This window comes from Vipera ursinii (genome assembly GCF_947247035.1).
Source record: "Vipera ursinii genome assembly, chromosome: 8".
Classification (NCBI taxonomy): domain Eukaryota; kingdom Metazoa; phylum Chordata; class Lepidosauria; order Squamata; family Viperidae; genus Vipera; species Vipera ursinii.
This window is the reverse complement of record NC_139519.1, coordinates 24683299-24965643: the sequence shown is the minus strand read 5'-3', so window position 1 is coordinate 24965643 and position 282345 is coordinate 24683299. Positions and strand designations below refer to the sequence as shown.

Here is a 282345-nt window from a genome sequence, read left to right as displayed (position 1 = left end):
ATTGGAGAAGAACAAAGTTTTTTGATGAGGCAATAAAATCAGTTGGGCTACAGTCACTCCAATTCTCCTGCTGACCAAGGGCAATTAAAATGCAGAATTAAAATGCAGAATTAAGCCCTTCCCTAGCTGTATAGAATCATAATTTCAGAATTCAATATAGACTTTATCACATGTTTGCACAAATGGATGCACCCACCAGATGCTGGTGCCTTGTTTCCATTTCATGGCCATTATGTTTGAATTGGTGTTGGCACAACTGTGACAATTCTGGAATGAGAGTTTTCGGTTATTAGGTTTGTATGGAAATTTATATATTGTCCTTAAGGTGAAATTACAGCCTTTTCTGCTTTAAAAAATTATACATGGTGTTGAATGCGTACATCAAGGATGTGAATTAGGCAACTCTTTGGAAGTTGGCCAGTGGAAGCTCCCAGCATTCCCCCCCCCATTAGCCAGGCTGGTTCAGAAGTGTCATGGATTCCCACTTTTGGCAGAGATAACATCATACAGCGACTCATTCAGAAACTCGTGGAAGGCTGGCAGAGGTTACCATATCTTCTTATGGATTTATGGCGCATCTTCTAATTTAATAAAACATCTTTGGTGTCTACTCAAAGTGGATGGCAGGAGAGCCTAAACATCTGGCCCTGCAGTTATAAGGTACTGACTGATTTCTCCAACGATTCCTTAGCATGCTGCATGGATAGCTTTCAAAGACGTTGGATGAACCAGAAAGAAGATGGTGTATTTTGGGGATAGTGAGGTTGTGGAACTTCGGAGGTGTTTAGAAAACTGGAAGAGACGATGGACTTATTTTCAGTAGCTATTCCTTCATGGCATCTTTCCTGCAAGGGGGTCCACCTTCTGTCCCTGCTGCTTGTAGGTCCCAATGGAAGAGAATATTTGTAATTCAGAGCTGAACTTTGGGACTCTTGGAATTCTCTGAGCTTGGTTGTTTGTTCTCACTAGGTGGGACCAGCATGTCAATCTGATTTGACTTCCTTTACAGTGATATGAGTAACATTTAACAAGGACTGATCTCTAGCCGTGTAGTTCATAATTCTCCCTTCCTTGCACTTCAAAAATGATAATCTGGAAGGAAACCTTTGTGTTCTACTCAAGCAATGTGGTGGGAACACAAAACAGGTTTGGCTTTTCTGACTCTGGCAACTTCATAGTATGGAAAGCTAGACTTAATGGATATCTTAGATTTTATATAGATTCTACATGAAACTTAACATTAAGAAAACCAAGATCATGGCATCCGGCCCTCTCAATTCCTGGCAAATCGATGGGGAAGAAATGGAGGGAGTGACAGATTTTATTTTCCTGGGCTCCAAGATCACTGCAGATGGGGACTGTAGCCAAGAAATGAAAAGACGCTTGCTCCTGGGGAGGAAAGCCATGGCAAATCTAGACAGCACACTAAAAAGCAGAGACATCACCCTGTCAACAAAAGTGCGTATAGTCAAGGCTATGGTCTTCCCAGTTGCAATGTATGGCAGTGATAGTTGGACCATAAGAAAGGCTGAGCGCCAAAGAATTGAGGCCTTTGAACTCTGGTGCTGGAGAAGACTCCTGCGAGTCCCTTGGACTGCAAGGCGATCAAACCGGTCAGTCCTGGAGATCAACCTTAACTGCTCTTTAGAAGGCCAGATCCTGAAGCTAAAACTCAAATACTTTGGCCACCTAATGAGAAGGAAGGACTCACTGGAGAAGAGCCTAATGCTGGGAAAGATGGAGGGCAATAGAAGAAGGGGACGACAGAGAATGAGGTGGCTGCATGGAGTCACTGAAGCAGGAGGTGTGAGCCTAAAGGGACTCCAGAAGATGGTAGAGGACAGGAAGGCCTGGAGGAACGTTGTCCATGCGGTTGCAATGGGTCGGACACGACTTTGCAGCTAACAACAACATGTTTCCAACTTACAGAAAATGCTAGAAGGGGGGGGGTCAAGCTATTCCCCAAAGCACCTGAAGGCAGGACAAGAAGCAAGGATGGAAACTCATTGAAGAGAGAAACAACCTGGAACTCAGGAGAAATTTCCCGACAGTGAGAACAATTAATCAGTGGAATGACTTGCCTTCAGAAGTTGTGGGTGCGTTATTTGTCTGAAATGGTACAAGGCCTCCTGCATTGGCAGGGTTGGAACAGAAGACCTCCAAGGCTCCTTCCAACTCTGTTATCCTGTTATCCTTTCTGTTATGTGTTAGAAGCGTAGGGATCTATTCTTCAAAGAGCCCGGCCCATCTTTCCTTGAAGGAAGATCCACTGTTGAAAAATTCCTTGGGAAACCTAGCAGGGCACTGTAGCTAAATTGCTTTTGTCATCCTTCAGTGGGGTGAATTACTATATGATTGGTGGCTGGGGAGATGGTTGTTAGGATACAGCCAGCCCATGAATCTTAATTGCACTTCCTTGTCCTAAAGAGGTAAACAGAGAGAAGGCTGAGCCAAGTTTATTCCCTTCAGCTCTCACCAAGACGTGACTTTCCTAGAGATTTGAGTAGATGTGAACCAGAGAAGTTCACTCTTTCAGTATGAGCAGGAATGCGAAGAGGGTTCTCAAGGTATGAGAATAATTTTGAAGATAGATGAATTTGGAATTACAGATGGGAAGTGGGGATATCGTAATCACATGGTTTGGGGTGGTGTTGGTGACAGTTCTAAGTATGAGGAACGATCATTAGTCACTGTTTTAGCACTGTTGTAACTTTGTATCATCACTAAATGAATGGTTGTAAATTGAGAACTTTTTGTATAACAATTTGTAGAAGACCATAATTATTTGTACCTCAAGTAATGTATTAATGGTCCTCAGTTGCAAGGGAGAAGGGAAAACCCTGCTGACATATCCTTTCCTCAACACAGAATCTCCTGAAATCAGGACTACAACTCCCAGAATTCCCAGTCAGGATGGATATTCAGAGTCATGGAATGGCAGAGTTACAGTTTTAAATTGAAAAGAGAGAATCTCTTTAAGTCTTTGGACTTTTTTTAGGAGTTGGAGAAAGATTTTAAACAGGATCAATTCTGAAATCCTTATGATTCCTATAGCTTTAAACACCTGGTAGCTTCTCTTCATAGACTTTTACAGCTGTTCTGTAGATAAAAAAAAACAAAAAACCCATCCCTCTACATTTGACTCTAATGGCAGTCCCAAAAGCCATGTTTCGTGAGGGAAATGCTGCATCCGATGAAAGACCCCATGCTGGCTGGGGAATTCTGGCAGTTGAAGTCCCCAGCTGCCAAGGTGGAGAAACTTGGCTCTGGTGTGATGCCCTTCTGATTGGTTTCTGATCAATGGATGAGGACTTGTGCTTGGCAGAGATAGAGGCTGCCCTCTTGTCCGTTAATTTATATAAATTCTTGGATGAGGTTTGAAAAAGGAAAAAGTTGGTATTAAAACGCATACGGCTTCCTGTCGTCTAATGTGGATGGCTTAGCTTGCTGGTGGGACATTCCTTCCGTGGAGGGATCCCTGGATGTTCACGTCTTGCCCATTCTGGCCACTGAATCCAAAGTAGCCAAACGCTGAATCTCCTGATGGTCATCCCTCCTTTCTGACAGATGAAGATTTGTTCCGTAGGCACCCAGGGTTTGACAGGAGTTCAAGCTCTCCACTCAGTCTGAAAATTGCCCACTGAGGATGTTTCTCTTCTAGTTGTCTTGTACTTTTTGGAACATGGTGGGTTGGACTCTGGAGAACTCTTTCTCATGACACCTGGAAGCTCTCAAGGTTTATCATCCCCGAACAGTGCAGACAAAGCCAGCAGGGCCCCGTGAGTAGACCAAAGTTTACATATACAACTCTTCCCCAGTCATTTCCCGTAAACTTTCAATGCTTCACTTCAAGGAAACCAACTTGTATTATGGAAAAATCTTTCTTGCGCAAATGGTTGCAATTATCCAGTAATGAACTGCTGGAGCTGGCTAAATATTGTGGCATTCGTTAAACTGAGTTACGAAAAACATCGTGTCTTCCTCAGAGGCTGGCTATAATAATGTTTCTTACATTTTACTGGGGGTGGCTGTGATATTCAGCTGTTTGAGGGGGGCACTGTGTATTGCACCTTAGACCAATGAGAAAAAAAGAGCAGGGTTTTAAGGAAAAGGAGCTGCATAACTTTGCAGAGCTAGCTGGTCCAAAGAAGGCACCCCAGAATGGTTGGGAAACATCAAGGTTTTTTCTCCTATTTCAAGTGACAGTAACATTTCCTTGTTTGATGGATTGACTGATTGTAAAGCTGATTGTAAAGCTGCCTATGAGAAGACAATTTTTTAAAAAACCAAATAGCAAACAACCATCTGGGGATTATAAAAATTAAAAACGGCCATAACGTTCTCTTTTGCCTGATTAGAGAGAGGCACCTTTAAGATTTCTTTAATGTGAGAAATTAATCTTCTTGGATCAGCAGACCCAACATTGTTAAATGGTTTTGCTTTAAGGGCAATTGGATTGGATTTCTGAGCTGATGAAGCTTTCTGAATTAAACTGGAATGTTATTCAAACAATTTGTCTGAAGGACTCCCAAATAATTCCAGGGGCTTTTGTGCATGGATAGAAAAAAATGCCTTTTTTTCTTGTCAGTTCAGGAATTCAAAAGGAAGGACTTGACTCAAACATCCAAATCACAATTCCTGGCATCAAACATGCCTGGCTCCTTTGCTCCAAAACTCATTCTCTTGGGAAGCTCACTGGACCAACAGAAGCACACCCCCCCCCATGAGTTGGGTCCAACCTATCCCTTTCTTTGAGCATGGAAGGGCATCTAAATCTCTTTGTTCAACTGAGCCTTCCTTTCTAGAGAACCAAACCTTTATATTTTGTTCGCCATGTCCCTCAGGGACTTGGGTAGAGTCCTTCTCCATCATAGGCCTATGTAAACAGGGTACGTGGCAGGGACACTCGGCCCCCAGCCCCAAATTTAAATGTAGCACCCTCTAAAAGTTGCCACTGAATTGACAGATTTCTGATTTCTCTTTCTCAGCCAACCATCTTTTTCTGTGGTGGGAAGGAGAAACAGTCATTGTTTGCAGAGAAATCCTATTAATCATTTTAATGCAACCCCCACCCCCACTTAGCCACTGATATACCTTCCCCCCCCCGAAAGACAATGCCCATCTTCACTGTTCATGCAAAGAGGGGGTCACAGTGGGGCAGCTGCCCCTTCAGCCCCTCCTCCCAGTCCTGGTTCTCCTCCTTGGGGGCAGATCTGGTACTTCAGAGGAGAGGCAGGAGTGCCTGCAGGGGCTGTCCAAAAAAATCAGAATGTTTCTAGGTCTGTTGCCCTGCAGAGGGGTTCAGCCACATGCTTGTGGCCCTAATCCTGACTTTTTCACACAGACAGACAGACGGAGGGCCCCATGGAAATCTCTGGGAAGGGAGAATTTGACTCCAGCCTTGAATTCCCAGCACCCACTTTTCCAACAAGGTCTACACAAATATTCCCTTCTCCCAAGAGCCCCCCCCACCTCACCCCCGCCATCTGTCTCCTGGAGGCATGAAATAGCCCAACAGCTTTTGCAAGCTCACACAGACTCGCCATGTGAGAAAGGCGAGAACCAAGCTGGTATTTAATGGCGATCTTTCATTATTTAAGCATCAACAGTGTATAAATGTCAGCGCTGGCCCTGGTCCGCCTTCGTCCGATCAAATAAAAGGGGCTTTGAGTCCAATGGCTTAACTTAAGAAGCTGCATCTCTTAACCTTTCGTCTGCCGCTAATTCCTCTCTGGCTCGGTGGGGGGCAAAGAAGGGGAGGCAGCAGAAGAAGCCAGGATGCGGCCCCCGAATTCTACCCACTCCCCAATTTCTGCATCGGTCTGGCCTTCTTTAAAGGAATTTTTGAGGTTGAGGATACCATATCAGGATCTGCATCCTGTTTCAAGTATGTGGAACGTGCTTGTGGGCTTTTTTTTATGTACCTAAAAGCATAGGGCCATTTCATAATGATGGAAGATAAGGTGACGTCACCATGTAACTAATGATGAAGGATGAAAGAAATTACATCATTTCTTTCATTTGCACTGTGATATCATGACACAGAGGGTGACATTAGAGCCTTCGAGGTTATCACTTTGGTCTGGCCAGACAACACACGACAGGTTGCTTTGTGATTAGATAATATGTCGTAGGGGAAAGAAAGAGAATTTGGGAAGTTGTATTTGAAAGTTCTGCCCTAAGCCCAAGAGTGGATCTGCTGAAGAAGCGTCCGGTCTGGGCCGATTCTTCCAGGCACAAGCCAGGAGGGATCTCTTGAGGTCTGCGAGAAGCAGAAAACTGTCTTCCAGCTCTGCAGAATGGTCTTTCTCGAAGACCGGCTCCCCACCCTCACCTTGGCCTCAAGAGGCCCCGTTGGTAATTGATTGGGATGCGTCTTGGTGCCAAAAAGCTCTTCGGCTAATCAGGCGTATCAGTCTCAGCAGGAGCTCCTCCTCCCAGCCTCCTCTCGGATGCATTGAGAGGAACCGGTTTAGAGGGGAGACGTCTCTGAAAAGCATCGGTTAGATCCGGCATTCTCTTCTAGTTTGGGGCGGCCCCCCTCTCAGAAGGATTCAGACAAACAGGATTAGGCTCCAAGAAAAGTGACAAGAAAGGGGATCAGCAGGCTGAGGAAGGACTCCCTGGAGGAAGGTTGAGCCTTGGGGAAAGGTGACGATTGCACTTTTCGGTGATCTGAAAGCAGAAACCATGTTCTGTTTTCTTTGTCTCTCAAGTGCCCCAAATAACGGTTATAGGAAACAGGTTCCTTTGCTGACTGAGGAATTCTGGGAGTTGAAGTCCACAAGTCTTAAAGTTGCCACGCTTGGAGACTCCTGTACTAGACGGTGCACCTGGACAACTCTAATTTTTGGATGCAATGACATCTCTAATGTGTGTCCTAATGTCCTTGAACCCCTCCCCCTTCCCCAGAGCCAGATAACCCCATCCCTGCCCCCTCCGAGGTGTTCAGAGCAGACCACCGCTTGCTCCCTGGTGGTCCTCCTCCTCATTCATTCCTCCTCAATGCTGGGTAGGAGCTGAGAAGGAGCTGATGGGTTGTGTGGAGAAGACACCGCCCCCCCCACCCAAAGTGCTGGATTCATTGCGGCTGGTTTGCCCAGAAATCCCCCCCCATGGGCCAAGATGGGAAGGGAGCAGGGATTTGCTGAGGGAGGGCCATCTCTGTGCCAGAGCTGCCACAGGGATTAGTGTTATCCACCGTTACAATTCTATGGCACATTGTCACTTTCTTTGTCTTAGGACTAATTTGGAATCATTCAGAAGGGAAGACAGTGTTGTGCTTTCAAGAGGGAATGGGGGATCCTGCCATTGGGGGAAGGGGTGAAAGCCATCATTGGAGGAGCCCTGTGCTAAGATCCTCCTCCTCCTCCTCCTCCTCCTCCTCCTCCTCCTCCTCCTCCTCCTCCTCCTCCTCCTCCTCCTCCTCCTCCAAGGAATACTCAAAGCTTTGAAATTCAGAGCAGAACTGAACTCCTTACCCCACTTCTCATCCAGGGAACCTGAACCATCATCCACTGCTGGCAGGATACATCATTCCCTCCACTCTCCTTCGGTTCCAGACTCTCCCCTCTTCCAAGGTTGCTGATTCAGCTACTGCTAGAAACCCTAACCCTAACCATACCCAAGCACTCCGAGTTTGTTGGCGATGTCCCTTTTCCTGTATGGGTTCATGGTGACCTAACCCTAACCCTAAGTGGAATTTTCCTCCAGTGGGCCACGCCCACTCGGCACCCGGCGATACATAAGTGGGTTTTAGGTCGCAATTTGGGCACTCGGTCTCTGAAAGCTTTGCCATGATTGCTCTAGGTCATGTACAAGTTGCTGTTCCTCCTAACCCTTTCTGCTTGTGGACTCTTGGTCTGGCACAACTCAACAGATGCCTATAAGGACACCTTCCCAGCTGGAAATCGAGTCTGTCCCAAAAAACGCCCTTGGGTTGCCTCCTACTTTGCTTCCAGTGAGGCTAATTGAGTCCCCCAAGAAGGGTGAAAGGGCCTCCTCACATTTCCCCCTCCCCGGCCACAGCAACCCTGCTTTTGGGCACTGCACAGAGAACATCAGCAGCCAAAGCTGGCCAGGACTGGAGGTGGAGAACAGGATCCCAGCTGGGCTGTGGACGCTTGGCCAGTTTGCCACAGCTGCATGTGTTCTGAGCCGGAAAGGAAAGCATGCACACACACACAAACACACAAACGGTGCACTTCTTGATTTTCCTGTGTAGGGATCAAGCTTTCATACCCAAAGAAACAGGTATGAAGCCACCTTTGGGGGTTGTGATAAGAGGGGTGAAGAATGTCAACTGTGAAGCTCTGTGAGTTTCTGGGCCTGCCCAGGACGTGGGAGACGGGGTCAGTTGAGGGCAGAATAACAGGGAAGAGGAAGAAGATGGTAGAGGGATTGGTTTAGGAGTTTGGATTGCTCATGCTTGCTTGACCCAGACTATTGTTGATGCACAGTTACTATTACTCTTCTTCACTCAAGTGGAAATAAGTCCCAGGTCAAAGACAGAGAGTTTTGGTCTCCGTTTTCTGCACAAGTGCCTCTAATATTTGGCCCTTTGCAGCTTGGGCGAGCTTGTGCTCCAACTGTAAATTGATCCCAAAGCAACAGTTGGAAACTAGAACCAATCTTGAAAGCGTCAACCGGAGGGCAAAGTTCAAACTCAGCCTTTCGGTACAGGTCAGCTTCACCTGCTTCCCACTGGCCTGCTCTTTCTCCATTGGTCAATTTCTACTTATCTTTCTCCCAATTTTCCAGTCTCCTTGGCAACCATTGCTTGGCTGGAAATGAACAGTCTTTGAACCTTCCTTTTTCATGTCGCTCATCCTGGTGACTTTCCTGCAGCTGCCTCCAGATTTGGGAACTTGCTCAAGAGACCCTGAAAACCACCAGGTCTCAGAGTCCCGGAGTATCCCAGCAGAGATATACAATTTGGCTTCCCATTCTTGTTTTTTTCTTTCAGTTTATTACTTGCTGTTGCATGCTAATGTTCATCAGTTCTGCTTTAATTCTTGGAGTTCCTAAAAGTAATGTCAGATTGAGTTCATAAGCAGTTTACTGCAACTTTAATTTGCATTTTGTACCTGCGTTGGGTGTTGGAAACACATGTTGATAAAGCATCAGGGCGGTGAAGAAAATCCTGGTTTGATTTCATCATGGATAAGATCACCTCACGTGTGTGTGTGTGTGTGTGTGTGTGTGTGTGTGTGTGTGTGCTCTGACTGATCACTATTGGATTAGTTGTGCAAGTGGCTAAAAGAATTGATTGAATCATACAGAAAATTATAGGAACATTGCGTTTCCCGCAGTGTTTGCCATTTGTGCGTTTATCAGGAGAAAAGACGTCAGAAGGCTGATGGAACTAAACGGGACGCTAACCGCGATGCGCTCAAGCCACCTGGCCCAAATTCTGAAATGAAAAAGAAAAGTCAGCAGGATTCAAATGTTCAGTTCCCATTTTGGGAAGGAAGCTGACTAATTTAGACTTGCACAGAGAGCATTTTGGAAGCCATCTGAATGCAGAATAGCATCTCTCCTCTAACAATTGATTTTGACCTCTGGAACGAAAACCACTTTATTTTTCCGTGCTGCACAGAAGTATCCTCAATATTTTGGAAAACAATTCCCCTTTGGGATCTGCTGGGTGCAGGGGGGGGAGAGGTTGTCCCCCCACCCTCAAGCTAGCAGTGTCTTAAGCCGCAAGCTGCAAGCAATGTCTTAAGCCGCAAGCCACCTTCAGCACCTGCCGCATAAACAGGAGGAAATGTTTCCTCTCCGTGTTGCACTGAAGCTCTTTCATGCTCGTTCGGGCATTTGTCAATGGAGCTTTGCTGAATCCACCCTGGTGGACAGCATCCTTCCAGCTGTCCTTCCTTACAATCAGAGATGCTTTCAACTGGGGTTTAAATTTGTGCAGGTGGGTTGACACTGTGGCTTTCTCTGCTCTGGGAATCAGGAGAAGATTCCTTCGGTGGGCTTATGCATGATTCCTGGAGACACCAGGCCCCCAACCCTTAACACCAGAAGGCACCCATCCAGAAAATATGCACCAATATTCACGTGTCTGGCAAGAACCAGTTAGTCTTGCTGTTTCTGGGATTAACTTGCACCCCACTGCACAGCCCTGGCTCCGTGGATGCATTGTTGATTGGCATTTGACAAATTGGCCCTTGACTCCTACTAAAATAGACCTAACCAAGTTGGCCATCTGTTTAAAGCAACATTTCTCAACCTTGGCCACTTGAAGATGTGTGGACTTCAACTCCCAGAATTCCCCAGCCAGCCTGGCTTGGGAATTCTGGGAGTTGAAGTCCACACATCTTCAAGTGGCCAAGGTTGAGAAATGCTAGTCTAAAGACAACTAAACGATGCTGGATCTGTCTCCTGGTGCCCAGTTTCTCCTCTTTCCATAGCTCTGCTTCCTTCTGCAGCAGCTCCAGAAAGGCCAGCTTCGGAGCGGAGGCCCATGGGGCTGTGTGCTTTCGCAACCTCCAGATGTGGCATTGGGGAGGGGATGCGGTGTGGGTGCAGCACTTCTGGACTTCTCTGCTCCAAGGGCAAAGCGAAGACGGCATCTTCTCTCCATGTTCGCTTCCCCTGTCCCGCCCTCGGTGCACTGAATCATCTGTGCTAACATTTAATTAATTTGTGACACTTTGACAGATGTCACTGTCACTGAAATTACAACCGAGCAGTGCTTTTTGGAAGTTCACACTTACATACTACGTCATTTCTAAAAGGTGCTGTAACTGTAGAATTTGATATTGGCAAATGCTTTGCTCTGTTTAGGATCTGCCTTCCCCATTAAAAATGGGCCCATGCGCACACACATACACATGTGCTATGTATGTGTGCTTCGTTTTTGTTTTATTCTTTTGCCAAAAAGAAAGATGAAACTTAGATGATGTACTCCAGTTCCTAAGTGCAGATAAATGTCTTGGCATTTGGTGATTCTCAACCATCTGCATTGACTTCGCTGCAACATCTGAGATCATTGACTCCTAGGGCTGGAAGGGGCTGTTGAACCAGTGGAACACCCTGCCTCCAGAAGCCGTGGATGCTCCAACACTGGAGGTTTTCAAGAAGAGACTGGACAGCCATTTGTCTGAAATGTTATAGGGTTTCCTGCCTGAGCAGGGGTTGGACTAGATTACCTCCAAGGTACCTTCCAACTTTATTATTATGATTCCTTCTCAGTTCCAGGTTGCATCTCTGTCTCATTAACTTTCACCCATTGCTTCTTGTCCTGCCCTCGGATGCTATGGAGTAAATTGAGCTCCTCTCCCCTCTGACAGCCTTTCAAGTATTGGAAGATGCTATCCATAAGCTAGAAATACTGTAACTAGTTCGCTTGGACATTGATCATACGGTTTAGCCTCTAGACCCACAATCATCTTTGTGGCTCTTCTCTACACTCTTTCTAGGCCCTCAGCATTTTTTTTTCCTCATGGTGACCAGAACTGGATGAAGTCTTCCGAGTGCGACCTCATTATGGCGGTATATGCTGACTCTGTAAGCTGCTTACAGAGGAGCTGTGAAGCACTGTGAAGCGATAGATAAGTCTAAGGGCTATTGCTACTCTACAGGTGTTACTAGATGTCTCTGCTTGGCCAAACCAAAGCCATTGCTGTCAAAACTTCTGTTTCCAAACAATAACTTTGCAAGCCCCCAGCCAGGGCACGCAAACTCAAGACCACCTTTTGGATCCTCTCCAATATCTTGGCAAGTCTTTTCAACCCCCGATGGTCTTAGTTTCCAAGACTGCCAACCTCTCATTATAAGGCAGAAAGTCCCAATTACAGATATATGTTCTTTCAAAAGCCTGCCTATAAGTAAATCTTTTCATCCTCTTTGTTTCTTAAACTGAGCGGGAAAGGATGAGCCACAGATTTATCTGTGGTTTTGCAGGATAAAGACATTCTGCTTATTCTACTTATTCCCACTTTGGTTAAGTTGGAAGAAAATGCTAACCACTACGCTGAGTTCTAAATTATTCAGAATTCTTTCCTCAAGATTTTTGGTAACTCTTTCCTCCTAATGTTTGCAACAAGTCTTTGCTTGTTCTGTCATGTTATTTATTTACTATTTTATTTATTCACAAACATTTCTATCCTGTTCTGCTCCCAACGGTTCAGAATAGCATATGCCAAAGAAGAAAAAAGAAGAGAAGATTAAAAATAACAATGCTAGCAGGATGCATTAGAATGACATTGACCACAAGAACATCTGCTTTGGGTTTTTTTTTAAATGAGATAACATAATATCTACAACCTTGTAATCAAAGCCACACCCCTTTTTACATGTGCTACCTGTGTAAAAAGTGTGTGGCTTCAGTAGTGTGATCATAGTCATGGATTTGAACTTTTTAATCCTTTGCTGATGTTGGATTATTGACAATACATACAGAGCACCTGATGGTTTGGGAGATGCAACAGATGTTCCACAGTCTCCTACCATTTGACTCATTTGCATTTCTACTACCAACAGAATAGCAATTGCTCTGTCCTTGTCCTGTTGTTATCTTTAAGGTTCAGTGGGGACATGTGAGAATTGCTCATAAAGTCTTGCTTTGCTTTGAAACAAAAGACCACCTTGGCAGTTTTCTGATGCTGAGATGAAATTTTAGAAGTACTAGAAATTGGCACAGAATAGAATAGAATAGAATAGAATAGAATAGAATAGAATAGAATAGAATAGAATAGAATAGAATAGAATAGAATAGAATAGAATAGAATAGAATAGAATAGAATAGCAAAGTTGGAAGGGACCTTGGAGGTCTTCTAGTCCAACCCCCTGCTCAGACAGGAAACCCTATACCACTTCAGACAAATGGTTTTCCAATCTCTTCTTAAAAACTTCCAGTGACGGAGCACCCACAACTTCTGGAGAGAAGCTGTTCCACTGATCAATTGTTCTAACTGTCAGGAAATTTCTTCTTAGTTCTAGATTGTTTTTCTCTTTGATTATTTTCCATCCATTGCTCCAGTTGCTAGTCAACACTGAAACAGTTGTTTTTCTCCATGTAGAATGAAGGAGACATCTTTTTGTTGGCTTGTTGGCAGGCACCAACAGAGATCCTGAACAGCTGTTGACTGTCAAATGTTTATGATCTGTGCATCTAAACTTTGATGGATGAATTAGTCTATTCATTGTGATTAGAGATGTTAGTGTGCTAGTTAGTATCTCCCACAAATGAAGCTCAGCTCATGGTGGTTTCATGGACCATCCATATAGCTTTCATAACAGCTGTTGAGAGCAGCTGGTAAAACTTGAAGGAACTTCAGAGAAGCTTATCTTTCCATAAAAGAGAATGTTTGTAGCACAAGGTTGAACTGTGGAATCCTTGGTGCTCTCTGAGCTTGTTTGTTTGTTTGTAGACATTTCATTACCCAATTAGGTAGCATCATCGGTGCTAGGTGGTTAGGTATCTGCCTCCAGTTACAGTGGCTTTCCATAGGCAGCTCAGTTCTTTAGGAGACGGACTACAGATCATAAACTTGTCAAAGATTGGCCCCCCACCTGCCAAATTCACTACTCCCAATGTTAAGATGTTCTAGGCCTCTTTTTATGTCTACCTTCTTATGACAGCCTTCTGCAGTCCTGACATCTTGTCAACATAGATCTTTTTAAAGAACCCCTTTGTTTTTTTATTCTCTTTGCTCTGCAAAATACTACTTTGTTGTTTTAAATTGCTTAGGTGTTGTTGGTGATGAGAAGTGCTATACAAATGCTTCCATCAGATAAATAAGGAAATAATAATAATAATAATCGAATCTCCTGCTGGTTAGACATTTGATCCGCCATTTCTTACTGACTGAACCATTTCTTTAAAGAGCGAAGCTCCTCGTACATTTGCAGTAGGTCTAGGGTTAAGTGCTTAGTGTAAGTTCAGAAACATAAAATTACATCCAATTGTTATCTGGCTATCCAATCTTTTGTTTCACGGCCTGCCCATCTCTTCATATGCCAGCTCTCTTGACAGTTAAACTTGGAGCAGAGATGCAATTAGATTGCTAGGGAAATGTGAAAAGCAGCACAATTTATTATTTCAAGACAAAATTAAGAGTTGTCTAGGTAAGAAGAAGATCATGCATCTGTCTATTATTTATGCCATATTTTGAAAGGCCAGTTGAAGAAGTGAATATGGTCCTAGACTCTGGAAGACTTCTTTGGCCAGGAGGAGGAAAGGGACACCAAGACATTCCTTGTAAAGCAGCTTCATCTGGTGGGGAACCCCCCCCCCAGAGTCCTGACACTGGCTCAGTCAGGGAAACCAGAGAGAGATTTGGGTCCAAAAGTGATCCAAGTTGCATAGCTTCCCTTCTTGAAAGATCTAATCTCATTTGGAGCGAAATGAACAGAGATGGACTTTCCAATCTGATCAATCTGCCTGGAATTTCTCTTTGGCATGGCAGGTATTTCCTACTTATCTACCCAAAGTCACTCCAGAATCTTCCATGACTTGCAGGGGTGGGTGGGTGGGTGGGGTAGAATCAGGGTCTTCTCATCCAACAGATTGACCACTGCACCACACGCTTGTCAAAAACTCTTCTGCATTTTAACTCAACAGCCTTTTTCATACTATGTAAACTGCTACTCTGTTATAGCAGGATGGGTATTTTAATTCTTTTAATCACTTTTTTTGTTTACTAGCCCAATCCTGAAGTATGCTTTGTTTTAAAAATCACTGTATCAAACTGAGTTGATTGTTAGAGCTTCTCAAATTAACCTCTGTCTAAAGGCTAACAGATTTGTCAGCCTTTAGGAGCCTCCTGATTAACTGGACTGGGCTTCAGAGAAGTAAACAGCTTGTGAGGATGTTATCCTACCCCTTTCTCAAAAGCAGCTCCCAAACCATCAACTGGAGCTGTAGAGTTGCAAATAACAAAACATACTCCCCCCCCCCAGTTACGTCTTATAATTATACGAAGGCGTTGAGTGTCATAGCCTCCACCTTTGGAAAACAATTTTATTTAATGACTCGCGCTTAATTAATGCTTGAACTCATCAAAAGCTAACTAGATCAAGACAGCATCAAACTTGGGTGGCAACATTTGTTGGCCGTTATGTCAGCCTCTTAAACTCCTGGGAAGGGGAGACTTTTCTGAAGAGAAAGAAAACTTTTTTTAAAAAGTTTCAATACTTCTTCCTTTCTGACAAGACCAACTGGATTGGAGCATTGATTCCCTGAACACAAAAGTTTGCCATAAATACTGGTTGCGTGCATACAACAATGTAAACTTGCAAAGAAGCCTCACAGATTTAACAGATTTTCTTGCTCACACCAACAGTAGGAGTAGGAGTACTAATAGCAGTAATAATAGTAGGGGTGTGTGTGTGAGAGAGGGAGAGAGGGAGGGAGGGAGGGATTCTGTGTCTCCTTCACTGGTCTAAACATTTAAAGAAAAGTCCTTTGGAACTGAAATTAATGGGACTTACTCTCAGCTGCTCACTAGTGATAAATTAGTGCAATGCATTAAAACCACAGTTCACACACTTAACAAGATTGGATAAAGGCTTAGTAACTGCTTTCACACAGCACACTAAGCTAGGTTAGTTGCTTTTATTAGGTCATGTCAACTTAGCCTGTCCAGTTGTGTTGATGGTTTAGTGGCTTGTACAAATCCAGAAAATGGATTCAGTGCTACATGAATGCAACAAATGTATAATAAAAGTAATAATGTATTATATTATAGGTGGTCACGCAGACAGCCAGATGTTCAGAATGGATTTGGTATTTTTATCCACCTACTGAGTCCTTCCCAAGGACCTGGGATGATAGCAGATGTTGTTATTTGAAGGCGTCAGAGATATCATCACAGGATATCAGCTGTTCCAAGTCAAGCTACCTTTTGCAATTGACCGACGGGGATATTGTCAATGCCGCTGATATTCAAGTGGTGCTCCAGATGTTTTGGGATTATTATTTTGGTTCATTGCACAGTCAGACAGATGTTCAGACTGGATTTGGCATTTTTATCCATCTATTTTATCCACCTACTGAGTCCTTCCCAAGGACTTGGGATAGGCAGTTGTGGATGTTGGAAAGTATTGCAGATATTGTTGCAGGATGTAAGCTGTTCCAAGTAGTAATAATCACACTTTGGAATCTTTATGCCCTGAGACAGGTGGAGGCTGTCTTTGGTCTCGAATAGAAACCTGTCCAGTTCCCAAACACACCTTGATTTATTCCTTCATCTCAATCAGGTGTCCAAACCGAGGGTGCTTCTTCTCCATGGATTTCCCAAATATCTTCTGGTACAATGATAGCTATGAAAACAGGACCTTCAATAGCTCCAGCCTGGAGCAGAAGCCCACCCACTATAACTACTATGCCATGCTGTTGACGCTCCTCATCTTTGTGATCATCTTTGGCAACGTGCTGGTCTGCATGGCTGTGTCCAAGGAGAAAGCCTTGCAGACCACCACCAACTACCTGATCGTCAGCCTTGCTGTGGCTGACCTGCTCGTGGCTATGCTGGTGATGCCGTGGGTGGTCTACCTGGAGGTAAGAAGGCCACGATTGCAACCTCAGGTCCTCTGGAGGCCTGACGGATGTCCATTGTAGACATTCCATGAAGGTTCCTTTGGAAGCAGGAAATTACGTAGACAAAATGTGGACAATCAAGAGAAATATAAGGGTGATGTAAAATGTCTCTTGAAAGCTGTTAGTTAAATGTCAGTTCTGCATCCACGGAAGTTCTCCTTGGGAGAGAAAGACAAGTACCCAGCAGTCAGGCTTCCTTCAACCTGAGCAGAGACTCTGGTGAACTCAGGAAAAGAAACGGACCTTTCTAGACAGAAATACATGATTTGATTTTTTTGCACTTTCCAATCTAGCAAGCAGCCTGGGATTTCCCTGGGACAGTAATCAGCCTCCGGAATGCTAGCCCTATTTAGCTTTAAGGTTTCTTGGTCCCTCCACCTGCTGAGACTAATATAGCATCCGTACCCCAAGCCCACTCACAACTATTCCTCAGAATCAAAATCCCGGCATGCATTTTCAACAGTCGTTGATCCTTGTCGGGAAAATGCATGCCGGGATTTCCTGGGTTGCATTCATGAAGCATAGTGAACATGGATGGGGTTGCACGATTAGGAAAGCGTCTGTTGGACACACACAGGGAGAGAAAACCATGTTCATACCATAAGCAATTAACATTCTCCCTTTCTGCATTTCAAAAGGTTTACAAGCCACATTTGCAAATTGGTTTTTATGAAATCCTTAAGCTCCAAACAGGAGTGGGACAGCTTCCTTTTGGATGCCTTCTCTCCATGGCTCTGCTGGCGAGGGAGGGTGAGCTCTCAGGGATGGCCATGCTGATAACGTCAGAGGCATCCCATGAACCAAAACGGCCCAGACTTTTCTCTGGAGATGTGGGCAGAAGGCAGGTCAGTGGGAGTGTGCTTTGGGGCGCTGAGGAGATCCTGGTCCCTCAGCACATTCATTTTCAGTGGCCATTAGTGCTGCAGATCAGAAGCTCCTTCATCCACCCAGTGCTAATAAAATATTTGCCTGAGGCTGCTGGCAGACTGCAGCCAAAGTCAGAATAAAAGATTCAACAAAAGAGAATTAATCCCACATTTTGCCATGGGCATGGGCATGCACACAGAGGCACATAGGAACACACATGCACACACACACACGGGTGGTCCATGCTCATCCCCTCTGAACTTCAGCCTGATGATGTTCTTTGTTCGTTTCTCCCCTCTTCCCAGGTGGTTGGTGAGTGGCGCTTCAGCCGCATCCACTGTGACATCTTTGTCACCCTGGATGTGATGATGTGCACAGCCAGCATTCTTAACCTCTGTGCAATCAGCATTGACAGGTAAGACATGCTCTCTGGGTCTGCCTGGACAGGCTTCCCGCTTTCCCCACCCTTTTTCTCCCCACATTCTTACCAACTCTAGACTCATATCTTGGAGAAAATGTCTTCTCTCTTCCTTGCTTTCAAGAGCTGGGATGTGCTCTCCATGGTTCCCCCCCCCATTGTTGTGTCCTTTCCCACAGGTACACAGCTGTGGCCATGCCCATGCTGTACAACACCCGCTACAGCTCCAAGCGCAGAGTCACTGGGATGATTGCTGTGGTGTGGATCCTCTCCTTTGCCATCTCCTGTCCACTGATGTTTGGGCTGAACAACACAGGTATACAACCGGGCAAGATACCCTCTCGGGGTTGAATTAAAGTTCCCTTTAGGGGTTCTGGTGTCCATCCTGAATAATGCACACGCAGTTCTTTCCCTCAAATGGAAAATCTCATCCTTAGCAGGTCTGTTCCTTAGAACAAAGGGTGAAGATGGGATCCCATCACAAAAGGAACCCCCGTTGCCCTTCTTGCACCCACAGCTCTCTGGACACCCAGGCTGACTGTAGGTCCTAATGGCCGGGGCAACATTCCTGCCCTCTCTTGTGTCTTCCAGAGAAGAATGAGTGTATCATTGCCAATCCTGCCTTTGTTGTGTATTCTTCTATCGTCTCCTTCTACGTTCCTTTCATTGTCACCCTGCTGGTGTACGTGCAGATCTATATAGTGTTGCGGAAACGCAGAAAACGGGTCAACACCAAGCGCATCGCCGGCCACATGGGTCTGGATGCCGACACGCAGGCCCCATTGAAGGTAACCCCATCTGTCTCTTCCTGCTCTCCATATTCTCTGCTTCACTTCCCTGGTTATGGTTTCCACCCTGAGATTTACTCCTCCCCAATCAACGCTGTTTCGTGCGAAGGTGGCCACAAGGAGATGTTTCTCCAGGGCACAACAACAGGCAGCAGCCATGCATGGAAATATTGGCTTCAGAATTAAATGAGGCACTTGGCCAGACTGATTAGTCTTCTTATCTCTAGCCTTGTTTCTCCCTTGTGGGGGAGATGAAACTCTGCCCTGTTCCAGATTTTTGTCCTTGGCTCCACTCTGGATAGTTGCTGTCTTATGCCAACCATCCCTCTCTTCTTTCTTCTTCTCTCTTTCTCTTCAACTCTTCTTCTTCAGGAGAAATGCGCTCATCCAGGAGATGTCAGGCTCTGCACACTCCTTGTGAAGAGCAACGGGAGCTTCCCTGTTCACAAGGGCAAAGTGGTGAGTGTCCACACCAAGCATCCCAGGTCTACACAGGTGCTGCATTTGAGGCACCCTTGGCTTTGAACCTTGTATGAGAGTCTTGAAGCATCAACCACAAAATAGGAGTTGGTGGCATATCCATTTGTATACAAAACTGTAACAAGCGCTTCATGGCCTTCAGCTTATATGAGGACCTTGTGCCCTACGCTGGATATCGCCATCAACCCTGTGACAAACCTCAGTTCCTTCCCACAAACAATCCTTGGTGATTTTCCTCATGTTCCCCAAAATCCATCTACCTTTTAGGAGCCCAATACAGAAAAGAAGATGGTTAATATTTCCCCCTGCTGTGTCCTTTGATGGCTTTCTTTCATTCAGAGAGAGACCCTATGGAAAGACCCCACAGAGCTTACCCCAAAGCTCATACTATTGTGTTGCCTTCAATCTCCTTTCCTGCCTGACTGCAGAAGACACTGGCTTCTCTCAATTATTTTTTTATTTGGGTCCCCCAAAACACAGGGAGGAAAAACCAGTTTGCTCAAAGGTTTTCCAATTCTGCTACTAATATTTTTAATTCCAGAAGTCACAGTTCCTCACTGCTGTCATTGAGGATGGAACTTCAAACAGGCCTGACCCTGCTTTATTTATTTGAACAGGAGTCACCCTTGTGACTAGCATCCTCTCAAGGGCCCCCCTGAGATGGCACTGTTTTGCTCCTACATCTCCACTCTTCTTCCTTTCTATTCGTCGTGTTCCACTTTGCATCTCGGGAAAAGAGATTGGCAGTCCATTGGCTTACTTGAAGGAAACTTTCTCTTTCCCCACTGCACATGTTTTTCTTTTCCTTGTCTCAGTATTTCTTTGATTATACAGCCTGATGCATCTGATCATTATGCAGGAGGCCGTGGATCACATGGAAGAGATGGAGATGGCCACTACTACCAGCCCACCAAAGAACAATGTCCAGCCACCCCTGCCAAGTGACATGGAGCCAGCTGAGCCAGCTGCTTCCACCCCCTGTGCCAATTTAACTCCGCCGTCTCCTGAAAACAGCCACCTCGACATGCAGAAGAACGGGCATACCATAGACAATTCCAAAGCAGCCAAGGTCTTTGAGACTCAGACAATGCCCAATGGCAAGACCAGGACTTCCCTCAAAACTATGAGCAGAAGGAAATTTTCACAGCAGAAGGAAAAGAAAGCCACTCAAATGCTTGCCATTGTGCTTGGTAAGAGTTTGGCCCACCCTCCATTGCGGAAGCTACAGCTTCAGCACTTCACTGGATTTATAGACTGGCAAAATAGATGTCTGGGAGAGGGAGGAGGAACTCATAATAACACAAACAAAGAACTTCATGGCTAGTTGTTACGTGGGATATTTGTTCAACAAATGTGCCAATTTCCAATCCCAAAGCATTGGCTATGGTTGCCTCTTGTGGCTGTGACGTCTCCAAGTAGGAGACAGGCAGAGAGGTGCATTCAATGGTTGTGTCAGGCTTGTCCCAGCTTGGACACTTAGGAAAGAAAGACCCTCAACTCCATTTGTAGTGAAAGGTATACTTTTACTCAGGGCTTCTTTTTCTCACAGAACGCTCAGAACGGAGTTCCGGCACCTTTTTTGGATGGAACCTTGTAGGGTAGGCAAGGCAGGTTGTACGACATGTGTGAGTTCCAGCACCTTTTTCTTTTACAAAAAAAGCACTGCTTTTACTAAAGCCAAGTGGTTACAGCGTAAGAAAAGCTGGGTCTGACTATTCCCATATAAATCCTGTTTTTCCCCCTTCTCCCGGATTGTTCCCCCTTGGCCAGTTCGTAAGTGTCCAATTGTATTCAAAGTAGGTGTTTTGATAATAGTCTTAAGGTTTGTGCCTCTTTGGTCAACTTTTGCGTTCCATTCTCACATTCATGTCCTTGGATCTGCTGGCCTGTTCCAGACTGGCACCTTTGGTTCCTGTCACCCTACCAACTCCCCCCTCCCCACGTTTACGGCAGGTTGCCAGCCAAGCCAAGCCGGCTCAAGCAATTATTATTTTTAATTTTTTTAAATTTATTTTAATCCCATTTATATCCCGCCCTTCTCCGAAGACTCAGGGCGGCTTACAAGCTTAGCAGTAGCCTTCATTCTATGTATATGCCTGCTGCCCACTGCTCCACCAAGGCTCTTATGATGGCACACCTGACAGGTTGCTAACACGGCTCCTTTTCTTGGTCCTCTTGCAGGAGTTTTCATCATCTGTTGGCTCCCTTTCTTCATCACCCACATTATGAACATGCACTGCAACTGTAAAATCCCACAGGTCATGTACAGTGCCTTCACATGGCTCGGATATGTCAACAGCGCAGTCAATCCCATCATTTACACCACGTTCAACATTGAGTTCCGGAAAGCTTTTATGAAGATCCTTCATTGCTAGCATCTGCCTGAGGATCAGTCATCTGAGTCACGTGACCGGATTAAGGCTGTGTGTTGGAGCACCCAGTTTGAGAGTGCCATGCCAATATATCTTTACAACTGGGATACCACAGCTGTCATGGTCCAAGGTTGCCTTCTGCTCATGGAAGCATTGAAACTCTGGGAGACACGGATGGGAGATTTTGTGTCAAATGCAACCTTTGCATTCTGCTAAAACGAGAAAGCAAGCCAGCCACGTCTCCCCACAAACAGCTGTGTGGGATCAAGAAGATCTCCAAGCGATTCATCAACAATTTTAGCTGAGCCCAAGAAGGAGAGACCATGACTTCCTCACGCCTTGCTCTTATTTCTCACCAAAGATGCACCCATTCTTGCCCGCTTTGCAACTGGAGGAAGACTCCTTCTTCGAGGAAGAAATAGCTTTCCCAGGAATCGTGTCCATTGGCGTTGCCTTCAGACTTCAGGGACACTGTGGTGTCCATCAAACTGTCAAGGCCAAGTCATGCAGCTGCTGTTCAGGCTTGGAGTAGCCGCCAGACCATTGCCACCAGACAAAAGGAAGGGGGAGGAGGGGGGTTGTGAGAGAATGAAAACTCAGGGTGGGCGGGAGAGGCAGAATTGTTTATTATGTGATGCCAATGTATACACAAATAAACATAGGGAACCGAACAGAAGCCCAAGCCAAAAAAAGTGAAAACCAATCAATCTTGTCTTGCATGGAATGCATAGTAATTAAAAAGCCATCTCTGCTCACCTACACCAGCAACTTCTCCGCTTCCAGAACCAAATCTCCTGGAGAACAAATCAGCATACACGCAGAAGGTTCATGTTAACCCCAGGTTAAGCCCCGGTGGATTTAAAAGTTAGTATAATAATAATAATTTATTTGTTTGTGGTCACAGACTAAAGTACAAATACAACAAAAGAAAAACATGGAGAAAGTAAAATCATAAACAATTGGACACCAGAAGCCTTGGCTGAGGGGAATTACAACATTCTCCTCGGATTTAAACGTTAAAAATGAAGAAGAAAATTCTATGCCTGAAATTCCGAGTAAATTATGCCTAGTCAGAGAAGGAGATCTTGAGTCTTTAAATGTAAGCTAGATCAATTAGACAACAAGCCACCTTTTGAATCATCTGTGATTAGAAGGAATGCAAAGGGTGGGCTTTGCTTTCTCTCCTAGATTAGACTTACCTTATCTGGGCTGCAAAAATCCACTAGATGACAATAAAGAAAGTTTTCTGGGTTTTTAAAGAAACAGATACGGTTGTCTTGATTCTAGACCTGCTTTTGTCCTGTAGGAAGGAAGAATAGAAGGGGTGACGCAGATGGAGAGACCCGGTGCCCAATGGTATAATGTAGCCTACATTTCTTGGATGATCAGAAACTATCTAGCTTGCAACATCTGCCCTGCTTGATGGGAATACCTGTTGAAGCAGGTGATACATTGATGTGTTTCAGGATTCCTTCTGCTTTGCTCCCAACATGGTGTAACTTTGCAAGTCAACCCACACAGGAGGAAAAGGTCATTGGAAAGATTATTTTGACAAAGCTGCATCAAACATGATTTTTGTCTGGCATGCTGACTTCACTTCTGTGAGGATTGTATTTCTCTTAAAGCAGAACATCTGAGCCTCTGTGCTTTCAAGAAGCTTTTCAGGGAAAAAAATTGAAACTCAATCTAAATAACACAGTTCTAGGTTGAAGGAGTTTTATTTTGTTTTGTTTTTTCCTCCCCCAGATCCCCCCCAAATTTTAAAATGTATTGACATCCTTCTTTGACTTTCCTGAAAGATACACCCAGCAATTTCTTAGGTTAGCCAAATAAAGTCCACATAGATCTTCCTCATATTTCTGTCTGGAATGCTCATGTGATAGCCAGGTCTCCTTGGATGTCTTACCAAATGATGACTGACAGTCAGGAATGAGCAATTCCATGTGGTCTCTGGTCAATTCGCCTTGGTTGGGGTGGTGGGAAAACCATTTACGGCTGAAACCCTTTCAACCTCTCCCTCTAGGAAAAGGACCATCATCAAGTCGTCAGTGAGAATGGTCAAGACATGGGTTGCCAATGCTGTTATTGTTACCCTCTACCAAATTCACAGTATTTTTGTAAGATGCTGCAGAAACTGTACAAGCCAACTAATAAAATGACACGGAAATGGGGTTTTCCAGGATTTTATTTGTGAACCTGAGGGGTGAGTAAGAGAGGAGTCTAGCCGTGGCCATCTCAGGGCTCTGGGGAAGAACAGACTTGAAGGGTCTGGTGCAACCTCCATTTTCCAGGTTTCTCCTCACTTATAACCTGGAATCAAAGCGGTGGCTGACCTTCCTCAGATGGGACTCTCTCCTAGGTTGTCTACGGCCTCCAGAGCCTCGTTGCCCTGACGGTTCCTCCATTATACTTAATGATCTCAGTGAGTAAGAGCCATTCTGATTAGTGTGGCCACAAGATATGGTTTGTTGGATCCAGGCAGTCTTTTGGCTTCCTTCCCGTTGCCTCTGAAGGCTGGATCATCTCCTCGGCCCCTTGGCTGACCTCTCTTTCTTTTGAGCCGAGTGGGTGGGGAGGTGGGGAGGAAAGGGTAACATTTCCTTTGCTTTTATTGCAAGAAGACAACAAAGCACCTTGACATTCACGGTGTTTGAGTCTTTTAATTAAGAGGGTGGCAAATTGATTTGTAGGGGGGAGTGTATTTATTTAGATTCAAACAAAACCTGAACCAGACAGCTGGTTAGAACAAGATGTTTTGTCTGTCTCTTCGGCTCTCCACAAATTTGGCATTTCCAGTTTCCTGACAGGAAAGGATTTGCCATTTTCCGGTCTTTGTGGAAGAAATTAATCTTTTGGCTCACATGCAATCCTGTTAGTGGCCTTCCACAAAAGGCTATCTAATTGCTGTGGTACAAAGGTTGGCCTGCTGTTGCTCTTTCACACTTGATGTCTCAATCCATTTCCAAGAAACAGGTGGCAGAAGGTTCAGAGAAAGAAATCCTCAAATTTGCTTGATAGGCTAAGTCTGCCATGGGCCACTTCAGGACTGCTTTGCCTGACTTGATGGAATAAAGCAGTGTGCTTCTAGCTCCTAGAGATCGCATGACTTTATTTACTTCATTTATGTGAACAAGATGTCCATGAACACAATGCTTCACCAAGGACATCTGTCTAAGTAGACATTTGCACTAAAACATGTCCAGATGTGGACAGTGGTGATCAAAGAAAAATGAGAAAAACAGATGAAGTGAGGGAAGGTAGTGCTGAACCGTGATGGAATTTAGTCTGCAATGTTTAGCCAACTCAGCAGGTAGGTTAATGAAGACATTTGGGTGGAAAGCATCCCCCATTCAACGAGCTTTTCATTAATTTTGGAAATATGATAGAAGAGTTTCCTAACTGCCAAGCTCTTTGAGGATGTTTCTCCAGTGTAAACTCATCAACCATCTGACAATAAAGTGTTTCCGAACAGTTACAGTACATAATCACAAGGTTTATTCAGGTTGAAATCTCAGGGGAAATGGTCTGTCTTTTCCCACCTTCATCTAGATCGTTGTTTCTTAATGTTGCCAACTTTAAGACTGGAGGATGTGTCTTAACTCCATTTGTCTTAAAGTTCCCAACTTTGAGAAACACTGATCTGGATGAAGGTGGGTTAAAAACAACGTGATCTGACAGATGCTCCGATCTTAAATTGGGAACCGGCTTATAGAGAGGCACTCAAGGTCCCTTGGAACTCAAGGTCAAGATGACCCCAACCTTCCCTCTGGGGCAGCCCTCCACTTCCAGCCTACACCCAGAGTGACTCTAGGATCATTTCAGACACTTGAAAATGGCTCATCTTGATCTGAGCCTCTCCAACATTGCTAAGACAATTTGCTGCTATCAGAGATTTTATGATTTGGTTATATTGTGTTGCATTGCAATGACTGTATTAAAAACAGCCTGTATCTTAAAAGGTTAAATCATGGCAACTGGAGCAAAGTTTACCAAAACTGAGAGGTTTCGTTACACATCCAAGTAACTTCTTCAGTGCAAAGGAAAATCGGTTGCCATGTTTTAACCTTTTAAGATAATTTTGGCCTGGATGATTGAACCTTCATTTACACATTAAAAACAGCCTGTTCGTTTTTTTCATTCTTCTCACAATGGTCCAGTGGATAGATTAGGACTGATAGCAGTGGTCAGTTTAGCCGTAGGCAAGGATTGTGGGAGATGTGGTCCAAACCGATGGCCTCTATCTCTGCCTGAAGTTTAATAGATCTCTTTCCTGGGTCTCTATGAGCAGAAATAACCCATCGGGAAGCTTCTGTTGTAATGTACGTCTCGTTTCTAAAGTATTACAAGGCCTTTCTGCGTTTTTCACACGAGACGGGGAAAAAACCCCATTGGAAACAAATGCTTGCTATAGTAAAACACTGGAAATAATCAATATTAATAATAATTTTCATTAAAATGTAGCATGTGAGTTAATAATTAATGCTGCATAATTTATTTGCTTAAATTGCAATCAAATTCCATTTTCATGCCCTCTCTGGCTTGTTTTTATAGCTTTTAATTAATGTTATGGATAGGCCCACATTTTTAGTGTGTCTTTGTTGGGGGCAGACAAGAAAGTGGGAATGAAAACATATTTCCAGCAATAAACATGTCGAGAAGCAGCCCAGAACAATTCATGAACGGCAATGAAAAAAAGAAAAAGAGATGATGAAAGTGCTTCAGCAGCAAAATTCTGAAACAATGAAAAAACGGTTATTTTACAAGTCGGTGAACTTCTGCGACAAAGAATGCAGAAAAAGACCTGTTGGGCTGAAAAATGCACCTTCCAAAAAAAATAAATAAATCCATTTGCACATCCTCCCCGTCTCCCCCCCCCTCTCTCTCTTCTTACCCACCTGAATATCACCCTCTGGACACAAAAAAGGACTCGAGGAAGAGCTGCAAAGCACCATGAAGCACCTTGGAGCCCAAAATTTATGTTGCTAAGCGAGACGGTTCTTAAGTGAGTTTTGCCCCATTTTGCAACTTTTCTCGCCACACTTGTGAAGTGAATCACTTAACAATCACAGTTTTTAAGTGAGTCCCCACCAACTTCGCTTGTCAGAAAGTCGTCAAAGGGGATCCCGTGACCGTCGTACATATGAACCAGTTGCCAAGCGGCCAAATTTTGATCATGTGACCCCGGGGAGGCTGCAGCGGTCGTAAGTGTGAAAAACGGTCCTAGGTCACCTTTTTTCAATGCTGTTGTAGCTTTGAACGGTCACTAAACGAACGGTTATAAGTGGAGGACTGCCTGCATCCGTCCCGGTGCCCCAGTGGTTGCTCTTTGGGAAGCGAAGCGAGGGTGCAATTTTCCTGCAGGGATTCTGGGGGAAGCCTCCTCCTCTCCTTCTCCCAGCCCGTCCAGAGGAGCAGCCCTCCCAGGGAGTCTCACTGTCCCTGGTCCTGGGCAAAACCTGAGAAATCATAAAAATCCAATCAGGAGAAGTCGAGCAGAGGCTTCTTGAAGAAACAGTACTTTATTTCCGATGGAAATAAGTCCTGGGTGGGAACACCATCTGAACACTGGCAGCGGTTGCATTCAGCAGCGCCACCCCTTAGAAAGTTAGTAGCATTGCTTTATAAACTTTGTTAGCCAATGAAAATCAGACAACAGAATTATTACACTATAAGGAAGACACTCCCTCATTGCCTCCTTCAGTACATCCCATCTGTGCACGTGTTTCCCGGGCTTGCATGAAATTTATCCCTGACGCAAACACGGATTATTGAAGTGAGATAGCAATAGTTAGGCAAGGTTACACAATTTGTTCCTTTTTACAGAACTCCACTGAAGGATCCCAGTTTTGCTGCTCTGCAACTGCAGGAAGGTCCCCAGAGACCCATCCGGCCCCCGTCCTTCTCCAGCCCTGCCGGCTTCGTATTTCACTGAAACCTCCATTTACCAAGCCAGCTATTGATCCGGGAGGCCAAGATTCACTCCGGAGTCTCTTCTCCAAGTTCTTTTTTTTCTCTTTTGGGAAGCTTCTCTTCTTACAGTAAATTACTCAGACACCAAATTGTTCAGCCTCTGGGTGACCAAGCGGTGATTTGCAGGTTTCCCCTCCAGCTCAGGAGGTCCACGGACGGATCTCCCTGAATTGGGGGATTCCACCTGCAACAGGGAAAGGGGGGGAAGTCAAACTTTGCACGGGAATACTCAGATCCAGCTTTGCCTATGCTGTAACTCCCTGACTTTAGTAAAAGAACCTTTCACTTCAAAGAATGGAGTCCAAATGAAATAAATAAACAGATTAATTAATTAATTAATCTGTGGAGCAACTTGCCTCCAGAAGTTGTGGGTGCTCCAACACTGGAAATTTTTAAGAAGAGATTGGACAACCATGTGTCTGGGATGGGATAGGGTTTTTTGCCTGAAGTAGAACAGGGGTTCCCAACCCCCGGTCCATGGACTGGTACTAGGCCACGGCATGCCAGCAACCGGTCCATACAAAAAAGCAAAGCCCCATGGTGGGATGCAGGCAGCACACAAAACCACGCACTCTCCGGTCCGTGGAAAAACCTTTCTCCATGAAACCGGTCCCGGGTGCCCAAAAGGGTGACCTCTGGACTAGAAGACCTTCAAGGTCCCTTCCACCTCTATTCTATTCTATTCTATTCTATTCTATTCTATTCTATTCTATTCTATTCTATTCTATTCTATTCTATTCTTCTATTCTATTCTATTCTATTCTATTCTATTCTATTCTATTCTATTCTATTCTATTCTATTCTTCATTCCTATATTTATTCTATTCTATTCTATTCTATTCTATTCTATTCTTCTATTCTATTCTATTCTATTCTATTCTATTCTATTCTATTCTATTCTATTCTATTCTATTCTATTCTATTCTATTCTTCATTCCTATATTTATTCTATTCTATTCTATTCTATTCTATTCTATTCTATTCTATTCTATTCTATTCTATTCTATTCTATTCTATTCTATTCTATTCTATTCTATTCTATTCTATTCTATTCTATTCTATTCTATTCTATTCTATTCTTCATTCCTATATTTATTCTATTCTATTCTATTCTATTCTATTCTATTCTATTCTATTCTATTCTATTCTATTCTATTCTATTCTATTCTATTCTATTCTATTCTTCATTCCTATATCTAATCTATTCTATTCTATTCTATTCTATTCTATTCTATTCTATTCTATTCTATTCTATTCTATTCTATTCTATTCTATTCTTCATTCCTATATTTATTCTATTCTATTCTATTCTATTCTATTCTATTCTATTCTATTCTATTCTATTCTATTCTATTCTATTCTATTCTATTCTATTCTTCATTCCTATATCTATTCTATTCTATTCTATTCTATTCTATTCTATTCTATTCTATTCTATTCTATTCTATTCTATTCTTCATTCCTATATTTATTCTATTCTATTCTATTCTATTCTATTCTATTCTATTCTATTCTATTCTATTCTATTCTATTCTATTCTATTCTATTCTATTCTTCATTCCTATATTTATTCTATTCTATTCTATTCTATTCTATTCTATTCTATTCTATTCTATTCTTCATTCCTATATTTATTCTATTCTATTCTATTCTATTCTATTCTATTCTATTCTATTCTATTCTATTCTATTCTATTCTTCATTCCTATATTTATTCTATTCTATTCTATTCTATTCTATTCTATTCTATTCTATTCTATTCTATTCTATTCTATTCTATTCTATTCTATTCTATTCTATTCTATTCTATTCTATTCTATTCTATTCTTCATTCCTATATCTAATCTATTCTATTCTATTCTATTCTATTCTATTCTATTCTATTCTATTCTATTCTATTCTATTCTATTCTATTCTATTCTATTCTTCATTCCTATATTTATTCTATTCTATTCTATTCTATTCTATTCTATTCTATTCTATTCTATTCTATTCTATTCTATTCTATTCTATTCTATTCTATTCTATTCTATTCTATTCTTCATTCCTATATCTATTCTATTCTATTCTATTCTATTCTATTCTATTCTATTCTATTCTATTCTATTCTATTCTATTCTATTCTATTCTTCATTCCTATATTTATTCTATTCTATTCTATTCTATTCTATTCTATTCTATTCTATTCTATTCTATTCTATTCTATTCTATTCTATTCTATTCTATTCTATTCTATTCTATTCTATTCTTCATTCCTATATCTATTCTATTCTATTCTATTCTATTCTATTCTATTCTATTCTATTCTATTCTATTCTATTCTATTCTATTCTATTCTATTCTATTCTATTCTATTCTATTCTATTCTATTCTATTCTGCTTCAGAGCAGCTTTGCATCTTGGTTTCTTTGAAAGGCTCACAGCCCCCTCCTCCCCCCCCAATTCTTTAGCTCACCAGGAGCTCTTCTGTGTTCCTCCTTTTAAACCTGACACCCAGTTGTTTGATGCAGCCTCAATGTGCCACACAGTTAACAGGGGGAATTTATGAATCATATAATTAACAAGCAGCTTTAATGAACTGCCACTCATTTAATGAATATGCGCTTTAAAAAAAAATTCTTTACCCATAGGAAAAGGTTTTGAAGAGGGAAAAAAATCCAAAGCAAGAGATTAAAACGTACTCCCAAACAGCACAGGTTTTGCTTCTTAATCAGGGAAAATGTGGTGATAATGTAGCACTTAATTTTTCAATTACAGGAAATTTTGCCGGTCACAGAAAGAGGATGCTTGAAAGGAAAAGTGCCTCTCGTGTTGTTGCAACCTCAAAGAAGGGGCTGAGCTGAAAAGTCAGACTGAAGCTGTTAATAACTCTAGGGAAAGGCAGCATCCGTGACTTGCCCATGAACTGAGTCAGCTGTTTGGCCCACTAAGTCTAGGATGCTGGTAGAAAAAGTCAACTTACAAACGAAGTCACTCTCAAACTGAGTTTGCTTCTTGGTGGCTTCAAGGACAGAATGGTGCCATTGTCTTGGTAGCCTCATGGAAGTCGTTTGTCTGTCTTTTGGACTTGCCAATATTTGAGATTTCTGGCCATCTTCTACCCAGCAGATCTGACCATCACAGCAGTATCCCATGATCAGCCAAAGTGACGTCGTCCAAGTGCTGCCATCTACCTAATTTACTTGGATTTCTAATGGATTCTTCTTCCTCCTGGTCACTGGTTTTACTCCCTCTCCCCCAGTGGCAACCAGTTATTTCCAAGGAGGCACTGGGACCTGAAGGTTGTGTAAATGCTCTTCCATTTGGCTAGTAGGGAAATGCTGGCACATTCAAGCTTTGATTCTGCATAACTGTTTCAGCATATTTAGGCTTGCTGGGCCCTTCCTCATCCCCATTGCCCAGGTCTCTTACTGCAATATCATGGAAACAAGTTGGAAGCTGGTTGACCCCTACAAAGAAGGGGGGGTCAACCTCTTCTCCAAAGCCTCTGAGGGCAGGATGAGAAGAAATGGTTGGAAACTAATCAAGGAGAGAAACAACCTGGAACTAAGGAGAAACTTCCTGACAGTTAGAACAATTAACCAGTGGAACAACCTGCCTGCAGAAGCTGTGAATGCTCCAACACTGGAAGTTTTTAAGAAGAGGCTGGACAGCCGTTTGCCTGCAATGGTCTAGGGTTTCCTGCCTGAGCAGGGGGTTGGACTAGATGACCTCCAAGGTCCCTTCCAACTTTATTATTCTGGTATGTCTACAAATCTCACTGAATTCTTAACCTATCAAGCTGACCTGAGGGGTCATTGCAATCACTGGAAATAAATAAGTACCACCGGATCAGGGAAGCTATCCTTGCTTGAAGATGATCTTTTAAGGAACACCAGTGTAAATGATCTCTAGTTGAGTGAAGACAACAGGATTAACGCATCTTTGGCACTCTGCCTGTCTCACAGTTGACTGTCACTTGCAATCTCAAGTTGGAACTTTATGGTTTGTTTGCTTTTTCAAAAGAAAGCTGCACGGTAGTTATTTCTGCTGGCTTTTCTCCTTGTCCGCTCTTGTCTCTTTCACCATTACACCAGGGAGTGTGTGTTCATAAGATACAACCTGTGCTTCCCCTCGGTTGTTACATCTTTCAGATGTTGTAACAGCCAGGAAATGGGCTTGCAAAAAAGGGCAATAATCAAATACAGAGGCTTCTAGGAAAGCAAACAAAATTGGATGTCAGGAAGGACAATTGCCACAATAAAATCCAATGCTTCACCCACTCAGCAGACTTTCCTTCCTATTTTATTGGTGGAATCTTTAAAAAAAAATCTTGGTGTATGAAATAGGTTGTCTTTAATTGCTTCTAAAATTGTAGGTTTGGATGGTATTGTTGGCTGCCTTATCTCAAAGGGCAGAAATTGTATGAAAAATCGTTGCACATCGCCATAAAACGGCCTTCCTGTCATCCACAGCCTGGAAGTGAGATGGGGTCAAGGCTCCCACATTTCCACTGGGGGTGGGGCTCAGTTAACACAGGCGGTTCTTGATTTACAACAGCTTTTTTAGTGACTGATGATCAAAGTTACAACAGCACTGGAAAAAGTGACTTATGACCGTTTCTCACACTTACCACCTTTGCAGCACCCCCCAGGGCCATGAGATCAACATTCTGAGGCTTGGCAACTGGTTCATATTTATGACGGTTGGTCATGTCCCTGGGTCACGTGATTCCCTTTTGCGACCTTCCGACACGCAAAGTCAATGGGGAAGCCAGATTCACCTATCCACAGTGTTACTAATTCAACAACTGGAGTGGTTTGCTTAACAGCCAGGGCAAGAAAGGTTGTAAAGTGAGGCAAACTTCACTTATACAATTGCCTTGCTTAGCAACATAAATTTGGGGTGCAATTGCAGTCGTGAGTTGAGAACTATCTGTATTACGTCTTTCTTCTGAGACAGTGAAAGCTCAGACTTCCCCCCCCCCCCCAAAAAAAGTCAGGGGAGCATTTAGATCAGGGGTCGGCAACCTCGGCTCTTTTATGACTCGTGGACTTCAACTCCCAGAATTCCTGAGCCAGCATAGCTGGCTCAGGAATTCTGGGAGTTGAAGTCCACGAGTCATAAAAGAGCCGAGGTTGCCTACCCCTGATTTAGATGAACTAAAACTCTAAGATGCTGCCTGCTGGCATCAGAAAAATATAAATCTTAGAAATCAAACCGTTGCTTTTTATTTATTTACTCTGAACCTTTACCTTTAGCCAGAGTGCAGGCCAAGTTCCCGAAGGAAGAAGCATCTTTCTATGCACAGTGACGTGAAGCAGAGATTTCTGAGGCTGGCCTGCCCTGGACAAGGGAAAGATCACTCTGGGCTTTCAGCGCTGGCCCGAAGGAACATACCGAACCTGGGCAGCCTTTGGCAACTTGCCCTTCATTTGTCTACAGGCTGTTTTTGTGTTTTCTGCACAACTCCGGAAAGGAAATGGAAGGATTATTCAGTGAAGAGGCTGGGATTTATTTGCTAGTATTACTTATTCATAGAAAACACAGCACTAAAACATCCATGCACAGTAAAAAAAAATAAAAACTAAGCTGTTGCAAACTTGGGAAGTAACCCTCTCTCTTTTCTTTGTATGGATAGTGTGAGCAACATAATGATAGGTACAGCATCATTTCTGAGCGGCTGTTTCCGTTTTTGGAAGGAAAAAGACATTTTTCACATGCTCATCTGTATGGAACAGGCCCCCATCAGCAAAGTTTGGCTAAGAGCTGCTTGTAAAATGGCCGCCAAAGTGAAGTCTCAACCTCTACGCCATAAAAATTCCCTCACTGCCCCTTTCAGGTCAGTCAAGGCTGAAGAGCCAGAGGACAGAGTGGCTGAGGGGAAAACAAGCCACACAGCCTGGCCCACAGCCTGGCCAAGTGACTCTGTTAGAGTAGAGATGCCAGTCTTGAACCAGGAAAGCAATCAACATAAATTAAGCTGGCTGACAGCCAAAGCTAGGCTGACAGCAATGCTCTTTTTTTTCATGTAGGACAAGTTGAAGAAAGTGCTTGATGGAGTTCCTTGGTCTGGTTTCTCTCCAAGCATCACTTACTAGTAGAAAAACCACCCACAGATTGTCTGCTTGTTGTGTGGTGGTGTGGGAATAGGCTAGTGTGGATGGATGTTTTGAGTGGTTGACCTCCCTTGCCCAACTAACCGTTCTTTGGCCATGGTTGGCCAAACATCTTGGAGAAGGTATTCTTGGCTGGAGGGACACATTTTTGTTGCTGTAGAAAAAGGCAACTGGTGTGTACAAAGAGGGTTCACCTGAGGCTATGGATTCAATGTGCCCTTTTCTATTATTGAGTGACAAAAAACTTGACACCAGTTTGGGTACATATTGAGCTCTTGAAAGAGTCCTTCCAAGCAACCTGGTGCTTATGAAGTCATATGATGTGGGATCTGAATGTGTGAGATGTTGATCCACCTCTAATGGCTGTTTCATGTTCCCAGCCGAAGTAGCACTCAAGGCCTCTTCGAACTTCTCACCAGGCAGGATAATGGGGGGTCAATGAGCAGGAGGGTGATCTTCAGTGTGAATCATGAGCAGCACACTCAGCTGAGGTGAGTCCTTGAGAATTGAAGAAGCTTCTCAGCACTGGAGAAGCAAAGGGCTCTATCCAGAACTGCAAAGAATCTTGGGGGAAAATGCTCAGGGAATAATGTCTCCCTGGGAAAGTCGTAGAAGACAAGCAAAGTAGAATTCTCCAAGTTCTTCTGAAGGAATAATAAATGTCTGAAATACTTCCTTAAGGTTCTTATTCTGTAAAGACTTGGTCTGGTGGTCAACTCCTTTAACGGATGGCGGAACAGCTTAAGTGTTGACTTGTGAAGTCCAAAAAGATTGACACCTACAAGATCTGGGAAAGCACTGAAGAGCGATTAAAGTACTGCAATCCTTATCCATTTGTAGAAGATTACCTTCTTGTTCTTGAGTAAAAGAGAGTCTGGAATCTTTAGTCGGCCAGATGATAGAAAGACAAATATGCACTTAACCAGAATTATACCAATGGGTGGTACTGATCCAGAAAAGCCCAGATCGAGGATGAAAGTCAAACTAAAAAATAACCTCATCTGCATGTTCTCCCTTCGAAGCCAAGATGTCCTTGGTAGTTGGTCAAACTTCTTTGGGAAAGCTTTTATCTGCTAACCAACTGGACAAAACTAATCTTCCATTAACTCAAGGGCTACAATACTTTAGTAGCATGAACAGGAAATCAGTCCTATTTTTCCCACCATTTGGCACTGAGTGAGGCCAGTCTTCCCATTAAAGGTTATTTGTCAGCTGGGCCAATTATTCTTCAATCGCTCTTCAGTCCTTTCCCAACCTTGCAGGAGACGGGCTGTTTAGACCCGTTTCTCCACCTCAGCAGCTTTAAGATCTGCAGATGTGGAGTCCCAGAATTCCCTTGCCAGCTTTAAGGTTGCTGAGGAATGTTGCTTTAGATGGTGGGTTTTCCATTCTTTCCTGGGCATCCTGTCCAAATTTCAGCGATCAAAAGAGGACAGGTCTGCGCATGGTTTTTCGAGTTGATTTGGAGTAGAAGGACACCCGACTAGCTAGTGCATCTTTACAGAATGCAGTTATCTTCAAAAGAGGCTTATTTGCAAGGCTGGGCCAGGACTCGCTGAAGACACTGCCTTCGATGAAATGTGCTGTGACTAATGGACTTGAGAAGATGAGATTGTGGGTAATGTGCTGGCTGTAGAGCAGCAAAGGGTAAATAATAGCCATCGATTGCTTTTCTGCATCATTTTTTCAAAGCAGCACCGTTGCCCCTTTCCTCCTAGGCCAGGTGTTGGCTCAGAGGTGGCCCAGAATGCAAAATGACTGTGGGAATTGCTCCCTTTCTTAGCTACCGAGGGTGTAATAGGCTGGATTATGTGGGCCGTGGGCTGATCCAGGGAGCCCTCAAACTCTCAGGAGCTGCTGGGATGAACCACAGGAATGGGATCTGCCCGTTAAGATGGGTGGCAATCAGTCTGGGGTGCTGGAAGCTCAACATAGATGCTAGATTAGAACACTGGACTACAGGTAGTCCTCGACTCACAAGAATTTGTTTAGTGACTGAAGTTACAATGGCACTGAAAAAAGGGACTTATAACCATTTCTCACACTTACAACCGTTGCATCATCCCCGTGGTCGTGGGATGCTTGGCAACCGACTCATATTTATGACGGTCGCAGTCCCGGTCACGTGATCCCAATCTTCTGACGAGCAAAGTCAAGGGGAAAGCCAAATTCACTCAACAACTGTCCCATTAATTTAACAACTAAAGTGATTCAGTTATTCACTGTGGCAAGAAGGATCGTTAGATGGGGCAAAACTCACTTAACAAATGTCTCACTTGGAACAGAAATTTTGGGCTCAACTGTGGTCGCAAATTGAGGACTAACTTTAGTTGTCTTCCATATGAAATTCATGGCTATGACTGTAGGCCATTCACTTCTCTACCTATCCTACCTTACGATGCCTGAGCAGATATCACAATCCCGTCTGTCTGCATTTGTGAAATGTTGAAGGATCCACAGACTTCTGCCCAGAATCTCACCAAACTCTGAAGTGAACAGAAAGGCTGACCGCAATTATTAGAACTGAGTTGCCAAAATTGAGATGACCACTAGATAGCAGCCAAGAGCCAGAAAGGGGGGGGGGTCTCTCCATACATCTCTGCTACCATCTGGTGGTTGCCCCCCACTTTTGCAGCCCAGGTTGGGTAATTTTTTTCTACGAAGAACTGCTCCATCCATACTGCAGGATGTATTTCCAGACAGGAGGCCTGAAGAGCTAAATCTGGCTTCCAAATGGTGTGTGGATTAAAAAAAATAATAAGAGAAAACGAGGACAGAGGATGCCTCCCCCAGATTCTCTGTTTAAAAATATTACTAAGCTCTTTCGCCACCAGATTTCTTCTCCTCTTTGAATTATCTGCAGCCAACACTTTTACCGTGTCCTCATGAGAGTTCAAACAATCTCACGGAGAAAGGATGGAGAAGCAGGAAAAAAGAGAAAGAAAACATGCTCGCTTCTCTTGGGTATTTTCTTCTACCGTGTTGTGTTCAAGCCACTTAAATAGAGACCATCAAAATATTTAGCAAAAGAATATTTGCAAGGGGAACGACCTCTCTGTGCAAATACCCACCTGCAAGGTATTTCGAAGGGTTTTCCCAGGAGAAGAAGGGCCTTCAGGCTAAGAGTGCCTGTAGCTTCTTCTCCTCTTCCCTGATTCCAGCTAACTACCTTTCCTCCCAACTGTTGGAGCTGAAAATAGATCCCTGCAGGTTCAGTGGAAGAAGGCAGGTATTCGACCCAAGGAAAAGGGGCTCCCTCAATCCTGCTCAGAAGAGACAAGGGCTTCCCACCCCCGCAGAATTTCCTTTTGGTGCCTGTCCTAATGCACAGACCTGGCTTCTGATAAGAGACACCCCCCTCTCCCTCCCTCTCCTCTCTGGCACTCCGCAGCAGGCGGCACGCAAGGACCTGCCGGCTTCTTGAGCAGTTTGAGAATCAATTAGAAGCATTAGAAGCATGAGGGTGAATCCCATCATTTGGAGCGGTTCCCAAAATTAATCCAGGTTGCTGCTGTGTGAAGTGGGCCCTGTCAAACGAATTAATCGTACCCTCCTTGGTAAGGGTGCTTGGGGCAGATGGGGTGGGGAGGGACCCACAAGTATGAACAAAAATGCTCACATAGAAGAGTGTATCTTCCCTTCCCCGCCGGCAATTTTGTTTTAAGCCAAAACCGCTTTGAATTTTTTACTTGGAATTTCCCTCTCTCTGATACGTATAAGAGATTTGGATTTTATTTTATTTTTTTACAAAGCGAGGTGCTAACCTATACTCCCAATCTGGGGTCTCTTTCTAGTGAAAAAGAGTTTGGGTTTTTTTTGTAGAAGTGGTCTCTTAAGATTCTTTCCTTCACTGCATTCTTCAGCTCTCCGTGAAGTGGCAAACCTGGAATTTGCTGCCTTATGCTGTTGACGCTGAGCAAACACTTTTGGCTCGCAAAAGCTCTGATGGCCGCTAGATGGCAGCAAAGAGAAATGGGGAAATTATTTTTTGCTGCTCCTAGTGGCTATCCTGGAACACGGCAATCGCGTGTGGGAAAAACCTCCTTCAACAGGAAGGAAGATGTGGCCTGGCCTGACTCATGAGCTGGGAACAGAATGAAGGCCACAACTTGGCAATTCTGCCAAGGCATGTGGGTGCCGTAATTGGGGGTGACTCAGCCTCAATCGAGCAACTCGAAAAACAGAGCAGCCCCCCAATTCTCTAATTCCATCATATTGTAGGTGTGACACTGGGGGGGGGGGTTTCTTAAATGTTTTTAGCCTGCTTTTGCTTCCTTTAGTGCCTCACTCAGAATGGCGTTTTCAGAGTTTCTCCAATCTGAAGTGAGTTGCTAAGAAGTCACGAAGCCTCTTCTGCATCCCTGCCACTCCTTTGCATTTTGGCTTGGATTCCTGCCGGCATGCCTCCATTCCTGCAAAGCAACCCCAACAGGCACCCGGAGAAGCCTCCCTCCGAGCCGCAGGGAGCGCACAGCTCATCCCAAGGCCCCCTTCGGACACGCTGCCGCTGAACACCACCCTGCAGGCACCGGGGCTCTCGCCACAGGCTCTCGCCACTGTCTGGCTGGTGCTTCGGTTGATCCGAATAGATGCCGTGGCTGAAGTCAGCCACAGGCGGATGATTTGCCATCTAGTGGCGGCAGAGCAGCCCCTCCGCACAGCGGTCGCCCTTGCAAGGCTTTGGATAAGGGACACGCTGCAGCGCCGGTGTTCCAGGTGGGTCAGACTGCATCCCCAGCAGCTCCCAGCCAACAGCCCCCTGGAACCTGGGGTCAGATATGGCTGGTGGGGGAGCAAATGAAGAGGCTCATTTAGGGATGATGATAGAAATACAGGCAATCCTCCACTTACAACAGTTCGCTTAGTAACTGTTCAAATTTACGATGGCACAGAAAAAAGTGGCTTATGACCGTTTTTCACACGTACAACCCTTGCAGCATCCCCAGGGTCACGTGATTTACATTCAGATGCTTGGCAGTGTCCCAGGGTCACGTGATCTGCTTCTGAAAAGCCAAGTCAAGGGGGAAGCCAGATTGTTACTAACTTAACAAGTGCAGCAATTGACTTAACAGCTGTGGCAGAAAAGTCATAAGATGGGGCAAAACTCACTTAACAAATTTCTCACTTAGCAACATACATTTTAGGCTCAGTCGTGCTCATAAGTTGAGGACTACTTGTATAACCTTGCAAGGCACCCCTTGGCTCTCTTCCCAATAACCAGCCAAGGAAAAGACTCGGGAAAGCGACGTAGAGCGGGAATGAAGAAAGATCCCGGGAGGAAAGCGGACAAAGCAGCACCCAGCAGGATCCACTCCAGCCTGGGAAGAAGAAATGCCACTGTGGCTTCAGCCTTCGACTCCCAAGTCCTAAAGGAGGGCAGACAATTTGGCTCCTGTAATTCCTCCCCTGAATACTAGGGACAATCCTCATTAGCTGTTCTTCAATCCATCAGTTAGTCAGAACGGAGCTGGCAGGGGACCTTGGAGGTCTTCTAGTCCAACCCCCTGCTCAAGCAGGAGTCCCTATACAGTTTGAGACAAGTGGCTGTCCAGTCTCTTCTTAAAAAGCACCGGTGATGGAGCACCACAACTTCTGGAGGCAAGCCGTTCCACCGATTAATTGTCCTCACTGTTAGGAAGTTTCTTCTTAATCCCAGGTTGCTTCTCTCCTGGATTAGTTTCCATCCATTGTTTCTTGTCTTCCCTTCTGGTACTTTGGAAAATAAGTTGACCCTCCCCCATCTTTGTGGCAGCCCCTCAAATACTGGAATACTGCTTTCGTGTCCCCCCTGGTCCTTCTTTTGTCTAGACTGGCCATTCCCAAATCCTGCAGCCGTTCTTCGTATGTTTTAGTCTCCAGGCCTTCAATCATCTTAGTTGCTCCTCTCTGCACTTTTCCCAAAGTCTCAACCATCCTCATTGGCTATTCTTGTCAAGTAACCCACAGAATTGCTGTAGACCCTCGGGGAGGTCAAATCGGCAGCCCCACCCAGGAGCACTCTATTCCAATCATGCATGCCCTTCACTTTAAGGCGGGTGCAGTGGCAAAGCACAGGAACCTGGGATGCAGCAGATGGAGCAAGCAGGCAAAACTGAGGGGCAGTGAGGGCAATTCTGCTCCTTGCAAGCTCCGTGCACTCCAAGTTGCATTTCCTGTGAAGTGGAGTAGATTAGCACACTCATCCGCTGCTCCCAAGAAGAGATAATGACATACAATTTCACATCTGCTCATCTTGGCATAATGGCCATCTCAAGGAGGGAGAAGGGAGGAATCTGTTTGAAATGAAGTGAGTTTCTCCTTCTCTTTCTCGCTCTTTTTCTCCTACCCAGATTGCACCGCAACCTGATTAGGAAGGCAACAAAGCTCAACTCACATAACAGAATAACAGAGTTGGATGGGACCTTGGGGGGGGGGGGTCTTCTAGTCCAACCCCCTGCTCAGGCAGGAAACCCTAAGCCATTTCAGACAAATTGTTGTCCAATTACTTCTTAAAAACCTCCAGTGTTGGCACATTCACAGCTTCTGGAGGTAAGTCGTTCCACTGATTCAGCAAGTTGTTCTACTGGTTAATTGTTCTGTCAGGAAATTCCTCCTTAGTTCTAGGTTGCTTCTCTCCTTGATGAGTTTCCATCCATTGCTTCTTGTCCTGCCTTTGGGCGCTTTGGAGAATAGGTTGGCCCCCCTCTTCTTTGTGGCAGCCCCTGAGATATGGAACATGGCTATCCTGTCCCCACCTCATCCTTCTCTTCCTTAAACTAGACATACCCAATTTCAGCAACTGTTCCTTATATGCTTTAGCCTCCAGTCCCCTAATGATCTCTGTTGCTTTTTTCTGCACACTTTCTAGAATCTCAACATCTCTTTTACATTATGGCAACCAAAACTGGATGCAATATTCCAAGTGTGGCCTTACCCAGGCATTACAGAGTGGTACTAACACTCCACGTGATCTTGTTCCTGTCCTTCTGTTGATGTAGCCTAGGATTGCACTGGCATTTTGGGCAGCTGCAGCACAAGGCTGGCTCCTATTTAAAAGATTGTCCACTAGGATGTGGACATATTTGAAGGCAAACCTTGGCCCGAAGCCTGCAATCTATCCATAGGCAGCATTCGCAGCATGAAACATTCAGAAACAGGGGAGCTGTGCTCAAGGAAAGGATGAAAACAAGATCCCCAAATCCCAAGGGATCCAGCCGGGCTGGGTCTGTGTGATGGCCCTATCTCAAGTAACCTCTTCTCCCTAATTTTTAAATAGGCTCCTTTGGAAAGTGACAATTCCTACCTGGATAAGGAACAGTTTCCTAGAATTGCTGCTGCAGTTTTAGGAGCAGAGGAAAACACTTTAATCCAGGCACTGTTCCAAGCGGTTTATTATATTTGATATTTTTATGACCCTCTCTCTCTCCCCCGGCCCACCCCATTTTTAATCCTCTTTATTGTGAAAAAAAAGCCCAATTCCAGCCGGAGACAGGGCTGGCCACAGAAACCCTCTCTGGACCATCTGCTGGCACCCTAACAGCCTTGCATCTTCCTGGCGGAAGCGCTCAGGGCCGCCATTCCGTTCAGCTCCCGCAGCCGGATGGTGTGCCTGCAAAGACCACAGAGAGAGCAAAGCCAGATGTAAAAGATGCTGGCGAGACAGAGCTGAAGGCAGCAGCTTCAAAAGAAAGTTCTGTGTGGCGGTCAACAAGACCTGTCGGCAAGCAGAAGAGGGCAATGACATTTCTTCACATTCTATCCCAGAAGGACGGGACATATTTCAGTCTGAGGGGAGGGCTTCATTTTCCCCAAAATTTGGTGGCTTCATGTTCTCAGAACTATTGCTCTGGAACCTGGCCTCATTTAGGCAGAACTTCTGGGTGTCTTTATGTAGCCTTTCTCTTTCCAAATACATTGAAATACCTCGGTCCTTCTGCATGCAGGGAAATCTACTCCAATTCAAGCAGGGTGCGTTTAAATGCCAAAGGCGAGCACAGATACCTTGATCAGGTATCCCCTGGCTTGGGGGACGGAAGAACCATCAGGATGAGGTCCTTCCATTTAATGGGTGAAATTCTTCTAGGTTTGGCCGATTCCTGTGGTCCAAACAGGATGCACGCCTTCTTTACACTGACTGCAGATGGAAAACCCAACTAATTCTATCAGCAGGATTCTACCAACCCCTTTTGGATCACAGCCAAGCAATCTTCCAGCTCTGATCTTACATAACTTCACCCCAAAGCAAATTCTTGAGACCTCCTAGGGTTGAGGGAAGTTGGCACTACAGCTTTGGCTACTCTCTCCAAGTCTGGTTTAGTGAGACCATCCAAGTGACGAGGAAGTCGCCTAACAGGAGAACCTCTCCAGAGAATGAAGAACTTCTCACAGATGAAGACCTGCACCCCCACCACTCTCCCAGCTTCTGTCTCACACCACACACCAGGGGGAGTTCCAGAAGATACCAAATAATTTTTTTTGGAAGCTTCAAGTCGGGGGGGGGGGAGGATTTGACTCCATCCATAAAGGTTCTCAGAAACATAAAGGGATAGGACAATTCCTGGCCAGGCCACTCAGAAGAAGACTTGCCTGGCGTCAGCTGCGCAGAGCTTCCCTAAGGCGATGGCTGCATTCTCTTGCACGGAAGCCCTTGTGCTCCCTGTGGTGACTCTCAAGAGGGTTCTGACTACATCCGTGTCCAGCAGGTTGGTGGCTGTGCCAGGCACCTCCAGACATTTCTCCAGGCAGAAAGCAGCGTTGCCTGCCACCCCCTCGTTCGGCCAGGACAGAAGCTTCAGCAACAGGCTGCATTCTGGAGGAGAGACCGTGGAAGATTAATTCCCTCAGTGCCAAAGGGATTCGTGGAAAGGCAAGATGGAAGGAGGAATGGCTGAATTCTCCGGTTGCAGAGGGGGAGGCCTTGCCAATCAAACTCTCCCTCTCGGAAAAGACGACCTTTGAACCAACCAACAAGGAGGTCAACAGCCTCCAGCTGCACCCAGAGGAAGGAAGGATTAGAGGGCCAGGAAGCCAACTGGCACCAGGACTGAAAAGAAATAAAGGTTTTGGCTGGAGAACAGAGCCACTGGAGCTTTCCAGAAAGAGTCCTCGTGTTTGTTTATTCGTGTCAGAAGCATCACAATTATTTTATTTATTTTTTATTTTAATTCCATTTATATCCCGCCCTTCTCCGAAGACTCAGGGCGGCTTACAAGCTTAGCAGTAGCCTTCATTCTATGTATATGCCTGCTTATTAGGGCTTTCACCCCCCACAAGCGGCATTATTACAAAGTCAGCTTAATTGCCCCCAACAATCTGGGTCCTCGTTTTACCTACCTCGGAAGGATGGAAGGCTGAGTCAACCTTGAGCCTGGTGGGATGCGAACCTGCACTAATTGCAGGCAGCTGGTGTTACTTAAGGAGGCATTAGCCCACTGCTCCACCAAGGCTCTTATAATTAAAATAAGGCATTCTCTACAACATAGAATTTAAAATATAACACGCAAGACTAAAATACCTACTAGTGAAACAAATCTTGCCCAGAAACATTCATTGCATTCTGACAGGCTGCCGTGAGGTCCGCAAGTGTACAATGGGGAGGGACACAAAGGGCAGGCCTACATATATGTGTTGTTGTCTGCATGTCACCACAATCGCAAAGGACAGAAGCCTTGAAATAGTTTTTGGCTCTTGAGGAACAAAACGTATAAAAACTTAATGATACAATTCCAACCTACCCGTGTTCTACAACAGCAGGCAGGCTGGTAGCTGAATTCCCAGGGCTGTGAGCACTAGAACTGCATGGTGTACACAGTTACAAAAAAAATGTATATTTTATTTTTGCAATCATGCCTTCTTGTGGAACCTCAGCTGAGAAAAACTGCTCTAAAGGAAGGCGATCCTTTTTGGCCAGCAGTCCTATTTCTCTGAGCAAGCTGGAACTGGGAGGATGTCTCAAAGGTTCTGCCCCACAAAGCTATTTTTTAAGAAAGGGAGGAACGTACTCCAGAGGTCATCCTATCACTTCTCTGGGATTTCTGGGCTGGTTGCTCAACTTTAGCAACTTTAAGAAGGGTAGACTTCAACTCCCAGAGCTCCCTAGGCAACCACGCTGGCTGGGGAATTCTGGGAGTTGAAGTCCATATCCCTGGATTGAGTAGAAGGCAGCGGCACTTACTCTTATCCAGCTTCACAATCTGCGTCAGAGCCAGCCGGCTATTCTTGGCACAAGTGGCAAGGACCTTCATGGCATAACCAGTCGTGGTTTGCCCACCAGCCTAGATTGGAGACAGGAAAAGACACCACACACACACACACACACACACACACACACAAACACACACACCCCAAAAGCAGAGACTTGTCTCCAGAAACCCTATACTGAAGAAAGAACTTCACTTTTTAGGTCTTTGGAGACTTTTAATGTTGCAAGTTCTAAGCATCTGCAGGGAGAAGAAGCTAGGAGACTAGAGCTGCCCCCTGAGAAAAACCAGCTTCCTGAGCTGAGACCCACCCAGGGTCTGATGCTGTGAAGGTATTTCTGTGTTCTGGAGGTGAAACAAGTTATTGCTAGGTAGGGATCAATCCAGTGTTTTGCAAACTTGGCTGCTTGAAGATGTGTGGGCTTCAACTCCCAGATTTCAACTGAAGTTGAAGTCCACACATCTTCAAGCAGCCAGGTTTGCAAAACACTGGATTAAGTGCTTCATGGGACAGTAGCTACCTGTACCTACCAGCATTCAGACCCAAATCTCCTCCCTCCTAACACTGCAAAACCAGCCTGCATCCCGTTTCTCCTCTCCCCGAAGACCCCCAAAGCATCCATTCCACATTGGCTGTTCCTTTCCACCCCATTTTTTCTCTTCCGGTGCTCTGCCTCGGGCAGCGTGTGAATGTGGAACCTGGATGTTCTTCTTACTGCTGCTCTGATGTGCCAGGAGCCCCTTCGCATCTACCGCCTGGGTATTTCCTCAGCCACCCCCTCCCCGCTCTGACCGCCCATTGGTCTCTGATTCTTTGGCGAAGCAGCTGAGGAAGGAAAGCTGCCCAGGAACCAAGGGCGCATGAAAGGTGCCGGGAGGGAACAGGCTGCTCCATTCTGCACCGCTGGCTTGCGGAGTTCGTCACCGTGAGCTGATCAAGAGGGCCCAGGGGAGGGCTTTCTCTGAAGGGAAGGTCACCTCTGCCCCAAGGCAGAGAGGGAAGTAGGGCTCACGACATTGGCAGAACAGACCCCCCCCCAACACCTCCAGCTAAAAGACCTTGGAAGGAGGAGGTGGTAAGAAAACGTTTGGGAAGCTGCTGCTGATCTGAAGATACGTTAAGGGACGCAGTCATGTGCTTCTGTTTTGACCAGAACAATGAGAAAAACTGTAACAGCCACTGTGTAGGACAAACAAGTAGAAGAATGGTGGAGTGCATCTATGAACACCAAGTAGCAGTCGGAAGGTTGCTCAACACCTGGACAGACTAAGCAATAGTTTCAACCAGAAAACTGTGATCATCCTAGACCAGGGGTAGGCAGCCTGGGCTCTTTTATGACTTGTGGACTTCAACTCCCAGAATTCCTGAGCCAGCCACGCTGAGGGAGAGGTTTCCAAGCTGAGCCATGCTGGCTCAGGAATTCTGGGAGTTGAAGTCCACGAGTCATAAAGAGCCAAAGTTGCCTACCCTGGTCCTAGACTAAGCCAAGTCCAAAAACATTCTGGAGAATTTCTGGAAGCTGGGCACTCAGACAAAGCAGCCATCAACAGGCACATAGAGATAAACCATATCTACATGCTGTTCAAAAGAGACAATCTACAAGCCAAAAGAAGAAGAAATAAAGACCAAAACACCTCCTCACCAGCATTCAACACCAGGATGACCAGAGGTTAACACCAGGATCAATACCAGAACAACAATCAAGCATTAAACCACAGGCTAATCAAGAAACTACCACGAAGAAAACAACGCTCCTTGCCACAGTGACAGGGCAAACCACTGAATATAAAAGAGTATAATCACACTCTCTTTTAGCACTGATGGTGTTCCCTAGTTGGGTCATGAAACGTCTGCAAGGAAATAACCCAGCTCAGAGAGCACCAGGGACCCCACTGTCGTTGTCTCCTCCTCCTTTCTACAAACCCCACATCCTCCAAGCACTGATGATGTTCCCTTGTTGGGCCATGAAACATCTTCAAGAAAACATCCAAGCTCAGAGAGCACCAAGGACCCACAGTCGTCATCGTCCTCCTCCTCCTCCACTCTGCAAAGCCCCCTCCCTTCTAGCATTGATGAAGTTACCTAGTTGGGTCACGAAATGTTTCAAGGAAACAATCCAACTCAGAAGCACCAAGGACCCCATAGAAAAACTCAGCCAGAGGCTCCTACTGATTGATTCTGCTGAATTTAGCTGAAAGGATGAACACTGCAGAGGATCAGAACAGCTAAAATCTGCAAATATGCGGCTTGGCTCCCCGTATAACACCAGGGAAGATGGAAAACAAGCCAATTGGGCCTTCACGCTGCATGCCTCTGGCATGGGACATGATGGAGTTGTCTGCTTGCACGCTGGGCAGAAGCATTTCAAGGCCACTGGGATGGAAACAAAGGCTCTGAAATAGGAAGAGCCACCGGAGACGGCAAATTACCTTCAGACATCGGATCGCTTTCCTCACCACGTCTTGTCTCACAGCTTCTTCCAGAGCCACCAGACTCGCCGGCAGGATGTGACTCAAAAGCCCCACGGCTCTCTTAGAGAAAATAGGAGAGAGATGGAGCTCCACAGGGAAGGGGGGGTTGGACTAGAAGACCTCCAAGGTCCCTTCCAGCTCTCCTGTTGGATGTTCTGTGTTCTAACACTCACTGTGATGATCCTCCCGTCTGGACTGGTGAAGAGAGACATACACGTGTCACAGATTTCCTCTGCAAGTTCCTGAAACAACCATCGGGATTAGAACGCCAGCATGCAAAGGGCAGAACCGCAGCTTAATTAAGACTCTGGAGGGCAGACACAAAACCGGTGGTCTTCCTTGGACAGAAGGACAGAAGCAGGAGGACCAAGCAGGGCTGAGACCTGCTCAAACCCAAAGCTTGGGGGTGGGGGGGGCAGAAGGTTGACTCAACCACTCGCTCTTTCACAGCCCACCTTACCCCGTGGAGATGTGATGTGGATAAAGGGGCAATGTGTAACTCCCTGAACCACCCCCACCCCCGGGCCTGCCCAGGTCAAAGAGGACGTCTTGCCAGCTCAGAATTCCTCAAAGGAGCCTGCCACCCACCCCCACCCCAAGGATTGAGTGGCATGGAAAGAATTTGCCACGGAGAGGAGGGAGATCAGATGAGGATCCCAGAGGTTCTGAGGCCACAAAGCCACGCAGATTTATAAATCACCTCGATGACTGAGTTGGGTTCCAGGGACAGGTTCATCATGAGGCCTAGGACTGCATGCAAACACTCGGGATATCTGGTGACGCTGTTTTCGGTCCAGCATCGATTCTACAGAAGCAGAAGACACGACCTCGTCACAAGACCAGCCAATCCCTTGGACGCTCCAAAATGGATCAATTCCCTTCTGCTCTACCGTCCCTTAATCCCTCGGTAGTATCTCCTGATCAAAGACACCTCACTAGGAAGAGTCTCTCCCAGGGAATCCCAGGGCCATTATGGTAAAGAAGCAATAGACCCGGGTTTGGCTCTCTTTCTTGGTGTCAGGCCTGCCCCAGCCCGATCCCTTGGGAAAGAGAGACCCTCAACTCCATTTGGTTGAAGTGACAGGCTCTTTTACTAAAAGATGCTGGTTGCAGTAGAGTCAGCCTAGGACTAAATTTTCCCCCGCTCAAAAGATACAGAAAGTTCTCCCACATCCCAGACCTCCCCCCCCCATGACCAGTCCATCTTCAGCCAATAAGAGTCCGCCTAGGTGTTTTGAGAATGCTGGGATGTTTAGGGTAATTCACGTTCTTCCTCAGGGTGCCTGGCCTTGGGTGCCGGCACAAACGGGTTCCGAGCTCTCCTTCTCTTTCTCAAGCTGTCATTCCATCACTGTACACATGAAGGTTGATTGCCCCATTGTTTCTCCCCCTCCCTCCCATGTCTCCCCTCCTCCCTCCTAGCCTTTGATGGCAGGATGCCAGCAAGGCGCCAAGCCGAAGGTGGCAGAGCTGATGCTTAGTCAGAAATTCTGGAGACCGACAGCCAGTCGATTGTTGAGGGATGGACTAACTTGTTGGTCAAAACACTCTGACTGAAATCAAGGCCCCTTTAAGGCAACCCTTCAGTTCATAAGAGCAAAGCAAATCCAGAGCAGCAAGGACTGACGTGGTTAGAGAAGGGCCAGGTGGCAACAAACAGTCACTTCTGCCTTATGGCAAAAAAGAAGAAGTAGTAGTAGTTATGACTCAGGGGGTTTTATTTGTCGGCTGAGCTTCCCACCTCCCGCAGGCTAATGGAGAAAAAAGGAGACAGGAAGGCATGAAAGGAGGAAGCAACCGAATGGACAATAAACTGGCCGCAGCAAATGACGAGACCTACCACGAAGCTCAAGCAAGCTTGCCAGCATTCCTGATTTTCGGTCATCTGCATCCGGATGACTATGTCTGAGCAGAGGTCTCCCATGAGGGCAATGCACCGGCTAAGGACCGTCTCATTCAAGGGCTTGGAAGAGCTCTTAAGATAAAAGAAGAACAGCTTCATTGGGGCACCCCAGCGAGAGACCCATTCAAGTCTGAAACCATAGGCAACTGCAATATTCGACAAATTCCATGTAATTGATCTAGTGTCACGGTTCCAATGAATGAGACAATTCAAACAAGTTGCAGGCATATTATTTATCTAAAAGTCTTTGTAATGAAACGAAACATCAGCACTCATGGAGGGATGCCAGAATCTGAAATCTCCTCCCCCCCAAACCCATCGTAACACACACACAATCCCCGCCCTTATCTACACGTCATAAATCACATTATCCAATTAGTTTTACATAGGAGGTCTCTCCTCCCATTCTGTACCTGGGCTTTTCTTATCTTCTCAAAACAGTCCTTAGAAAATTCCCTCCCTTCAAGATTCAAAGTGAAGCAGTTTAAACAAAAGGCTCTCTCTTACGTTCTCAGTGCAAAAACATGTCAATGTTTGCAGCATTGACATCTAGTTTTCTAGAATGTTCAGCTTTAGAGAGCAGTTGGGTTTCTGTTGGCCGGTGTTGAGATATCAATAGGAAAAACAAAACCAGCAAAAAAAAATGAAAAAAAAAATAGGGGAAAAGGAAGAATGATGGGAAAATCTTTCAGGAGCTCAAAGTAGACCTTGAAATGGATTCTGAGCTGCTTTTTGGGGAAAGAAACCCAAAAGCACATAAGTCTTCTGTCAATCATCTGTAGCCGGGCACCCAGGGTCCTATCTGCAACCTCAACTCCTGCAGAAGGAGATCGGCTGAGACGATTCAAGCTCCAGATGATTCATGAGGGGGGAGGGGGAGTCATCAACCCATCACAGCAATTCTGGGATTGAAGGGGGGGGTCCAGGAAACACCTAAACCTCCCGTTATCCTTCTTCATAAAACCTCCGTCTATTTCTAGTGCTGGTTCCTGCCAAGCTGGTTCCTGGGGCTATCCGTGAGTCAACGTCGAGAAACAGAACTTGGGGGTACAAACATCAGGAAGAAAAAAGGTTTGCTTACCAGCAATTGAGTAAAGATTGGCAGGGCTTCTGTGGACAGTTTAATACGGCACTGGATTTTGAAGCTGTAAGCAAAGTAAGACGGAGAGTTAAGACCTTGACTTCTGGTCTTCAAGAGACCACGTGGACATCCAAGAGTTAAATCTTGCCTTGTAGACACCATTTACCATTTTATACCCAAATCAGAATTCTATTAAGCCTCAAACCTGGACACAGAGGAGCTGGAGAATGCCACTCACTTTTCTTCCAGGATTAAATGGGTCAGCAAATTCATAGCGCTGGCAGCTCTGCTGTCATCAACTTTAACTAAGGATATCAATGTCTGTAGCCACCTGGAAATGAAAAGCCATGCTCTCTGGGGTCTACAGGAGATCTACAATTCCAATAAATTGGTCACAGTAAAATTTAAGAATAGTTATCAGTTTGTACCCAGAAAACCTTACGCCAGGGAGCAAAAGCTATAGCGTTCCGTGAATTATGCGGAATACAATTTGGGTGGCCTGACTAGCACTTAGTGAGCACTAACTCTGAGCAGAAATTGTAGAAAACAACTCTAGCATTTTTGGCCCCCCAGGGGAAGAAGCAAATAGCTCTGATGCCTTCTGAGCGATGCCAACTGGCCTTTAAGTTCACCGCTGGGGGAATTGGAGAGGGGTGTGTTAAAGAGTAGAAATTCACTGGGTTCCACCGATAAATGATATCAGCTGCAGGCTTTTCCACAGAAGTGGGCAAAGGGAGACTGACTCATGAAAACACTTGCTGGCAGAATTAGAAACAACCCCTGTAGGTTTTTTTTAAAAAAGACATTGATGATATAATCATTGCATAACGTTCCTCTTCATCAGAAAATGTATGTTCAAAAGTTTTTCAAAGGACGGTATTTCAGTGGATAGAAAAGGAGGCGGCTAACCTGGGGTCCTCAGAATTATCCTAATTTCCCATGATGTGGATAGATTCTTGCTAACTCAGAAGGATATTTAAAACATGATCGAAGCTCTAAATCAGGATTGTCCAACGTTGGCCACTTCAAGACCTGTGGATTTCAACTCCCAGAATTCCCCAGCCAGCCACGCTGGGGACTCTTCTGAGTCTCTGTCAGCTCCACTACTCCCTACAGAGGGGATGTCCAACCTCAGCAAGTTTAAGACCTGTGGACTCCAACTCCCAGAATGCCCCAGCCAAGTATATCCCAGCTTTCCATTTAGAGCAGCGGGGTCCAACCTTGCCAAAGTTAAGACCTGCTGGGGCTCTGCTCATTATCCTGGCCAGCCAGCAAGAGGTGGCCAGGAGCTTCTCTCTGCTTCGGCAGGAAGATGCAGTTGGGCGCAGGGGAGTGTGTGTGGGGGGCAGCCACATCGTAACTCTGTGCAATTTACCTGGTGGTGTTCAGATGTCTGACTAGGAGGATCCTCCCGTGCTCCGTCTGCGCGTAGAGAGACAGCAGAGCCATGCACTGCTGCTGGACTTCAGGCGCCTCCGAGCACAGCAAAGTGGGAAGCTGCGCATTCACATCGGGATGAGTTAGAAGCAGCCGCTGGTTCTCCTCTGGGGTGAGAAGGAAGAAAAGCCGGAAGGAAGTTTCAGCCAGAGGGCTGCACCAAACGCTCTACAAGTCCTCCTCACCTCTGCCTCCCCGAAATAGTGCGACCGCCGACCGCCGGAGCCTCCTTTTGTGCCGCAGTGAAGAGATCCGTCTCTCTCCAGGAGCGATGGGGGGGAAAAAGGAACGTTCTGTCTGCAGAATCTAAACCTCTGACTTGCTCACCCCTATCTGAAGGGCAAATTATGTCTCAGGCCCAGGTGGGAAAAGCAATGCGTGTCTCGCTTAGTAATCTGGATTGAGGCAAATTTGGACATCAGCAAGCCCAAGAAACTAAGTTAGTTTCCTTTATCCAACCCACTTCCTTTCCCCAGATTGCTGGTTCCTCCAGAGGGTCTAAGCAGGGGACCCTTCCCCCAGACAGGCTTGACGCTCAACAGAAGCCACAATGGCTCCCCCACACAGCTACACTCTTTACAGGCATAAAGGATCTTGGTAAGGGCAAACAAAATTCTTGTGAAGGAAGAGGGATCTTGCCAGAATGCCGGCATTATTCAGCGAAAAGGTTGACTGAGAAGAACCCAAGGTCAGAGAGACGGACAAAAAGCCAAGTCGTGAACCCTCTGCGAACTACCCAGGTAAATGGGAAGGTGATTTGCCACCCACGCAGGAAGGTGGCATGGAGCAATTCACAGGTTTGTGCTAACGCTGCCCTGGCAGCGGACGGAGACCTTTGATCCGTCACGCTTTGCTGCTTGCCAAGGTCTCAGCGGGATCTGTGCCCGAAAGAGCAGAGCTGCCCTCCCCGAAAGATGGACAGGGTCAAAATTAGCACCCCGGGAGGGAGGACTGGTGCAGATTACCGTTCCCTTTGCAGAGGGCTTGCCAGAGGAGGAGCAGAGAGCAAACCAGCTCCAGTTCGGCAGGCGAGCTGATCTTGGCGCCGAGGGCCCTGGAGAAGGAAGGGGCTGATTAAAGGAAGGGCCAACTCCTTGCTGCAGAATTACCCGGGCTAACAAAATGCAAGCTCTGGATTTGGCCGCTAATCTGGACGCTTTGAAAGAGCCTTTCAGCCTTGCAAGAGACCAAGCTGGGCAGAGAAAAACAAAAAGCTGCCACGCCTGGCCGTGAGTTCGCCCTTTGTGGCAAAACCTTCCCTGACAATGTGGCCTCAAGGCTGAAATAATGGAATAAATGAATAATGGTACCAAATTATACCCTTACCGACAAATTGAGCATCTGTCAGCAGAGGTGGGAAAGAAAGATTGCTCTGGCCAGTTTCAAATAAATAACATTCCCCTCCTTGGTGAGAAAAAGCATGTGGGAAATATGGGAAGAGATTTTTCTTCTGGAAGGAGGCTTGGAGTAGGAAAAGATCTCTCCAGCATAACGGATCTCCCCCAACCTTTGAGAGAGTTGTGTGGGCTGCCCCACAGAGAAAGAAAACACACAGGATCATTCCTCAGCTTGGCCTTAAGTTGCCCCAGGTAGTTCATTAGGTTTCAAAGAAACTTCACTGGTTGGGATTCAGGGGGCCCTCAGGTAATAGAATGGAACGGAATGGAACAGAGCAGAGCTGGAAGGGACCTTGGAGGTCTTCTAGTCCAACCCCTTGCTCAGGCAAGAAACCCTAAGCCATTTCAGACAAATGGCTGTCCAGTCTCTTTTTTAAAAATCTCCAGTGTTGGAGCATTCACAACTTCTGGAGGCAAGCTGTTCCACTGATTAATTGTTTTAACTATCAGGAAATTCCTCCTTGGCTCTAGGTTGCTTCTCTCTTTGATTAGCTTCCATCCTTTGCTTCTCGTCCTGCCCTCTGGTGCTTTGGGAAATAGGTTGACCCCCTCCTCTTCTTTGGGGCAGCCCCTGATATATTGGAAGACAGCTATCATGTCCCCCCTCGTCCTTCTCTTCATTAAACTAGGCATACCCAATTCCAGCCACTGTTCTTTATACCAGCCTCCAGCCCCCTGATCATCGTTGTTGCTCTTCTCTACACTCTTTCTAAAGTCTCAACATCTTTTTTATGGTGGACTGAGAGGGCACTTTTCAAACCTCTGAACTGATCGCCACAAACAATCTAGTGTTTGTGATGTCCACACTGCTTTCCTTGCTGGCCTGGCCAGCTCAGAGGGCTGGACAGTGCCTGGAGCTCAGTAGAACTCTGCTGCTGTGCCCGAGGCTGGTCAGCCCTGCTGCAGGCCACAGAACCGATTCTGCTTCCTGCCCATTGTCTTGGGGCTGCTGTGCCACGAGACCCCCTTCTCCCCTCTTCTCTGGATGAGAGCACCTACCGTCCTATGACCTTGTTGCCGGTGATGATGCTGAAACCGCCATTCGTCCTAAATAAAGTTTGCTCGGTGCCTGCAACCAATTCAGACAAGGGAAGAGACATTCAGATGTAAGCAATATCTCGCTAGCAGCTGAAGCCCAGGATTAAGAGCTGAGGGTGCAGCATTTCCTGGTGTCTGGTTTAAGACCCTTTGTGGGACACTGGGAAACTGGGGGTTCGGTCTGGGGCTGCTCCTTCTACAGGGCACTCACAGGCCGCAACCAGGTCGGTCAGGAGCCGAATGCCACCTGCGTAATAAAGAGGGTCCTGATCCGGCTTGCCGAGTTTCTGAAGCATCTCATTCACGGCGATGGCAGTGAGTTTCCCGGACCTCAAATCCTCCGCTGCTTTCTCCTCCTCGCAGAGTTTTTTTTCCTCCAGGTCTATTTCACCTATGCAGTCTGGGGGGGGGGGGAGGGCAGAATTGACAGGCGGGAAGAGGAGAAAACGGGGGATGAAATGAACCGAGGTGAAGGATGCGATCCTGGCTTGAGGCAACCCGGGGGACAATTGCCCATCCCGCCCTTCAGGTCTTTCCGTGATGAGTGGGATGGGGGGGCAGCGGGGTGATGCGGGAAGAGCCGGGCGCCTTACCTTTGCACAGCTTCTCCTTCTGGGGGTCAATTTCTAAAATCTTCAGGTAGCACTCTCTGGCCTGGAAGCAGAAGGAAGACACATCAGAAACACCAGAAAGAGACGGAGAGAGGAGCAACCAAGAAAAAGCCTTGGCCTCGTGGCTGGCACGAAACACCGATGCCTCTCCCCTCTTGCTGAAATCTGGGCCTCACAATTTACTTCCGAGGACAACCCTGCAAACACAGGCTCTTCTGGGTGCCCCAGCCAGCTGAGACTCAGCCATGCTCTCTCTGCTTTTAGTCCCCCAAGGACTGGAGTCACTGGAGGTTTAAAATTAAAGTGGTCTTCAAACATGGCCTTTTTATGACTTGTGGACTTCAACTCCCAGAATTCTGAGCATGATTTCTTCAGGATTATCTCCTGGGGGCCCCTTTTTAATCTTCTCGTTTTCCTTTCTCAACAACAATGCAGACCCACGGGCATCTGAACAAGCTAATAAAACTCACATGCAGACAGTAGAGGCAGTCCCCAACTTACAACTATTTGTTTAGCAAGTGTTCCAAGGTTACAACGGCACTGAAAAAAACTGACTTATAACCGGTCCTCGTGCTTATGACCCTCACAGCACCCCAATGGCCAGGTGACCAAGGTTCAGGCGCCTGGCCTTGCGGGGGAGGGGGAGGGTGTTTCCCGTGGTTGCCATCTGCGACCTTCCCAGCAAAAAAACCAAACCAAACCAATGTGGCTTGACTCACTTAATAAGCGCCTCGCTTAGCCAGGGAGATTCTGGCCCCATTTGGGGGGATGAATCAGGGACTACAGACCCCGAGCCTGTTGAAGTCTCACCTGCTGGAACTGCTCCCTGGCCAGGTGGGCCTTTCCCATGTGGAAGAGAGCCTTGGTACATTTTTCATCGCACTGCGGGAAAGAGAATCGTTTAGCAAAATTCACAGATTGCCATGTCCCTGAATAAGGGCTGCGAAAATGGCACCGGGGGGTAGGATTTGCCTGGCGGGGGCAGGTGTTAAAAATATCAAGATGGGGGGAGGCTACAGTTGCATGGCTGAAGCCGAGCACTGCACGTGTGTGTGTGTGAAAAGGGGGTCCTGGCTGTGCAGTTCCGACTGCCCTTTCTGACCCACCCCGACACCTCCTGCAGAAACCCTTCGAAGGGGGCAGCGTGTCACTGGAAACCGAAGGTGTTTCAGCCCTTTCAAAAAATGACCACTTACTTTTTAATTGTCTAGCAGAGGACCGCACGGGCCAAAGCCAATCCAGGCCATTGCCAAATGCCCATCGCCGTTTTGAGACTGGATGCCACCTTGCCCCTCAGAGCCCAGATCCTCCCCTGGGCCTATTCTGCCCCTCTGACGGAGGGCAGGGGACGAAGGCAGGGAACGAGTCTCACCCTCAACGCCCAACTGCAGTCGCTAATGGCTTTCTCGTACTCCCGCAATTTGATGTAGGCCTAATGCAAAAATAAGCCCGGAGAAGCACGTTAAGTCGACTTGGTGCTGCTCCTTCAAAACGCCAGGCAGAAGAACGGAGCCATTCACCAGCCAGATCGCTGATGTCACAAAACCTGGGCGGGCTGGTTTCAGTTAATAGCCACGGGTTGTATTGGTGGCTCAGAATGCTGGATTTCCTACAATATTCTCAGAAAAATGTAGTTAGGAGAAAATAAGATGGAAGGTTGTGGCTAGACTACTGCAAGTGCAGGTCTCCTGGGATACTCATCCTGCTTCTCTGAGCTTCCGCAGAGGAGGCCAAGGGATGGAATTAGCCTTTTTTTTTCTTCACGGGGTAGGGGGGCAATCTGGACCCCTGGATCCCTTTAGATTCACTTTTCTGAGCTCCAAATTTGTGGGATTTGATTCTGTAAAGGGGAAAATCTCTTGATTCAGGCAGAATTTTGAGGCTGAGAGAATTTTGAGGGACACAACCAAGGTAGCCCGATTTTCTGTAATTTTTCAGCTCAAGAATTACATCGGCCTAAAGGATCACTCCAGAGAAGGCTTGCAAGTAAAAGAGAGCTGAGAGAATCAGAGGACGGATCCTAAGGGGAGCTTTTCAGGAAAGGAAGCTTACAAGCATCTGATGCAGAGCTTCAGAGAGGCGCCTCTGCCTACGGATGTTGAAGGGCTTTCCCTGTGATGTAGGGTCACCTTCACGCAGAGCTGGGGAACAGCCTGCAATGCCTCCTCTATCCCTGAGAGAAAGGAAGAGCCGAGAACAGGACCAATAGAGCTGCCTTTTGCTAGTCTCTGATCTCTTCTGCCACTTGGAGAAAGGGATGGGCAGGCCCGAGTTGGCCTTTGCGTGACGCTGCAAAACAGCAGCCACAGCCCAAGGGCAGGAGCTGGCAACTGGGGTGCCGGGGTCCTGGAGGAAGGGGCTGCCCCCTTAAACCCATGCATGCTGGCACACTGACCTGAGCCCGGTTGGTATACAAGGCTGGCACGTCCTTTTGCTTCTTCAGGCCTTCTGTGTAGTTTTGCACAGCTGAAGCGTAGTCCCCTTTGCTGAAAGCGTCGTTCCCTTTGTCTTTCAGGGCTGCGGGAAAGAGGAATAACTGAAGGCTTTTTTTTTGGGGGGGGAAAGTCAGGTTGTCGCAGTGGGCGTGGAGAAAGGCCTCCAAAGGCGGAGGGAAGGTCTGCTCCTGAGGCAGTGATCAGAGAAACGAGGCTGGAGAAAGCAGCTTGTGAAACCTCCACCCCACTTAACCCACAGGGAAGATTAAAAAGGGGGGTGTCTGGAAACTCATTCAGCCTTGCCCAGTTCTGTTCCTGTGTCTGTTTAATAAAAGTAGCTTTGGGTCTGTGCAGGCCCCGTTCCTTAGCCTGCCCTGCCCGACGGGGCTGTGGCCGTTACGCTCAGCTTGCCGGCTGGAAAATTGGAGGCTCTTGTGGCGGCACGGGGCAACTTGCCACGGCCAGCTCACCATGGGACAACCTGCTGGGGGACAACTCAATAATTCAATTTAATTATTTAAAATAATTAAAACATTATTTTAAGTTTTGTCATTCTCATTTCATTTTGTCCCTCCTTTGGCATCCTTTCCATAATGATTCTATTCCACTATTTTTTGATATTAGCACTTTTGTCCGGTGGCGAGTTAGCCATAGCGAGTTGTTGTAGACCCTCTTGTGATCCAAGAACCGTCAATTTCCACTGGTGTTGATGAACTGTAAGAGCCTCTCGCTGCTGTCGGTTGAGCTGCGATGATGCCTTGAGATCAAGCAAGCAACTCTTGACAGTCCACAAAACTGCTGGAGGCTTGATTTTTTTTAAAATCCCATTTATATCCCGCCCTTCTCCGAAGACTCAGGGCGGCTTACAATTTTAAGCACAAACCAATGTGCTTAGCAATTGCCGCACAAAACCTTTGCCAGGAGCCGAGATCCTTGGGGGTCAAGTCCCAGGACTTTCTTTCTGGCCAACCCAACCCAACCCAACCCTCACCATTGGCCAAGGCTTCATTTTCTTTCCTCCTTCTGGCTCGCTCGTGGGCATCCTTCTCTAAAGCCGCCAGGAAGCTCTCTAAAAGTCAGCAAAGCAAAGACAGAGATTCAGTCCAAAGGGTGTTTGGAAAGGAAAGTCAAATTACAAAGTCATTTCAGAGGTATGAAGTGGAAATCTACAAAGGCTGATTCGTTAAAGTGGCAGCCAATTAGAACTGGGGTCCGAAGCTTCCATTTACAGACAGCCAGAATGCTTTGAAGGAAGGGGGGGGGGAAAGCAACGTTTCTAAGAGAGAGAGCAGCTCTCTAATTTCTGGCTAAGGGAGTGATTAATATACCCTGAATTGCACCTTCCAGCCAATGAAGGATAATTAATGTATTTAGTAAATAACTGGACCCAGTTCTGATTTTAGAACTGATGGGTCTTACCTGGATTCATTGTCTCCTCTTGACTTGGCAATCCCTAGAATAGTGGAAGGAAAGCCGAAAGTCAGCTGGAGTCTGTGGGAAGGAAGGAAGGAAGGAAGGAAGGAAGGAAGGAAGGAAGGAAGGAAGGAAGGAAGGAAGGAAGGAAGGAAGGAAGGAAGGAATCTGGGAATGGGGAAAACATCTTGTGGAGGAAGACAGAGACAGATCAGTTCTGCATTGCTGACAAGAAACCCAGTTGGATGATATCACCAGAGGTCCTATTATATAAGTCTTTACTTCGTCGCAGCAGCAGCTTGCTTAGGCTGGTCAACTAAGAAGGGTCAGGTTTAATTATTCCACTAATTATGCCTATTAATTACTATTTTTATGGGAGACCACCCAAGAATGGCCGCAGGTCCGGTGGCTAGACCAGACACCCCCAGCCGGAGGAAGACAGCCCCCGCCCGGAGCCCAGAACAAGAACGGAGACGTCTCCTTGAAGTCACCCCAAGTTGGAGCTCAGCTTGAAGGAGACGTTGCCTTTTCTGCATGACAGAAACAGAAGTGAGAAAAATGAATCAGACTCATTTTTCAGAGCCACTTAAACTCAACTTGCACTATAACATACACCTCAAAAAGTGTTTCCAAAGCTGTCAAAGTTAATTTCAGTCAATAACCTTAAAAATCCACCCGGTGGAATGAAAACAAACAAAAGGCCCCGATTATTCTGGGCACAGGATAGAAAAAACAATTTGGCCCAGGGTTTTGCAGGCATCTCAGTTGGGCAAATGCAGCTGCAGGCGGGTGCTTTAAGTGGCTTTAATAGCTCACCGCTGTTGTTTGTAGCAGAACTTTCCCCCTCCAAAAAAATTCTCTTTCTGGGGCCAAAAATTGTAGAGGGTCAATTCTGAACAGATCCCTATGCGCAGAACAAGTACAAGAAGTTGCATAAATAGAACTGGACTAGAGTTACCATCCGATTAATTCATTTAAAGAACTGAATATTTTGTCTTTTGTCTTTTGCAGGATTATATACCCTATTAGCATTATAACCTAAGTGGGCATAGGAGAATAACAAAGTGAGGATAAAACTCTTCTAAAATACCGGTAACTAAAATTAAACACGTCTGGATGAATCGGACTAAGAGATTTAGAAGATACAACCCAGCCAGACAACCGAGCCTCTTTGAGGGGCCAGGGTTGGGTCTGCATCCATCCCAGAATTTCTCAGAAGTAAGGGATTCCATGAAAGGTTAGAAAGCGACATCCAAATGTCCTCCCTTCCCAGCCGTGATTCTCCCGACACTCCAGAGTGGATGGAAAAAAGATTTCCATTGGATCCAGCAGAAAGCTATTTTTCAAATCCAGCTTTGGGGTCCGGGAGGGGAGATGCATTTATTTAAGCTAGGGCTTTTTCTGAGGTCGTCCTCATTTTACGACCACAACTGAGCCCAAAATTTCTCTTGTTAAGCAAGACATTTGTTAAGTGAGTTTTGCCCCATTTTACGACCTTTCTTGCCACGATGATTAAGTGAATCCCTGCAGTTGTGACGTTAGTAGTCCGGTTGTTAAGTGGATCGGGCTTCCCCATTGACTTTGCTGGGCAGAAGATCGGAAAAGGGGATCGCCTGACCCCGGGACACTGCGGCGGTCATAAGTATGAGTCAGTTGCCAAAAGTCTGAATCTGGATCTCGTGACCATGGGGGATGCCACAACAGTCATAAGTGTGAAAAACGGTCATACGTCACTTTTTTCAGTGCCATTGTAACTTTGAGCGGTCACTAAATGAACTGCTGTATGTTGAGGACTAGATGTATGTATCCCTTCAACAGCACGCTTACTACCAGAGGCTTCTGAACCCCAAACAGTGTGTTTGTGTAACCATTTTAGCAGCCAAAGGGAAAGTCGCCCTTTCCCTTCGGCTGCTAAAATGGCTAAGAAGCCCGGATCACTTGTTGAAAACTGACTTGTTCGGTCCCATTTATTGGAACCGGGACGCCTGGTTTGTTCCCGAAGGACCTCCAGGGTTACCGGCGGAGGCTGCGTGTTGATGACCGTCCTGTCCACTTTGGGCTTCGGCTTCTTTCCCTCCTTGCCTGAAATGGACCCGAGTCTCTTCTCGGTATCTGCGATGGCTTTTTCCTGGATGGCCGGATCGCTGGACTTCAGGCCGTCAATCAAGGCCGCTGCGTTTTTAAAGACAAAGAGGTCATTGGGAAACAGGAAAAGTAGCGTAGGGCCAGTCAGGAGTTCTAAGGCTTGGGAACATTTGCCAGAGGGGAGAGGGGGTCAAAAAAGTCGAGATGGCAGCTGCAATGGAAACCCAGAAGGACCCTCAGACGAGGTCACCACTATGCAATGGGGCGGGGGGGGGGGAAGAGGAAGGGAAAATGGACCACTGGGTGATCTCCCTGAAAGAGGTAAAAAAGAGAGAGAATTTCTTTTCCAGAAACCAAAGAGATCTCAAGCTCCTGAGGGGTCAAAAGGGGGCCGGGGTGGGCAGCAATCCAACCGGGGACCCTCGATCCCTCTCATCCCGTCACCCATCAATGGGGGGCTTCTCCTCTACCCTTGCACAGAAGGACCCCGGCAGACACCCACCCACTCACCCGCCAGCCTCCTGCAAGGCCTCCAAGGACGGGCTGGGCAGGGAAGGGGCTGCCTGGGGGGGGGGGGTTTCCCCTGCCTTTAGTCAGATGGGGAGACCACCGGCTGGGGGGGGCGGCTGGAGAAGTGCCACAAAACCAGGCAGATTTGGGGAGGGGGTCTCGCCCCCCTTCTTTCCGCCGAGAGAGAGCGAGAGCCGGGGGGGGGGGGCTGGCGGGACCCCCGCATCCCTCCCCCCCCCACGCCCGAGGACCCAGCCGGGCTCACCGACTTCGTCCACGTCCCGCAGGAAGCCCTGCAGCTCCCGCTCCTCTCGCCGCCCCGCCATGCTCGGCCGGGGAAGGGCCGGCGGGCTGCCGGGCGGAGCTGCACCGGTTGGACAGCCGAAGCGCTCCGGGAACCGGCTCGAAAACTCCGCCCGGAGCTCCGGCGGGCGCGTCGGCCGTCGCCACGGCAACCGTGGGCGGGGCTACGCAAAGCGGAGTGGCGTTGGGACGGCCCTCTTGCGGGGAGGAGGGAGCCGCGGCCGCGGAATCCCCTCCTTTCGGGCGGGGCGGCGAGGCGGAGCTATGCAAAACCCCGCCGCGGTGGGCGAGCGCGAGGCATTGTGGGTCCGCGCTCTGGCCGTTGCTTGAAGGGCGCGCCTGCAATTCCCACCAGCTCTTGCTTTGCGCAGGGGCTGCTGGGAGCTGAAGTCTCGAACACGCAGGGGAAGCCCGGTTGCCTACGGCTCCCGCAGTTCCTAGCCGCAGGAGGTGTGCGGGACTTTCTGGCTTGGAATTCTGGGGGTTGAAGTCCACGCGTCTTAAAGTGGCCGCGTTTGAATTCAGGCCGGATCTCAATACTGTAATACTCACTAATTAAATGGAAACTAAGCATCTCTTAAAACACCTGAATTTCTCTGAATATCTCAAGTAGATTTCTTACTTGTTCCAGCCTTGGACTTCATCCGAGGCTCTCTGAGCAGCAAATAATATTTTAACAATTTTTCTATTCTTTGTTGAGGATTTCTCAGTGTCCCTTCTGGGAGCACCCCAAAAAAATTCCCCATGGAGGCTTAAAGAAATGCAGGCACCTCCGAAGCGAAGCAGATTTTAGACCAAGGATCTTAAAACTCCTATTTTAGGGCAGTTACTGCTAAAAAAAAAAGCCAGGAGTTTCAATCTTCCATTGAAACAACGCACAATTTATCTGCCCTCGTTTTCCATTGTGGCCAACAGACGTGCAAGTAGCTGGCTGCATTGTTCTTAAGACCTATAAGCTAATAAAGCAGAACAATAAAAAGTAAACAAACTGAGTCCGTATGTTGCATCTTTGCCTTTGCACCAGCGAATGGACAGATTTTGGCCAGAATAAGTGACCTTTTTGCCCAGGCTAGGACAAGAGGACACAGTCTGCTGCTTTTAGCTGAGAAGAACCCACCTTTCTGACCCGGATATTAATATAAAAGATAAAGGTTTCCCTGTCCAGTCACATCCGCCTTTAAGGGGTGGTGGTCATCTTTGTTTCTTGGCCGAGGGAGCCAGAATTGTCCGAAGACATTTCTGTGGCACAAAGGCACACGGAACGCTGTTACCAAAGTGGTACCTATTGATCTACTCGCATTTGCATGTTTTCGAACTGCTAGGTGGGCAGGAGTGGGGGCAGGAATGGGAACTCACAGAGCACCGAGCTCAGGTCTTGAACTCGGGTGCCAACTTTTCAGCTGAGAGGCTCAGCTTCTTTACCACTGAGCCATCTTGCCCTCCCCCTAGATATTAATATGCAGAATATTAATATTAATATACAGAACAGCAGCTCTTATGAATCAATGTACTTGAAAATGTAAGCGATGACATTTTACTTCCCCCAACCTTACAAAAGTGACTACATCTTTCCATCACAGACGTACCGCAGTATTATGTTGTCCTTCCATGTAATTTTATTACTGTTCTCCATGGGCTCTATCCGGCGCGCCAAATAAAAAAATAACAATGGAGATGGATGCGGGATCCCCTCACCTGCCACTAGATGGCGGTAGTGGCTCATTTAACCATGGCCATCTCCCTCCATCCCAAGTTCTTCATTCTAGCCGCTGTTTTCTGGAGAGCCGCTGAGGACGACTTTCTCCTTCCCTGCCCTCCCCCCAACTTTGGACTCATAAGCCATCAGCAAAGGTTAGTTAACCTAGCAAGGAATGGGCAGCCAAATGCTCCAAATCTGATAGAAAAATTAAGGTCAAGAACAGCCACGGGCAGAAACGTAACTGTGGAGCAGAAAACAAAGAGGTACCAGATTATAAAATTGTCCACTAGATGGTGTGTGTGGCTAATACAGTGGGGTTTTTTTTTTTTAATTTTATGACTGTGGACAGCACCTCCCCGAATTCTAGGAGTTGGAGTCCATATGTCATAAAGTAGCCAAGACTGAAAAAAACAATGGGCTAACACAGGGCTCCCCAAGCTTGGAAACTTTAAGACTTGTGGACTTCAACTCCCAGAATTCCCCAATTTCACAGGTCTTAAAGTTGCCGAGGTTGGGGAGCCCTGGGCTGACATGTGCAAAGATGAATGGAGAGAGACATCATGCTCCTTTCCATTGGCAAATCGCTTTCACACCCATCCCTATTTCTCTTCTCCAACTTGGCGTGATCTCTTTTACGTTTGGGAGAGCGGCCTCAACTGATCGGGATCAGCTCCAGCCAGCTAACACTTGAGCACGGAGAAGGCCAGGGGACCAGTAGCCAAGAGGTCAGGAGGCGTCTGGCAGCCCAGAAGCTTCTGCTTTGATCGTGTTGGTTAATCAGTTTTCAGTTTTCAGTTTTATTAAATTTTTATACCGCCCTTCTCCCTAGGGACTCAGGGCGGTGAACAGGGCAAATGATAAAAGTACAAAACTACAAAAGTTAAAATAGAATTAAATTAATGCCCAAGATAAAACAGTAAAATATACAAATATTTAAAAACCCAAATTAACTCCCCATCAGGCCAGGCCAGCTTGTTCAAACAGGTGGGTCTTTAACCCGCGCCGGAAGGAGCGGAGATCCGGTGCCATCCGGAGCTCCACCGGCAGTTGATTCCATAAGGCCGGGGCGCCCACAGAGAAGGCCCTCCCCCTGGGGGCCACCAGCCGGCATTCTCTGACTGGAGGCACCCTGAGGAGGCCCTCTCTGTGGGAACGCACAGGGCGGAGGGGGGTTGACGCCGGCAAATCTTTGCTCCAGCCGGGATTCCTCTTGGGGTTCCCCAGCTGCAGCGACGTCCCCGGAGGTTGGGGAAGGGGCTTCATCACAAAGTTGCTGTCGCAGCACAGGAAAACTGGCTTTGAGTCGGGCACTTGTGGGACAAGGGAGCACCAGGAAGAGCAGGAGGGGAATAAAGCAAAATACAGGTAGTCCTTGACTTATAACAGTTTGCTTAGTACCGTTCAAAGTTACAACAGCATTGGAAAAAATGAGTTATGACCGACTTTCACACTTACGACCGTCGCAGCATTCCCCCATGGTCACTTGATCAAAATTCGGACACTTGGCAACTGACTCAGAGTTACGATGGTCGCAGTGTCCCGGGGTTACATGAACCCCTTTTTGTGACCTTCTGACAAGCAACGTCACCTGGGGAAGCCCAAGTCACTTAACAATCGTGTGATTAACAACTGCGGTGATTCACTTAACAACTGTGGCAAGAAAGGTCACACAATGGGGCAAAACTCACTTGACAAAAGCCTCACTTAGCAACGGAAATTTTCGGCTGAGTTGTGGCCAAAACCTCTAAGCAGATTCTGCACTCGAAACGCTGAGGCTCCAGAATAGCTGAGCTAAAAACATGACGCAAAGCACTTTGCTGCACAAGGCGGCATCTTTGGGAACCCCCAAGATGGCACCAGAGCCTTACCTTTGGTGTAAGGCAAAGGGGTGTCTGCAGTCAGCAGGCCTCGGCTCCAGAAGCCCCGCACGGTCCGACAGCCAATGCCACAACAGCCCCACAGGGCCCACACTCAAAGCACACCCCAACTGTGCCAGGAGATCCTGCACACCAGCCCGTTTGGATGTTCCTCCTCTTCCACTGAAGGACTCAGACCTTGGACAACGCAGCAACTGTCCTCCTCGGGGGCCCACCAGCTTCCTCCTTCACTTCTCTCCATCTTGCTCCTTGCCCTGGAGACACACAGCTTCCAGACAACCGTCCAGGTTGATCCCGACCCATCTGCGAGGAGGCAGTGGCTATTGGCCCGAGTCGTAGTAAAGAAGAATGGCAGGTCTCAAAACCCTGGAGCTTCCCACATGGAGTGACAGCTCCCTTTGCCATCCTCCAGGCTTAACTGCCATTTGGCAGGCCAGCCGATTCCTTTACCAACTTTGTGCTTTTAATTAGAGCTGTCAATCATCCTGAAAAACTCATTAAAATTGCATTCAGCTTGGAGGATACGGGGCACCCAGCAAAGCGATCTCATCTCCTTTTCTATGCATGACCAGGAAGGCTGGAAGGTATGAAATGAGGTGCATAGAATTCACAGGGAAATCACTCTCTGGATGGGTTGGGTTCAGACAACCACGGATGGTATGAACATCTGAGCATCTGACGACTTGGGTCCCCTCAGCAACCTCTTTTCAATCTCACCCAGGTCAGTTCTTCTTCTCCATTTCTGGAAGGTCAGAAATAGCTCCTAAGCTGTTGTGGGGGGATGGGGGAGCAGGCTTGCTCGACCTCCTGGCCCCCTGGAGGCTGGTGCAGTTGGAGCTGTCCAGCTCCATGTTGACCCTGAAGTCCTTTCTAAGAGTCCAAATGCCTTTGGCTTTCTGGCGGGTCTTTGTCACCCCCAAGGAGCTCTTGTGTCCCTGCAGGACGATGCTTCTGAAAAGGGCACCATTACTGAAGTTGTCAGAAACAGCTTAACCAAACCAATTTGGACATCAGGCACATCAATGGACTGTAATACCACAAGACACAAACTGAACGCAAATACTTCTTGGAACGCAAGCCGGCGGAGGGAGGGCTGATCCGTTTGACGGCTGGGATTGGCAGGAGCACCCTGGGTTTTCACGGAGAATGGCCAGAATAGGGAAGCCAGAGGCCAGAACTCAGGCAAATAAGCTCAGAGGAAATCAAGCCTAATCAAGGAAGCACCCAGACGACTCCCACCAGCATTGACAGGGCAGGTCACTAATAGATCAACAGGGAGCAAGCCCCACTCTCTTCCAGCACTGATGAGGTTACCTAGTTGGGCTATGAAATGTCTGCAAGAAAACAACCAAACTCGGCTTTGTCAAGTAGAGTTGATCTTTTGGAAGCTGGCAGTCCTGGGCACATCTAGAGGTGCCAGCTGAGCATCTCTTGCTTTCCTGCAGACGTTTCATAACCCAACTAGATATAACCTCATCAGCGCTAGAAGAGAGTGGGCCTTTGTTTCTCTGTTAGTGACCTGCCCTGTCAGTGCCGGTGGGAGTCGTCTTAGGCTACCCATAACATGCCTAGCAAAAGACAAAGCCACCTTTACAATATCCCTTTCCCAGAACTGCCCCGCAAGACCAATTCAACAGAGGCTTACACAAAACCCTTTTTTTTGGTAATTTTTATTTGAACACAAGTATTGTGACAGAATGCAAAGTCAAAATTCTCCGTTAGCATCAGTATTTACATTGGTGAGAATGGCAATAAAGGTGGTGCCCATTGTTTCACTCGGTAAAAAGTTTTTTGTCTTTTGTTTTGTTTTTTATAACAAGAGAGAAGGCCCCTGAAAGAGGAATGCTGGAGGGGGGTGGGGGTGGGCAGAGGGTGAGAGCCACTGCCCCCCCTGCCTAAGTGAACCAGGGCTCTGAAGACTGTCCCAGAGTCGGAGGAGACGAGGGGGGGGGTTGCAGGAGAAAACGCACAGTAAGAAACAAACTCGAACCCTTTGGGGCAGAAACCAAGCAGATAATGTGTTACTGTTTTTCCCCCCCTAATATATTGCATGATAAAACACGTTTACTGTACTACAAGAAGTATGAATGCCAGATAGATAGACAGATAGATAGATACCGATGGTGCATACATATCTAGATGTACACATTGTAAACAGTGGGGCTGTTGGTCCCTCTTCAAAGTTTGTATCCCCTTAGAAAATAAAATATAAAACATAACATGAGCGCAAAGACTCCGTTCTTTCAAAACAAAAGGAGGAAAAGGAGAATGCCATTTCTGAATGAAGCCCACAGTGACCCCGGCCCCTTCCCTGTGGGGAAGGAAGAGGAGGGACATGGAGTCCTCCCCTTATAAGGGATTGCCAGCCGGCCTTCTCCAGAAGCCTCCCGAGTCCCGGAAGGAGACCATGCTCCTGCTCGGGAAGCTACGTGGGTTCCCACAACTTTTCTCCACAGGGTCAGGCGGGTCCTCCATCCATGTGAGAGGTGTCCCCGTTTGGCCACCTCCGAAATGGACGGGGAGGGTGAAAAGGAGCAAATTTCCACCATCCCCCCCCTCGGCCTTCCTGGGAGCAGCTGGGGGCTTAAGGACACAGGGAGGGGGGAGAAGGACTGGCCAGACAGGCTTACCTTTCAGGACCCCCCCAGCCCCCCTCCCTGGCAAGGCCCCCCTGTATGTTCCTGCCCTGGTGAACCTGCTAAGGATCACCTTCCAGGGCTCCAGGTCTCCCTGCTTGGCCATCCAGGGCCTCCTCCGAAGGGGGGTGGGTGTCAGATGGGTGGGCCAACTAAAAAGCAGCCTCTGTTCCCCCCACCACCACACACACACCTGGCAGGAGCTGAAGGCAACCACAATAGAACAACCCTCCCCCCCACTGGTCAGCGCGAGATGCAGCATCAGACCCAGGTGTGCCCGGAGATGCTGGCCGCAGCGCCCCCCCCCCAATCCCTGCAGCCCAAGGAATGTTACGTGTCACATTCAGTTTCACAGGTTGCACATTTATTGAAAGACAAACTCCTCTCTGGTCAAGAACAGCCGTCGGCTCTTTTTTTTTTTTACATCTCCTGAAGCCAAGAGTTCCTCTTTCGGGGTTTGTTTTTTTTGATCACCCAAACTATCCCTGCTACACTTTCCACATCCGAACTATGTTGAAGGTTTTTTTTATTTCCTTGATTAAAAAAAGATTGTTACTATGACAAAGAACACATTTCACATTAAGATATTCACGCACTCACAGTGCACAAGCTTGCAGATCTAATGATTTAAAAAAAATGAAAACGATTTTTTTTTTTTACAAAAGGGCTGTCTTTTTCACTTCTCTATCCCTTTTTCCACATTCCCATTTGCAGAATAATAATTTTTTGAAAAGCTAAATTACAGTTTTAGGCACAAGACCCTGGCAGAAATTTGTGAATGCCGGGTTTGCACCTAGCGGACTCTTACAATAACCCAGGAGTAGCCGCCCTTGTGGTTCAAACAGCGCTACTCTGGCAAACAACGATCGAGACCGTTGAACGCTTTATTCGGTCCGCTTAACATTCTGACGAGACAAAGCATTCTAGCCCCAGCTATAGTGTACTTTGAACCACTGGCGATTTCCTAAGGGTGCTCTAGATCAGTAGATCCAATCTAGGACCCCCACTTCTTTTGCAAACCCCTTTTTGGCCAGGTTTTTCCATTAGGCAAGGGAACCGCAGCCCAGCAGAAAGCTGACCCCATTCGCTTCTGGAGCGATGAAAACAGGGGAGCCTTTCCACAGAGCCAGATGCATCCCTTGGAGGCAGCATCTTCTTATGCCAAAACAACTGCCCTGTTCTTACACGGGATTGCTTGTAATATTCAGAAATTGCCCAGGGCCAGCGCCCTTGGCCCCACTGACTGCACGGCTCCCTCCCAACAGAGCAAGTTCCTTAAACGGGAGTCTCGCTACGTATCTCAGACTCTGTAGGCTGAAACTGGATTTTACCTACAAAGAGAGGATGGATCTCTGTATGAGCCAAAACACCCAAACCAGCAGAGACCAGGGACTTCAACCTAAGCCGGCTGCTTCTTTCCCCAAGGGGTCAAATGGCCCAAAGCCCCCTCGCCCTGCCAGAGGTTGCGTCTGATGCACTAATGGCTATTTAAGGAAGATCTCAGCTCTAACTGCCTGGATTTGGGAAAGTCCAAACCGGCTCTCCTGAACGGGTCTTGAAGGGGAATGGGCAATGGTGGGGCTGCCAAGCTGAGCCTTTGGACCCCTTGCTGGATGGCTTCTCACCCTCCCCCGGCCAGGAATCAGGAGGATGCCCACCGGATCAGCCACCCTTGGGGGCTGGAGCTCGGGGCGGGCTGCATCTGTGCCAGCCCGGTCCAGCCCAAGACGCGCCCTCGGTCTATACATTCTTTAAGACAGATTTACAGTTCTTACATCCCAGCCTTAGGCATATTTATATACATACATTTGGACTGCACTCCAAGAACCTCCAGGGATGTTGCTTTCCAGGGCCATAAAATTAGCCTCAAGGCTCAACTTGGCCAACAGCCTTCGTGGCATTTGCATTTACAGTACGGTTATTCTTCCAAAGCCAAGTCACGATTAACTGGCTCCTGAAATTCAATACAATATATCATTCATCAAATATATTAAGTCAGGAAGGAACCGTTTATCCACAGCAGGAGGTGCCACCCCCGCTGCCCCCTACCTGGACGTGGGTGACCTACCAATGTTCCAAATCCCCCTATTTTTCAGTGGAGAGCAGGTGGGGGAGGGGGGTCTCGGGGACGTCCCCACGGCTCTTCTGGAGGCAACCCACCCCAGGTGCTCCCTGGAAGGTCACAGGAAAAGCTGTTGCGAGTGGACGGGGCTGAGAAGGAGCATCACCCAGGCCAAGTTCACCTTTGTGGGTTCTAGGGGGCAGGTTTAGCACCACACGGGGATATTCTCCCTTAAGCACTTTGCGGGGGGGGGACACGAAGTACACTCCTGCCTTCCCAAACTCTGCTTCCTTCAAGGGGGTGCTTAGAGTTTCCTGCATGTTTCTCAAGGAACTAGCTTGGACCAAGAGAGCAGCTGGCCCTTAATTCGCCCACCTCTATCAAAAGAAGGATCGAGGGGAAGGGGAAGGTTACTTGACTTTCTTACTTTAGTAAGAATTAAAAATAAAAATAATTAAAGAAAGACAAAAGGGAAAACATCTACTGTAAACATCCATATTTTAAAATGTCTCCCTCTGCAAAGCAAGCATGCTGGCCCACCTATTATCTATATAGCCTGCATTTTAGTTTCTCTGTCACTCTCTCTCTCTCTCTCTCTCTCTCTCTCACTCTCTCTCTCTCTCTCTCTAAAAAGGCAGCTATTTTACATACTTTTAAACACAACTTTTCTTTTTTTTTAAAAAAAAACATTTTGTTGACTGTAAACACTGGAAGAAAAAAAATGTTGGCAAAACAAATGAACAAGAAGGACACCCCTCCCCTCACACAAAAGCAGAAGAGAACAAACAAACAAATGGAGAGAATACTGCGGTTTGAAACCGGATCTTCCCAAAGCTGCCTGACGCATTCTTCTTCAACAACGCAGAGATAGGAACTAGAACTAAGGAGCCGAAGGGCGCAATCAGCCGCCGGCCTCTTCCAGGAGACCCAGGGAAACGAACCGAGGCGCTCATTGCCCAGGGTCCCCCCCCCAGAGATGAACAGCGGCTGTGCCCCCAGGCTTCAAGAGGTGAGAAGAGGAGTCAGTTAGGGAGGACAAACGAGCACACCTTTGGGAACAGAAGAAATTCAAAATCAACCAGGCAAAAGAGGGAGGAAATGCTCATCGACTGACAAGACTTTACAGATTTCTCTCAACTTAGCTAGAATGTATAAAAATAAAAGATTTGTGGCCGGCGGTACCATTCTGCTCAACCACGCCTTGCTAATTCTGTTTCCGACTCTCCCTAAATTTGCCGTAGTTAGTTTGGTTTCACTGACACCTCTGCACAGATGTTTTACACGGACTCTCTGCTGTGCTACCGAGACCGCGGTCCTCTGTCCTCGAAATAGTAGTAGTAGAAGTGGGGGGAAAGGGGGGGGGTTCCTTTCCTCTTAAAAGCAAGTGCACGTGAAAGTAAGATTCTTTCTACAAACCTACCCAAACAAAAAACAAACAAAAAAACAAGCCCTAATAAAAACAACCCCCCCCCCCAAATAACGAAACACATTTTCCCCATTGTATGCATTTTTTTTGTCTGTTTTCATTTAAAAAAGGCAAAGACACTAGAGGAATGAGATGTGTATTTTTTGTGTTTTAAATGCTCAGGTGAAGCTGTTCTGTCATTTTTTTCTTTTAAATTTCCATCTGCTCTGCTTCTGGCCCGGGTGCCCCATCATGCTTTGCTCTGAGTTTCATTTGTTTGTGGGGCTTCGGTGGGGACCGTCTTCCCTTCTGCAGGGGCTGCTGCCTTGTTGGCGTCTGTGGTGGGGGCTGACGGCTTTTCTTCTATGGCGTTTTTCCTGTGTGGAAAACCAGAGAAACGCGGCCGGTTAGAGGGAGGTGGGTGATGCTTTTTTCCAGAAAACGGGCAGGAGGGCCGGGGGGCCGGGACCCCTCTTGGGAGGCCGGGGAAGGGACTGGACGACACTTCGGTCACCAATAGCCACCCTTTCTGAAAGAATGATCTGGAGGTCACTAGAAAAACTGTTTAAGAATTGTCTTGGCGAGAGATTTCTTTCTTTCTTTCTCTCTCTCTCTGGTGAAGGGGCTTTTTTGTCTGTTTTAGGTACATCACACAAGACAAGCACTTAATGGACTTGGGGAGGAGGGTCCCAACAGGAAAACTGGTGGGAAACCATGTTGGCCAAATTGGGAAGTTGTTTGTGAGAAGCTCTGGAATCCAGGCCATCAGCCCATGATGCCAACGGAGGGCCTGCGGTCACTTGCTTCTCAGGAACCTCCTGACCCCAGGACCCTCATCTTTCCTGCTTCTCCTAACTTGGGGTCGGGGTGGGAGAAGGACCAATTTTAGAAAGCCCCAAAGATGCCACCTGGCCTTCCTGATCTTTGTAAAACATAAGTTCCCTTTTTGTTTCCTATTTGTGGGGAGGATGACCATGGGTTTAGGAAGTGGATTTGTGTTCCAACAGCATAAACGTGTGATGGGGATAATTATCTCATCACTGCACAATGTTTCTCAACAAAGCCTCCATCACCAGAACCATATTTGGAGAGAACAGCCAGTCCTTTGGGATCTGTTCAGAATCCTGTTTTTCCAAACTCCAGATTTTCTTCAAGATTCTTATGGCTCTTCCATTTTTCAGCCCTTCTTAGCATGCCCGCTTTCCTCTGTTCTTTTCCAGCTAGCAATCCCAAAGCCCTCACAGGGCAGGAAATGCTGTGGCCCCCTCCCCAATCTTCCTTCTAAAGGTGTGAGGCTCTGGCCAGAAGACTGCCAACCCCCCCTCCCCCTTTGGCACCCCTGGTGTTTCTCTGAACCCAGGAGGCAGAGGTGGGCACGGGGATGTCTACTCACCACCTGGTAGGACTTTGTGCCCAGACGAAACTCTTAACCATTCAAGGATTTGGCCAACCAGCCCAACCTGATCCTCCCGGCAGTCTCAGGGGACCCAACCCTCCCTAGAAGGGCCGTAGCCCCTCGGGTGGCGTTTTGGCTTCCCTTTCGGGCGGAAAGCCTCCGAGCGAGATGGGGGAAAGTCGGTTTCACCAGCGCGCCTAGAGGGCTGGAGGGACGCCACACGTCAGCTGTGATGGCTTGGTGAAGGAGCCACAGCACAGGTTAGCTTGCTTAGAGGAAAAGCCAGGTTAACACAGAGAAAGGGGGCAAAGCAGTGGGCCACAGAACCCCCTCCCCAGCACAGCACAAGAAAGAGAAGGGGTGCATTGCAAAGGGGCGCAAGTGGGAGGCCTACTCTGTCTTGGCAGGCGCTGGTGATGCCGAGGTCTCCAGGGTGGGCACGGGGGCCACAGCTGGGGTTTCGGCAGCAGGGGCCGCTGTGCCCAGGGCAGCAAAAACATCCTTGGCAAGGTCAAGATCGGGCGTCTTGAAGGTCCCCTCGTCCATTTTAAAGTCCTCATTCTGAGGAGGGTTTCTGGTGCCCCCCGGGGCCGCCTCGCCTTTCTGGCTCCCCGCGGTCTTCGGTGCCTCTGTCGGACTCTTTGCTGCGCCGGACTGCGCGGATTCCTTCTCTGGGCTTCTGGCACTGGAAGCCGCCTCCTGCTTGGGCTCGGATGAGGCTGGAAGGCTGGCTGGATTTGAGGGTGGGGAGGCAACGACAGGACCCTTGGGAGCCTCGGGTCCCTTGGCGGTGGAGCTGGGACTCAACACCGCCCCCTGGTGGTTGAGGACATTGGAGGATAGATTGCCAGTGGCCGGAGGTGACGTGGGGGTGTCACTGAGGTCCACCAGGGGAGCCACTTTGGGGGCCGAGGCCGGGGGAGGCGAAGAAGCCGTGACAGCTTTGGAAGGCGTGCTCTGGCTGGGGGACCCAGCAGTGGCATTGGGCATGGGGGTGTCTGGCAGTGTGATGCTGGAGGTTAGCGTGGTTGTCTCACTGGTGGGGCTATTTTGGGCAGTGGCAAAGGTCTCAGTGATGGTGTCAGAGTTTGTGGTGACTGTGGTCACGGATGGCATCATGTCCTCTGTGGCTGCCACGGTGTCGGCAGGGTGCCTGTGAGGAGGGTGGGAAGCAAGAGAGAGAGAGAGAGAGAGAGAGAGAGGCAGTGACAGCCGTCAACGTCACAAGCGGCTGGAGGAGACAATGCAACAGCCAGACTCGCATGCGGTTATTTCGGCACAAACAAGGGGTAGGAAGGAGAGAAATAGAGGCAAGAGGGTCGAGCCCAAGGATAGACATCCAGCCAGGACGGGGCCAATGGTGTCGGGTGCAGGCCACGGCGACTTCACGTGTATCATGGCGCCACTGCACCGATGCAATCGTTTATCTCACTTGTACTATGACACTACAATGACCACGGCACCCCATGGGTACTTAGAGGAGGGGTCTCTACAGATGGGGGAGGGGTGAGAGAATCCTGAGCTTGTAATTAAACACAAAAATATTCCCTGTTGGTGATGCTCAGTTTGGGCTGGACGTTCCTCCTCTCTCACCCTGCTCGGGGTTCCCAAGGGTCAATTGAGGCAATAGATAAAATGGACTCCAGGCCACAAAAACCCACACAGAAAAGGAAATGCACGACACTTTCAAGGCCCATAAGCCACCTCCATTTCTCCCTTAGGATAGCCAGATTTCCAGATGCTGGACCTGCTTCCAGTGGCCTCTGTGCCCTTCTCACCCTCACTCACTCCTGGCGCCCAACGTGGGCACCTGGCACGAGGCCCACAGAGGCCGGGAGGATGATGAGCATCCTGGTGTTCTCCTCCAGGGAAAGTTCCCCCCCAACCTACTCTGGCTCAGTGAGCGGGGTGGTCTCATTTGGTTCTGTGTGTTTGCCTCCATCGTGATTGGGTGTCCGTTCCTCTTCCGTCCGCACCTCAACGATGGGCTCTTTTGATTCGTCCTTCCTGCAAGGGAGGGAGGGATTCAGAATTGAAGTCTTTCAGTTTGTCCCCGAAAATGTTTCCTACTTGCAACAGATGGAAACTAATCAAAGAGAGAAGCAACCTAGAACTAAGGAGGAATTTCCGCACAGTTAGAACAATTTATCAGTACAACGGCTTCTCTCCAGAAGGTGTGGATGCTCTGCAGGTTTCTAAGAAGAGATTGGACAGACACTTGTCTGGAACGGTATGGGGTCTCCTGCTTGAGCAAGGGGTTGGACTAGAAGACCTCCAAGGTCCCTTCCAGCTCTGTTATTCTGCCCCTTTCCTACTCATTACGCTGCTGGTGGATTACGAAGGCAGCACTCTGACCCACCTCTCTTGGCTAGCTTGCAAAATGTTAAACAGAGCATGGTGGAAAGTAGAAAGAGGCAGGGCGATGCTCAAACCTGCCCTATTTAGATTTAGCACAACACAGTTGTGACTCAGCAAACAAGGAGGTGCCACCTTCTGCAATGCATCAAGTGCAGGGAAGAAGAGATGGCTTCCTCCCTCTAAGCAGGGGAGTGGGCTTCCAGTTACTCACGAGAAGGCAGCCTTGCCCTCTTCCATGTCCTTCCCCTTTGCGCCGGGACCCGATTTGCCACACAGGTTGACGGCGATGCACATGAAAAGGCCGCACTTGTTCAGGAAGTAGCAGGTGACGTCCACAGCCACCAGCAGGAGGACGAAGATGACGATGAGGATGCCCACAATGGCTGCTGTGCCCAGTCCTGACGTCGGGGTGCTGCTGGCTTTGGACCCCAAAAGGAAGCGGAGAAGACATGATGAGCAAGGAGGCAAGGCCACCTTCTGCTTGGCTCAGGCCCTTTCAATCTCCTCTCTGCCCACCAGGAAGACCATTTCTCCTCTCGTCTGTGGAGAGCCTCAAGCCTCCAGCTCACGGTTGTCCCACAGGTGCTTTCCGAAAGGCAACTGGACTTTTCTTTGAAAACATGTCGTTTCTCATCCAAGAAGCATCTTTAGAACTGAAGAAGTTCTGAAGAAGCTCCTTGGATGAGAAACAAAAGGTTTCTGGAGGGAAAACCCAAGAAAGTCCAGCTGCTTTTTGGAAAGCAGCTTTGGGACATTACTCCTCTCTCCCAAGCAAAGCAGCTGCTGCTTAGGCCTGGAGGGGAGGAGCTCCCTGCAAGTTTCTCAGGAGGGCGCCCAGTGAAAAGAGCAGCGTTCCACGTCTCCCTATTTTGGGACATTTTCAGGAACGCTTGCCTAACTTCTGCACAAACTCTTGCTGAGCTGGACCAAAGATCTTAGAGTAGGTGGAAGCACCATGAAAATAGATAGCTTTGAGATTGTTATTCTATTTCTTTTAATGGACTGCAACTCTACTGCAATCGTACTTTTTTGTTTTTCTGTTGCAGCATCAAAAGGTTTGACATACACTGTTCAGGCTGCATCAGCCATCCTGTGTGTGCAACCTTCAATTGGTTTTACAAAACTTCCCATAGGTTGGGAAAGACACCCTGCCCCCCCCCAACTCTCCCAGAAAAGCCATTTTGCTCCAGACGTGTGAGGTAGCTGCTGTCTCTGGAGTTCTGTTGTGGGATCAATTTTAGCAGAGCACCAATGGATTCAGGGGACGCCTTGCCTCCTTTCCCAGAGAAGGCAGAATACCAGGCATACTTCTCTCTGCCTGGTGAAGCCTGGCCTTTGCATCACAAGTCCATTCAGGTCTCTGGAACAGGGCTGTACCTACCTGATCCACTCGATGCCAAGATCTACAATTAAGCAACTTCATCTGCTCTGGTGAGGAGAGGCATTTTCCTTCTATCTTGCAGTCTAAATTCATGGATGGCTTGCTCAGCTACGAGCAACGTCCTTCTCTTGGTTTATTCCCTCCGAGGAAAGAGTTTCGTAAGCTGTCAAGTTTTTACTTCTTCTCATCTCATGAATTTCCCATGATGGACGTTCAACATGAGCTACTGTCCGTTGCAAATGCCTACGGAGGCTCTCAAGTCATCTGGGTCGCTGTTGTCCCAAAGATGCTTTTTCAAAAGGCAACTGGACAGTTTTGAAGAACTGAAAAAGCTTCTTGGATGAGAAGCAAAATGTCTTCAAGAGAAAACTAAGTCCAGCTGTCTTTTGAAAAAGCACCTTTGAGATGTCCACCGCAAATGTTTCTGGGTGCATTTTTCACCTCAAATCTGAAGATGCAGTTAGGGCCCTTCTGGGGGTAGCTTTGTGCCTGCCAACCTGACATTCTTTGGGGGAAATGAATCTTTCCTATCCTGTGCCCAAACTTTCACTCCATCTCTTAGGAACTGATAAAATATCGCAAGGAAAGACTCTGTATTTGCAATGAGACAATGAAATTATTTGTTTTCATGGCTGCAGAAAGAGAGAAAGTTCTTTGATTTACGCCCCCCCCCCAACCACTCCAGAGCAAGAAAAAAGCAACAGCTATTTCTGGCCCACTGGGGAAGCGGCTTTGATACAGCTATGCATTTTTTAAAAAACCAGGTGTCTTATATAACCTCACCTCCCCCTTTTAATGCAAATGTGCGAATATCATGAAAGGCTTAAGCAGAACTGCTGTGACGAAGCAGAACTGTCCTAGTAATAGCCTTTATGGGGAGCGTCCAGAGTGGCCCAGGAGATGCCAGGTTGAAGCACCTGGATGAATGCAGTTTGGAAGAGTCCTGCTTGGGAACCACAGGCCAGGATGACATGCAGGGGGTCCTCGATGTGTTGCTAAGCGAGACAATTGTTCGTTGAGTTTTGCCTCATTTTACAACCTTTCTTGCCACAGTTGTTAAGTAAATCCCTGCGGTTGTTCATTGTTAAGTAAATCTGGCTTCTCCATTGAGTTTGCTTGTCAGAAGGTCGCAAACGGAGATCACATGACTCTAGGATGTGTGTGTCTGTGTGTGGGTGTGTGATGGCTAGACATGGTTTGGGTCCTAACAGGTCAATGGGCACGAAAGAAGAAAGGGCGAAAGAGGCTCTCGCCCAGCCTGCCTCCCCAACCTAACACCCTTTGAATTGGTTGGGTGTGGTAGTCCTCTGAAAAACTGATGTAGGAAGAACACACACACACACACACATCATTCATGGGCAGAAGCTAAACTGCTCGACGTTTATGTTTAAGGCCCATTCAAACAGATTGAGGAAACGGCCCAAGAGAAAGATTTATCTGTCTTGAGAAACAAGAGAGCCCTCCTCCTCTTCACGTTGACCTTCCCTTCCCCTAAAGCAGGGGTCTCCAAACTTGGCAACCTTAAGACTTGTGGACTTCAACTCCCAGAATTCCCCAGCCAGCTAGGTTGTGGAGTTGAAGTCCACAAGTCTTAAAGTTGCTAAGTTTGGAGATCCCTGCCCTGAAGGATGCAGTGCTAAATGCACATGGAAGTCAAAGGATTTTCCTGGGTGCCCGCAGGTTGAATAGTGGCCTTCGGCATGCAGCAGAAGGGGACAGAACCAGCTGGTAGTGGCAGCAAAGTGGATGCAGATCTGGGTCTCCATTGTGGGAAGACCTCTTCACAAGCAACTTCATTGGGGACGAGGAGAATCAAGTCAGTGTCTTGTTACCCCACGAAATCCTTCTTACGCAAGGCGACTTTAGTCCAGACTCACAAGTCTGATAGCCCCATTTGGTGTTGAGGATAGATAGACCTCCGGGAGCTCCAATGGTTGACAGTTCCCATCAACTTCATCCAGCACGGGGACGATGGCAGTGAAAGCTCAACAAACATGGTGGGCACCAGGTGGGGGAAGGGTGTGGGAACACGATGGACTTTGCTGCTTGGCGCCGCTGGCCAGGAGATGGCTGAAGCTCTGTGGGAGAAGGTGCCCTTCCCCCAAAGGCCGGGGCACGCGAGGGGGAGGCCTCTACCAGGGACAGACATGCAGGGAGTCCTAGACTTACCACCACAACTGAGTCCAACTGGCTTAGCAAAATTGGTGTTTGACCGATTTCATGACCTTCCTTGCCACAATTGTTAAGTGCAGCTGTTAAGTGAGTAGCATGGATATGAAGTGAATCTGGCTTCCCCGTTGAATTTGCTTGTCAGAAGGTCGCAAAAGGGGATCAATTGACCCTGGGACACAGCAACCGTCACAAATCTGAGTCAGTTGCCCGGTGTCCGAATTTTGATTACGTGACCCTGGGGATGCCGCAACGGTCGTGTGAAAAACGGTCGTAAGTCCCCCTTTTCCACTTCCCTTTGTAACTTCAAACGGTCACTCAGTGAACTGCCGTTAAGTCGAGGACTGCCTATACGCCTAATTCGCAAAGCTTATCTTCTGCGCTTCCTTTGGCACGGTGGCTGCATTTTCGTTCTTTTTTCTACGGTGGGCAAAGGAGAGCGACGGGGGGAAACGGGGACAAACCTGCTTTCAGAAAAATCAACTTTTTCCCATTACGGTTTGAAAAGTGTAAGCGATCGTTTTTATTTTTCACAGCCAGGGGCTCAGAAGGGGTTAAGAGGAGAAGCCGTTGTACTTCAGGAGAGACATGCAGAGAATCTTAAAACATGCCCGGTTTAAAATATTGCCTCCTCCTTCCTCATTACAAAATAGCAAATCTCTCTGCCAAAAAGAAAAATGTTTCCTTGTGCTGCACCCGCCCCCACCCTTTCCCACGTCCCCCTCCCCGGACAGATGCCGTCCTTGGAAAACAAGGGGTCCTCTCTCGGTGTGTCCGGCCTCAGAGACACAACGGGGGTCTTCGGAAAGCAGCCGCTGCGTGTCTCTAACAGAGCAAAAGCAGAGCTGCTGGGATCAGGAGCAGAGAGACCCAAGGAGACGCAGCGGCTGGACTCCCCAAGGTGGCTGCCGCAATCAAGGATTCCCGGGATTAGGGAATGGGGTGTGGAAAGGGTCGTTTTGGAAAAGGAAAATATCGGTGGTGCGGGCGGAAAAGGGGATGTTTCCATTGGGATCCAAAGTGGCATGTAGGACAACAGAAACACGAAAGGAACAACGGGGGTAGAAGGGAAGGGATCAGAAGAGAGAGAGAGAGAGAGAGAGAGAGAGAGAGAGAGAGAGAGAGAGAGAGAGAGAGAGAGAATAGATAAAAGAAAAAATAGGTCATAAATACAGAAAAAAAACGATAAGAATTTAAAAAGTTTTTGCTTAACTCAGTATAAATTAAAGAAAAATGTTCAAAAAGTTAGAAGAACGGAGCAGCGGTTGCAGCAGCGGCAGCAGCGATGATGGTAATAGAGAAGCATGATGGGGAAGCCAGCAGTAAGAGGGGGAGAGAGGAGGGGGATGGGGGGAGGATTGGGGGCAGCTGATACCGAAGGGGGCGAAGGGGGCGAGGGGCAAAGGATCCTCTCTGTGGAAGGAGCTGGGGGGATTCAGCAAAGGAGAGGGGTCAGGTCATGACTGAAGTGCCTCAGGCCTCCTTGGTCCTCCCCCCCCTTTGCACAGAGCAAAAGGGGGCAACCAGAAGCTGTGAGAATTTCCAGAATAACAGAGTTGGAAGGGACCTTGGAGGTCTTCTAGTCCAACCCCCTGCTCAGGCCGGAAAACCCTATACCACTTCAGACAAATGGTTGCCCAATCTTTTCTTAAAAACTTCCAGTGTTGGAGCATTCACAACTTTCAGAGCCAGTTTGAAGTGATACAGCCAGACTTATCTTAATCACCTACTGAGAGTAGACTACAGTTCCCAAACTATATGAACATAGCCTGTTTGACTTGGTGGGTTTGCTTTCAACTAAATTCAGTATCCAGCATTAGGTAGGACATCCAGTTGAGTCCTAGGCAGGTTGTCCAAATTAAGTTCCTCTTTGCATCTCTCGACCGAACACGCCTATGTTCAGTCAAGTCGGAATCTCTGTTGTCGTTGTTGTTCAGTGACTAAGTTGTGTCTGAGAGGTCTTTCCTGCTTTCTAAGCTTGGAGGACCAAATACGGCTGCAAGTATGGATGGATACTACCTATTTTATTCAAGGCCTCGATCAGTGTTCAAGAACGATGATCTTTCCTGGGTGGGTCTCATCCATCTGCTGTCAGTCCTGGACTAGGTTCCTGGTCATCTAGACAGGAAAACGCAGTTACTTTTCCTCTCCAGCATAAAGAGCTACATAATAGCTCCCTGCAAAACGAGACTCGGTCTCCTCACACTGAGGCTGACTCTCCACTGGTTTCCATGCCTAAAGTGGGACTAGAACGCACAGTTACCTAGCTTCTAGCCTGGATCCTTCACCACTAGATCAAACAGGCTCATGGTTTACCAAATAAACTACCACGGGCTGGTTTCACATTTCCTTCGACAGATTAAACTGAAAGCAGATAAAACTTATGGTGGCTTGCCACACAGTGTCCTGAAGTCACCGAGTTCCTGTCTTCTGTTTGCTTTCCACCAGCCAAGAATGCCATTCAACCTTCTGCCAATTCTAAAATAGCAACTAGAGGTTGCTGAATTATAGTTCCTGCCCTCACCACCACCACATTTTGGGCCATGTTTACTGAGAAGGTCAAGATTTGAGTAGGACCTTTCAACCTGATTGTCAAAGTTCAGAGCTAGCCTTCTTCAGAATTTGCCACAGAAATTTGACTCTGAGCATTTAGAAAATGTAACGCGAGGCATTAATGCCGAATTTCAACCCACCAGGACAGACCTCACACAAACTGGGAATTTTTCAGGGGGCTGGAAAAACAGGATGAAGGCCAGAGGACGGGCCAGTTAAGAAGTTGTAGATTCAATTTTTTGCCAACCAAATCGTGTTTTAAATATACCTGAAGTCATTCTCCCATTCCATTCCCCAATTAGATTTATTTCGAATGGAGCTGCACAATTTGTCTTTCAGAGAAACCAAGGTGATGGGCATTATTAGAATTGCTGATGGGGCTGAATGAAGCGTCAGTTGTTTTAGTATGTTACTGGACACGACTGTGATGAAACTGACCCTCAAGTGACATATCTTTGGCAGACAAATTGTATCAAAGATCCATTACAGCCTATGTCATGCAGAAAGAAAGAGAGAAAGAGGGAAAGAAGAAGAAGAGAGAGAGAGACTGACTATCTTCCCCTTCTCAATCTGTCTCTCTGGAGGCTGTGGGAAGGAAAGAAGGAAGGGAAGGAAGGAAAGAAAAAAGAAAGAAAGAGAAAGAAAGAAAGCTATAGAGACCACCATCTTTTTTTTAAAAAAATGCCTTTTCTATGTGATCGCCCTCCATCACTTTCAATTATTTCAAAATTAGGGCTGGCAGGAACTCCAAAGGGCGGGGGGGGGGGACAGAGAGGGGTAAAATCTGCAGCATTTTCAGTGGTTGCCCACCCAAAGCAAAACCAACGATACAAAGGAGCTAAATATAAATACACGCTTAATTTGCATCCAGCTTTTTGTAGCCAAGCATTTGAAGGAACCGTATTGGAAGAGAATGCACAGCTGACCATGTTCTGTCATACCGTTACCCTCTTGGCCCTTGGAAGGGGACGATCAGCAACAAGTGGAGGAAAACCAGTGACCCAAACTGGAGGCTTCCCCCACTTGCCCCTTGGAAGAACCCGACTCAAAAGCCATGCGGAGCAAACTCAACCGCCTCGAGATTTGCCGAGCGAACTGATCAAAGATGGGAGCCCACATCCGGCAGACGGCCCTTTCGGGATGTTCGCGGCTGAAGAGCTACACTCTAAGATGGATTACCAGTTATGAGGATGACTGAAAGCAAGCGAGTTGCTGAGGAGTTTCTGTTGCTTTTCTCTCGGTGGTTTTAAACTGAAGCGCATTAAAGGATGTGATGCCAGTGCGTTAAGTTCAAGCGGAAAAGAAGGGTAGGAAATGAGGGGCTACCTGGGATGATCGTGGGCTGGGCCGAGGTCCTGAAAGCGTAATGAGCTGGCTTAGATTTCCCTTGCTGGTTCTCTGCAATGACGGTGACTTCGTACTCCGCATTCCAGTCGAGGGACTTCAGCATGACGTGGTCGCTGCCCGAAGGGAGACGGATCTCCGGCTTCCAGTCGGGAGATTGTTTCTGCAGAAGAGTGGGAGGCGTGGGGTAAGGGAGGGAGAGAATGGGAGCATGAGCACCATGGGGCTGGGAACAGTTTCAGAAGCTTGACACGAAAGACCAACCCATCCCTTGCACCCTTTAGCTGTTGGCTTTTGCACCAAAGCTCTTCTCTGGTCAGGTTAGCAGGACATCAACCAAGGAAGAAAGTTCTCTGGGGTCCTAGGCTGAACCTTGTCCTGCCCACCTGGGGAGGGGCTCCTGCTCCGACCCTGAGCCACAGGTGTCCTCTGACATCGTGGCATGTTGAAGCTGGAGACAGATCCCCACGCTAACCACCTGGCCATTAACAGAACAGCTTCCCAACAGCAACTGGGAAGGTCCTCTGTAGGAATTCTAGGTGATCAATTAAATCCCAAAGGGAAGGAGGGAGGATGCTCAACTTGCTGTGTCCCATCCTTCTTTAGTAAAGAATTTCCTGGAGAACCTTGCCTTCTGTGGAGATGGGCCACCTGGTAAAGGAGAAGTCTAGGAGTATCTATAAGGCAAGTCAGGCTGCCGATGCCTCTGTCTTAGTACTGGCTGAAGCTTTTCTTGCTCCACGTGGAGCGTGCCAGAGCTAACAAAGTTATAAACGATGGTGAAACGGGAGCATCCCTTATGGCAGAGGACTCCAATGTTGGCAACTTTAAGACCTGTGGACTTCAACTCCCAGGATTCCTTAGCCAGCCATGGGAATTCTGGGCTTTGAAATCCATCGGTTATAAAGTTGGCAAGGTTGGAGACCCCTGCCTTTGGGGATGTCCTGGCACCTGCCTAGAGCCTCTAGGCATTTTCATCCCAACAGATGTATGCCTAGAAGCTCTAGGGGAGAAGATCGTGCTCCATAGACCTTCACTGGCAGCTGGGGATGCCTTCAAAGACAAGGTGACACAGAAATCGTGGATTACTTTCATGCTCTTCCACATTCCCCTTTTTCTCAAGCCCACCCCTCCTTGGCCTGCTGAACCCAAACATCTGTACACTGAGGCTTCCCCAATGGATGCTGGAAAGAGTCCTGGATGCCGGTGGGATGTCTTCGTTTGCCCCTGGCCAGGGCAGTTTGTAAAGGAGCCCTGGTGAACTCAAGCACATTCCTACAAAACCTGGGGCTCGAGTTATTTCTGCTACTGCTTCTCCCATCTTCCTTTTCAAAGGAGTAGTACAAGAATAGGGGCTGAATGAAGATTTCCAAAAATAAAACATTTTCAAAGGAAGCTAATGGTGAAGCATGTGGCAAGTATTTGAAAATGCTCAATACTCTCCCAGAGAAAGAATGCAGAGAAGAGGGGAACACGGGAAGCAGAAAGACATTATAGCCGCATTGTCTTTTAAAATGATCTTCTTTTATCTTTCTTAAATTTGATTTTGAGTTTAAAAGAGAAACAGGGCTTTGTTACGAGGCACCTTTTTCTAGGGAGACCCAAAGCTACTGTAATCTTTTCTCACTAAGCACAATAAATCTTTCTCCTTTTTCCAACATACAAATGCATACAAATTTATCTGACAAAATGACTGACTCAGCTAAGGGTTGTTCCTTTTAAATATCAGCGGAGAGTTAAAAACCAGCCTCAGAAGCTAAGCGAGGTTCGTCAGCCAGACTTACAACTCTGTATTTAATGAGATAGTGGCGGATGGGGGAGCCCCCGTCGTCCTGCTTGATGAGGTTCACTTTGATGGAGTTTCCGTCTTCTCCCACGTGGCCTTCCAGCTTTGGCGCGCTGGGCTCCCCTGCCAAAATGGGTGCAATTGCACATTGAACGGGACAAGCAACAGACTCAACAAATACACAGTGACACCCCACGTTCGACCCAGTTAAAACATGCGCCTGTGACCCAATTCAGAAGGTTGGCCATCTTCATACGACCAATTCCATGCCACCTCCATCTTTTCACTGCAGCCTAAGTTTTGTCATGAAGAAAAAGGATTCGAAGGAGATTTGGTAGATGACCAGGCCGAACCCGAGGGAGGATTCAAGTGGGTTATCAGTTTCGCATCCTTTTGCACCCACAAGTGGTCGAAGTCCAGCCTTCCTTGAATTCCACTGACTCTTATCTACCGCCAATTTGCCTTCACCGTTAGTAGTTCCATTTCCCATTTAGAGGTAGCATGGAATAAATTTGTACTCAGTGGAATAATCCTGGTTCCAGATTTCTTGTGCCTGAAAGATTCATGATCCGTCTGGAAACCATGAATCCTGGGTGAATCTCCCGAGGCTGTGGCCAAAGGGAATAGACAGGAAAACTGGAGGGACATTTTATATATTTCTTACATTTATATCCCATTTTCCTTCATGATTTCAAGATATACGTATAGTGTTCCCTTCCATTTTTCCTAGAAGGCTAACATGTAGACATTTTCCCCGCCCCAGCTGTGTGTGGGAAAACACAACAGTTTTGTGCTGACAATCACATAGCCCTTCTTTGGTTTCTTGTCAGATTTCAACAGGAAAATTTTAGGAGACTCTGGAATCTGCAAGGAACTTGTGCATTGGTTGCCCACCTCTGCACCAGAGGAACCTCTGGGCTGCCTATGTTCGGTTCATGTACACACGTGCACACAGACACACCCGCTTGCTTTTGTTGTGGGAGTCTAAACTATAATAACCACTTAAATATATCCTACAGAAGCCAACATAAAGGAGAAGATGAAACCAACATGAAATTTTCAGGAAAATACCCTGAGAATTCTACTTTATTTTCCTCCCTTGCTCTTTCCTGAAATTGTTTCTTCTGACAAGACCCCTAAATCAGGGGGTCTCCAACCTTGGCAACTTTAAGACTTATGGACTTCAAATCCCAGAATTCCTCAGCCAGCAATTCTGGGAGTTGAAGTCCACAAGTCTTAAAGTTGCCACGGTGGGAGAGCCCTGCCCTAAATGGCGCTAGAGTGAGGACAGGATGAGCGAGCAAGTGTGCGTTGGCTGCCAACTCACTTGCTGCTGTACCTGTGGATGGGCCAAAAAGAAAACAAAGAAAGCCAAAAGCCAAAGGGAAGGGAAAGAAAAGACCACCTTAACATGGTCAAAAGAAGCTCCAGTGCTACCACCTGCTAACAGGAACCTCTAAATTTAAGCAACTAATCATCCAGAATTTATTTCCAGTGGATAATACTCAGTGGAATGTTTCCCCGCCCTCCCAGACTCACCAGTCATGATCAAGAGTTTTGTTTAGAAGCAGAGAAGATACCGACAGCTCCTAAGTTGGAACAAGTGTAGTAATTATGACTCAGGAGAAGTCTTAGCTGTAGTCTTAGCCAAGAGTAGTTACTTCGAGGTGATTAAGAAAGGAGACATAGTAGTAGCTGCCGGCAAGTCTCTAGCAGGAGATCCTCTGAAGAAAGATATTGAGTTTTCTTCCTAAGATGTCTACCAGAAGAGGTCCAGCAGCTGTCGGTTCCAGCTCCTTTCTGACCAGGTTTTCCTGCCTGAGCAAGGGGCTGGACTAGGTGACCTCCGAGGTCCCTTCCAACTTTACTATTATGATTATGATTAACCTGTATGTCCCTTCGTATTTGGGGTGACTGGTCTGGGCCTGCCACCTCTAAGGAAAAGAAACAAGGCCAGAGTCTCTTTGCCTTCTTTCTGCTGAAAGCAAAACTTTCCCCTCCGGGCACCCAAAAACAGCCATGCCAAAGAATGGGCCTGTTTCGCCCTGGAGGGGCAGTGAGCAGAGAATGCCAACCCACTGCGGGTGAAACAGGAAAGATCCCTCTGGTTGAGTTCGTTGCCTTCTTGCAACCGAAAAAGGGTCATGCTCCGAAGATCCATTCCATCGCTTGCCAGTTAATAGGCAACTGAAGGAAAATTGCCCATTCCCTCTTCCCCACCCCAACGCTTCCAGTCCCTCACCTTTGATGGGGGATGCTCTGGCTGGAAATGGAGGAGGGGGAGGAATCCATCACTGTCAAAGGGCGTGGATTTATGCCTCCTTTCCCCCCAAACTTTCTGAGAGGCATTCTGGGGCCCTGGCAGGGGCTGGAGAGCCATGACAAGTGGAAGTCCAGAAGAAGCATCAGGCCCAAGATGAGATCAGACAGTTCATGGCTTGTTTTTTTTTTTTTTCTCTCCAGATAAAACTGAGAGATTGGGGGATGGGAGGAGAGATTTGCACCAGGACAAGTGAAACTGAGGGGAACCCAGGCTTTCCAACAGACAGAAGCCACCCAGCACATTCCCAAGGACTTCTGGAAAACTACAGCCCGTAAATTAAAATCAGGATAGCACCATAAACTCACTAAGAAGAGAGAGAGAAAAAACCAGTACGTGCACCCATTGCTCACATTAGAACTTTTGGGAAGTGCAAAGGGGGAGGGGGCTGGGGAAAGTCAAGCAAAGCAGCTCTTAAGTGCATAAATTTACTAAACAGACGAATAAATAAACACATTGGGTATTGTTACCTGATGGTGATTATGAACATCTAGAAAGTTTATTCTACAAAGGAGATGGAGGTGGGGTTTTGTTTTGTTTCATTTTAGCAGACAACTACATCAATTAAAATAATTATGGGGAGGGGGAGATATTAGAAAAGAGTGAAAAGGCACAAAAAACAAATCACAGAAATTTCAGAGACAAATGGACCATTTCTATGACATGAGTGATTTGTTGTCTCTGCCCAAAATCTATTTTGACAATTCTTAATTTTTAGCTGTCAAAATAAACGTAACAACTGAGATTATCCCAGGTCCTTTTTATTTTTCACAGTCCTCTTGATTAATATCTGACAATGTATATTGATAGTTCCCACCCATTTTTGTTTAGGGACTTTTTTTGTAGTGTTTAATCTAGTCCTTTCCTTTTAAAAAAATTGTGCAATGTTTTGATTTCTGCCTGTAAAATTCATCCAGATAGATAATTAAAAGAAAACAGAAGGAGCTCGCGTGAATTTTAGGTTTTTCTAATTCTGATCTGGCCAGCAGTGCCTGATAGCTCCTCCTCAGATCTCACAGGCTTAGGGAGGAATCGCATCAACAGAGAGAAGCTGGTTTTTCCAGAGTCAGGACAGACCCGAGGATGGATCTTTCCGCCCCTCCCCCACTCTTCCATCACTTTTGTATGGAAAGGGGCTTTGAAAGTCTGGACCAGACCCAGAATGAACCTTCCTGATGTTAACTCTCAAATGACCAGCGCTGAAGGAAAAAAGAACTTAGGGTTATTATAAAGTCAACAACCCCCACAATCCGAGAAAGAGAGGAGGAGACGACCACACTTAGAGCTTGCCCATGCAACCTAGAGGAAAAGGAACACAACCTCCTTTTACACAGCAACTCCTTTGCCTTGAATTGATAGGAGGGACAGGTGACCGTTGACACACACCGTCCATAAGCCCCGACCGACCGTGCTAAGCAGGCTGGCAGTCCAAAAGACAGGTGGGCCCTTCCCTGCCCCTTGCTTCAGCGTTCATGCCCTCTTTTGTGCACCAAGAGAAGAAGCTGCCGAGGGAAAGGAGCACACCTGTCTCTCAGGTATCTCAGGAGTCAAGAGGGACATTAAAATGCCATGAAGGAAATGATGGCTCTTCTTTGCAACAGCATCGTTTCTCCTTCAGTGCAGCAGGAAGGAGAAGAGCCACCCTCTAGAGTAGACCCAACTGGGAAAGGTTGAGCAGGGGGCTATAAAATATGTTTGGTCCCACGCCTCTCCTTGGAGCACAATTAAAGACCCTTCCTCACTTCCTGTTCCTATGCCATTAAGCACCTTTCAAGGCTCTTCCCCTCCCCCCTTTGGTCACTGTGTAAAAAGGGTTGGAAACTGTGACAAAAGCGCCTGCCAAATCACAAATGGCACTAGTCACAAGTTTAGTCAATAGTTGAGGTAGAAAGAGACACAGAAGAGAAAGAGGGTTAAAGTAACACACAAAGAAATGAGATGGATGTGGGGGAAAGACAACAGGCTGCACACAATCAAGAAGGCCGAGGGTTAGTTCCAGGGGGATGTCGCCCAAACATCTGTGGAAGGAGAGAGAAAACAGGACCGTGGCTTCTTCACTCCACACATGGCAACAGCTGTTGAGTTACTCAGGTTAGTTTCCCTGCCAAACCCCTGCTTGAACGCAAAGGGGAGCAGCATTCCGAGATGGGGGGTCAAGTGGGGTGAAATGATGATGGCCTTGGGTGCTTTTCCAAACAAACTATTGATCTTCTGGGAAGCAAAAGGGCAAGGGGTGAAGTTGGTCTTCTTGAGTGTCAGGCGGGGGCAAATCAAACGACATTCTAGACCAGGGGTGCCCAAACTTGGCAACTTTAAGGCCTGTGGACTTCAACTCCTAGAATTCCCCAGCCCTACCAGAATATTTCCTCTGTGCCAGTTTTATTCCCACTGGGTGAACCAAATCTGCAAAACCCTTTGGGGTCATGCAAACATGCGTAAACTCTCTCTTGATTGACTTAATAGCTGACATTTATACAAGTGACTCACTTCCTAGCTGTCTTCTGCCTTCTCAGTTTCCCTGTTCAAGGAAGATGAGTCTAAGGAAATAGCAGTTGGATATTTTTAAAAAAGAGGACAAAAGTAGTCCAGGAGAAGGGATACTTAGCACTTCCCCAAGTGATGCTCCTTATTACCTCCAGCCTCCCTACAACATAAAAACATGTAACTGAGTGCAGAAAAAGACCTAGTGGTCCATTGAGACTGCTCTTTTGAGTTTCTTTCTTTTCTTTCTCTCTTTCTTTTATTTTTTTTATTTACTTAAATTTTATTTTATTTTAATTTTTGTTGGATGGCGGACACATGCTCATTCCAAGCATGTTTAAGCTCAGTTACTAATGACTGACCCACTACGTCCTCTGGAAGTTGGCTCCGAGCTTCCACTACTCCCTTCTGTGAAATCCTACTTTCTAACACGACTTTTGAACTTCTCTCCTGTCAGTTTGAGGTTATATCCCCCCACCTGTGCACGTGAGTTTATCCAGAAGACTTTGCTTAATAGCAAAATCAATATTTATTTATTTATTTATTTTGCTTAACATCTGAACATGCTTGCTTGTGCCATTGGCATGAAGCCTTGGCCTCTTATCCAAGCATGGAGGTGGAGAATAGGTCTTCAGCCTTGGGCTACTTCTTAGTAGACCCAGTACTAGAAAACCAGGGCCAGATGGGTCTTTCAGAGGTCACCCAAGACCTTGTGCTGCAACGGGACATGTTTGTCCTGATTTCTTTCTCTCCTGTGCAACATCAAACTTCTTTAATCGGACGGTTACATCAATGCAACCATGGTAGCGTTCCAGGTCTCACACAATAACTGGGATTTGCTGATGGACCAGTAACTGCAGGATGAGCAGACAAACTCAGTGAAGAAGCTTGCAATTTATCTGCATGAGTATATTCAGAATTTGTTTTTATCTGCAACGTGTTCTGGAAGAAAAATGCACCTGATAATAGAAATTGAGAAAGGGACCCCTGGCACAACAGAAGCAAACAATTTAGCCTGGCACCCCCAAGCACAGCAGCGACTCGCCCTCACAGAAGAGCAACAGAAGGATGAACTTAGTTGGGTTGCATGCAGACATAATATGTTGAACAAAGCTTTAAAAAAATAATGAGAGGTTATAGAAGGAAAATTTTAAGTGATGACAATTCAGAGGTTCTGAATGGGAAAAAAAGGTATCGTGTTTCTAATTTGTTTTGTTTTGTCCTGTGCAGAATTTGTTAACTAATCAGAACAAAGGCTGTGTTTTGTTGCTGTCATTTAAATTTTTTACCTTCTGTTCACCAGCGTGGACGACATCATCAGCACCATGCAAGCCACATGACAAAGTCACATGATACGCACGCACATGATTTGGTTGAAAGGAAAGTGGAGGAAGTCACATGAAAAATACAAAAAAAAAAATTAAAAAAACTGATGTAAACAATGGGCAAAAAAGAATCAACAACATTTACAGATTAAAGTCTAAACAAAATCAAATTAGCCATTCTACTGAAACACCAGAGCAGACAGTTAAAAACAAAACAAAACAAAACAAAACTCCACCAATCTAAAAAAAACACAAGATTATTATTAAACAAGCGCAAGCACTGAGATCCTTGTAGGGAGAGGCTGGGTGGGTTAGGCAGAGCTCTGGGGCTGCAGATTAATTAATACCAAGTGAGATAAAGAGTCACAAAACATCTCTGAGACTAGAGAAGGGTTCCTCTTAGCAATCAACTCCTGGCACAGCGGTAACGAAGGAAAGAAGGAGAGAGGAGAGGAGAGGAGGGGAGAGGAGAGGAGAGGAGAGGAGAGGAGAGGAGGGGAGGGGAGGGGAGGGGAGGGGAGGGGAGAGGAGAGGAGAGGAGGGGAGGGGAGGGGAGGGGAGGGGAGGGGAGAGGAGAGGAGAGGAGAGGAGAGGAGAGGAGAGGAGAGGAGAGGAGAGGGAAGGCCCAGGGATTTTCGTTTAGCAACAGGTCATTCACCCAAAAGGACACTAAAGAAGAAAGTCAGCTTCTAAACTTTAAGGCAAATGGAGGAGCTGTCTTCCTTTAGGCATCTCCGCTTCTCTGTAGGAATAGAAAAACAAAGGAAAACCAATACACACCCCCCCACCCCCGTCTTCCCACTCTGCTAGCTGTGCAGGAAGATAAATGGAGGGTGCCTAGCCAGGTTTTCCATCATCAGTGCTCCAGGCCAACTGGAAGAGTCCATTAGGATGGGCCAAATCTCCAGGGCTGAGCAAGACTCTGAAAGGATCAATCAATAATTTTGCTGTGCGTGGAAATTCCCAAGCCGTGTGTGTGTCTCACACAGCGTCCAAAGGCCTCTTGCTGGCTTAGACAGCAGTGAAGGTTGACGCCACAAGCGCCTCCTTTTCACATCATTTAAAAGTTGTTCTTGTACGGCATCATCAAACCAGCTTCTCCCATATAACCTGAAACCTGGTATAACCTTAGATATCTTATCAGCAGGTTAAAATCTTTTATTTTATTTTATTTTATTTTTAATGAGGAAGAAGGAGCGCCTGCTCAGGACAAGGCATGGGTGACTGGCCAGCGAGGGAGGCCAACTGGTCTCTTGCTATGAGGAAAGACCAGGCAGGGCAAATCTTACAGATTCACAAAGAAGCCAAAATCCCTTTGCAACAGCATCTCAAAAGTCCACAGCCCAGATCAACCCTGTGGTCTCTCAAGCAAAATCGGAGGCATCGGGGGATGGAAAGGTTGGTGGCCTGGAAGGGCCCTTATCAAGCAACTCGAGTCATAAAGTTTCGATCCAAATCTTGAGCATTTCCACCGTTTCTCGGCAGCCTGCCAACTCCTGCCCTCCTTCTCCATTAATAGCTGCTCATCGTCATGAAACCTTTTGGCCCCATTCAGATTCACAGCTTGTAGGCACCAAAATAAATGGTGATATGGAAGGAAGAAAGAGGAGACCATTTTTGAATGAAACTCCTGTCGCTCAGAACCGTGATTTGAGCAGCTCTGTGGAAAGAAAAAAAATCTAAGACCCCCCAAATCCATTTGTAATCTTCTCAGTCAAGAAGCCCTGTCCGCTCAGAGAGGCTTGATATGTCGCCTGCCTATCTTAACCTTCACTCCTTTCTTCTTCTTTATAAATAATCTGGGGGGTGTGTGTGTGTGTGTGTGTGTGTGTGAGAGAGAGAGAGAGAGAGAGACTATTTCCCCCTTCTCGATCTGTCTCTCTGGGATGGAAACAAACCTATTCAAACAACCGTGATGTCACGCCACCCTTTACCACTGCAAAGAGGTTCAGTTTTCATTAATGGTCCACTTCATCTTCCATCCAAAGACTTTCTTGAAGTTTCTCAAACGGTCCTACATCCAAAGCACTGTTTAAGTTTAAGGACTGGATGCTTTGGAGACGTGCAAAAACTTTTCAACTTTTCAAACTTGGGATCTTTTTAATATTTTCTTTGAGCCCCTTCAGATTCATCCTGCTCAATGTTGAAAAGATGAATATAATTTAATTCATCTCTGCCGCTTGCAAAGATCAATAAGCTACTTATGACAGGTGCATGAAAGGAAGCATGAGGAGAGGAGAATAAAGGCTTCCTGGAGCATCGCTAAAAATCCCAATCACATCCATGTCAATGCCTGTGTTGTTGTTTTTTTTTAAAAAAACACAAATCCTCCCAGGGGGAGCTGGGGGGAAGAGAAAGGTGCCTCCTCCCTTAATTCACACCCATCTGGTTGACATTTGCTGGACGACCAGCCTCGACCAGCCCTCTGAGGTGGCAAAGTCCCAGCCACTGACCAAATGGGACCCTGGTTTGGGGGGGGGAGGGCAAAGGGGCAAGAGTAGAGGCTGTGTAGGGAGGGAGGGGGGGAGGGAGAAAAGGGGAGGAAGCCATCTTGCTCCTCCCAATCTTGTCCGGTAATTTCAGTTTTGATGGGATGCTGGGTTGCTATGGCAACATGAAGGATAGATAAGACCCATAAAGGTGAAGCCTGCTGTGAAGATAAATTATGAAGGAAAATAAAAGGCAGAGCGGAGAAAGAAGCAAGACCTAATGAGGAGAATGAACACAAAGGAGGAGCGACTTTGCCCTCTGTATTTACCGTGTAAAAACTGGCTATGAGCATTAAGGTTAGAGCAGCTTTTCTCAAGCTGGTGTCCTCCAGTTGTGCTGCTCGAGGACCCCCCCCCCCCCGCCGCCCTTGGCAGCTGGAGATAATGGAAGCCTTACCTCAGTCCCTGTGAGGGACACCAAGTTGGGGAAAGCTGACTCTGTGTGGCGTCTTGTCAAGGTCACCCACTTGCCAAGACTATGGGGAAAATATAAGGACTGGGTAGGGGGAGGGAAGGGAAGGGAAGGGGAAGGAGGGAGGGACGGACGGAGGGCCCAAACCTCCTCCAGGGAGGGTGCGATAGAAATCTAGCAAATAACCACAATGTCTGAAGAAAAATGGTAGGAGGGAAGAAATGCTACTGGATCTGAAGCCTTGGCAGAGGCAGAATTCAGAGACACAACAGACATCTGGCTATCCACAGTGGAGAAATGAATATCCCAGTCACTAGAATTGGGAAGAAAGAGGTCCCCAGGAGAAGACAGGGCTCGGAAGAACCAACACTACCACAATTGTTCTACGGTGCCCTGAACCAGACCATCCTCAATGGCCTCCTCTGCCTAAGGTAAACCTATTTCTTGGCAAGAACTTCAAAAAACACCATGAGAGAGATTCTTCTCAAAAGGAATGATGTACTTTTGAGTCAGAAATATTTGTTGCTTTCCATGTTCCCAGGGAATAAGCCTAGTTCCACCCTGGCCGAGGTGCCCCTGCCAGTCAGAGAGTGGAGGAAATCCAAGAGAAACCACTGTGTGGATATCTGGAGATGGTGGTCAACAGACCACTGACTCCAGTTTCATCTGAATGCAGCAGGTGAGTTCAGATACTTCTCGCTGTCTCTGCCTGACTCTCTCCACCGGTCTACAAAATGAGGGAATGATGCAAATCTACTTCACTGGTTGCTGTTTTTCTCTTCAACACTATTTCCTTCCAAAATCTTAGGGGGGGGGGGAAACATCAAGGAAGGATTATATCATTTGTAAGCTCTCGCCTGTCAAAAACTCCTGGAAGTTTTCTTTAAAAAATTATTCGAGAGGGAATTTAGAAGCCGTTCAGGGTTGTTCTGTGTCCTTCCTCCAGCTTTTTAAGTAATCCTGAAGAAGCAGAATAGCTCATCATGATATTAAAACTGAGATTTCTATTTCGGGCACCTTCCATTGATGAAATTCATCTCTCATTACTTCTCTCTCTCTCCTGTTTAATTCCCCTGAAAAAATTTAGGTAATCACATCCTGGCAATTACATTCAAAAGGTTAACAGCTCAATCACAACGAAGCCGAGGAATCTTTCACAGCAACTTCATTCCTTTGCTAACCGCTTCCTCTCTCTCTCAAACTGCAATCAGCAACCTAATGAAATATACTGCTTCCTAGATTCCATCTGGCCCTGATTATTTGACAGCAGATTTTATTTTATTTTATTTTATTTTATTAGGAAAGAGGAAGGGGACTTTTTCCTGAAGCTGAAGAGTTGCCACTGTGAGGGAGGTGGGCAATTTCTAAATGGGATCGATCAATCAATAAATAAGCTGCAGATGTGAGCCATTTTGAGGCCCACCCTCATGACCTTTCTCCAAAGGGCTGATCTCAGGGAAACCCCTTGCCCAAGAAAGGCAGGTTTCTGTTTATGGCAGTGCTGGTGTCGCCTGAAGGCCAGACCCCACCCAGCCCCACAGGATGGCTTTGTGGGGCCCGGTTCTCCGAGACATGGCTCCGGCAGCCATGTTTTCCTTCTAGCTGTCCCATTGAAGGGGATCTTCTCTATGTCCCTCTGAGAGGTCTCAGCTGTCTGCATTCTTAAACATGAAGAGAAGAGGAGGAGGAGAAGAAAAAGGAGGAGAGGAGGAGAGGAGAGAAAGGAAAGAAAAAGAGAAAAGACACCTCCACTCCAACCGGGTGGCATGCAGGTAGAGACAACATGCAGACCCTGGAGGTTATGGAAAAGGGGAGCATCCACCTCTTGACCAGGTGTTAATGGGAAACACCACAGCTGCTTGAGCGTCAGCATTGTTAAGAGAGCTGATTTACCTGCTACAGACAAGGAGAAAGAGAAGCAAAGCCAAAGAGAGAAATGTTAAGTTAGGAGAAATCACACGTGGGTCTACAGGACACGTTAAAGCCGGGGCACTCTGGGAAAAGGAACAAAGAAGCAGCACTTACGTGGCGGTGGGGTGCCTGTGGTTCCCCCATGGGCAGAAGATGGAAGACGTAAAGAAAAGACAGACCCCCAAAAAAGAAAAGAGGCAACAGAGATGAAAAAAAAAAGGAGTTGATGGAGGAAGGCGCCGAACACAAGGCAACACTCTGGGCCGCCCGGCTGTTGAGGACTAGCTCCTCAGGAGGCGGACCAGCTTTTCAGGGTAAAATAAGGGTAAGGCGACAACGGGCACAATGGGCCACCCTTCAACTCGTTGCAAGAGTTGAGGAAAACATATCACAGAATGGCTGCTAAGGAGAGGAAGGCATCGGAAGTTGTAAACATGGAGGTTATTCCTGCATCAGTGAATTATGCAGGCAGCCCAGTTTCCTTTAGCTTTTTCTTTCTTTAATCGGTGGCCATCCTTCCAAGCTCAGCTTTGTCTGCAAGATCTCGCATTTTCCTTTGTTAAAAAAAGGCATCCTGGGAGACCCAGAGGCGTTTCTGTAACAGAAAGCCTGCTGCAGGCAGGGAGGCAAGGGGGCTAGCCCCTGCTTAACGCATTGTTACGAGGACTGAAGGAGGAGGGGAGGTGGGGAATGCCCCCCCCCCCCCCCCCGGTTTTGCTGGAGGCCGCAAAAGCAGGGAGGATGGAAGAGGGTTGCTCTGGATCATTTCCGGGTGGGGAAGGAGGATCTCCGGGCAGCCAGATGTGATAAAAGGGACCCGGCTCCTGAACTTGAGCAAGAGGGCTATAGAGCTGAATTCATCTCTCTCCGAATTCAAAGGGTGCAGATTTGAGATGCATCAGAAATAAATCCGATTTGTCTTTGAGTTTCCCAGAGCTTACAAATTATACAGGGCAGGGAGGATCTAAACAGGACTGCAAACTGCCCATCTTCTTCCAGAGAAGAAGACTAAGCTTAGAGGAGGCATGTCCAATCTTGGCGACTTTGAGACCTATGGACTTCAACTCCCAGAATTCCCCAGCCAGCTGTGCTGGCTGGGGAATTCTGGAAATTGAAGTCCATAGATCTTAAAGTCACCAAGGTTGGACACCCCTCACATAGAGGCTGGAGAAATAAACACACCGGCAGGGCCCACGGGCTCCCCACCACTCGCCTGCCACTCTGCCAGAATTAGACAGAATGTGTGGGGGTCCTGCAGCCTATAAAATGGGAGTGGGAGGCAGCCCATTCATGCATGCTATTTGCCAAACAGACATTTTTATCTCATTCCGAACCAAAGTGCACTTGATCAGTTCTCCCCTAGCCAGGGGATTTTAATGCATGCTTCCATATTGCTTGGTCAGCAGCTGTTCCGGAAACAAATTGATGGGAAATTCAGGTTGGATAAAACAATGAAGATCTCGTAGTTCAACCTGCCTCAATTTACCGCCCTCAGTTGCGGGGAAAGCTTAGGTGGCTTTAAGAGCCAATTATGCAAGTCGGCAGAAAGTGCTAAATCTGTCGCCGGACCAGGATGGGAGAGGACTGAGCTGCCCCAGTTTTATTCAAGACCGCATCCTTCTTCACCTGAAGCTGATCTTCCAAAGCTATGGGACTGTATGCTTTTATATATATATATAAGTTTTTATTGATTTTTTAAAGAATACAGTTCCAAAGTACTTATTCAACAAACGTGTCTTCTGAGTTTATCATTCAAAATTCCTAATCTCTTGTTCGTTTCCCCAACCATTGATAAAATAACTCCCAAGTTTGAAAATATTCTGTCTCTTCTTTTTCTTTCAACCTCAGAGTAAGTCTGTCCATTTGCGCACAGTCTAATTTTTTTAAAATTATTTCTTCCTCTGGTGGTATTTTTTCATTTTTCCAATATTGTGCGATTATGATTCTTGCTGCTGTTGTTACACGTAAAATTAAGTATATATTATGGGACTCTATTCTGAAGCAGATTACGGATCTCTCGGCGAGATCCAGTAGGGCTGGGATCAGGAAGGAAATGGGAGAGCCCAGCCTTGGGAAGCACTGTGCTCCAAACGAGGTCTTAAGTGGACGTACATTTCCAAAACTGCTTCACAGGGAGTTCTTGACTTACAACCCTCCATTAAGTGACTAAAATTATAACAGCACTGAAAAATTGACTGATGAACATTTTTCACCCTTTGAACTGTTGCAGCCTGCCCGTGGGCAGGGGATCAAAATTCGGAGGCTTGCCACTGTTTCATATTTATGACCATTGCTGTGTCCCGGGGTCACGCGATTCCCTTTTGTGACCTTCCGCCAAGCAAACTCAGAGGGGAAGGCAGAGTCACTTAACAGCTGTGTTGCCAGCCTGACAACTGCAGTGATTCACTTAACAGTTGTGGCAAGACGGGTTGTAAAAAGGGGCAAAACAGAAATCCTGGGGCTCAATTGTGGCCGAGGTGAACTGCCTGTAGCCCTCAAGCCCATCTGTTCTCAGAGTAGAAGCCTGAAGGCTAAATGGGGGGGGGGGGGTATTTTTTTTACCCTTCTAATCTCTTAAAGCAGCCGCCTCTGCCCCGAAAAGGGGGACCGGTCTTCCCCAACCCATCTCCAACCTCCTCCTGACCTAATTAACAAGAAGATGTGAGGACCGGCATTTTTAAAAACCCAATAAAAGGAGCTGTAGCCAGTAATAATAGTAACAACACATTCCTAAGTGCTGATAGTGCACCCTCCACAACCCTTTGTCGAAAACACAACTGGACAATAGGATTTTTTTTAAAAAAGAAGAAGGAGGTTCTTGGAAGAAGAAAGAAGAGAAAAGTTCTTGGGTGGGATGTCCCAACTCAGGGACAGGGAGGGAACCCGCCCAGAGTTTGGGAGAGGAGCAGTTGAGAGCTGAAGGATGGGCAGTTCGCCCGAGAAAGGGCTGAGGTTGCCAAGCAGGGGAGAAGGGAGGGCTTGACTTACGAACTGGCTGCGTCTTGAAGTCGGAGAGGGGGCTGATCTCCCCGGTGCCCTTGCCGTTGATGGCCGTCAGTCGGATGGCGTACATGGTCTCTGGCTTCAACCCGATGACCGTGAAGATGCCTTCGGTGTTGGCTGTGCCAGGAGAGACACCAGGCAAGGAAAGGATCAGAACCATATCTACGTATGTTCCACCTCACTTTTCTACCTTTGCTTATATGCAGCAGTGTGGGGAAAATGTTAAGCCACACTGGACAAGAGTCTAAGGGGAATTTTCCTCCAATGGGATTTTCCCATGTATTTTACCAGGAAACATAGATAGGGCAGCCTAGAAAAGTAAGTGCCCTCCTAACCATACCCAAGGACTCCGAATTTGTTGGAGATGTCCATTTTGTTCTCTGAGTTCATGGTGACATAACCCTAACCCTAAATCCGTGGTGGCAAACTTATGGCATGTGTGCAACAGGTGGCACACAGAGCCCTCTCTGTGGGCACGCGCACCGTCACCGCAGTGCTAGGCCTTCAGCTGGGTTTTATAAAACCTTTTCACTTTCACCGCCATGTGCAAAAAAAAAGGTTCAATCAATCAATTTTAACTTCTTGCAGGAGAAAAAAAGATCTTACAAAGTTGAAATTGACTGATTGAACTTTTTAGTCCCACCCAGTCTGCCATTACCACCACAGACACACACACTCAATGGGCCACACTCACCCAATGGGCTACGCCCACTCAATGGGCCACACTCACCCAATGGGCTACGCCCACCCATCACCCGACGATACATAAATGGGTTTTGGATTGCAGCTTGGGCACTTGGTCTCCAAAAGGTCCGCCATCAGTGGTCTATGCCATTAGGAAGGCAAAGAAAGGCCGGCTTCGTTTAGACTGGGGGGTCTCCAAACTAGGTAACCTTGTGGACCAGCTCCCAGAGGGAGTTGGAGAATTCTGGGAGTTGAAGTCCACAAGTCTTAAAGTTGCCAAGTTTGGAGACCCCAGTTTAGTACACAGAATAGACAGTTATGCTTCTCACGCTGAAACACGCCTTGACCGCAGCTACATAATTATACCCATTGAACACCTGTATAGAATCTCTTAGATGGGAACTTGGAAAGAACTGTGGTCCACACTGTGGTCACCAGACTATTAAAAAGGCTCACATGCCACATTTTTATTAGAGAAAAAAAGATATTTTTCTAAAAGCAAATCACAGTTCTCGGTAAAAACTGGACAGGCGGGACTGGGCTCTGTTCAATTGGAAGAGGCAGTCTCTTGCAACATTCATCAGAGGCTCAGCCAATCTCAATGTATACATGGTTGTACTTTAACAATAAAGGTCCATTCATTCCAGAGGATCCCAGGGAATATCTAAAAAGGTTAAATCCTGACAACTGGACCAAAGTTTATGAAAACCGAAACCTTTTGCTACTCATCCAAGTAACTTCTTCAGTCAAAATGAAGGTTTGGACAGAGAATCGTTGGAAAGAACCAGCTCTTGCCATACATACTCTGTGTGTGTGTATGTGTGTGTGTGTGTGTGTGTGCGTGCGTGTGTGTGTGTGTTTCTTCCTAAAATGAAAAAGCAACATGTAAATGAAAGTCATGGCAAAAGAATATAAAAAGGTTAAATCCTGGCGACTGCACCAAACACTCTGACTCTCTGCCTATCCAAATCCTTATTTTGACATCTCAGTTTTAATAAACTTTGGTCCAGTTGCCAGGATTTAACCTTTTAAGGTACTTTTGGCCTGGATGATTGAGTCTCCCATTTGCATGATCCCCAGGAATCCATCTAAATTTGACTGAGGCAGAAGACATTTTCTGTAGGTGCACCGAGGCTTTATTTCGCCAAGAAAGGTCAGCGCTTATTTCGGGGGGAAATTATCTGCTTCTTAGAAAAAAGTCTACAGGATTCGGGAGTTGTATTTGGAGGCTGCTACTGTTTCTTCCCTAGTGCTTTGTGGCATTTAAGAATTAATGTTTTCAAATTTTTTGGTTCTGCCTTCATGTTTCCCGCTGGCTACTTCAGCCTTTTTTTGGGGGGGAAGGGGAGAAGAGTTGTAAATGCGACCAATAAAAGGATCAAAACAGATCTGTCTTATCAGCCAGAATTGAAACGTTGCCGTTGCCCCCCCCCTCACCCTGCTTCTGCCCTCCCGCCCATCGCTTAATTGTGCTTCAGTGTTTGACTTTTTGTGTTAACTTTTTAGTCTATATACGTTTTTGGTTTGGGTTAGTTTTCTGCCTCCAGAAGCGGTGAATGCTCCAACACTGGAAGTTTTTAAGAAGAGACTGGATAGCCATTTGTCTGAAATGATATAGGCTTTCCAGCCTGAGGATGGGGTTGGACTAGATGACCTCCAAGGTCCCTTCCAACTTTATCACCACCATCATCATCATCATGATTGTAAGCCCCCCAGAGTTACCTTGAGATAAGATGGGACGCTCAATAAATTTTACAAATAAACAGATCATAAATATAGGACAGGTTCTGCCACCTCACCTTCTTTGGCATCGTAGATCCGGGTGTGCCAGTCTTCCTCCCCGATGGCTCGCCACTCGGCCTTGTACCAGAGGATGGGGACCCCCCCGCTGGCCTCCGGTTCATCAAACTTGATCTGGGCTGTGCTGGAGTAGGGCTCCACTTTCTCAATGGAAGGCGCAGAGGGAGTATCTGCAGAGGAAGGGAAGCGGAAAAAGGAGGTCAGGCACAGACTAGGCTGAGATTCTGATCCCAGCAGGAGCCACTCACTGAGGAAGCCTGGGAGATCAAACGGTAAATGTTGTCAGAATACGCTTTCTTCCTCCTTTGATTTATTCCAGGGCTCTCCAAACTTGGCAACTTTAAGACTTGTGGACTTCAACTCCCAGAATTGCCCAGCCAGCCATGAGTTGGCTAGGGAATTCTGGGAGTTGAAGTCCACAAGTCTTAAAGTCGCCAAGTTTGGAGAGCCCTGATTTATTCCAAATAAAGAGAAGACCAATCCAAACTAACCTGCTTGCACAAGGATGAACTCGGAAGATTCCTGGCCAATCCGGTTGGCTGCTGTGCAGTTGTAATTCCCGAAATCGTTTTCTGAATATGGCGTCACCTGAAAATAAGGAGACTGACCAGGTGAGTCAGAGAAGGCTTCTTAGGAAGAAAAACTAAGCAGGCATTTTGGATTTTTGTCAATCAGAAAAGAAGACAGTTTAAGGACTGTCCAAGTCCATACGGTGCACAGAAATTAGGCAGGTAATTGGCAGCCTGGCCATTCTCAGGCTACCAGAACGGATGATTAGGAACAGCGTCAGAAGAGAAGGAAGGAAGGCACATTTTTGCACACCACAAATTTATAGAATTTGTGGAAACAGACATGACCCATTATTTTCAAAAACTAATCAAAACCAAGCAATTAATGGAGGAGGAGGAGGAGGAGGAGGAGGAGGAAGAGTGAACTAGCTGTCAGCCTGGAAGAAAGGAGATCAAACATAACATATGTAAAGGTTGCACACCAAACTTGGATGCTGGGAAGGGAGCAAAGCTGCTCATGAGCACTTCCACAGCTCTCGGGCGACCCTGTAACTGTCTGAAGCACTCTAAACATGTGCCAAGTGTCAACTGGGATGGGGTTGCCTGAGCACTGCCATCTTGGCCTTATTTCCTGTGTCCTTTGCACATCTTCCTGTGCGCCCACAGATACAGCCCGCCCCTTCCCGGCTCTCACCTCCAGGTAACTGGCGGCTGGTGTGTTGTAGATCCGGATGTTGCTGTAGTTGGAGCTGGGCAGCAGCTGTCCATCCCGGAACCATGAGATGACAGCGCTGGGGTAAGCAAAGACTTCGCAGGTGATGTTTGCGGGGTTACCTTCCCAGGTGTAAACCGCCACAGGGCCCTGCAACTTTGGGGCATCTGGGGAGCAACGTTGAAGTCAGTCTCCAGGAGAAGGCATCAAGAACATCTCCCCATCTTCTTACCCCTTCTTCCCACCCACCCTGTTTGCCTAATTCTGCTATGGCAACTAATGCTTCTCTAGATGATACCCCAGGCAGATTCAGCCAATAAGGCCAAAGCAAAGGATCCTGGGCACGCAGCCCACAAATACGCCATGCTGTATTCCTTGCAAGATCTTAAGCAGTTCATTTATTTGGGGCACAAGACCTTAAGCTGCAGATCATTCAAACTCTTGAGCATGTCTGTAGGCAGATGCAGTCAGTTCTTTGCCGAGCATCAGACATCTCCTATATTGGATTGTTGAGAAATCAAGGTAACTAGGAAACCTGGGCAATGTGCAAGAAGAATGAAGCTTCAACGGGACATACTGTACAAACACAGCTACAGGTCCCTTTACTCAACAATATGTTCCTAAGAGTGGCCACCTAGAAGCAAACATTACTCCAGCTCATCAGCTGACTTCACAAGCAAAAATCCTCCCTCTCTTTTGCCCTATTTATTACAATCTGAAGTACACTGTAGTAGTACTTCTGTTAGTATATGTAGGAGTACACCACAATCAGAAGTACACCGCAGAAGTACACTATCTCTGCTCATGAAAACTCCAACCCAATATAAGTATACACTTCCTCAATGTAACGATGGACAACAAGCTTGAGTTAATATCGGTTAGTTTGGCTTGCTGTCTTTGATTCTTGCCACTTGGCCATATGGCCAGTCAATATCAGTGGATGACGAGGTGCTCTCTTTCCCAGTTCCTTTCGTTCTCTCTCCCTTTCTACCCCTCCTCAAGTCTCCCAGGTATTCCATAAACGTTCGTCACACGAACTTCTGTCTCCAGCTCAGAATGACCCTTTCCTGTTCTGATTCTTGCTCTTTATTCTGCCATTGATCACGGTTTCCATCCCATGAGTTGGAAGAGAAGGAGAAACACAGGAGTTGGCTCTACCTGGAGCAAGGGTCGAATGACTCAACTTACACTGGACTTCTAGGTACATGACTTGGGAATCTTGCCCAATGGTGTTGCTGGCTATGCAGGTATACTCCCCGGCATCCGTGTACTGAATGTCCTTCAGGGTCAGAGAAGAGACACGGGCGTGGCTGCGGACTTCAATGTGTCCATCTAGGGTCTAGCAGGAAAGAGAGGAGAAGTCTCAGAAGGTGGGTATGCTGGAAGGCGTGAATTCTGGAACGGAGCCAATGCTGGTTATGCAGAAAATACCCCTTCGGCAGGTCAATTCCGCCCTGCGGATTAAGCTGCTTGCCTCCCGTGAGGTCCTGGCAGTTTCCTAAGCCAGTTTCGGAAATTCCAGTCTGGACTGCAATGGATTGGCAACCGGCTCAGTCCAAGCTAAGCCGCCAGATGGACCTAATTGGTCGTTCTCCTACTTCTTGTCCTTCCCATCTTTACCGGCCAGACAAACCTGGTTGGCTGGCTTCTGTGCGGTCCAGCCTCTCAATGACCTCCTGTCCCTTTAAGGTGTTGTTCCCTCTTCTCTGGATCCCCTTCCTTTCCTTTGCTTTTCCTTTCTAAGATTTGTTTGCAACACAGATGCCTTCAAGCCGCATTTCTTCACGCCCTTTGCTGCTAACTCAGAACCTTTCTGTTTTCCCTCATCTCCCCCCCCCACCCCTTATTTTACCATTGTGAAATAGGTTTGTTGTCCTGGTTCCGACTAATGAGACAGTTCATTCCTCCACTTCCCGGAAGGTCTGTGGAAATGCTACGGCAAGGACGTTCAGCTTCCTTGAAGCAAAGTAGTAATGGGCCTGGGTTTAAGGCTGAAGATGAAGGGAAGGTTTGCGATACCCTTGAAGAAGGAAGCTGGCACCAACGAGCTTCTAGGAGAGCTTTCCCAGCTATCCCTGGATGAATGACACCTGTCCCTCTCCTAAGAGAGACCACGTTTTATACGGCTTGCCTGGACTTCAGCGCCCTTCCTTCTCAATCTGCCAGTTTCATGAGATTTTTTCCTCTTTTGAGGGAATTATAGGCCGGCTAAAAAGGAGACACCTGCCCGTTCTCCCTTCACAGGTAATGTAAAGATCCAGGGACACCTGCACAATACCTGCACATTCATCCTTCTCAAATCCACCGGAGAAGAGACGACGAACCCAAAAGAGTTCCCTGAATCAGCATTCCAAAAGGGAAACGTCACCCCGCTTTCTTGTGCTTGTTCCAACCCCAAAGGGAACACACGCACACACAGAGAGCTGAAAGGCCCGGTTTGATCGGGTGCTGCCATGGCAACAGATACAGGCAGAAGATGGCTGCTGCAGAGATGCCAAAACAGGCCTGGCAGCCATTCCCAACCTAAACCCATGCAAATCAGCCAAGGGGGTCCTGCTGCAAACTCCTTTGGATGCAGCCTAGGATTTGGGAAGAGGCAATTTAAAAACTGTGTCCTTGGAATGGCCTTTGCCGTTTGCCCATCTCTGCTGAATTCCTGAACCATAAATTTTAGATCCTCAAAATTAAGGACTGGCCATCCTGGAAACCTAAGATTCTCACTTCCACCTGCACAGAAATTGTCTCAAGTGAGCAGAACCATCCCCATGTTATCAGTTGCACACTGAACAGGAAGGATCCCTTCTGTGGGCAGAGGAAGAGTCTCGCGCATCAGCCCAGCTCCATCCACCACACAAAGATCACTACCTCCCTCACATTTGTCTTCGTGCAATTCAGGATTTGTTCGCTCTGCCCAAGCCCAGGTGAAGAGCATCTTATGACAAAAGCTCTTTCTGCTTTCGATTCTCGTCCCCCTTCTTGAAGTGGAAATTTGGGGTCCCCACAGCCATGGCTACCCTCCCCCAGATGCAAATTCGATTAGCAACTAAGGCCCGCATTTCATTCTTTTGGGTTACATTAAGGAACATGTGGTGGCCCATTAAATATGCACAAGAAGCCCAGCCCAGAAGCCAGAAACTCTGATCTAGAGCAAGGTTCTCCGAACTTGGCAACTTTAAGGATTGTGGACTTCAATTCCCAGAATTCCCTAGCCAGCCAGCCAGCCTCCATGCTATATTATTTCAACAACATAAAACTGAAACAAAATCCATCCAAAGGACCATTAACCATCAGTCCTGACTGAGGCTTTTCCAAAATATAGTAGTGGGAACAAAACCATGGGAAAAGGGCATTTTCTTCCTGAAAATAAGTTGCTGCTTAAAGCTTCAGCTACCAACCATGCTGGCTGGGAATTCTGGGAGTTGAAGTCCACAAGTCTTAAAAGTTGGCAGGTTTGCAGACTCCTGATCTAGAGGGCCCTTTTCTGAAATGGGTGCAACTGGGAGACAGGACCGTTGCTTTGCTTCTGAGATGGAATGCGATGCAAGCATTAAAAGAGAACAGACTGTGTCTAATTGGAAAGAAATGAGCAAACATATGAATTGGTGGATAGAGAGGAATAGCTTTGGTCCCAGGGAATGCAAGCGCTTTAGGTATTTTAAGACATTTGCGCCTCAGCAGCTCCAAACTTTGTGAATTTGACGTTGCATATTGTCATGGAAAAGCTATGGGACCCTTTTAAATCCACCAGCGTCCCAAGGAGCAAGTGAGAACTAGCCAAGATTTGGTCCGTTTTAAGAGAGGATGCTGGCTCACTTCAACATCCACTAGGATAGAACGCAGTTTTGAGTTACCGGGTTGATATATATTCCAGCTGAATTTATATGCTCAGCATCGGTGAAGTTACATTGTTAACACTAGCTTTTAGCTGGCTTTGTTACTTCTACAATCAATTGGTTATTTTGCAAAAGCTAAATATTTACAAAATGATAGATACGTAAAGCTAGATAAAATGAACTATTGGTCTGGTAAGCTAATACCTCTTGTTTCTCGGGCCTGGTCCATGAAGCCTGGAAAGAATAGATAAATAAAACACACACACACACGCACACACACACACACACACAAACACACACACACAGAGACACACAAAGAATAATAAATTTCTTACATATGTTGTGCTGTCCTTCCCCCCCCGCCAGCCCACCCCCTCACCCATTTCAGTTCCCACCGTTTATGCTTCCCCCTTCATTCCGTGCACATGCAAAATCAAAATAGGTAAGGCAGATGTGCAAGGAAGGTGACTTACTAATGGAATAAAAAACTACCTCCCTTCCCGAATATCTATCGGTTCTTTTCAGAAACGCAGAAACCCAACTGATCAAACACCATAAAGCTACTGAAGGGTAACGGATGCTGGAGATTTTTTTTTTAATGTTGCCAAGCATTCGGCTTGTGCCTCAACCTGTTGCTTTCCCAACTTGATCTGCTGCAGTGAAGGGGACCACAGACAGAAAGCATGACATAAAACCAGACGCCCAAGAGACAAATGGGATGCTGGAGGAGAAGGGGACCAACACGGCATGGTTATTCCAAGGCTTCCCCAGTAAACAGTGACTGTTGTCTCGCATGCCACATCCACAACACCAGCTCTCCTAGCAAACACACAAACAAACAAATGTCTTAACTTTGATTTAGAGCAGGAATGTCCAAGCTTGTCCACGTTAAGACTTGTGGACTTCAACTCCCAGAATTCAATGCAGGATGAGGAATTCTGGGAGTTGAAGTCCACAAGTCTTAACTAACGTGGCTAAGTTTGGACACCCCTGATTTATAGGCTGCCGAGAGTGGTGGGGAACCCCTTCCCTTCACCAGAGACAAATCCAGTCCACACTGCAAGTAACAACTGCTCCAGATATTCACACAAGAATTTAAATTCAGTGGATGGACATCTCATTGTTATAGTTCAATGCCATCATAAAACTGAAATAAAATCCATCCAAGAGGCCATTAGCGCTCAGTTGTCTGATGCTTTTCCCAAATATAATGGGGGAGGGGGGACCATGGAGAAGGAGCATTTTCTTCTGATAATAAGTGTCAGCTATGAACCAAAGAGTTCTAGGCTTCAAAAATCCCTTATATAGCTTTAGAAAAACCATATCTCTATTTTCATAATATGGAGCCTAATTTTCATAAGGAACGGGAATAGGAAGCACTTTCTAACATATAAACACATAGTTTACAAGGCTGCTATTTATTTTTAAATTATAGTTATGTGGATAACTCTCACAGAATCCAGGCAGTTCTGAGGGGAAAAAGTGAGCTGGATTTTTGAAGATCACCTTTAAAAAGAAATGTAATTTGTTTTGTTGGATGGAGGCACTGTCAATCAGATGAAAGTTTAAAATAAAAAGTGCCATAACTTTATGTGTCACTTTACAAATAACTATGGCAGATTTGAGTGGTAAAATATAAGTAAATGATGGAGTTAGTTAGCAGAATCTTCCCCAAAGGTCTTCTGGAAAAGAGAATCACGCTTACGACTATTACTGATATTTACCCCAGGTTTATAGGCTCTTTTTATAACATGACACTTAACTGGCAGAGGTAACATGTTTTTTGCAAAGTTTTTTTTTAAGAATAATCATACATCCACCGTTTTTTACCTATAGTGGTGGCCACCGAATTCAGCAAAGAATTGCTACCCCAAGCAGTTACAATCAAAGCTCTGGCACTAGAGCACAGGTGTCCAACTTTGGCAACTTCAAGACCTGTGGACTTCAACTCCCAGAATTCCCTAGCCAGACAGCTATGCTATTCTATGCTGGCTGGGGAATTCTGGGAGTTGAAGTCCACAGGTCTTGAAGTTGCCAAGGTTGGACATCCCCTGCTCTAGAAGATGTGATTACCCACCCCTGCTCAATTCCTGAACCATAAAGTTTAGATCCTCAAAATTAGGACTGGCCACCCTGAAAACCTCAGATTTCCAATTCCATCTGGACAGAATTGCTAAAATGACTGATGTTTAGAAGGAAAGCGGGGGAATTACGGTTAAAGGTTTCACGAAAACAATCTACCACCAACTATCAGATAAAGAGATCCTCCAAACCCAAGGCTTGTGCTCAGCCCACAGAGGTCAGAGAAGAAGATTAACCTCAAGCAAAGATGGGGGAACACCCGCTGTGGGTGTTAAACATCATCAACTGGTGATTCCATCCCCAGGGCGCTGTAGCTGACAGACCCGGGTTCAAGTCCCTATTTAAGCACTAGGTTCATTGGATGACTCTGAGGCAGTCATATATTATTTCTACCCTGTCTATCATACAGGATAACCGCTGCAGGGATAAAATTAAGGGAGTTTCCCCCCCTTCCCAGGAATGCTGACTTGGCCTCCCATGAGAAAAGATGAGAATGTAACAATAAAATAACATAAAATCACTGAAAAACAAAGGCAATTATTTGCATAGTGTGATAAACCAAACTTCCCCCTCCTCTATCATCCAGATTGGTCCAAAACATCTGGAAGGCACTAAATCAAGAAACTCTGTAATAAACTGATCCCTTCTTCTTTCTTTCCTTTTTAAACAACCATTGTAGTGGTGGGATTCAGCCAGTTCGCATCGGTTCAGTAGAACCGGTAGCTAATTTTTTGTTGACTTTGGCGAACCGGCTGATGGCCTAGCCCTTTTTCGCAAGGCTGAGAGCGGACCGCCGGAAGTGCGTGGATGCCACTTCTGGGAGTCCGTTCTGAGCCAGGGAGGCCTCCCAGGCCCAGAACGGACTTCTGAAAGTGGCATCCATGCAGAGAACCGGTTGTTCAGATATTTGAATCCCACCGAGCCATTGATAATGGTTGCTGTTTGTTTTGAGCACTGATAACCCCAGAGGATCCCTCACTATCGTTCTGCTTCATTGCACTTGGAAGGCAGGGGGGCATTAACAAGAAGGCTACAGTGCAGGCAACTGAGAAATGCGCAGGAGATAGTTGGCAACCAAACCAGGATAAAATGCAGAGGCCACACACTGCTGAAAACAAAATAACAGCTGCAGCTCTGAGCAGCATGCATCAAACAAGACTTCCAGCCCACTGGCTCCACATAAGAAATTATCCTTCCAAAAACGAACTTTCGCAGTTCTTTGGTATCGATTGTCCAACCATAGAGGTGAATGTTTCAAAAATAATTAGCAGTTTGACAGTCATTCCTTTGAAGAGTCCTCTACAGAAAGGTAGTATTTTCAAGGGAAAAATGTCATGGTGAACTTACCTGCTCCTTTGTACTATTCTGCGTGTGAAACACGTCATCCTTCCCATGTCATTTGTGCTGAAAGACTATGGAATTGCCTTCCCTTAAGCCAGGTCTAGCTAGGTCAGGTCTACACCAGCCTTCCTTGAACTGATGTTGGATTATCGTATCTAAACATTTATCCAGCAAGAAGGCCAGATAAGGCTGAAACTCTGCACTCTGGCAATGGGGTTGTCTGGATGATCAGATCTGAAACCTTTCCAATCCTAGCTGGAATCAAAAGGATTTCTACAACTGAGCTATGTCCCATTTATTTCTCCTTGTGAATTCTAAAAACTGGACCCAAGGATGAGTCTTGCCATAAATGATCTCCAGCAGTCCATTAACAAGTTGTACTGTCCTCAAAAATCTTTCATCTTGTGTGCCATGACTATCCCTGTATGACAGCGGTCCCCAACTTTTTTGGCACCAGAGACCAGTTTCCTGGACTGGTCCAGTTTTCCATGGACTGGGAAGGGGGGACGGGTTTTGTGCACCATCTAGATTCCTCACACGCACAGTTTACAGTAGGGTTTCATGTGGCCCAATTCCTAATAGGCCACAGACCGGTATTGCTCTGCAGCCCAGGAGGGTTGGGGACCCTTGCTGTATGGTACAAAAGAGTAAGATGCATTTGGTGTACCAAAAGACCAGGGCAAGGAAGTATCCTGACCTGTAGGAAGCCCTCAAGAAGACAGAGCCCTTTCTTAGTATGATGCTGCAACACTATTAGTCTTTTGAGTTCAGATCTCAATTCCTTTCCTTTTTAATATTAGCATTAGTCATGTACTGTTTGATCTTGTAGCTACAGGACTTCAGATCTCCGTTCTGAGGTTCTGCAAATATCTGCCTTTCCCACCGGATCCCAAGGGCAGGAGACACACCCCGATCCCGTTGGTGGGCTTGGCTTTTCTTTCCAAACTGCTAATTATTTTTGCCAGTACGGACAGAAACAACTTCCAGAAGTGAGCAATGACAGGTAACAAGCAAACACAGACGCAGCCACGGCTTTTTCGCCTAAAATTATGTGTAGCGCAAGTACAAATGCAGACGATCAAGAGAAAAGGGGGAAAGAACCAGACTAATTGTGTTCCAGGTTCTGCTTTGTCCCTCCTCACCCCCTCTCTTCAAGGCAACGTGTACATTTGACAATAGCTGCCGGAACGGCAGTGCACGCTGAAGCCAGAGCATCCAAGACTGGAATCAAGATGACTCAGGTCATGCCTTGCCCATCACAAGCCTCTTGGTCATGGCTTAATGGCTCAACTTCAACCAGCTCTTCAAAGGCACTGAAGGTGGATTCACTTGGTTAGGAGACTGGCGTTAATCCCTCTTGAAATGCTAATTTCAAACTGCGATCAATGAGTTGGTCAACCTCATCTTCTGGGATGAAGGACCATCAGGACATCAAAGGTCTTCTGTCCACAATAACACCGTGAGACATGTGGCGTCCCTTGCTGGTTTCTTGGGAATAGATTTGCACCCTGCCATCGTGATGCTGAGAGAGCCTTTCTCAGCCAAGGCTGACTAAGTCTCTCTCTGAGCCCCACCACCCTCTACGGCAGGGGTGTCCAATCTTGGCAGCTTTAACACCTCTGGACTTCCAACGCCCAGAATGGCTGAGGAATTCTGGGACTTGAAGTCCACAGGTCTTAAAATTGCCAAAGTTGGACACCCCTGCTCTACATTATGCTAGACTACTACTCCCGCTTCTCCAGAGAGTCTCCCAGGAAGAGTCCCGCTGTCTGTGCTGGGACCTGTACCTTGCCACTTCACAATAGGGTAGAGATGATTTTCTCTGACTTAGCTGTTTTCCTGTCACAGCCCTTCCCCTGCACGAAAGACTTTTGTCAGCTCCTCCTTAACAAATGTTGGCCTTCCCGCTACTAACAGCCTCCTCCTGATTGATAACTTTCCAACTGCTTAAAAAAAACTTTCTGTGATCACATCTGCATGGCATCAAGCTAACGAAGGTTTCGTGGCTCGGATTCAGCCAGGACTTTTGGCCACGTTTCCATGTGAGGAGTGGGCCGTCTCCGCTAGTCCAATTCCACTGCAACAACGAGCTTCCTTCAGCACTGGAGAACTTGGTGCTTTCAGATGTTCAGGAGCTATTTTTGATATTGCCTGAATGCAAATTACCGTGATCTACGCCTGACCTACAAAGCTTTGATTTCAGCGTGCAAAGCTGCAGAACTAGGAGAATCCAAAGTCCCGGCCTATCTCCCCCTCCGTCTTTGGTCTCTGCTACCTGGGGCTGTGAGCAGGCAGGTCTGGGAGGAAGCCATACCTTCTCTTCACTGCTGATGTTTCGGGAAGAGGTCCTCCAGGTGATGGAGGGGATGGGATCGCCAGAGGCCTCGCAGGTCAGAATGATCTGGTCTTCCAGCTCCATTGCAGTTTTGTTCTCCACAAAGGTGATCTGAGGTTTTGCTAAAGAAAGAGTAAAAAAAAGAGACACCCCCCCCCCGGTTGATTTGGCAGTTGGCAATTAAAGACCCCTTCTCCTGGTAGTTCACTGTCCAAAAGGAGGTCCCTGATTGCTAAGGGGGCTACTACAGGAACGAGAAGTGGCATATCATCCAATGACACAAGGGTTATTTTGCATAGGATGACACATTCTGCACATTTGAATGGGTCAAAATTAACTGCAGGATAAAAACTAAACAAAGAAAGTTTCTGTCATCTTTTTTTCAGAAAACAGCAATAAAGCTATGCAGCACGAGCAATTCACTAGGCACAGTCCTCAGCCTTTCAGAACTTGCTTTATAACACTAAGGACTAGACACTTTAAAAAAATGTATATGTGTCACAGACCTACCTGAAAAAAATTCAGATTTCATTCTACCCCTGATTTGCCAGTGGATAATCAAGTCTCTGATTCTGGGACTCTGATTTTGACCAAGGAAAGGAAACAAAAAGGAAGAGCAAAGAGCTGTGAGGACCCCTTACCAAAGACTTTGAGGTGTACGGTGGCGTCGTGCTCTCCCGCTTTATTCTCGGCGATGCACACATACTCGGCCTCATCATTCTTCTCCACCCTGTGGATGGTCAGCTCAGAGCCATCATAACTGAAGACATACTTCTTCTCATCCTCCCCTCGTTCTATTAGTTCTCCGTCCCTGCAGGTGCGACAGCCCACGGGCAGAGATGAACATTAGCTGGGAGTCTGGCTCACCAGGAGACGGTGAGTTCTTGTCCCGCTTTGGGCGTGAAAGCCAGCTAGACAACTTTGGGCCAATCACCAGGAGGTAAGTTCTAGTCTCGCCTTGTCCACGAAAGCCGGCTGAGTGACTTTGGACCAATCACCAGGAGACGGTGAGTTCTAGTCCTGACTTATCCACAAAAGCCGACTGGGTGACTCTGGGTCAATCACCGGGAGACGGTGAGTTCTAGTCTCACCTTATCCACAAAAGCCGACTGGGTGACTCTGGGTCAATCACCGGGAGACGGTGAGTTCTAGTCTCACCTTATCCACAAAGACTGGCTGGGTGACTTTAGTCCCTCTCTCTCTCAGCCCAACTCACCTCACAGGGTTGTGGTGCAGGGGAAAATAGGAGGAGGAGGTGTCGGGTGTGTTTGCTACCTTATAAAAAGGGTAACGATGGGATACAAATTAATAAATGAGCAGCCCCAGTTCCTCCCTCCAAAAAGGCACACGCAAACCCCCCTTACTTGGTCCAGCTGACGATGGGTTCTGGGAAGCCATCAGCCTCACACACCAGTTTGACCGACTGGCTGAGGTTGGCGGTGGCGTTGACCGTCCCCTGCCGAGAGCGAACCGTGGGCGGCACTGGAAGGAAAGGGGAAAGTGGAATCAGCTCTGCCGGCCTTCAGTGGCATTTGGGGGTCTCTCTTCTACGCTCACCCCTCGGCTACTTTCTTGGCCCGATTCCAACCGGCGGATTACTCTAGAATTGGAGGGCAGCTGCACTTCGAACCTATAAGCTTCCTCTTCTTTTTTAAAAAATATCATTTTATCAAAATATAAAGCACAAAGGAAAATGAAAATGAGAAAGTAAGAAAGGTAAAAGGGAAGAGGAAAAAGTGTAGGGTGAAAAGGGGCAAGAAAGAAAAGCACCGACTTCCAACTTGTTTTAGCACAGTAGAATAAGGTAATAACACATAACCACAACTTTTTACTTTTATATAGTCATATTTACTAGCCATTTCTACAACAACAACAAAAACTATTAGTCAGCAAAACCAAAGTTTCATTCCTTTTTCCACCTGAAGCACAAAGTCCAAAAGCAGTGGAAGCAAAGTTAGCTGCCTTCTCTTCTTTAATTAAAGCTAAAAGTAAGCTCCATCTTCTGAACAGGCTCTTTCTGCAGTGCTTGTCTAGGAAAAAACACGGGCCCAAATCCGAAACATGTCCAAAGAGCCATCTGCTACTTTAAGGTTTGTTAGCATCGTACTGGTTGCATTGCTGCATGTGGCTGCTTAAAGACATAATTAACGCAGAGCAGAACAGGAGAAATAAAACATTTAGAGTTCAGCTTTCCCTGAAAAGGATGCCCACTTTAATTGCTCAGGTTTAGGTGATCGGCTGTCAAGAGTCCTAAAGCTACCTATTCACACGTTTATGACTTCACTCGTGGTTACAGAGCACCAATCTGTGTGTGCATTTGGCAGAGGCAGCAGTTAAGAGGTTGAGTAACTGGGATGTCTAAATGTTCGGGATGGTATTTATCAACTCATAGAAGTTGGCACCGAAAGAACACTTGCACCTTTCTGTAAAGGGTGCCCAGGGACTTGGGGATCAACTAGTGCCAAGGAGCAAGTGGCTAAGGACAATTTCTTCTACCTGCCCTGGAAATTATTATCATGGCATGACAGCTGCTGAACTATCTTCTAGCTTGTCCACAACTCAGAAGGGTTAAAATAAAAATAAATCATCTCTCTTTCTATTCTTCCATTTCAAGGCTGCCGAAGAAGCTCTGCAGTCAAATTCTAATGAGTGAACAGAGAGAAACCACTTGTCAGCTAGCAATCCTCCTTCCTTCCTTCCCAAATGGATGTTCTCCAGATGTGCCACCACAGGCAAGCAGGGATGGGCTGGGCTGGCATGGTGTGAGTGATGGCTTTTAGCCTTCTGCGGGATATCAGATTCAGAAGAGCTGAAAGGAGTGGACAGTGCCAGGTGCAGCGCCCAAAGCTCACGTGCCATCTAAGGCAAGATGCTCACCATTCACGATGATCCGGATATCCCTGAAGTCCACCTCTCCCCGTGCCAAGAGCCTCCCCTCACAGCGATACATGCCCTCGTCGCTTTTCTTGATCCCTCTGATCTGGAGGTAGTTATTGCTCAACACCACAAACCTCACTGGAAGGAATGGAGGAGAGAATTGACAGGTGTCAGATTGGCTACCAGGAGCTCCCAATCTTCCATCTTGGGCAAGCTTCATCACGTGACATGCATACTCCTTTCATTACAAATGGAAAGAGCTTCTTGGAAAGAACCAAGTCCAATCAAACCCGACCATAGTTACTGAACTCAGCCTACGATTTGCATTCCAGATGTTTCAGCTTGACTTATCAGTAGCTACATCAGACCAGCCTGGCCAGGCTTCACTCATTCTGGTGCTTGCTCTCTAGAATGCTCTCTAGAACATTCAAGTTACGTGGAGGGCTTCCTTTGCACCTCAAAACATGCATGCACACACAGATACAGACCACAAAGATGCACACACTTACCATCTTTTTTCAGGACCACATCCCTGCCCATGTGCTTCCACATAATCGTAGGAGGCAGCGAGGAGACGACATCACAGATAATAACTGCATCTTCTCCTTCTTTGAACTCCTGTGGGCTGGGGGCATGTTTGAAGGTCAGCTTCTCTGGAAAGTAGATGCAGGCAAAAGGAAGAGTAAATCCTGAGCTGGTCGGAGTTCATGCAGCAAACATGCTAAGCGGATGAGGAGGAGGACTGCTCTTTTCAGCTGAAGCAGAGATCAGGGAGCTTGCAAGAGAGCAAATCAGCTCCTGGAGCAAATAACTAACCACTAGGCTGCTCATGGATGCACGAGAGCGTTTCGCTTCACCCTATTCTGGAGGTTCTGCTCTGTCAAACATCTGATGTGAAGCTACAAGAAGTACACACACTAACCTTAATAAAAACATGAATTAATGGAAAATGCACATTTCGGAAGTGGAGGTTGGGCTTCCTTATCTCCATCAGATTCCAATTTCAGAAAGGACTTAGCTGGGAGGAGGCAGAATTGACAGACCCATCACAAATGTTTTCTCTCTTCTTAGGTCATTGTATGGAAGGTGTCTGCAATCTTGCCCAACTTTAAGACTTGTGGACTTCAACTCCCAGAATTCCCCAGCCAGCGTGGCTGGCTGGGGAATTCTGGGAGTCCACAAGTCTTAAAAGTTGCCAAGTTTGGAGACCTCTCTTCTATGGGGCAGGATTCCTTACAGAGGGAAAAGTAGGGGTTCTCTTGCTTCCCACCCTGCCTTTCCTTCTCCGGCCCAACCACTTACGAAAGATCTTCACATTAAGAGTGGCCTCTTCCTCCCCTTCCTCACTGGAGACCACACACTTGTAGATGCCGGCGTCCTCTATGTTAGCGTTATAGATGGTGAGAGTAGAAGAATCATCGGACCGGACCACGGATATGTGCTGCTGGTTTGTCGTCAGCTTATCTCCATTGGGGGCAAACCAGAAGATTTCTTTGGATTTGGCATCACCGGTCACTGAAACCCAGGAAGAAAACCAGGCAGAAGCTGGGTGAGGATGCCTGCTCTGTGTGTGTGTGTGTGTGTGTCACTGGCAGACTTTCAAGACAGCCAGACCAAACCAAAGTCACACAGGGCAATACTCATTTTATTGCAAAGATCTAGAAACGGAATCTTAAATGTCTGGATGCACAATTGTTTATTTATTATGCAAATTTATTGGCCGCCCAACTCCTAGACTTTGGTCTTTCTTCCACTTCTCTTTATCTTCATGAGACGCAGGGAGGATCTTGTCTGAGTTGTTTTTTCAGGTTTATTTAATTTAATTTAGTGAATTTATTTGTCACCCATCTCATAATGAATGACTCTGAGCCGCTACAGGTTACATGGTAGAGGGTTTCCTGCCTGAATAGGGGGTTGGACTAGAAGACCTCCAAGGTCCCTTCCAACTCTGTTATTCCGTTATTATTTCTGCCCTGGACTCAACCCTCTTTTATCTGTCAGTTAATTCAGCTATTGCACGAGGAGAAAATGTAGCTCTATTCAGTGGGTTTCCTCTCATGCAAAACTGGATTCCTCCCATAGGCTCAACAGCTGATTATGCAGCTACTCACCTTGACATAAGAAAAATTTGGATTCTCCAACAGGCACCTCCACCTTATTTGGGACAATGTTCACCTGAAGAGAGACTGAAAGATAGAAAGAAGCACCATGAGGTTACAATGTTCTTGCTCGCCAAACAAGGAAAGGTGTCATCTAATATTAACTGCAAACCTGAACGTCTGCAGAAAGATCTGCAGAAGAGTGTTAGGTCTAAGATTCTGAGCTGGGTTAAGACCAGAGTCGAGAGGAATGCTGGCTTACCACCAGCTGATCAGACACTTAGGAGCTGAGGATTTTGGCAGCACAAGGAATCAACAGCCAACGACTTAATAGCTGGACAGCAACACCCCAATCAACCAATAAGAAACCACCCCAACCAGGCACCACATAAATACCATGCACAGAACAGCGTAAAGCAGTAGTTCTCAAGCTTTTCTTCACCACGGACCCCTTAGATGCCTTCTGTGGCTACAGACCACGGCCACGGACCCCAAGTCTTAGCTGAAGATTGAAATCATAACATTTCTTCAAGCTTTCGCAGACCCCCTCTGCTGACCTTCTGGCCTCCCAGGGGCCTGTGGACCACAGGTTGACAACCACTGGCCTCACGGTCCAGTAGGGAGACGTTCCCTGAGGACGGGCTCTGGCATGTGTCCGAAAGCTCAAAAGACTAAAGCTCCGTTCACGGCGACCGACCCAGATCGGATCCTGTTAGTGCAGCCCAAAGTGAAGACTTTCAGATGCTATATGGATTTTTAACAAGAGCATTTGCATAGATCTGACCACACCTGCAACTTAGAATACATTTTGTTACTAAACTTGAGGAAGGCAACCTTGATGATTTCTCTATAAGAATTAAGAGGTTTTCCCATTCCACACCATGCTTTTCTTTCTAATTCTTTCCACTCAGGTGGCTTCACTGGAAGCGAGTGACTTTGCTCCCCCTCTCCCAATAATGTGCCAGCTACTCTTTTTACGCTGTTTTATTTCTGGGTAATCCAATTTTGCCCGTCCATTCTCCTTTGGCATAATTCACTCCCAGACAGAATGATAGGACTGGACATCATCCTCCCACTGAGAGGCTGATTAGATTTAGTGCAGCAAAGACCTAAATAGCCAGCGCTGAGCAACCTTAGGCCCATCTGCCTCCCCCCTGCTTTCTTAGGCATGCTGTATAGGGCCAGCGCAGTTTGGGCTGCAAGATCCCAAGTGGGTCTTTTGAGTTTGAAGTCGTAGTTGCCCACTCTGGTCTTAAGTATGGATCTCCACAAAGAGCAGTTTCCAGACAGTGACTTTTCTTAGCTTCTTGTTGGAGGAAGACTAAATAACCCTAAGGCATCTGTTTTGACCAAATCATGCCAAACATTCACCAGAGAAAGCAAGGATGCTTGGAAGAGTTAGCGGTAAAAGGAAACCAGGCCACAAAGAACACGGTGGGTGGACACCATCAAAGCCGACACCAGCCAGAGCATAGAACAACTCAGAGAAGCAGTGCAAGATCGGAAGATGTGGAGAGACCTGGCCCAGAGAATCGCCAAGAATCAGACACAACTGAATGCACAACATCATCATCATCATCATGGCATCTATACAAATTCGAGCGTGAGGTTGCCATGAAAAACGCGAAGGCCTGGCTCAGCTTTGTCCCATGTTCAGGCAATGCTTGCAAAGCACACACACACACCCCTTGCATGGAACATGCCTGCCTTTCTGTGCAGCTGGCCGAGATTCTTTCTGCTGCCTACTCTAAGGGCCTCTGCACCCACAATGGCATTCACCATCTCTCCCAAACCTTGGCATCTGAGAGCGTTGTGGTCTTTCATGAAAAGTAATGAGCCATTAGAGAAGACGTAATTGGATCCTGGCTCCCATCTGCGGATACATTTGCTGGAGCTTCCTGCCCTAACAAGTCTGGGTCAAAGAAAGATTTCAAGAGGGTCTGACCTAATGCGAGCAATTTCTAAATTGCAGTCATTAGTTGGATAGAAAACAATCACCTTAATAAAAGAACTGCTTGGTCCAGCAGAGTCAAAGCATTTTTCCCCCGTCTCTTTGCTGCAAATGCTTAATCTGTTCCACCCTTTAGTGGCCCAGGGCTTCAGGACTGGCTGCTTGCTTTTGGAGGTGGTTAGAGAACACACCTGTTTTTTTCGAGTGCCCGCTTGCCTCTGGGCAAGACCCTAAAAGCTGGAGGGCCTCATTTTCCAGCATCTTCTTCACTAGGCCCATGCATTTACTGGCTATCACAGAAAAGCGATAGCAAACAGCCTTGCTCCAAGAGGGGAGACAGTAAAGAATCTTGTCTGTAAGCCAGTGGATGTTCCTCCTAAAATAAACAGAAAGCGCCAAGGTTAAAAACTTTTAGCGTTTCCTGATTTACTGTCTCCGAGGTAGTCATTATGGTTCTCCATACTCTACAATGATATGCAGGAGGTGTCACTGCTGACAGCAGTCCGGGACTGCTGCAAGAGCATCCGTGTCTGGTTAGAAATAGACTCTTCAACGAGGAAAAAGGCCAAAGGCACCTCCAGTCAGATCAGCCTCTGTGCAACTCTGTCCCGTGACTGCGATGGGGAGGACAACGCGACGGCTCCTGGCTGGAGGGCAACCAGTGCATCAAGGAAATGGAGTTCGTATCAACAAGCATTCCGTCATTAAAAGTAATCTAGGTAAAAAAAAATCCCGAGAAACTAGGATAAATGAAGAGTTATTGCCACTCAGTTGTGCGCAACTATTTGGAACAGAATCCAGGTCCTGACATCACCATGACCAGCTTTTCTCCTGTGACAACCGACCAAAAAGAAATGCTAGAGCAGAGTGGCTAACCTTTTACTGAGACCCTCCGTACCGTCAAAAAGCTTCTGTAGAAGACCCAGTTGAGGCACTTTCTCTTGCCCACGCCAGATAAAGCTGCTTTGGGGGGATTCCCACATTCTGTAAAGTAATCCCACGAGTCAAGGGACATGACAAAAGTATGCCTAAAACCAGTAATCCCCTGCCTCAAGGGATTACCTGACCCTTTTTATAAAGTGATATCCTTCAAATGCAGCACTGTTTACATTCAGAAACTCTGATATTGCAGAAGGATGCTGGTGGAGTAAATTACATGGCAGATAGTAATGGGACATCCCATATTATTGTTCTTTTTTTGGCTGCTCACAGGCCTCCTTTAATATTCTTACGCTTACTTTGCATGGGTGTCGTAGCCAGGAGAAAGGCTGCCTATATGATTAAGGCAGGAAAACAGGAGTTCAAGGCTGGGGACAGTCACTAGAGGACATCAGGAGGTGTGGCTTGACGGCAGCTTGACCATCCTCCCTTAACCCAAAGATGCTTTTCCAGAGGGCAACTGGACTTTCTTGGTTTTTTCCTTGAAAACATTTAGCTTCTCATCCAAGAAGCTTCTTCAGTTCTTCAGAACTAGCCATGGCTTTCAAGGAAAAAACCAAGAAAGTCCAGGTGTCTTTTGGCAAAGCACTTGTGGGACAACCATCATCTGGATGATTCAGAATCTCTACAGACATTTCTCCTCCCCTAACTTTAGCTACATTTAAAACTCTGAATCTGAGGGTGCATCTCTTCTGCTTTTCCTTCAAATTGACCATTCCAATGAGACCTGTTCTAAAAAAACTTTCCAGCTGAACTGTGCATGTCATTCAGCATTCATATGTCATGTCTGGCACATGCATGCATGCGTGTGTGTGTGTGGGAGAGAGCCAGCTCTGGACATCTTTACTCCCAACCCCAAAATTTGGAATCAGCAAATTGGCTTAAGCCTTCATTGCCACAAAGCCCTCAGATTTCCTTGCAGGAGACAGATGATAAAAGCACAGCTTTATTTTCCAGATATGTTCCGGTTTCCGACTTTAGCAGCTCCTACTAGAGCAGATCACAGGGCAGTCTACCCAATTAACAGCTCTCACAGCGAGGGATGGAAGGATGGAAGGATAGGTCCACCCTCACCAAAATGGTATCAAATAGTGAAAAGCACCCCCTGCGTTTATTTTCATGTACCTGGATGAATGCTCTGGATTCTTTAAAAAATTGGGGAGCTAATGTTTTCCATGCATAGCTCTTAAATTCAACCTTTGACAGGTGAAGGCTGAACAGGAGGACATGGTGTAGAATACATATTTTATCCCTTCTCTAAAGAAACTGAAGGGTGTCTGTTGCATCTAATCACGAGATCTATCATCTGTGACAAATTTAATCATCAGCTAAACAGACCCCCCCCAACCAAATCCAACAGAAAGCAAGCAGTGCGTAAATAAATAAGCAAATGAGAAGGCAAGCAAGCAAATAATGTTGTAGAAATGTCAGTTCCATTTCCATTTGCAGGATTAGCCCCACTTCAGCAGGGAATTCTGAATTCCAGAATCTCAGTCTTTCCTCAACCACCACCATTGCTGCCTGTTTACACAGTGGCGACTCATTACCTTTCCTGGCTGGTTTCATGATGGAAAGATGAAAAGTTGAGGTGATTTTCGCCTAATCTGACTGTTATGTGAAGGTACGTATCTCGCTCATCCTTACACAGAAGACCTGCACTGACAGGGAACAGTTCAAACAGAGTTCAAAATCAGAAGTTGCCTAACTCATTAAAGCAACCGTGTCTTTTTCAGTATTTTGACCCTTAAAGTTATAGATGTTTCTACTGCAGGCTACACTATGCTGGAAACAGATCCGCTTGCACTGATTTGTTGCAAACAGAAGTTTGTTCACCCTAACCCTAACCCATCCCAAAGTGCTTCTTTCAAATAATATCTGGGACACCACACAGCCTTGAAAGGCACACAAAGAGAAGAGTATGCCTTTGGAAGACTACACGGATTGACCCTTATGTGATCTTCCTGGAAATTGTGGTGGAGTGGCAAGCTTAAAGTTTTGAAATAAAGGTGCTATTAGCAGAATTCAACCATTTTCCAACCCCTGAGATTTTACACTCCACTGTTAGGAATAAAAAAAAATCTTGCAAGCTTCTGGGAAAGTAAGGCCCTCCCCACATAACTGCTCTATTTCGAGCACAATAAAGCTATGCCCACCACAGACTATATGGCTAGAGACTGAATAATCCTCTCTCTTCTCTACTCCTTCAGGGTAGGACTTGCAGAGTTCAACTGGACCCCAAGCCAAAATCGACTGTTCCCACCAAATGGAATAAAATATAGATGGGATCTCATAAAATCACACCAGATCTCGAGTAAGGAAGCTCAAGATTTCAGCACTATGACAGATGGACAGTCTGGGAGAGATCTAAGGACCTTGTCCCATGTTGCGATCCTCCCATATTTTGTCAGGCATTGTGAGGTTGCAGAATAAGATCCAGGGCAAAAAAAAAATGGCTGGCCCCTGTTGCATGCCTTTATCATGCCTTCGCAATGATTTTGAATTATGAAACTAAAGCAAAATGATGCAAAACTCAAGAATCTGCACAGTGGAAGTCTGAATTTCCAACACGGCATTCAGAGGTTCCTTGTGGGGGCAGGAAAAGTATATTTTTGGAAATTCTGGCAAAAGAGCCAGAATTACTTCCTTATAAACCTCCTCTGCATTTAGCTGGGCCCACTGAATTGTCACTCCATATTTAGTTGCTCATCTGGGAAGCTTCAGTCCATATTCTTTGGATGAGATCAGCTGTTTTCCCACGTTTTGAGGATGTATCAGCTCTTCTCCTGGTTTTAACACACTCTTGCCATTTCGGGGGGAGTGATGGAGGTGGTGGAAATCAACACAAGAAATCAATGTCTATGGAGATTCTCAGTCATCCAGGTCATGGTTATCCTGGGATGGTTTTTCAAAAGGCAATTGGACGTTCTTTGTTTTTTCTGAAGAATATTGCTTCTCATTCACAAAGCTTGTTTTCTGTAGAAGAACTGAAGAGGCTTCTTGGATGAGAAGTGAAACATCTTCAAGGGGAAACATCCAAGAAAGTCCAGCTGCCTTTTAAAAAAATCACCTGTGGGATAAGAAATCAAATAACCAAAACTTAAGAAGCTCCCTCCAAATCAGATTTCATATGTTCTAGGAGTTCTTGCAAGAGCTGAGACTGAATAATCTCAAGTCAAGAAAGTCCTTTCTCCAGTCAAGCAGCTGCAATGTTAAGGAAGGAAGGAAGGAAGGAAGGAAGGAAGGAAGGAAGGAAGGAAGGAAGGAAGGAAGGAAGGAAGGAAGGAAGGAAGGAAGATGAAAATCTAGATCAGGGGTAGGCAACCTTGGCTCTTTGAATTATGGGAGTTGAGGTCCATGAGTCATAAAAGAGCCAAGGTTGCCTACCCCTGATCTAGAGCACTGAGTTTCCTCAATATTAATCATATAATCATTCTATAATTAACAGTTAATGGTAGAACTTCAGAATCAGCCTGTCAGGAAAAGGGGAGGGGGGTTTGTAATCTTTGATTGCTCCCAGACAATGATTAGACCAGGCATTTGCCATCGACTGACCACTCTGGTCACTGGAACTCTTTCTGTGGCCAGAGGATGGAGCTGGAGGAGGACCCGAGCAAGCCGGCTGGCCCTCTCTGTGCTCAGGAACACAGCGGACATTCAGAAACAGAGGCCATCTTCCACGGTCCCTTGTTATTTGGGGGACAAGCCATCGCCTCTGTCATCCGGAGGGCTCTCGGTGGCAGCAGCTACCTTAGCTGACCCTCTCTGCCGCACCAGCTGAACGTCTAGACAAACGGGGGGGGGGGGAGAGCAGCCGGGAGTCGTCCTTGTTTTGCCAGCGTAGATCTTAAGGTAGAGTGCAAATCTTGTCTTACGGAGCCCAGGTGGACAGAAAAGGATAAACACCTGGATTTCTACCCCTCAAACACACACACATACATACACTCATGTCCTACTCCAACCTGCAGAAGGAGTTTTACACATTTAATGGTCTACGCTGCCCTAGTTCCCTAATCCAGATAATCTTCTCCCCTCCTTGAAAGGGAAAAGGCGAAGAAGAGGAATGTTTAATTGTTTTCTACCGGAAGAAAAGCAACAACCGGCGGATCGGTCTCTGTTATCACAAAGATGCATCACACAGACAAAAGCACAAGCTGCATAAAAACGCTGCACCTCCAGGGAAAGGTAGCACACACTGGCCACACCCGCAAATACTGCAGTGACGGAGCTGAAGGCTTTGCAGACACTTTAGGGTTTAGCTCTGCCATGATAAATTGCAGATTAGGAGCTTGTACGAGTTCAATATTCTTCCACATTCCCAAATGGGGGAAAAAGAAATAGTTTCTGCAAGGTAAAGAGAGAGTTCAAGTCAATTTTCCATTGCCTGTTTGTTATATGAGACAGACCAGACCAGACGTAGCCACTGTGAGGCTTCGCTGTTGACATACTTTTATATCTTAGGCAATTTGCAAGACCAACGAGCACTCTGACAAAGAGCTGGTGGGGAAAAACCATGCAGAACCAAGCACATTGTTGTTGTTGTTGTTTTAAAAAGTCAGATTACGCTCTTGCTAACAGAGCAAAGCCAAACGATGGGGTTAAAATCTCGTACAAGTTTGAAGAAAATCACTCATTAGAAAAATGTCCATTAAACTGTCTTGGGAGGAGGAAACCACCAATTCTTATAGAGAGAATTCAAAGATTTGGGGGGAGGGGTTTGTCATAGCCCAGATGGAAATATGCTGTACAAATACAGTTCCATTCCCAAGGAAGCCATGTTGTGTTTGCCAGCCACCCTTGGCTTTTCAAAACCAACTCAGACTCAAGGAAAGTAGAGATGGTTTAAAGCATAAACTTAATACAGTTCTGCAATTAGTATTGGGGGGCTCTGGCATCCTAGCTAGTCTTGGAAGGAGGCAACCCAAAGGTTTCATTTCCGAAGTAAAGTTCACAGTTCTTCCTTTCCTTTAAAAAAAAGAGAAATATAACCAAAAGACACCAACCTTGCGGTCTATAATGTGGTTGGGTTGGTTTTGCCATAGGCAATGCATGAAACCAGTGATTGTTAAGCCGTGACTTTGCAAAAGCCAGTCAATTGCTTGTTGTTGTTAGTTGCGAAGTCGTGTCCGACCCATCGCGACCCTATGGACAACGTTCCTCCAGGCCTTCCTCTCCTCCACCATCCTCCGGAGTCCATTCAAGCTCACACCCACTGCTTCAGTGACTCCATCCAGCCACCTCATTCTCTGTCGTCCCCTTCTTCTATTGCCCTCAATCTTTCCCAGCATTAGGCTCTTCTCCAGTGAGTCCTTCCTTCTCATTAGATGGCCAAAGTATTTGAGTTTTAGCTTCAGAATCTGGCCTTCTAAAGAGCAGTCAGGGTTGATCTCCTCTAGGACTGACCGGTTTGATCGCCTTGCAGTCAATTGCACATCTAAGCAAAACCGTTGCATGTGTGAATGACTGTTTTTGCTGAATTTACCCAAATCCCCTCATTCCTCACTCCATGTAAGAGAAGAAAGGACAGCTAATCATCGAGGGCTTCGCTTCTGTGTCTCCTGCAGAGAAAGGAGTAGGAGACGGAGCAAGGCAGCTGAGATCGAGCTAAGAGCGGGCCAATTATATGTTGGTTCTGAGAGCCAGCACATACAGCACAAGTGTCATTATCATCACGTTCTGCCAATGACATGCTGCCCGAGAATTATGGCAGCTGTAGTCCTTCCAACTCATTTATATATTATCTTATTTATTGATATCCCACGCCTTTAATATTACTTATAAATAACCCAAGCTGGTGAGCATACCTAATTCTCCTTCTTTCTCCTCTTCTCCCCACAAAGACAACCCGGTGAGGTGAATTGGGCTGAGAGAGAGGGAATGGCCCAAAGTCACCCAGCTGGCTCTCATGGCCAAGGCAGGACTTGAACTCAGCGTCCTTTGCTTTCTAGCCCAGGGTCTTAACCACTAGACCAAATTGGCTGCCTTTCCCCACCTGAGAGTTCTCAGAATTGAAATCCAGTATCTGAGATTGGGAGAGAAGGACCCAGTGGGTGTCGGAGCCAGAAAGTTGGATTAAACAAGGAGGGAGGAATTGAAATGGCCCAACCAAGCGCTGTGAACCTCCATGGTTCCTCTTTGGTGTCTCTGGACTGATCAGTTTAAGCACTTCATCACAGGCGCTTTTAAGTCATCTAAGAGAAAATGGTGATTCCGTGTTACGCTTTTGAAAGTAGTAACTACTGTTTAAGAGCTGTTGCTATTTTTCAGCCCACTTACTGCTTATTCTTGGTTCCCATTGTTGGGTAATTGATGGATCCGCTAAAAACCAATGATCTGTGAAGTAGCTAATTCATAGCAATGAATTAAAGAGTAAAGCCAACAGCCCACAGCCACTTGAGAGCGTTGGTTTATATATACATATACATACATACACACGTGGGTGCATGCATGTGTGTACACATACATACAACAGTGGGAAATCTCTTTTCCAAGAAGGGCTGTTTTGCAACCTCCAGGGAAAGTGACGGAAACAGAATCCTCTGTGCAAAAAGGATCCCCCGCAATTTCTAAGCACACCTCAGAAATCCTTTGGCACTGAAGAGGTTTTTGTTCCGCAATGACCCACAGTAGCTGGGTTGACGGAGTAACTGATTCTTCAGGGTGCAATGACAGAAGGAACCCAGATTTCTCAGGATAATCTCCACACATTCAGAAGATGGCAGGAGGCACCTTTCAAACACTTCAGAGGCTTTGGGGACTGGACACTGCAGCATGTGGAAGTGGATTCAGATGCTGCAGAAGAGGGTTCTACAGGTAATCCTTGATTTACGACCACAATTGGGGCCAAAATGTATGCTGCTAAGTGAGACATTTGCTAAGTGAATTTTGCCCCATTTTATGACCTTTCTTGCCACAGTTATTTGAGTGAATCACTGCAGTTGTTAAGTTGGTAACACAGTTAAGTGGTTTCCCCCTTGACTTTGCTTGTCAGAAGGTGGCAAAAGGGCATCACGTGACCCCAAGACGCTGCGACCGTCATAAATATAAGTAAGTTGCCAAGTTGTCAGTTGTCTGAATTTTGAACACGTGACGGCGGGGATGGTACAATGGTCGTTAAGTGTGAAAAATGATCAAAAGTCACTTTTTGTCAGTGTCATTATAACTTCAGTCACTAAACTAACTGGTGCAAGTTGAGGACTACCTGCATTTAAACTGGAAGAGGGAGGCATCTGGTGATGCTGTGGTTAAACCATTGTGCAGAAACAATGGCTACTCGGCTGCCGATCTTTCAGGAATCCTGTGTCAACCATGGAAAACGAAGCTCGGGCTTTGTGGCAGCGTTTTCCTCCAGGAGTAAATTCAGCGGTGCTAGAACCCAGCGGGCTCCCTCAAGGAGGCTGCCTCACCAGAGACTGACTGGGGGAAGAGCTTCACTCAGGGCACAATTGACAGGGATCTTCAGGAGGGGATCAAATTAAATTCCCCTCTGATTGGAAGAGGCTTGCTCTTCCTCCCCTGCTAAGTCAGAGGCGGACTGCGCCAGAGTGCTCTGTTAGTAACACCCCGCAGCCCAGGGGAAGGGAAGGCTGCTAGCAAAAGGTTGAAGGCCACGGAGCCTGTTTTGTTCATGTAGGACAAGCGGATGGAAAATGCAAAGCCGAGTGAGAGAATCTCTTTCGGCTTCATCCTGCCAAAAGAGGATGTTCCCAAAGCAGGACCTGGAAAGCTAGGGTTAGGGTCTTGGAAAAGATGGCCTCCTCCTCCTCCTCCTCCTCCTCCACCGGGCCCGGCCGTGCCAGGCTAAGGTCAGCCAGCAGAGGGCGAGCAAAGACCAAGGCAGAGCCAAATTTCTCGCCCAGCCTCTCTGGCAAGAGGGTGAAAACCTTTTGTGCCACCAAGTCACTGCAGCCATTCAGCAGCAGAGCCATCCAGGGGTCCCAGGGGTGCAAGCGGAGAGGAAAAGGTCTGGGGTCTCTCTCCTCTGCTTGAAGGCTACTGCTTGTGAAGGAGCTGTGCCTCACTCAATCGTGTCATGCCCAACAATGAAGCACTACTCATCCCAGCTCGGGAAAACAGACTCTCTTTTTGTTCAGTCTTCATTTCCAAGTGGCTCCCCCAAAAGGAGGTGCCGTGGATGCTTGGCATCCTATGTTTTTTTTTTGAGCCAAAGGAGGGGCAGCAGGGAAGGGGAGATGTTCCGGGCTCATCTTATCCCTGGTAGAACAGGCTGTACGGAGAGCACAGCCAGCATCCCTGGTTCCCCCCCCCCCGTGTGCTGCCAGGCAGGCTGCAGCTGTTTCATATGAGGGCTGTGTGAGTTCTGAAGCGCACTGTGGCACCTCCGGAAAGATTCATAACTGCCTTCGCAAATAAACAAACCAGAGAGGGATCTGTTCACATTTGAATATGGAAAGCGACGGAAGACTTGGCTCTGGACGGCTGTAACGGTTCTAACGTTTCCAGGGAGGTAGGACGTGCATACAGCAGCCTCTTTGCGAAGTAGAAGTCCAGAACGTCAGCCTTCAGAGACGTGTGTGTGTGTGTGTGTGTGTGTGTGTGTGTGTGTACACGCACACCACACTTCTAAGTGGAGGAATATTACAGAGAAGCTAATGTTTATCCAGGACTCCGTTTCCTTGAAAGGCTGTCATTGTGCAGATATTGCTAAGATTCCCCAGACAATCTTTCTGTCAAGGTAGGTTCACTTCTGGGGAAGGAGATATTCTGACTATTAACATCTCAGTATTCCCAAAAAATTTCTGGGCTGAGCCATGTCTCTGAGAGGGCTTCCTCTCTGTCTGGTTTTCAGATAGCTCTAGGAAAGATTAAATCCAACAAAATGTTCTCTCTCCGGCTTTTAGGCTGCTCAGCGGGCCTTTTGCTTCCTTTGGGGAACAAATGTTGCTACAGCCTTTAAAGCAGTAATTCTGTCACAGAGTCCTTGGGCCCAAGGGTGGTGGGGCAGAAGAACCCCAGAGGTAATCTTGGCCTGCCTCAGCATAATCATCTCCATCAGCTTCTTTGCTGCTCTCCACGGGACTAGGAGCAGTCCCAGGGGACGAGGCCTTTGGAATCAGCGGCTCCAGCGGCCCAGGCGTTGAGCTGCTCAAGGAAGCTGCCCAAATTGTACATTTCAAGATGGAAGACCAGAAGTTCTTGGGGAAGGCCGCCCAACGAGAAGTTGACTTCAAACAGGCAAATATACCTTGTCACTAGAAGTAATCTTCTCATTTACATTCAAGACTCTAATGTCACCTCCTTTTGGGTAATGAAACGTCTGCAAGAAAACAACCCAGCTCAGAGAAAGCACCAAGGACCCCTCACCTTCGAGACTTTCCCTTTCCCTAGAAAGACACCCTGCAATCCTACACCCCACCCGACCTTTAAAGCAGGTGAAGGAAAGAGTGACAGGGAAGGGAGGAGAGGAACTATGGAGATACTTCAAGGAACTGGCTTGGTAAGAGTGTTAAAAAGGAATCCCTAACACAAATCGGTGCAATCTACTAAAATGAGCTTCATCAAAGCACACAGAAGCAGCAATAAACACAGTCAGGTGGGATCCATTATTCTCCACTCAAACACACACACCTTTTTCCCCTCAACAGATTTAAAAAAAAATTATCAGAAAAACAGAATCTATGCAAATCCATAATACTATTACAAGCCACTTTTCCATAATGACACTGAATTCCAGATATTCAGCACCCTTCCCTTCTTGTCCAGAGACATCTTGTCAGGTCTACAAAGAACGAAGGAGTGAAAATGGGACAATATTCTTGAAGGCTGTGGCAAAGGGGAATGGATTGCAATAATCTAAATAACTGAGTGTGCGTGTGGAAGGGGTGGAGAAGGTATGAATTGCGTTGACACAATGGAAACGGTCTAAAAGAATACGGGATTACCACAGAGGAGATCCACACTAAAATCCCCACTCAGCCCTGAAGCTCACCAGGTGACTGATGGCCGGCCGTAATCTCTGCAGCTGCCTCCTCCTCGCCCCAGGCTCTTAGGCAGAGAGGATTATAGGCAAGGCCACGAACTCTTCACAGGAAAGTCAAAAATACAGGCTGCTAAGAGGGTCCCATTTACGGACACCTCATACTTGTAGATGGGCTGCCTGTTACTAAAAATGGAGGATGGCATCCTTTCTCGAGCTGATGAATCCCTGAAGCTGCACAATGTTTTCGTGAACTGCTGAAGATGCACATTTTTAATATAAAGCAGACATGTCAAACACAAGGCCCGGGGGCCAGATCCGGCCCGCGAAGTGGTTTCATGCGGCCCGCGAAGCCATCCTGGAAACAGTGAGGGAACGGCCCCCACTGCCTTGGCCCTGGCCCAGAGACCCTCCTTCTGCCAGAGACCCTCAGATCTGTCCCACTCCTGCCCAGGCCCCCATAGGCACCCTTGATGCCAACGATGTAGAGCTGGCCACGCCCACCCAGTAGGCCATATGCACTCTAGCCACACCCACTCAGTAGGCCACGCCCACCCAGGACACACCCACCCGGCCCCCTGAGGGCAACCGCAATGCTGATGCGGCCCTCAATGAAATTGAGTTTGACACCCCTGATATAAAGGTTGTTTTCAGCGATTTATGAAAACCTTACATGACTTCCATCAGTTCATTGGCTCAAGGAAGGCAAAGGCCATCCGTCATTTTTAATAATAGGCTGTCCGTTCAGAAGTAGGAGTTCTGAATTACATACAAATTCGAGTTTAATGCATACTTAGGAATGGATCTTGTTCTTAACTTGAGGATTGCCTCTCACAAAGAAAAGATGTAGAGCTGAACCACCAGTTAAAAGGACCACGGGTGAGAGATATTGTAGGAAAAGAGCCTCTGATAAGCTCACAGTAGCCCCAAATCAGAAGGGTCTAGTAATATTGTTTCACACTAACCTATTTTATTAAAGGAACATGCTTTTCTGAGTGAAATTTTATGTGTTTTAATAAGAGCTGTTAGTCTAAAAAGGTGCTACCAAACTCTTCCCAGTGATAGGAAAGATTCTTCTCTGTCTGAAATGCTACAGATATTTATTAGAAATAACCAGATACTGATGGAGGATTACCCAGAGATGCAAGGGTCAACCTATTTTTCACCCAGGCTGGACATTCAAACACAAAATCCCAGGATAAATGCCAAGGACTAACAAGTGAGTTGTTTCATCTCTAGTGCAGTCCTACCAACCAGGCATAGGCACCCAGTCAAGGGGTCATATTGCACCCCCCTATTGATACTGGATCCACAGACACAATTTATTTTCAGTTCTCAAGCAAAAAGGCCTGAGAGCCACTCACCTTGAGAAAATATAGCTGCTTCTATTTGGGATGCGTAATTTATCCCACAGCGACATCCTGCTGATGACAACGGCCCAATTACTTTAGGCGTGCTGCCCTCTAACAACCGATTCCTTAATAAGAAAGCTAATTTAGTCTCGTCTCAAGAGATTGTGGCATCAACTTTTCTTTCTGAGGTTTGCTGACTCCAGAAATATGCTTTTTGGAGCAGACAGAGAAATGAGAGACAGCCGGCATCCTGCTGGGTCATTCCAACCCATTAAAATTCTGGGGGTCCACCACAGGCAGAACCAGCTGGTCCCATGCAGTGTTATCAGCAAAATAGTGGTCAAGGCCTCGGTCTAAAAACCAAGAAACGGTGAGTTCTAATCCCACCATAGGCACAAAGCTATCTGGGTGACCTTGGGCCAGTCACCTTCTCTCGGCCCTAGGAATGAGGCAATGGCAAACCAACTCTGCAGAAAACTGAGTCTGGCAGTCACTGAGAGTCAGACATGACAGAACAGGAGGGGGGAGGAAACAAGAACAAGAGATAAACTTGGAGAGCTGCAATTCTCCAGAGAAGAGAGAGAAAGCACATTTTGTAACAAAAACAGCGCACCAGAGAAGTCACCACACCACTACCGACAAACAGTAGGCAAACAAGTCATTTTGTGCAGGGAGCAGTTTCTTTTATTTTGGGGGTATGAAGAATGGAGTTAGATGTTCTTCTTTATGAATAGGAACCATTTTTGGTGATGCTGATTTGTTGGATGGAGTGCAGCTGCTCAATTTGGACTTAAATTTAAGGCGGGGGGGGGGGAGAAATTATGCAGAAATCACTCTCTGTTTTCTACAGCTAAAGAAGGGAATGCAGTCCAAGCCTTTTACTTTCCTGAAAACAAGAGAAACAAGGGGATCAGGTGCAGTGCCAGACCTGCTCACCTTGGCAACTGCATGTGTCCAGAAAAGGACACTCCTGCTCCGTCACCCTTCGACCCGTGCAAGGTGTCAGTTAGAAGCCTGGAGAAAACCAGCTTCTTAAAAAAAAACAACCCAGCAGAGTTTGCAGTTCCCTCCTCTTTGCCGTCCTTTCGGGAAAGACAAAGGATTGCTCAAAGGGGAGGCCTGTGAATATTCATGAGCTGCCTTGCGTTCCCTTCTGACAGAATCACAGCTTGCCAGAGGATAATTTTTATACTGAGCCGTTGCCTCCCAGCGATGAAGTACATTCTGCTCGGGGATGGTCCACAGGCTCTTCGCGCTGTGGACGGGAATGGCTGCCTTTTGGGGGAGGGTTGCGGAGAGAGAGGCATCATAATCTAAAGCAGGGGTCTCCAACCTTGGCCGCTTTAAGACCTGTGGACTTCAGATCCCAGATTTCTTTGCTGGCTGGGGAATTCTGGGAGCTGAAGTCCACAGGTCTTAAAGTGGCCAAGTTTTCCCACCCCTTCTGCAGAGAGTGGTGGGACTGACAGAGTTTTTCTGACCTTGATTGACAGGTCTAAGCATGGCTGGCTGGGGCATTCTGGGAGTTGAAGTCCACAGGTCTTAAAAGTCGCCAAAGTTGCACACCCTGATCTAAAGAATAACCACATCGAAAGAAGCCATTTTAAGAAATAGTCATTTCCCTTTGTTGAGGACAGATTCCAAAGAAGATGGCGCCTTCTGAGGCAGTCGGCATCAACTGAAATTTCCATTACATCTACAGATATTGATTTTGGGGTAGTGAAACCTCTGACAGTAATTGATTGTGCTGCTGATGCTATGGAACGGAATGGCTTTTCAGGGGTCAACCACAAAATGTCTGCAATCCAGATGGTGAGGAAAAAGTATAATTGTCAGTGAGGCTGAGTTAACGCTTTGCAAGAGTCCTCTGGACGGGGAAAAAAAATATGGATAGAAGACCAGGGAAGAGAGAACAAGTTAATCGCAATTTTTATTTGAATGGAAGATCTAAATGCTTGACTCCATTCATGCCAAGCTCACATGCAGTCATTTAAAGTGTCTTTAGATGTTGCTCTCCAGAAGAGGCCTTCACATATTGTGCTTGAACAGCACAAAGTATTTGGCCAACATTTAAGCTTGGTGCATCGGAGTGACCTACCGCTTCCTTTCATCCCAATCTCTGTGGCAAGTCAAAATGTTTTCACACACTCAATCAAAGCAAAACTTGTCAAGTTATATTAGGAAGTGACCTATTAGCCTTGGCGGCTGCTTATTCCAAAAAGATTAAACACCACGTCTTCCTGAGTGTTTCTTAAAGTCAACCCTCCACTTTCAGAAGACTGAAACCAGGCGGACACAGAAGTGATCTTGCAAACAGGCATTTATACAGACTGTCACCCCACAGGCACACAAACATCGTATTTCATATATATGCAACATCATTATCAATCTCATGCATACAAAAATACATATCATGCATGCAACTATGAAAATATTCACAAAAATCACTTCACAGGGAAAAAAAATTGATAGTAGTCTTGAATGCTTAAACAAGGCCGCAAGCTCAGAAGCTACCTGGTCTGAATGTCAAATTCATCTCTTCCAAAAATTCTACAAAAGGTCTTATTTAACTATAAAATAATGGAAGGGCAATAAGAAAGTGGTTCTCCCAGTGATGAACCACCCCTCAATTAGTCTCACACACACACACACACACACACACACACCATTCAGCTCTGGAAGAAGCCTCTCACTTCCACAGTAAATAACTGGCAGAGTCCTCCTCTTATTTTACAACCACAGGACACTGGATTACGAGTGATTATCCACTGCCTCCAGGGTGTTAAATCTTATGCTGAAGGACAGGGGGTTTATCACTAGGAAGCTCTCCAAAGGGCACATAAGAAAAACGTAAAAGAAATTTGGAACATAATAACACAGAAGCAACTAGAAGTGACTTAGTTCCATTTTCATGGGGTTCTTTGGAATTATGTCATTTGCATGCCCATGTGCTACATGCATTTGAAATAGGCATTCTGTTTTTCTAAAAAAAACACCCTTAAAATATAAAGGCAGGGAGACATTATCTACAGAGAAAACCCCAGAATTACTCTATGCTAAACAGAATGATCAGTTTAGTTCAGAATGAAATTTATATTAATATTTCTACCAGAAAATACTGCCCCAAAAGCAAGAAACCGGGTTCACTGTTTATATCTCTTTCTTTCCTTTCTTTCTCTTTCTTTTTTTTCTCCTCCTCCTCCCTCTCCCCCTCTCTCTCTCACACACACACACACTCATACTCAGATGCATTAGGCAGAAAGCTTTGATTGCAATGCGATGCATATACTCCTTTAGAATTATGCTGTTTTTCACCGTACACAGAGCAAGTTAATGTGGTAGAATTAGATGGCCATTTTGTGAAGGAAAACGACTCACTCTCACAGTCTGTGTGAGATTCAAATAGGCCCAACAGGCTGATTACAGCTTTGGACTGCAACTTAAACACTCTTAAAGGAATAAATCCCTCACCCCACGGACTCACTCTACATTTAAATGGGTGCAAATGAGGAGAAGCTGGAGCAGCCAGCCTCATGACCCCTTTTTTCTGTGGCATTTGATGAAAATTACTGTACCTGGTTAAAGAGGTGGCTGGATTCCACCACCCCCCTCCCACCAAAGGGGATGGAGGAGGGTTGGGCAGGGGGAATGGATATGACTACTCTGCAGAGCCAGTTGCCATGGCAACAACCCAGTGGTTGATGGGTTGGAAAGGACGCCTGAGGTTCCAGGGGGCTGGGGGAGACAGCGGAGGGGAGAGGGAGAGAGAAAAAGTAAGCCAAGTCTCAGATCCGAAAATGTGGCTCGGAAGAAGGATGAGGAACAGCAGGAAGCCAAATGAGAGGAGTTGCAAGACCCAGATGGAGCGGAGCGCGCGTCAGAGAGATCAAGACTAAGAATTGGGAAGAGGAGCTCAGAGAGCATCTCCCGAGGAGCAGCACCGCCATGCAGATGGGGAAGAAATGGACGCCCAGGGGGCAAAGGCGCTCGTGAGGGCATCTGGGAGCCGAGCTTCAAATCTGCAGTCAACCACAAAGCTGAGTCCAGTTATGTAAGGAGCAAATCGCTGGGACAAGGACAGGGGAGAGAATCCTATTCTGCAAACAAAATAATAATAATAGAAAGACCTGCAAATAGAAGTAGAAGGACTGTGACAAAAGAAAGCAAAAGTAGACCCAATAGGGATTGGTGCCTTGAGTACAATCCCTGAACATCTGGAGCACCACCTGAACACCTTCGGCATTGACAAAATCACCATCGGTCAATTGTGAAAGGCAGCTTACATTTAAGACCATCTAGCAACAACATCCACCTATCCCAGGTACTTGGGAAGACTTGAGAGGTGAACAAAAAGGACAAATCCTGTCTAAACATCTGGCTGACTAGGGCAGCATGATAATACTGGGGGGGAGGACTCCTGCTTTAATTAGTAAACATTGTTTTCCTTTTGCACCACTTTGTCCATAAGGCACCCAAACCAAGTCATATCATATCAGAAGTCCTAGCTTTGACTACCCCTTCTAGATTCAGGGGAAAAAATATTATTCAAATGTATTTACTCCTGAATCATAGTTAGTTGGGGGGGGGTTTCCTGTCAATAAAGCATTTCACACTTATACTTAGTCCAGTTCAATTTTTTAGAAGATCCAGGCCTTGCAAGCCTCTAATTAGTAGATGTCATTGAACGCAATGAGACACCAACCAAAGATTTGATCAGACTGTGCTCCCATGTAAAAACAAGAACCTTTCCTTAGAAGCAGCAGCAACTGCAGTTAAATCACCATGGAAGGCTATCAAGAAGTTTGCGAGAGATGGCGTTTTATGCTTGTCCTGATGATATTCCTGATAGAAGCTACTTAATGCTCAGAGGCAGAATGGGTCATAAAACGAATAGCCTTATTATTTTCCATAGCCAATGTTTTCATTCACCTGCAGTGGAGTAAGCAATAAGGAGAAGAAGCTTGGGTGAGAACTTCTGATTGCTGTTGGAAACTGGTGGAAAGAAAGCCCTTGGAACAGAAATTTGGTTATGGCCAAATGATACCTCTGGCAATTGTCTACAGAGCTTCTTGTGGCCCGGAAGTCTCAACAGGTCAAGCAAGCAGCAACTGAGCCTGATTGGCCACTGGGATGTCCTGAGGCTCACGTCAGGCTAACCCTGCTGCAAGAACAAAATGGAGAATAATATAGCCATTTGGAAGGTAAAAAGCTGAGCATGCACATATTGCTCCAAAATACAACCCACTAGATCAGGGATGTCCAACCTTGGGCTTTAAGACTTGTAGACTTCAACTCCCAGAACACTTTGAATCTTGAGGACTTCAACTTTTAAGACTTGTGAATTTAAAAGCTTTGTGGACATCAACTCCCAGAATTCCGCAGCCAGCCATGGAGTTGAACTTCACAGGTCTTCAAGTTGACGAGGTTGGCCACCCTTGCACTAGATGAAATAAGCTCCTTTTAGAGATCACGGCCAAGGCCATGTGCGTAAAACGCATCTTTGGACTCCCTGGAAGAACAGCAGCTTTCATTCTAGCCAAGAACTGAGCTGCTTTTAACATCACTTGTTACTAAAAAGCAACCCTCTGCCATTAACTACAGTTGGAAAATCCTGATCGAGCCAAGGGGGAGGCATGAAGCTACCGGCCTAAGGGAAGAACGGCTCTGCCACCTCCTTGATCCAGGAAAGAGAACCAGTGGTGTGTTTATCAGAACCACCTTCGCATCTCTTTAATAGGATTTGGCATTGTTTTGTTTCCAAGTGCTTTGAGCAAAACTGAACCAGGAGAGTGTTTCTCACACCTCTGGTGTCAGAAAGATTTGAAATGCTTGGTAGATGCTCCACACTTCCTCCCACATGCCAAAGAGCCTCAGCCCACTTGTTTGGCAAACAGGTTTATGACTTTTAATAGACTCGCATCATAACTTGGCCTGTTTCCTGCCAAGCGCATGCAGGCCCCAGCAGCAATCAATATTCCATTTAAGTTGCAAATTAATTTTTCATATGTAGTGGCATTCAAGCCTTCAGATCACAGCAACAGCAAGAAAAGCCTTCTGTGCATTAACAGGAGGGGGAAAAAATGAGAATTTCAAAAGGAAATTAATGAGATTTAAAAGCTTCCTGGATCCTCACTTTGCATTTGATCAGAATGCTAGGTGAACTGCAGAAGATGAAGTATGCCCTTGCATATGTACGTGCACACACATACTCCATGTGAGACAGTATGTGATTTGTGTGTTTTTGCTATGCTCTGCGGGCCCCCTATCTTTAGAGTATTGCCTCAGATGAGAGAAGTAGAACTACAGGGAGGGAACACGGCCCCAGATCCTGTAGCCCCAAACTGGGAAATGGTTTATTGATTAAACCTTGAGATGAGGCAACTAGAAGAGGCAACATCCACTGTTATAATACAGCAGCTATTCCCCCCCCCAAAAAAAGATACTATAGTTATTGTTGGATTAGAGCCAAGAAGAACTGGTAGACAAAAATGAGTGGGTGAAGCAAAGTTCCCCAAAGAGAACAGCATATTACAAATTGCCCCCCTCCTCCCCCTCTGAAGCATGGATGGCTGAGGAATTCTGGGAGCTGAAGTCCACAAGTCATAAAGTTACCAAGGTTGGAGGCCCCTGGACCGACTCCTGAGACAGAAGGATTGAAGAAATCCCCCATTTTCTCATAAGATAAACCACACCTGGGCCTCAAAAATTACCTCTCCCTTGGCATTTAAATCTGCCCAGTACAATTTCTTGGTGAGGCTAAATCTACAGTGCTTCATTCAACTGCACAAAACGCTACAAGGGATGCTGCTTCTTAATTCACCAGATCCGCAAACGGTGATCTTGAGCTGTGGATCTACAGACTTTCACTCGATGGCTGTTCTGATCTTTCCCAGGTTACAAATGGTTTATTGCTGAGTCCAGTCTTAGAATGGAATAATACGCTCAGCTAAGATTTGTTTTACATTAGATAAAGCTTCCAGACCTTCTTCAAAGGCATGAGATATTTTGCAGAAATGTAAACCAGCAGATAACAAAGCTTAAGCGCTTTCTATTCAACTAGGATTAAAAATACTGCAGATCATCTACCTAAAGTGCTCTTTTTTAGGGGGAAAAAAAGCTGAACGATATGAGTAGACTACTTTTTGCCTCAAAGAGAGACAAATTTCTTACAGTCCTATATTGTTAAAATTATCCCTGCAAAATGCTTGCCTTACTTCTTCATATATGGCTGAAATAAACAGGAAGAAAATCTGGACTTTGTGGTTTTCCAGACTTTTGTGTTGGAGAAAAATGAAACTATGAGATTGAGCTATCAAAACACTAAACAGGCTTCTATCCTATATTTTATTCTATAACTAATTAATCAAAGGAGGATCGTGCTTCTTCCACATAATTAGTAAAATGTGGAGATCATTCAGTTCTTGTTTCCCATGCTTCAACAAAGCAACACAATTCACCAGCTTCACTGTTCTAATGTTTTTAATTGTTTTCTGGTGAAAGTGAAAAGTGAGTTTCCTAGTTTAGAGAATCACTTAATTTTATTACCTGGAGAGGTTAATCCATGTTGTGGTGATCTCCATCAGCGCTCTCCTTACTTGGAATGGAAGGTATAAACTGGAATGTTTGATTAATAACCAAGGCCGTGCCGTGTTGCATGAACAAGGACCCTCTTGATGGATCAATTAATCATTAGTTCTACTGATTGGCAGTTCTGTTTCTCACTCTTTCTTTTGAAACATCCAGTCAAAATTTCTGTATGTACGAGTTACAACAAACAAAGTGTCAGGGCTACTCACAATTCTGTGTCACAAAGCCATTCAACTTTACGTGACCCGAGAAAACAAATGTCATGGGAAAACCATCTTTTTTTTTTAAATGAAAAAAAAACCCAGGCTAATTACATTGAGTTGGCAGTTCTGTGCAAGCGTATCTCCCATAATTGTTACAGATGACCAGAAAGTCCATGCAGAAACACGGGATGCCATCCAGGCACGGGAAGAAAAAAATCAGACTGTTTCTTTTTTGGAAGCTTTTCTTTGGGCAATGGAAGGCCAGATCTTTCCTCCTGGCCCGACTTCTTCCTCTGTGGTCATCTTTCTCATAATAGGGGCCAAAGAACATCCAGACGGTTTGAAGTTAGCCAAGGGTCTGGCTAATTACAGCCAGCCGGGGAAGGGCCTCAGCTACATATGAAGAGTAGCCTTGCACGCACAGAGAGCCTGATTCCATTCAGAGCATCCCTGCCTTTATTTTTTAAGAAGTGGGTAATGGGACAGAAGAAACTTCGTTCTATTCAAAAGGTAGAAAGTCAATGACTGTCGTAACTGTTGACCTTGGGCTAGATAGACAAACAATACATAAAAGGTGATGGTTTCCCTGTTCAGGAGGTGGTGCTCATTGACGTTTCTCATCCGAGGCAGCCAGCATTGTCCGAAGACATTTCCGTGGTCATGTGGCGAGCATGACTATACACCGAGGTGCACGGAATGCTGTTACTTTCCCACCGAAGTGGTACCTATTAATTTACTCACATTTGCATGCTTTAAAACTGCTAGGTGGGCAGGAGGCTGGGGCAAGTTACAGGAGCTCACCCCATCATGCAGCGCTCAGGTCTTGAACCCGGGGTCTCAACTTTCAGCTGACAAGCTCAGCATCTTTAACTGCTCAGCCATTGTGGTTGAAAAACATCTTTCTGTCCAAAACATGGAAAGTCAAAGACCATCATAAACTGTTGACCTTGGGCTAGATAGACAAACAATAAATGGAGCCAAATGTAATCTAGAAACCAGTGAAAATTCAGACAGCCACATTTCCAGAGCTAAGAACTCTCTTCCAGCCCCCTCTTGAATAACAGCCACTCCCCCAAATGGAAGCTGTATTACGTAGCAGTGAACCTCCCGAAGCCCCAAAGTCCATATGCCCCTTCACCCAAGACCCACGTTCCCTAAAGTTTGTGTAAACATTGCCACCAATTTGAAACTAACCTTAATCCACTAAACATAGAGAATAGTCATGTTAAGGGTATTTAATAATTTAATCAAGTATAATTCTGTTTTGGCACCGTCTGTTTTTGGTTTGCTTGTGTTTCAACCTCAGCTCTTTTTTGGAAACTGGATAATTCTGAAGCAGTCCCATCACTCAGTGGATGATTATGACTCTTAAAAATAGATCCAAGTAGGAGCCTGAGTTACAAAAAGAATCTCTCCTATCAGGGGTCCCCAAATTTGACACCTTTAAGACCTCTCAGAATTCCTCAGCCAACATGGAGATCAACCACCTGGAATTTGGCCTTACGGGGGACCTCGTTTTAGTATTGTCCCAGTGGCAAAGAATTTGTCTCAAAGAAGAACTTTTTTTACACAAGTTACACGCTTGTCAAAAAGAAGAGACAGGAATCTTGCAAGTTATGGAGCTCTGACCTGCCGCAATTTTATGCAGCTGACATCAGTCAAACCAGTTGGAAAGTGTCAGATGAAATGTCCCAATTTGAGACTAGCCACCGATGAAGAAACCAAGATAATCCTGCAATGAATACGTGTTAAAGGATTTACCAGCGCTATAAAGAAAGATGTCACTAGCTAGGCTAGTTGGATCCTGACAAGTGGGATGAGCCAAGAGCCAGACCCAGACAGAAAATAGAAGCTGAGCAGAGAGAGAGATAATGCCTGATCAAAACAGAGGAGCCATTATAACAGCTAGAAAGCCAGAAGGGGACTGACCTGCTGTAATACACACAGTATATCTTACATGTAACTATTTGTTTCTTCTCTTCCATGAACTCAAGGTCCGTGCTTATTCTATGCTGCCAAAATACTCGTAAACAACATCCTCCCAAATCCAGATGTAGGAGCAATTCTATTGCTGAACTATAAAAGTCAAGATAGTTGCACAAATACGGACTGAAGAAAACATGAACAACACAAAAGTCCTCCATTTTTACCATGGGCTTTGGTGTGGGGGGTTTACAATTCTCATTCCATACAACTCATCATGCAAAGTGTTCAGACCTACCGGTATATACTTACATGCATACATATATGCAAGTATTCATACATAACATAACAGACATTCATTCATACATACATACATACATGCATACCGGTAGCTGTGTCCTGGTTGAGATAACTATGTCATCCAATTATTCCATCCTTGTAATTCTTCAGACTTTAGTTCTCAAAGAACGCATCCTGCTATAGAAATAGGTGCAGTCACCATGGAGAAGTCCTCTCTATCCTTACTTGTCACTCCACATGCAGCTTTGCAACGCCAAGGAAGCAAAAACTACACAAATTTTAATAAGATGTTGTAGGAGTAGAGCTGTATTGGTCAACGGTAGCCAAAGCACTTTCTCAATGCCAGATATAAATAGTGTGTGTTTTTAATATTTTAAGTTCCTTGCTAAAACTAACTTAGGGCTAGGGACATTGCTTAGGAGAAAGACATCTCTTAGAAGTACATGGCATGCTTTGCAAAAGAAACCCCACAATTAGTCCCTGAGATAACTTGTGCAGAACAGGAAGCCTCAATATCCTCAGACATCTATTAGGGACCTCTTATTAAGCAGAGCAAAGCCAATGAGATAAGTTGTCAGACAACCTTATCGCTTCAAGAAGCCATGGTAGAAAACACAGCAGGAGTTAATCTATGTTTCCCAGGTTTTCTAGGCAAATTTCACCTGAAATAAATTGTCCAATTCTAAGCATTTCAGACAAACTGAATTACTCATTCAGATCAGGTCAGTGAAAGTGTGTGTGTGTGTCTGTGAAGACAAGTCCTGCAAGGAATAATTAAGAAACAGTATTTGTTTAGCTTTTAGGAGGAAAGACGAGGAGGAGATGTGATAGTGTTCCTCAAACAGACCTTTGCTCTCGTTTAACTCATAGGCTATAATTTAATGGATTTCAATTTTTGAAAGTCCACATTTCAACCGAAAGCTGAACACTCTGATGATGGAACCAATTATTGAAAAGGATAAATGAACCGGAGATCCTCGAGCAGAACCTGGACAACCTTCTGTTGGGGATACTTCGATACTGAATAACTTGCACGGGGTTCTGTTTAAAACAGTGCTCTTAAAAAAAAACCCTTTCAGCTTATTAAATTTCAAGGATCTATGGAGACCATCAATATCTGGAAGACCAAAATCCCTACAGAAGCAACCAGATTCATAGAAGGTGAGATGAATGAGATTAATTTGCAAAGTTTCAATTCATTTACAATAGTCACAATCCCCCAAATCAAAACAACTCTGCCTGCTGTCTCTTAACTTGACAAGAAAGAGCAGAGCAGAATATTCTGGACTTCATAGTCCATAGTCCCTGTCGCCGTCCTTGCCCACTGCAGCAGAAACATGGAAAATGTCTTGATCCAAGGCAACAAATGGTGGCCTCTCGTAGCTCATGCTTGCAGGATGGAAGTTGTTCAGCAGGAGAAGCGTGGTACAAATCAACCTGTTTTGAAGAAACCACCTATTTCAAACAGATCTGGGAGACGAGCAATGAAAGGACAAATTCTGTTCAAACCATCTAAAAGAGATATTGGTGCAGCTGTGGTCAACAAGGTATTTCTGCTATCATGTCACCCCTGGACCTGCTTTTCACCCAACAACATACCCAGTTCCTGCAACTGGTGTTCGTATGTCGTAGCTCCCAAATCATCTTAGTTGCTCTTCTCTGCACCCTTTCCAGAGTCTCGACATCTTCTTTATATCATAATCTGTACATCAAGATGTACAGATGAAACCAAAAGATTTGCCAGCTAGAGAATGAAGCGAATGGGAGAGGCAGCCTTCCCCTTCATCTCTTAGTCAATAAACCATTTTCCGTTCATTTCTCCTCTGCTCAGATCCGCTCCAGCCTCTTCCAGCTGCAGCCTATAGAGAAGATCCTTCTATAAATACGTGACTCCAATTCTTTCTTTGCCGTCTCCCTTCACTTCATTTGTTGCATTAATTATTTGTTGCTTTTCTATGCTTCTGTAATCAAAAGATTCTCAGCAGGACTATATACAACGTAAACAATAAAAAAATGTCCATGGTACACCAAGTAATTAAAAATGCTAAAATAAGTAGTGCTAATAAAACCACAGCAACGCTAAAGTCAGTTAATCTACACAATAGTGTCCACCCACTAAACCCGCCGAAAGAGCCCCCCCCCCAGCCCCTGTATCTTCCTGCCTGTTTCTTTCTTGCCTGGAACTAGGCGCTAAAACGGAGGAAGTATACAAACACTGTGAGAGCCACTTTGCAGTAGTGATGAGGGCTCCAGGCTAGAAACCAGGAGACTGGGAGTTCTGGTCTCTCCTTAGGCACAAAGTCAGCTAGGTGACCTTGGGCCGGCCCCTCTCCCTCAGACCTACTGTAGGAAGGAGGCAATGGCAATCCTCTTCTGAGAAACCTTGGCAAGAAAATTGCAGGGACCTGTCCACTGGTCTCCAAAAACAGGAAGGAAGGAAGGAAGGAAGGAAGGAAGGAAGGAAGGAAGGAAGGATGGATGGATGGATACCACTGCCCCAAAATCATATTGTATTCCAGCAAAGGAGATGTGGTCCAGGGATCCATACATCTTGACAAACGATCTTAATCAAATACTGTTTCTACCTAAAGTATGAGGTGGAGTCCTTAGGTGGCACCAAGTGGGGAAGATGTTATGATGAACCCACTGATATTTTTCCAGCAAGAATTTTTATAGAATGGAAACTTGGCTTGGTAAGGATAAAATAAAGAATATGCCACGCTAGATGGGTCTCCCATGATGGATGTGCTTGAATTTACCCAGAATTAAATATTACAGCTCCAGTTTAGATTAACACCGGTATTTGTCCTAATCCAAATGTTTTTCATTTGGTTTCATTATCTACTTAGGACCCGGCCTGGATCCACCTTTGTTCACACATTGTTTGACAGTATAATCCTGTATATCCAGAGGAGCCAAAAACAGACTCCCAAAATAGATTTGATCCTTTGAGGAATCTGAAGCTCTAACACAAATAAACTCAGCTCCCTAAAACAGAGAGCTCCCTCAGCTATAATTGCACATTTCCTTAATACAGACACCCTTATATGCATCCCTTTCGTGAAAAAACTAAGTAACAAAAATGTGAGTAAACGTAAACACTGAAGGAAATTGTTATTCCTCTCCAGGAACAAGTCCTCAAATTGAGAAACTGTGTGTTAAATGAAAACCAAACAAATTTCTTCCTAGGTGCTACTTTTGGAGGGATGCCTTTACCTCTCATATCCCCCTCTTGCAGAAACCTTCTCCACCCCTGAGAATAAGAGGACCCCACCCCATTTGCCTTCCAGAGACCTGGCCCCCATCCCCGTCCTTAGCCTAGGACAGGCGTGAGCGTAGCCAGCGCAAGAGCCTGGACGGGCCCTGCAAAGTTGCAGCCCTGGGTTTGAGGCAGGTGGTGCTATGGTGGGTCTGGTTTGCTTTATTTATCCTGTTTTTGTTTAATAATGTTGTGAGCTGCTTGGGATTATTTGTACAAGATAGGCCTCCAAACACATTTCCAAAGAAATATTCAAATATCTGGTTTCTTTCTTTTCCCTGTTATAGGATGTCCACGACAAAGGAAATTCAAAGGAAGAGTGATATGTCCCCCAGCCCCTTTGCCCAGATCCCCCTGGGACCCTCACTGACACTTATAAAGAAACAGACTTTGCTCATAATCATGCAAACAAAGCAACTGCTATATTCCATCACATTCTGTTAAGGTTTTCTCTAATTTTTAAATTTAAATACGCAATGCTAAAAATGCAACAGAATGCCGAATGCTACAAGTTCAATCAGAAGCATTACTGGAGCATGAAAGAACAACAATATGAAATTAAGCTGTAAAACACATAGATATTTATGGTCCAATAATCAATGCATACTATTATTGCTGTATTATTTTACCACCGTGATTGAAAACTGCAGCATATAAGTACTACTAAAAAGCTTTTCAGATTGCCTGCTATTGTTATTAATCGCTCTGTACTATAAACATTCCCCAAGGAACGCTGCAATGCATACAGGCAATCTTCTCCAATTTCTCTACCACAATACCCAGCTTTTCATTTTGATAATCAAGGAACCAATATTTGTTCCTTTCATTTTTTCCAGGACAGCTATTACTTCCCTCGCTCTCCAACATCCCAGGCAGCTTGGCTTCACAGCTATGCAAATAACACATCCAGCAATTAATCTCAAGATGACGATGGTTGGTCTTAACAAAATCCAATTTTTGCATTCTCTTCAGAGAGAGGGAATTCAAACTAAGGGAGGTTGCAGGCTTTCCTGGAGAACAGTGGGAAAAGGCTGCACTGCGTCGGGCATACGATGAGAAATCAAGATGATGGATGGATGGGGGACTCGCTTGAGGGGCCAATATTGCTCCTGTACAACGAGACGGACAGGAGCAACTGCCCCTTTAGGGCAGGGGTGGGGAACTATGGCCCTTTCATGACTTGTGGACTTCAACTCCTAGAATTCCTGAGCCAGCCATACTTTAGAGCAGGGGTGTCAAACTGCAGGCCCGCGGGCTGGATGCATCATAGCAAAACCGCACCCACCCCATTGCCGGCCATGACAAAAAAGTCATGATACGTCACGATACATCATGTGACGTTGCGAGTTTGACACCCCTGGTTTAGAGCATCATTTCTTTTTCAATTCCTCCCACAGGTGGTGGTAATGGTTAGGGGCTACATGTGTGTCTGACTGCAGCTGTTTTTAATAGATGGGTGGTCCAAAAGAGGAAAAGGTTTGGCTCCAGGCCAACAGTTGATGGTGCAGACAGATGAAGTCAAAGTGAAAAATGGTGAAGACTTATTTGAAATGTTGTCCAAAAGTGGCACCTTGATGCCTGCTTCAAAATACTGTACATCTTCTTATCCCACCAAAAAGCTGCCGCTATGTCAAAAGAGACAGCAACGAGGATTGCCTTTTTAGTTTTATATTTCAGAAGCTGCTGGAAAGATTCCAAACACTGAAAAAATACTCCAGATGTTTCAATTATGCTTGACTGAGGACTCTGAACCTGACTGTATTCCCTTCGTGATTCAAAAAGAAGGGCGAAAGCCTTGAAGCGTTACTATTTGGAAAAGCAGGAAAATAAAACATGCCAGTGTTATCTCCACTGGAATAAAAAGCATTTCTTTCCTCAGCCACAGAACAAAGGCTGTTGAGTCAAAACGGAAAGTACACATTAACGAAAACGAAGTATACAACAACTTGCTTGGTGTAACTCTGAAGGATCTTGAATAACTCTGAATAATAATTCCTTGATAGGGATAGTGTCTTTGTTCGGGGCCGATTTTTAACTATCCATCAATCAATCCAGATCTTTGAAATAAAAAAAAAATCAACCTATGATTTTCATGGACCCCGAAGGCTTATATTTCCACCAGTTGATGATAATGCCAAACTCCCAACTGCCCCAAGAACTCCTTGCAGGAAGAAAGACCATTCTGAAGCCCCCCATGCTACTCCCTCATGAAAGATCTGCTGTTTGCATTTGTCATGGGAAAAAACATCAATTTGTGAGTTGCCAAGAGTAACTCTTCTTTTGTGGTAAGAGAAAGTTATCAGCTACCAGACACGCATATGGGCAATCCAAGGTACGGCAGCAAGCCTTTCAAGTTAAGCATTAGATGTGTTCCAAGAGATTTAAATCAGAATCCAGATACCACCACCATCAACTAACTCTCAGCTAACTGGATTTTCATGGAGGACGTAATGCATCAGCCAGTCCTCCTGAATGACACATGTTAGTGGGCATCTGGGTGCAGAAGGGCATATCCCTAGCCTGCAAAGATACTCAGCCTTTGGGATCTCTGGGAGATCTGAGAAGGTCCTTGCTGATGCTGTGAAGATGCTACTGGCTAATGGAGACAATACTGAGGGAGGCATCCCTGCCTTGACTCCACAGAAGGCATCAAGAAACAGCAACTATTGCCTCCATACTAGGAACACAATTTCTTTCCGATCCTTTCTGATACTTATACAGGTAGTCCTTGACTTATGACCACAAATTTTTGTTAACTCGGTCACACAGTTGTAAGTGAATCTGGCTTCCCCATTGACTTTGCCTGTCAGAAGGTCATGAAAGGGGATCACATAACCCCGGGACATTTCATAAACAAACAAACAAACAAACAAATCTAGATGATCCACCAGAGAATTCAAAACATGCCTGTAGATGTTGTGGGTGCTCCATCACTGGAGGTTTTCAAGAAGAGACTAGACAACCACTTGTCTGAAATGGCATAAAGTCTCCTGCTTGAGCAGGGGGTTGGACTAGAAGACCTCCGAGGTCCCTTCCCCCTCTCTGATTCTGCTATTCTCCTCCTCCCCTTCCCTTCCATTGAAAGTCTTCTGGATGGCTAATTCGCTTCCACTGCTTGGCTGAGTGAATGGACGGAGAGGAGGCAAAGAGAGGGGAAGCCATCCAAAGGCCTTCAGGCAACTATTCATATATTCAGACAAAGATCTGGAAGAGCTCATACATACAAATGAAAGTCAGCAGAAAAATATTATTGAAAGGAAATTGGGTAGCATTCTCAAAATTTCCCAACCGTGCATTAAGTCTCATACATACTCGGAATCGAACCGAAAAAGGAAGAAAACAATGCTAAATGCATGTAGCAATTTGTCATAATCACATACCTTCATTTTGTTTTGGTTTTACTGCAAATGAGTAAAAATGTAAACCTTTATGAGATCCTTCCTTCCAAGCATAACTCCGACTACGTCTTTCTCTCAAGGATCAAATGAAACCTTTAAATGTCATACACCTTTAAAGAAAGTACAACGGCTACATGGCTATCCGGCCAACAAGCGCTGTTCAATAAAACAAGTGAAGAACACACCATGGTACTAGGATGTTCCCTTTATCATCAAGAAAAGAACAGTAGAAGTCATAATTAAAACCACACAGAATACCACAAAAAAAGTGTTCACTCTAATGGACAAGGATATGACTCATGTCTTCAAAGTAATTGTAACAGCACCAGTTTCGGGAAACCAAAACCCTTGACCGGTTAGTCGCATGTGTTTGTAACACTGTCAAATCCTGAGCTAAGAATGGGTAAGTTTACTTGTGATTACAGTTCCTTGCATTGACGTATCATATATCTGGGTGATACATCTGTGCAGAATACAAACTACAGAGCAGGGGTCTCCAAACTTGGAAACTTTAAGACTTGTGGACTTCAACTCAAGTCAGCATAATGCAGCAGTGGGTAACTATGGCAACTTTACCCACCTGTGGACTTCACCTGAGGTATTCTGGAAGCTGAAGTCCACAAGTCGTAAAGTTGCCAGGCTTGGAGACCCCTGTTCTACAGCACCAGAGGACTTTGGGGCAACAAAAAAGAGGCTATGAGAGTGTGTGAGCCTGTCCCCCACCCCCTTACGTATCAAATAGCTGCGCAGCTGGATGCTATTTGAATAGCGCAGCTCCAAAGCCCGAGTTCAAAAGCTCTGACAACTTGAGCTCACATAAAAATGTGGACCTAAGGCCATTTTTCAAGTCTATAAATGTTAGCTCAAGCCTCCTAGCTTCACAAAAGACGCCCATTAATTTTTAAGCCGTTCTTTCATACCAAGGATTACATCATGATGCCAGAAGAAAAACAGTTTCAAAATCTGCCCATGGAGAGTAACTTCAGGTAGATCTTTAGTGAATGGATTGATTAGCACAATCAAGAAAAGACGGCACCCTTTTGCTTAAAAACTTCAATTATGATGCAGTGTATTGTCATGAGGTCTTACCTTTTTAAGATGAAGACCAAAGACATCCAGAATTAAGGCAAGAGGGGAACATCCCAGGCAGCCACAGTTGAATAATTGGGCAGCCAGATGAAATCGAGCAGGAAGCAGGAGAAAAAAAGAAAAATACAGTTTCATTAGACCCTAATGACTCAAAGATGCTGACTGATATAGCATCATTAACACTACCAGTAAATGGTCTATTGTGAATTAAACAGAGGAAATTAGCAGAATTTGGGTAAAACCACAGGCCTTTAACCATAGAGAAAGTTCAGTAATCTTTTCACATCCCAGATGGTATATTGCAGATTTTGGCTGCGGTCTGTTAAAAAAAAATCACTACAACCTAAGGAAGTGGCTATAAAGAAGAGGCGGTCAAGCTATTCTCCAAAGCTCCTGAAGGCAGGACAAGAAGCAAGGGATGGAAACCAATCAAGGAAAGAAGAAATTTCTGACAGTGAGAACAATGAATCAGTGGAAGAGCCTGCCTCCAGAAGTTGTGGGTGCTCCAACATTGGAGGTTTTTAAGAGATTGGACAACCATCTGTCTGAAATGGTCTAGGGTTTCCTGCCTGAGCAAGGGGTTGGACTAGAAGACTTCCAAAGTCCCTTCCAACTCTGTTATTCTGCATTCTATTTTCTCAAATAATTCACCTTAATATTGGAAGGGTTTCTTTAGTTTGTTGAGAATTAATTTTCCCCCAACCAACCAATCTCCTGCACAGGGAGGGCTGAGCTAGTGTCCGTTCAGAGAAATTGACAGGTCTTCACCCATCGCTCCACTCAAATTCAGGCTTTGCAACTGCAGCACCCTGGCTTCCTCCCCACCGACTTACACCTCCTCCACCACCACCAAGGAGCAGCAGCTTCCTCTTCTGTTAGGGCCCTTCTGCTCCACAAAATCACGCCTTCTGCTTCTCCCTCTGGGAAAATGGCTCCCTGTCCTCCCATCGCTGCTGTGTGAATTGACCATTGTTAAATGTCTGGTACCCACCCGGGATCAGAGCTCTGCAGCAAGTCAGGTGCGCCTCCAGGCAGCAGCTTTGGAACATGCAGGGATGCAAGTGGAGCGCCCAAGGGCAACTTTTTCAAGTATGGCAACTTTACCACCTGTGCCTGGCTCAGGAATTCTGAGAGATGAAGTCCACAGGTCCTAAAGTTGCCACAGTTGTCCACCCCTGAACTAAGTAAGGTGTGATCCCAGGAGAAGACATGACTGCTTGAAAGAGTTGCAAACAAGAGCAAGGTTTACACCAACTGAGTGGCCTTTATAGAAACCCAAGCATTGACCAGCCTAATTTAGGAGGTACTGTAGGTAACATCTGGAGAGGCTATTACCAGATTCACTTTCTTGCCAGCTATGCAGATCTTGGCTGAAGGAAGAATGCAGTTGGCAAGCGCAGAGAATGGTGCCTTGCGTGCTTGCTCACCTTCGGTCAGGCACCAAATCTGATGAATTTAGCAGAAAGAAGCAACAACGTTTCCAGGGAACCATCAGCAAGCAATTCTTCATCAGGCTGTATGACTGACAGTTGTCTCCAAGAAGTCAGTTTCCTAATTCACTCACAACTGCCTCACTGGCTGTCTGGGGCGAGGGAGTGCAAAACATCAGGTGCTTTATTTGGCTTCTAGAGAGGGTTGGCACCTGTTCCCCTCCTGCTTCTCCTCCTCTTCCTTTCAACCACCGTCCTGATAGCAGGTGTGCCATGCTAAGTGATGGTTCTCTGGTAGTCCCACCACACCTGCAGGGTGCCGGTTTGCCAAAGGCTATTGTAGCCCTCTGCCATTTCCCTTTTGTCCTTGTCTCTCCTGCTTCCCATGCTCAGAAAATATCCCAGGGTCCAGGAGAAACGCCAGCAAATATCGCAACACATCAGCGATGCATGGCTGGGTCTTCGCCACACCTGCAAAGGCGCATGTCTCGTAGCAGCCACCCAAGCGTGACAGCGAGATCACTATGTGCCACGCACACTGTGCTACTATTGTTCTGCCACAGCTGTGTTTCGATGATCATGCTGTGCTTTTCCTGAATAAATGTTAACACAGAAACAACGACAGCCTAGGCAGCACAATGGCAAGATAACACAACTGCGTGCCGCAGCCAAGAGCAGCCATATGCCCGGCATGGCTTTTGCTGGCATTGTTTTAAAAGCAAGGAACAGTCATCTCGGCAGTTCAGTCTGCCTTGTAATCTCAATCTCTCTCTCTCTCTCTCATTATTAGTATTCAATTCTTGTGCGATAGGGAACGGCACTTCTACATGCACAAATAAAAGTAGATTTTTAAAACGTACTTAGAAAAAAGTGTATGTTTTAGCTTCATCTGTCTCTAAGTCTAAGGCGTTTCCTCTCTTCTCAGTGATCCTGTTCAACACATCACACACCAAAATATTTTAATGCAAGGCAAAAGGATTTCCAAGCAAGTCCCAGAAGCTGTGGAGTCCTTCCCTCGCAGTCCAGAGAGATTTACTATTCTGTGCCATCACAATCTCTTCAGAAAATCTGAAAACATTTCTTCATTAAGGACCACTGATTACTTTCTAAATATCAAAACTGAAGCCCACCCGTTACTGTCCCAGAAGCTCTTTCCTGCCTTACTCCTCCCAGGACGTGAAATGGCCCTCGCCAGGAGCCCCCCACACACACTCTCCCGCTGACACGGTGGCCTGTGAGCATATGGGAAAGCAGCGAGGGAAGGCGAAGAGGGGAAAGGGGAGCCCATCAGAGCCCCAGCAGTAAATCACAGGTCTCTGGTCTCTGAAAGGAGAGAAAACCAAAGCCACACAGGCCTCAAAGACTCCTTTGTTGTGCGGGGGGGGGGGGCAGAGGGAGGGAGGCCAGAACATAAATAAATTGGAAAGAAACTGTGAAAAGAAGTTGGGGCCTGTAAAAATGCCTGTGCACATTCCAGCCTTATATTCATGCCGTTTGGGTAGCAAGGAAGCTACAAGTGTCACGGGACTTGTGAAGGATTGCTCAGCCAAGGGAGAGCAGCCTTGCTAAATTATCCACTGCCCTGAATGTGTGGATGAGTGCTGGGCTAGACACAGGTTGGTGAAGTCTCTGGGCAAATCTGCGAAGGCAATCTATCCACAAATGAAGGTAAATAGACGGGTCCCAGGATAAGGTTGCAGGATCCAATCTGAGTCGGTCCCCGGGACCAAAGGTTTATACTTTCAAGCTTTTGGGCTCGTTCTGGAGCCCTTCATGAGGGAAACTTCTCTATCTCCAGAATATGGGCACATGATAACCTAGAGAGGAAGAAGTTCCCTGATGACGGGCTTCAGGAAAAGCCCCAAAGCACGGAAGAATAAGCCTTTTGTCCGGGTGACCGTCTCAGACTGGGTCCTGCAAATCCATCCACATTCATGGCTATTAGAGTAGCCCCTCCTTGTTCACGGTTGCTTAACGAGGGATTATGCTCCCTTTGGCCAAAGATGGTAGAATTCCAGAAAATTATCATCCTCTTGGTCAATTTCATTCATCCGACCAGATCTGTGTATCCCCTTCCGAGTCTATGCACCATCTACATATATTTTCAGCACCCAAGGAAGAAAGGGCTCCTCCTGCCAACCCATATTATTGGCCTTGAATGCACAACTGCTCCTCAGGAGAAGATCTATAGCTCCCCATCCCATTATTATGGGTCAGTAATAACATGTAAGTAATCATCTATGCACTGCAAAGTGACCGTGAATGCTAACTCAAACTTACTGCCAACAACCAACATCGTAGACCTTTAATTTCCAGACACTGAGATTCATGCAGTAACACTCCATGTACAATTTATAATGTTAATGGGTCAGAGCAGGAACCTCAACGTTATTTTGATCCAATAATCGTGAGCTGAACAGAGGGGGGGGGAATGAACATGAACGAAACGTCTTACAAGAAACGACAAACAGCAGGCTGGCAAGAAACAGGCGTTGTTTCTCACCAACAACACTGGTGTTGTGTTATGCAAAAGGAAAAGAAGAAAAGAGAGCAAGGGAGGAGAGCAGGAGGCAACGTTTGAGCTTTGAGCAATCTGAAGAGTCACATACGGCTTATTAAAAAGTGAAGTGATCTTTTAGCAGAGATGTTGAAAATGATAAATATTTCTGGAAAGGCAATTGGCACAGAATTTTACACACACATTGAGAAGGGCATGGCATTAAAAGGTCATGTTGTGGCAAGGAATGTTAAAAGAGAAAAGGGCCAGCACATTTTTATTTAAGGACCATCAGCAGATCCAGTTATAAACTGTTTTGCAGCTGTTTCTATTCCTTAATCCAGAAAAAAAGCTTTCAGGAAGAAACCAGAGCAGCCTGCTTGAGCACACTTTTTAGAGTTGACACTTCTAATGTCTACAGAGATCCTCAATCATCCAGGTCAGCGGTGTCCAACCTAGGTAACTAACTTTAAGATTTGTGGACTTCAACTCCCAGAATTCCACAAGTCTTAAAGTTGCCTAGTTTGAACACCCCTGATCCAGGTCATGGTTGTCCCAAAAGGCAACTAGATTTTCTTGTTTTTTTCCTTTGAAAATCTTTCACTTCTCATCCAAGAAGCTGGATGAGAAGCTTTCCACTTCATTTCTTGTGTCTTCCCAACAGAAGGATCTGTGGTGATGTCATTCCCCCCCCCCCGCACCCTGCCCCCCAGTAGTGGCTCAGATAAGGAGAGTTAGATCAAGAAAGGGATGGTAGTCCGAAATACAGTGAAGAGTATTTTGGAGCTCGGGGTGTTTACACTTTAAGCCTCTACAACTCACACAAGGCTGACAACCTCCTACTGAAAGAACAAATAATTCCTTGATCAGAACGTTTGTTTTAAAAGTGTTTCTTCAATTTCCCTGCTTTGTCTCCTTGGAAAGCAATGAATTACAGCTTCCATCTGGTTCAAAATACACGTATGTTGGAAGAGAGGAATTTATTTGTAACCCCCAACAGGGCAGAAGGTGTCATGCATATGGCTTGTTAAATAGTTCTGAAGAAATCTTTCAGGCACAACTAGATTTTCCTTAGTCGTTAGTATATAAAAGAAATGCCCTTGGGAGGATTTAAGAGACTTACATAAAAATTCCAGTTTTGCCTTCCTGACCCTTTGGTCTTTTCATATTTTTTGGCCTTGACCATCCTTTTCCAATTTAATGTCTTCCAGGTATGTTGGCTTATGAGCTCCATAAATGAGCAGCCATCAATAACCATTGTTTCTGATATGACCCAGATAAGCACAGAGTCCGCTGCATGTGTTCAACTGGGAGCCAGAAGGCCACTACGGGGCTTTAATTTGGATTTCTGCAATGAGCACAGAGTTGGACACCTTGGTCTGTAGTAGGCCCCTCCAATCTAGTATTCTAAGGTAGGAGTCTCCAGCCTTGGCCCACTTTAAGACTGGTGGACCTCAACTCCCAGAATTTCCCAGCCAGCATGGGGTTTCTACATTGCCAAGTCCTGAGCTAAGGACAGGTAAATTGACTTGTAACTACGGCTCCTTGCACTGGTGTATCATACAGTATATCTGGATGATACATCTGTGCAGAATACACATTCTAGAACAGGGGTCTCCAAACTTGGCAACTTTAAGACTTGTAGACCTCAGCTCCCAGCCAGCTATGTTGTGGAGTTGAAGTCCACAAATCTTAAAGTTGCCAAGGTTGGAGATCCCTGTTCTAAGGTACCATCATAGGAATTATTACAAATAATATGAAGGACCCCTCCATCAGTGCGCCCACATCACTGAATGCGTGTGTAAAGTAAAAGGAGGGGGGGCTTGGTTTCCTCCACTTTCTCTCTCAGATGGATGTTGCAAGGGCATCGACTGTTCCCTGCAGCTCCAACCGTGTTGATGAAAACTGAAGCTTTAATTAATAGCTGGATGCTCAACTTCATTAAGATGGAGTGCTGAGTCTGCCAGCGCCATTCCCTCCACCCTGGCACAAGGTGGGAAAGGGCAGGTGGTGAACTTGGCCTGCTGTGAGCAAGAAGGGCTGCAGCACCGTGGATGAAAGGCCACCAAAATGTCCAGCAAGGGAAACCAGCTGGAACTTTTATCTTGGCTTGGTTGAAGAGATAAAATACCCAGCAATCCAGTCCAAGGGGCCTCACAGGTTGTCTGCGATCCCCAGCATGGCTGGCTGGGGAATTCTGGGACTTGAAGTCCACACGTCTTCAAGCTGCCACGGTTGGAGACTTCTGCACTAAAGCAACTCAAGATGAATCAAATTAAAAACAATTAGTCTTGAGACATCTGCAACCAATTTGTCCCATTGCCTTTAGAAAAACTTAATGGTAATTCCTAGCAGTTGTTGTTATGTCAAAATCAGTGGTGAATTTGCAGCTCCAGCATAACTGAGAGGAAAGTTCGTAAACTGCACGGATCTGCTTACATAACCTGGACTGAGTAACTGTTATAGCACCGGTGGCCCACCACTTACAACCACAATTGAGCCCATCATTTCTACTGTTAAGTGAGGCGGTTGTTAATCACTGCCGTTGCTAACCACTGCAATGGTTACACCTATGAGAAACGGTCATAAGTCCATTTTTTCAGTGCCATTGTGACTTTGGTCACTAAATGAGCCGTTGTAAGTCGGGGACTGCCTGTAATGCACGTATTTTGGGATTCAGGGCTTGCTGTCAGGGACGAATTCATCTGAAATCGCTCCTTTGGACTGAGACACCTTTACGAAAAGCTGCACTTCCCCCCCCCCTCAGCCTTCCGGGAAGTGGCCGGGGGGGGGGGGGAAGCCTATCAAAGGCACCAACGCTTAAGCAGCATCCCTATTAACAATCTGCCTTGTGAACGGTCCCCTCCTCTTCCCAGGATTACAAAGCCTTTCTGTCAGGCAATTATCAGGCTTTAGAAATATTTATACGAGTGCCAATTCTGTATTTATTTTTTTCCTATCAGCCATGAGTCTAAACAACTCCTCTCTACCCTGAAACGGTTGGCTACCCTGGAAGGCTCTGCGGCAGGCAAGACCCCCGAAAGGCCAAAGTGCAAAAACTCATTTTTCCAGTGAGACACGCCTACTGCTCTCTCCCCCTGCATTATGTGCAGTCACAGTGGGTGTGTCGTGGGTGTGGTAGAAATTTTAAAGAGAAGGTACTCCACCTGAACTTCCCTGAAGGACACCCACAAACGGCCTATTTTCTTGGGTGGGAATCCTTTCCATTTCGGTTGCTAAGTGAGACGTTCCCCCATTGACTTCGCTCATCAGACGATTGCAAAAGGGGATTGCGTGACTCTGAGACGCTGCACCGTCATAAATAGGAATCAGTTGCCAAGGGGGTCTGAACTCTGATCACGTGGCCATGGGCATGCCACAAAGCTTGAATGTATTTAAAACTGGCGATAAAGTCATTTTTTTCAGTGCTGTTGTATGTTCGGTCACTAAATGAATGGTTGTAACTTGAGGACTAGCCCTAGGATAATCCCCCATTTTCCTGCTTCACACGAAGCACATGCTGGGAAGAACCGCGCGTACTTTAAATGCATTAAAAGTCTGCTTTGAGCTTTCAAATCCTCATGCGGAGGCAAACATTTCCACAGTGAACATCTGACATCTTTGAACTCCACAAACACCACTTCAGAGCGGCAAAAAGAGGTTACGTTCAGCCTGCACCATCACAACTTTATGGCCCTGATGGAAAAAATAAGTTTTACTTTTTAACTTCAGATCATTTTTCAAAACGAGGCTTTATTATGGTTAACAACTGATTAAATTACTTTCTCAGTCGGCTGAAGAAGGCATAAAATAATAAAAGCCAAAAATAAACGGTGTTTCATTGGGATGATTTATGAAACTGTCCTGCGTTTTCCACCTTTCAATACTTTCTCTTCTTGTTCTGTTGCTCTTCCACCCAAAGGTTCCCGTGTGGTTGATTGCCCTTTCCTAAAAAGGAAACTGCCGTGTTGTCCTTCCAAAGAAACATCTGTCCTAAAACCATCATGTTTTGCTAAACACTGAAACAAAATTTCTCTCTTTGGCCCATTTTATTTTATTTTTTTTTAAAATATCCAACCCTGTAAAATATGAAAGCAATTGCTGGACAGGGCGGTGAAGCAATACAGAGGGGATATAATATGTCAAGTGCGGCATTTGTCCAAGCAAATTGTCCTTCCACGGTGCAATCAAATCTACAGTTGGTCTCTGCACCCCACCCACCGATTCCCTCAGTAAACGGAAGCCCTGAACTCCTCCTCTCCAACTGCCTTTCTAGGGAAGGAATTTGGAGAGAAACAACTGTCAGGAATATATGATTTAAGATTAAGAATTCGGACAGACAGAAAGCACCCTTAGCAATAGCAACGGCAGCAGCACTTAGACTTGTATACCGCTTCACAGTGCTTTACGCCCCTCTCTAAGGGGCTCGCAGAGTCAGCATTTTTGCCCCCAACAGGGTCCTCATTTTACCGACCTCAGAAGGACGAAAGGTTGAGCCCCATCAGGGTCAACCTGCTGGCAGTCGGCAGAGTTCGCCTGCAATACTGCACTCTAACCACTAGGCCACCAGGTCCTACCCAAACCGTCACGATGCTGCAAACTCTCCTTGATCGAAGCATTCCCTCATTTATCTGAAAGAACCACACCCTGAGTTCAACAGCTTTGCTCTCCGCTTCTTTGGAGCCTCTAACGTGCGAAGGATCACGCCAGGAAGCAAAATTCACCTTAGAATATGAGGGCAGCAGCGCTCTTTGAGCAAGGCCACCTTTTACACGAAGCCCACAAGCCAGCCTCCTCCAGCTATTTCTCTCTCTGAAGCAGAGGTGGGGGACCACGGCCTCTTGGTGACTTGTGGGCTTCCTGAGCATGGCGGGCTCAGGAATCCTGGGAGTGGACGTCCACAAGTCATAAAAGGGCCGGGGTTCCCCACCCCTGCTCTAAAGTGAGATGAGGTAAAAACATATTTTCGTCTCCCTCGATAAGCCCAGCATCCCCGTAAGTCGGGCACGCTCCAAAAGAGCGTGACAATTTTCATCAGTCAAATGCTGGTATTTGGCAGAGGCAGAACTGCTTGATGAGATGAAGAAAGCAAGGTTGCAACCACAGGTTACACCCCTCAGTTGTTTATGCACAAAAGGAATAGTGTAGAGCAATGAATCAGAATGAGTATGCTAATTCTATTAGCATGATGGAACAGGCCTGATAAATTAATTAATTACAGCCTCTTCCAATCTGTCTCGAGTCTCCCATTTCTTCATAAAAACTGGGAACTTAAAAGCAAGATAGACCAATTGCCCCAACCATCAAAAAACTACATATCCTCGGTGCTCTTATCTGCATAATGAAACAGTTGTCCTTGGCTTCAGAAAAAAGGACACCATAGACCACCACCCCTCCCTTCTTAATTTATCTTTGTTGTGAAGAAACATACAAGCTCAATAATTTCCTATCTTTTTGTTGCCCCAATTTTGGACGTGTTGAGTGTATTTCGACTGATGACAGCCCAGGGTCTTCTATGATGTCCCCTTTCATCTCTCTGAGTAATGATCACCATTTCATTTCTCCGCTCTCTTATGATAAGCTAAGTACCAAATTAATCAAAGCAAGGGAATATCAAGTGCAATAAATGGTATGAATCAAGAAACTGGTGCAGAATTAAGAAGAGATCATTGGATTAACCGTGCAAAACAGAACTGAAAAGTCATCATTAAATCCAATGTTACATCTCCCGTTAGGAGTTTTCTGCTGTTTGGTGAAGGGATGGTTCACATTCGAGAGCCCAGCAAAAAACACCACTCCAGAGCCCTCCCACTGGTCAAGCTGATATCCACAGCAAGACTCCAGGAAACCCATTAGGAACAGCCAAAACTCCTGTAAAATTCCAGGTACCCATCTATATAATTATTGCGTATACCGTGGGTGGCCAGAGCAACCAACAGAGAGACATTGAATCATATAAAGCCAGAAACATTACCAGAAGCCCAAATCTCAAGAGCGACATCTGATTTGCTTTGGCCATGTCCTGCGTGCACATCCATTGGAGAAGTCAATGATGCTGGGAACGGTTAGTGGACCAAGAAGGGGCAAGCGAAGAACACACTGGTTGAATACCATCAAAACTGATACAAAGATGAACATGCAACAATTGAAAGAAGCTGTGCTTGACAGGGTAGGATGGAGACCACTTGCCTATAAAGTCTCCAACTGAATGGGTGGCATCATCTTCTTCAACATCACCATGCTGTTGCAAGCTTCATAGGCTACAGCACGAGGTGAACGTAACTTTCATAAGCGTTGGGAAGCCAAAATATTTGTGGGACTTGCTTTGTTGTGATAATTCACTTTATGGCAGCGGTCTGGAACCGAAGCCACAAGATCTCCGAGGTATGCTTGTAATTCTTTCCAGGCAATAAATGAAGTTCTTACGTAACTCACCCTCCCAAACCCTCTGCAGGAGAAATGGTCAGGAATAACAGCCAGGCTGATCTTTCAAGGAAGATCGTCTCTCTTTAGGGATCCAGAAATTGAAGAACTGGGTTTTTAACTACAGATAATCCTTGAATTACAACCATTTGTTCAGTGATTGTTCGAAGTTAACAACAGCACTGGAAAAAGTGACTTGTGACCGTTTTTACATTTATGACAGTTGTAGCATCCCTAGGGTCTGTGATCAAAATTCGAATGCTTGGCAACTGGTTCATATTTATGAAGGCTGCAGCGTGCTGGGGGGGGGTCACGTGATCCCCTTTTGTGACCTTCTGGCAAGCATAGTCAATGGGGAAGCCAGATTCACTTAACAACCAGGTTATTAATTCAACAACTGCAGTGATTCACTTAATAACTATGGCAAGAAACTTTGTAAAACGGGGGCAAAACTCACTTAACCACTGTCTCACTTAGCAACCGAAATTTTGGTCCTGAGTTGAGAACTACCTGTACCAAGGATTCAAAACCAGAACCTTCAAAAGTTCAAGTTGCTGTTGTAGTTTGAACCATGTTCTGAATTTCAACCTGAGTTTTAGAAACGTTGAAATCAAGAAGACTTCCTTGACTTTTAGTCCATACATCTGTTCTCCACAAATCACATCAAACACACTTCTCTCTCCGTTTCTCTCTCTGCCTACAGATAAGTGATGCTGACAATATTTCTGGACAGATGGCCTGTTTCAGCCCACACTCTCCATAAGTGAACAACAAGAGTATTGCCTCTTCACTCCATGTGAAACCCAAACCAGACTACCGGCTGGCTCCGTGCAGTTGAGAGACATGGCTCTTAAAATAACCCCGAACTAGTCAAAACCCGGGCAAATGTGGCTTCTCAGGCACAAGATCATCTTGCTGAAGTCCTGCCAAATAACTTGAAGTCAGAAAGTTAGCAGTAGACTGCTGCTTGAACCTGTGAGCGGCTGACTTCTCTGTGAACAAAAACCGAGAAGACAGCGTGATCTCCATATTTGTCTAACAACTTTCTTCCAAAGAGGATGGAATCAAATCATGTTTGCATTTTCTCATTACTATTATCGTGACCTTCATCAAGGCTGTGGCATTTCCACTGTTATTAAGCAGATGTTGTGATCCTCTTTTTCCTTCAAGGAATCCTATGGCATGCATATAACTCCTCTCTTTCGTGTTATTCTTAGGAAGTAAGTTATGATGAGACAGAAGGAATGGGGGGCGGTTTTTTCCACATAGTCGGGGGGGGGGCTTCAGGGAAATAATTCAGGGAAATACTTATAACCTGATTTGAACTACTTCTAGCTCAACACTCAATGGCTGCCATCAGTATCCAGGGTGTCCTATAAACGGAAAAATGTCCACAACCAGCTGGCGCAGCAAAGAGGGCGATTGGGGTCCTCCGCAGACATGGTTGGAGTAAGTAGGCTGGAGAAGAATATATGATAGCCACTGATAGTTTCATTTCAACCATATGACCGTTTATGTAAAAGTAGCAGGTCAGGAAGATCAAACATCAAGTCATTATCACCTTATTATCTGGAGTCAGAGGTCAATCCAAACATTCCAGAAATTGAGAATAGACAGACAGAGAGATGACTTCAAACACTGTTTGGACCAGTTAGTTTGGAAGACCTTCTTATCAAATGAGAAATTCGAAGCCCAAATTTCACTGTAAACAACTTGCTTTTTAGTACACAGAGAACCGGATGTATCTGACAACCTGTAAAACTTTACAAACCCATTTATTTGCTAACCCATGACATTTTACGTTTGGCACTTCGTAACGAACAAGCCACCTTCCAAATGAAGAAAATCAGGTAAATAAGGAACAAGGGGTGATTACTGAAATAAGTGTCAATGTGCTTGGGGAACTTTTCAACCACATCCATGGCTTGTTTTTCTTCATAATTAATCATTAGTCAGTTTCCAAGGCAACCAGGGGTCAAAAATAATCTATGCAAACTACTCTGAGGGGCCAGGGACCAAGATGGCATCATCGGCATAATATAAAGAAGAATGTCTCCCTTTGTGCATTTTAACTGGAAAGAAAGACTTTCTCTCCATTCCAAACAAGGTCAAATTTACAAACAGATTAAATAACAGCAATGCAAAGACATAGCCTTATTGGTCATTTTTGAGGGGATAAGAAGCAGGCAGATTTATGAAAGATAAAACATAAATGTCTCTGGCTTAGAAACTGATGATACAGACAAGAGAACCCAACTTCAGTAGAGAAAGAACTGGAGACGACCGATTGTAGTGTTACACAGAGGTGGAAGAAGCTATAGAGAGCAGGAGGAAAATCGGCTATTTTACCCAGTTGTGTACAGAGTTTCTGTTATCTGATATTGGTTTAAGAGGACAAGAACACTCTTTGGGTCAAGGATGGTGAAGAAGAAAGCAAGTCCTCCAAAGCCATGGATCCTGCCCAGGCAGTTCTGTTCATTCAGCACCCAGCCTGCCTCCCCCCACTCACCCACCCCACCCCCAGGACTGGCTGCTCTTCCCTCAAGGCTGTCAATGCAAGCCACATTTGCTTGCATGAAAGTCACACCATTTTTATGAGCAGGTAAAACCAGATGCTTAGTTAAGAGGTAAAAAATGATTAACAAGAAAAGCCACAGGAATAGGAACAGATGTTGCCATATAAGACCTGCAGATAATGACCTACTGTAAAAAGTGGGGCTTGCCCACAAAAAGCAGAGGGAGGACTGGGGAAGGGATAGCAGGACCATCTTAAGTAGCTTCTTTATTGCATCTCATTAATCCATGGTGTCAGAAAGGAAAGGAACGACTACAGGCAAAACTCTTGAGTACCAAGGGAGCATTCTTAAGTCCCCCCTATGACAGTGCCTTATACTAAGCCCCCCTGACGCTGGACTGCCTACCCCAGCCCTTTCCAATCCCATCAGCATGGCCAACTCCACCACTCCCCCTTTTTTTGGGTGACGCTTGTTCATGTTCATGACGCATTCCCAAATTCACCAACCCCAAAAGCGAGCAACAGGAAAACCTGTGTAAACACATCTCCACAAGATCTAGTTGTAATGAAGGAGCCTCAGGGCCAAGATGTCAGCATCCAGCACTGGATGAATTTCCAAAGGGTTTCTGGATTCCCCTGACCGGAAGAGCTCCGTTTTACGGTGGCGTCTTTTGTGGGCAGCAGCCTTGTTTGCTCCTATTCTGGAGAAGTAACGTTAGGAGCCATTCAACACCACTAGGTGGTACTTTTCCTTCAAAAGATAAAACTCTCTTTGCTGGGAGAAAAGCCAATATTCTAACTTTAGAAGAGGACACTGGCCGCAATCTTTCGATAGAAGATAAAAGGCAGAGAAGCTGCCCTCGTGCCCCCCTGCTTTTCCTTTCCCTCGTCAAAGTCAGGGGCAGGTTTTATTTTTAGATCTGGTTTGTTTGGATCAAAACGCAGTAGTTCACAATCGGTGCTTAATGGTAACGCAGTGTTTGAAATATTTACTTGCATGCTGGGTTTTTGTGCCATAAAGAGGGCCGTTGGATGGGAGAAGAGCAGCAGGCGATGAAGTTTTCGATGGTCTGGCTCTGTCAAAAAATTCACATTAGCAGTGAGGAAGCGCCCAGAAGAGCTAAGGCAGCAATAGGATGCACAAGGAAAGGGAAGCCAGGATACAGGAATTCTTAGGAACTCCAGCGCTTCACTTTCTCTTTCTCATACCGGAGAAAAAGGTATTTTTTCCCAAAGCTTTTGCTTTGATTCCTTGTTTCCATATGAACCCTCTGAGATGAACAGATCTTCATTCTTGCTGATTGGATTAGGGCAACCCTCCTCAATGTATACCAACCAGACGTGTCTGTCTTCAAGTCCCATTCTCTAATCTGGTGCAACCTTCAGAACACCCATCCTCAAAGCTTTGCAACACACAGTACCATGCTGGCTGAGAATTATAGGCACTGAAACCCGGTACAACTGGAGGATATAAGCTTGGACAAACTAGATTAGCGCAGGGGTCTCCAAATTTGGGCAACTTGAAGACTTGTGGACTTCAGCTCGCAGAAATCCCCAGCTAAAGGAAAGGGTAACACCACTTATATCCTCTCCGGTAACTCCAGCCACAAGGGTTGGGTTCTAACACGGTGTGAAACCCGTGGCAATCGAAGCCAGCCCTGGATACATTTGCACCCATTCCAAAATGCCTCTCGAGCAGAGCCCAAGTAAGGAAGCAAGATGCCTTTCTTAATGAGTTTTAACCCCAAGAATGAGAGGAGAATGAGAGCAGTGGGCTAATGCCTCCTGAAGCAACACCAGCTGCCTGCAATTAGTGCAGGTTCCCATCCCACCAGGTTCAAGGTTGACTCAGCCTTCCATCCTTCCCAGGTAGGGAAAATGAGGACCCAGATTGTTGGGGGCAATAAGCTGACTTTGTAATAATGCCGCTGGGGTGTGTGTGTGTGAAAGCCCTAATAAGCAGGCATATACATAGAATGAAGGCTACTGCTAAGCTTGTAAGCCGCCCTGAGTCTTCGGAGAAGGGCGGGATATAAATGGAATAAATAAAAAAAACTGAGACAGGAGCCGTCTAACCCTCCTTTATTCATGAGTTCATTCATTCTTTGAAGTTTCTGAAACTCTTTTCCCCAGTACTCGAACTAGTAGTCAGTTTATTTGACAATCCTGGAATGTGGAATCCCATCAACCGCTCATTTGCATCCAGAGATGCTTCTCTTTCTTTCTCAAACTTAGCGCAATCTCTTACAATGCCCTTTCTTACTGGTTCTCCAAGTACACAGATGCAGACATTGTGTGGGGCGGGGAGGAGAGAAGGAAGCACAAGTAATTCACTTAGGAGAGTTCCACGCATCTCCCTGGGGTCCCTATTTCCTGATGGACTAAGGTGGAATCCAACTGCCCAGACACAAATCTGTCAGGCAAAGTCATTCCATCCCAACCCTTTGGAGCCATTTCAATTGCCAGGCCGTTCTAAAAATGGCCCCGTGGCTCTGCTTGCGGGCCTTGAGGTTGGCTTTGACTGGACCCGACTGTCCACAGGAATGTGCAAGGCAAGGACAAACGTGGCTGAGGTCTTATTTTATGGGACTCAAAACTTAATCCTGATGAGAAGTTGCTTCTTTGATCCACACTGGCAGTTTGGGGAAAAAACAGAGAGACTAAAATAATAATTCAGCTAAAGCAAAGTTTCCAGTGGCCTTGGCCATGTTGTTTGATCTTTGATCGACATAAATTGGCAAATCATTAAAAGCACAACGAAGTCCTGATGGTGCCCTAATGTCTTCGGGGAGATCTGTCCAGCCCAGTATCTACATCCCGCAGTCCCACTGTCTGCAGAGCTGATTCTTCAAGGCCACATCTTGCAGGGAAAAAATTCTGGCAGAAAAACCCATGTCTAAAACTGGTAAATCCCTGACATCGATGCAAACCAGGTACAGGGTCCTCTGCGTAAATCTGCAGGGCGCCCCTCAAAACTAAGAACCCGCTAAAGAAAATCTCTAGCAATTTGCAACACATCAAAACGGAATCAAAAGTGAACACGTTATTTTATTTGCTTCATTAAAATTAAGTAAATAAAACCACATTCAACTTTTCTTCTCACCTTCTCTGACTCGTGAAGAACAGTCCCAACGTATCACAAAAAAACCAAGTTCAGTCCTTTGTCTGTCAAAGATTGCCACCCTGACTTCAACTGCTGGTCATTAGCTAGGGCAGGCCTCTCCAAACTTGGCAGCTTTAAGACTTGTGGACTTCAACTCCCAGAGCTGAGGAACTCTGGGAGTCGAAATCCACAAGTCTTAAAGTTGCCAAGTTTGGAGAGCTCTGAGTTAGGGGGCTGGAAACCTGAAAATGGTAGCCTGATGTGCCTAACCAGCGTGAACAAGGTAAAGAAGGCAAGGAAAGAGCATGGGGAGACACAGAACCCTGTGCTTTCTTGCTCTATGTTTGCTTGCGTGACATTGTGTGGCCTCCTGGTTCAAGGGTTAAGGCCAGATCAAAGTGAACGTGGCACTGCAGGAGTTCAAACACTCCTGCTTTTATGGTATGAATGATAATAAATGTCAGGGAGGAAGAACTTTTCAACTGGCGACTTAACCTGCAAAGAGATTAAGGAATACAATGTCCTGCATTACCGCCTAAATAACACAAATCAATAGTATATCAAATTCAGGTCAAAATAAGACTTGATTTTTCCATTAATCTGACAAGTGCAGCTGTACAGCATGGGAAAAAAGACACAATGCTGACAACATCGCTTCGTCCCATCACGCAAGTCAAGCTCAGATTTCAGTGACACAAGAAGATTTTTGAGGAACAAGGAGGACCCAAAGAAAAAGAAAAAGCCTTTAAGGTAAGGATAGCTTTGTGCAAAAGGTTTTCAATTTTGTTCCTCAAATATTTTCTGATGTTAAATAAGAACAATTTCCCACATATATTTTTCATAAAGGATGAGTGAATGAGTAAGTTATTTGAGTTTATGTGTAACAATTAACTGTACCAGTAAAGAATTTAACTTCAATTTCGGAACACAAGAGGCTGCAGATTGAAGACCAGATGACAACTCATTGAAGCAGCCATGAAAAGCTTGGAAAGAGATGCAACTGCTTTAATGAGTAACCAACATTTACTCTCCTGTGTACTCCAAACACCTTTCAAATCTACGCTGCATATTCTTTTGATGCACTGAAACCACGTTCTGAATTACATGAAAACGAAAACAAAAACTTATTTTCCCTTCTTCTGCACTATTAGCAGGCAAAAACCTAGCAAGTATCAGTGACACAAATCCAAAACTCCAAATTAAGGCTTTGACGTTTGCTGCCCATTTATTACTTTTTATATCTAAGAGTCCCATTTGAGTAAAACTAGGTAGCCCATATATTGCTTCTCACCCAGCAGGTGGAGACAAATAGTAAACCCAAACCTTCACCAAAGAATTCATTCTTTGAACAGAGAATCAAGGTCTGTAGATACAACTTAAATCAGCAGTGTTGTTGCTCGGGAAAGCCAATTACAAATTCCGCGGGGAAGTCAAAATCCTAGCTCTAGAACTGGACCTCCAAATATACTTCACCGAGTATGGCTTGGCTGGAGAAAAGAAGGACTAGGAGCGACATGATAGCAGTATTCCAGTATTTGAGGGGCTACCACAAAGAGGAGGGGGACAACTTATTTTCCAAAGCACCAGAAGGCAAGACGATGGAAACTAATCAAGGAGAGAAGCAACCTAGAACTAAGGAGAAACTTCCTGACAGTGAAGACAATTAACCAATGGAACTGCTTGCCACCAGAAGTTGTGGGTACTCCAATACTGGAAATTTTCAAGAAGAGACTGGACAGCCACTTGTCTGAAATGGTACGGGGTCTCTTGTTTGTGCAGAGGGTTGGACTAGAGGACCTCCAAGGTCCCTTACAGCTCTATTCTGATTGATTGCATTGGGTCTCCATTCCAAATCAAGTGGATGTCCAAACACACTACTCCAATTCAATTTGTTACAACTCTTTCCATCGTCACCTTTGTTTATTGTTGTATTTATTTCCTGTTTTTAACATTGAACCACGCGGAGAAGTTGGGAGTTGGGCAGTATATAATTTGAATTACTACCAATAATAATGTGAGACCCTGTTTGAGGCAGTGGTTAAGGCATCAGCCTAGAAACCCAGAGGCCGGGAGTTCCAAATTTCCCGGGAAACACACAAGGGGCCACTCCCATTCCCGCCCAACATCGAAGCACCAGAGAAATCACGAAGATAACCCCAGGAATATTTTCAAGGACAGCAACAATACGGATTCAGAAAAAAGCCAGTCAATTCCTACAGCTTTCCTATAAAGGAATCTGCAAAGTTAAAATTTCAACTGTGCTTTCAATTCAAGATTGTAGTTTACTGAATGATGGTACATGGTGCTACTCATCTACCACAGTGTGTCCTAGATTTCTTCCCGGGAAGAATATTACAGAGTTTGATATGATTATGCCCTCTCTATTTAATAATTTTCTCGCTGCTACACAGGAAAACAGTACTTTGGTGGCTACTCTGAAAGCACCTGTGGGCCTTCTTCTTTGATAAGGCAGATACAACTTGGGGACTTCAGTTATTCGCTCAGCAACTGTAGCCACTTCCGAGTCAGGTCTTTAATCATCTGGAGAGCTAATCCACCTCATGCTTTTATTCTGCATAAACATTTCCCTACAGAGTTCTAAAAATCCAGCGACCTTTTTCAAAACTGGCCCAAGGAAAAGCTAAAACTACTTGGAGTGAAGCACTCGTGATCTGGACTCCTAAAGTTTCCGACCATTAAGAGACACCGTGGCAGGAGCTCAAATGGCTTATTTTTAATTTCACTGCCCGCCGTTGCCCACTAGGGCTGCACTGGGGCTAATTTGGAAATAAAGTTCTCCGGTACGAGTGGAAGCGTTAACAACAAAACTGTTTCGCGCAGCCTCATCTTTTCCCAGGCTTTTGTAGCTGTGCTCTGAAATTCTGAAATGGTCCCAGGGTAATAGATCTGTCTTGGCAAAACCTGTAAGAATCCCTTCAACTCTGTCATAAAAGGGCCAAGTCTGAAGACCCCTGATTTACACCCTCTAAAAAATCTGAAATTCAAAAGGTGGGCTCTCATTCAGAGATGCAGCATAAATGCTTCATGCCAAACGGACTAAGCGTTCATCAGACCTCAATCCTATCCGTTCCTGGCTAGAATATTCTTTCCAATCCAATGCCAACCAATTCACTGATTTCCACAAAATGATAAGCATTCCAAATTAAAGACAAATCCCATGGTCCTCACCCTTTTGCTTGTCCTCTTTTTAGAACAGAAACAAAATCCTAGTATGTTCATTTCTCTCAAAGTTGCATTTCCTTTCTAAATATATTCTTCCCTTCAAAAAATTGGTATTCATTCTTAAATTAAATAACATTTCTAAACATATTTCCATTGCTTTGTTTTAGTTAAGAGCTGTTGCAACATATGAACAACTGCAATTCTGACAGACAGCACCGTTCCCCTATTAATTTAGGGGCTGCAGAAAAAAGGCAATTAATTCTGTCTTGAAACTTACCCAGGAACCCCAACAAAATCTCTTCCTGCCTTTACCCCAATGTCCAAAGGATCACCAATGTTTATCTGAAACAAACTTCCAATGAAGTATGGATGTTTTTTCTTCAGAATTATTTCAAAGAGTAGCATAAAATGGACAATTGCTTAAAAGAGATTTACTCTTTGTGGACATTCAATAGTTGGGTACAAAAAGCATAAAGCCAAGCCCATCACTCTTACGCCACAATTAATCCTAAAAAATAGGCGCTGGAGATTAACTCCTCCGTGGTAAATCTTTCACCAACTTAGCTCAACTTGGTTTTAAAGTTCTTTATTAATCACCTGATCCTCAGTCCTTCTGAAATCAACACATCAACTAGCTTGTAATACTTTTGCTTTGATACTCATCATCTGGTTTGCAGACAAGTCTTGCCTGTTGGGATGAAATAAATAAAAAAAATAAAAACAATAATTTTCCTGCCCATCGGCAGCTAGTACTTCCCTCACCAAGGGAGAAACAGAAGGAGTGCCGGTCCAGAACTTGGCACAGATCAGTTTGGTGAAACCAAAACAAGATATGGGATTCTATCTGAATGTTCTCCTAATCTCCTCAGAGCGCAACTTTCAATCTTCCACAACCAACCACAGATCAATAAACAGCACAAAATTCCTTTCATTTTTCTCCTTCCTAAAAAGGTAATATCATAATAAACAGACTAGCAGTTGTGGGGCCAACACTTTCTCCAATGGGCGATTCCTACTACTGTCTGCCCATCACCGTTCTCGGCACCTCTGATGGACCGTCAAGGCCTATTTTGATTGGTTAATTTTAGCACAGAGCTCCAGCAGATGTCCAAGGATTTGATATTCAGCAGGCCGCCCTGACTACACGGCTCTCATGAGCTAAATATAAAACAAAGTGACCACAGAAACCTGAACGAACTCAACAAGGCCAAACAAAAGGCTTGTTTCACCCAAAGTACAAGGCTCCTATTGACCCATAAGACCCAGAAGCAAAATTGTTTTGGTCTTGTTCGGAGTGAGAGCCCCAAGATGTGCTGCAGGACATGGACCGATGTTCTCAAAATATTCTCTGAGGGCTTCTGTTCAGATAGACCTCCTTGACAGGGTCTCCAGCCCTCCCCACGCACTGAGGTCAGTCCAGCTACTGTCCGAATGGCCTTCTCTATGTGACTGTAATTTTGGAAGGTTCGCCACTTACCAGCGAGGGTCTTCTCAAATTTAGATTCCTTTCTGGAACGCTGTCCAAGACACTTCTCCTCTCCCATTCTGTCGTCCTTTTTCCAGGCGTGACAATATCCTCTGTGCTGATGGCCATCCTTGCGGTTGGCCTTTATCAGTTATTCTTAGTACTGAATCTGCCATTCTTTCTTCCCTGAACTGATCTGAGCACTTGGTGCTGTCAAGCAATGCGTCATCACCACCATCACCACCATCAATCTCGTCCTTTCAGTTTCACGAAGAGCCCTGTTAGCTTCCTAACCCCACATTTTCACCTAAGGCCATGGAAATCCCTTCCACGCCACCGTGGTGTAAAACCCTAATTTTACATTGTGTAATTTACCTTGTGTTGCTGCCCTCCCCCCCCCAAGGAAATGGCCTAAAAAGATGCTTGGCTTTAGACAGTCCCCAAACTAAGGAAAAAAGCAACAAGGCCTGCCATATTTCAAAGCCACCCGCAACACCCAAGTGCCTTTTCCCTCCATATTTTGCTTCCGCAATTAACGCCGGGCTGGAAATAATGGCTTCCTTGTTCATTCAGTGCATCGTGAAGGCCAAACTCGGAGCCAAGTCCTCCATGAAGCTAAGGAAACGCATATTGAGGAGGCAAGCAATCAGCACAACAAGCCCTGCCTTTGTGCCCAGCCACTCCCCTGAACTGCCAGTTTATGAACTCCATCTCGAAAGAAGTCAAGGCTTCCTTCTGCTGGGCGAGATACGCATGAGGCAGAGTGCAGGGGAAAAACATGGAGGAGGAGGAGGATTGCATGACCCCGGGACACTGTCATGAATACGAATCAGTTGCCAAGCATCTGAATTTTGATCACGGGACCACGGGGATCGTAAGTGCATAAAACGATCACTTTTTTCAATGCCACTGTATCTTCAAATGGTCACTAAACAAAGGGATGTAAGTGGAGAACGACCTGTAATTCAGGCTGCAAAACGGGACTGGCTTACACACGATAATGTCCTGGGAGATAGAAATCTGGTTGCTAAGCCTAATTTTTTAAAGATCTCATGGAATACTTTCAAACCACAGATGATGATGATGATGATGATGATGATGATGATGATGATGATGATGATTATTATTATTATTATTATTATTATTATTATTATTATTTTATTATTATTATTATTATTATTAGGAACAAGTGGAAAACTGTAGCCACAAGATGAATCCATCCAAGCCAAAGAAATTAGCAAATGATGATGAATCATACTTTCATTACATATCATGGTCACTCTAATTCCATTTTTGTTTGCAGTTTATTACAGCTTGCCGCAATGAGCAAAGAGGTCCACTCAATTTTGTGCAAATCAGGAATCTGGATGACCACAAAACCCGAAGTGCTAGACATACTGTAGTTTTGCTCTGCAGAGAACTCCAAATTTGGCTAGTTGGATCCTGATGATAAATTGCATAATTCAGGAATTCAGGGAAGGCGGTAAGTAGAAGGAGCAAGAAAGAGGAAAGAGTGTGAAGATTTGAAGCTTCAGACCAGCAGTTATATCGCAATTTATGCATGAAATGTTATGGGTCTATTTGCATATGCATCAAGTCATTTTCCTACAGGAGCGTGTGGAATACCTGAGTTTAATCTTTGTAACAATAAAAACTCCATTATTTCTGAATGAAACAGAACTGAAGAAGCTTCTTGGATGGGAAGTGAAATATTTTCAAAGAAAAAACCCCCAAAAAAGTCAAGTTTGGAAAAGAACCTTTGGGACAACGAAAACTTCAGTTTGAATCAAAAGAAGTCATCTCCTCTGAATGTCAGTTTTCCACACTGAATGGTTAAATTTGGCAAACTGAAATCCATGAGATAAAAAATAAATATGGTAGTACCTCCAACCTTTCAACTGGTTTCTGGTTTTGAGAGACATGGCTCTCTGGCTCAGAGACAAATCCTTAGCGGTTTAAAAGATTTGTTGATGATCACCAGAACAAAGAATTTGCCATCAAAAAGGGCAAGATGAGTTGACTAATAGGCAATCCCGCTATCTGTATCAAAGCAGCTTCTGGAGCTCTTTGCTGAGATGAGAGTAAATCACATTTTAAAATCAATACGGAGGCTAAAAAAGTAAAGCCAGGGAGTGATCCAAAATTAAACCAATGTCTTTCATTTCTTTAGATGTCATCTTTCCAGCAGCCGAAGGATTCTGAGGGCTAAATCGTCTGTTTGGATTAATATCCCTTTTAATGGCTTCCCAAATGTATGCTTGTCCAATTCAGGCTCCACCCTTTTTAAGTCCTTTCCACTAGAGAAAATACACATTGCCAAATCCCAGCCTAGCCAAGGGAACTTCTTCAGGCAATATTTGGTGGCTCCAGTACTACCAGACCTTTTTTGCAGCCCCTGGACCCTCTTCTATCCATACTTGCTAAAAATCAGGTATAATTTCCCACTTTTTTAAGGTAATCTATGCCCTTTCCATTAAGGCTCCGGGACCAATAGAGATAACCTTGAAACAGAGATTGGCTGGATCCATGGCCATAGCAAAAAGGAAGAAAACATTGCTTAAGCTCCAAACAAGCACAAAGTATGTGCAAGCAGCCAGCCACACACACCCCAGTTCACATAAGCATAAAAAAGGGAGGAGGCACAGCAACATCAGACCTCCAATATCCTCTAATTACAGCCACTCTCAATAAAGGTACTCTTGGCCTTCTGGAATCTGATTCTTAGTTTGGTCTATGTCAAGCGCAGGTAATCAGGAGTCCAGGCAGTCTGAATGTGCATATATAAGTTTATTGTATGCTAAAGCTCTCTACAAGAATCTGAACTACTAATGGTCAATTTGGCGGTAGATAAGAATCAACAGAATTCAAGGTGATTTCTTCTGAGCATGAAGGGATCGAGACTGGTGCTCTCTCAGCCTAGTCGTCTCCTACAGTCTCCCAGGTAGGGCTGGCAGATGCCATGTGGCCTTTATGCCACAGCCAAGCCTCTTAGCAAGAATTAGGGCTACTGGACAGCTTCATGCATCTCTCCATCTCTGAAATGCAGCTCACAGACAAATTCCAAATCCATTGCTTAATTCTATGCCAGATAGATCAGCAGTCCGACAGCTGTATGCCGTACGCATAAACTCTGAATGCAAGAAATAGCAAGTAAATTAGGAGGAAAGAACACAGGAAGAGACATGGGTGGTGAGAGATGTCCGCTTGCATGGACAGAATAATAATTATACTTTCTAGCAGCTTCTCAGCTACAAAACATACTGAACTTTCGCCAACGGTAGATATTGGTTCAAGGAGAACCCACTCGTCCTAGCAAGGTATCACAACCCACACCTCAAAACTGTTGATAGCTATTTGATCATATTGCCCCCAACAGAATAAGCTTTGGTTTTCCTCTCATCTGATGGCATCTAGAAACCCCAGGAGGAGGACCAGTGAGGCAAACAGTGAGTTGCGGGACTTCCTAATGGGTATAAATCTTGATTCTGTTGAAAAAAAACTGATATTAATAGTTCCAAAAGACTAATGGAAAATTTCTGCAGCCTACCTCCCAGGTTTCATCCTTATTTACATTTCACAAGCTGAGCTAGCTCTAATACAAGCCAGATGATTGGTTTAGGTGGTTTCTCTTATCTCCAAGCAATATCTCCTTCTCCTTCAAAACCAAATCAACCAAGGCAGACGTATACAAACATACTAATTCTGAAAGATTTCTAGTCTAACCAAAGAATTTCAGACCTCAAAGCATTGGTGTCCTGGATTCACCTTCCTCCGTGTTCCTAGCCTTGTTATTCTTTTCACAGCTCTACAATCCCTGTGCTCAGTTCTGTGTGCCCTCAATGAAGGACAGAGATCCTCTCAGCCAAGAAGGACAATCCCTAAACGCTGACAATAGACCGGAGGAACCACAAGTTCCAGGAACAAGGTATAGAGGGTTAAATCCTGCAACATAAACTACTCTGCCCTGGCATCTTCTAAAGCAAACTTGGCTCATCTCGCCATGATTTCAAAAGAGAATGCTGCAGTGCAAAATAGCTCCCCCACTTCATTCACAAATGCATCACAGAGGCATAAGGAGAGCATCTTGATTCAGGTCAGAGATCTGTCCCTCTTTGAATATAAATTCTACCTAACCTCTCCCAGGATCAGGTACAGATTTTCCTATGCAGCTACATCGTAATTAAGCAAGATTCCCACTGGCTATGATGGAGATGGCGAAACTGCCATCCTCTGGATGTTCTTGCACACAGCAGAACCACCCCAATGGTGGTGGAGAAACATTGGACATGGTCACTCAGTAAAACCCGAAAATCCACACAATCCACCCCTGCTCTACAGAATCAAGCACATAATGCTCCACACAGCTGCCAGGCCCACAGCTGTAATTCATGTTCCGCCGTCTTTAGCCTAAGAAAAGCCCAACTATCCTTCTCTTCCTTCTAGGATCTAGGAGGTGGTCAGCAGAGCTAGCTGAAGAGTCCTTCTTCAATTACAGGATCAACTGTTCCTGCGTTTTATTTTATCTTTTTGATTCCATTTTTTTTAACATGTATTGAAGATTTAGGGTTATTATTTTACTTTAAGTTGACCCTGTTAGACAGAAGTGGACAACTCTGGCAACTTGACGACTCCCACAGCAGGGCTGGCTCAGGAATTCTAGGAGTTGAAGTCCACAGATCATAAAGTTGTTATAGTTGCCCACCCTTGCTGTTAGGTACCCAGAGCATCTGGGCAACCAGTCAGTCAATCAATCAGTCAATCAATCAATCAATGCATCTGACTAAAGCTGCATAATCGTGTGGCACCTTCACCCTGGCATCTCTGTATGATACTGGCAGCAGTCAGAGTTTACATTTCAGTCATCAATGTTCAATCCACTCACAGAATTGGCAGAGGAGCAGTCCTTTAAATCAAACCCTAGAATCCAGATCCTAACAGAAAACAGTTCTAGATGACAGCCCTGGATTTGGGGGACTTCATCAAGGCCACCCCTTTTTGGTCTAACATGACAAAAAAACTGAACAATGACAGTGAACAAACACCAAGACATCCATATTGTAACTTAGGATGCTCTCCTTATAGAAATTTGTGTAACATAAAATACACTTGACTTTCATAGATTAAATTAGAATTGTACATAGACATAAAAGAAAAATTAAAGCCATTAGAAAGAAAAAAGGCAATTTCTCCGTTCCTAATTTAAAGGGTTGATGTATTGAACACATCCAACATTCGCTTTTGTTTATGGGATCTTCAGCTTGCCCTGATGACATTTTCATTAATCTGGAATGTGTTGAGATGAAATAATTGAAGAAACGGTATGACAGTTTGGTCAATAAAAGGTCCTGGAACTGAAAATTGAGGCTATTGGATATTCTCACCTGCCCTTTTAACAGAAAATAAATTAGGTTCTTCTCCAAATGTCTTTAAAATCATTTTCAGATCTTTTACCTCGCAAACAATGGGTTGTTGAAGCTGCTTGTTATTTATGGTATGAAGACTTTGAGAGCTTTATAGACATAAACAGATGCACAAGTTTGAAAAACAGAAGAATGAGTATAAAGAATCTCATTATTGCAGAAACAGGGAAGGAATCTACTGTAGAGGCACTAGGAGTGTGCACTTTGCAGATCAATTATCGCTAATCTCTGGTCTACCATATTCCCACTTGGCTAAATCCAAGATGCGACACCTTCCAGACTACTTTAACCCGGTGTTTCTCAACCGTGGCAACTTTAAGATGTGTGGACCTCAACTCGCACGTGTCTTAAAGTTGGCAAGGTTGAGAAACTCTGCTTTAACCTATTCTGAAAGAAGCAACCGGTTACTGATGGCCAGTCATCTATATTTTGACAGATTCAGCTCAGTTTCTGCCACATAAATCCATTTCTCCAGTTTTCTATTTGCTTTCCGAATGATCCTTAGAGTCAGCCAGTGTGCACCACTGAGGATCAGTAATAATGATGTTGCAGCACAAAAAGGAATCGTGATGCAATCATGTGATCCCACTGAGATGCCTTTCAGCGCTGTGATTTCCTTAGTGCGCAGATGTGCTAGAGTGCATCCTGCTTTTAGCTGTCAAGTCTCAATCTGTGAAAATCACAATCTCAAAACTACAAAAACTCTGGTCACAAATTTACAATCAACCTGAAGGACAAGATAAATCAGGAAAATGTATCACCTCACTAAATCAATCCATCGTTAGATAATCCATTTCTTAGGAAAAACTAAACTCATATAGAACAGGGGTCTCCAACCTTGGCAACTCTAAAGCTTGTGGACTTCAACTCCCAGAATTCCTCAGCCAGCCACAAGTCCACAAGCCTTAAAGTTCCAAGGCTGGAGACCCCCAATAGAGGAAGTGAGCAGGAGTTTGAGTTGAGTCGTCCGCCACTCTTCAGCAAGCAAAATGTGGGATTTGACAACGCAAGAAAGTAGCACAACCTGTAAATGAGGATTTCTGTTTGTATGTTTATTTAATAAATACTGTTGCTTTTTTTAAAAAAAACCAAAGTATTTCGAACATGGGCAAGCATATATAGAAATATAATGAAGGTTGCACTCCATTATTAGAGCAAGTCTGATCTTTTGTGTCCATATTTTGCCAGTCGATTTGTCAGTGCAGCGAGCACAGGCGAAGGAACAAATGCCATCAGGCAGGGCTGCCGTGGGTTGAAGCTCTTTATTCCCAAAAGACACGAAGGAAACATGAGCCAATTCTCATAGCAGTCGATTATTTTCTCTCTCGCCTGAATGGCTCCATGCCTCGCCAATCGACACTCTCCCCAGTGACTCACCACTCCAGACACATACAAACCAGGAGCGGCTCTTTCTCTATCTTCTCTATCGGAGGTTGTGGGGAAAGGCAACAAGGGAGCCTCTGTCAAGGTCCATCTCGTTGTTTCGGGCAGAGATGGAGACCACCTAAGGCAAGAACACTCTTGCTGAAACTACCAAGGGCTGGAAGTTCTAGTTTAATGAAGAGAAGGACCAGGGGTGACAGGATAGCAGTCTTCCAATATCTCAGGGGCTGCCACAAAGAAGAGGGGGTTCAACCTGTTCTCCAAAGCACCTGAAGGCAGGACAAGAAGCAACGGATGGAAACTGATCAAGGAGAGAAGCAACCTGGAACTAAGGAGGAATTTGTCTGAGCTAGTACAGGGTCTCCTGCTTGAGCAGGGCCTTTGACTAGAAGACCTCCAAGGTCCCTTCCAATTCTGTTATTCTGTTAGGTTCCACTATGAGAGAGAGGTAGGACATCTATTACAAAAAGCCAAATAATAATTAAAAAAACTTAACTGTTGGATGACTTATGGCACTCCACTTATGACTTCAGCATATTTCACAATACAGTCTACCACACGCAGTGGTTTCAGGAAATAGGGAAACTTCCTGCTCGTTCTGAGCAAGAATCAATATGGTTTTTTCCTTTAATTTGTTAATAAAATAGGCCATCTCAAAACAATAATAAAAAAGCATCTGCCCAATAAGAAATCCCTTTAATGTATGATAGGGGTCTCCAAACCTGGCAACTTTAAGACTTGTGGACCTCAGTTCCCAGAATCCCCCAGCCAGCCATGCTGCAGAGCCTTAAAGTGTGAACACAGTCATATTGGCTGGGGAATTCTGGGAACTGAAGTCCACAATTGAAGTTGCCAAGTGTGGAGACCCCTAATATATGAGATAAAAGCAAGGTGCTTGACCCGATCAAGGGCCAACTGGAAGGACCAAGAGGAAAGTGATAGATAGGAGGGTAATATAGCACTTCTCAGATCCTTTCCCCCCCCCTCAACAGCCACCTTTGAGAGACATGAAAATCAGCAAGTAGACATAGCCATCATGGGTCATTAAACTCTATGTTTTAAAAATACATTCTTACGACCGTATGGATACTTTTAATTCTGCATATCTGTATATTTTGTCATTTGGTTCTTGGTTCAAATTTTGCACATTGTGTTTCCTGAACATTTGTTTATTTTAGGGAGCATTTCTGCCTATGTATGTGCATAACAGGGGGAAAAAAACATTGCATAATGCACATACTCTGAACTTTGACCAGTAATTGGCATAAATATCTCCGCCCAGTCTCACAGCAGCCTCTCTTAAACTGACCACCTGGTCCTTCCCGCCTCTTCATGTCTCATGTTTGCCTGACTTGCAAGATTTAAGCTTTCCCATGACTCAAAAAGGTAATTCTTCTTAGTGACTCTGAGTTGATTTATAAATTCAAGGAGAGGTTTGGGTTTCTAAGTACAAGGTTGCAATCCGGAAATTGGTTAATGGGTGAGGGTTAGGGATGACAGCTGAACACATTCACTCTCCAACACAAGCCCAAAAGGTGCCAAGCAATCCCCTCTTGACAAGCCTGATCCTTAAAGAGTCAATGCCCAGGGGAAAAAAACAAAAAGCCACCTTGTGATTTTGCATTCTGAGAAAGACAGCAGCATTTGAGAGAGTTTCCAGATTTGCTGAGATCAGGGCCTTTTCTAGCTGAAGTGTCTCCATGCCCTCTGTTTACCAGGGCAGTCTCATCAAGATTTAAATTGCATTTAAATAAGAGTCATTTCTTGCTTGCTTCTTGCTCCTTGAGCAACAGGGGGGAGGGGGGGTTAGTTTGCATTCAGTGTGTCTTTCAAGAGTAGTGTTTTTGTAGTGCTCTAAGTTCAGTGCACACAAAGGGGAGGGGGGGTCTCTTGGTCTTAGGCAGTAAATAGAGGACACACGTCATTGTGCTTTTCATCTTTGTTCCTGAGAAGGCATCATTAATTTTTGAATAATTTAGCATGCATTTTAAGCACTTTCCCCAGGATAGGAAGAAAAAAAAATACCCACCCTAAAGGAAAAAATAGGGGAGGAGAGCTAGAAGTCCTTGCTAGTAAACAGTGGGTAGGGGGGTCGCCCACCCAAGAAGCTACCTCCCGATGGCACAGCTTTAAGACTAAATTTTTTGTTAAGTATCTGATATGGTAATACCTATCAGAAAAATGATAGGTTTTACATTCACTCACATACATTGTCTATAAAACTCATTCAATAAGATGGATAAAATAATATATGGGTGATTTTTGTCATCGGCTTCTGTCCAATGGGATAATCATAAAGTTGTATCTTATCAGACTACTGGAACTGAATGCAATTCTGTACGTGAGAGAAAATCTAGCAGAAATTTCCACACTAGCTTTCTCTAACCTGGGGCCTTCAAATGATTTCTTCTTCCATAATTCTAGCCAGAATTGTCGATGGCTCTGGAATTTTTTAATTTCCCAGCCTCTCAAATGAAAATAACAACCACGGAGACAACGTATGTATTGATACTGTCAAGAGGTAGAAGCAAAACAGTTGCTGAGACCTACAATGCCTGCTTGTATCATCCATCACTGCCTTAGAATAATATTAACAAGGCACCCTTGGGGTTCATATTGGCAAGAGTCAATTGCTCAGATGCCGAGCAAGGATCCGCAGCCCTTTTTCTTCATTAAATGGCAGTTTCAGTGTCTCCCAAAACTCTCAGAAAAGGTGGCTAATTGCCTCAAGACGGGAAAGGTCTCTTCCCTCACCTGCCCTCTGGCTTTGGCCATCTCGTTGGATGAACGCCATGCACCCAGGGTACCCCCTGTCAAGAAAGAACAGGATCGGTCTAGGCCAGGGGTCGGCAACCTCGGCTCTTTTATGACTCGTGGACTTCAACTCCCAGAATTCCTGAGCCAGCTATGCTGGCTCAGGAATTCTGGGAGTTGAAGTCCACGAGTCATAAAAGAGCCGAGGTTGCCGACCCCTGGTCTAGGCTCTGCCCTGTTTTCTTGACAGAAAACATCTGACTGGAACAGAGAAAGAAAGCTGAGGGGGTGAAGAACCTCTTGCTTCTTCAAGACTTCTCGAGAAGAACCCCAGATTGGTGCCCCCCTCATTCTCTCCTCACCTTATTTAAACATGGGGAAAGAAGCATAGTCAGCCTCAAAAACATTCCCAGTTTAATGTCCCTACAAGTCTTATGCAAGAAAGGTTTCCAAATCAATCACTCTTGTCTTTGGAAACAGAGACTCCAGCCCTGCTTAGCATCCTTACGGAGATCCAGGTCTTTTGATGACGATAACTTTATTGTCACTTTGAATGTACACCAATCGACATACATCAAAATGAAATTTCGTTGCATACAGCTCTCAAAGGGTCACCACCTCTGATATATACTCCTTGTTCGTGGCCCGCTGAAATTTCACATTGTCCATTTTAGTCTCTAGGGAGTGAACGATGGCAAACAGGACAGATGGAAATGGGGCTCCATGTGGATTAGCCCTCAGATTCGCTTGTATTCTGACAACCTCGCCTTCTTTCCTTTTTCTGATCCTGACTCTTCCACCCTTTCCTTAAAGAGGCCTTGCTTCTTTTCGCCCCTGGAGCACGCTGCTGCCACCGCCACCAACTCCTCCGAAAGCCTCTCTCTCTTCCTCTGGGCCTGCCGACAGCCTCATCCAGTTCCTTCGCCCCATAAGCTCCAGGTCCTCTCCTCCTCTGCCTCCTCTGGAAACAGCCCTGATTTGCAGTAGAATCCATCACTGGGCCAGCAGTCAGATCTTGCTGCTGGTAGAACAAATTCAAACAGCGGCAACGACTTTTAACGGTCTCACCAACAGTTCCAAAACAACTAGAAACTCGCCAGGCCAGCAAAGATTGTCGGTCGTATGTCGTATGTTACCTTAGTTCCACCATGTTGCTCAGACACATTTCTACAGTATGCCAGAGAGTTAAGCATACCGAGTTGGTCTAAAACAAAGACAACCCAAGACTGTTATTACATCAACCGACACAGCTTGAATTCTGCAGGGAAAAGTCAGCATTATTATTCAAGTGATTTGCCATCTTCCCTCCACCAAGCTTCAACCTGCCATTTTGTTTCCTCTCTCTTGCATCATCTTGAGCTGAGTAAGAAATCCCTTAGAGGCATGTTTTAAAAATCATACCATTTGCAAAGGTCCATGTTCACCGGGAACAAATACAGTATGGTATTTTCAGAGACAAAGAGCCTTTTGTAACACATTTTTCCTCTATCTGGAATTGTGAATACTCTGTGCACATATTTTCCTCTGATCTTTTTTAGTTAATTAATCAACTTTACATGAGAACTCACAGGACTGCCCATCCCTGTAAATACACTGCCAACGTCTTCTCTAATCTCGCCCCCCACCAGTGACACAAGGCAACACTCCATCACATAACAGAATAACAGAGATGGAAGGGACCTTGGAGGTCTTCTAGTCCAACCCCCTACTCAAGCAGAAAACCCTAAACATTTCAGACAAATGGTTGTCCAATCCCTTCTCAAAACCCTCCAGTGTTGGAGCACCCACAACTTCTGGAGGGAGGCTGTTCCACTGATTGTTTGCCACCTTCTCACCAGCAAAACTTTGGGTCCTATCGTCCCAAAGGTGTTTTTTCAAAAGGCAGCTGGACTTTGGTTTTCCTTGAAGATGTTTCACTTCTCCTCCAAGAAGCTTCAAGACTGAAGAAGCTTCTTGGAGGAGAAGCAAAACAAACATCAGTTGCCTTTTGAAAAAGCACCTTTGGGACAACCATGACCTGGATGACTGAGAACCTCCATAGACATACGGGCCCCATCACTTCTATCCACAGAGGCTATTTTTTTTTTTTTGCTTATATGTTTTGAGAAGGCCAGAAATACTATACAATCTTAGAATTCCTTAACGTCCTATTTTTATCTATTTTGTCCAGTGGCAGAAAGGAGCCGTTTCTCCCATTGACAAGCATCCTATAGCAACAACTCTTTGATCTACAAAGTAGACGGTTCTTCCTTCTTTACAGATTTTAAGGATCCCTTTCTTTTCGAGTCACAACTTGGTTGTTCTTCATTATTACTTCTGTCTGCTTATTCCAGGCTGTCCCCTTCTGTGAAAAATAAGTCCAGGGGCTGGAGAAAAAGTTCCATCAGATTGCAACGCTACCTGCCCGTCTCCTGACAGGCTCCGACTGCCACTCAAGACACAGCTGTTCATGATGCGCAACCCCCCTCCCAAGGAATTCTGAAGCTCTTTGCCTGGATTTGATGAGTTCAGAATGACATTGTGATTTATAAGTTTCCTAATTCTAAAGTAGTGATCTATAATGAGTTAGACAAGGTTCATAGATGACCTGCTAAGCTTTGAACAAGAACTGCATTACCTTGTGCCTCATTTTTGCTCTTCTAATTTTTATTGAACACACACACACACACACACACACAACTAGAAGTGGGGGAGGGGAGCAACAACCTCTCCTCCCTCAGCTACAAAATGAGAAAAGTATATCACTACTGTGCGAATTAAACATTAATAGCCATCAGACCAAAAATATCCAATAAAGGACGGAGAATAAGTGGCTTAGCTGAGCCTTTGAACCATACAGAGTTACTGTAAACAAGAAGAGACAGGAATTATGGCCTTCTCTGCATTGTGAACATCTGTGCTCTGCACATTTCTAGCAATTCAGAAGAGATAGTACCAAAGGCGGTGATGTTAAAAGGACTATAAACTGAAGGCTACTATCTACATACAATGATTTCCTTCTATTGAGTTTAGAGGGCTAGAGAGAGGAGTTTCTGTCAGATAAATTCTGAGCCTAATTGTGCCACAGATTTTTTGGTTGACGTGGTTCAGTCACTTGCTGCCTCCTCTTCCTCCTCCTCCATTTTGCTTCCCTAAGAACTCAACATCCAAGTGAGAATTTTGGAAAGAAACCTTTGCAGTTACGGTGTTCCAATAGCCAAAACACCCTTTTAAACTGGACTGTGAGACTTCCTAACAGCAAACAGTGGAAAATCTTCAGAAAAAAGCAAAAACAACTGTACAGATCATTTTCACTGCAGCCTTCCTCCATCCCACATCACTGATATGTGATGGATATATAATTTCCAGCATATATAGTCCATATTCAAACTGGACTCTGGGCGATTTAGTCTTAGCACTTGGGGAAGAGGTAAGATTGCTCTAATGTCAACACATGCAAATAAACTCCAGGAACTGTAACTTACCTATCATTATACCACTATTCCGGGTTAGCTGAGCAGTCAGTAGAAATGTACAACTATTTTTCTCATCTTACTGAAATTGGCAGACTATGTGAAATATATAAACAAGGTATTACAACAGAACAAGGGGTTTTTTTTTAAGCTGAATAAGGCACCAGGGGAGATAGAAGCACAATAGAAATCTCCACAAATAACTGTTTTATTTCTTATCTACCCATTAAAAACATTCACACTCAACCACTCCCTCCCGAAAAGAAATAACATGTCATATGGGAGCGCTGTGTGGAACTAGCTCTTTATTATAAATGGTTGCATGCATTAAACCATCATGGAGGCTCCGAGTGAGTCAGACACCATTAACTCAAATGTTGGCAATCTAGGGAATTTTTTAACCCTTGCAGACTGTAATATTCGTTCTTTCCTTCCTTCCATCTCCCTGTTTTGGGACCAAAAACCAGGCATGCAATTATCTGAGATTTCACTGAAACATTTTTTTTAAAGCCAGGCTTAAAAGAAACAAATGCTACAGAAAGAAAGAAAAGATAAGATGTAAGTTAGGGACCATCATTTTAAAAGAGAATGTGTTTTCCATCTGTTTCATCCACCCCCACCCGGCACGAATGCCAGATAATAAATTGGCATTCCAACCTTCTGTTCAAGAAAACAACCCTTCCATTTGTCCCCAGCATCCTCCACTCCCCCCCCACAAGCCCCCACTCCGCTGCTGCCGCCTTTGTGTCTGATTGATGAGCTGGGGACAACAAAGCAAATAGACCCAGATCGGCTCTGCTACACGGCTCCTCTCGAGACCCACTTACATGGGGGCTTGTGTTGTGCGCCAAGATTTCACGGCAGACATTTGGTCTCCAAATGGCCCCGGAGGGCTGAGTTGTGTTCCCTGAGGTCTCGAGGCTGCACAGAACAATCTTTGAAAAGTCCTGGTTTCAATTCCAGAGGATTCTAGCCATCATGGATCGGGATCTGGGCTGCCAACAGATTGAGAGAGCACCCAACTGACTGGCGCAGAAATGAAACACAGCATCTTACGATAAACCAAAACAAACTCCTCTCCTTAAAGAGCTCACAAGCCAACAGAGTAGCAACGAAGACCTTGGAAGTGATATTCGGAGGCTGAGATGTGTCTAGAACTGGCAGTCTCATTGTCTCTAGCCTGAACCCTTCACTGTCCCATCAAAGTGGCTCCCAATTTGAAAAGCTTTCCAACCATCTTTCTAGATTAAAAAAATAACAACTTTTTGTTTCAATCTTAACTTCTCTCCTTCCCTGTACCACTTGCTTGCCATATGTACTATAACAGTGTTTCTCAACCCTACCCACTTTAAGTGGTGTGGACTTCAGCTCCCAGAATTCTGAGAGTTGTAGTCCACAACTCTTAAAAGTGGCCAAGGATGAGAAGCACTGTACTATAATAGATCACAAACAGATTTCCAGTCGTAGACATCGACAAGCGTTGCTAGTCCCAAGTACATCATCACGCTGACCAAGTACATCAACCTTCAACACTGTTGTCATTTTCTCTCTCCAGTCCCTCTCCTTCCTTTTAATAATTTGCTTATGGCTCCCAGAAACAACTGTCACCTGTCTCCAAAAGTTGCCATGGATATCATTAATCATGGCGTGGGGTTGAGCAAATTATATGGCTGAGCAAATAACTTCAGTGAACTGTCCTGTAAGGGTGTGTGTGCTTCAAAACTAATTCTGGCCTTGTTCAAAGGCAACACTTCCCTGCTATTCCTAAAAACAGCTTGACTTTTTTCAAGCTTCTGTATGAGCCTGAACAAACAATGCAGCTGTTTTAGGGATCCAACTCATAAAAATTAATGAAACTCCTACAGCAGCAGGTGCATCCAGAAACTTCATTTTTATACATTTCATTGCTTTACATTTTTAATGTATGTTCTTAAAGAGGAGTTGTCATTCTGTAGAAACGTTGTGAGGCATTTGTAGTCTTCCAGTTGGAAAGCAGGGTATAATCATGCAGAAAAGGAGAAATCCAACTTTTGTATTCCTTGTAATGAAGATGAAAGATGAATAACTTCAAAGACTGTGAAATGGTAACTATTTCAGCCATATCAAAACAACATAGATGGATTGTTCCCATGTTTATATGTATTCAGAAAATTGCATTTTCAAAATCAAAGACCAACCCAGATTGAAAAAAAAACCAAGCTTGGCAACAGGCATTGTCCCACAGAACCTTTGACAGCAGCATCAGATGTCCCAAAGGTGCTTTTTCAAAGGGCAACTGAACTTTGTTTTTCCTTGAAGACGTTTTGCTTCTCCTCCAAGAAGCTTCTTCTGCAGACATTTCATTACCCAAACTAGATAATATTAATGGTGCCACTGAAATGTCTGCAAGAAAACCGCCAAGCTAAGAGAGCAGCAAGGACCCCGCATTTCAACCCTGAGCTACAAATGTTCTCCTTCATTAATATAGAATATAGAAGCATCTCAGAGGAACAAGGAACGGTGCAAGAATTTTTGAAGTTTTTCCTGCATTTAGAAACCAACTTTCAAATTACATTTATCTATTATAGTCATGGACCAGCTTAAAATCAACTTCGGTTCTCGCCAGACATGGAACCAGAGCAGGCTAGAAAGCTGAATTGTGCCAGGTGAACAATCATAGGACAGCTAAGAGCAATTAGACCAGGGGTCTTCAAACATGGCAACTTTAAGACTTGTGGACTTTAACTCCTAGAATTTGTCAGCCAGCGTGCCTGGCTGAGGAATTCTGGGACTTGAAGTCCACAAGTCATAAAAGGGCCAAGTTTGAAGACCCCTGAATTAGACTCAAGCTCTTTATCCCCACTCTCTCATAGGCAAAGGAAGGAAATCCACAGCTTTCTACTTCATTTTACAGTAAACTATTGTTTCCTGTTCTTCAACCGAAACAAACTTGTTTTGTGTGCATTTGAGGAAACACCACCTTCTTGTTTTGTGCTAAATAAAAGAGGAAGCTGGTAATCTTCCAGCCTATCATGAAAAGGAAAAAAGGATAGCATGTATTGCTTTTTTTTTTTTGGAATGCCAATTACATCCTGGAACCCAAATGATCTAATCCACACAAAAAATTGCCTCTTGAATTTCTCCAATTTAACGTTCTCTCTTTCCTCTCAAATAACTTGTCCTGCAGTTGGCATGGCTGTTGACACCCAGTCCTGTCTACCCTCTTTGGCTTAAGCTTTCTATGATGCTCCAAACGTCTGGGTTTGGCCTTAGGGTTAAAAAAAATAAGAGGATTATCAGGACAGAGCAAACATTTTAGTGCTTGAGATATTAAGCACAAAAAATATTGAGAAATAACTCTTAGCAAACGAGTAATCAAAGGTCCCGCTCTAGGGAACTCTTGAGGGGTAAATGGCAGGCAGATGTTGGTAAGCCATTTCCCACATACGATTTTTGCATCATTCCCTTATTATTTACCTCTCTGAGTCAGCCACTGATTTCGGGAGTTCTCAGGCTCAGGTTGAAGCTCTCCAGGGCTCTGCAGGCGGCTGGCAGGGCTCCCACTTTACTTTTATTTTCTTTTTTTAAGAAATCTGAGTTTCAATGGGCAAAATGGGAGCTCTGTCAAAACTCATTTGGCATTTTGCTCCTATTGAAGCCCAGCGTGAGCCGTTCCTTCGCACAAATATTGAGGATTCCTGTGATACCGAAGTTAAGAATTATTAAAAGTGTAATTTTAGGTGTTGCTCATCCAAACCTATGGCGAATGAGATCAGGAACCGGTTGTCATGGAGAGGGAACATAAAACATGGATCATTTGGGGGGAGTTGTCCTGCATCAAGGGGCTGCAGGCGCCCCATCCTGCTCTCCTCTTGACCTGCCGTTTCTGCATTCCCGGCAACTTGCAAGGTCTAAGTAAAACACAGCAACCAACTGGACACTCTTGCACCCACAAAACATTGCAGTAATTCTCTGCCTTTCAGCTCTTTTTTTTTAAACCTTCAATGAAATAAAACCCCTTTGAGAAAAACAATCACCCTCCCCTCCTGCCCTGCTTTCCACCCCTCCCTCAGCACATCGTGGGATGGGGAAAAAAGCCTTTCAAGCCACAATTAATATGCAAAAAGAGAAGCTGCTTTTTTCCAAAGCACATGAAAACCACCCAGCATTTCTCTTTAGGGTTGTTGGGTTTTTCCCCCCCTTAATTCACATTTTCTTCAATTGTTCACACCCTTCCTTTTCATGGGCAAGATCATTCAATTTCACCAAACGAAGAGATGCCAATTTGTCAATATTTTGTAAACACAGGCAAATTCGCTTATGTTGTTTAATTTTTTTTGCATCCAACATTAAGCCAAGCCAGCCACGGCTAATTCCCCAAACAAACATGTAATTCATATTTGAATTACTGCAAGAAAGTGCATTTAAATATCAATATGTTAATGGGGATTGTTTATGAATGTTTGATGATTTCTTCGAAGTGTCTGTGGCGACAAAACACAGGACAATGGTGGTGATTTTAATACTAGGCATCACACAAGGAGTGATTGTTCAGGATGACAGCCTGGGCTTTCCACAACACATGTTAGAACTGAGGAAACCCATTCAGAACCAGACTTTTTTTTTTAATTTCATGAATAAAATTTCCATTTCCTGGGATTATTTTCCCATGCCGTATTTTCAAGACCATCTTCACTGTGAGAAGCAGAGGTAGGCGTTCCTTTGTGGCTTGGGGCCTGAGTTCAGAGTTTTGGAAGGGGGAAGAGTTTGTTTATTTATTTACTTATTTTATTTACAGTGGTACCTTGGTACTCAACTGCTTTGAAACTCATCGAATTTGGTACTCGATGCAATTTTTGTCCCAGTACTCATCGTTCGTTTGGTACTCAACGCACAAGCTAGAACTTGTGGGTGTCAGCTGCTTTGCGACCTGCTACATTATTCCTTAAGGGAAAAACCTGTCTGGTCCCCATTGTTTTTGGTACTCATCACGCCACCCAGAACCAATTAAGGATGAGTATCAAGGTACCGCTGTAGTTGTTAAATTAATTTGCCGCCTGTCTCGCCACAGAGTTGCAATGGTCTTCAGCAATGTGGGCTGAGTGGTCTGGCTTGCAGACAGCTGCTTCTCATCAAAGACATTACCTATTTCATCTAAGACAGGGGTGTCCAACCTTGGCAACTTTAAGGCCCTTCAACTCCTCCACTTTCTATTTTTCTTTTTATTCTTTTCTTTCTTTTTTTTAGTTTGTGTAGAAACTAAAGAGAAGCTGTAAGAAACTCTAGAAACAAATACTCTGTGCTTACCTAGATTAGCAGTGATGAAACCTCGATGGAGCTACTCTTAGACCATTCTTTCAATTATGAATCAAAACCCCCAATTGCCAGATACAATTCCTCCCTATTCTTTTTTTTTAAAAGAAGAGTGTAAAACATTCTTATCTCATTCTTTTCAACAGAATACCATTACGAAAGAAAGACATGATCTTTTGTCAAGCCACTACTCAGTAACACAATCACAGCCTGCCAGTTCCCCGAGTCGTCCAAGGATTCTGGTTTCCATTGTGGAGGCTCCTGTGTCAGCAGTCTGGCTTCCATCCCAGAAGCCCCATGGAACAATTGCTGGAGGAGCCCCTGGTCTTTCAAAGGTTCATTCCATGAGCTACGAAAACTGACACACAACTCCCTGGCTGCAAAGTTTTCTGCACCTTCTGATGCTGCTTATAATGCTCAAGCTGTTTCATTAAGCAACTCACTGCCCCCATCCTAATGCCTTACTGGAATAATAGAAAAATAACAGAATAACAAAGTTGGAAGGGACCTTGGAGATCTTCCAGTCCAACTCCTTGCTCAGACAAGTGGCTGTCCAGTCTCTTCTTAAAGACCTCCTGTGTTGGAGCACCCACAACTTCTGGTGGCAAGCAGTTCTCACTGTCAGGAAATTTCTCCTTAGTTCTAGGTTGCTTCTCTCCTTGATTAGTTTCCACCCATTGCTTCTTGTCTTGCCTTCAGAAGCCTTGGAGAATAGGTTGACCCCCTCTTATCTCATGGACCTCTACAGCTCCCTTCCCAGAGGAACCAGCAGGAAATCTCAACTTCACCAGGTGTTGTAATCTACACCAATATCTTCTAATAAGGGAGGTGCTCCCCCCCCAATTACAGGGATAGGATTATCAGACATTCTGCAGAAGTTGGACATGTCCTCCTTCTTAGCCTCATGTCCTCCTTCTGGTAGGCACAGCATTCAAATCAAATATTTATCGTTATTTTATTTATTTATTTAATTTGTTTGCCACCCATCTAGCCACAAAGTGACTTTGGGCGGCCTACAACATTAAAAGACAACTATAAACACATATGTATAAATATATATAATGACATTAAAAATTACAATAAAATGCAAGTTATAACCAAAGATAGGGAGGTCATTATTCCTTTGGAGTATCTTGAGAGTTTGGGGAGGGGGGCAACTATTTTCACTACAGTAGTTCATTCAAATGTTCCTGTATTATGACCTTGTAAATTGCCTATTTCCTCCTTTCCCTCATCTGTCAATAGGCTGCCTAGATTTACAGTATTATTTCCTAATTCCAGAACAGAGATCTATCAAAGCTATGATCACTGTAGATCAGTGTTTTTCAGCCTTGGCAGTTTGAAGATATGTGGACTTCAACTCCCAGAATTCCCCAGCCAGCACATGACCCATCATTTTTCTATGGGAAAGTCTAAAGAATGGGTCGTCACTGATCCTATATTATTACCAGTGTATGTTCTTCAAAATAAAAGATTTATTGGAAAAATACTAATGTGTTCTCCTTTTCCCTCATTTGTCCTCCTGTCCAATTATCCACATCCTCTTCTATGATATAAATGAAGAGTTTTTGAATTTCTGTCTGGCCTTTGAAGAAGGTCCAATTTACTGAAGTGTATTATTAAAAGATCATTTATTCTGATGAATAATGTTAATATATATTATTACTCAGTATATGTACATGTAACATAGATGCAGTTCTGCGTAAGGCTGAAAAAATAACTCATTTGAATTCATTTTGAAATCAAGCAGAGCTGATCTTGTAACTAGACCTGAATATTTACTCTTTCATATTAAACTGAGAATCAGAGCCAGGGGTTGTCAAACTCTGTCACAGCTGGAATTTCCTATCTTCTTTATAAGATTTTTTTAAGGAAAATCACTGCCAAATAAATTAAGCACAATGGAGAGTTCAAATTCCCAACAAAGCTTCATCGTGTATTTTGTTCTTCTCTATTCCATAGTCAACTTTGTGAGCTATCACACAATGTATCTTTTTGATTTACTATACAGAACTAGGACTATACGCAATTCTCCAAGTATGGCTGCAGCATGGTGATTTTATTACACCTTTCCTAACAATCCCTGGATGCTTCTCACAAGTATTTAAGAGGTCTCTCTTGAAACTAAGAAGACAAAACATCCATGATTGTGCTAACAAATGTCCCAAAGAAAAATTACATATAACCAACACAAATGACCAAAGAAAGTGGCAAAAATAAGTGATCGTATGTAGTCAGTCCTACACAATTCCATTTTAGAAAGGCAACCATCCTTTTATGTCTGCAATATGTCTTGCAACATCAGAAGGACATGCTGCCACAACTAGCCAAGCCCTGGAAAAAAAACAGGCTTTCTTCTTACTGCATTGGCTATTTAACATTAGGCTTTAAGTTACAATTGTTTCATTAGATGTTATATGTTCAAGGTAAACATACCATTATATTATCTTTAGGCACAATATTAGTTTGTTTATAGAATTTGGTGATACAGTTTCAAATTTCATGTCAGCAATTTTATTTTTATAAGTCATTGCTCCATTGTTTTACCCAAACTTTACAAATTCTTTCTCTTTTCACAAGTTTTATATTTACTCTGGGTGTATAAAGACTTCTACACTAAAACTAAAATTGAATTGGTGTCATTGTTTTATGTTAGTGATTAAACGTTTTAGCCAATTTTATAACATATTGGCTACATTACTATTCCAATAAGATGGCTGTAATCCTGTTTTACAAAGCTTTGTTTTATTGATTAATGACTGAAATAAACAAACTTAACTTCACCTGGCCTGAACACATTTCTCTGGTTTAAACTACATTGACATTTTTGCTAAAAACAACAGCAAACAAACCAAGATTATGTTGGCTAGTACTGCCATTCTCATTCCTATCAGAAATAAGACTGCTCCAGATAACATTAAAGCAGAATTATCAAGCTTATTATCCAAGAGGCTGGTGCTACTTCACATATGCCAGGATGAAAGCAAAGCTGTCTTGACTACAATCATGAAATGGGAAACAACCTTTGAACTCAAGCTTAATTAATTAATTAATTAATTAATTAATTTTATTTCTAAAGCCATCTATCTCAACAATTGATTCAGGGCAGTGTACATCATAAAGCATAAAAACAGTTAAAACAATACAAAATAAATGAAGTAAAACTATTGCCATGGGTGTCCATCTTCCCCATCTAAGTGCAATGTGATGATTATTTTTGTTCTAATTTTATAACATAGTCCCTGGCCATTTTTGTAATCTGATTCTGACCCCTGCATTGTAAACTGAAAGGCAGATACAGACGGATACTTAAAGTTCTGACACTGTGTGGTATAGTTATAAATGCAGCATATTAAAAGCATTTGAAAATCTGCCATTTGGCACTCAGAGTAACATCAAAGGCAAAGTCACTAATGAACAGCTGCAAGAAAGAAGCAACGTTTCAACACAGAAAAAGGGCTTCAATAACACCCCACCAAGAAACTCCAATTCATTTACATCCTTTTATATTAGCAAGGGTTTTAAGATTCCACCCTGTGCGGCATTTTCTCAGACAAAAGGATATGAGCCACTACAGATCTGACCATCAGATTTTATTCCAGTGCTTTGAATATTTAACAAAATGAAGACAGCTATCAGCACAATCTATCTAATTAGGATTTCTGCACAAAACCTCACTCTAATGATGGGTGATATTTCCAAACTGAAAATATTTGCAAACGTGCAAAAATTTAAGGGAGGTGGATCAGAAGCTTAGAGGATGTGATTCCCATAGGAAAAGCCAGGAGATTCAGTATACTATATATCCTATATTTCATCTGCACTCATCTCTTCTTCACAAAACACCTCCACTTATTTATCCTGACACATGATCATACTTCCTATCTAGAAAATGACTTTGTAAATGCCCAAACACCTTGCAAATGAACTCATCAAACTTACTTGTTGTACATATGAACTAGTTTTGATAAATTAGCCTGAAATTCAGAGACCATTAATGGGTTTCTCCCTCCATATCAGCAAGACCCCTCTGATCTTGTACAGAAATCTAATATTTATCATACAATAAAATTAAAATAAATATGGATTGAGAATGTGGAATGGATATAAATCCAAGGTTAAAAGAGTAAGATTCATCAAGTTAGCATTAAATTAAGTTTCCCGTTAAAATGTCAGCTGGGCAATACCGAGATCTCCATGTCAATATATCCAAATATCTCTGCTAGTTAAGAACTAGAGTGCTCAACAGGAAGATGCAAAGAGAGGACCCATCTGCTGTATCCATACATTAAAGTCTGGTATTTCTGTTTTATTCAGAAAACTACCTTCCGGTGACACTATCCCTGAGCCCAGAACAGGTCAACCAAAGGAAATGGTTTCAAAAGGCTGTTGGGAGCAGAGGGGTCAACAAGCAGAGATTGCAGTCCTACTGAAGGCTTCACCAGCACATCGTCATCTATCTCCTACTTAAGAACAGGGCTACATAAGCACTGCCCAGCTGGATCGGACCCTTGGCCCTTCCAGTCCAGAAGGGTTTTCACAATGGCCAACCAACTGCACCAGAATGGCCACTGGTCACCCAGCAAATGGCCTTCAAAGGCAGTCATGCTGCCATCAAAGCAAATAACCATTGACATTTCTTTACCCTACTGTAAATAAGAATCCAACCTCTTTTCTTAATGACATCATGAGCTTGAAGGGATGCTCGCCTTTCCTCTTCTCTTTGAAGCCATCCCCCTCCCCTCTCCTCCCCAAGACAGATGGCTTAGCACCCTTCAAACCAGGACCCTTGTTCTCCAAACACTTGGTTCATTATTATGCATAGAATTGCTTCCCTTCCCTTCCCCCACCCCACCAATTTCACATGGTTCAGTTTTAAAAAAAAAGTTCTGCTCAGGAAGTGTGTGGGTTCTCAACTGCACAATCATTAGTACCCTTAAACAAGTCTATCATATACATTTTTGGGTTTCCCAAAGTAGGATGAAGACAGTGACTTGTCACAATGTGAATTGTTAAGAACAAACTTTGATTTTGGGGTGGCAGCCCCAGAAGAACATTGATTGACTGTAAGTCTTATACTGTACAGGAAAGTGATGAAAATAGACATGGAAACATGGAGAAATGGTGCCATGCAACCAGCCCCGCTTTCTCCCTCTCATACACCATGGTAATCTGAGGGGTCCTTGGTTGTTTTCTTGCAGACGTTTCATTACCCAACTAAGTAACATCATCAGTGCACTGTTGGGTAATGAAACCTGTGCAAGAAAACAGCCAAGCTCAGAGAGGACCAAGGAGCCTGGATTTCAACCCTGAGCTACAAGTATTCTCCTTTATTCGTACGTGGCTAATTTTTAGGAGAAGCCAGAGCTGTATCTTGTGTCTACACTGGAGTTCAACCATTATGACAAAACACAATACACCCAAGTCCTATGTCAAGGTATCTTTTTCTCATTTGAACCAAAACCTATAGCAAAAAGCCGAGAGAAGTATGCTAACTCCAACAGCTTTGGGAGAGCCAGTCCCTGCAGCAAAAGACATGCTTCATTTTGTCTAGACACCCTGCACAATTCACAAACCTGGAAAACAAGCACTCCTTAAAACTGAATGATCATAACGTGCATATTTTCTTCATCTTGGCTAACCCTCCTGTCCTACAAAATTTCTTCTGTTATCAACTAGATTCTGAGTTCTTAAACTTATCTAGAAGCTGACACATTTAGAAGCTGGCACCTCTCTAGAATTAATGTAATCCTAAAACCCCAAAATTTCCATTGCTAAGCAAGACAGTGATTAAGTGAACTTTGCCCCATTTTACAACCTTACTGGCCAGTCGTTAAGTGAATCACAGAAGTTGTTAAGCGAATCTGACTTCCCCCTTTGATTTTGCTTATCAGAAGGTAGCAAAAGATGACCACATGTCCTCAGGACACGGCAATCGTCATAAATACATGCCCGATGCCAAGCGTCCAAATTTCAATCACATGACCATGGGGATGCTGCAACGGTCATAAGTGTCAAAAATGATCATAAGTCACTTTTTTCAGGGCTGTTGTAACTTTGAACGGTTACTGAACGAATGGTAGTAAATCAAGGATTACCCTCAATGATAAACGAAACAAATCTGACAAAATGCTAAGCTGCAAAAATGTATTTGCCACCAGCAGTTAGATCTAACTGACGTACAAATGTTTTATGAAACCTGCTAGCGCGCAGCCAACTCTGCAGGATTGGTTGACCACGGATGGTGTATCAACCAGCTTGTGCCTAGGAATAGGTAACGTCAAAGAACTCCGGTAGACCTGATCAGAAGCAATGGAGTCAACTTCCAGTGGAAAAAAAAATCAAACCAAATCAACAGTAAGCCATGATCTCTCCAAGAGTTTTCCAGCTGATATGTCTTGGAGGGCACCATGAGAAGTCAACCATGAGAAGAAGTGTCATCTCATCAAGGTTCATGCAACAAGGAGACTAATGGCCTCTTAACATATGCCACTCTGTTCCATTTTCAGCATCTCCAAATAATTAAGAAGATGCCTCCGCACACCAAGAAAGTAGCCCATGTAAACAAGTATCAAAACAGCAAACTGTAGAACAGGGGTGTTCCACCTTGGCAACTTGAAGACTTGTGGACGGCTAGGAGGGCTAGATGGCTCCTGTCTCAGTTCTCAAGATTCTCCTCTCATTCTTGGGGTTAAAACTCATTAAAGAAGGCATCTTGCTTCCTTGCTTGGGCTCTGCTCAAGAGGCATATTGGAATGTGTGCAAATGTATCCAGGGCTGGCTTCAATTGCCATGGGTTTCACACTGTGTTAGAACCCAACCCTTGTGGCTGGAGTTACCGAAGAGGATATAAGTGGTGTTACCCTTTCATTTGGCAAGAATTGCAGTAAATCTGATGCTCTAATCCAGGGGTCTCTACACTTGGCGACTTGTGGACTTCAATTCCCAGAATTCCCCAGCCAGCATAGTTGGCTGGGGAATTCTGGGAGTTGAAGTCTTCAAGGTGCCAAGGTTGAACACCACTGCTGTAGAAACTAGGACTACAACCAGGTGCACATAAGACACAATTCCAACACAAGCTAGTGGCTGCAACACAGAGAGCAAAGCTGCAGCAGACCCTTACCTGTATCAGGTGGGACGTGTGCCAAGCATCCCTCTTGTGCAACAAGGCGGCTTTGCAGTTACTACACAACATTGCCAATCCATGGCTATGGCATTGAATGGAAGACTGGCGCCGGTACTGTACATCACTCCAGGCCCCACCTGGCAGGAGGTAAACCCAGCCAAAATAGACCAAGAGAATAGAATATCTTTATTGTCATGGTGTAACTCACACGAAATTAAGCAGGGCTGCGTGTGTATGTGTGTGTGTGCCAGGGAGAGAAAGGGGCATGGCTGAGAGGTCACCTGCCCATGAAGGGCAACTGGGGGGTTTTCTCTCTGGCCACATCCATCAAAGGTTGGGTGGAGGTCCACCTCTCCAGGTATGTCTGTCAATGGGGCACTGGGATGTGGGGGCTCCACATCCATGGAAAGGAGGTGATTGGGAGTCACCTCTCCGATCGAAGGGGGCAATCCGGCCATTCAGGTGGGTCACTTCAGGAGGGGGTCAGCACTCCAGCCATAACCCTCCCAAGTGGCCATGGCAATCCAGGGGAGACACAATTTGGGGCTGAGGGCATATTAGTGCAATATGAGGGGAAGCGCATCGATGAATATAGAATGTGAAGGATGTCTGTGTATGTATGTTCTTATTTGTGGTTTTTACTTGTGTGAAGTGTGCACTGTGGACGGCACTTAATTTCGTAGTGAGTTACACAGTGACAATAAAGATATTCTGTGCTATAGTATTCTATTCTGTCTCGGGCGAGGGGCCAATTGCCCAGCTATTGGGGTGCCACGGGGTTCAGGACCCTTGAAGGGTCCCCTGTGCCCCCCCCAGGAGGGAGCCTCCACCAGGCCGCCACAGCCCCAGAGGCTCAGCCGCTCAGCTGACAGCGGCCATCCCGCGCTTTTGCTCAGGCGGGCGCCCGCTTGGGGAAGCTCGGGGCGAGCCGGGGCGCGGCGCGAGAAAAGCAGCTGCGGAGCCTAACGGCATTTCCCGCCCGGGCGCCGCGCCACTCTGATTGGCCGAGGCAGCCGTCAACAACGCCCCGCTCCCCGCCCCCGCCCGGGCCCGTGGCTCGCTCGCTCGCTCGGTCTCGCGGGCGCGCGCCTGGCTCGGCTCGCAGGACCCGGGAGGGGCGGCCGCGGGGGCGCGCCTCTTCTCCGAGGAGCCCTTTTTGTTGTTATTGCTTTTTCCCCCCGCAATAGATGGGGGGGGTCTTTTCCTCTCGACTTAGCTCGCTTGCACGGAGCATTTCTTATTTCCTCCCCCCGCGCCCTCCGCCCCTCTCGACCTGGCCTCCGCCCCCCAATCCCCCCTCCCACATTCCTTGCAAAGCTCTTTGCAAACTCCAATCTGCCTCTGCGCCCTTCCCACCCGGGAATCGCCCCCCCCGCCGCCGCCCCCTCCCCAAAGCAAGGTGGGCGCTTCTGCAAGCCGCCCGGCTAATGAATTAAATTGCAGATAATTGGAGGCGGAGGGGGGGAGGAGGACGTGTCGGGGCCGCCGGGCAGAAGGAACCAGGCAGCCACCCGAGGGGAGGGGGGAGGCAGCCCTCGCCCCCTTCCACGGCGGCACCGCGAACACCCTCCCCGCCGCCGCCGCCGCCTCCCTCCATTGTCTGCAGTTGGCACGCCAGGCAGACTCGGCACCGTCGCGCGCGCGGAGGGGCTAATCCGGGGCTCGCATCTGCACCTGCCCCCTACCCACCCCCCGCCGCACGCCCTTGCTGCACGCCCTTTCCAGCCCCCCCCGCGCTCGCCTGTCAAACGACGCGGCACAGCCCCCCGTTCCCCCCCCGCACCAGCCCAGCATCCCGCCCCCCCCCCGGTCCCAGCCAATCCCTCAATTTTGCGTGCTCGTTTGAATAAGGACAACGTTGCCTAGGAGCGGGGCATCGCCGGTGGGGTGGGTGCGCCGGGGCTTGCCCCCCCCCACGCCCCCGTCCCACGGGCCCTCCCTGCCTGCCGGCCCCATCCGCGCCCGCCGTCCGGGGTCGCCTTTGCCTGCGCGCGATCCTGCAGCCCGTTATCGGAGCCCGGCGCGACGGCTCCCCGCTCCCCCCACCCCCGGCGCCCGGCTCATTGTTTCCGCGCAAGATGCCCGGGCGGCTTTCGCCCCACCACCGGGCGACGAGGAGGAGGAGGGGGGGCCCTGACGCTGCCCTCCGGAGCCCGCTAGCGCCCTCGGAGCGAGCCTCGCCGACTCGCCCGAAGCCGGGCAGGGCAGGCGAGCCGGGGGGCAAGGGCGAGGCAAGGGGTCTCTCTCTGTCCCTCTGCCCGCCCCCAAAGAGGGAGCGCCTTGCCGGAGGGTCTCCCGGGCGCGCCCCAGCCGAGAGGTCCGGGAAAGCGCCCGGGGAGGGGGGGCGCCTGGCAGCAACGCCAACAGCCGCCCGGGCTGGGCAGGGGGGTCCCCGGCCTCGCCCCCTTGGGCGACCCCCTCCCACCGCATCCAGATAGTCAAGCGTGGCAGGTACCTGCGGTGCCCAGGAGCAGCCAAGTCCAGAGGAGGTCCGTGCTTTGCAGCATGGTCACCGGCCGGCCGCCGCGGAAGTTGCGCTGCATAGATGCTTTTCTGGCCAGAGACAGATGTGCTTATGCCGCGCTGCTCGCTTTCCCCCCTTCAGTGGGAAGCTGGGCGGGTCAACCGGGGAGATGCCAAGCGAGGAGGAAGGAGGGGGGAAAGGGGGGAAGAAAAAAAACCTCCGGAATGGCCCGCGAGAGCCCAACCGCCCTATCTCTGCAGATCTCCCCGTCGATCTGTCGGGTGGGAGAAATTAGTTTGATTTTTATCCAGCGGCTTCCGAGCTGCTTTCGGGAGCTGATCGGAGAATGAGTGACAGTCCCAGCCTCAGCACGCGGGCGGGAGCGCAGATCCCTCCGCTGTCCCGGCTTTGGGAGGGAGGCGGCCGCGGCACTGCGCTGTGTTCTTCCACCCAGACTGGCCACCGAAGTAGTTCAGTGCAATAGGCAGCATCCAGGAGGATGCTGGTTGGGGGGGGGAAGAGAGAGAGAGAGAGAGAAAGAGGAGGAAAAGCAAGCGCAACTGCCTAGAAAAGGTGGACTGGCTGGCTCTTGGAGGATCTGGATTCCTTCCCACTCAAAATAAAACAAAATAAAATAAGGCTGGTTTTCTCCCCCCCCCCTTCCTCCTTCTCCTCCTCCTTCTTTTAATTTTCCCCTTTCCGGAGAAATGTGCACATTTGCACGGGGTTCTTTTTACCGTGGTTAGGGGAAAAATACCAATGCAAACTTGGAAGGATTGTGTCTGTGTGTGTGTAAGAGTAGGCATACTTGAGGGTAGGGTGTTTTCCCCCCTTTCTCATTTATCCCTGAAAATGTAAACATGAGCACTGTTTTTACTTTACAATCTATAGGAAACATATACAACTCCGAAGACATGAAAAGAGGAGAAGCCAACCAGCTTGGACAAAACTCAAAGCCGCAGAAGGCAAAGTTTGGGATTGAGATTGCAGACATTTGGAAACCAAACTCAAAATAACATTTGGAATAGCAGGAATGGGGGAAGGGGTGTGTGCCCAAAACAGATGCTCAACTGCTGATGTTGGAAAAAATGTAACATCTCAAGACCCTCGGAAGGAAAAACATGCCCACCAGCTGAACCTCTGAACATAAATTTCAAAGCACTTCTTTTACAAAAGAGGTCCATTGTAGGCCAACCTGGGCATCTTCAGGTGGATTGGGACTACAGCTCCCAGAATTCCTGAACGGGCTGACAGATCACTTGTATATGGAACCCTGATAACATCTGGAGCTACCAAGTTGGGGGATTTCCTTAGAACAATCCATGAATCTGGGCTTGGATAGAGCAACCTAGGTAGAAGAGAATTAAATGCTAGAAAAAATATCCCTGGATAACCACGAGTTCTAGATTCCTTCTGGAAGCTTCATCCAGGAAGCCTGGAGGGCTTAGCAGAGTTCAACCAAGTATGATGAAAACCAAATATTAATGACAGAATTGGAAGGACCCTTGAGGTCTGCTAGTCCAGCCCTCTGCTCAAGCAGAAGACTTACACCATTTCAGACAAATGGCAGTCCAGTTTCTTCTTTAAAAGCTCCAGTGATGGAGCACCCACAACTTCTGGAGACAAACTGTTCCACTGGTTAATTGTTCTAACTGTTAGGAAATTTCTCCTTATTTTAGAAATCTCTTATGGATGGTTTAATTGATTTTCCTACATAAAACTAGATAATCCTTGAAGTCTCTTCCAACTTTGTGCCAAAGAGTAGCAAAGAAAGGCAGAGAACTTCCAAGGACAAGACTTCATAGGCACTATAAGCTAATTGGAAGAAGAATGTGCAATATTTTTTTGCTCATTGGCATATTCTGGAAGGCACCGTAGAACAGTTTTATCTTCTTAACATATTTCAAAAGCCAAGATTTTTCACTCTCTAATTCTTGACATTTTTTTCATCAGGATGTTTTTGAAGCCAACGATCAAATTAGATTTTAAGGAAATCTTCTCCCATTGACTTTCCTTGTGGGAAGCCATTTGGGAAGCTTGCACATGGCCATCATATCAGCCTGGGATGCTGCAACCGTCATAACTACATGCCAGTTGCCAAGGGCCTGAGTTTTGATCACATGACCCTGGGGATTTTGGAATGGCCGTAAGTGCAAAAACCCGTTGTAAAGTCATTTTTTTCAGCACCATACTAACTTGGAGCAGTTGCTAAATGAATGGTTGTAAATCAAAGACTATCCGTATGCTGAGCTTGAGTTGGAAAATAATCCCCATGAAACGTCAGAAAGTCTGTAGTAAATGCCTTTGCAAAATCAGCCCTATCTTACCTGCTAATATTGTTAAAACCATGGATAGAAACGCAATCCTCAGAAGTTTAGCTTAGCATGTACAGGGGTTTTTCCCCTCTATTTTTAATTATTCAGAGAGCCACCCAGGAGAGGATCTATGTGCAGATTTTGTTGTGATAGTCTCATAACAGGCAACATTGAAAAAGGGAGAGGAAGACACAAAAAGAGACCAAATTAAAAGTGCTTGAGGTTCAACTAATTGGAGGGAGGGGGAAACCCAATTATTTTCTACCAGTAACTTCATTTTGCCTAAAATACCAGAAAATACTTCAGCTGGAAACGCCCCTTTGTCATAACATGCAACATAATTTGAGATGATTAGCTGTTCTTCTGCTTAAAAAGAAACAAAAATACAGGTAATTGTTTGCTTTTTGATTGCCAAGGGAATAATCAGAACTACAAGATGGCATGTCAAAGAGAGCAGACCGACAAGTGTAAACTAATTTACACATCTTATTAAACATAATTTATTAAAAAAAATGAAAATGAAAAGCAGAGAGGAAAATCTACAAGTAGGCAAAGCAGGAGGCCAGCTCCATGAACTTTTTTATCTGCTGCTGAAATACTTAAAAGCACCTGAATAGGAAACCCAAGTGACACAACCTTGTTCAGATTTATGCACTGCACTAAACTCTAAGGCTGTTTCTGCAGGTTTAGCATGCTGTGAAACCCAGCCAATTGTGGCTCATAAATTTATGAGTCATGTTTAAAATAAGCTATAGTTTAAGGTAAGATGTGGACTGTCCCCATCTCTGCTTTCTTACAAACTTTAATTCAAGAACTCACCTTGGTTTTCTGATTTTTATTGATCACAATCACTCATGGAGCAGAGATATTCCATGAGCATATTCTGGAACACCCCAAAGTGTCTTCACTGTTGTATTGTGGACAGTTGTAGCTTCCAGATGCTCTTCATGACAGTCCTATACAGGGCACATCGCAGTTATCCAACTGGTAAGACCAGAATGAATTACTGTGAGTAACTCATGTTTTAGATCAGGGCTGTCCACCTTGGCAATCTTAAGACTTGTAGATCTTAATTCACAGAATTCTGAAAGTTGAAGTCCACAAGTCTTAAAGTTGTCAAGGTTGGACATCTATGCTTTAGATCTTTTGAAAGTAAATAAATATGGGATTCTCACAAGTATCTTCTGTCATAAATCTGGACATAGAGGTTTATTCAGCACACTATGTTTTAATTAACCATGTTTTAATTAACATGGGAACCCAACCTTGCTTTCTGAACTTGACTGTCTGACACAGGACCTTAGATAATCAAAGCAGATTCTCTACCACTGATCCTGGCTCCCTCCTTACCCTCCCTGATCATTAAAATTTGGTAATAATTATAATGATCACTGATTATTCAGATAGGCAAAGAACTAATCAAGATCACTCAAGGAGGCTATGCGTTATCTATCTGTTCCCCAAAATCTTCAGACAGATTTTGAATAGCCTCCAACTGAAAAATCTGGAGTGTCACAGCAAATTGGTGTAGACAGGATTTAGCCAGCTGAGAGAGGGGTCCCACCTAGTCTATGGCAATTTCCTGCCATTTGGGGAGACACAGTTCAAGGATTGGTGTCTTGCAATTACTGCTCAGTTTTCCTTTGCAGGGATGATATTAGTGTCAGAGGAGGCCACAAGGAACATCAGCTGTCAAAACCCTCCAGGGGATGAAAGAATATTCGGACATTACTTCCCTCTTGTTGGCTGGGAAAATTGCTTCGTATTTGTATCAAACCGATACAAAAGTTAACAGATACCATCACAACAAATATGATACAACAGCACAGATCCTTCTCTACGTCTGAAAAAGAGAACAATGCATCCAGTTTGTCAAACCACCTTCTACATTTCAGGTATTGCTTTAAGTAAGCTGAGACTGAGTTCAGTTTTACATGCAAGGCTAAGCCAAACTTGGTTCAGAGCAGCGTGGATTCCTAACCACCATGTTATTTCTATGAAAGTCAGAAGCTGGATCATCTTCCTGTCTACATTATCCATCATAGGAGGCTAAACTTTAGCACCAAGTTTCCTGAAAGGTTCATAAACTCAGTTTGCTGAGACGTCCTCCCCTCTGTGAATCAACTCATTTATACTTTCAATCTCTCTCGGTCTACTGAAGGACACCCCAATATAAAATGATCAACATCCAGGGGAGATCAAAGGGCACTTAGATGTGTCCTCTGGTGATTCTTTCTGAGGTTCTTTTCCCAACTAAATGTATGCGTTTGGCAATAACTCAGTTGCAACAGGTGGCAAGCTTGTGTGGGACTTAGTTTATGAGCAGCTTTGCTAGACTTCACCCACACTCAGAAGAACTGCAATCACTTGTCTGTTTGCAAAGCAACATGAGAAAACTGTGGCCCATTATCTACTTTCAAAATAAAAGTCTTTCATGATATTAAAATCTGTTCCTTAATACTGAGATGACTTGGTTTTGCAAGGGAGATGAATTTTGACTGCGTTGACGAAGAGCATGAAAAAGTCTTTGTTTGGTCATGCCCACATTCAAATAGACAACCATCTCTTCTCCTACAGTAGCTGTGAACAACCTTTCTGTTGTTGTTCCGATCATCATTGGAATTTTACACAAGAACAGAAATCGGGTAAATCTCATCGCAGGGCCTCCAGAGAAGCAGCCAGTGTTCCTTAGGGGGCAGCGACTAGCACTTTGAATTTCTTGTTAAATGAAGAAAATTACCTGCCACCATGCAGCCCTCCTGCCTGGCCCCAGAAAACCCCCACCCAGAGGCACGCAAGCATGATGCAGACATCAACCTGCAAAGGTGAACTACAGTCTCCATCTGCAGAACAGAGGAGAAATAAAACATTTGTCGATGTACATCAAGAAATGCTGGAGTCCCACTAAGTCTTCCTCGGTCTTAGGTCAGATCTTTGCTTCAGGTTCTTGGCCCAATTAGACACTTTTCAACGGGACCAAAAGTGGTGCCTTTTCCCTGTTAACTTTGCCCGCTCTGTGATCTATGCTGGGTGAGGGGCTTTTGATTGTCCTCTATGTTTTTTTTTAGCAAGCTCAACTAAAGCTGCTTTAATTGGATGATTTTTACCAGCTTGGCTTACGTTAAGATTTGGCACAGTTTTTAGTGTTCTCTGCTGTGTTTTTTTTTAAAAAAGAAACTGTATTACTTTTATGATTATCGTAAGCCACCCTGAGAGCTTTATTAAGCAGAGAGGTGGCATTAAAACATCCTTTTAAACCATACATAAGATATTCTACTCTTTAAAGCTGCCATCAAGTGGGAATCTCTCTGCAATAAACCCAGCATGTTTTGCTCACAAATCTTTCATTAACACCTGCACAACAGGTATCCCACCTGAATGCCCTCTGCAATGAATTCCCACACTGACCTGGAGCAGAATGCTACTAAAAGCTACAATGCCTCAGGCATCATTTCAATGCTTTCATTCAATAAACCACCATTTAAAAACTATAGTTTAACATGACATATAAATCGTACCAATCAGAATTAAGTCAAACTTCTTTTCAAGTAAAACTTCTAATCACCTTTTATGCCAATATCTACTGAATGGACATTTTACATTCATCTTGTTTTTCTAGAACTTTTACGGGGGAAATTATATAGTTGAACCAAAGGAAAAGTTTGCAAAACATATTAAAATAAGAGATCTTAATAATCTAACAAAACTTCCCTAATGTTCCCAATTTGGAACAAAAAGATTATTCCCTCACTAATGAGACTTCAAAAAGTAGAACCAAACCTTTAAAAAAACATATTGAATAAAGGATAATTTTGACATTCAAAGATCTTCTATTGGAAGTTTTTAAATTTTGCTCTTAAACAGGGACATTCCCAGGAGGACTCGGGGATTGGGGGGGGGGAGAAAAAAGCAGAATGGTTGCCCAAGTGTGGGGCTGAATTCCCATCCTTTTTTAAGGCAGACATTTTTCTTGAGCTAATAGAACATTTGCAATTTCCAGAACTTGATTCTCAAATCAGCTCAGGTACTCCTTGCTTGGAGAAGAGAGTCCTTAAAAGAATCAGACGTAACTTATCTCCTCAGAGGTGAATGTTTGGCCAAAGATTCTGTTCCACCTTCAAGTGGCAGGGCCCCAAATTTTATCCTGATGATGCTCTCTGGCCCTGGGAAGGGACATAAAGAAAAGGCTATGAAGGTTTTCTGCTTTAAACATACAGGTAGACTGTCTTTAGTCATGGCTTGCAGTTACCACAGTGATGTAAAGATCACTTTATGACCAATCCTTGTATTGATGACCATTGCACATAGGTCATCACCTTGATCCTTCTACGGCGCTAAAGATGGGGCTTTGAGAAGCAACTCAGATGCCTTTTTATTATTATTATTATTATTATTCTGGGAGAACTTGCAACTGCATGTTGAATTTTCAAGAGTGGTTGTGGCAGAGCTCCCTTGCATCCAGCGGAAATAAAAATGGAGATTCCCCCTGAACGTAGTTCTGCATCCATCAAATTCTGTGGCTGGGTGTCCTCCGTTGCTTCTATGCACTTCTTTGAGAAATGTCATCCCTCTTCCTCAACTTATTGCTTTTTGTGTACAATGTCTGAGAGAGAGATGAATGTTGAACATTCTTATTTTGCCAGCTTTTGCTCTCTGCATCTATATTTGTCTAGTGTCACATTTCCCATTTTGATGTGAAACGAAGAAGAAAAGATGGAGAAAAATGGAAAGAAACCAATAATTTAATATACTTGTTCCCCACACAGCCGTAGGGAGCAAAAGCTGACTAAATACACTTTTATATATTGAGTTCCATATTGTTTCATCTGCCTTAACTGACAGCTACTGTTTTATGTATTTTTAAAGATTTGTATAGCTTTCAGGTTTTAGCTTTGAGCTGCTCACAAAGCACTTACAATCTAAAAGAGGTGGATCGTAAATATTTTAAAAGAAAAAAAGACAATTAATTAGCAATTCTACATCTGGGCTAAGAAACGAAAACCTAGAAACAGAAAACTTTCAATTAAAGGCACAGTTTTTGCTTGAAGGCTCAGCTGTCTGCAGCCTCAGGATAGCTGACTACGGGAATTTCACTTTCTTTGGAATTTATCAATGCCAACTCAACCACGTTTCTACCACTGACAGTACTGAAATATAAATATATTATCTGTCAAATGCAGGAAATCAGGAGTCCAGGTGGTTCAAATGAATATATAGGTTTATTGTATACCAACATTCTCTACAAGAATCTGAACTACTAACTGTCAAAGCCAGTTGGAAGTAGATAAGGGTCAAGGGAATTCAAGAAGGGTTGGACTTAGATGGCTTGTGGCTACGAAAGGATTCCAGACTAATGACACATTTGACCCCTCCCTCCCTTAGGCTCCGCCTGGTCATCTCCTACTTTACATGTCCTTCCAAACTTTGTCCATGAAATTAAGAGGGATCATGCTAATTTTTTACTTCTGGGTTGCCCATTATTAAAAAGAATTTGGATGGCACTGTTTTTTTGAAAATGGGAAAGCTATTAGAAATTAAGGGCAAATACATGTAGCAAAAAGTTTGCATATTGAACACTTAGAAAAATTATTGGTTGGCTTTTACAAAAATTATTCAACCATCTGTTGGCCACCCTTCAACCATTATGGGTTGTAGAACAAGGTTTATAGCTCAGGATATAAATCTAGTCATCTGAGGCTTATTCAGTAAACTACAATTTAGCACAATGCATGAAGCCAGTTTTTTTGCTCAAGAATTTAAAAATCATCTACCCATTATACAAACCATGCTACTATTCTTTGACTGGCTGTCACAGACAGACCTGCAAGAGACAGATGTGAGTCATACCTTGAGCTAAGCCTCAGCTCTCATTGGAAAAAGACACAATAAGTTGGGATCATATACACTAAACAATAAGCCATTGTTTGCAAAACCACAAGACCTGGTTACTAAGCCCAAACCAAACAAATCACAGTAAATGGAGCCCAAAACATGAACCAGATCCCTCTACCTGAAAGGATGAGGCAATTAACTTGGAAAAATTGATAATAAAGCAAATTCGCAGGTTGGTAATTTGAATAGCAATTAAAAGAGTATCTAGAACAGACATGTCAAACACAAGGCCCGGGGGCCAGATCCGGCCCGCGAAGTGGTTTCATGTGGCCCGTGAAGCCATCCTGGAAACAGTGAGGGAATGGCCCCCACTGCCTTGGCCCTGGCCCAGAGACCCTCCTTCTGCCAGAGACCCCCAGATCTGTCCCACTCCTGCCCAGGCCCCCTAGGCAGCTTTGATGCCAATGATGTAGAGCTGGCCATGCCCACCCAGCAGGCCATACGCACTTCAACCGCACCCACCCAGTAGGCCGCGCCCACCCTGGCCATACCCACCCGGCCCCCCAAGGGCAACCACAATGCTGATGTGGCCCTCAATGAAATTGAGTTTGACACCCCTGATCTAGAAGAATAATTAAGGAAGGTCATACCAACTCATTTTGAAAGTACAAATAACAATAGGAGGGAGGGTGACTTGCCCAATCCTGGTTTTGCTCTTCCAGTTGACTTCCAAAATGAGGTTGATCTCCTGCTTGGTATGTTCTGCTTTATCCACATGTAGGATGAAAACACCATTTGGTTTCTATTCAAGGCCAATATAGGATTGCCTTTCAAATATGATTTGTGGATTTGGCAGCGCTTGCTGAGCTCCAGACAAAGCTTCTTAGAGACAGTAATTGGTGAATCCACTTTTTCTTGGTCCACATGCCTTGAACAGGGGGAAAAAACAGCCTGGTTGAGGGTTTCTTTTACTGAGCTATTAATGAAACATAAAACAGATGTGGGAGACACTGGATGAGTAATAGGAACTCTGTTATATATTCATCTGCCAAATCAAGAGCTTACATGCTTCAGAAGCACACAAGGTAGATTCCTTTCTTGCCAGTTTTAGGTCCAATTCTTTTTATTTTAGAATTATTAAATGGAAGATCTCACAACTGAATTAAAATATAAAGTAGCATTTCTTATTCAACCGTGCATGCTATGAAAAAAAATCATCATGTAATCTAATCATCTTATATAAAGTTTTTTTAAAAAAAAACTGTTATAGAAGCTAATCAGCCTTATTAGGGCTACTTAGGATCTTAAATAGAGGTGTCTTATCTACTCAATGTTAATCCTTCACTTTTCCTGGACATCTCATGGACAGAATGTGGGTTCCTAGAAAAAAAGAATGCTGTAATAACCAGAATGTAACCTCAATAACATGGTTAGACTGCAGACTGTTCAGAGATTGGCATTAAACATAAGCTGTATAGCTTACCCTAATGACCAGGAGAACAAACTCACCAATATGTAGAAGGATTCACACTGAAGATCTTGCCCTATATCCAGGACTTCATTGAACTTGGATCCCTGGTCCACCAATAGCCAATTCAAGGAGAGCAAAAATCAGTGGCAGAGACATGTACAGATCCCCAGTGTCCACATCATTCTATTTTTATCTATTTTCCTTCCAGCAATTTGCTAATGAAGAAAGGAGGGAATATATGGTACCCGTTTGGGAGCCCTTTCTATTTTTATCAGCTAGCTAGGCCTGTCCTCCAAGTTCTCCTTCCTATACACACAATAGTATGTCTCCTTTTAATTAAGTAAATGATGGTAGTAAATCTTAAACATTCTGCATGAAGAGTCATATATATTGGCCTGATCCCCTGGCTGTGTCTGACTCTTTATACATCTGGAGGAGAAAAACACACACTAGTATTGATTATGCAATTCTTTATGGATTGCTCTCTACAAAGAGATAAGGAAGGTGGGTTCAGCCTGTGTATAAAATGGAAGGAGACACAGTTATTCATATAAACAGTATATTCCACATAGTTTTTTAAAAATCTAGCTCAAAATAAATTTTTCATCTGACAACAACTTTCCAAATATATTTTCTGCCCAACCACAGACAACAATTTTCCAAATACATTTTCTGCATTTCAAAACAGTAATGTGACATTTGGTTGACAACTCCATTCCGACATGCACATAAGCAAGAAAGTTCCAAAATTCATCAACATAACAACCAGAATTTGGGGCTCAAGCTAGATGAATAAGGAGCTGAGTAAACCATCTGGGAATTGCCGGCTAGGTCTTAGGAGAGTTGAAATCTAAAGCACCAGTTTGCTCATCCCTGATGTTATCTTCATTTCTTCATTCTAGATGACTGCAACCAATTTGTGCATAAGTCTACTAGTTGAGAGATGCATAGACTGGTTTTTGTCTCAATTAGATCAGAGGTGAGCAGCTATGGGCCTTTTATGCCCTTTGGACTTCAACTCCCAGAATTCCTGAGCCAGCAAAGGCAGCCTCTCTGCAATACTAAGCACAGCTTTAGGAGAAGAGCGTGCTGCTTTGCAAGGCCTATGTCTTCGCCAGAGACATGGCAGAGGCTCAGATTCTCTTGTCACATATATGACGTTGCTTAGCAACACAGCTCCATGCACAGTCCAAATGCCAGCACAGAAGTCAAACTACGTAATGGAAAAGCCAGAGATACTTTATTTGCTGCATTTATAGAAAGATGTGCTAAGCCTCACAGACACGTAGTGGGAAAATGGAAGCACTTCATTGAGCATCTGGGCCAACCCAATAGCATCCACCCAGCTCTTGAAACAGAAAGGTTGGGAAAGAAAGCCAGGCCAGGCAGAGGCTCAGATCACTCGAGGAAATCTTCTTCCATTCGGAGTGACCAGCCCTCTTCTTAGAGAGTGAGATGGTAACAACTGTCCTTCAAGACTGCAGAATGGAGGTAAGGACTGATGCATCTAACTGCGGAAGGAAGGAAGGAAGGAAGGAAGGAAGGAAGGAAGGAAGGAAGGAAGGAAGGAAGGAAGGAAGGAAGGAAGTCAGCAGCACAAGAGATGCTTTTAAGTAAAACCCACATGCCCATTTTCAGATTACAGCTCCTTATTCATGTAAACAAGGTGAAAATCCCTCGTTCTGGTAAGCAACTGGATATGTCTGTAGTTAGACTTATCTTCTGCAGCTGCTGAAATATTTTGCTTCCCAGGCTGGTGGTAGGACCCCCTCTCTCTCCCCAAATGAGCTTCTGTCCTGCTGTTCTTGCCACAAAAACAACATTTGCTCACTAAAACGTCACTTGATCAAGCAAAAGGCAATCATGCAGAATTTACTCTTGGCAGCCACAGCCTAAATCTCTGCAGAATGAGGACTTGAATGATTAAGGAGTCTGGTTTTATTTTTCTTCCTGGCTTGGAGATAAACCTTCCCTTCCACACCACCTTCAAGAGATTTCTTTTATTAATCGCTAGATGAGCATTTATTAAAACCTCAGGAAATACTAATTTACATCCGATGAAGACCCAGTGCTGTTAACACACTTTCTGCTGGAAAAGGAGGAAAAGCTATTTCTGTCAAAGGAGATGGGGCTGGATCAGTCTTTTTCTGCCATCAGTGGGGATGGCCCTCCCTTTCCTGGACATCTCTTCTTGACAGAATATGATTTTCTGTTATAATTTTCACAAATGCCAACCTTGACATCCCAACCGTCTGAGCTGATCAGGCACTGAGAGACTAGCCCTTTTCTCCCCTTCGCTTCTGCCTCAAATTATTCCACAAATAATGTGAGGTTGCAGCTATCCATGTCAAATTACATCCACTCCATCCTTGTTATGATATCGAATGTATATTCAGGAGCTCAGGGATCTTCTTAACATTGGTGGGCTTAAAACCGTAGCCTGTAAGGTCCTAATGCAGGGGTCTTCAAACTTGGCCCTTTTATGACTTGTGGACTTCAACTCCCAGAATTCCTCAGCCAGGCACACTGGCTGAGGAATTCTGGGAGTTGAAGTCCACAAGTCATAAAAGGGCCAGGTTTGAAGACCCCTGTCCTAATGCAAAGGAATGTCAACATGGCAATCATAGCAGGACTGTCACTCACTGGGTTTAGGAGCTGGCAGAGACAGGCCATGAAGGTCATGCAAAGATATTGACTGAGTATTCATGTTATACTCACAACCTTCAGTATTTGGTTCTTTTGACCTCCAGTTCGTAGGCCTTAAAACACATGTCCAAAGTTTGCCAGCGGTTCTGAAATTCACCTGTTGCATTCCTGAGGAAGCCAATGTGCCTTGGATGTTGGTTTATAAAATCAAAATAGGCAAGGAAAATATGCCTCTCTCTGTGCAGGTTTGAGAAGACGCATGATTGCGATGCTCAGCCATTGTCACACGAGGCTTGAGAAGATTCAACTCCATGGGTAGACCCATTTCAGCTGCCTGTGCTCCTTTCTGGCATCCCATATTTCCAGGTGCCCGTGGAAGGGCTCAGGCTGAGCTATTCTGAAATAGCAGCTTATAAAGGTAGCTCTCGGCTTATGGCCACAATTGAGCCCAACAGTTCTGTTGCTAAGTGAGACATTTGTTAAGTGAATTTTGCCCCATTTACGGCATTTCCTGCCACTGTTGTTAAGGGAATCACTGCAGCTGTTATGTAAGTAGAACAGATATTTCCCCACTGACTGTTTGTCAGAAGGTCGCAAAAGGGGATCACGTGATCCTGGGACAGTGCGACCGACATAAATAGGAGCCAGTCGCCAAGGGTTTGAATTTGGATCATGTGACCATGAGGCTCCTAAATATGAAAAAAAAACCAGTCATAAGTCGCTTTTTCAGTGCCGTTGCAACTTTGGTGAATACATGAACTGTTGTAAGTTGAGGACTACCTGTGTGTGTGTGTGATTTCCAGATGTTTAGTGAGTCCTCCTTTATTCACGAACATCTGAAAGCCTTGTGCAGCAGTGTGCTCTGCCCCCTTCCCATCTCAGCCAGCTCCCCACTGAAAGCTGCCAGGATCCAAATCAAAAGTGAACTCATTCCACTGCAGATAACATCTCCTGTATCCCCCATCTTTTAAATGCACTCTGCATATTAAATAGTGTGCAGCCTAGTCTTCCCTTCAGGAATATGCTTTTAACATCACAATACACCCCAAGACAAATGCATTAAAAAAAACCTGGCATAAAGATTTCTCCCACATAACACTGCCTGCCTTTATTTTGTTTTATTTTTAAAAAAACAGGTCAATGTTCATTTTTATCTGGGAAATAACATATTGAGATTTACTTCTTAAAGACAAGGAAGGTTTTATTAAAACCTTATTATCCGGGCTTCCCCAGGAGTTGCAGAGAATAACCCCCAAACTGTTTTATTTCTTCTTCTGTAGATGAAAGAAAGATAAGCAGCTTTGGTTACTGGTTTGACTAATGCAGATAGGATTTCAACAAACTAACGGGATCCTGCACCAACTTCCATCTGCTCAGAGAAGAAATTCAGTGCCTGCAGACCTTTTTTCTTTCTTTCTGTCATTGAAACCCTCCTGCTGCCAGAAACAGGAGTTAGGAAGTGTATTTCCAAAATCATAAAGGGTTGGCAGAAAGTCTCATTACTGTCCAGGCCATATTTCTGAGAATAGCAATTGTAAAACTCTTCAGATCCACTCTCAAAAATAATGTTAATACCAAAATGTCTGGCTTGATTCATTGCTAAATGAGGTTTCTGTTCCCTGATATGGCCTAAAAAGATGCCCCCCAGCAAGCTGACCGAGAAGACATTGCAGAAATTGTGAAGTTGGAAGGGACTCCAAGAATTATCTAGTCCAACTCTTTTGCAACGTACAGAAAACCCAATAAAACCAACTTCAAGAGCTGGTTTCAGCCTCCTCTTAAAAAACTTCTTGAGGTGAGAACCCAGAACCTTCATAGGAAGACTTTTTCCCTGATGTATGGATCCTACTGTCAAGAAGTTGTCCATGAAGTCTGGGTTGCTGTGGGTCAAGATTCAATGCCCAAGCAGAGCTAGAAAAGTCTCCAGCCTGGAAGCCTTGAAGATCTGCTGCTGGCCCTTTTAAACAGGACTGAGATAGCTGGGCCCAAACTGAGATTCAATGAGACACAGTTGTCTTGGTTTCTTCTCCCCATTATGAAAGGCTCACGGAGGAAGTCAGGCCAGATCCTTCAGCCAGTTGCTACTGAGGGGAGGTCAGGACCCTGGACAGGGACATCAGTGCAGGTTCAGCCACCAGGGCTGATGTTCAGCACCATGGGCAGCAATCACGCGGGAAAGTTGGCCAGAAGGACTGTGAGAAATTTCTGATAGGAATGTACAACTCTCATAGTTCACCAAATCTGGATTCAATACGAATCTGGTGCTGCACATTTCAAGACGATCCAAGCAATGCATGGGTAATCTATCTTGAAATCTGGCTCAGAGTCATGGTATCAAATGCACAAATAAGAAGCTATGATCATCCATAGTTCATGACATTGAACACAGTCTGTGTCCAGGACACCGGAAACTGCAAGTAGTATAGAATGAGACTTTAGGACTTCCTCTGTCTAGCGCTCTCTCTCTCTCCCTCTCTCCCTCCCTCCCTCCCTCCCTCCCATCTATCTATTTTTCTATTATTTCTCTGTCTGTCTGTCTATAGTGTGTGTCTGCTATAGGAGGAGGAGGTAATATATATACATTTTAGGAAGCTAAATTTTGGGTTTCTTTCACAATAAACTGAAAGCATTGTCTTTGCACTTGTTTTGCAGCGAATCACTAAGCAAAACCAGTAGGGATCTGGTGTTGGTGTCATACTCAGCAAAGGGAAAAAACTGGAAAAAAATAACACCATGTTTGTCACCACCACCAATTTCCCTCTGGTGTTTCCCAGCCATCGTTGGAGTACAGGCGAGGTTCGGCTACAGATTTTCCTTGGGCTTTCTTTTGCCCTTGTGGATGCTCTGCTTGTCATTTCACAAGTTCTGCTCTCTGCACAGAGAGATGCTCAAGACAAGATGCTGTTTGTAAGCAAATGCGAAGCAGGAAATGAAGCCCACTCACAGGCTAACAAGAATCCCACACGAGGGAAACAAGAGGCCCTTATCGGAGGCAGGACAGCAATGCCATTGTTTCATTTTCCTTCTGCTGACTGTAAGAGCAATTTATCACTCTTAAAGTGCTAAATGGCAAGAAGCAGGATTCTTATGACTTATTAAACATCATGCTTAATGAGGAGCAGGAAAATTACAGAGACACAGGCCAACAAGTACAAGGAGTTCTCGACTTACGACTGATTGCTTAACAACCAGTTGTGATGGGCTTCCCCAGAGCTACCTACAACCCATTAAAGTAGAATATTTGTAGCTCGGCATTGAAATGAGGGGTCCACGGTGGATTCTGAGCTGGGTGGTTTTCTTGAAGACATTTCATTTACCCAAACTAGGTAACATCCTCAGTGCTAGAAGGGAGAGGGGTTTGCAGAGGGAGGGGGGAGGAGGAGGAGGAGGACTGTGGAGTCCTTGGTGTGCTCTGAGCATGGTGGTGTTATTTAGTTGGTGTTGATTCCAATATGATGATTTTACCTAGTTTGCTACTAAAATGTCTCCAAGAAAACAAGCAAGCTCAGAGACCACCAAGGACCACTCAAATAACCCATTTTTGGAGTCACAATGGCTGTACAAACACACACAGACACACAGACACACAGACACACACACACACACACACACAGAGAGAGAGAGAGAGAGAGAGAGTCATGTGATTTCATTTCGGACACTTAGCAACCAGCTCACTTTTACAGCCATTTGCAATTTCTACTTTTTGTGGGTCTCCAATGTTTGGGGCAAAACAAAATTCACCCATTGGGGTAAATGTCAAATATTTATTATGCCACAACTATAATAAAAATAGTTATAATGACCTACAACCATAATTCCAGACTCCGTTACAGTTACCTGTAAGATCATTTAGCCAGGCTATGGTGTAGGCACATGGCAGGAAAAAGCAAGGGATCCTAGGAAAATCCTGAAGTCCTTTGGAATCCAGTAAAAGCATGGAATGTTTTTAATCTTAGGGGGACAATATTTTAGTTGCCAATTATGAGTGGCTTCCAAGGTCCATGTGATGAACAGTTTCACCACCTTGTACTGTATATGTTTTGACCCCTCCTTCTCCTTCTCCTCCTCCTCCTTCTCCTCCTCCTCCTCCTATTTGACAGTTACTTATATTAGTAACTTTAGATTTCTTGGCATGAATTTAAAATATCTTCAAGCACAATAAAGGTGAGAAAAGTTGTGGCATCTGAGAAGATTCATTTGTCAGATGGTGACAGGCTGATTTTGAGAATGGAGCTGTAGGTCCATTGGCCTTGACCTTGGTTGACAATTAAGTAATTAATAGAAGAAAAATGATCCAGTTTACTCAGGAATGTCAGCCCCGAGCAGTACAACCCCACCCATAACATTTTGTTTACCTGAAGTCTGCTCTGAAGATACAGTTCCCATTCTCATTCTGCATGTGTTTGTGTGTATGCAAGATCTGTGTTTTCTTCAAGAGTTTATTTGCTTTGGGGTATTTCTTATGTGGGGGGGGGGGAGGAATGGGAAGATCCTATCCTAGAAAGGGTGAAAACCATGCCGTATGGCCTTTCATCAGAGACAGTTGTTTATATTAATAAATTTCTGGCAAGTCACACAAGCCAGCCTTTCTCCCACCCCCTGCAATTTTTCAAGAAATGAATCTTTGCACTTTGGCTGGCTCTGCCTTGGCAGTATAAAAGGAAGAAAAGACCAACTCATTTGTTGGCATCGGAGAATGTCAAGAGAGCCACAGTCTGTCTGAATAAGTCAAAACTAAACGGCCCCCACCTCCTCCTCCTCCTCCTCCTTTCCTCCTCTTCCTCTTCTCTTCCTCTACTTCCTCCTGTTTGACAGTTACTTATCTTAGCGTTTTGATATTTGAACTCATATCAGTCATATTTTATTTTACTTTATTTCACTGCATTGGTTTGGTAACCAACAGGGACCAGTTGTAAGTGACTTTTTTCAGTGCTGTTGTAATCCTAAAGAAATGGTTGTAAATTGGGGAGAGGGGAGAGGGAGGGGAGGGGCGGGGAGGGAAATGCTGTTTCAGCCTCTGTTTTCTACAGATCAGTTTCTGGTTAACTAACAGAATCACCCTGTGTGTCTTTTCAGCCCCTTGCAGCCATTCTCAAGAGCCCTCTCGTTACCAAGCTCAGAGTTCTTTCCAAGGGCAGATCCTGGCTTCTTGTTTTGCCTCCCAAGATCCTGAGTTCCAGAGATCAGCCTCCCCCAGCCCACCTCCCACCCCCAAAGCTGTGCTGCCTTCTGTGGTTCTGCAGGACCATCTTTCCCCCAGGGAGAAACAGATTCCAAAATCCCTGCAAAAAGTTTATATTTTCTTTTGTCTGTTAATTTTTCTTTGGAGTCCAAGTGGAGGGCAGCCAAAAGATCACTCCCAACATCTGGGCCTACCTTATGTTTGGAATAAAATGAAATAGCAACTGCAGGAGAAATTTTCTCTGCTCTCCCCACCCCCCATTTTATTTTATTAAATTTATTTTATTAAATTTATATACCGCCCTTTCCCAAAGGACTCAGTGCGGTTTACAGGGCATTTAAAACAACCAGTACAAAAGTTAAAAACAAATTTAAAAAGATTAAATCATCCTCCCTCCCAATGCTTAAAGTGGTTTCACTTGGCAGGCAGGAAGAGGGGGGTGCATTTTGTGACAAATTCATTTTTGACAATCCCTCTGATCGTGCCCAGGACCTACAAAGAGAGTTGACAGCAGCCCACGGGGGAAGCTTTCAGTAGATGCATCAAAATAATCCAGATAGATAAATTAGATAAATTAGATAAATTAGATAGATAGACAGACAGACAGACAGACAGACAGACAGACAGACAGACAGATAGATAGATAGATAGACAGACAAGAGAAATAGATGAGAGAGAGAGAGAGAGAGAGAGAGACAGACAGACAGACAGACAGACACAGACAGACAGACAGACAGATAGATAGATAGATAGATAGACAGACAGACAAGAGAAATAGATGATAGATAGATAGATAGATAGATAGATAGATAGATAGATAGATAGATAGATAGATAGATAGATAGATGATAGATAGATAGATAGATAGATAGATAGATAGATAGATAGATAGATAGATAGATAGATAGATGTATAATAGGGAGAGGGGGTGGGGAGAGAGGGAGAGGCAGACATTTCCTTTGAAATGGTTGGATGCAGAGATGAATACACCTCCATATTCACTGCCTTGCATAGGAGGTGCCGTCTTCTTCTTCTTCCCTCTTCTAGAAATCCCCTCTTGGGGGGGAAAAAACACACTGGTGCCCTTTCAGATGTTAAATGAAAGAAAACAGAGGTGCTACTGCCACTGCCTGGTAAGGTATGGGAGGAAAGAAAAAAAATGAAAGAAAGAAAAAGTTAAAGAGAACAAGCCTGAGAAGGAGGAAATGAGGGCTCAATGGATAGAGCAAGAGTTAAGCCAAGGTCCTCACGAAGACTGTTTATTCTCAATACCCCCACTGAGCACAGAGAATGCCTCAAGAGTTCTCCGGGCATCTCTTAGCTTAATGTCAGAGGGAAATATTAAAATAGAACATATCATCAGTTCTTCACTTCTGTCTAACCGAAAGGATGCTGGAAAAACACACCAAGATGGTCTGATTTCTTTCAGGTCCAGCAGAACCATTCAAATGGATAAGAATTTGGGGATTTGGGAAAGAAATAAGAGATTACTCCATAGGGCAACCAGTATTTATTTTCTGTAGAGTCCTTGGTGCTCTCTGAGCTGGCTTGCTTTCTTGGCAGACGTTTCATCACCAAACTAGGTAACATCATCAGCAGTGCATCAGTATTTATTTTCCTTAGCTTTTTGAATGACGTATTTCAGGAGAAAAGATAGCCGAAGTTGTAATAGGTTCCTAAGAATGGGGTGGGTCCTTCTGTCTCTTGTTCAAAAGGTGGAGATGTAAAGATTGGCTGAAATATCAATTATGGGAGAGAATGTACACCTCAGAGGATCTCTTCCCACGTACCCCTTGGAAATTGCTTTTGTCTTCTGGGTCACCATGAAGTTGTCTCCACCTGGTCCCTAGCTCAAGAATGAGATGCTTTAAGACAACTTATGGAAGCCCCCAATCATGTGTTCACCCACCTCTCCCATATGTGTTACACAGGGCTTAATCTGGAAGGGGTGGGCAGGGAGAGGAATAAATTATAAAACATATAACAGATTGCATTTTAACACTTGATTTTAAAACAGAATTTATAGCTCGTTAAAGAGTCTCAAGCTGATTCAGAAGCCACCCCGACTTCTTGATCTCTGGCAAGTCTCCAAGGACAAGAGGTTCCACTGTGGTGGGACAATCTAAGAAGACCTTGCTGCATCCTTTAGACATTCAGATGAGACATCCAGAAGAAATAATGGCGTGTTCTTCCCACGTTAAGTTTTCATGTACTCTTAAAATATCACAGTCTTAAACTCTCCTTTCTTCTTACTGGTCCGATTGAGAGTGAATTGCTTCTTCCTGCTGCAAAGCTGGGTTGGACCTCCTGGAGCAGGCAGGGGGATGCCTTGAAGTTTGGGGGCTTCAACCTGCTTTCTCAACCTTCCAGAGGGCAGCAAGAGTTCATCCAGGGATGATGCAACTTCCTCGAAGAGGAGGTGCCCATATTGACTTGTGTTTTTTTTCTTTGAGGAAAGTTTAAGGTGAGAATGGGAAGGGGAGGGCAGGAAGATTTGGGGTGTCATATATTTTCCATTGCCACATATATTTCCCCCCCCCCCAAAGTTCCTGAGTCACACTATTACCATTCTGCCATTGGAGTTTGACCAGGCAATCTGAGGCTGCTGGGGGAAACGCAGTCAAGTCATGGGCCACCAATCTTCCACCTAGACTGACAGGTCAAAAGTTAGTTATGATACAGAAGAAGGGTGTGATCATAGAGTGATGACCTACCAAAGATGGACACCCCATGGAGAAGCCAGTTTCCTTAGGATGGTTTGGTCTAGCTGGAGCTGAAACATGGTGGATTCTGGAAAGTCAGCCCAACAAAAGATGAGATGTAGAAATGAGAAATGTAGAGAGATGCATACAAATCATGTATCAGTCATGAGGTTAGCAGAATGTACAAGCCATCTTTAAAACTGCTAGACCCACTTATTCAGGTCTGTTGTTTTGAAATCCCATCTGACACTAATCCAAGACAGCAACCATAAAATTGTCCCTAAAATAACATTCTGTGGAATTGACAGTTGGATACCAATCTTCCCACTTGGCAAAAGTTTCTCAAGATGCTTGATGGTCAGTTGCCAGTCCTGCCACTCTTCTTGGTATGGGCATCTTAGACTCCAGACCACACAAGTGCCAAGTAACTGCCAGCAATTGACAGAGCTGCAGTCTAAATATTCTCTTGTTAACCTATTAGTTTTAATTATACAGCACAACCTCTGATTATGTAATCTTAGAAATGAGCGTGCCGTGTTTGCAGGAGGGGGTGCATCTCTCTAGCCCAGCCTCCTCTCCGTTTCCATCTCCACCTTAACTCCTTTATAAATATTTGGTGACAAGTTTAAAGTCTTGTCAACACAGCAGGAACAGCAAGGATGGCTGTCTGATACCAAAATCAGAAAACAGGAATCGTGTAACAATGGCAGGCAGGCAATTAGGATAAAAAGTGAAGGATCGTCATTGTTCCTTAAATTAAAAAAGGTATAGAATGCCATGCAGCTGCTGTAGGAAATGTAATCCCTGCCAGATGTAGGACAGCCCATAGGCATTTGAATTCTCCAGGTCTGCCAAGTGGTTTCTCTAACCTGGGGTCTCTCTGATTCTGAATGACAGTCTAAGATACAATTCCTCTGGACTCGATTGCCTGACAGTGACTTTGGCCAAGGTTAACTAGCTCAGATATAAAAACTAGACCTTGGCGAAACAAATTTCACTGGTTGGGGCCTGAGGTCTTCCAGGCCACCTAGATTCTGCTTCACAGGTGGGGCTCCTAAACTCCTCAGCACCCCTCCTTCCACTTGGTGAAGCTCAGTCTAACTCAGTCCTAGAGGACTTCAGCAAAGGAACTCTGACTCTTGAGCCAAATGGGTGTGCTTTATGAGACCCTGTTGTGGTCAGGCATGCAGAGTAAAGTAGGATCAACCTTGAATCAAAAGTCTTTGCTGAAGAGAACTCAGGAGCCAGAGCAGAGAGGAAACCAGGGCCAAAAGCCCCACAGAGGTCCTCCATTAATTCAGTTTCACTGCTGTATTGACTGGCAGAAGGAAGTCCAAGGCCAGCTGGGTGGAATTCACTGAGAAGCTGCATGGGGGAAGCTTTTCATACTCCAGTGGTCAACAGTTCTGATGCTGTCTATCAAACCGCCACCGAAGCTTATGTCTCAGAAGCTACTTTGAAAGTTACATCTCCATGATGAAAGTTGCTTTTCCTCATCTTCCCAAGAAGGAGACTTTCCCCCAGGAGCTCCCTTGGTGCGGCCTTTCAATCTCCCAAGTCTCCTTAATGAGCAGACATTGTGACTTGAGTGGGGGAGAGATGGCTATAAGAAGGCAGACTGAAGCCAACCAATTTGTTCCTGGATTAAAGCGAGACGGAGAAACTCAATCGGGTTTGCAAAAGAGATGCAAGGAAGAAAAAAAAATTGAGCGGAGGAGAATGTGATGATGAGAAGCAGCAGCATGAGCTCCTCAACCAAAAGTAGCTTTTAACAAATCTTGTTAAGAACAATCGTTCTCTCTTGCCATTTACTGCTTCCAATTGTGTGTTTTTTTCTTTATATTTTTGGAACAGTTTTTTTAAAGTATGTTTTTAGTTATGTAAACAAAGTTTGGTAGCAAGTGGGAATGAAAGCTTTAGTTGGTCCCATGATAGAGAAGTGGTGGCAAGAGTGACTAGGGAGGCCTTCACACAAATCTGTCTTGGGTGCCACTTGTGCTGTTGCCTACACGCTAGATGCCGCTTCAGACAGTCACTCCTGCTTTAGTCACTGTTACAATGTCCTCTGCGTGACGCCATTCTTGACCGTTGGGCCCTCTCTAGAACAAAATGAAATTCAATGGTGAAAAAAGTAAAGGTCTACATTTAGGCAAGAAAAACCAAATGCGCAGGTACAGTATAGGTGGCACCTGACTCAATAGCAGTAACTGTGACTCACAGAAAAGAGACTAAGGGTGTGAAAAACGGGCTGCCCGGCCCAATTCTGGCAAGCTTGTATTCTTTCTGGGTTGATTTTCTCCATACTTGAACACACCAAGATGAAAGACAGCTGAGAGAATCATGACTCACCCAGAACCCTGGATTTCAATGTGTGGTCTAAGTACCATCAGATGCTCTTTGAGCTTCTAAACAAATTTGTGTCAGCCCTAGCAAGGGCTGAACAGTGAATAGTAGCCGCCTCTGCCATTTGCAAAAGAGACTTGGTCGTAATTCTGATACCAGCAGTGTTTCCAGCCCCTGCCCCTACCTGCCCTGGGGTCTTTTCACAATACCGGAGTTACATGTGAACATCTCTCTGCTCTCTCCAATCAGCCTCTCTGAATGGCTTCAGCTCCGCTCTGTGCAATTCTGTGATTTGTTCTCCATCCCAAAGCAGCTATGCAGACCAGAGCACCCCCTTCCATTTTTTCTCATTATACATTTCAAAATTGCCTGGCACAGGTGCTATTTTTCATCGAAGCCAGACAGTTCATTTCCAATGAGTTCTGAAGTTCCTTCTTCTCTCAAGAATTCAACAGGTTTTGGGTGCCTTCTTTTGCCTGGCTCTTCTCTACATTGATGTTTTCCAGATTGACCTGGCATCCACTGATTTCCCAGTCGGAACGATGGTTGGCTACGCTGGTGGAGAAGACAGGGGCAGGCATCCATCAGTCTGGAAGTCACCAAATTTAGGGAAACTGCTGCTCTTCATCCAATTCCATCATCCTCATTTGAGGCTTAGGGTCCTGCTTAGAATTTAAACCTTATGTGGTCCTCTTAGGTATGGTAGAATGCATTGGCAAAAACTACTATTTGACACTACATATTGCAGTATATCTAGATTTATTTTGCATGACGCCTGAATTTGGAAAGGTTAAAAATAAAAACAAAGCACGAATATCATTATTTGGGCCCAGCCACTTCCAGAAGATCCAGATGTATCCTCTTATGACTCAATGATAGGTGGGAAATCTAACAGGACCATCTGGCCTCCAACTCTCTTCCCCTCACCCCACCCCTGACACAGAGGAAGTGATCTTCACAATGCTAGTCCTCATTTAGCATCCAGATTTGGGACTGGCAACTCAGTTGTGAAGTAGCTTCTAAGCAAACCCACAACTGTGCTTATGATCTGACATCAGCCTTCCTTGCTTTGCAGATCTGCGAAGGTCATCCATGCAAAATCATTCTTTCATCACTGTTGTTTCTGGACAAAGCACTCGCTAAGTGAGGATCCCCTGCAGAACTTGGCCAACTGGAATTTCCTGCTCCTTCCTGGAGTTCCGTCAGTCCTGGTGTCTATGTTCAACCCCAGACCAGCTCCCTCCCTATGACTCCAGCTCTCCCATTATGCAGAACTGCCAAGCCCTGGTGGCCTTCCAGCCCATGGCTGTCTTGTCAAGCGTTGGCTGGAAGTGACCCAAGCAGCCTTTTTTCCACCCCAATGGCTGTTATAATTGTGCCAGGCAGAGGAAAGGACTCTCATTATGTCCACAGGTAAACATTGATTTTGGCTGCCAGGCTGGAGGGAGGCTGAATAGTCTGAGACATCCCTGCCTGGGAGCATTTAGAGACCCTGTTCTGTAAGCCTGTTTGGATGTCCTGGACATGCTCCACTGTGCTCATCCAGGTCCCAGCTTTGTGGCTGCTTCTCGCAAGGTTTGGCTCAGGATGATCCCATTAGGTTCATCTGTTGCCTTCAAAGGTTAAGTATGGAGGGAAAGATGCTCCAGGTAAGCTCCAAAAGGGTTTGGGGCAGGGGGTCAGTCTGCTGCCTTTGGAGTTTGTGGCGAGTCCTTGGCATCTGTGGGTCATAAATGTCAACTCAGGAAAGGATTGAGGGTAGGCAGAGGAAGGCCTGCCCATCCTCTGAGAGGCTAATGATTGCACAACCATTTGTCTGAAATAGTATAGGAGGCTGGACTAGAAGACTTCCAAGGTCCTGTCCAACTCTGTTTTTCTGGTCCTGTGTGCACACCCAGATAGTTTTTGAAGCCGGGACAAAGAAAGAAACAAGCCAGCATCCCCTCCGTAGTTTTGCACCAATCCACTTCCTTTCCCAAGTCCCTGACATTTCTTCAGTAGGGAGGGCAAAGATGAAAAGACAGAACTCTCTGCAGGATCCAATACCATGGAGGACAAGAATGGACAAAGGATCCAATTTCTGGGCAATGTGGCTTCCACATCCAGATCTGGAGCTGTGGCTCAGGAATCAAGCAGTGGAATGGCAGGCAGGGGCCTCAAGTTGGATCTCCATCACCAGAGGAGAACAAGCTTGAAACTACACCTCCCCTTCTTTGTCCTTGGGGCACCCCAGGTCTCTTCCAGGATGAGGAACTCAAACTAGTTTAGCTGAGACCCATATACCTGGCCGTAAAATCCAGGAGCATCAGGGCTTGACTAGGCTAGAGCCTCCTTTAACTCAGGGGGTCACTCAATTCATCCTGAGCTAGTTTATTACCAATGTCCTATGTAACATACTGATGGGATGCAGACGTAGTTGGGCCCTGCCTGCTCCAGAGAATATGGGACCCAGCTTTAAAAACCAGGAAGAGGGATAAAGAAAAGTGAGGGGTGGGATAAGTGGAGGAGGAAGAGGTTGTTTAAAAAAGTTATTTTGACAGCTGTGTTCTCTGGGAAATTGACCTGCCTTCTCACCACTGGAAGTTTCGAGAGGTTGCCTTGTCTTCTCATGGTTTTGTTATGTGTGATGTACAAGGCAGGGCTTCAAATTTGCATCCTGCCCTTTTCTGACCCCCCCTCCCCCGTGAGAAAGTGAAGTGGTTATGGTACCATTGTCCTACCTATGGCTTCTTCAGAGCAGACCTAGGCAACTGGTAGAGAGGAAAAAAAATGCAGTTAGTTGCCTAAACAAAGCTGTGTTGTGCAGCCACGGTTAAGCAAATTAGTCCCGAGAGGCCCAAGGAGAGGTAGACAACACCAAGGTTGCATCAGACAGACGGTGTGCTCAAAACAGGATGGGCGCCTGTCTGCTGCCCGTTTGGAAGGCTTTTGTGAAAGGAAAGTGACTCGGTGGCAGGAAACCTCCTCTGGGATCCAGAATCCCCCATGAGCATCAGGCGGGATCAGGGAGGCGTCTTCCGTCATTTTTTCCACCTTCGCTCTCCTGCTATTTCAAAACACAAGTGGCTTCAACTCACCGGCTGTGTTGAAGCTCTGTTGGGAACTAGAGATCAAATTGCCAACATACGCTGGATCATGGAGAAAGCTAGGGAGTTCCAGAAAAACATCTACTTCTGCTTCATTGACTATGCTAAAGCCTTTGATTGTGTGGATCATAACAAACTGTGGCAAGTTCTTAAAGAGATGGGAGTACCAGACCATCTTATTTGTCTCTTGAGAAACCTATATGCGGGTCAAGAAGCAACAGTGAGAACTGGACACGGAACCACTGATTGGTTCAAAATTGGGAAAGGAGTCCGGCAAGGCTGTATACTGTCACCCTGCCTATTTAACTTATATGCAGAGCACATCATGAGAAAGGCAGGGCTAGATGAATCAAAAGTTGGAATTAAGATTGCCGGAAGAAATATCAACAACCTAAGATACGCAGATGATACCACTCTAATGGCAGAAAGTGAAGAAGAACTAAAGAGCCTCTTGTTGCGGGTGAAGAAGGAGAGTGCAAAACTTGGGTTGAAACTTAACATTAAGAAAACCAAGATCATGGCATCTGGCCCTCTCAATTCCTGGCAAATAGATGGGGAAGAAATGGAGGTAGTGACAGATTTTATTTTCCTGGGCTCCAAGATCACTGCAGATGGGGACTGTAGCCAAGAAATTAAAAGACGCTTGCTCCTGGGGAGGAAAGCCATGGCAAATCTAGACAGCACACTAAAAAGCAGAGACATCACCCTGTCAACAAAAGTGCGTATAGTCAAGGCTATGGTCTTCCCAGTTGCAATGTATGGCAGTGAAAGTTGGACCATAAGAAAGGCTGAGCGCCAAAGAATTGAGGCCTTTGAACTATGGTGCTGGAGAAGACTCCTGCGAGTCCCTTGGACTGCAAGGCGATCAAACCGGTCAGTCCTAGAGGAGATAAACCCTGACTGCTCTTTAGAAGGCCAGATCCTGAAGCTAAAACTCAAATACTTTGGCCACCTAATGAGAAGGAAGGACTCACTGGAGAAGAGCCTAATGCTGGGAAAGATCGAGGGCAATAGAAGAAGGGGACGACAGAGAATGAGGTGGCTGGATGGAGTCACTGAAGCTGTAGGCGTGAGCTTAAATGGACTCCAGAAGATGGTAGAGGACAGGAAGGCCTGGAGGAACATTGTCCATAGGGTCGCGATGGGTCGGACACGACTTCGCAGCTAACAACAACAACAACACACGCCCCATTCAACAAGTCCCACTTAGTCAGAAAAATATTTCACATTTCCAGGTTCTGTAAGGTTCTTCAATGACAAAACATTTCAAAAGAATAAGGAGAATCTTCCAGCTTTACCTTGGAGCTGTAGCTTCTACACAGGAAATTTATTGAGTTGTTTCATTGGGAAGTACATAATAAAGTGGGGGGGAATTATACTGAAAAGCTTTCATGTTGCAAACGTTTTAAACTCCTTGTGATCCACCAAAACCGTCATGGTTTTGGTCACCACAATGTAAAAAAGATGTTGAGACTCTAGAAAGAGGGCAGAGAAGAGCAACAAAGATGATCAAGGGACTGGAGGCTAAAACATATAAGGAACAGTTGCTGGAATTGGGTATGTCTAGTTTAATGAAGAGAAGGATGAGGGGGGACATGATAGCAGTCTTCCAGTATCTCAGGGGCTGCCACAAAGAAGAGGGAGTCAAGCTATTCTCCAAAGCACCTGAAGGCAGGACAAGAAGCAATGGATGGAAACTCATCAAGGAGAGAAGCAAGCTAGAACTAAGAAGAAATTTCCTGACAGTGCAAACAATTAACCAGTGGAACAACCTGCCTCCAGAAGCTGTGAATGCTCCAAGACTGGAAGTTTTTAAGAAGAGACTGGACAGCCCTTTGTCTGAAATGGTATAGGATTTCCTGCCTGAGCAGGGGGTTGGACAAGATGACCTCCAAGGTCCCTTCCAACTTTATTATTATTGTTGTTGTGGTTAATATTGCTGTTGTTGTTGTTGTGGTTAGCCAAGGAAATTGAACGATGTCCTCTAGAAGATGGAGAATCTGTGTGGACAACACCATTTCTTCAGATTATAGTCAATACAGGCATTACCTTATGCCAAAACTTGGTAGGCCTCCCGTTGTGAGCCCTACATGCACCTAAGATAATCCACTTCCCTCAACTGCCCTCCTCTCGGATCAACATATTCATAGAGGAAACTTGACAGTCCAGTGGATTTTCAGTCAATCAAAATGTATTTATAGTCCAAGACTAAACACCAAATGTATTCTCTAGCCATAGAACTGAAGACGCTTCTTTGATGAGAAGTAAATCCTTTTTGAGGGGGGGGGGAAATAAGAAAGTCCAGTTGCCTTTTGGAAAAGCACCTTTGGGACAACCATGACCTGGATGATGGAGAATCTCCATAGACATCTCCAGCCATAACTACAGCATCTGGTTCTCCTCTTGATCCAGGAGGCTACTAGAACTTTGGTAAACCATCTCCAGATGCAGGCTGGCCTGTCTTCTCACCAGATTATGTTATAGCTTGGTTTCTCACTTCAAAACACAGTCCTTGCTGGAATTCTCAGCCAACTGCTTTAACTTTCCTTTCCATAAGTCTCAGAAAGACCACCAAGCTCAGAGAGCACCAAGGACCCCCCTCGATTTCAGAAAGACCTTTTATGGGCTGATGCTCTTCCCACCCCAGAGGGAGAAACCCGATCAAGGCAGAGAAACGATTTTATGGCCAATTACTGTAGGCTTCTCAGAAGCTTTTCTTCAGAAAAGAAGAAAAATCAAGCTTCTCTGCTCCATCAGCGTTCTTCTGAATTACTTACATTCAAACACACCAACCTGTTTGGTGATGTCTTTTCCCTAGCCCAGGGGTAGGCAACCTCGGCTCTTTTATGACTCGTGGACTTCAACTCCCAGAATTCCTGAGTCAGCTATGCTGGCTCAGGAATTCTGGGAGTTGAAGTCCACGAGTCATAAAAGAGCCGAGGTTGCCTACCCCTGCCCTAGCCCAATTCCTCCCTTTCTCTCCCCTCCCAGACCATCTATTTCCTGACAGAAGAAAAATATGCTGGCTTATCTATGGTGCATTTTCTCAGAAGCTGATAGTAAATTTCCAAATGACTTTGGAATGGAGGAAACAGGCAATCATTTTCATAGTTATGTACAATAGCAGAAAAATCCCTTTTGCAGTCAATTTTTCAACAGCCACCGTATGAAATGACGGGTGTACTTGCCAAGTCAACATTGCAGGATTAAGGCTGATCCCACCTTTCACCTTTTTAGTTTTACTTCTTTTTGTATTCTTCTCTTAAAGTCCCCCGTCCTTCTAAATGTTCCTCTCATTTATTGCTGAAAGATGTCTCTGCTGGATTCTGCTGCATGACTTTAAAAAAAGACAACTTCATAGGAAATAGGTTTATCACGACTACAAGCCATGCCACTTATGCAGAGTTGTCATGGCCAGGGATCGTACATCCCCACATCACACAAGTTGAGGGTTTCTGGGGTGACCCTTAAGAAAAGTTGTATTTGCTTCTCTTGGGAAGAGATGGTTGTAAACCATGTGGCTTTTACAGTCTCGTTGGGGGTATCATCCTGGTCAACCAAGGAGAGAACCAACCTAGAAATAAGGACAAATTTCCTGACAGTGGGAACAATTCACCAATGGAACGACTTACCTTCAGAGGTTGTGGCTATAGGATCTCCTGCTTGTGCATAGGGTTGGACTAGAAGACCTCCAAGGTCCTTTCCAAGTCTGTTATTCTTGAGGACCACTCGGAGGCTTCAGCTGGTGCAGAATGCGGCCGCGCGAGTTGTGATGGGGTTTTCCCGATACTCCCGTGTAACACCTCTTCTCCACGAGCTGCATTGGCTTCCAGTTCCCCTCCGGGTGAGATTCAAGGTGCTGGTGATGACCTATAAAGCCCTAAATGGCATGGGTCCGGATTATCTCAGGGAGCACCTGCTGCCGGCATCAGCCTCCCATCGTCCTGTGCGTTCCCACAGGGAGGGCCTCCTTAGGGTTCCGCCGGTTAGGGAATGCCGGCGGGTGGTTCCAAGGGGGAGGGCATTCTCTGTGGGCGCGCCTGCCCTATAGAACAAACTGCCAGTGGAACTTCGGACTGCCCCGGACCTTTGCTCGTTTCGCCGGGACCTGAAAACTTGGTTATTTGATCTTTCTGGCCTAGACTGAGGGGTTTTTAATTTAACTTAAATTTTAAATTTTAATTTGTTTTAATTGTGGGCTAGTCTTAATTTAATTCTATTTTAATCGTATTTATTTGTATTGTTTAATTCGCCCTGTAAACCGCCCTGAGTCCTTCGGGAATAGGGCGGTATATAAAATCAATCAATCAATCAATCAATAATAAAAATAAGTGAGACGAAGCATTCAGTTATTGAAAACAAGTCTGAGCAACTTCACTTGCAGGGACTAGTTTATCTGGCACAAACAGCTGATTCAAAATTAGGACCCCCAAATCTCTGGGCAGATGCTGTATGTCTGGTCACCCCCAATCTTCAACAGCAACTCCAGGTATGCAAAGACCTCCAGGTAACACCTCCTCAGCTGGAGCTTCCTTCTTCAGGCTCCATGTGGGGCGTCTTACCATAGTCCATTCAAGAGGCAACCAGGGCATAAATAACTGAAAGTGAAGCCTACTGAACACAGTTGCACATTTTCAAGTTGCGCTGTTCTGTTGCATTCATATCTCCTAATTTTATTTTATTTATTTATTTTAATCCCATTTATATCCCGCCCTTCTCCGAAGACTCAGGGCGGCTTACAAGCTTAGCAGTAGCCTTCCTTCTGTGTATATGCCTGCTTATTAGGGCTTTCACACACACCCCAAGCGGCATTATTACAAAGTCAGCTTAATTGCCCCCAACAATCTGGGTCCTCATTTTACCTACCTGGGAAGGATGGAAGGCTGAGTCAACCTTGAGCCTGGTGGGACTCGAACCTGCACTAATTGCAGGCAGCTGGTGTTCCTTAAGGAGGCATTAGCCCACTGCTCCACCAAGGCTCTAATGGCTGAAGTTTGATTAGAGGGGCGTCATCGTCACCCTGCCTGCCGGGATGTGAGTGGCTGCTTCTTGGGCCCGGAGAGGCGGTTTCTCAAGCAGCGAGAGTGAAAACGGGAAGAAAAGGGTCTGTCGCTAGCAGGCATGCCACAGAATCAGCTCCTCCTGCATTCGTCCAGAGAGAATTCCACCGGGGTAAAAGGAAGGCAGCTGTGACACTAAATTGAATTTTATGGCATGCCAGTTATTTGGCTCAGCTGAATGTCTCTGTGGAAGCTTGACTACCAAAGCCGCACTTGGTGGGGTGCCGGAGTGGGTGTGAGCAGGAGGTACTGTAGAATACGGAGCAAGGAATGAAAAGGAGCAGAGGACTGGCGGGGGTGGGGGGATTGGAATTATTCCTGACATCTTTCCAAATACTTCAGCAGGAAGGATGGAGGTACTCCACATTCCATGCGGGCACCCAGCCAACTTCACACTTGTCTGCCTCCCGGCTTTGGGTGGCATCCAGCAAGAGGAGATTTCCCTGTTTCTAGGGGTGGCCCAGCCAGGAAAGCAGAACAGTCCAGGGAGGTTCTGCTTGCTTTGACTATTGGTCCACCTTGCCTGGGTCAGAACCAGGAAGACATAACATCCTCAAGGGCCACTGAGGAGTACCAAGGTGTGATCAGGAGGGAAATCAAGGCATTAGTTTGGCCAAGGTCACCCTTATTTTGTTTCATTAAGAAAATGTATATGGCTGCACAACTCACTCATGGTGACTCCCAGCAGCTTACAAAGATAAAATCCCAATACGAAACTCAACAAACCATCACCTCCCTAATTACAACAATCAAGCCAACTACATGATGGGCTTCATATCACCCTGGGATCTTCAGGTCTGCTGGCAAAACCACATCTTTGGGACCTTTTGTAAAAGTGGGGCCAATCGTATCTCTGCAGGGTTGATGTTCCCCAAGAGGGAGCCATCCCAGAGAGGGCCCTTCTTCTTGGTCCCAGCAGGACCACCTTAGGAGAAGGAACCTATAACATTCCCTACCTCCCTGCCCTGGTGTGTTGGGTAGATGCAACTTTAGAGGTGGTACCACTGCTTTTTTGTTGTCTCATTCATAGCCCCATGAAACTGATATATAAATTTTAATACCCAGGACAGATGCCATCTCTAGATCTTCCAGGTGCCTTCCTGCCCTTTGATTCCAAGTTCTATGTTTGGTATGACTTGAATTTCCTAGTATCTTCACCTTTCCCCTTTTGTTAGTTGCAAGTAATTTCATGCTTCCTTTCTGTTTGTTTGTTTTAGCTGGAGGAGGACTCATTTTTATGTTCTTCTGCAACCTTTGCTTAGCCAGACTCTCTCAATAGCGGGATGGGGAGTTACTTTACCAGAATTGGTCCACAAAAGGTGAGCATTCGTCAACAGCGGCGAGAAGCGGCAATAACACACAATGAATGATCTGCTTATTACAGTGTACAAAGCTATTTTATGTTCACTCCGTTCACTGGTCTGTGTAGAGATGGTCCAGACTTATCATCTCTGAACAGCAATAGCAACCTTGTTTTATTTATTAGATTCCACTGATCTGGCTAAATAGATGGAAGATCATTCCACCAGAGACCAGGAGTGAATGTGGATTCTTGCACGTTGATTGGCCTGTCCTCTGACACTTCTACTCAGGCGTGTAAGCTGGGCTTGAGCGCTGTTGTTATTGCAAAGTCTTTTTCAGAGGAGTATGCTCACTTTTACTTTCCCTGCATAGCTACAGTTCTGATTATGAGCATTTGCTGTTGCAAGCTGTGTTGTAGCTGCCAGCTTTTTTTTTTAATAATAGACAAATTCATGGAAGGAGGAGGGACCTCAGCTGCTTTTCTTGATGTTAGTGGCATCTCCACGCTTAAAAAGCCCATTGGTGGGCAACCAGAGCTGACCTTGCAACATGACCCTTGGGTCAGAGGGTAAGATCAAGTCAGACATGGATGTCCCAGTGGTGCAGAGACCCTTCTTGTGTTGTTTTATTTATCTTACTTATTTAAAACACTTATATAGCCACCCATCTTTCAATTAACTCTGAGCAGCTCTTCTGTATGGTTCTTAAGGAGTTGCATAGCCCCTCAAACATAGCAAACAAGATTATGATAATTGCTTCGGAAGAGGCTAGCTGTGCAAATGGAAAGGATGTGGCATTTCTCAAAGGCAGTTAGCCAACTGTTGGAAGGAAGCTGGATTAGGACACTTTTGGCTTGATCCAACGCCCTTCGGTTCTCCGCTCCACGTTCTGTGAAGTCCTTCTGAAGCACTCAACTGCAAGAAAAGCATTTTGGACCAACTACAGAACAAAATCCCCAAAAACTGCCCTGTGACTCACAAAGTCCAATGACACTACATGCTAGAGAAGACAAAAAATGGAGTTAGAGAAACCCTTCCATTCTCTTAGCGTGTTGTCAAGACCAGGCCCATCAACTTGAGATGCCATGATATGGTTCATTTGTACAGCATATTCCCTGAATACAGCTGTTGTTATAAACCTGGATTTCAGGGTTATGCTTCGTGAGCTCAGCCATACAGCATGGCCAAAGCAGGGTTATATTTTTTTTCTCCTCCTCTCCACAGTTAAGGACTCAAAATCCTGGCTGTGTTATTCTCTACCTGGGAAGAAGTTCTCACAGCCACCTGATTTAGGTTGCACAAAAGGTGAGTGAGGCCAGGCTCTTCAGCGGCACCTACGATCCTGGTCTGAATCTACTCCTGGGAACAGAGTTTGTGCAACTCTGAAACCTGCCTGCATTCCTGACTCCACAGTGGAGATAATTATCTCTACACACACACACACACACACACACACACCATCATCACCCCTCGCACTCCATCATGCTCTCAGGCTCCACTCTTCCTCTCCTACAAAGGGAAATGTGTGAACTGCAGAGTGTTTCAACATGAAGGGCTCCTTGGCTGGGCAGAAGTTGGCCAGACATGGGAGGGATGGAGGGAGCAGGCACCACCCCCCAAGGGCATTTTTAAAAGCAGGGCTGCTATCATTCATGGGGAAGTCCTGCCCTTGAGAAATTCCTGAAGTTCTTCACCTTCCCTGGCAAATTTCAGAAAAACCACCCATCCATTTCCATGTTAACAGCTTTGATGGACAGCTTCAAAAGCTCATTGGCCACAGGTCTAGGACATGCTTCTCCCATGGGTGAGAAAAGCCATGGGAGAATTATATTAATCAAAGAAAATTTCCAGTAGAAAACCAAAAACTCTCTTGAATCTGCCAAACAGCTGGAGTTTACACACAGAATTCTTTTTCCGGGCTTTGGTTGCTTTTGCCAAAAGTATCTTCTGCTCACCAGCTGACTTGTGGGCTGGAAATGGTCCATGTTCTAGGCATCCAAATTAAAGTTCCCTGTCAAATGACTTTCCTGTCTCCCTAAGCAATACAGAGAGGAGGGGCCCATCACATCTATCAGAAATTGGTTCCACTATTGAACCATTCTTACCATTAAGAATCCTTCCTAACAGACAATCGGAATCAACTTTCCTTGTAACGTCAGACTTATTCCGTGCTCTGAATTCCAATATGATAGAAAACAGAACTTGATCTTCTGTGTCTCACCCTCTACAGAGCAAGGAGGATGACTTGATGGAGGGATGCAGGAACTGTTGCCTCAGCAAAGGGGGCTGAAGCATTTTTGTTTAAATCCAAAAGAGGCAGGCAACATTCAGAAGTGACTCAGGCACTGATTCATTAGAGTATAAGGAGGAGGTGAACATACAGCACAATTAGACATGAAAAATTCTGTCGCTAGAGCCAATCTTAAGAACAGTAATTTTAGAAGTCTTGTTGAGTTGATTTTGTAGCGGGGCTGACACACTCCTTTAACAGATATTATCATATACATAATGCACCAGTAATCTTTAGGATAAATTTGACAGAGGAGAAGGGGAAGAAGGAGGAGAAGGAGAAGAGGAACAGGTGCCAACCCTTTCTAGAAGCCAAATAAAGCACCTGATATTTTGCACTCCCTCTTCCCAAACAGCCAGTGAGGCAGCTGAGAACGAATTAGGAAACTGACTTCGTGGAGACAACTGTCAGTCATACAGCCCAATGAGGAATTGCTTGCTGATGGTTCCCTGGAAGCGTTGTTGCCTCTTTCTGCTAAATTTATCAGATTCGGTGCCTGACCGAAGGCGAGCAAGCACGCAAGGCACCATTCTCTGCGCTTGTCAACTGCATTCTTGCGTTAGCCAAATCTGCAACTGGGCACCAGCTACTTCCTACCACAATTTAATGGTGATAATTTGTCATTGCAGCCCAGAATCCCAACTCCAGCTGAGCATGTTACAAGCCTGAATTCTCACACAAACCTTCTTTGCCATTTTCCATTTCTCTTCCTCATGTGTACTATATTGAGCAAATGTTACTAACATACTTATGCATTCCAAGTAGAAGATAGATCTTTCTGAAGCAATAGGGAGCAAGTGGCGTATGATTTATCCTTTCTTCATCTCCAGCATATGTTCTTCCTCTCTTTCCCCCCCATCCTCTCTAGTTAAAAGTGCTGCATGCGAAGTGATATATTTTTTGACAAGATGGATTTTGACCTAAATATGCCAGAGTTTAAATGAATCAAGGGCTGTCGAATTCCTCTCCCTTCCATTCTTCAGAAAGTTTAAGGGAATCGCTCTCCCTCCTTCCACGCTTACCCCTTTCAACTCCAGATCCCCAAAGCACCAAACACTTTCCCGGAGCACATTTGTACTTTGTCAGATCCTCCCGCTGGAAAAGGGACACGTTTGTTTGGAAGACAGTGATGTATATTTCAAAAGCAGCTTCAACTTTGGCTAACTGTAGCTCGCCTGCTCCTCCCATACCTGATTTAAAGATAAACAGAAAATATAAAGATTACTGTGAAGGTTTAACCCCTTAGTTTACTCAGAGCATATGGGATTTTTTTCAAGGCATTTTTCTCCTTTTGCATTAATAAATCCTCTTGGTTTGCACTAGCTTTGGCCTTGCAATTCTTGGTGCCTCTCCCTTCTTTGAGTCCCAGACAGAGTAGCCACAGAGCCATCAGGCTGCAATTGTGTTTTCCACTTTTCTTACCCCTCATCCCCCCCACCTTTTTTATTATTTATTTAGACCACACTTGCAATGGATGTATCCTGAATGAATGGTTCTTGCTGTTCTGGAGTAGCAAAGAGCTAGAAAAGTTAAGTAGCCGATGTGAACTGAGAAACATGGAATGTGTGAGCAGCTATTGATGCTCTGAAGTTGTGCACCTAACGTTGGAAGCCCTTGGTCTAATAAATGATGGATTTACTCTTGGACATCAGGGAATTGACTGGACACTCAGGAGTTTTTGTCTTTGATCAAATGGGAGGTTCTGAAAAAACCATCACAAAGTGATGGTCACCAAGCCAAGAAGGGGCAATCTGATATGCCTTTCTTCCTTCCATATGTTTTGTGAGTCTGGGCCAGATGTTCCTTCAACAAGGGAGCCACAATGTTCTCTAGGCTATATTTATGCTTTGAGTGACATGACAGTGATTATCTCTTGGGCCAGGATAAAAGCTGAAGTTAGTGTCAGCTCAGTTATATTCACACTTGTTTCAAATTAATTACTCAGTAGTCTTTCCCTCATATTAAAGAGCGGCGGAACACTGGGCTGGTCGGCTGGAAAGCCAGCAGCCCCTGTTCGAGACCCAAGCACCATGTGAAGGGGTGAGCTCCTGTTCCTTGCTCCAGCTCCTGCCAACCTAGCCATTTAAAGCATGCAAATGTGAGTAGATAAATAGGTACCACTTGGGTGGGAAGGTGACAGTGCTCTGTGATGTCATGCTGGCCACATGACTGCAGAAATATCTTCGGACAGCGCTGGCTCAATAGTGTTGAAACGGAGATGAGCACCATCCCTTATAGTCAGTAACGACTAGCAGAGTAAAATCCACAGGGACTCCTTTACCTTTACCATATTAAACATCACCATCCAAAACAGGTCATTGCCAAGGTTTTATATTTGATTGTAGGATAGCACCTATCCATTGATTCAGAACAGAGATATTTTGGGTAGCCCCAGCCATAATGTTTTTCCTCCCAACAGGTAAAATGATGTTCCCCATCCAGACTCCCCAGACTATAATTCTTTACAAGGCTAGAAAAATCCTCTCTTCTCTGGGCGTCTGAGCCAACCATGCTGGAAAGGGGAGGTAAGGGGCACCAGGACCTCAGGGGGATGACGTCAAAAGCGCTGCTCGCTAATTTACTCCATCAACCATTTGCCTATTTTCTATGCTCTGGCGTGACAGTGAATGCAGCGTCTGAGCCTCTTCTCATCCAGAAGCAGCTCCTGTGTGCATGGAATGAAGAAAGAAATCCACTGCTTGGTTTTCTGAGCATAATTCAGCCCCGGGAGAGTAACTCCTAGTTGTGTGCTGGAGCAATGGGTTGTCCAGCAGTTGCATCTGACCACGTTCTCCCAACGCTGCCCCTTCAAAAAAAAATCCGAAAGCGTGGAAGATGTTGAACTATTAATTCTTCTAAGGAGAGGAGCTGGCCATGGAGACGCACAGCATTTTATTTTGCTACTTCAGGTGGGAGTGAGGCAACTGAGCAGCCCAATTCAGCCAAGGGTCTGGCATTTCCAACCAAACCTAGCTGCATATGAAAGTGAGCACTGAAATCCAGGGATTTACAAAGAAATGCTGTGAAGAACAGACGGTCTTTGCCCACCACACTGTAACCTTTCTGAAGTTGGGAGAAGCTATTTTTTCATTAGCAGAAGTGTGGAGAAACAGCAGGGGCCGATCCAATGCCAGAAGCCCCAAGAAGCTGGCCAACAACCCAGAACGTGATCATCTGTTTAGCTAATATTGTTTGCAGTCACAGCTTGCCATGAATACATGAGTATGGACTTGGCTTAAGTGAACATGGGGTTCAATTCTGATGCAAAAGGAAGGCTTTTGTTTGAACACAACATTCCCCTGCACCCCCAATGGTGGCTCCTCTGCAAGCCTTATCTTAAAAGGGATTGGGTCCAGTTTTCTACAAATGTACTGTAAAATCAAAGTAGGACTCTCTCTTCTTTTACAGGGAGGGAGGATTCACTGGAAAATGTTTGTTTCATGATCCCTGATTGTCGACGGGCCAATCACGACTGCATCTGGTGTCTGATGGAAGCACAACTATGACTCTAAACAGCCTTCATTTCCTCTCAGTAATGCCAGCATTAATAATGCCATGGAGGGAGGGAGAAAGGACAGAAGGAAAGAGAGGGAGGGAAGGAGGAAGCAAAGGGGGGAAGGAGGAAGGGAGGGAGGAGAGGGAGGAGAGGGAAAGAGGAAGGAAAGAAGGGAGGAAAGGTGGAAGGGAGGAAGAAGGAAAGAAAGAAGGAAGAAAAAAGGAAGGGAAGTTAAGAAGGGATGCAGGAGGGAGGGAGGGAGGGAGGGAAGAAATGCAGAGAACGATCCATAAAAAATAGGAACAGCCTATGGAGTGTAAAGGTTCCAAAATTTCTCCTTTGGGCCTTTGTGAAGTTCAGGAAAATCCAGCTCTTTCCCCAAACATTCAGCTCCTTCCATTCTCCCAAGCTGGAATGGTGCTGAATTCTAGGCTGTTTGTTGCCGGACTTCCTGCCGTGTGTATCCTGCTAGAACCGAAATGACAACTCCAGACTGTGACTGCTGGATTTCCCCTTGGAAGAGCACGCCTGGCCTTTCCAGGTGCCAGATCCCATTAATTTGAAAGACACGAATCCTGCGCGCTAAAGAGAGCCACCGATGTCTACAATGGCATTGCACAATGTTTTTTTATGACTGCCTGTCAACTACATTCCAAGAGATTTGTCGGACAGGTGCACGTGAATTTTTATGGGGGCCAGACTGGCTGTATGCAGAAGCTGGACAAAGGCCTTCTGTTAGGGGCCAATCCCTGTTGCGTGCAGCACACGACCGTCTGTTGCTAGAGGTCTATTCATTTCTTTGGTAGTCGGTCTCTACCAAACATCTGAGAATCTCTCTGAAGACTCTACCCAACATTGCCATTCCAGATCAAGACAGACATCTTGAAGACAGCAAAGTCCACATTCTGGACAAAGAGGACCAGTGTTTTGAAAGCAGGGTCAAAGAGGCCATCTAGTTTAAAACTGAGCAGCCCTGTCTCAACAGAGGAGGAGGGATACGAGACCCCCTGTCTCCTGTCTACAACACAGTCCGTTCAGCAGCCAGTTGCCCTTTGGAAAAGGCACCCTTGGGACAACCGTGACCTGGATGATTGATAATCTGCATAGACGTTCCAGATCAAATTCCAATAATCATGCCATTGGCACGAAGGTTGTCATCTTCACCTCGTAGCCTGGTCCTGGTTTCTCGACAGCCTCATGAGATGGGATCGGCAGGGAACCAAACCTCACCGATAGCAAAAGCCAAGATTAAGCCTCCTTTTCAACCAGGATCTCCTGCTGAAGGCCAGCTTATTTTTCAACTCTCTTGTTTACACGCACTCCCCTTTTTTGGTGTGATCATTTCCAGGCGTCTTCCGGGTTCCATGGCTGAGCATCTGCCAATGAAGCTCATATCGGTGGTGAAATCAGTTTTCTCTGTAACAAATCCACAGCCCACTGACTCAGCCAGATGCAGTTCTCCAAGAATCAAGCTAAAATCTGCCATAGATCAGCAAAGGAGGGTATCACGGTGACAGCATCTGGCTGGGGCAAAAATATATTGCTTTCATATTCACAGAAGCACAGATGCTCAACCACTTAAACCAATTAACTGGATGGGGGCCACGGTCTAGCCATGGGCTGTGGGAAAGCTCATGCTTATTGCAGTTTATTAACACCATGGCCTGATTTGATTTAATTAAATTACCTTCTGTGATACCTGGGCTTGGTGGCAGAATTATGGGTTTCCTTTAAAACAGAGTTTTCCCAACTTGGCAACTTTAAGGCTTGTGGACTTCCAGAAATCCCCAGCCAGCATGGGCTCTGGGAGTTGAAGTCCACAAGCCTTAAAGATTGGAGAGCCCTGCTTTAAAGGAAACAATGAGAACCTCACCTGCTTTGGTTAGCTTTTTAAATCACAGAGCTATGGCCTTCAAAAAACCTCTTCAACATAGATAATCACTACTAGCAATGATGTACCTGTACAGGTATTTTAGCCAGTGAAATGTTCTGAGGAACTTGAAAGTTTACCGATCCATTTGCATTGTCTTGGTTGGTTCTAGAGACAATGGCACCCATTTTCGGCTTGCAAGCCAGACCCATCAAAATTAGAACTCTGCACAAAGGAATGGTCTTCGCTTCCCTGGCCCGGTTGCCTTCCAGCTGGACCTGGGAATCTTAATGAGCTTTTAGCAATGCAACCTGGAAGAGTTTGTGCTGTCCCATTGATTATATATTCTGGAGCAAATGTTGGCCAACGGGCTATCCAAATAACCTTGGGTTTCATGTCAGCAAAAAGAAGAAAACTTACCAAAAGAAATTGGCTAGAATCTAGACTCCTAAATCCAGCTATGGGATTTCCAAAATCCAGAAGGTTTTGCTCCAGTTGCTTATATCAATCACTGCTGTTCCATCTTGCAGAAGCAGCAAAATCAAGCAGTTACTGAGACCGCCGAATTCTAAATATCTGTGCTTCCAAATTGGAAAGAGGGTTATTTCCCTTTTTTTTAAATGCACCTTGCAGTTCCTTGCCGCTTGTCCACATCTGTTCCTGTCTTCTGAAAGCAACTGGTAGCCCAATAACATCGGTTTAGAAGTTGATCAATAATCCCAAAATTAGGAAAATCGGGGCTGTTTGCCATGCTCTCCCACCTTCCCTTGATCAGCTGGAGCTTGCGTGAAAGTCATCTGGCTTCTTTTGTAGCCTATTGGCTTCCATAGAAAATCATAAAAGCATAGACAGAGGTTGGAGACGTTCTTTTAGGTCATGGCATCCAACCCCCTACATACTGCAGAAACCCCTGCTAGATAGAAGGCTGTCTAAACACTGCTTCAAGCTATCTCCTCAGACTTGGCTCTCCTTGGTCGGATTGCTGAAGTGCTATAATTGCTGTGAAATCTTTCCTGTAACCTAATCCTTACCTCAACCCCTGCACTGTGCGCTCCCTGCATCGTCAGCATGACACAGCCTTTCAGATATTTGAAGAGTTGTCATCTCTTACACAGACATCCCTCCCATCTCAATTTGCATGACTTCATTTCTAATCTGTGAATCGTCTACCTTTTCTTTCGCTTAAGCTCTTCTCTGAATCTTTCTTACTGGGTTCTGCCCAGAACAGGACACAGTACTGGAGATGGGGTTCTGGCTAATGCCAGACTCTTCCTAACTGGACCAGCCTTTTCTTACTTACTTGAGGATACAAGAAGGAACCCGTTGTGAGGATGTTCAGAACTAAAGGCTAGCTCCTCAAGGCTTCATAATAGATTTAACACTTGCCTTAGGAAAATCCATTTAGCCTACTCAGAAATGAAGACCAGCCAAGGAGAAACGGCTACAGTCAGCCCAGCCTTTAGTATTTTTCCTTCAGGAAATCTGAGAAACTGATCATCATCGTTTTGCAAGGAAGTAGAAGCAAGGAACATTACTCATGGGGAAATTACAAATGAGAAGTTCAGGAGGGAACCACGCTCCAATGACACGCTGAGCTTGACTGGGCACTGAGAAATGTTTCACTCAGGCCTCAAACGTCAGAGACAGAATTGCCAAGGCTAAGTAGCCAATGGGGAGGGAGGCTGTTTCAAGGAAACATGGTCTATCTCCAAGAAGAACTGATTGCTCTTTTTTGGGGAAAGAAGCCAGGCTGAGATCGAAAAGCAACCCTAGGAGAGAAGGACCTTGCCTGCGGAACATCAGCCTTAAAATTAGGGCTTTTTCCAGGCACCTGTGCAGGGGACCTGGGAGCTGCCCTCTGCCATCACCATAGATAAAGTATGACAAGGGATGCTGTTGTGCCATCTTGCAGAGCTCCCTGGGATGTCACCTTATAAAAAAGAAGATAGAACTGAGTTTCTTCTTCAAAAAGTAAAAAATAATAGCAGAAAACAGTGAGAAGCGAGGGAAAGAAAGGCACTTGGCTACCAGCTGGGATGGACTGCTTGGTTCCAGGGACAGGACCTACAATTTGGCCTCCTTTGCCAGAGAAGGTATCTGAAAATTCACCCGCTCTGAACATGGGATGATCTAAGGCACTCTAATTTAATCTTCTTGACCCAGCTGAGAAAAGAGCTTGCTATCGCTCTTGGCCAAGACCTTCCTCCGTGGAAGGAAGTTCCAAAACTTCTTCAGACTGCTCCATTCTGTAGTTCAGCATCCGGCTAGAAAAAGCAAGGGGGGGGGGGAAAGAGGGAGAGAAATGCTTAGGATTTCCTTAAGGTTAACCCAGGATTTTTGTTAAACCGTTCTTTGCTAACATAGTATAGCAGTTTCGCATATAACCAGGCTGGCTGTGCCTGGCTTAAATCTTCTACATCACTCTAAGCCGGGGTAGGCCACCTTGGCTCTTTGACAACTCGTGGACTTCAAAGCTGGCTCAGAAATTCAGGGAGTTGAAGTCCACGAGTCATCAAAGAGCCAAGGTGGCCTACCCCTGATCTGAGCCAACAACCAGGCTGAATACGGCCCAGATAATATGTAAGTGAAGCCAGCTATGGACAAAGGGAGAAACTGCCTGTTCTCAGCAAGGAGAAATAGCAGGAAGAAAGCCCATTTTCTCACTTGTCTCACTTGCTTCACCTTCCTGTCTGTCTTTTCTAAAATGAATCCTGGAATCCACCAGTAGCCCCATTTTTTTATCACCTGGAACCTCTTGTGCACACCTCTCTGCCACACCCAGTGTTGATGCCATCAGAGCAAAAAAAGGAATCCTCATCAGGTTGCTGAGGACATCAAGAGCTGCTTCAAAACACAAGTCCAAATAAGCAATTGCTTTCTAGCACACAGGAGGTCCAGGCATTGTTCCCCTTTTTCCTCTGGCCCCTGGTTTCTTCTTCTCTGGCTTCCAGCTTGACAAGAGGCAGAAGGAGAAGAGAAGGAGCAGCAGGAAGGAGCACCCGAGCAGGTTGCTTCTTCTCGGGCTCCACCCCGAGTGCCTTGCTCTCGTGCTGGCCCTCATGCTGGCATTCGTCTCCAGTTTGCATCCGTGGGCAGGATGCAAACTTGGCTCTGCAAAGGGACCCAGCTGAAAGTATCCCTCTGTTTGCATCCTGGGAGTGTTGAGAGAAAGTTTCAGGGCCTGCTTTTACACAGCCTCCCCATCAATTACCCCAGAACGTCTGCGCCTTTGTTTTTATGGCCCTTTTCCTTTGTGTCATCTTCCCTCTTGAGCCTCTTGACTAGAGACTACTCTTCCATCTCTGTGCTGCCCTCTGCAGGACACTTTGGGGAGGGCCTTTTGGTTTCTTGGGGGGGGGGGAAGGAGAGGAACCCCACACTTCTTAAAATTGCCAAGGTCGAAACAGCTGGGTGGAGAAGCCATCTTGATTCCCGGAAGAAAAGGCAAACCGTCCTTGCTCAGTTCCGCGCCAATCCATGCCCCTTAATGTCAAAACAAAGAGCCTTCCTTGAGCCAGATGCTAATGATCTCCCTAAGGCCTAATAACCATGGCGAGACCATCGCTGCCGCTCCCTTGCAAAGCTGTACAACAGAGCGTACAAATCCAGCCTCGCAACAATAAATAAGTCCTGCCCTGAATATGTTAAAGGGGGCAGAACAACGGGTGTCACTCCGGGCTGCCTCCCTAATCAAGAGACAAGAACAAGGGAAAAGTGAAGTGAGTCAGTCTGGAAGGTTGCCAAATGTCCCCTGCGTAAAACACACGCACGCACACAACACCCGGAGTATTCATTCATGGATCCTTGATGAAAAGTAGGGAAGGTGAACTTTGCACGGCAATCTGGCAGAGAACAAATCTTCAGCAAGAACAAGACATCCTGGTTGCGTTCAGCCAACATCTGCTCTGGTTTCAAACAGGGAGCAGCAGGAGGCCTTTTGACAAACAGCTCAGAGAATGTTCCTCTCGCTCTGAATTCTCTGCAAGGCTGCTTTGCTTTAACTGAGGTTGTGTTGCTGCATGTGGGGTCTGTTCTACTCCCTTCCACCCCCAGAAACACGGACCAGAGCGGTGGGTTTCCCCCTTCTCCCAGAATAGGGAATCTTAGGATTGAAACAGGAGAATAGCTCTGTCCTTTCTTTCAAGACCTTCTGAGTCCTGTCTGGGATTCACAGCATGGCAGGTGGACAAAAAGCTCTCTCCATCTGAAGAGCTGCTTCAGAAACAGGTAGATCTGTGGAACAAGTTACTGTGCTTGCCCGCCGTGTCCATCAGCACCAGCCACTGGCCCAACTGGCTGAAATGGTGGGAGTTCTGGCTCAAATCATTTAGAACAGGGCTCTCCAAACTTGACCTATTTAAGACTTATGGACTTCACCTCCCAGAATTCCCCAGCAAGCCATGGGGAGTTGGTCCACAAGTCCTAAAGTGGCCACTTGGCTTAGAAGGAACCTCCCTGGGCAAAGCAGAGATGCAACAGCAGCTTGCTGTGGTCATAGGTCTCCTTCTTGGGGGAGGACACATCCCAACATGTGGTAGACAGGGGGCTGAATAAGAAGGGCTTTTCATGAGACTTAGTAGACCCCCCCCTCTAATTTGCTTATAGCCACCACAAATTTAGGGAACGTCCAATCACCCGCTTGGGAAGAGAGTTGGTGGGAAGTCTCTCCAGATGTTCTTGGTTTCTATACTTCAGCTGCCTACGTGGAGGAGGTTTCCAATTATACAACTTGTCCACAGAGTATGTAAGCCATGGGACACTTGGAGGGGGCTCAATGTACTCTTAGCCCATATTGATTTCATTCCTTGCTCCCTCCAAAAGAGAGATGTGCTGTTCTTCCTGATTAAAAATGGGGAGGGCCATAATTGTCCCCAAAGCTGCAACTCTGCATTATCTCTAAATATTGGCATGGCCAGTGATTTGAGATGTCACAGGTCCACATCCCATGGGGGAAACTGCTATTCTTCAGCTGGTTGAAGGACCTGTCTTGGCAACAAGCTGGGTCTCTGGAGGAAAAAGAAGAGAAAGAAAAAAAAAACTCTCCAATTTTGTATCTGACGGCTGCACTGATAGTGAAAGTGCCTTTTGGCTCAAGGGATCAAACTCAGCATCCTTTGCCCTGAAGAATCTTCACACATTCGGTTGCAAGTCACATCACAAGCCTAGAGAACAAACCAGTGGTGGGATTCAAATATGTGAACAACCGGTTCTCTGCGTGGATGCCGCTTCCGGAAGTCCATTCTGGGCCTGGGCAACAAAAAATTAGCTACCGGTTCTGCCGAACTTGTACAAACTGGCTAAATAGGGATCACCTGCTGCCGGCGTCAACTTCCCTCCGCCCTGTGCGTTCCCACAGAGAGGGCCTCCTCAGGGTGCCCCCGGTCAGAGAATGCCGTCTGGTGGCCCCCAGGGGGAGGTCCTTCTCTGTGGGCGCCCCGGATTTATGGAATCGTTTGCCGGTTGAGCTCCGGATGGCGCCCGACCTTCGCTCCTTCCGACGCGATCTGAAGACTTATTTGTTCGAACAAGCTGGCCTGACCTGATGGGGGATGGGTTTGGGTTTTATTGTCATTTTAAATGTATTTTAATCTACTGTTGTAACTTGGGCATCTTGTTTAATTCTTTTTTAATTTTTGTATTTTTGTACTTTTGTATGTTTGCCCTGTTCACCGCCCTGAGTCCTTCGGGAGAAGGGCAGTATACAAATAAAATTATTATTATTATTATTATTATTATTATTATTATTATTATTATTATTATTATTATTATTATTATTATTATTATTATTATTATTATTATTATTATTATCCCACCACTGGAACAAGGATTCCAGGATTCTGGAATGAGTGTCTAGAATCATTTGCCCTGCACAGAGGCTTCTGGATTTCTTGTTTCCCGGATGTGTGTTTGTGCAGCAACATGTAATTATGCTAACAATGCTGCTTCAATTCCTGACACCACCACACCTTCAAGTGTGAGATGTTTCATACAGCACTGTGGCTCTCAGAAGGAAAGAGCAGTTTTTGGCAGATCATCATCATTCTGCATGGTGGCTTGTTTTGCAAATGCTTCCCAGCTTCTCTGCTTAAGGGAGACTCACTCATGGCTGGGTGTAGCTAGGAACCCAACAACAGCAGGTTATGGGGAAGCTGAACAATTATTTGCAAAATGCAAATTGAGGCCGCCCATGTTCTCAGCAAAATTTCTCTGTTTCCCTCCTGATCTGTAGGCACAGACACACCGCACAAAACTCTGCACCCTCGCCTACAGCCAGATCCTGCTAAGGTTTGCCATAAAAGGAGTTATGGCCCCAGTAGATATCCAGTTGTCGGGCGATTTGACAGCTAGCTTAATCAGCAAAGCTATGGCTCACCCAGTTGAGTTCTGCCAGAAGCTGGGGCTGCCAAGAACAGACTCCAGCCAGCTCCATCAAACGACTTTCAAACATATGTTAGATTAAAGTCTGAAATTAGCAATAGGGGCCCTGAGTAAACACAAGGGAAAAACAGCTGGCTTCTAATCGCCATCCCACCATTCCTCCTTCTCCTTCTCCTTCTACATGGAAGTTCCTTTGTTCTTTTTTTTAAAAAAAGAAGTGATTTGAGTACTTAAAATCAGAGGAAGTGATGTTGACGGCACTCTTTACGCCAAGCTGGATGAGATCTCTGAAGTCCTTGAAAGAATGTCTGCATACATCCATTAATCTCTGCTGAATGGAAAGACGAACGACTGCATATTCAGCGTAACATCTCTTTCCTGTATTATTCACCGCCTGGTGAATAATACAGTGGCGGTAGCAATGTTTGACAAGTTGATGTGTTGCTGTCGGAAAGACTGCTTTTGGTAGCTGCTTTTTTCTTTTTTTAAAAAAAGGGGGGGCTTCGTTTCCTCCTCTTTTAAATGTCAACACCAAAGAGCAGGGGCTTCCTTGGTGCTCCCCAACTTCTGTCCCAGAGTGAGACAGACACCTGATCCGTGGTGTCCCATAGTGCCATCAGATGGGAGCAGCCATCTGAGGGGCACAGCGTTACCTGAAGAGCAGGCTCTTCCATTAATAGTTCTCCTGGCTGCCAGGTTGGTCATTTTGACTCTGCCTCCCCCTTCTATTTTTGCAGACATTGATTCATGATTGCTCCGCCCAACCAGCTAGGAACGTTTCTTGTCATGAGACGGGACTTTCCCTGAATCCCCTGGTCCTCTGTGCAAGGTGAGGATGACAGCTGGATTCATCAGCTTGACAAGGATGGAGGTGGGCACCAAAGCAGAGACTAACTCTGCAAACATCGGTAGAGGTTTGGGGTCCAACACACCTGGTCAATGTTCACAATTCAACCTCTGCTAGTTATTAGCAGAGGCGAGGGAGGAGAAAAATATTCTCTAATGAGGTTCTCTCTCTCTGTCTCTTTTTCCGTCTCTCTCCCGCCCCCCCCAATCAATATTTGATGTTAATATTATGTGCTCAGTCATTTGCAAAACAAACAGAATTGCTTACCCTGCCTTTCCAGACAGTTGGTAACAGTGACACCAGAGAAATCAGCTACATGCTGTTTGCTTTGATTGTTCTAATCACGACAACGTGAAACTTTTTGAGAAAAGGGGATGATTAGGGTGAAAAAGGCTCCGTTTTTCCTCTCCAGGCAATAGGCAACTCAGATTTCACCTTCTGGAATTAGAAGTCTGAATTCTTCTGTGGAAGGGCTTTTCATTCAAGGATCACGTAGGTTTCCAGCAAAAGAGGCCTCCTGCCAAACCATGATGTTCTTAACAATGGTTTATTACATGGCTGGATCTGCAACATGCTAAGCCTTTACAAGTCATAAGAGTTGAGATTATGCGAAACACCCCGCGGCAAAGCTACCCTGATCATATTATAGCTTTAATGAGATGTGAACTTGGTAAAGGGCTCCTGCTGAATGTCACGTAAGTTGGTTTTTATTTAGGAATCAGGACCTGTAGCACAAACACGAGGGAGAACCAGGGGAGGCCCTTGTGGTGGAACATCCCAGCAAGTTTGCGATTTCTCAGGGCCAAAATGAAGTTACAGTCTAACTGCCTCTTTCTGGCTCAACCTAGTGTCTTTTAAGACACACACACACCCCGAGCTCCAGCATGGAAGTGGTCTCAATTCTGTACCAGCAGCATCTTCTTGCTTTCTGCAAAGTGCTATGAGAACAAAAGGTGTTTTTAAATAATTCATTTTCTGCTGAAAATCAGCAGGAAATTGCTCCAGCGTTACTCAGACTGCATCGGCACCAGTTTTCACAGCAGAATCTTTTTATTTCTTTTTTTGGGGGGGGGGTGGCTACAAAGAAAGGGAAGAGCCAGAACTTTGTCCTGTGAGCAGACAGGAACTGGGAAGAATACAGCAATTTTGAAAAATGGAAACTGGCAAAATTGGCAATGATGGAGAACAGGGTTGAATTGATTGGTTCCTGGTGCCCTCTGAGCTCAGACTCTCAAAAAGAATAGCAAAAGGCGGGGGCGGGGGGGGAGTACCACACCCTCTTATATCATACACCTACTACCCAATTGCCCAATGAGAGAAATGGTCATCCAACACCCCCTCCCCCACCCAGGAAGCACCAAATGTTAATAGGTCAATCAAAGAAGAAACAACATCCAATCCGATGATTCTCTCCAAAACCTACCCATGGCTGGGAGGACACATTTTATTGATTCGTATACGGTCACCCATCCTGTGGTGCTATACCTCACAGCAACAACAATAAGAATGTGTAAAAATACATAAAAAGCCTAAGCAACAAATTGGCGTATATAAATAGCTAAGAAATCTCACTTCTCCATGTTGAAGCACTGATGATAGTAGCTATTACTACTGATCATGCAATATCTGCAAGAAAACCAAAGCTGGAGAACGCCAAGGGTCCTTCAAAAGGGAGATTGTCAGAGCCAACCAACTTGGCTCTTTTTTCACCTTCCTGAGCAGTGGGTTGGACTAGAGGACCTCTAAGGTCCCTTCCAACTCTGTTGTTGTTTTCTGATTCTTCAGGATGGAGTAAACAACCCCCAACCAAAGGAAGTTGACAGCCCTGGTCTGCATCTAAACAGGGGAGAGACAGAAGACCTTCTCTGAGATCCAAGCATGTTGTGCCCTTCGGTTTGGCCAGCCAGGGGACTGTTGCCACTGCCTGCTTCTCGCCAGGTCCAGAGAGACCTCCGAGGTCACCAAGGTTGGCTTTCAGACCTAGCAAACTGTGATTTAATCAACAATAATGATCAAGGTTGTGAAGTTTCTCACTGAAGCCCTAGTGTAGATCTACTGATCCTGGCTCAGACCAGGAATCTTAGGACTTCAAGGCTGAAGGAAAAAGAAGGAGAGGAAGGAACCAGGAGAAGGTGGAAGCAACTGCTCTCCAGCTCCACTGGAGGATCAGCTACTCAGGAACAACACCGTGGTGCAAATGAGCTCCAGAGACAGATCCCATTAGCATTAATGGCCTAATTACCAGCACATCATCCTCAATATTTACCCTTAAGTGGTACCCAAAGTTTCATTACTTTCCGCTCCTGAAAAGAATGCAGTCTCTGCTGCCCCTCACCCACAAAGGCATGGCAAGGGGAGGGGGGAAGGAAAACAAAAGACCCCTTCCCTTTGATTCATGCAACCAGAGACCTCGCCTTTTATGCTCAGCCAGATTGCAGGCAGGCAGGCAGGCAGGCAAAAAAGGGGTCTCTGCTGAAAGAACCAGGAGGGGAGGGAGATCAGGAGGATGAAAGGAAGCAGCGAAACCAAATAAGGCAGGAAGGCTTCAGACTTTCGGAGGCCAAAGTGGTCCAGGATTTGCGTGACAGCAGCATGTTCCATTTTTTTTATCAATGTCTTAACATCCCCAGCATTAAATTTACTACAGGCAATTTCTGGAACTGTTTACAGGTTTTTTAAAAAAAACAAACCAAAGTCTACATGGGCACATTTTTGTGTGCATTTTGCAAAGGCCTACTTTTTGGTCTCCTTTCTCCTGCACGAAGCCAAGATGTTTGTGCTTTGCAAAACTATTTTGTACGAGTGCCATGTGTGCCCTCTCCTCTAATGTATGCGTTTGGGCTGCGGGTGGTATGCCTGTGAGGGTGGGTGGACGAGCATGGGTGTGAGCTGCGCTGCAAAATTCAGAAACAGATTTCAGCGCGTAACTCCGTTCTGACTTAGGAATGTGGGTCTCCTCTCAGAACCGAAGGGGAAGCAAAAGGTTTTTGACCTCACTTTTAGGAATTCTTCTCTGGCCACCTCTTAGGAATAAAGCCTCACTGAGAAAAGAATCCACGAATCCAGAGTGAAAAGAGAAAATTATACAGGCATCTTAGGCCAGATTCTAAGCAAAGCTGGAGAGATATTTCCAGCTGCTCCTCAAAAGTCCACTTTGATCTTGATGATGATGATGATGATGATAATCACCCAGCTTTCCATTCCTTTGTTTAAATTCATTTTCTGATCTCAGGAATGTGTTAGGTTTATTTTACTCTCCACTACACCAGTATGGGACAAAGTGCTGGGCAAGGAGTAGGTCATCCAGGGCAAACCAACAGTCCTCAGTGCAATGAAGGAATCTATGATCCTGTCCCCATCACCAGATGTTCCTTTTTGCTCCTCCTCACCCAGATTCCTTGCTTTCTCCAACCTGTCTCTAGTTATATTCACCTTGAAAAAGAGGCTGCCAACAAAAAACTCCTTTTTATGCCACTCCTCCTTCCCTGGTGTACCTTCAAACAGCCCCCAGACCTTGCTGCAAGAGAAGGTTCAAGAAAATGGAGGACAAAAGGGAGGGGTGACCTTGGCCTCTCCTTGCTGGCTTCTTTGAGGCTGCTGCTGCCTCCAGACGTAACTGTAGCCCCCCTCCCCTCCATATGAAAGGATATGACATTGTTATTCTAGGGAGAAGGCCCAGGGGATCTACTTCTATCCCAACAACGTGCCCTCGGCGCTGCAGAAAGAAACACAAAAAATTAAATCCACCAGCCTGGAAAGAATCTGGGATGAGAATTTCCTTTTGAAAGCTCCTGTGCTAAACCAGGATTTGCAAACACCTCTTTCTGCAGATAGAATATCAGACCTGGAAAGAAGAGGCTGTATTCTTCCCAATTATTAAGCAGCTGCTGAAATGAAGCAAAAAGATTAGGAGTGGTGGTGGGGGGGCTAATCTTTCTCAATGCTTTCAAAACAAGGAAAACTCCATATTTGCCCTTTCATAAAGGAAGGGATGATTTTGTAACACATTTGAAGAAGCCCTAGATGAGGCTTTCTCCTTACTCCTGAGCAAAATACAAGCCACTTAAAATTAATTATGTTTTGCAACATGATGCCCGTTATCCAATGTTCTCATACAACAAAAGGAAATTAATACGAAGACAATCAAACCAGAAAAATATAAAAGCAGAACCCAACCAAAACACTATTAGTGCAGGATGCAACTAATGTAAATTAAATTCCCAGCAGTCTCAGTTCTTTCAGCTCTTAAACTCTAGAAATGTCGCAGAAACTAGAGAGTCCTACAATAATGTACAAAATCAAAAGCTGGGAAAACAAAGGTTAAGGCTGCTGTCTGGCCTTCTATGAATCCAAGCACAGACTTTGAGGAACTTTCCTAGACACCCCAGAAGAAAGATGGCAGCAGTTAGGTAGAGCAGGGCTCTCCAACCTTGGCAATTTTAAGACTTGTGGATTTCAACTCCCAGAATTCCCCAGCCAGCCATGAATTCTTGGAGTTGAAGTCCAGAAGTCTTAAAGTTACCAAGCTTGGAGACCTCTGAGGTAGAGCATGCTTCTGCCATTCACAAAGCCACAGGTGAACCCTCAACTCTTTCAGGCATCCAGCTAGCATTGGTGATGGGCATCTACTGGAGCAAATGACATCATAATATCATGATGTAACTGCAAAGCAATTGCATCATTTTTCACATGACATCATTACAGCTGCCACCAAAGCATCCAACAGCAATAAAATTGGAACCCCTGACCCAGTTTTGCATGTTCCTGGCAAAATTGTATCCGTAACTTCTCAGCCTAGCAAAGGCTGAGGAGGCACTTTTAATCTCATAAGTCTCAGAGAGAAATTTGGCTCCTTCAAGGACAGTTCTACTCAAGTGTAATGTTCTCTGGCCTGATCTTTTGGGCACAACATGGTAGGGACAGAGGAAACATCTCTGAAGTTCTGGTGAGATGGTTCTCTGGGGCTCCTAACTTTCACAAACAAACTCCACAGCAATACTGATGTATGATCTGAAGGAATTTCTCCTAACCTCCTAAGTTATAATATAATATATTATATATACATTCCAGATTCCATCTAGCTTGAGACTCACTCTCTGAACACATCAGCTTGCACCAAGACCGGCTTAGGAAGACTTTGCTCTCACTGTACATGCTAAAATTATCCCTATTGTCTGATAAATATTCTTTGATCTCATCCGTCCTCAAGATCAGCAAAGCTGATTGCTTGTTAACCCTACTCAAACAATGTGGCTCTGAGCAGAATCCAACAAAAACAAGCAACAAACAGGAAAACATAATTATGCAATGTTAACTATAACCCAATATATAAAATAGTGCAAAATATCATAATTAAACAGCTGAAAGAGCACTCAGCTCAACTGGACCCAACTGGTCAAAGGTCTTTGTTCTAATTCCACAAATAATGAAAATTGCTGTGGAGTTGAAGTTTGCTGAAGATCATATCAAAGTAAGAGGAGATCCATTATTTCTCCTTTGTCCTTTTTCAGTGAATGAAGACACAAGCGAGTTTCATTTTTCCTGCCTGCACTGTGCACACGTCCCCGTAAGGGTAGGTGAGTATGTGTGTGGACTACAATTCAAGGCACTATTTCCCCAAAGTGTAATGCATCACACCAATATGTAAATCAGAGCTACCTTATCTCTGTGGAAGTATCACCCCCTGCATACGAATGAGGTCACCCCTTCTCTACTTTCACCCTCCAAGATGCAGATGCGAAGGGTCACTGCCTGCCAGGCCACCCCCCCCCCTTTATAAAATCCCACCCTCCACGAAGATGCCAGGTCCTTGAGGGCATTGCGTTTCCTTGCGGAAGGGCCAGGCAAAGACAGGTGCTTCGGGATCCTGAATGAACTCTCAGCCAGCAGATCCAAAAGGGACAGAACTGCCATTCATGTCTCTTTCATGCCACGGCAGGGGAGAGGACAAGGATCCCTTTGACCAGATTTTGGCTCCCGGTATTTTTGCTGTAACCCGCAGAGCTCACTGTGAGAATTCCAAGCAGGGCCCTGGAGAGCTGCCTTTGCCAGCCCTGAATGAGAAAGGGGCGTTTGTCTGGATCGAGCGAACAGGATCCATCAAGCTCCCGGAGGGGATGCCATGAAGACACCAGAGGAGGCCACTTCTCCAACAGAACCTGGCCAGATCACTGTCGCCATTTCTTGCCACTTGTCCAGAGAGAGTGCCAGGTTCCTGGAAGGATCTAAGGGCAAGCAAACAAGCTGGTTTCACCTGCAGCCCTCTGCACCATTTTTACACAGTCACCTATAAGAAGCTGGTCTCGGCTGTTGTCCACTCTTGTCTCCTCGGTTAGCAAAGATATTGCCTTCCCCAGTTCAGTGCCCTCAGATCTGCTGAAGAGCAAAATTGCCCACCTGGCTGGGAGTTCTGGAAAGGGGAAGGACGTCAGATGAAGCCAACCTACAAAACTACCTTCCAATTGAAGAGAATATTTGTAACTCGGGGTCAGACTGTGGAGTCCTTGGTGCTCTCTGAACACTGATCATCAGTGCAAGATGGGAGCAAACAGCCTAATCAGGGAACCACAAAGAACACTCTCAACACTCCAGCACAAGTCACCTGTATATAGACAGAGAGCAAGCCCCACTCCCTCTAATACTGATGACGTTCCCTAGTTGGGTAATGAAACATCTGTAAAAAAACAACCAAGCTCAGAGAGCATCAAGGACTCCACAGTGTCTTCTAGCTCAAGATGAGTCCTCACAACCTCCCTCAGAGAGGCTCTTGCTATGATGGGTAGACTTTGAACCATCACTTCTATCTGGCACCTGCTTAATATGCACAGTTGCTACACACTTCTATCCAGCACATTAATATGTCCAGCCACCTCTATAAAGGTTGCAGGTACCAATGAATTAGTGCAAAAAGACATGTAAGGAGGAAGACCATATGTCTCATGGCGAGCAGCTCTTTTCTCCTGGGACCTCTGATGTTCTTATTACAGGGGAAGGTGGTGAATAGAAGACAGGAAGGAAGAGGCCAGTTGGTTGGTGGGTAGCAGAATAATCAAGGACCCTTCATAACCTTTTTGGGGAGCTACTGTCACATGTGATTGATGAGTATGAAGCACCTAGGGAAGTTCTGAGCAAAAAAAATCTAACATAGCTATTTACTGGGCGAACTTAACCCTGTTTAGCCATGCTCTCCATCTGGATTAAATGGAACTCCCTTGTAGGCATGTCAAAGAGTAATGAAGTTGTCTACAAAAATATTTTGACCCCAAAAAGACATGACAGAAGAACTCCTTATGCTTGAGGAACCTAGAGGTTATCAACCTTTTCAAACCCCATCCAGACAAAAAAGCTGAAGTCTTCAGCAAGGACAGCTCAGGCCTTGTAATATGTCGATGCTCATAAGTAGATCTCAGCATTTTAAAAACCTTTTACTAAAATTTTGGGGAGCCTCTTAGAAATTGAGCTGGTGGCCCTCTTATTGCTAATCTTCCTTTCAGCAGACCAGGTGAGCTCCCACTAAAAAAGTACCAACATTTGCACCTGTCTGGCACCCATCTGCTAACATGAGCTCCCAGATTTTCCATTTGCTCTTTAGGGGGCCCATCTCTTGCAATCTCCCACCCGCCACCCTATGTGAAGGGCTTTCAGCTGCCAGGTAAATCGCTGACTTGAAGGATGTAATTATCAGCAGTGGGGGAGCATCTTCCCCTGTGCTAGAGAGACCTTCCGGGGGATGCAGGAAGATTTATGCACTGAGCAGATCATTAAGGTGTCAAGATGGCAAACACTTGGAGGTGGGCAGATGGAAGAAGGGGTTGTTCCATTCCCAAATTATCCCAGAAGTTCCCTTGCTTTATCAAAAGGTTTCCACTCTCCTTACATTAGCTTTGATTTGACAAGCCTCACCAAATGATTTCTCCTTGCTAGGCCACATCCTGTTCAGGTGTTCAAAATAAACACAGGGAGAGGAAGATCAAAACAAGTTCCTGCTTCACACTCGGTTGCTGATGGATTGTTCCAGACCTTCAGGGCCAGGATTATATATTGATTTTTAAAGGTTCTGTTTCCCATATATTCCGGCTTCTTCCAGCGGTTATCCCATATTGCTCAGACATGGGGGGAGGGCAGTGAACTCGTTCACCAACCACACTAAGCCATTGTTTGCTCAACTGTGATTTATTGGGTCTACTAAAGTCCAGAAAGGCTTGCTGCAACATTCTCTCCCACAAACTATGGATTACAGGCCCCCATGGTTTGGGTTCATTCAACCATACTACTTGGCCAACTCCAAGGGAGCATGTTACAACCTCGTGCAATGTGCCAATTCAGCAACTTGGGTTACCGAGTAAGAATGAAACCTGAAACTTCACCTCTCATTTGAAATATCAAGTAGATGCCAAAACTGACTGTCTTGACTTTGTGGTGTGAACAGTCAGCAGGGAAGGCAGCCGAGGAGGGATCATGAACAGCAAATTGTGTAAATTACTCTACACAGGGTAGAAAGAGGACTTGAGGAAATTCCCAGCAGACAGCTTTTATTTCCACAGGAAAGGAAACAGTGCTCAAAATCAACTTCTCTACATTCCTTTGCTGTTTGGGTAAGCTAAATAATAACAAAAACAACAACAACTGCAATAATAATAATAATAATAATAATAATAATAATAATAATAATAATAATAATAATAATAATAATAAAGTTGGAAGGGACTTTGGAGGTCATCTAGTGCAACCCCCTGCTCAGACAGGAAACCCTATACCATTTCAGACAAAGGGCTGTCCAGTCTCTTCTTAAAAACTTCCAGTCTTGGAGCATTCACCACTTCTGGAGGCAGGTTGTTCCACTGGTTAATTGTTCTGACTGTCAGGAAGTTTCTCCTTAGTTCTAGGTTGCTTCTCTCCTTGACTAGTTTCCATCCGTTGCTTCTTGTCCTGCTTTCAGGTGCTTTGGAGAATACCTTGACTCCCTCTTCTTTGTGGTAGCCCCTGAGATATTGGAACACTGCTATCATGTCACCCCTCACCCTTCTCTTCGTTAAACTAGACATACCCAATTCCAGCAATCATTCCTTATATGTTTTAGCCATCTTTTTTGCTCTTCTCTGTACTCTTTCTAGAGTCTCAACATCTTTTTTACATCGTGGTGAGCAAAACTGGATGCAGTATTTCAAGTGTGGCCTTACCAAGGCATTGTAAAGTGGCATTAATACTTCATGTGATCTTGATTCTATCCCTCTGTTAATGCAGCCTAGCACTGTGTTGGCTTTTTTGGCAGCTGCAGCACACGGCTGGCTCATATTTAAGTGATTGTCCACTAGGACTCCAAGATCCCTCTCACAGTTACTACTATTGAGCAAGGTACCACCTACAGTATACTATACCTGTACATTTGGTTTTTCTTGCCTAAATGCAGAACCTTACTTTTTTCACCACTGAATTTCATTTTGTTAGATAGCGCCCAGTGTTCGAGTCTGTCCAGATCCTCCTGTATCTTAAGCCTATCTTCTGGAGTGTTGGCTATTCCTGCCAGCTTGATGTTGTCTGCAAATTTGATGAGTTCCCCATCTATCCCTTCGTCCAAATTGTTGATAAAGATGTTGAAGAGCACTGGGCACAGAACAGAGCCCTGGGGCACCCCACTACACACTTCCCTCCATTAGATGCAGTTCCATTGAGGACCACATGCTGAGTACAGCCGGTCAGCCAGCTACAAATCCATTTGGTGGTGATGCTATCTAACCCACATTTTTCTATCTTATCAAGTAGTAGGTTGTGATCTACTTTATCAAATGCCTGACTGAAGTCCAAGTAAATTATATCCATAGCATTCCTCTGGTCCACTAATGTTGTCACTTGGTCAAAGAATGCAGTAAGATTTGTCTGGCATGATCTGTTTTTGACAAACCCATGTTGGCTTTTGTAATGACTTTGTTTGCCTCTAGGTGTTCAGTGATTCGTTGCTTGATTATCTTTTCCAGAATCTTCCCAGGTATTGAGGTCAGGCTGATGGATCTATAGTTTCCTGGATCCATTTTTTTTTCCTTTTTTGAAGATGGGAACTACATCAGCTCTCTTCCAGTCCTCTGGTAGTTCCCCAGTGCTCCAGGATCTTTGAAAGATATAGTTCAATGGTTCTGAGATCACATCTGCCTGTTCTTTCAGAACCTTGGGGTGTAATCCATCTGGTCCTGGTGATTTGAACTCAGCCTCATTCATGCCTGGATCAAACATCTCATTCTGTGGTTGCCTTCAACACCAAACCTATTTATTTTAATGCCAAATGATTAATGTTGTTTTAAAGCAGCCTTTGAAAAAAGAGGAAAGAGAATAGAGAGCCCAGGCATGAAAGGGGCTGATGCCTGTCCCCAAACCTGGGAAGACGGCAAACAGAAGCGATGGTAAAGCTCTCTCCAGTCTCACTTTTTGCTGAAAGAGGCTGAAGAAGATGGCCACCGTTGCAGTTCCAGCCTGTCCCTTTCCTCCTGGGGGTGATTTTGGTGTGTGCTCTGAATTACAACCCATCCATGGGTGATAATCTTAGAGGCAGACAGCTTCACAATATGGAATGCTCGCTGAAGTCGAGCCAGACAAGGGAATACTTCTGGCCAGTGAGATGGCAAAGAGAAGCATTAATTAATCTCCACATGTGCTGCCTGGAAAATCCATCTTCATACGTTGCCCACATGGTATCCCTTAAAAGCACAACCACTGGAATTCATGGGCCTTTGGACTTGCTAAAAAAGATGCCATTAAACCTCAGACTTTTCCAAGCTGTTCTCCTCCTTCCTTACCCCCCTATCACCTTGGCAACCATTCATTTTCTTCTGCTGGTTTGACCGATCTCCTTCTTTCCAATGGTCACTGGAGGTGAATAAGACTTTCCACACAATCTCGGGTACCATTCTTGTACCTCACCTTGGTCAGCAACGCTTGGTTGGAAACAATGCAAGATGGATGGACTTTCTTTTTTCTTCTTCTCCCAGTTTTACCTCTTGAGTCAGACCTTCATGAGGTGGGTGTATACCTAGGATCTCATTGGGCACAATTGCTTTCTCTCTTCCTAGCTGATTTTTTTCCCACAACAGACAACCCCATCATTTTTGGACCCTTGATCTTCCATTCGCTGATATTTTCTCCAAAACACATACTTTGGATAGTAGCAGCCAATTTCCATCTGCAATTTCCTGAGTAGTCCTACCAAGAACATATTCTGGTTGGGATTTTGCTTGAATGAGACCTTCTTTAGTTGGTATTCCTCCAAGCCTATGGAATACTTGTCCTAGAACTGGTTGCGTTTCAAAGAGTTGAGTCCAGAGTACTGAAGAAGAAGAATGAGATGAAATGTTGGTCAACCACTCAACAGGAGACTCCTTAACCCTCTCAGTCTCTCAGGCTTGAACAAAGTTACCTGCAATTCAAAATCAACTAGAGGAGCTACAACAGGTTTCCACAATGTTTGCAGCCCATCTGCTTAATCAAGGAAACATGGATCAAACGGCAGCACTGTGGTGTAGATCCCCTTTGTCGTATTTTTAATTCCCTATCCAAAGTGATAATGGATGTTAAATTATTTTACTTCTTATTTAATCTTCTGTTGTAAATTAAAGGGTTTAAAGCTCAGAAGAAGAAATAATACCTCTTTTGAGAAAAGATGTTAACACACCCTATCTTAATCTCATTTTGGGGAAAGAATTACACATTTCTTCATGAATCACAGGCAATGGTATTTGAGAGTTAAAATTTGTGTCTTTTCCCACATATTGTGTCCTCTTTTTAGGAAACTCAGCTGAGGCCAACTGAAATACTGTTTACACCACTAAGATGAATGAAACAGGAATTTCTGGAAGTATATTAAAACAGTCTTCTTAAACCAGGGTGGCTTTGAGAATTTATTTTCCAACTTAACTCTTTTTGGTCACTAATTCTCAGTGATAAACTGGCCTTAAACATTGCAGTCTGCTTCATCTGCCATTGCATGGTTTAATTCTTCCTAAAATAATCTAAACCAGGGCAGGAAAATTTCACAAATTTCTGTTCTGTAAGGAGCAATTTTATTTCATCTGCCTGCATTTTAGTACTGAATGACCTTGAATTCTACTATCATGTGAAGGCAACAAAAATATATCTTCAACCTGTTTCTACTCACATGTATATATTTTTTTAAAATCCCCAAATTCCTTCCTTTCTGCGATGGTATGGTAGGCTAGTCTTCCACAGGTTTCCAAAACACAAACTTTGCAAGTAACAAGAAGTATTGACAACTTAGAAGCAGGTAGAGGCATCCGTGGGGGGAGGGGCTGCCCCAAAAGTCTAGATGGCATACATAGAAAGGGGTAAGGCCTCAATAACATTATTACAGGGACCATCCTACATGCCAAAATAATCAAAGAGAGAAGCAATCTAGGACTAAGAAGAAATTTCTTGACAGTGAGGACTATTAACCAATGGAACTGAAGTGGTGGGTGCTCCAACACTGGAGGTTTTTAAGAAGAGATATTTGTCTGAAATGGTACAGGGTCTCCTGCTTGAGCAAGAGGTTGGACTAGAAGACCTCCATGGTCCCTTCCAACTCTGTTATTCAGTTATCCTGATGTTTTTGGACACCACCCACCCACCCACCCACCCTGGATGTCTCTGGGTCTAGAGTCATCATCACTCCCTGGTTCTTCCTAGTAGAGAAGACAATGGCTATGAATTGTGCATGAGATCCTTTCACAGATGACACAGGTCATTGGACTTTTTATATATTCATATATTTAAAAGACTAAGCTCCACAGAGGAGGGTTTTTTTAATGGCCTCACCATAACCATTTGATCTGCCTATCTTTTTCCCCCTGGGAATTATTTCTCATTAGAATACCTTTTTTACACTCCCTCTGTTTACGGAACCAAGTATGGCAACACACTTATCCCCGATTTTGATCTTTTGCGATGATATTTGTCTTTGATGCCGGCTTTATAGAACTACCAATGTCTTTATTTTTCTCTCTGTCTTGCTCTGGGCCCATGTAGCTATGGGAACCCGCATTAAATGCCCATTCAGATACACCATCAAAATGAATTTTTGAAACAAAAGGGAAGGTTTTTAACATTAGCACTTTGCAAGCCTCTCTTCCCTCAAGACAAGTGAATTATTTACAGAATCCCTCACACATAAATTGGACCACAGGAGACATCGGTATATCTTTCTTCTGTTGCACTTCTTCAATTTTGTTCACTGCCACTGGGGGAAAAAACAGAACGACAGTGCTTCCTTTTCTTGATCCCAAAACTTAACTGAGACATAAGTGGAGACATCTACACACCAAAAATATCATTCACATCTACAGGTACTCCTAGACTTGCAGCCACTCTAAGTTACAACTGAAAAAAGTAACTTACAGCCAGTTCTTCACAGCATCCTGTGATCAAATATTTGGGCATCTGGCATTCGGCAACCAGCATGTAATACAATGGTTGCAGCATCCTGGGGTTTGTGTGTCCTCATTTGTGATATTCCCAGCTGGTGTCCAACAAGCCAAGTCAATGGGGGAAGGCAGATTCGCTTAACGACCGTGTGGTTCACATAATAAGTGCAGTGATTCGTTTAACCACATCAAAACAAAGAGGTTATAAAATCAGGTGCAACTGCCTTGCTTAGCAATGGAAATCCTGGCCTGAAATGTAGTTCTAAGTTGAGGACTACAGACACTGGCAGTGTTAAACTTGTTGGGAAGAATTTGTCTTCAGTATAAGCGAAGACTCTGCTAAAAGGAGGCCCTTTGGCCTTGCACATCCAAAATTTGTGCTGCGTCTGTTTGCAAGACCTCAATTCTGAATGCCCAGGCGACTCCAGAGGGAATAGAGTCGTCTTAATTCAGAGGACACCAGTACCTGAATTCGGCTGAGACTTGGCTGTCTAATGAAAAGCAAAATCCTTAAAAAGTTTCTCCTTAACACTGCCAAGGAAGAGGAATTTGTGAAATGCCCTGGAGGAAATTTGCTCGTGTTAACAAAAAAATCATTTCAGCTTGAAACTTCCTTGACAATGTTTGCCTGAGGACACCCAATAAATTAGTCTTCACCAACGTTTCAGGAAAAATTCAGTGGCAGCTATGAAATAAAATAAGTAGCAAATAATCAATTCCTGAAGTCGAGTCTTCAGAAGGAGAAGGAGGGAGGGAGATTCGGAGTTTACCTCTGGAGCTGCATCTGGAACTGAGAGGTCTCTGATCCCCAGTCCTCTAGGGCTTCCCCTAGATTCAATTTTACAACAAAAGAAATCTGTGATAAATCAAACTCAGCAAGTATTTCTGTATCTCGGCTTCAGCCTCCCTGCTTTGCTTCCACAAAATTTTCATAAAATTGACACTGAGAACCATCACTACTAACAATAACAAATTATTTATATTTTATGGCTCGGCTGCATTTTAGCAGAAATTAAAAGCACCCAGAACAGATCACTCCACAACAAATCAGTAAAAAACATTACGTAGAGATAGTCATTTCTAATGCAGTAGCAAACAAATAAAATTTAAAAGAAAGTACCAAGAATTCAACCATGAGCATTGATTAGATGATCTACAAGACCACCCACTTCCAAGCTCTCCTTTCAATGATGTGACATAGACATCTCCAGATTGGCTCTGAACACATTGGTCAGGGTATTGTTTTTAACAAAGATCACGGTGCAAATTCAGACAACCCATTGTACCCTGTCAGGTCAAGACCTAGCAAGTGCATTCTCACAACATGTATCACGATATCATTGTGCAAATGAAACAGTTGGTGTCGTGAGCCGAGTGACATCACCGTGTCCCCAACCCCCAGGCTGTGAACCAGTACTGGTCCACGGCATGCCAGCAACCAGTCCACACAAACAAACAAAGCCCCATCCGTGGGATACAGGCAGCACACAGAACCACACACTCTCCGGTCCGTGGAAAAATCTTTCTCCAGGGAACCGGTCCCTGGTGCCCTAAAGGTTGGGGACCTCTGTTCTAACAGAGCCGCCCTGAGTCCTTGGGGAGAAGGGCGGCATATAAATTTAATAAATCAAATCAAATCATAACAGAGCCCTCCTTGGATGCAGCTCCCAGGCAAACCATTCACAGATCTCCTGTCATTGCGGTACATCAAACCTGCCAGCTTATCTTTCCTCCTTCTATTGGAACCCCACCTTTCCTTGCAAACACCAGTTAGGATATCTTCCACTCACAGTTTTCATTCCCCTCCCCAATAAAGGAATAGCTCCAGTTTGAATGATCTGCCATCCATGAGTCCTTGATTCAGTCCAAGTTGAGAATTGTTTTGCAGACAAGAACATGCACAAGGCATCTGGGTAAAAGTGTACGTGGGGTCAACACACATGATGATGAAGGAATCAGGGCCATCAACCTGCCAAGTGAGCCAACTCACTAGTCTTAGCTTCATGTTTCATGACCGTGTCAATGATCAAAGGAAAACGCTAAACATAAATCAAGCTGCTGATCAGCCCAGATCAGTTATTTTAGCCGGGAGGGAAGGGAAAAATACACAGTCTCTCCCTCTTCTGTCTTCTGTCCTCTCTCTCTCCTGGGTTAAATAACTCTCCTGGACACTTGCAGTGTGAAGGAAAGGGACATACTCTTGAAAGAATTAGGCTGGGGTTTCCCTGCCAGAGGAATCTGACAAGTTGGACTCCGAAGCACAAGTTCTTTGGCCATGTCTGTAGAGCAGATGAAATGGGTAGAAGAAGACTTTGCACTGTGTGTGGGCTGCTTTGAAGACGTCCTGGAAACAGCTGGGACTGGGACAGGCTAGAAAGATCATATCTGCCCAGTTTTCAAGCACTGGTATCTGCTCCGTTCTGGAATGGAGTTCAAAGTGAGGCCCTCATCTTTGAAGCTTCAGACCCTGGGAGATTCAGCTGCCCTGGCTGCATTATTTGCTGAGGGGTTTACTTGACTCTCATACAAAGAAGTAGCTTCCAATCCTTTTTACGACATTCAATTATTAATTTACCTCTTCCTCTACGGTTATAAGTCTCTTCTTTCTATGTTCTATTCTGTTGTATGCCTCTCGGAGTCATTTTCTACCAGGGACCATATAAATTTGATTCACAAATAAATAATAAATAAACATTATCATTTCTCTGATCAGATTATCAATTCAGCCATTTCATCATGTTCCATCATCTTCAACATCCACTTCTCCATGGTGACATGTGAAAAAGGGAGGGGCTTCCATTGGGCTTCCACCATCTTGGCCTGATGTTCTTAGTTATATTTACACTAAGTTGAATGAATTGCAATTTGAAATCAGATAACATGTGGAAGGTCCCAAAAGGTTGAAAATCTGGTCTACTAAACCAGAGAAGTTACTTTATTTAGGGTTTTGCCTTCCAGAAAATATGAGGGACATCTTCCAGATCTTGAAGAGCCAACATTCTCCTTGGTGGATCTTAGAAGGTCTACCCTGCTCTCCTTTTCTCCCTCTGTGTACTGTATATACAAACACATACATACACGCTCATCCAAATCCAACTGACTCCATGCTCTCCAGTTACATTTTACTACTGAGAAAGTTACACTCCCTATAATGTTCTTTGAAGAAAAAATGCATGGCTAGTTTTAAGATCATTTCTTGCTGATGTATAATTCCAGGAGCTGAGTCTGCATCTGGCTTTAAGTTTCTGCAGATAATATTTGTGGGACCTTCCGGTGGTTTGAGAGAGGAGAGTTAATTTCCTCTTTTGCCCTTAATCACAATCTGAAGCTCACCTGTGAGGGTTAGACTACATTCTCTGTAATTTATCTATTAACTTTGAAACTGGTACAGCAAATAAACTTAACCAGCACTTGTGAAACTGCAGTGAGTTTCTTTTTCCCAGTTTTTCCAATAAATCACCTCAGATAGCTTAGTGTCCAATCAATAGAAGAGGGAGAAATTCTACCAAAGTATTAGATTTCATTGCATCCAAATCAAACTATTACTTCCTGCCATATGGTCTGAGGAATCGTGGAAATTAATCACTTCCCACTGCCCCAATGAACTGTCTTGTTGTTGTTAGTTGCGAAGTCGTGTCCGACCCATCGCGACCCTATGGACAATGTTCCTTCAGGCTTTCCTGTCCTCCACCATCTTCTGGAGTTCATTTAAGCTCATGCCTACTGCTTCAGTGACTCCATCCAGCCACCTCATTCTCTGTCGTCCCCTTCTTCTATTGCCCTCAATCTTTCCCAGCATTAGGCTCTTCTCCAGTGAGTCCTTCCTCCTCATTAGGTGGCCAAAGTATTTGAGTTTTAGCTTCAGGATCTGGCCTTCTAAAGAGCAGTCAGGGTTGATCTCCTCTAGGACTGACCGGTTTGATCGCCTTGCAGTCCAAGGGACTCGCAGGAGTCTTCTCCAGCACCAGAGTTCAAAGGCCTCAATTCTTTTGCGCTCAGCCTTTCTTATGGTCCAACTTTCACTGCCATACATTACAACTGGGAAGACCATAGCCTTGACTATACACACTTTTGTTGACAGGGTGATGTCTCTGCTTTTTAGTGTGCTGTCTAGATTTGCCATGGCTTTCCTCCCTAGGAGCAAGCGTCTTTTAATTTCTTGACTACAGTCCCCATCTGCAATGATCTTGGAGCCCAGGAAAATAAAATCTGTCACTACCTCCATTTCTTCCCCATCTATTTGCCAGGAATTGAGAGGGCCGGATGCCATGATCTTGGTTTTCTTAATGTTTAGTTTCAACCCAACTTTTGCACTCTCCTTCTTCACTCGCAACAAGAGACTCTTCAGTTCCTCTTCACTTTCTGCCATTAGAGTGGTATCATCTGCATATCTTAGGTTGTTGATGTTTCTTCCAGCAATCTTAATTCCAACTTTTGATTCATCTAGCCCTGCCTTTCTCATGATGTGCTCTGCATATAAGTTAAATAGGCAAGGCGACAGTATAATGAACTGTCTATGGGGCTCCAATATTGATACTGTATTTTTCTGCTTGAAACCAAACATTAATTATGCAGGCTTTTTCATTACCACCGGGCCAATTGCTTTTCATAAACAATGGTTCAAATGGGCTTACACTAGACAAGGTCATCGTCCATAATGTGCAGCAAGGCCAGGTGAATTTGGGACAATTGGCTTAAATGAACAAATCAATGAAACTCATTTTGATGCAGAATTTGCATAGACTAATTTGCAAGTCTAATTTGCATCACCTTCCCTGCTTTGGTGGGAAATGCATGCAAAGGTCGTGTGCACTTGAATTTTGCAATGCAAATAGCGGTGGTTAGTTCAGCCATTTCAACAGCAGGCACCTCCATAAAAGCAGGACCAGGAATTGTCATGGGGACTCTCTTCTGTGGTAGAAGTTGGCACTTTTCAGGCTGAGCCCGGCTGGGAAGCTCTATTTGCAATAGTTGCTTGTGGCAACCAGAACATTAAAAGTTACTTTCCTTTTGGAAAGAAAATCTGTACTGGCTCCCTGTTGGGAATCTACATTGATTTTATTGCAATGTAGTTGATCCACTTACAAGGCAGAGGCCCCATTAAAGTAGAGATGGGTAATCTTTCTTTCTTTCCTTTGTTCCTTCCTTTCCTCCCTCCCTCCCTTCTTCTTCCTTCCCTTCTTTCTTTCTTCCCTACCTCCAGATTCCTTCCTTTCTTTCCCTCCCTCCCGTCCATGCATCCATCATCTATCCAGCTAGATGAAGTTAGTTACATCTTCAGGATTCCATGACACAGAAAGATAGAAGCTTAGGGAGAAGCAAGGAGCACCAGAGTCTGGAAACAGCACAACTGGAACATCAAGCAAATCCAGATGGGAGTCCACAAAGATTGTGTAGTTTCCATGTTAAAAGCCAAGCAACAGGTTGATCTCATGGGGGAAAGACTTCAAAGTCACTTGCAAATGAGGCCAAAGTGGACTTTATCATAGTTTTAATTCTGGACTTGGTTCACCTGTGGGATATCAAGGGATAAAGTTCTCTGCATCTATGGCTTCCCTTACCTTAGAAGTGGGGAAAATAATACATCTCAGTGCTGAGTCTATTGGAGTTTAGTGGCTTATAACAATTGCACATAAATCTCAAGTTATGATGGAACCCCGGGTAATTTAACAGAGCTGAGTCTGTAGAGAGTCCTCTTTAGTCTCTATAATTCAACAGAGTGACATCTCTATACACAGAACTTGATCGTTTTCAGAAGTACAAACAGAGAACAAATTTGTTAGCTATACATTTCCATATAATTTCACAATTCTTTCCATCTGTCTTTCCATAATGGGTACAATTTGTGTATGTAAAAGAATGTTTGCAGATAAAATACATATATCCTCCCCAAAAGCATGCACTTGGGGACAATTACACCTAAAGCATATTAAAGGCATATTGCTTGCAAAAAATATATATATTAGAGGAAAGTTGTACAAAAGCAAGGGCATGCAAATAACCATTTATTTTCAGAAGCAACGACATGAAATGAGAAACATTTGTGTGGGCTTTCTAAAAATACTCTTAAAACCAACAGAAAAATGAGATGAGAGACAAGAAAAAACCAAGCCACACTGAATTTCACAAAGTTAAATTCCTAAGAACCTCTGGATTTGCAAATGGGGGTGGCACAGGGACTCGCTTCCATCCTTGGGTTATGGCTGAAGGAGAGACAGCTGGAACTTGCAAATACTCCTTGCCCATTTTTGCACACCAAATCAATGTGTAATTAATTAATAGTGTTCCTGAAGCTTTGTGTTGGTAGTCTGAGAAAAATCAATGGCAAGGATTATGACAAAACAGAGAGGATTAGAAGTCTGGAATCAGTTATCCTTTTAGATGTTGTGAGTTTTACTGGATAGATCTCCAGATCCTTAGAGTCCTAGCTTTGGGCTTCCAAAAGGAGTTTTAGCTTGGCTGCCATGGTGGGAGAAGATGAGAACAACAGAGGCCAATGAAATGAGTGCAGTGTTCATCTAGGAAATAAAATTCCACTTTCCCTGTTATTTAGCTGGCCCAGGCCTGGAGTTCACATTTTGCTGCACATCCATTTTTGCTGCTGTCTTCCCCTGTCAATAACAAGGTAGATGTTGAGAGGCAGTTGCACAGGGAAACGCTTTAAGCTGTCAGTCATCGAGACTCAAAACTAATTTGATTGTGCAGGATGAAAATGGAAAAACTTGGTTCTGTCGGCTACAGCCAAGGAGGGAAATGTGCAGGTGATTCCATTTCAGTGGAGGAATGGACAGAAAGAAAGATAAAATCAGATGAACAAAGGGAAGGGTTTGGAGCCCAGACACACATTTCACATCCAAAGTTTGGCTCAGAATTTGAAATGATTGGTAGCTTATAATCATTACGTGCCATGAAACAGATCACTGACAATACAATCTCAACACTGAATCCAGTATCTGGAGTTTAGTTATTATAGCCAAGATTTCATTGGACAAAAAAGAATTGCATTGTCAATTCAGCTGGCAGAGGAAACAGCAAAAATTGGAAGTAAGAGCCAAATTAGCATCTTCAAAGCCTTAATTTGGTCTTCAGATGGAAGCAAGTTGTGTAAGGCCAAACCTAAAGGGTTTGGCATTCATCCCAGAGGAACTGAAGGAATGGCCAATGAAAGTGGACTCCTGCCTGGGATATCTTGTCCAATAAATTCACAGGAAACCCCGTCAGACCTGATAAAATGGCCAAGCATCCAACTCTTTAGACCAGTGTTTCTCAACCTTGACTGGCTAAGGAATTCTTCCAATTGCTAATAGTTGGAAAACATGGCTCTAGACCAGGGGTAGGCAACCTTGGCTCTTTTATGACTCGTGGACTTCAACTCGCAGAATTCCTGAGCCAGCATAAAAGAGCCAAGGTTGCCTACCCCTGATCTAGATAATGCTGGCACCTTGCCTGAAACCACACACCAGCCTTTCAACCCCATCAGTTTTGGGGTTGTCAGAAGTTCAACTCTTGCTCCACCCTAACTCCAAAGGAGGTTCTTGATTTGAAACCTCTTCCACTAAACAAACTTTTAAAAAACATTTTCCTGCAGGTTTCTTTCTTTTTTTTCATTTCCCTGTTGTTGTTGTTTCCCAATTTTGTCTTTCTAGCAGCTGGAGAAAATCATCCTGGGCAGGATCATGAGGGATTATGAAGCCCTTTCATGGTCCCAACAGGTTATGGCTGTGAGTGAGATTTCTCATTTCAGTTTCCTATTGCCACCCCTCAAAGGTGTGCCTGTGAGACTGTGGTACAGTCAGACGTGGTCCTGAAATCATTCTTTGGGAAAGAATCTCTCAGAATAGAAGGCTTGTTTTATGTATGGCATTATCCTTTCCCTTCACATCAGAGCCATGAATGGTTGAAATTTGATGGACATCTCACTGGGAAGAGTTCAGTCTTACAGAGATTCAACATCTGAAATATATGTATTTCCAATGCTTACTTCACTTAAACCAATTATTTATTTTAAACATGTATGTAACATCTTGTACCAAACTCTGGGAAGCTCCCAACCGAGAGAGAAAGCCCCATCCATGTGCAATAAAAATATTAAAAAAACAAAAATATTAAAACCAAAAACATGAAAGCCCCAAACCTGGCACCATGATTTGCTAATTTGCTATTAGAGTTGCTGATGGCTGTACTGGTGGTACCTAAGACTACGCACAATGATGTAAATTACTTCTTGGGATGGAAAGAAACTTTAATTCTTCCCCAGGATGATAAGAAGCAGGCTATAATCTTGTCAATTAGAGGTTTTATGGAAAAGAACTATAAACATTATTATTGTTTTGACCGCACTCAATCTCCTTCCTGTGCCTCTTTAACCAGCTCCAATCACCCAAGAGCGATATAGTTAAAATGCTGGGAAACATTAATAAATCACCCGCTTCTCTCTGACAGGGCAAAGTCCTAGTGCTAGTTATGGAACACAGCAATGCCTGTGGCCCTTTGAAGGAACCTCGCTCGAGGAACAGACTTCCTGAACAGTAAATTCTAGATCTGAAAACTAAATTAAGGAAGGAAAAGGAGGAGGAGAGAGAGGAGGAGGGCAAAGGTTTGGTCTCGGTGCTTTGCATGGTTTCTACCAATTCTTGGATTCTGAACTGGAGGAAGGATTTTGAAGGTCAATAGAAAGTGGTAAAAAGGAAACCGGGCCACCAAAGAATACGGTGGCTGGACACCATCAAAGTGGACACCAGCCAGAACATCGGACAACTCAGAGAAGCAGTGCAAGATCGGAAGATGCGGAAAGACCTGGCCCATAGAATCGCCAAGAAGAGTTGGACACAACTGAATGGATATCATCATCCTCATCCTCATCACCATCATCTTCATCATCATCAGAAAGAAGCCTCTATGCTCTTTGTTGGCTTTCAGGCTTCTCATCTCATCCGACGGTTTAAAATCATTACGGTCCTGCCCTGATGAAGCATGAAAAGAATAGCATAATCCAAAATACATTGAGCATAAAAGGTGTGGACGTGTCCAAAAATGTATTTGAACATTCTATTCTTGGCCATTGCGGCTAATCCATACTTTTAAAATTTTGTCCTAGCCAATACAATTTTGTATCTTACTTCTTAAATAAAATGACTAGAACAGGAGTAGGCCACATTGGCTCTTTTATGACTCATGGACTTCAGCTCCCAGAATTCCTGAGCCAGCCATGCTCAGGAAGTCCATGAGTCATAAAAGAACCAACGTGGCCTACCCCTGGACTAGAAGGTAAAGGTTTCCCTGTCCTCTCCTGTCTGACTCTAGAACAGAGAGAGTCAGTGTTGTCCGAAGACATTTCCGTGGTCATGTGACCAGCATGGCTACACACCGAGGCACAGGGAATGCTGTTACCTTCCCACCGAAGTGCTACCTATTGACCTACTTGCATTTGCATGCTTTCAAACTGCTAGATAGGCAGCAGTTGGGGCAGGAACGGGCTCACCCAATCACGCGGCACTTGGGTCTCAAACGTGGACTGTCAGCTTTCAGGCTGACATGTTCAACATCGTTAACCACTGAGCCATTGCACCGCCTTAAAACGACTATCTGATTATAATTCACTTCAGTTGGACTGTAGAGAAGCATCCCTCAGAAGAGCTAAATCAGCTGTGGGGCCCCTTTCAGAAGGCATTCAGTTCTCCCACATCCCACTTGGACCCCTGGTCCAACAAGCTGAGATTGCAAAATTCCAGGCACTTCCAAAATTTCCAAACTGACTGCCAGCCCAATTCCCAGGTCCTAGCCTGCCACACATCCCTGTTTATTTTCTGAGATCATCATTCTGTGCAAACCCATTCTGAGGAATAAAGATAGTACAAGAGGCTGAATCTTTTGCAACAGGAAAGTTGCCCATTGAAGAGGTGCCTCTGTGTGCGTGTGTCTCTGTGTGTGTCTCTGTATGTGTGTGTGTGTGTGTGTGTGTTTGGAACAAAACCATTACGGTACTCCAAAAATGATGAACTAGGGAAACTAGTAAATGCTAATGTCCACAGAGCGATGTTTACCCCAGGCTCATCAAATAAACATTGTTCATGCAGCATATCTGATGATTTAATTAGAAGTTGCCACAGTTATTTATTTCTCTTCTTCCTCCAGATTAGATTGCAATTAAATTCAGGGGGGGAGGTCCAAAAAAAGTGAAGGGGCCTAATAAAAGAGGTCCGGATCTTAAATCAAGCTGGTTGTAACCACCATCTTGGCTTGGCAACCCACCTGCAGATGACCCCTGATGCGGACTCTCCTTGGACAGATTCTCCCCTTGTTTCAAATGAGGCAGAATGTGGATGCTCAAGGCAGGTTGACAATGACCGTCGCAACAATAATAATTCTGAAGTTGTAAGCGTTCATCACGGCTCAGTTGAGACCTGGTCAAAAGGGGTTTAAAAATTCCATTGCATCAATGAGTTAAAGTTTGCAGCCCTACTCAGCTCTGTCCTTTCATGGTTCCTGGGTTGATCAGGTTTCCAAAGGCCGAAAGTAAGAAAGGCAAGACAAAGCCTTTAAGCATTTTGGCATTTTTTTTTAAATTTTCTCCCTGTAAGGCATAAATGGAGCAACAAAATAAAGATAAGGTTGATGGAGGCAGAGGGAGGGGGGGAGATGAGAGGAAGCTGGAAGGAAATGAAGCTTTGCCTCTTGATCCTAATGGGATGACACTGTCAATTATTCCTCTGATTCCATTAAGGATGCAAACTCATTTACGGAAAAGATAAGATGCTTCATTAGAACAAGGCTGAGTTTCTGTCCAAAGAGCTCCAGCAACCACCTAGATTAAAAGCTTTGGGCGGAAGGCAGGATAAGGGCAGCATGTGGACCAGCTCAACTGGACAAGTTTGCTGCCAGCCATTTTTATTTCTTTTTGGCCCTAATCTATCTTCACCAGCTCACTGAACTTAAAATCTGATTTTTTCCCCCCTGCTTTTATCAACTACTGTTGCAGAAGATCAGAGGTGTCCACAGGATATAGTTAAAAAGCACTGCACGTTTAAAAAGTGGCGAAGCTTCAATTGGCAGTTTGGTACAGTGCCAGATTGGTCTAGTGGTTAAGGCGCCAGGTTAGAAACCAGGAGATGGTGAGATCTAGTCCTGCCTTAGCTATGAAAGCTACCTGGATGACTTTGGACCAATCACCGGGAGGCAGTGAGTTCTAGTTCTGCCTTAGGTATGAAAGCTGGCTGAGCAACTTTGCGCCAGTCCCTCTCTCACTCAGCCCAACCCACCTCACAGGGTTGTTGTGGGGGAAATAGGAGGAGGAAGCTGTATTGGATATGTTAACCGCCTTCACTTATTTGTAAAATACTAACAGTGGGATACAAATAAATAAATTACTTGCCCTACTCAGCATCTTGATGTTCTCCTTATCCTGCAAACTTTTGGGATCCTTTTAACTCATATTTTAATCTATGCACCAAGGCTGAGTTTTCATATTTGGGATAATGTGGCACAATGGCCATCACAGAAGCCAACAAAGGCCAAGCTAGCTGTATCATTCCAGAGTGTAAGAGATGTTTCCTATGCAGCAAACAAAGAAAGCCTATAAGTACATATCTGCTCTATATTCTGACCCAGTGAGAACCTTAGTCTGTTCTTGCTGATGACAAATCTGCTAAAGCAAATCTGGCACATTATAAAAATGATTGGTTGAGCAAAAGTGGCACAAAGCAAGAGAGAAGACTTCATCCCTCTATGTATAAAAATTTATCTTCCCTCTCGTTTCTCTTTCTTTTCCCCTCTTTTAATTATTTTCTCCAAAGTATTTAAATCAATTTTTTTTCTCCTGCTGTGAGCCTCATTGGATTCTGGAGGTTTATGAAAAGATGTCAATTTAATAAAGCAAGTTTAAGAAATGAAGGGAGATACAGAAACACAGTATACAGGCTTCTTAATTGAATAGGCCCAGAATGAGAGAGCAGCAAGTTATCTTACAAGACGAAGGAAAGAATATGATTGCTCTTACAGCTGTAGATATTTATCATCATCGGAATATTCCCCACAAAATCTGTCTTCTTGCTCTTTCATGCCACTTGTGAATATAATTTTGGAAATCCAAAACACATCAGCTTCCCAAAACCTGGAAATGTTACTGCATCGAAGTAGAAGAAAAATGATGGCAAACATTTTAGTTACTTCAGAAACCAGAAGAGGCAGCAAAGACGTCAAATCCTGTATTTCAGGCACACAGAAAATGTATGAGTGGCCATTTCACTCCTGAACTGATGCTTGATCCCTGAAGCTGAGTGCTTACTTCCTCATCAGATGGAGATTGCAAGGAACATCTGAGGGGTCCTTGGTGCACTCTGAGCTTGATTGTTTTCTCGCAACATTTCATTACCAAACTAGGTAACATGTGCATTATAAACCAAGTTTTGTCATTCTTTCTAAAATGATTGCTGGGTGGGAGGGAGACAGAGATGTGCGATGCTTTCCAAAAAAAGAGGCTTCAGCAAACATCACTTCTCTCTGCAACTCCTCAAAGCAGCTGCATCTTTTCCGGATGTGACACAGCTGCCTGTCAATGATATGAGCCCTTTGTTCCCCGGGATACTCTAAATCACTTTTTGGGATTGATTCCAAAGCATCGCAAGGCTCTGGTTAAAAAAACAAACAAACAGCCAAACCCCCCCTCAAGAGAAAAGAGAATTTCTGTACTTTACATAGCTCTATCTACTTTGCACTCTTGTCAGACCCCAAAACCAAGAAAGACACATTCAGGATCTTCTAAGCAGTTTCCTTTATTGTTCCTCGCCTACAGACAGAATCTTGCCAGACTAAAAGCAGCTACATGCATCTGAAAGCTACACTCTGAGAACTGCTAGGGAGGGGCCTTCTTAACTCTCTTCCTCTCAACCAAGCTATCTAAGCCCTGCTGTCTCTTGGTTCTCTGGAATGCAGCCCCTCCCCCCCCCCCGGGAATCTAGATTATGTTCCACCACATTTCCTGCCTTGAGGCCTTCATCGTCCTGAAACAGAGCGGTCCCCAACACCTGGACATCCAGAAGAAAGGGGATGAAAAAAAAGTTAAGATGGCAGTCATGCCTGTGTGATGAAAACCCCGCCCCCTTTTTATCCCCACTCCCCAATTTTCATCACATTCTGATGGCTACCATCTCGATACCCCACCAAAGATGCTTCTTCCTACATTCCTAGATTTCTGCGTTTTGCAGTTCTGTCGTTCCGGGGAGCAATGACATAATCGCTGAAGATGCTTTCTGGGAGTGAACAGGAAGGGAGAAAGATCTCTCATCTCTTTCCCTATTTAGAATGACAGAAATAAAAATAGACTCATTTTGCCTGAGGATACATATGCAGTTTATGTAAAAACACAGGTGTGCACAAGGCTAGAAACACTGTTTGCACAGATAGCTTAATAGTGTCAACTCTCAAACTGAGGACTATATTAATGGAAACTGATGTCACAATTTCTTGGCATTTTCCTCTTATGAGGCACAACCACAGGATGGGGGGTGGGTGGGGAAACTTGGATTCGTAATTGGGGTTCCCAGTTCAGAGTTGCAAAGATTTTGTCCCCACTGCAAAGAATTGCTGTCGGATGCTATAGTATTTCATTTGCAACGGAAATCCATGGTTTTTGTATATGGGGAAAGAGGTAGGGACTATTTCTAATCTTGCTATCTGTCCATCTTTGAGGGGAGGGGATTCAAAAATAAGCAGCCCCTCCCCTGGATCTGCAGCTGGGATCATTGCTCTCTCCTTAGTTAAAGATTCCAATCCTTTTTATGATGGTCTTGATGCTGTAGAACAACCCCAGTTTCTGATGTGCAGTCTGTTGCATCTGGGGGTTACTAGAGTTTGAACACCAGGAATAGGATATACATCAGCATTGCTTGAGTAGTCCGGAGTCCTTTCTTGGCCTGACTGGGGAATTCTGGGAGTTTTCCTATTTGTTGACTCCTTGAGGGCATCCGGTTGATTCAAAACAGCATATTTGATTGACTAGAACCTCCCTTGCGTGTGACCCTGTAAACCTCTGGTGGCCTTCTGTGTTCTTTGATAGAATCTTACTCTGTCTGACCGCTGATGGAATAAGCTGTTTATCGTGTTTCATTAGCCAAAGACAAGTAGTTTATCTTTTGTCTCTACTCTTTATCCCCCCCCCCAAAAAACCAGCTGAATTCTCTTTCTTATAATCTCAGAGAAGCAAGCAGAATTTCAAATGGATAAAGAAGTCATTCAGTGCGGAGTTAAAATAACAAAATACTTCTGACACCACAAAGATTAATACACTGCTTTTGACACCAAGGATCAATTTGTTTCCCTTTAAATTCTGTCAAAAATAAATTTTCCATTATATGAAAATGTCTGTGAGTAGATGCAGCCCCAGCAGTTAGTGGCATTTAGAGGAAAATAGCAATTTTGCTTTTTTTTAAATGTGACCATGTATATATTAGGCAAATGCAGGAATTTTATCGAAACTGAAAGACCCAGAAATTCGGTGAGTGCTCCTTAATATTGGCAAGATTAGGGGGGAAAGGCATAAAATAGTTTTGAATTTAAAAATAAGGGCCTAAAATTAAGCAGTTGTCATCTCTGTATCTCTGAATCCAGATTAATGAGAATTTTACAGCCGTACATTTTTCATTCTTAAAACTTTTGCTTGGAGGGGGAAGGGAGAGAGAATTCTCTCCTCTGAAAAAAAAATTGGTTCAAGCAAGACTCCCAGTTGACAAATGTACCTGAATATAACCATCCAACCGTTCTAGGGACCACTACGGTGGGAAGGTAACAGCGTTCCGTGCGCCTTTGGCATCTAGTCATGCTGGCCACATGACCACGGAGACGTCCTTGGACAAGCGCCGGCTCTTCGGCTTTGAAACGGAGATGAGCACCGGCCCCTAGAGTCGGAAATGACTAACACGCATGCGCGGGGGAACCTTTACCTTTACCTTTAAATTTCAAGGATGCCATTACAGCGGAAATGAAAACCTTGTTTCTAAGGCAGAAGAGACATCATTGCCTCTAGCCAGAAGCTTTAATGACCTGCCTTTGATGCCTTAAAGCAGGGGTCTTCAAACTTGGCCCTTTTATGACTTGTGGACTTCAACTCCCAGAATTCCTCAGCCAGTGTCCCTGAAGTCTGGACATCAAGGTGTTCAGGTACCTGCTTTTTGAAGGAGTAAGGAACCCCCAAATACGATGGGGAAAACCTGTACAAAGAGATGCTTATAGAGACCGTTGAGCTGGCATGGAAAGCACAAATAATGATTCTGAAATTTCTGTAGTCCATTAGTCTGCAGAACATGGAAAGTTTCAGTGGACCCTAGTCAACATCCCAATAGTGTCCCTGGGAGTCAGAAGGCCTCTAAATTTAAATAAATAATATGGCAAGCTAGAGATCGGCCAACTCTTGATTTATGCATTCCCCTCAGCTTTATCAGCACACCGTGTTCCCTTAGGATAAGCATTTATCATGTCAGTTCTTTCTGAGAGTAAGAGAGAGATTGTAAATGGGCCCCTCTCTTCTAAAGAAGGCCACAGTTATGACTGGTTTATCCATAAGATGTCGCAAAGGTCTTGAGAAGGATGCCTGGAGCAACTTATTTGGGTTTCTCCATAACCCTCAAAGTCAGGGCTTTCTGCATGATCTTCAACAATGCTTCTTCTTCATCATATCTGTTGTTCCAGTGTCTCTTTTCCTCCCTCGTTTGAAGGAAATTGCAATCTTCCTTTCAAACCATCCTTGCTCGTTCTGCAGTATTCCCATGGCTGCAGAGATGAATCCATTAAACTAAGAGGAACGTCTTCACCAACCTTTAAACCAGTTGGTTTGGCCAAGGAAGGGTCCATGAGATAAATAAGAGACCCCTGCAGCACCAAAGCTAATGGTACAATTTGGGGCAAGAAACTCTCATTAGCTTTTGTCTCTCCAGGAAGCCAATGCCATAAAGTCCATAAAGTCCATGAAATCACCTCCAGTGAAGAAGTGTTTGCTTTAAGCACGTAGAAAATAGCTTACCATCTAATCTAGAAATGTCTGTATGCCACGTCTCGTGATAAAACATCCCAAAGCAGCTTACAATTGTGGCAAAAAACAGCTTTGCAAAATTGAAAAAGCAAAAAGACAGATGTTAGAGAATGATTGTGTCCCAGGAAGACCAACAGCAGAAAAGAGGACTTAGAGAAGTGTTTCTAAACCTTAGCTCCTCTAAGATGTGTGGACTTCAGCTCCCAGAATTCCCCAGACAGGCATGCTGGCTGGGGAATTCTGGGAAGTGAAGTCCATACTCTTCGAGGAGCCAAGGTTGAGAAACAGTGGCTTAGATTATGTCAAAAGCATGATAGCATTAGGGATCTGGCAGATCCACAAGATAGGTGTGTCCCCATGGAAAGCAAAATTCTAGTCCATGACCAACCTTGGAAGCTGAAAATCCTTGCTCTCCATTTTGCTTTCCAAAGCAATTTCATGTCCATCAGATTGAACGGTCAGGCTGGCCCTGTAAAAAGACACATTGTGCCCATCAAATGTACCCATGATTGGCTGCAAGACTATAGACTACATGCTGGCAAAGGAGGTGCTCTGCAACTTAAACCCACCAGAAAGCTCCACCATGGTCTTCTTTGTGCTGCTCCTGGTGGAGCATGTTTATGGCCTAATATATTATTGACAAGTCTGACTTTTATCAAAGTCTTCAGGCTGTAAGTGCTCATAAATATGTGTCTACAGCTCTTTATTATCCATTAACTCATTAAAACAATTGTCTTAATTTAATTGTTCAAGTGATGAATAGGGCAAAGAATGGAAATTCATATTTGGTGCACAGTTGAGAGAGAACAACCTTCAGCTGATCTGGCAGAACTTCAATGATGGAGACAAAGACTTTCCTCCTTTGCTCTCTGTCTGGAAAGCTTCTCCAAACCACTGGGGCATTGGAAGAAGGACAAAACAAGAACATTGACACAACCTTTCCAAATCAGACTTGACTATTCTCCTTTTTCTTCTTCTTTCCAAATAATTTCTCACTGTCTTCCATTCTACCACATTTTTCTACACAGTCAATGTGATTGTTCCAGTATTTAAATAGTCCTGGTATGAATTTTTCAAAAGTGGGCCTTTTGCCCATTATTAATATAAGGGGAAAATAGTAGCTTTGTGACATTTTTTTAAAAAAATCAGATCTTCTGAGAAGGTAGAGAAGATATTCAAATTAAACAAAGTGGTTTCCTGCATAGTTGAGTTTTAACAATGGAGCCAAATTTCAACCATAACAGTTGAACAATTGCAATTCCCTTCCAAGCTGGTGACCTCTTGTCCCGTCCTGTGCCAAATATAAGAAGAATTCTGTTAGATAGGACTGTACAGTAGATGAAAGTCATGGCGATTGTTCCTATTCCAGAGTGTGGTGGCTGAGAGAAGATCCCAAGATCAGAAGGGAGAGAAGGAAATTTATTCTTCCAGAATATGGCCTTCTAGATCAGGGGTCCCCAACCCCTGGTCTGTGGACCAGTACTGGGCCGCAGCACGCCAGCAACCAGGCTGCACAAATAAACAAAACCCCGTCCACGAGATGCAGGCAGCACACAAAACCACACACCCTCCGGTTCGTGGAAAAATGTTTCTCCATGGAACTGGTCCCTGGTGCCCAAAAGGTTGGGGACCTCTGTTCTAGATCCAGTATTCCTGGGCCTTCAGATAATGAAAAATTGACCGTGTCCATAAATATATTTAAGGTGCCAATAATGTAGTCAAGCATTGGCATCCTTAAGGATATTGTTGTAAGCTTTGGATTTATGTTTTCATTCATTTATTTATTGCTAAGAAGTAGCATTCCTCATCCAGTCATGAGGATTAGAAGATTTCCAAAGAGCTCCTCGGTATATAGAAAAAGAAGAGAGGAGATAGAACAATGGGGGAGAAAAGAAATGAGACCACATCACTGTCCTCATAATGGGAGGTTCTGTATGACATTTTCTCAGAAGGACAGCCTTTTAGTGTAAACCTGGATATAATCCTGTTTTTCCTGAAATTTCACACTCCATGATGACAATGCTTACTTTCGCCTTAACAGGTATCAGTTATGAAATCCCCAAATATCTCAGTTCTCAAACACAAAATGTCTTCACCTACACACTAAATTTTAAACCAAAAATCATCTTAGGCTAGATCTTCCTGTTAGATCTTCCTAATTGTCCCAGAGTATCAGATGAAGATCCAAGATGAAGACAAATCACAGGTTCAGAACTGAAAACCTTTGGACTAACGTCTATTTAAAAGAAGAATGTCCAACCGTGGAAACTTTAAGACTTGTGGACTTCATCTCCCATGGCTGGCTGGGGAATTCTGAGAGTTGAAGTCCGCAAGTCTTAAAGTTTCAAAGTTTGGACACCCTTGATTTAAAATGTAATTCTCTGCCCATTTTGTCTACATTGCTTCTGATATTCAATAAACTGAATCAGGAAGGAGTTTCTGGTTTAACAGCCTCCATTTCCTTCCAGCTTTGCATTGGAGTAACGTTAGAGTAAAGATTTTCAGCCAAGAGGGACAGCCAAGAAGTCTTCAATGAGAGTTGAGACCTCTGGCTGTCCTGCTCACACAGCCCACAAGGTTTATTTAGATCAGGAAACTCCTTGGCCAGGCAGCCTAGGCCAGTGGTGAGCAGGAAGTTATTAATGGCAAAGAGTTTCCAGGAACAACTGACAACAATAATAAAACCATGTTCCAAAGGGCCTAATAAAAGGTCTCTGCTTTTGTTGCTACTGCAGGAAAATGCACAAAAGATTTGCCACCCCCAACCCAAGCTCCTCTCCTGAATCATTCTTCTGGCAAGGGGGCACAGCTATTGATACTATAAGGGAATGGAATGGAATGGGGGGAGGAGAGAAGGGAAGGGAAGGGAAGGGAAGGGAAGAGAAGAGAAGAGAAGAGAAGAGAAGAGAAGAGAAGAGAAGAGAAGAGAAGAGAAGAGAAGAGAAGAGAAGAGAAGAGAAGAGAAGAGAAGAGAAGAGAAGAGAAGAGAAGAGGTTTTTATTGACCAAGTGTGATTAGACACACAAGGAATTTATCTCCAGTGCAGATGCTCTCAGTGTACATACAAAGCAAAAGAATGATCATCATCATCATCATCTCAATCAGGGGGGAGAGTAAAGAAGATAATAAGGATAAGTGATAATACTACAGCCATATAATATGGGCAAAATATACATAGACAGCATTGTGGGAATAAGGGGTTCAGCAGAAAATCTAATTCCTACAATGTGTACTATGTGTGTCTCTGTGTGTAAGACATATAGCTTGTTAATAAAATGTTATGTTATGTCTTAGTAGCTTGCTTAATGTCTGCCGGAAGAGAGGCTTGTTCTCCATGGAATCCAGATCAGATTAATAAGCAATGAGTTGATGGTCACGAAGTGCATGCTACTAGAACCAGATCAACATGATCAATCATGGAATCTCAGATCAATTCCGTAGCAAAAAGGGTCTCTGATCTGATAGGACCTATGTTTGGTTACCTTCTGCCCCTTTTTGAGGAGACCAGTGCCAAATTAGCCATAGGGATGTGTTCTGCTCTTGCAGTCTGTGAACCGAAACTCATCATCATTTCACTGGGCCTCACAAACCACAACTAAGCCATTGGCAGAGAAAACTAAAGGCTCCATAATAAAAGAAAAAATGGGCTGTGTGGTTTATACCTTCCATGGCTCAAACCATGAGACTTGGGCTTCTTCTCAGAGCTTTGTTTACCCAGAGACATTCTCAGACAGAAGCTGAGGGCAGAGGTGGGCCTGTGTGGGCTCTGCTTGTTGTCATGACCCCAGGTCAGCTGAACGACAAGCGGGGAAAGGATGGATGAGGTTGGTCTCAAACCCTTCAAAAAACAAACCGGCATCTCTTTGAGGCCATCCCGTCCCAAGAGCCAGTCAAGCCGAAATGGGGCCTTCTCCAGGATGCATCCTGTGGCTTTCTCAAAGGAGCCCACACACAACACGGGGCAAGACTTTAATCTTCAAAACATTTATTAGCTCATCTTTTTTTTTTGCTTCAAAGGCCCCCAGATTGCAAGAATCGTCATTTCCAAACTTCAGTTGGGGGATTTGTGATCTCACAAGAAATTTCACCTCTGAGGCCTGTGACTGTTTCAGTTTAGGAAATAGGGTAATGGAGGAATCGCTGTAGCTAACTGGCACCTTCTGAATAACTGCTGGATTGGAATTCAGTATTGCATCCCGAAGCTTGGTATACTTTGGGGGGCATATTTGTGTTTCTCGAGGCACACAAATAAATAAGAACATGAGCTTGGGAAGCTTGCTTACATGTACAAAAAAGACATGCACATTTCCCAGTGGGAACTGCCGAATGATGTAGACATAAATAAAAAGAAACATAAGACAGATACGATTGATAGAAACTAAAGAGCAAAATGGGTGAGTTTGTCCAAAGTAGGCTTCAACTTCATATAGGCATAGACTTGTACCTATACCTATAAAGAGCTGGAGAATTCTGGGAGTTGAGGTCCACATATCTCACAATTGATAAGGTCGAGAAACTCTTTTTGTCTTCTTTTTCTTTGTCTTCTTTTTCAAGCTCCAAGAGTTGACAAAGCTGTTCCTGCTTTGCAACTGCCCCTTTAAGAACAAATGTGAACCAGATGACACTTTAAAAAACTAGGAATATCCATCCCACCCCCTGTATTTCCTAAGAGGCTGAGCCATGGCTTCCAGTTTCCATCCAGCTCCATTGTTTTACCACTTTCTTGATGGTTTCATGACACTCCAACCGATCCTAGCAGGGCCAATTTGTTCATCTGCCAGAACCTGGTGTTAAACATCTCCCCGTTCTGTACACCATGACACCAGATTAATGAGAAGTCAAAAACCCTTTGCCTGTTTGTGTTTTTGCACCAAAGCTATGAAATTGTGTGTATGTAATTCATTTACCCATGTAATGAAAAATTAATGACATATGAAAAGCATAAAATAGAATTGACCATAACATCTTGTTTAAGTCTTAAAGACATGTTTGCTTCCATCTGGGAAACCAATTTCTCATTCCAGAGACCCCTTGGCTCCTTCCAGAAGGAATCTACAACAACTCACCACGGCCAACTCACCACGGCCAACTCACCACGGCCAACTCACCACAGGACAAGCGTTACACTAATATCAAAGAAATAGAGGAATAGAATCATTAAAGAAAGAATGGCAAAGGAGGGACAAAATGGAATGTGAATGGTAAAAATTAAAATAATGTTTAACTATTTTAAATAATTAAATTGAATTGATGAATTGTCCCACAGCGAGCTGTCCTGTGGCAAGTTCTCTCATGGCGGTTTGTCCCATGGCAAGTTGGCTGTGGTGAGTTGACCGTGATGAGTTGTCCCATTCTGTTCCAGAAGAGGGTGTGAGTCAAGATTTAAATTTCGGTACCAAACTTCTCATGTTTGGCAGCACAAGTGCGGTTGAAAATTCCAGGGGAGATTTGGGGAGCTGCGATGGCCAAGAGCTTTTTTTCAAGCTCCCTTACTTTCCTCTTGCATGCATTTACCACAAAGCTAACTCTTGTCTTCCCTTAGTGGGCAGTGTGGGTCAGTGGTCTAGCTTGGTTAATGGCAAACCCACTGCTCCTGGCCAAATGGGGACACAAGCATGGATGAATGCAAGGAAAAGGATGAGGGGAAATTCACAAGTTTCTTGTTGGGAAGCATCTTTGCCTATAAAGGTAAAGTTTCCCCCGCACATGTGTGCTAGTCATTTCCAACTCTAGGGGCCGGTGCTCATCTCCGTTTCAAAGCCGAAGAGCCAGCGCTTGTCTGAGGACATCTCCGTGGTCATGTGGTTCAAATTAAAGCAATGTAGCAGGATAAAACCAGAATGAAATCTCACCTGGGGAGGGAACAAAGGCTTCTTCATGGGGGGAGGGAGAAAGGGGTTCTCTTTGTAAGCAGCCAGAATCACTCATGAATAGTCTCAAGCAGGAGCCTTATTGTTAGTCACCCATGTTCCAAGAATCTTGCCAAACTGACCACCTTCCCTTGGAAACGGTCAGAGAAGACTTCAGGGATCCTGGGGGAGGTCAGCCCTGTGCCGCTTTCTGCAGCGCAAGGACTCTAAGCTCATTCCCCTCTTGACACCTCCCTCCAGTGTACCTGGAGAATCTATTGCATCAGGAGACTTCCGGTTTTAGGATACAAGGATCAAATTGCATGCAAAACCATGCAGCGAAGCACTTTGGCACATCCACAGGATGTCTCGTTCTCAAACTCACCTTGCATTAAACAGTCCATCTTTCATTCAGTTCTAGGCCTGCAGCTGGTACATTTTCATGCTTCTTTCCTGTTCCTCTCCATCCCCAGGGTGAAAAAAACAAACCCACCAAACACCTGGTGACTTTGCAAGGTAGAGATGCTTGAAAGCCTTCTTCTTCAGATGCAGCCATTCAACAGGGTCATTTTTATTTCTTAAAAGCAATTGGAAATTCTTCAGGGAGGCACAATTATGTGTCTCCTGTGGCCACCTCTTCTTCTGAACAGCTGGCTTTGTATTTTTCCAGCCTGCTTTGCCAGCCTCGTCCCATAGCTGCCCTTCAAATTTATACCGCCATGCAAGACAAACTTCTCAACTAAAAATTGTGCCTTGTTTTGTGAGCTTGAGGAATCAGGGCTCTGCTATCTTCTCTCCAGTTATAGCTACTACCTGAGAATAAAAAGAAAGGAAAAGCTACTATTTTGGAAAATGCCAATTGACTCCTAAAACAGTGGAAAAGTGTGATTAAATTTTGTTAGTCTTTCCATGCATTACTGGCTTACTGCAGCCAACTTATCCCTACCCTGGACCCTTCAAATTGTTGGCCTACAGCTCCCAACATTACCAGTCAGTTTAATCAATGGTCATACCAGCTAGGAATTCTGGGGCTTGTAGTTGTCCACATTTGGGAACTATTTGTCCATAATATCCTGGGAAACCTTAGTTTAGTAATTCTGAAGCTTAAGTCCTTTCCATCATATTCTTAGATGTCTGCTAATCCTGCTGGAACAGTTGAAGTCTGTTCCTATCAGGATTCTATGAGAGCAAATTCCTAAGCAGGTCAAGTAATGTGAATCTGATAGTAGAGACTTCGGTTGAGAGAGAAAATGATCAAATGATGGATCAGCATCTCATTGATGCAACCCAAGCTTGGCATTCCTGTACGAAAAAGATGGCGCTTTTGACCAGTAGTGGATTCTGCAGATTTATTTATTCATTCATTTGATCTCTATAGCCACCATCTCAACAACTGACTCTAAGCAGTGTACGTCATAAAACATAAAAACAATTCAAAAACAATTATGATATGACAATGATGTCGTCCAATCAGTCATGTCCGACTCTTGGCGATTCTATGGGCCAGGTCTCACTATGTTTTCTAATCTTTGATTTGTTCTGGGCTCTGGCTGGTGTCAGCTCTGATGTTGTCGAGCCTTTGGGTTCTTTAGCAGCCTGGTTTCCTCATGGTCACCAAGTAGAATTATTGCCATGGACACTAATGCAGCCAAGAAATGGGGCCCTTCACATACTCAGGGCCCCAGGTCAACCAAGTCTTTACAGCCTTATGAAGAGCCAGCAGAGTGGGATCATCTTGATCTCTGAAAGGAAGATGTCCCAGAGGGAAATGGCTTCTGCAGAGGAGGCACATCTCATGGACCCCACCAGCTATCATTCTACGTGCTTCTATTCTAGGGAGAATGACAATACTCTTGAATATAATATCTAATATCCTAATGTGTCACATCAGAATAATCTGGTTCCTTCATCAATTGGATATTATGACAATCTGGGAACCCTACAACTGACTGAGAGCTTCTCTGCTGTCCAAAAATGTCCACACATTTTCTTCCTAAAGCTGTTCCCAAAATAGCCTTTCAACACTTTCCATGAGATCTGTGGAAAGAGAAAATGTGATAGATGATTTCTCCAAATGTCTGCCAAAGAAGAGAACTTCTTCAAGAGTAGGACATCTCCCTTAGTTTGAAACATCTGTAGGACTAAAAAAAAAGTCTTCTAAGCGGAGAGGTTTCTGTGGTCTTCTCAAATGTGAGAAGCTTAGGAGGCTAAACTTTTCTGGAGAGAAGTGGATGGGGATAAAAGGACCCACAGTGGACCAACCCACATGCACTTTGTCCACCAAATAAGAAAGGTTTGTACCATTTCTACAGCCATTACCTTTGGGGACACTTGGAGTGAAGCCCTCAGTGGAAGCAGTTCCAGGAAGTGTCCTGATGTTCCATTTTGTTCTAGTTGACCATCATAGGGATAGAACTTTGTTTTCCCTGGCAAATGTGGCTTCTGAATACATAAGGAGAAGAAAAGCAGATGGATCTCACAGAGTTTGGCTACAAGGCACAAGTATGATTTGGTATGGAGATTCTATATTGTTCACTGGGTCTTCCATTGATTGCCAGAATAAAAACAAAGAAATATAACAATAATTGTAGAACTGGAGCATGTTCCTTGTCTTGACCCCTAGTTTCTTTTAGCTCTCTTATATCCTGTGAAGAGCCATGATAGCGCAGTGGTTAGAATGCAGTATTGCAGGGAAACTCTGCCTACTGTCAGCAGTTTGATTCTCACCGGCTCAAGGTTGACTCAACCTTCCATCCTTCCAAGGTCAATAAAATGAGGACCCAGATTTTTTTTGGGGGGGGGGGGGTTAATAGGCTGACTCTATAAACCGCTTAGCGAGGACTGTAAAGTACTATGAAGTGGTATATGTAGTAAGCGAAAGGGCTATTGCTATTGCTATTGCTATTCTTTCTTTCATATTGCTGCCCATTGATAAAACTCTAGAAAGACAATATGTTCTTTCTCTGCAGTGTTTTACTACTGTGCAGATGGGTTGATTTGCACCAGGAAAGTTATTCATAACAAGATCTTAGTACCATTGTATCAAAATAACTTTTTAAAACCTGTGTCTAATCAAAGAGCAAAGCTCATTAGATGCAAATGGAGAAAATCAGGCTATGGGAAAATAGATGAAATTTTATGCTGTGCACAAAACTTGTTTATTTTTAAAACATACCCACAGCAAACTCCAGATGCCTCTGTTTCTTTAGAACTACATAAATTGGTGGAAAATTAGGAAGCATGCTTACATAACGACTGTTGGAGTTTTCTCTCTGAAGGATGGTTATTAATGGTTGTGATGTCACCAGTTTTCTGAAGCTCAGAAGCAACCTGCCCCAGCCTGAAGTTCTCTAGATGCCTTGGGCTACCATCATTTTTCTCTGAACTTTCCAAGCATCTCTGTTTCTTTATCTGTTGGTGCAGAAAGGACTGCATTACTGAGGTTGCACAGATATTTTTTCTTTGTTCATCTATTTAAATCCAGGAAACTATCGCCCCTGCCCAAAACACAGAATGACATACATATCAAGAATTCCTAACTCATAAGCAACATTCATTTCTTACATAACTCATCTTATTTACCTATACATTGCAAAGGCACTCCACTTGTGTTGTCTTGTTTGTTTTATTGGAATGTTTCGCTTTTATTTTATTTGGGAGGTTGAGCAGCCACAAAAATGGGATAATTCAATAAATAAACAGACTTTACAAGGATAAACTGACATCTCATTCAGAGATCTAGTGACTAGAAGTTTTCCCATGATTATTCCATAACTCCACAAGTCCCATCATTCCCATCCAGGATGCTCAAGTTGGGGACACCAAGGGTTTCATATCTATGAAGACATGAAATTCTGAAGAAGCTTCTTGGATGTGAAGGAAAAACAAAGCCCAGTTGCCTTTTAAAAAGCCCCTTTTTGGGACCAGGGCTTCATGTCCTAATACAACTAAAAGGCACCAGGCCTGATGGCCAAAAGTCAATGGATTCAATCAGTTTAAATGGACATTCCCTTCCCCCATTCTCCTGCATCACTTAATTGCCATTTCCAACAGTATTATTCCATTAAACTGATCTTTTGTTTATCATGTTCTACAAATTGAGTTTGTCACACTGCTGGGCATGTAAATTAGAAATGAGAGGCAATTGCAACGCAAGGCGATGAGCTTCTGATCATCTTCTTCAAGCTGCAGAGATGGGTACCACAAAGTCAGCTTCAGAACAAAGCTATTACCTCCATTACAGAAGGACTGGTGATTATGAAAACCGCAATAGTCACATTGTCCAAAAAAGGAAAAGCTGTATTGTATAGCTTTGGTAAGGCGATCAAACCGGTCAGTCCTAGAGGAGATCCACCCTGACTGCTCTTTAGAAGGCCAGATCCTGAAGTTGAAACTCAAATACTTTGCCACCTAATGAGGAGGAAGGACTCACTGGAGAAGAGCCTAATGCTGGGAAAGGTTGAGGGCAAGAGAAGAAGGGGACGACAGAGAATGAGGTGGCTGGATGGAGTCACTGAAGCAGTAGGCG

The 282345-nt window shown here is 45.0% G+C and overlaps 3 protein-coding genes across 3 annotated transcripts; 1 reads left to right on the top strand and 2 right to left on the bottom strand.

The window, feature by feature from the left end:
• Positions 1 to 16237: 16237 nt before the first annotated feature.
• DRD2 (dopamine receptor D2) lies at positions 16238 to 21477 on the top strand (the record flags this gene model as incomplete). Its single annotated transcript, XM_083368705.1, has 7 exons — positions 16238 to 16510; positions 17722 to 17831; positions 18014 to 18150; positions 18426 to 18622; positions 18995 to 19081; positions 19962 to 20292; positions 21284 to 21477. 7 exons carry the CDS (start codon positions 16238 to 16240, stop codon positions 21475 to 21477), a joined length of 1329 nt encoding a protein of 442 aa, XP_083224831.1.
• A 19497-nt stretch (positions 21478 to 40974) lies between these two features.
• Positions 40975 to 60427, bottom strand: TTC12 (tetratricopeptide repeat domain 12; the record flags this gene model as incomplete). The annotated part of the gene is made up of 21 exons (XM_083368902.1): positions 40975 to 41129; positions 42107 to 42329; positions 43695 to 43794; positions 46150 to 46251; positions 46365 to 46433; positions 46892 to 46996; positions 48032 to 48166; positions 49176 to 49239; positions 49414 to 49506; positions 50551 to 50719; positions 51578 to 51666; positions 53009 to 53078; positions 53259 to 53447; positions 53641 to 53701; positions 54469 to 54540; positions 55031 to 55090; positions 56054 to 56175; positions 57085 to 57162; positions 57513 to 57546; positions 59524 to 59678; positions 60367 to 60427. 21 exons carry the CDS (start codon positions 60425 to 60427, stop codon positions 41054 to 41056), a joined length of 2127 nt encoding a protein of 708 aa, XP_083225028.1. The 3' UTR covers positions 40975 to 41053.
• Positions 60428 to 69815: 9388 nt separating this feature from the next.
• NCAM1 (neural cell adhesion molecule 1) lies at positions 69816 to 195768 on the bottom strand (the record flags this gene model as incomplete). The annotated part of the gene is made up of 20 exons (XM_083368150.1): positions 69816 to 70460; positions 73370 to 73486; positions 74049 to 74256; positions 81267 to 81447; positions 83072 to 83193; positions 94123 to 94137; positions 96997 to 97128; positions 99495 to 99665; positions 99987 to 100083; positions 100699 to 100883; positions 101905 to 102055; positions 104754 to 104783; positions 110287 to 110429; positions 110949 to 111118; positions 111672 to 111789; positions 113185 to 113322; positions 113694 to 113837; positions 114487 to 114699; positions 115296 to 115370; positions 195717 to 195768. 20 exons carry the CDS (start codon positions 195766 to 195768, stop codon positions 70334 to 70336), a joined length of 2589 nt encoding a protein of 862 aa, XP_083224276.1. The 3' UTR covers positions 69816 to 70333.
• Between the last annotated feature and the right edge of the window lie 86577 nt (positions 195769 to 282345).